The sequence below is a fragment of the Mesoplodon mirus genome (assembly GCF_964341445.2).
Source record: "Mesoplodon mirus genome assembly, chromosome: 11".
Lineage (NCBI taxonomy): Eukaryota > Metazoa > Chordata > Mammalia > Artiodactyla > Ziphiidae > Mesoplodon > Mesoplodon mirus.
The window spans coordinates 50409220-50697577 of record NC_138987.1 but is presented as its reverse complement, the minus strand read 5'-3'; the positions used below and the strand labels follow the sequence as shown (position 1 = coordinate 50697577).

The 288358-nt window shown below is 36.4% G+C and overlaps 1 protein-coding gene across 3 annotated transcripts; it reads left to right on the top strand.

The window, feature by feature from the left end:
- Window positions 1-45372: 45372 nt before the first annotated feature.
- ADAMTS20 (ADAM metallopeptidase with thrombospondin type 1 motif 20) lies at window positions 45373-234299 on the top strand. 3 transcript variants are annotated; one of them, XM_082635388.1, is made up of 39 exons: window positions 45373-45765; window positions 46348-46709; window positions 62994-63156; window positions 96524-96783; window positions 110816-110899; window positions 111422-111546; window positions 112881-112921; window positions 124106-124211; window positions 126058-126204; window positions 128512-128653; window positions 130507-130611; window positions 137652-137797; window positions 138989-139170; window positions 139269-139405; window positions 141469-141586; window positions 144153-144248; window positions 146990-147156; window positions 147312-147441; window positions 152163-152289; window positions 153834-154044; window positions 154178-154342; window positions 154843-155007; window positions 155991-156110; window positions 156860-156967; window positions 158021-158185; window positions 158281-158571; window positions 159412-159573; window positions 160855-161031; window positions 186559-186726; window positions 194742-194915; window positions 194993-195163; window positions 202251-202451; window positions 203161-203290; window positions 203502-203596; window positions 203684-203778; window positions 204327-204460; window positions 210179-210270; window positions 231187-231291; window positions 233699-234299. In XM_082635388.1, exons 1-39 carry the CDS (start codon window positions 45675-45677, stop codon window positions 233786-233788), a joined length of 5748 nt encoding a protein of 1915 aa, XP_082491514.1. In that variant the 5' UTR covers window positions 45373-45674; the 3' UTR covers window positions 233789-234299. The 3 variants fall into 3 exon arrangements, with proteins under 3 accessions (XP_082491514.1, XP_082491512.1, XP_082491513.1); XM_082635386.1 differs by lacking the exons at window positions 202251-202451; window positions 203161-203290; window positions 203502-203596; ... (3 more) ...; window positions 231187-231291; window positions 233699-234299 and having other exon boundaries at window positions 138989-139107; window positions 194993-195238; XM_082635387.1 differs by lacking the exons at window positions 155991-156110; window positions 156860-156967; window positions 158021-158185; ... (12 more) ...; window positions 231187-231291; window positions 233699-234299 and having other exon boundaries at window positions 154178-154328; window positions 154843-154998.
- The last annotated feature ends 54059 nt before the right edge of the window (window positions 234300-288358 follow it).

Genomic DNA, 288358 nt, shown 5'->3' with positions numbered 1-288358 from the left:
TCTTGAGAAAAAAACCCAAAGCTGGATGTATCATGCTCCCTGACTTCAGGCCATACTACAAAGCCACAGTAATCAAAACAGCCTGGTACTGGCACAAAAACAGATACATTGATCAATGAAACAGAACAGAGAGCTCAGAAATAAACCCATGCATCTGTGGTCAATTAATATATGACAAATGAGGCAAGAATATACAATGGAGAAAAGACAGTCTCTTCAACAAGTGGTGCTGGGAAAACAGGACAGCTACATGTAAACCAATAAGATTAGAACATTTCCTCACACCATTCACAAAAATGAACTCAAAATGAACTAAAGTCCTAAGTGTAAGACCTAAAACCATAAAAATCCTAGAAGAGAACATAGGAAGAACACTCTTTGACATAAATTGTATTTTTTGATATGTCTCCAAAGGCAAAAGAAATAAAAGCAAAAATAAATGAATGGGACCTAATTAAACTTAAAAGCTTTTGCACAGCAAAGGAAACCATTGACAAAATGAAAAGACAACCTATGGATAGGAGAAAATATTTGCAAATGATATTACAGACAAGAGGTTAATGTCCAAAATGTATAAAAGGCTCACACAACTCAACAACAAAGAAACAAACAACCCAATCCAAAAATGGACAGAAGACTTGAATAGACATTTTTCTAAAGAAGACACACAGATGGCTAACAGGCACATGAAAAGGTGCTAAACATCACTAATTGTTAGAGAAATGCAAATCAAAACAATGAGATATCACCTCACACCTGTCAGAATGGCTAACATCAGAAAGTCTACAAATAACAACTGTTGGAGAGGATGTGGAGAAAAGGGATCCATTGTACACTGTTGGAGAGAATGAAATTGGTGCAGCTGCTATGGTAAACAGTATGGAGGTTCCTCATAAAATTAAAATTTGAACTACTATATGATTCAGCAATTCTATTCCTGGGTACATATCTGAAAAAAATGAAAACACTAATTCAGAAAGATCATGCACCCCAATGTTCATAGCAGCACTGTTTACAATAGCCAAGATGTGGAAGCGACCCAAGTGCCCACCAACAAATGAATGGATAAAGAAGATGTGGTATATATATACATAATGGAATATTATTCAGCTAAAAAAAGAATGGAATTCCATCAGTTGCAGCAGTGTAGATGGAGCTAGAGAATATTATGTTTAGTGAAATAAGTTAGACAGAGAAAGACAAATACTTATGACATCATTTATTTGTGAAATCTGAAAAATAACACAAATGAATGTATATGCAAAACAGAAACAGACTCACAGATATAGAAAACAAACTAGTGGTTACCAGTGGGGAGAGGGAAGATGGGTGGGGCACATTAGGGGTATGGGATTAGAAAATATAAACCACTATGTATAAAATAGATAAGCAAAAGAGATATATTGTATAGCACAGGGAATTATAGCCATTATCTTGTAATAACTTTTAATGGAGTATAATCTGGAAAAATACAGAATCACTCTGCTGTACATCTGAAATTAATATAATATTGTAAATCAGCTATACTTCAATAAAAAAGAAAATATACAAAGAATACTTAAAACTCAACAGTAAGAAAACAAACAACCCTATTAAAAATGGGCAAAAGACCTGAATAGACAATTACCAATGAAGGTATACAGATGGCAAATAAGCATGTGAAAGGATCTTCAACATCGTATGTTATTTGGGAATTGCAAATTAAAACAAGAATGAGATACAATTAGATACCTATTAGAATGGTCAAAATCCAAAACACTGACACCACCAAATGCTGACAAGGATGTGGAGCAGCAGAAATTCTCATCCATTGCTGGTGAGAATGCAAAATGGTACAGCCACTTTAGAAGACAGATTGGCAGTTTCATACAAAAGTAAATATACTTTTACCATATAATCCAGCAACTATGCTCTTTGGTATTTACCCTAGGAGTTGAACCTTACATCTACACAATTCTGCACACAGATGTTTATAGGAACTTTATTCATAATTGCTAAAACTTGGAAGCTATTGAGATGTCCTTCAGTAGGTGAATGGATAAACTGTGGTACATCCAGACTATGGAATATTATTTAATACTAAAAAGAAATAACCTTTCAAGCCATGAAAAAACATGGAGGAAACAAATTCATATTAGTAAGTGAAAGAAGCCAAACTGAAAATGTTACATACTACACGATTTCAACTATATGACACTCTAGAAAAGGTAAAATTATGGTGATAGTAAGTCTTTCATGAGAGACACACAAAAATTCTTAACAAATATTAGTAAATTAAGTCTAACAATTGACAAAAAGGATAAGATATTATGATCAAATAGAACTTGTCCCATGAATGAAAGGCTAGTTAATATTTAAAAAACATCAATAAACAAAATTCACCATATTAACAGAATAAAGAGAAAATCCATATGACCCTTTTAATTAGTGCCGAAGGAGCCTTTGACAATATTCAAAATACATTCATGATAGTCTCAGAACTAGGAATAGTAAGGAGCTTTATCAAATGAATAAAGAGTATCAACAAAAAAGCCTACAGCTTAACTTCGTATTTAATGGTGAAAAACTGAACTGTTTCCCCCTGGGATTGGCAGCAAACCGACATAGCCTGCTTTTACCACTTCTATTCATCTTTAGAGTAGAGTCCTAGCCATTGAAAAAAGACAGAATAAAGAAATAAAAGACTGAAAAAGCTGTAAATAAAAAAGTAATTCTGTCCCTATTTGCAAATGCTATCATTATTTATGCAGAAAATTCAAGGAGATGAACAAAATATTTCCTAGAATTTACAAATGAATTTAGCAATGTCATAGGATACAAAGTTCATATGCAAAAGTCAATTGTAGGACTTCCGGGTAAGATGGCGGAAGAGTAAGACGCGGAGATCACCTTCCTTCCCACGGATACACCAGAAATACAGCTACACGTGGAACAACTCCTACAGAACACCTACTGAACGCTGGCAGAAGACCCCAGACCTCCCAAAAGGCAAGAAACTCCCCACATACCTGGGTAGGGCAAAGCGGAGAGATCCCCACACAGAGGATCGGTGCCGAGCGGCACTCACCAGCCCGAGAGGCTTGTCTGCTCGCCCGCCGGGGCGCGCGGTGCTGGAAGCTGAGGCTCGGGCTTCGGTCAGAGCGCAGGGAGAGGACTGGGGCTGGTGGCGAGAACTCAGCCTGAAGGGGGCTAATGTGCCACAGCTAGCCGGGAGGGAGTCCGGGAAAACTCTAGAGCTGCCGAAGAGGCAAGAGACTTTTTCTTCGCTCTTGGTTTCCTGGTGCGCGAGGAGAGGGGATTAAGAGCGCTGCTTAAAGGGGCTCCACAGATGGGCGCGAGTCGCGACTGAAAGCACGGAGCCCAGTGACGGGCGAGGGACGCTGGGGCTGCTGCTGCCGCCACCAAGAAGCCTGTGTGCGAGCGCAGGTCACTGCCCACACCGCCCTTCCGGGAGCCTGTGCAGCCCGCCACTGCCGGGGTCCCGGGATCCAGGGACGGCTTCCCCGGGAGAACGCACGGCGCGCCTCGGGCTGGTGCAACGTCACGCCGACCTCTGCCGCTGCAGGCTCGCCCCGCACTCCGTGCCCCTCCCTCCCGCCCGGCCTGAGTGAGCCAGAGTCCCCGAAGAGGCTGCTCCTTTAACCCTGTCCTGTCTGAGCGAAGAACAGATGCCCTCTGGCGACCTATACGCAGAGGCGGGGCCAGATCCAAAGCTGAGACCCAGGAGCTGTGAGAACAAAGAAGAGAAATGGAAACCTCTCCCAGCAGCCTCAGAAGCAGTGGATTAAAGCTCCACAATCAACTTGATGTACCCTGCATCTGTGGAATACATGAATAGACAACACATCATCCCAAATTGAGGAGCCCGGAGTCAGTGCTGTGCCTCTGAGGTGGGAGAGCCAACTTCAGGACACTGGTCCACAAGAGACCTCCCAGCTCCACATAATATCAAACGGTAAAAATCTTCCAGAGATCTCCATCTCAACACCAGCACCCAGCTTCACTCAACGACCAGCAAGCTACAGTGCTGGACACCCTATGCCAAACAACTAGCAAGACAGGAACACAACCCCACCCATTAGCAGAGAGGTGGCCTAAAATCATAAAAAGTCCACAGACACCCCAAAACACACCACCAGACGTGGACCTGCCCACCAGAAAGACAAGATCCAGCCTCATCCACCAGAACACAGGCACTAGTCCCCTCCACCAGGAAGCCTACACAACCCACTAAACCAACCTTAGCCACTGGGGACAGACACCAAAAACAACGGGAACTACGAACCTGCAGCCTGCAAAAAGGAGACCCCAAACACAGTAACATAAGCAAAATGAGAAGACAGAAAAACACACAGCAGGAGAAGGAGCAAGATAAAAACCCACCAGATCTAACAAATGAAGAGGTAGTAGGCAGTCTACCTGAAAAAGAATTCAGAATAATGATAGTAAAGATGATCCAAGATTCTATTTCCCAGATCCAAAATCTTGGAACTAAAATAGACAAAATGCAAGAAACAGTTAACAAGGACCTAGAAGAACTAAAGATGAATCAAGCATCAATTAAAAACACAATACATGAAATAAAAAATACTCTAGATGGGATCAATAGCAGAATAACTGAGGCAGAAGAACGGATAAGTGAGGTGGAAGATAAAATAGTGGAAACAACTGCTGCAGAGCAAAATAAAGAAAAAAGAATGAAAAGAACAGAGGACAGTCTCAGAGACCTCTGGGACAACATTAAACGCACCAACATTCGAATTATAGGGGTTCCAGAAGAAGAAGAGAAAAAGAAAGGGACTGAGAAAATATTAGAAGAGATTATAGTTGAAAACTTCCCTAATATGGGAAAGGAAATAGTTAATCAAGTCCAGGAGGCACAGAGAGTCCCATACAGAATAAATCCAAGGAGAAATACGCCAAGACACATATGAATCAAACTGTCAAAAATTAAACACAAAGAAATCATATTAAAAGCAGCAAGGCAAAAACAACAAATAACACACAAGGGAATCCCCATCAGGATAACAGCTGATCTCTCAGCAGAAACTCTACAAGCCAGAAGGGAGTGGCAGGACATAATTAAAGTGATGAAGGAGAAAAACCTGCAACCAAGATTACTCTACCCAGCAAGGATCTCATTCAGATTTGATGGAGAAATTAAAATGTTTACAGACAAGCAAAAGCTGAGAGAGTTCAGCACCACCAAACCAGCTTTACAACAAATGCTAAAGGAACTTCTCTAGGCAAGAAACACAACAGAAGTAAAAGACCTACAATAACGAACCCAAAACAATTAAGAAAATGGGAATAGGAACATACATATCAATAATTACCTTAAATGTAAATGGACTAAATGCTCCCACCAAAAGATACAGATTGGCTGAATGGATACAAAAACAAGACCCATATATATGCTGTCTACAAGAGACCCACTTCAGACCTAGAGACACATACAGACTGAAAGTAAGGGGATGGAAAAAGATATTCCATGCAAATGTAAATCAAAAGAAAGCTGGAGTAGCAATTCTTATATCAGACAAAATAGACTTTAAAATAAAGACTACTAGAAGAGACAAAGAAGGACACTACATAATGATCAAGGGATCAATCCAAGAAGAAGATATAACAATTGTAAATATTTATGCACCAAACATAGGAGCACCTCAGTACATAAGGGAAATACTAACAGCCATAAAAGGAGAAATCGACAGTAACACACTCATAGTAGGGGACTTTAACACCCCACTTTCACCAATGGACAGATCATCCAAAATGAAAATAAATAAGGAAACACAAACTTTAAATGATACATTAAACAAGATGGACTTAATTGATATTTATAGGACATTCCATTCAAAAACAACAGAATACACCTTTTACTCAAGTGCTCATGGAACATTCTCCAGGATAGATCATATCTTGGGTCACAAATCAAGCCTTGGTAAATATAAGAAAATTGAAATTGTATCAAGTATCTTTTCCGACCACAATGCTATGAGACTAGATATCAATTACAGGAAAAGAGCTGTAAAAAATACAAACACATGGAGGCTAAACAATACACTACTTAATAACGAAGTGATCACTGAAGAAATCAAAGAGGAAATTAAAAAATACCTAGAAACAAATGACAATGGAGACACGACGACCCAAAACCTATGGGATGCAGCAAAAGCAGTTCTAAGAGGGAAGTTTATAGCAATACAATCCCACCTTAAGAAACAGGAAACATCTCAAATAAACAACCAAACCTTGCACCTAAAGCAATTAGAGAAAGAAGAACAAAAACATCCCAAAGTTAGCAGAAGGAAAGAAATCATAAAAATCAGATCAGAAATAAATGAAAAAGAAATGAAGGAAACGATAGCAAAGATCAATAAAACTAAAAGCTGGTTCTTTGAGAAGATAAACAAAATTGATAAACCATTAGCCAGACTCATGAAGAAAAAAAGGGAGAAGACTCAAATCAATAGAATTAGAAATGAAAAAGGAGAAGTAACAACTGACACTGCAGAAATACAAAAGATCATGAGAGATTACTATAAGCAACTCTATGCCAATAAAATGGACAACCTGGAAGAAATGGACAAATTCTTAGAAATGCACAACCTGCCAAGACTGACTCAGGAAGAAATAGAAAATATGAATAGACCAATCACAAGCACTGAAATTGAAACTGTGATAAAAAATCTTCCAACAAAAAAAAGCCCAGGACCAGATGGCTTCACAGGCGAATTCTATCAAGCATTTAGAGAAGAGCTAATACCTATCCTTCTGAAACTCTTCCAAAATATAGCAGAGGGAGGAACACTCCCAAACTCAGTCTACGAGGCCACCATCACCTTGATACCAAAACCAGACAAGGATGTCACAAAGAAAGAAAACTACAGGCCAATATCACTGATGAACATAGATGCAAAAATCCTCAACAAAATACTAGCAAACAGAATCCAACAGCACATTAAAAGGATCATACACCATGATCAAGTGGGGTTTATTCCAGGAATGCAAGGATTCTTCAATATACGCAAATCAATCAACGTGATACACCATATTAACAAATTGAAGGAGAAAAACCATATGATCATCTCAATAGATGCAGAGTAAGCTTTTGACAAAATTCAACACCCATTTATGATAAAAACCCTGCAGAAAGTAGGCATAGAGGGAACTTTCCTCAACATAATAAAGGCCATATATGACAAACCCACAGCCAGCATCGTCCTCAATGGTGAAAAACTGAAACCATTTCCACTAAGATCAGGAACAAGACAAGGTTGCCCACTCTCACCACTCTTATTCAACCTAGTTTTGGAAGTTTTAGCCACAGCAATCAGAGAAGAAAAGGAAATAAAAGGAATCCAAATTGGAAAAGAAGAAGTAAAGCTGTCACTGTTTGCAGATGACATGATACTATACATAGAGAATCCTAAAGATGCTACCAGAAAACTACTAGAGTTAATCAATGAATTTGGTAAAGTTGCAGGATACAAAATTAATGCACAGAAATCTCTGGCATTCCTATATACTAATGATGAAAAATCTGAAACTGAAATCAAGGAAACACTCCCATTTACCATTGCAACAAAAATAATAAAATATCTAGGAATAAACCTACCTAAGGAGACAAAAGACCTGTATGCAGAAAATTATAAGACACTGATGAAAGAAATTAAAGATGATACAAATAGATGGAGAGATGTACCATGTTCTTGGATTGGAAGAATCAACATTGTGAAAATGACTCTACTACCCAAAGCAATCTACAGATTCAATGCAATCCCTATCAAACTACCACTGGCATTTTTCACAGAACTAGAACAAAAAATTTCACAATTTATATGGAAACACAAAAGACCCCGAATAGCCAAAGCAATCTTGAGAACGAAAAATGGAGCTGGAGGAATCAGGCTCCCTGACTTCAGACTATACTACAAAGCTACAGTAATCAAGACAGTATGGTACTGGCACAAAAACAGAAAGATAGATCAATGCAACAGGCTAGAAAGCCCAGAGATAAACCCACGCACATATGGTCACCTTATCTTTGATAAAGGAGGCAGGAATGTACAGTGGAGAAAGGACAGTCTCTTCAATAAGTGGTGCTGGGAAAACTGGATAGGGACATGTAAAAGTATGAGATTAGATCACTCCCTAACACCATACCCAAAAATAAGCTCAAAATGGATTAAAGACCTAAATGTAAGGCCAGACACTATCAAACTCTTAGAGGAAAACATAGGCAGAACACTCTATGACATAAATCACAGCAAGATCCTTTTGGACCCACCTCCTAGAGAAATGGAAATAAAGACAAAAATAAACACATGGGACCTAATGAAACTTAAAAGCTTTTGCACAGCCAAGGAAACCATAAACAAGACCAAAAGACAACCCTCAGAATGGGAGAAAATATTTGCAAATGAAGCAACTGACAAAGGATTAATCTCCAAAATTTATAAGCAGCTCATGCAGCTCAATAACAAAAAAACAAACCACCCAATCCAAAAATGGGCAGAAGACCTAAATAGACATTTCTCCACAGAAGATATACAGACTGCCAACAAACACATGAAAGGATGCTCAACATCTTTACTCATTAGAGAAATGCAAATCAAAACTACAATGAGATATCATCTCACAGCAGTCAGAATGGCCATCATCAAAAAATCTAGAAACAATAAATGCTGGAGAGGCTGTGGAAAAAAGGGAACACTCTTGCACTGCTGGTGGGAATGTGAATTGGTACAGCCACTATGGAGAACGGTATGGAGGTTCCTTAAAAAACTACAAATAGAACTACCATATGACCCAGCAATCCCACTACTGGGCATATACCCTGAGAAAACCATAATTCAAAAAGAGACATGTACCAAAATGTTCATAGCAGCCCTATTTACAATAGCCTGGAGATGGAAACAACCTAAGTGTCCATCATCGGATGAATGGATAAAGAAGATGTGGCACATATATACAATGGAATATTACTCAGCCATAAAAAGAAATGAAATTGAGCTATTTGTAATGAGGTGGATAGACCTAGAGTCTGTCATACAGAGTGAAGTAAGTCCGAAAGAGAAAGACAAATACTGTATGCTAACACATATATATGGAATTTAAGAAAAAAAATGTCATGAAGAACATAGGGGTCAGACAGGAATAAAGACCCAGACCTACTAGAGAATGGACTTGAGGATATGGGGAGGGGGAAGGGTAAGCTGTGACAAAGTGAAAGAGCGGCATGGACATATATACACTACCAAACCTAAGGTAGATAGCTAGTGGGAAGCAGCCGCATAGCACAGGGAGATCAGCTCGGTGCTTTGTGACCGCCTGGAGGGGTGGGATAGGGAGGGTGGGAGGGAGACGCAAAAGGGAGGCGATATGGAAACATATGTATATGTATAACTGATTAACTTTTTTATAAAGCAAAAAATTAAAAAAAATAAAAAATAAAAAAATAAAAAATAAAAAATAAATAAAATAAATAAATAAAAAGTCAATTGTATTCTTATATATTGAAGCAAACAATTGAAAAACAAAATTTTAACAATCCATTCTGAGTAGTACCCAGAAAAACCCCAAATCAAAACATAAGATATCTAGGAATAAATCTAATAGAAAACGTTCAACATTTACACTGAAAATGACAGATATTTCTGAGAAAAATTAAAGAAATGCTACATAAATGGAGAGATATAATAAAGAGTCATTATTCTTCAGATGGCCAATATTCTTAAGATCCCCAAACTGATTAATAAAATCAATGAAATCCCAATCAAAATTCCAGGGGGTTTTTTGGTAGAAATTTATAATGTTTTCATAAAACTTCCATGGAAATGCAAAGGATCTAGAATAAACAAAGCAATAAAAAAGAAGAAAATTGGAGGATTTACCCCAGTAAATTTCAAGGCTTACTATAAAGTTATAGTTTGCTATTGGTGATAAAATAGACACACACATAAGTAGAACAAAAGAGAGTCTGAATGGGAAAAAATAATTAAACTTACTGTACATCATACATAAACATTAGTTTAAAAACAATCTAAATATGAAATCTAAAATGATAAAATTTCTATAAGGAAATATAGGAGAAAACATCTTGAGTTAGGCAGAGATTTCTTAATTAGAACATAAAAACTTGAGTCATAAAAGAAAAAATTGATAAATTGGATTTCATCAAAATTTAAAACTTTGTTCTTCAAAACACACAATTAGGGGAATTCCTTGCTGGTCCGGTGGTTAGGGCTCTGTGCTTCCACTGCAGAGGGCACGGATTGAATCCCTGGTCTGGGGAACTGAGATCCCACAAGCTGAGCAGCGTGGCCTAAATAAATAAATAAATAAATAAATAAATAAATAAAATTTGTTTAAAACACACACACACAATTAAGAAAATGAAAAGGCAAACCACAAACTGGTAGAAATTATTTTTTACAACATGTATCAGACAATGAACTTGTATCCAGAATATATAAAGAACTGTTTCAAGTAAATAATAGTACAAACATCCTAATGGAATATGATATGCTCAAAGTTATTAGTCATCAGGGAAGTGCAAATTAAAACCACAATGAGAACACACACATAAAAATGTCTAAGATTTAAAAAACTGACCCAAACTGGAACCAACCCAAATGCCTATCAAAAGAATGGATCCACAATTTTCTGTATAGTCAGACAATGGATACTACTCAGTAATAAAAAGGAAGATATTATCAATACACATAACCACATTGGTGAGTCACAAAATCATTATGCTGTGTGAAAACACCTGGGTAAAATAAAGTACATGGTCTATGATTCCATTTATATAATATCCTAGAAAATGCAAACTAATTTATAGGGATAGAAAGATCAGTGATTGCCTAGGGACCATATGAAGGGAGGGATGGATTACCAAGGGGCACATGAAAACTTTTAGAGGTGATGGAAATGTTTTTCTTGATTGTAGTGAGGGTTCACAGGTGTATACTTATGTCAATACTGATTAAATTATAAACTTTAAATATATGAAGATTTACCTCACTTATACCTTAATGTAGTTAAAAAATAAAACAATACGGATGGACATTCCCTATAGTTCTATACCAAGCAAAAGCAAACCTTGTTTCTCCCTTAAAAAAACAAAATAGAACTTGACTCTAAAACACTAATTTGACTTTACTCCCCTAAAAAAATACATGTGTGTGTATTCCTCCCTAATATAAATATACATATTTAATGTTTATTATGTACATTAAATATAAGCTTCATGGGAGATAAGAACCATAACATTGTCTTCCATTGGCCTTGTGCAGTGACAGTTATGGGCTTTTAATGCCTTTTTATGAAAACATCTTTTATTAGACTAAAAAAAGTTGGGACAGATTATCCCACCTTTTCTGTTTAAGCTCTACTGAAGAGTGTTGAAAAGACCAAAAATGCATAAAGCACACATTAAGATGAAGAAAGAATGGAGAATTATCCAGGAGCATATCAATAAAACAAAAATATATCTCTGCTAAGAAGACCATCAGTGTACTCTCAGGACGTAAATGTATAAAAGCCTTTCAACTGAAACACCACACACACACACACACACACACACACACACACACACACACCCCACTTTTATCTTTGCAATAAATGAAAATGAGAATCATAAATTGGAGACCCCTCACACTGTATTTAAAAGCAACCTACAATTAACTTTAAAACAAGTTACTTTATCCAGACTAACTGAAGGGTAAAAGCTTTGAAAAAACTCAGCTGTTCCAGTCAGTGCTTTCATGCATTTAAGTAATGGGTCATGCTTAGAGAAGCTCTATTTCTTACCCTACACGAAGAAAAGCTGTGTTAAGCTGCGACTTTAAACCCTACCCCCAGCACGTTCGTTAAGTTTGAATTCCAGTTGAAGATCTCTCAGTCACTTGAAATTTTCCCCTAAAATTTTTTTTTGCTATCCTTTGGCTGATGGTCTCCAAATACAAACTCCTGAAGAAACCCTATAGCAGAATAATTTCCTCCTAATGCTGACTCGGGAGAAATGTTCCTTGTTTTTTGATTTTTAACTCCTCTGGGTGGCAGTGGAGAGGGTGAAGCTACTGAATTTGTCTCAGAACAGAGGGTATTTGTATACAGTTTTATGTTATACAGTACATCAGACACTTCAAATTCCAAAGTGTTGTTATAATTGTTAAATAATACATCACTGAAGTTTGCCTTAATGTAGAACATTCCAGTCCTACACAAACATTTATGAGCTTCATTTTTCTTCTGCTTATTAAACAACAATCTTCCTGGCACATACATAGTACTGTGCATCCTAGCCAAATAAATCACTGTCAGATGAAATTAGTAAATATTAATGCATATTTCATGCAAGGTTGAAAACAAGTTTAATACCCACCTTCTATAAATAAGATCATTTGACGTTAGCATGTGAAACTTCAGTCATCTTGACGTTCTGAGTCTCAATTCATTTAAACATAGATTTGTTAAGGTAGCGTGCATTTTGATTGCTGTTAGATCTAGTGATGTGATACACAGAGGCGATTTTGCATCTGTGGAAAGGATTACCAATAGTTTTGCCTTGCCAACAGTTACCACTCTGAAATAGATTGAAATAGTGCAGTTCACTCTGTGAGAACACAATCGTTATACTGAGCTGCCTTGTAAAGAACTGTGATCTTTGAACTTTGGTAGTTGCTTAGGCGCCTCAGAAATGAAAGAGCAGTTAAGTGGGAAAGTTTTAAACTTGGCATTGCAAAATAATTTTCCTAAAATGATTACACTGCAAGAAAAAAAGGGAGGAGGAACACCCTTTCCATTCAATTCTCATTCTTCTGAGACTCAAGAATGAGATTATAAAATTAAAAACTAAATTTTTGAATCAAACTGTAAGCATCTAGTTTGGAGTTAGTAACAGAACTCTCTCACTGATACTTTTTATTTTTTTGGCTCCCCTCAGTTAGGTAGAAAGTATGAGAAAAAGTAAATAATACGGTCAGTGCTTGTGGATTTGCCACCAAGCACTTCTGTGAAACAGAACAGAGAACATTTGCCTCTCCAGTGAGTCCTCCTAAGAATCCGCATTATCTCCCCAAAACACACCCTTATGTTCTGTGGAGTCCCAAGTTCAGGGCTGAAATTCAGCTGAATTACCAGAGGAGGTTCTGATCTGCCAGTGGGAAAATACTGTTTGTCTTAGAACACTCATAGACCACAAGCATGGCAGGAATTTGTCAGTTAAATTGATCTCATTTATTCATTTTTTAAACAGCTGTATTTATTCCATCAAGCAGTTTGGAACCATTTCATCCTACTCTACACTCTACCCTCCTTCATATTCCTCATTTTTCTATGTATTTATTTTATTTAAACCCCACTGTTTTTTTCTTTGAAATCATTTTCATGATGAACTATGGAACAAAGGGTGTGAGAGGTGGATGGGGCTTTAAAGATCATCTAATCCAATGTTCTCATTTCACAGTTGAAGAAATGAGGGCTCAAGACGTGAAGCTATTCGTCTAGTATTGCTAGAGGGTTGCAGAGCCCAGGACTATCTCTCTGATTCTCCAACTTGTAGTTAATGTTCTTTCTGTCTTTCCTTACTTGCTCTCAAGACACATGATCTCTCCTTTTTGGGGGATGGGATATTTGAGCTAAATTTTTACATTGGCAGTCTTAACGTGGTATGATGGAAAGGCATCAATAATTCTGCTTGAAGCAACATTTCTTCACTGCTGGCCAGTATGCAGGGAATTTCCACCATTAGATCATCAAAAAAAGAATGTCTACTGTTTCTTATGAATGGACGTTGGTTCCAACACAAAGATTTGCTCTATTAAAAACTCCTACAGTGATTTTGGCAAAATGAATATTCTATCCCTTGATCCTTACCCTTTGACATTCATTAATCCCAACTCATCTCATCAGATACAAGGAAAATTACAGTCACCCTTTCTTAGGACACTGGTCACCAATCTTGAAGAATGTACAAGGGAATTTCTGATATTATACTTCCTAAGTGTTTAGATTGCACAATTGTTCTAAACAAAGAGATACTGTATTAATGGTTCAGAAGTAATTGGGAGGAAGGAAGGAAGGAAAGAAGGAAGGAAAGAAAGATAAGAAGAATGAAAAAACTGGTGGGAAAAAAGGAAGAAAGTCTAAATACCATTAATTGTTACAGGCTTGAGTTTTTCCTAACGTGGGTATGGCCAAGATGACAAGTTCTATGGGCAGATAGAGCCAGATAAGATTTGTCCAAACTAATAAAGGAGCTCAGAAATGAAACACATTTTCATTAGATTATTAAAGGAGACTCTCTTGAGTCCATAAGAATAAAGGGATTGGAATAAAGGTTTTTCTAAGATAATAATAGCCATATAGAGTGAATAGAGAAGTCATGAGTTTTAACCACTGCTAGAAGTTGCCCTTATCTGGTCCATCAGTGTCTTCTGGTCGTAAATGGGCTTAGGATTCCTCATTCCTCCACCACTTTAGCATAGGTGGAATGACAGGCATAGATTCCTTTTATTTATTTATTTGTAATTGTAACAAATCAAATTTTTCCAATTTAGTGTCTTTAAAACTTTACCCTTATGTGTGTATAGATACAATGTTGTTACCCATGGTGAATAGAGTGATAGATTCTGGAATCACTGTATAAGAATAGAATAATAGGTTAGGCTGATTTTGTTTTTTCTATATTTTTTATATACATGTATATTTTATTGAGATATAATTGACTTATACGGCACTGTATAAGTTTAAGGTGTATAACATAGTGATTTGACTTACATACATTATGAAAGGATTACCACAATAGGTTTAGTGAACATCCATCATCTCGTATAGATACAATATTAAAGAAATAGGAAATATACTAGGATTGATGGTATTGGGGGTGTGGTAAAGGAGGAGGAGGGGGTCAGGATCTTCAGTTTTGCTCTTGATAACTGGATGAATGGTGATGACATTCACTGGACAGAGTACACTGAATAAAGAAGCACACAGAGAAGGACTCATTCAGATTTAGAGATGAAAAGTAGGACAGATGTGGGAGATTTGGCAAGTAGTTGCATATATGGGTCTGGAGCCCAAGTGAGAGGACTGGGTTGAAGAGAAGATTCAGTTTAGTGATGCAACTGAAGCCACGAGAACAGAAGCTACTCCCTATGGAGAGTGTGAGGTCGAGAATTACTGAGGATTGAAGGCTGAAATCTTGAGAATACCTACATTAAAGGAATCCTCAGAGAAGAATGCACATTTGATTTCTATGGTGACAAATTTTTACCTGTTGAATCACAAAATAGTAACTATATTGTATATTCACACTGTTTGCTCCCCCATGCTTTTTAAAACTAATACATATTTCAATAAGCACCAAATGACTCCATTCCTGTAGGTATATGCAGCAACGTCATCACAAACAACAAAATCAAAGCTCTAAGGGCTAGACAGAGTTCATCTGATTTGCCTCCCACCCCAGATTGGTGACATACACGTGTGGGCTATTATCTTGTCAGCTTTCACAATGTCTCTGCAGTAGGTGTCAAAACAGCAATCAGGTAAGCTGATTATGGACCTCGACATACCTGACATTCTTTGCCCAAGCACATGGGTTTATTCTTTCTTTCATTCTTCATTGGTGCTTCTGTATCTTCAAAAACCTAACAAAAATATTTCAAGGACATATAGCATTTATAAGATGTTGATTGACCAACAGCAATAAAGTTAAAAGTAATGAGGATTCCTATGAGTTATGCTGTTTTCAAGGAAGCATTAATGACTGATATAAACTGAGCTACTATTAAATCCATGTGGGCAGTTTGAATACTTTAAAAGAAGATAATGGAGAAGGGGGAAAAGACAGTGAAAGTAAATTAAAAGAAATAGGAGTAAGTAAAGGTGCACTGTGTCAACCATCAAGTATTATTTGGTTATACCTTGAGAGTTAAAACACATTTTATTTTTCTCATATTTAAAAAATTTTTATGTGTTATGTTTGCTCTGTAGATTTAATGCAGTGTTAGAAGGCTGGTCTCTGCTATTGCCATGGAGGTGTGTCAGTGAAATAGGATATTATCTTAAGACTAAAAAGACATTCCTGGGCTTCCCTGGTGGCGCAGTGGTGAGAATCTGCCTGCTAATGCAGGGGACACGGGTTCGAGCCCTGGTCTGGGAGAATCCCACATGCCGCGGAGCAACGAGGCCCGTGAGCCACAACTACTGAGCCTGCGCGTCTGGAGCCTGTGCTCTGCAAAAAGAGAGGCCGCGATAGTGAGAGGTCCGCGCACCGCGATGAAGAGTGGCCCCCGCTTGCCACAACTAGAGAAAGCCCTCGCACAGAAACGAAGACCCAACACAGCAAAAGTAAATAAATAAAATGAATAAACTCCTACCCCCAACATCTTAAAAAAAAAAAAGACATTTCCTTTATTTATTTTACATTCACAATCAAGGAAGAATACACTTGTAGCCCCTTACTGCCACATACTGAGGATCACTGCCATGCACAGAATTGTAGCCATTCACATCAGTTTGGAGGCTCCCAGGGCCATTAGAGCAAAGTGCATTCTCTCAAATTGGGAGCAGAAGTAAAGAGTTCCACTGAGTAAATTCATGTTCCATATTTAGTCTAAAAAACAAAATGCAGGGCTTCCCTGGTGGCGCAGTGGTTGAGAGTCCGCCTGCCGATGCAGGGGACACGGGTTTGTGCCCCGGTCCGCGAACATCCCACATACCGCGGAGCGGCTGGGCCCGTGAGCCATGGCCGCTGAGCCTGCGCATCTGGAGCCTGTGCTCCGCAACGGGAGAGGCCACAACAGTGAGAGGCTCACGTACCGCAAAAAAAAAAAAAAAAGACCAGGCTTACTGATATGATTTTGCATGGATTATGCACACTTATGTTTCCATTTTTTTCTTTTATTAAATGATGAAAATATTTGTCCCTCTCTATTTTCCATTGAAGACATAAAGATAAATTTATAATTTCCCTAAATTTGAGATGCTATTTGCTACCATGTGCATACTGAGTTTACAAAAGGCATATTAATCACTAAAGCAATCTGCATGTGCAGTAACAGTCAAGTACAGCTTTGTTAGGTTGGGTTTTGAAAGTATGCATTGTCACTATACAGTGATTGCCATTTTTAAAATAAAACTCAAGTCTATGTTTTAGCTCATACAGAAATCCCTAAAGTGGTTTTCCTCTTAGCTGATTTGGTGAACAAGTTCTGTATCTTACAAACATCTCACTTATAAACGACTTCAAATAGTACTGTGCAAAATAGAACAGAAATGCAAAATAATGGACAAATAAACTGTGGTGATGAAAGATGTCTATTTCATTGATATACTTGTTCACGTAGGAGATTTGGAAAATAATGTTAAATATGCCTCATTCTCCCAGAATTCCACAGAGGAGTGGATGAGGCTCTTCCCTTTACACGGACAACATATCAAATATAAAAAACTTTTTTATAATAGGCCAAATTGTACCTCCCCTAAAACAAAGATGGGTTGGACCCAGAACACTAATCACACCAGCTTCTAAGCAGAACAGCTGCTGCCACATCAAGATGCTCTGGGCAAAGATGAGTGGAATAAGTTGGCCTTTGCCAAAGAAACTGTAACAATGTAACTGCAAAAAAAAAAAAAAAGAACAAAATCCTCTCAATTTCCAAAAGTGACAAAATACTCTGAGAAAGTACCTTAAAGTCAGAGTTAAAGATACTATCACTACTTATTTAGAGCTAAAATTTCTCTTCCACAATATAGAAATAAAGTATACACAATTAAACCATTTTAGATAAGATTTATTTACTTATACAGAAAGTTTTTATCAAGATAATATACATTTTTCAATCTGTTTAAAAAATAGTAAATAATGACCTACTGTACACTGAGGAAACTACTAAACAATCTTTAAAACAATTATTTGGTAACTATAAATGCTCTGGAAATAAAAGAAAATTTCTTTTAAGATAAAAGCTTCTAGTGATACTAGGTATCCTGAGATATAACAGGAAAACTTATTCCAACTTAAAAAAATTATATATGATGCTCAGAAGTGTCACACTGGATATGTCATTAGAAACACAGAGCATTTTTCTGGGTGCCATTGTCCACATGGCCCCATGACAGGCGCAGTACAATTGTGTCCTGACCCCCAAGCTTTAAAACAGGACATTTGTGAGCAAGTGTTTCTCTTTCTTATCTTTCAGTCCTTTGCTCTTTGCTCGAGGTACACAGGCACAGCTGTCACAGCATAGACAAACTTGTGGACAGGGGAAATGGTCTGGATAACATCAAACTGGCTATGCTATGACCAAAGATTGGAAAGAGCTGTCCAGTCACAGACATTTTGTGACGTGACTATGATCTTTTCCCCCTTGGATCCAGAATCAATTTGAATCTTTTTTTTTTTTTTTTTTTTTTTTTTGTGGTACGCGGGCCTCTCTCTGTTCCCCAGAGAATATTTGTAACTTCCTTCCTTACCACATAGTATTTTGTATTTACCTCTGATCCCATTGTGCAGTGATTGAAAAAATGTTTGTCTACCCCAGTAACAGATTCAATAAATCTGTTTGAATCAGAAACTGAGACTTGTTTCTGTTTCTCCAGGGTCTAGAACAATACCTGGCACCCTGTAGGATCTCAATAATTATTCAGTGAGTCATGGCACATGAAGGAATTCATTAGCAACATGATACAAATGGTTTATAATTTGTATTAATTTGCTAAATGTGAAAAATGTGGTGAATATAGAGATTCCCCCCATATGACTTAAATAGTAGTATTTAGGAAAACAATAAAAACATTTGAGCCATATGAAAGGCCAGGAAAAAAATTAACATTGTTTCAACTTTGTACATTTAAGCATAATAAACACATGCTATGATTTAGCAGCTTAAAATAAGGTGAAAAATTAGACAGCACACAACCATATGTTCTTATGAGAAACCCTGGAAAATTGTTAGAACTCACTAGCCTCAAAATTTTAGTATTTTTTTTTACAGTAGGAATAAAGTTCAAGGGCAGTTGATCTCAGTTTATTTGAAATAATACAGACTATTCAAGGATATCTGTTGGTAGATCCAAAATTGGAATACAAATGGGATTTTGTTACAGTTAATTTATAGAGTGTCTGTTTGTCTTATTTCATTGAACTTTTCCTCACTCAATACCTCTCTGTCTTTTCCACTCCATTTCCCACTCCCTGTATAGATGAATTTCTTTCCTTTTCACATATGTGCTCAATATGGAAACAGTAATTATTTTTTTCCTGATATATATAACATGATATATAAGGATATGTATTCATATACATACATATGTTTGTACACATACATGCCTGTGAATTGAATAGCTTTCTTTATTGAGTACTTAGTATATACAAAGTTTGTGTCAAGAGAATATTATACTAAATCTCATTTCTTTCTTTTTTTTTTTGGCCATGCCAAGCAGCTTGTGGGATCTTAGTTCCCCGACCAGGGATGGAACCCGGGCCGCGGCAGTGGAAGCACAAACTCTGAACCACTGGACGGCCAAGGAATTCGCATCATTTCTTTCTTATAACTCCCCTTCAAGAAGGGTATTAGCCCCATTTCACAAACCGAGGCTCAGAGATAACCTCCCTCAGGAGGTGCATTGAATAGGCAATGGAATGTCTGACTGAACTTTTCAATTTTTTTAACTAGGGAAGAATCCTTTAAAAGTTGCTCACGGTTTTCTCCATCTAGAGGTGGAGCTGCAAGTCACCAGTGGAAGAGACTTTGATTTGGTGGTAGAGGTTATGGGCACCAGAAGTAAAGCTTAAGTTGCACAACTGTAAGGCAAATACCACCTAATGTTCCTGGAGGAAACAGTGAAGCAACCATGAACTTGAAAGCAAATGCTTCTGCTGAGATGTTAGAGCTTCTATTTAGTACTAAATACTTGGTAATTTTTAGCAGGACCATTCCACACTGAAGACAGAATCTCTCCTCCATCCCACCAAGTCTGCTTTTAAGATGCCAAATGTCTAAAAATATTGATTATTCTTGAGAGGGGTGTGTGTGTTTGCGTGTGTGTGTGTGTCAGAGAGAGAAAAAAGAGATTGAGAGAGAGAGAATTCTCTTTTTGCTTAGACACTGCCGTTACAAGGTCATGAGACTAGACTGCAGCAGAAAAGTGCAGACCTGATTTCTTCATCTTACTGTAGGAAAAGCTAACAAAATAACCAGGCTACACATCGCATGACACTAACGTGACTTCACTTTGGTATCCTACGCAGGGTGTTATTTAAGACTAATTTAGCTGCCTTTGGGAACCCTGCTGGATTGCCCACTGTTATTTCCTTCTCTGGGCCATGGGGCCCAAGCACACTTGGCGAGTGCAGGAGGGGGTTTTCTGCCTGAAGAACTGTGTGTTCCCACTGTCATGTTTCCATCGGGGCTTTGAGGAGGGGAAGGCAGAGGCAGAGGCAGAGGCAGAAACAGAAGCTGGGTGTGGAGCTATGTGGGGCTAGGACTTTGAACTCTTCCTCCTTTGTCTAGTACTGTGGGTGGTTAATCTAGGTACTGAAGGTGACATTGACATGTAGAGTTTCCAGTTGGTGGGTGGAAGTAAAAGGAGGTGTGTTGGCCTTGGCCACCTCTAGTGCTGGATCCATACTTCGATTACTCCAGGGTATCAATAATTTCAGCAGAGACTTAGCTGTGCCTACCATGCAGTGGGAACAGGATGATCTGAGTACAACCTGGCAGAGTACTTGGGAGGCAAAAGGAGGTGACCTGCAAAACTCTAGAGCATGGGAGGTCCTGTGTGAGGAGCAAACACAAATTTGCAGGACATGTTAGCATTACTTAGTGCGGTGACTTTACATTGTGTCAACTCAGCTGATCTAAAATAACATTTCCTAGAATTCCTTTTTCTGCATGTTTTGAGGTTAGAATTGACCAAGCAGAAATTCTTGTGTGATTTGAAAGGCACACATGAAGCAGCAGTGACTGCTCTGAAGGGTCAGTGGAGAGTGCCAGGCAGTGGTGAAGCTGGTGTGCATTGTTGCTGATCTGCTGGCCCAAAGTGTTGGTGTGGGGTCACGGCTGGTCTGCAGCACCTTGGCTCCCCACATGTCTTCCTTCAGCTTCTTAGAGTCCTGGGCCAGGCGGGTGTGCAGCTCTGAGGAGAAGGGGATGAGCCCCTTCTTCGGGTCACTTGCATCTTAAGTTTGGAGACAGTGGGAGACAGATGTGAAGTCTAGTGTGTATCTGTGGTTTCCAGTTTGTCCTTTTGGGTACCATTTTGCCCTCCGGCAGTCCCATTTCACACCCAGACTGGTGGCACTGTTGACCTATAGTGACTCCAGGCCTGTTACCAGAGGCACAAAGGTCTTCCATTAACTTCTTCATCAGTTCCCACAATTTCATAAGGACTAATCCCTATACAAAAATCCCTTATTCTAGGGACTTCCCTGGTGGTCCAGTGGGTAATACTGTGCTCCCAATGCTGGGGGCCGGGTTCCATGCCTGATCAGGGAAACAGATCCCGCATGCATGCCACAGCTAAGAGTCCACATCCCACAGCTAAGAAGTCCACATACTGCAGCTAAGAAGTCTGCATACTGCAACCAGAAAAAAAAAAAAAAAAAAGATCCTACATGCCATAATGAAGATCCTGCATGTCTCAACTAAGATCTGGTGCAGCCTAAATAAATAAATATTTTAAAAAATCCTTTATTCTATATCAGTTATAGCATTTGTACCTCCCTGATCAAATGCTAACTGGTACACTTGGGGAAACCTGAAGACTAGAGAGAGGCAACTGGGTTGCATATGTACTCAGTAAAAATGTTTGGGAATACTGTGAATGTCTGCAGTTAGAAAGAATGATTAATACACTTATGAATCATGATTCTACTCTTGTTTCCTTTGAAGGGTAATCATTTATCGCCTTAAATAGGACTATATATGTGTCAATAACGTCCAATGATAAGCCAGGGGCATATTGCAAATCCACTTGACATTTCAGCATAATTATCAAGTTCAAACTCAAATATGCTATAATTTAAATAGTCACTAATTACTCCAGCTAAAGATTTTAGTCCAAACTTACAGATGATTAGTGTTCTGTTCCATTCAGTGTTTTTTCTTAAAGTGCCACCACTCCTATTTTATTGACTGAAGCAAATTAGACAGCTTTGATTAAGTTCAACAGATAATCATTCTGTATGTCCAAGAGTAGGAAGAGATCTAGAAATACTGGCACACATCAGTAATATTTATCAATTAAGTTCTAGTTCTTCTAGGTCTTGATCAGTCCCTCCACACATCCTATCAGCTTAAAAACACATTCTCTATGCCAGGCACTGTATCAGATGCTAGGGACATAATTATGGGTAAAAAAGACATAGCCCCTGCCTCCAAGATGTTCACTTCCTGGAGATATTGACCTCTCGCAACCCTTTAAACTAGCCAGTTTGACCATTCATCACCATGACTGGCAGTGAAAAGCAAGACTCAGAAAGCGACATCTGTTGAGATCATTTTTCCAGGCCTCTGCTCTGGCTCTTGACTCCCAGGATTTCAAATCCCTGGCTCCACACTCTTGGATTCCAAACCTGCTTCTGCTTCTCCCATCTGTTTGGGGGCTGTTGATTGTTCAGCTCACTGGATTTCAATTTCTCATCATGCTTTGCTTCTTCCTTGTCTCTGACATCTTCTGAAGACTTTTCCGATTCTGCCCTAGGGAATCCAAAGGATAGGTTGGCCCCAACCTCTCTCCTTGCTGAGGGAGTGGGATTTCAGGTAAGTGAGGACACAGAGGTGAAATACAGATTTGTAATATAAGGAAACAAGTGCTATACTATTTATGTATGAAGTGTTACAAATTCATCAATGCTGATGTAATCAGCATCGTAAAGTGTGACCCCCATCAACTTCCTGCTCCTATAGCTATGTATCTATATTTGCACTCTGTTATTCTTCCATTCATCCTACAAATATTTATTATGCAACCACCATATGCCACCCACATATGTTGCTTTCCGCCATCGTACAGATGCCTCTTCTGCTGTTTCAGGTTACCACCCAGGCTTTGGAGATGCAATATATAACAGTGATTAAGCAAGTAGAGTTAATCTGCCTGGGTTCAAGTCTTGACTCATGCTGTTGTCTGCCTTAGTTTCTTCATCCATAAAATGAGGACAATCATAACACTTACCGCCTAGAAGTATTGTTAAGGTTAATGCAAATAATGCATTGAAGCCTTACCCTAGTGTCTGGAATGGTTAGGTAAATACTCAGTGTATGTAACTGTTATTATCATGAATGATCCCATCTTTTCATCTGCTATAACATGAGTTTTTCATTTTGCCATATTTTCAGTCTTCTTTTATCTGTTCCTTCTACCCCATATAGTTACAAATACATGCTCCTGTCTCATATATCAGTAAATGTCCTCAATTCTATCTATCTCTCTAGCTTTTAGATCATTCTCTGATCATTCTCTTTTCCTTTAGAATCAGAATGCTTGGAATATTGACACTATTTTTTTAAATTTCCTTACATTCAATTCACTTTCCAGCCCCTTCAATCATGCTACTGCCCTTGACTTGAAAAAGAACCCTATTAATTTCCAAATGCAAAGATCATATTGGTCCTCTTTAATTTGACTTACTACACCCTTCCTGAAATTTTTCTTTCTTTGGCTTTGGCACTGTGCTCTTTCTGGTCTTCTTCCACATTTTGAACCATTTCTTCTCAGCCACTTTTGCAGACTCCTCCCATTCACAGACAATTGATTAGAGAATTCTGCCATTTCTACATTCTGAACACATCTTGTATCTTTCCCTTCTACTCTTTTCACACCATAGTTGCCTTGGTCCAGATCTTTATTATATCTTATCTGTATCATTGCAATAGTCTTCAAGTTGGTCATGCGGCTTAGTTTCTTGACCCTACTCCATATTTCTTCTACAGTAGTGATTTTTCTAAAATACAAGTGTAATACATTTTACATTTCCCAGGCCAAAGCAGTGTGGAGACAAAAAATGTGCACAACATCAATATCAAAATAGTATTTCTCCTCCCCCAATCCCATAAGCCAGTCTAATCGTGAGAAAAACATGAGAAAAATTCCAATAGAGGGGAGTCCTGCAATATACCTGGTTAGTCCTCCTCAAAACTGTTAAGGTCATTGACTATAAGGAAAGTCTGAGAAAATGTCACAGCTAAGAGGAGCCTAAAGAGACAGACAACTAAATGTAATTCTGGATGGTATCCTGGATGGTATTGTAGAATAGAAAAAGGACGTTGGGTAAATACTAAGGAAATCTGAACTTTTGTTAATAATCATATATCAATACTGGTTAATTAATTGTAATAAATGTACCATATTGATGTAAGGTGTTAATAATAGGGGAAACTGTGGTGGGAACTCTGCACTACCCACTCAATTTTTCTGTAAATCTAACCTGTTCTGAAGAATAAAGTTTATTATTGAAAAATAGTGTTTGTTACAGAAAAAACAGATGAGAGAAATAGGATCAACAGATAAGGATTACAATAAATATAAAAGGGTTAATTATCCCCTTCCAAAGACAGACACTTTTGAATTGGGTAAAGTCAAGCTAATAAAAAGTCAAGTTAATAAAAAACTAACAAAAATAATCAAACACTATTCTGAAGAGACACTTATAACTTTTTAAAAAGTTGAAAATGAAGTTGAAATATAACATATGTCAGGTAAATTCTAATCTACATTTAACAAATTCTAACAAAATACAGAAACATCAAATGAGGGGAAGAAGATGTACTCTTGGGAAACTTTTTATTTTTATTTTTACAAAATATATTACACATTTAGCTCACTACTTGTCAGATTTTTTTTTTTTTTTTTTGCGTTACGCAGGCCTCTCACTGTTGTGGCCTCTCCCATTGCGGAGCACAGGCTCTGGATGAGTAGGCTCAGTGGCCATGGCTCACAGGCCCAGCCACTCCGCGACATGTGGGATCTTCCCAGACCAGGGCACGAACCTGTGTCCCCTGCATCGGCAGGTGGACTCTTAACCACTGCGCCACCAGGGAAGCCCTTGTCAGATTTTTAAAAATACATTACTCAGGAGATTTTGAATGTAAGTATAAAAATAGGACTTTGTTTAGAGTGTTTGTGAGTGTGTGCACACGCATGTTGGTGGTTTTGGTATCTAGGATCTTATAATGATTGAGAAGTTTCTATCTACAATGACTACTTTAGAAGAGTTTACATAACATAGGACATATTAGTTCCTCTGGGTCAGAATGTATCTTTAAATATACTTTTTGTTCCCTCTGTAGTATTGGATTTTCAGTTTTACAGCCTTTTTTTTTGCTATAAACATTACTCATTTATATTTGTATGTTTAAGTATATGTTAGATATTTGAGTATATATAGATATATAGTTATAAATGAGCAAAGTTTATATATTTTAAGCATCTATTTTGCTAGATTTTAAATATATTATAATAAAGTTTAAAGGAGCAGTGAAAAAAATAGTGTTTGTCTTTTTATTTCACTGACCCCCTCCCCATTGAGACCTTCTAGACCCCTCAGATTCTTCCCCAAACATGGGAGCCTGGGAGGCTGGTGCTGATCCATGTGTGCTCTCAAGAAATCTTTTTGTCATCTGCTATTTTTCTTCTCTCTTGTTCTGGCTCCTAAAGAAAAAAGAGAATAATGTTTTCTGTTGAAAGATCTGGAGTCTTCGCCAGGGCACTGATGCCAATGCTGGTGTCCAATGTTTAAGGCGCCAAGGTCCTTGCAAAGCAGCCAGTACATTTCTTCCTGCCAAATCTGCTGACTCCACTGCTGTTGATTTGATGATATTGTCTTGGGATCTGAGATTCTCATGGGAATCTTGTGAAACAGTCCTTTTAGATTCCTTGCTTGTTACTACAGTTCTTTCTTCTTGGGGCTCAGGCATCAATCTATAGGGACTGGAATTAAGGATAATCAGATCTGCTGACACTGTGTTGCTAAGCTTAGAGCCACGGCTCTTGCATCACTGACTTTAAGAGACCTAGGGACTCTTCTTACCGATTGACTTATCTTCCAGGATGTTTCTTGATCACTCATGCAAACAGACTGCTGAGGGCCTGGGCCACTTAGCCCTCAAAACCTGTCCAGCCATGTCTGAATCTGAAGAAGAAAACAGCACAGGCTCAAGGTACATAAATATGATCATGTTGTTGTGCTGTTTAGAATTCTTCAGTGCCTCCTTTCTGCCACTTCCCGTGGCCTTATATGGTACTCTCCTATCCTGGTTTAGTACATCTCTCCAGGCTCAGCTGGAGACTAACCCTACCCCCAACCCTCTAGCCCAGCAACATTGAATTATCTTAAGCAATACATTTCATAAATTTGCCAGGCTTCTCATGCCTGCATGCTTTACCCATGATGTCCAGAAGTAGCATACTATCATTATGTATTTTCACCACTGTAATACTCTTTTGTATTAGTTATCTATTGATGTTTAACAAATTATCCACAAACCTAGTGGCTTAAAAAATGAACACTTATTATATCACAGTTTCTGAGGGTCAGGAATTTGGGCATGGCTCAGCTGGGTTCTTTATCCCAGGGTTTTTTTATAAGGTTACAATCAAAGTGTTGGTCAGAGCAGTGGTCTCATATGAAGGTTCAAATGGGGGAAGGTCCTCTTTGAAGCTCCCTGACCTTGATGTTGACCAGTTCAGGTCTACATAGTCTGATGGGATGAGGGCCTCAGTTCTTCACTGGCTATTGACCACTGGCCTCTTTCAGTTCTTTGTTATGTGGACCTCATAGGTTACCTCACAACATGGTAACTGGTTTCCATCGGAGCGAGTAAGACAGCAAGAGAGGATGAGCAGAGGGAAAACAGAATCTTTCGTAATCTAATCACAGAGGATTACTCTACTTTAACTCCTTTAAAGTGATAAGATATATCGCTTTTGCTGTATTCTGTTTGTGAGAAGCAAGTCACTAGGCTCAGCCCACATTCAGATGGAGGGGATTATCCAAGGCCTGGAATGCCCAGGCTGGGGTCACTGAGAATGCTCTGTGGTTGGCCAGTGGAGGCAATAACTCCACCCATAACTGGTTCACACATCCAGACTGATGATGCCACACATGCACCAAGATGGCACAACAGTATTTACTACTCATATAATGGGTCTTTCTGAAGAAAGTAAAGCAGGCATAAAAGTCAGTCTGGAATGTCTTGAGAGGAGAGAGAAGCCAGCGGCTTTTATTGTGGTGAGGAGGTGGGGCCTTGGTGAGGATTCCCATGGGAATGGGGTTTGGATGGTCTAAACTTTTCCACCAGCTCCAATGGATGGAGTCCCAAGGCTTTCTCACTGTCTTGCTCTGATATGGGGACAATGGAAAGGGGGAGAATAGGGCATGAGTGCTGTCAGGGGTCAACCAGCAAAATGAAATTGGAGTCAGACTCCTTATTACAAGGGGCTATTTTAGAGGCAGTCTACCATATCCACTGTCATATAATTGCTTATTTACTTGTTTGCTTTTTACAAGATAAAGAATGTATTTTAATTTGTTTTTATGCTCTCAGCCCTTAGTGCAGTGCCTGACATATCATGGTCACTCAATAAATGTTGGCTGAATGAATAACTGAATGACTGACTAGATGGTCTCTCCCTCCCCTCTTGATCATTATTTATCCCCTGTTTTATACCTATTGATTTGTCATAGAACAGACACACCAAGTGGCATTTATTTCTTTTCAGAACTGTATCCTATACTAGTCTGAAATCTCACTGAAAACAAGAATTTGTCTTGTTATAAACATTTGTGCCCTCAGTATCTAGTATGATATCACACACAGATGTTCAGTTAGTGATGCATGAAGAGTTCAGTCAATTCTACTAAGGAGAAAGGAGTAAGAAAAAGCTGAAAATGGAGTGAATATTTTAATCTGGATCTTGAAGAATAAAAGCTTGACAGGAAGGGACACAGGGTTGAGGAGGCTTTAAACAGAGAATAATCTAGACACACTAAGTAGCAGTAGCAAAGACAATGAGTTACAAAAAAGTCATGGTGTAGTAGTAAGATTGAGCTGGTTGGAGATGTGGCTAAAAAGGAGGCTCACATCCAGGTTGTGAAACTTTTTAGGCTAGATTAAGTAGCGTGGAACTTCTCTCTAAAATAACGGGGAGTAATTTAAGATGTTTTAAAACTTGGGTGCAGTTTTTATTTTATTAAAATTTTTTTAAATTAATTAATTAACTTATTATTGGCTGGGTTGGGTCTTCATTGCTGCGTGGGCTTTTCTCTAGTTGTGGCGAGCAGTGGCTGCTCTTCCTTGCAGTGCACAGGCTTCTCATTGCAGTGGCTTCTCTCGTTGAGGAGCACGGGCTCTAGGCACGCAGGCTTCAGTAGTTGTGGCACGCGGGCTCAGTAGTTGTGGCTCGCGGGCTCTAGAACGCAGGCTCAGTAGTTGCGGCACAGAGGCTCAGTAGTTATGGCACATGGGCTCAGTAGTTGCGGCTCACAGACCCTAGAGCAGAGGCTGAGTATTTGTGGCACACGGGTTTAGTTGCTCCGCGGCATGTGGGATCTTCCCGGACCAGGACTTGAACCCGTGTCCCCTGCATTGGCAGGCGGATTCTTAACCACTGCACCACCAGGGAAGTCCCTGCAGTTTTTAATGTAAGCAAATCTGTTTTAGAAAACAATTCTGATGGTGGAGTAGAGTGGATTTGAGTAGGGAGTGATCTGGAATCAATCAGGGGTGGAAAATGGGTGGTTTCATTGGGACAAAATGAACTCTACCTGGAAGAAATCAGAGTGTAGGTAGAAGGTAAGCATCAGCATTCTGAGTGATGCTGAGAGGAATCCAGAGCGCTGAGATTTGCAAGGTATGGAAAGCTGAGAAAACTCCATTGAAAGGATTCTGAGGATATATAGACAATAGAGATAAAGACAATGGAAGAATCAACCAGAGAAAGACAGATTAACTCTGATTATCTTGATTATTGATCAGTTGGTATCCCCAATAAGAACTTTAGCTCACTTTCAATTTTGACACATATAAGACTAATGAAAGAAAAAAAAGTGAGGAAAAAAATATCATGCCCAAAGCATTACAATGGATACAGAAAATAGTTTTTCCTGTGTCTATGAGACTAACTTCATAGACATATATTATCTCTCCAATACTGTTTCTTTTATTCTAAAGGAATTATTTCATATTTCTCATCAAGTCTCAAAACTATTTTTTAATATGGAATTTCATAGCCTAAGCTTTGTGTTCAAAGAAGAATGTTGCAGTTGTTACAGGCTAGGTTATTTTCCTGGGTAATTCTGCAAAGGAGAAATAGACATGTTTCACGTCTTTAGTGTTCCTAGCTTAAGTTGGAGTCTGAAAGCATTGTGGTTAGAATCCGCGGTCCTATACACAGTACGGATCACCTTTGACTAGTGAGGCAGAAAACAGGCCACAGGACAAAGAGGTGCCCATAAGCTCTGTTTTTACATTACTATAGCCCTTCCAAAGAGCAGCCTAAGAATTCTGCATGGAATTTGTTTTCCACAGATTTTTAGTGTTTTAGAGCTGGCATAATTTCATATTTCACCATTTAAGTAGGACCTCTCACATAATTTCAGTTGTAATTTTACTATTGGATGATTAATATTACAAATACAAAGTAACAAAATGCTTTTCTGAATTCAGTAAGCCTTTTAAATGAATTTATATATTATTAAGAGCAATAGTATCTGCACACATTTGAAGCATTAGTATCACATGTGTTAACAGTATTTATTCAGTTGTATGTATGATTTATCTGAATCTTTTTAGTAACTCCATTACCCTGAATAGGTTTTTGACCCGCAGGTTAGAAACTGATTTGGTCCAACTTCCTTACTTCACAGATGAGGGGACAAATGATTTAGAACTGGTCATTTACATGAATTGCTTAAGGTTACAAAGGGTTCTAAGGTCGGGGTAGAACCTATAACTCCTGACCTTTAGACCAATTAATATGAGTCCAAAATAGCCAAAAGCATTAGACTTATTAACACAAAGGCAAGATTCAGTTATAATGTGTATGCTAAATGGCCTGATTTATCAATTCTAATCTTCAGAAGGTGCTCCCAGACTCTGAATTTCCTGGCATATATGACATAGCATATTGGGCCCTATATTGCTCTTGAAAGTTAAAAATTATTTTCCTGATTTTCATTATTTGAAACAAACTATACACGGAGTTTAAAAATCTAGGTATGAGAGAGTCTATCTGCTTATCTATATATGCCCAAGCACTTGGTACTGTGGTTCAGTTTCTTTCACATTCAGTTTTCCCCTTTGAGAATAGGAAAGAGGGAATAAAGAAAGTAAAAGCCAGAATGGCTCAGCTTGCAGGAAGAGGAGCTAAAAAGGGTCAGAAGGGTAGACGTTTGAGATGCTCAACGTGTGTGTGGATACCTGTGTCCCACTGATTCCGCTGGAGGAGTGTATTTGAAGTGGCATAATAATTAGGCTCAAAAATTTACCCTCAGTGTGTCCTTTAAAGAAAAGGCTTGGGTTGAACCTTGGGATAGTTCATTTCAATGATTTTTAGGCCTCTGTAGAATGCAGCTGCAGAAGAGAAATCTCAAGAAAACTGGTTTTCTCCCTTTTGAGACCTAATATTGCATATTTTCTGATTAACCAGAGTGTTGGTGAAAACCGCTTCCCTTTAAATTTCGTATCTGTTATTTATGCTTTATGATTAAACCATTACTATCAAAACCACAGCATAAAATTATAATTAGGCCTCATTTTTCTGAACTTACACATGTCTTAAAAACCTTATTATTATAAGATATAGTATCTGTGACAGAAATGTAAAGTTATCATACCCAGATTCTAAACTCTGTGTGTTATTTCTTTCAAATAACGAAAACCAGGAAACTGATAATGACATTGCAGAATTAAAATACAGATAGTTATCACTTCTTTCATTAAATATATCAAATATTTTTCTTTCCTTGATTTATGGATGAGTTTTGCAATAAGTATATGTTTGATTCTGAAGAAATAAATGTTTGGATGCTATTTCTTTAGAGCAAAGTTAACATATAATCTAATGTATAACAGACACTCAGTACTGTCAATCAAAAAGATCTTAAATATTTTTAAGGGAGATGGATTTCAACAAACAGCCACTTGCTGACACTTAAGCACTTTAGAAGTGTATGAGAGTATAATGTTATGTTCTGGTATGGAGCCAGAATGTTTTATTTTCTTACCAACATTTTATTTCCCTGAACTCTAAAAGAAGTGACAGGTTATTTTGTCTGTAATGGTGGTTATTTTCAACTTCAAAAACTTTTCTGTGATCTTAAAACCTTATAATTTGTTCACAGTTACAAGTTAATACAGGCACGGAGCAGCATCTGTATGTAATTTTAGCTAAGAGATAGGGTGGGAACTTTTAGTCCTTCCAAACTTATTTCATCAGACATGCATTGTCTAGGACAAGTCTGCTGCAAGTATAATACTGAGCTTAAGTCTGATTTGTTGGAAATGTGGACATTTATGCATCTTTAGGGGGGTCTTAGCGGTGTCCCCCATCAGGCTTGTTCTCTGTTATATGGACAACCAGGAATGAGGGCAGAAAGGAAGGAAACACTGTACAAAAGCTCCTTCTGCCAGGCTCTGTAGTAGTGCTTTCTCCTATTCTACGTCACTTAAGTCTGAGGAAAAACTCACCCCTCCACTGCAACTTTTCAGGTATTCCTTTGCTGGGCATTGCCATGATACTCCGTTTTTGGGTCTACTCTTCCTAGACAGTGACTGGCCTACTCCGGCTTTCTCTCTTCCCTCTCTCCTTTCAGGCATTTTCCAGCAGCTTAACTGTGCCTTTCTGGAGATGCAGGACTTAACAGAAGTAGTCTGAGGAGAGAAAAAAAAAAAAGAGTATTGTGGGCAAGTTTCTTCAAATCACACAGAGACTAGTTCTGCTTTTTCATGTAAGAAATAAATCCCATGGATAGTCCTGTGGAAGTGAGGGGTAAAAAAATTTCAAAAAGAAAACAAAAAGGCGCTTATTTGAAAAGAAGGGAAAGAAGAAAAGGAGTGACTTCAGTGTTTTGTTGAAGTCTCAATTATAAAATATATGGAGTTAGGAGGCACGAAAATTTGTAATAAAGTTAAATTTGGAGACAGTCTATTATTTACATGATCTTAGGATAAATGTGGGCAATATCAATTTAAAGATTACAAGTTGGAGAGAAATGATAGGAATTGTATCCAGTTTTTAAAACTATCTGCTTTATTATATCCAGTCTTTAACTTGCAATTGTGCCCAACTTAAAAAAAAAAATAAAGCAAGTCTTCCCTGATAGATTATTAGACAAATTGATTAGGTAAAACTTTGGATGGAGTAGCTTCTCTGTAGACGTCTAAAAGTGAGTCTTTATCACTTAAAAACAAAACTAGGGACTCTGCATGTTATTTTCCATGCAAGGTTCTTATCCTGGCAGTAAGGACAGGGACTGCGGTGCTTTCTGGTGGCAGCAGAAGGCTGGCAGTGAACAATACGTAACAATGCCTCCGTTATCTGTTTCCAATTCTTGCAGCATAGAGCTGGAATCCAGAAAATGTGCTGCCTTGAATAATTCAACTTTCAAATCTCTTGGTGTTCATGACAATTTTGATTTATTTTTCCTTAACATTTTATTCTTTGCTTAGTTTTCATCCCCAGTTTTTCTTTTTTCTTCTTTTAAAAATTCCTGTCTTAAGTTCTTTGATTTTAAGAATCAGTATGATGACCTCCTTTAGAAATATTAAGCAAGACTATCTAGTCACAAACAGGATATACAAAGAAAGATATATGAGAAAAATCAAAAACAACTTCTAAAATAAGAAGTCAGCCTGAATTTTACAAAGCTTTATGATTTTATAATGACTCTCTTACCCCACTCTAATGTTCTAAGAGAGCTTTAGAGCTCACTTCTTACCCGGAATCTGCTTTGTAGATAACAAGCTTGACATGCTTTAAATATTTATAGTGGGACCCCAGAGTGTTACAGAAAACAATGCAGCTTCCAGCATATGGACTATGAAGCCAGAATCTTCATTAGTGTCACACATGGTGATAGAGTGGAAATAAACAGTCTAAAACAGGCAAGTCTGGTGAGGCTGGATCAGCTAAAGGATGATAAACATTCACATGTGTCCTCCCAATACGTGTTTGTGTTTTCTTCTGATTTAAAAAATAATTTTTGTTTAAACAGCAGGAAAATGTTAATAAAGAAAATGTACACTGAAAAATATAATTACTACCTTCCTAATAAAGCTTGTATTTTCTTTCTCTACTCTCTGTCTGCCTCTCTCTCTCTCTCACACACACACACACACACACACACACACCCGAGCTTGTCTTTGCTGGCCTTCATCCTCTCCTCCTCCCCACTGGCTTTCTCCACACGACCGTGAACATGGCTGGAAGCAGCAGCTCCAATGTTGTAAACATGGTAGTTTTGTCACTCTGAGGAAAGACAGGGTCCCTGCTTCTGTATATAACATGTCTATGGAAAAATGCTGATTAACCAGAGTTTGAGTCTTAGGCCAGTCCTTTGCACCAGTCCCTGTTGCTAAAACGATGGGACCATTTGAATGGCAAGCCTGGTTCATGTGACCATGACTGGCAACCTCACTAATGTCAAAAGTTAGAGCAGGGGAGGACCAGGTCTGCCAAAGAAGAGGTTGCATTTACTAGAGGAAGAGGAAAGGGGCATGTTCAACAGACAGAGATACAGGTGTCTACTCTATGGAAAGTTAAGGATGCAGTGAGAATTGCCAGACACACTGTTTTGCAAGAACTGATGAGGAGATCTTCCACAGAAGACGTTAACGCCCTTATTGATGCAATAGACATTTATTGTCTCCAACTGTAACCCTTGACATGCATTTTCTCCCGTCCTGGGACACAGGAGTGAGAAGTAGGTGATACTCAAATCCAAACCCCTTTCCCTGGTGGAGTGGTTTACACATACTTCTTGTGACTTTAGAGTGTCCCCTTGCAGCCACAAGAAGTTGTTTCTCTAATTCCAAATTAATTCTCTAATTTGTCAGAGGCCACTGCTACTGACACTACACAATATCACAGTCAGGGCTGCCCTGCTGATCTCCTTTCCTCTGTGCCTGTGCACACACTGAGCCCACACACTTTGTTACTTGGCCTCTCACTGCACCCATATGGACAGACCGAATCATGACTCAGGGTTTGTCATCTTCCCTCTGATACTATGCCCATATCCTCATGCTTGTCAATACTTTCTTTTTTTCCCCATCACTTTCATCTTCAGCTGAGGTAAGAAATAGCCTTCGTCCCTCCAGTGAAATAACTCTTAACTGGCTCCCAAATAGCGTCCTTTGTACTGCCCTAGAGATAAAAAAAAACTTTCTTAGGCTCAATTTCTTAAAATTCTTCACCCGAGGCTTCTAAACTCAGTTGTTGGGAACTGATACTGCTTACTATGAATCCCTCAAGTTCTGTCCCGGGCACACTTCTGCTGGTGCCTCAGGACTGAATCCTACCACCTCTACCCTGCTCACTCAGGTTCAACTAAAGACCATACTCCTCATAGGTCAGGAGGTTTGCTTGACTGTGGACTTGTTCAAGGGTCTCAGTCACTTCTCTTTCAAGCAGACTCCTTGAACTTGCATGCAGCTAGAATCTTCCAAGTCCTTCTTGTTTTATTTCTTGATATATCGAAATTGAGAGTAGATGTACATTTTGGGCTTTTGTCATGCTCCCTTGCTACATGGCTAACTATAATATGAAACAGAATGAAATAAGATCAAAACCAAAAGAATACAGAAAAGGTCAGGAGAATACAGACCAAGGACTAACTGATTCCAACTGGGGGAATCAGGTAACAATTTAAGAAGACGTGATATTTGAGCTGAGCTTTGAAGGGTGGGTTGGATTTTGATTGGGGTTATGGAAGCATTTCAGCTTGAGAGACAGAGTTGTGACATCCATAGTGAGTTTGGGGAAATGAAAGTACACATCCACAGAACTTTGGGGGACTAAAATGTATTCTCAGAAATCAATTAAATTTTTTCCCTTCATAGTGGGTCCAAATATAAGTCAAACCACTCATATGTTGGAAAATGAATACAGAAAAAAGTTTATTGAATCCCTTCCATGAATACTGAAGAGTTCAGTCTTAACTGGGAGGGAGTGAATATTATGAAAGGGCCAGAGCAAGGAAGTAATATTTTTTTGAAAAATATTTTTGAAAGCAAAGTATATGTTGGATAAAGAACTGCTAGACTGAAGATAACATGACCAGTTAAGAAACTACTGTGGATTGAGAGTGACCAGTAGCCTGAATTCAGAGGGAATAAATCAGGAAATAATTTTGGAGGTCAGGTAGAGGGAAAGGGCTGCTCTTCTTTGACTGATGCTGCTGTTGTTACCTTGGCAGCTGGTGCTTCCTGTAGGGCAGATGCCCGAATGCTTCTCTTCCTGTTGGAGGCTCTTCTGTGTCTCCTCTGAGACCCACCCCCAAAGGTCTCAGGACCTCCATATTGTACCATCCCCTGTCATGAGTGATACTTTTTCCAGCTTACCCTTCAGGACAACCTTCAGCTTTTCAAGCTTCTGTCCTGGAGGTAGACCCCCCACCATAGTCTTTTCTGCTGGATCCTCTTCCCCCACCAGACAACTCTCTTAGGCTAGGATCTGGCTTACTTCAGTGACATTTGTTTGGCCCAGCAGAACCGGGCTCTGCCTCCAGGTTCTGCCAAACTCGGGAAATGCAAGCTGCCTTTCCCACTACCCCCCCTCTTCTCTCTACTCACCTAGCCGCCAAAGGCAACTGCAGCCAGACGCCACCTCCAAACTGCTCCAGGTGCATCTCATACCTAGACTCTCTGCCCTCCAAACACCAGGGGCTCATTAGGTTCTCTCAAGGACTCTTCTACTTCACTCCTGTATTATCCCTGGATGAGCCAAGGGGTTTATCCAGTTTACTCACTTATAAAAAAGTATCCAGTTGGAGAAGGAGATGCCTGTTGACTTTCCCTACGAGTATGCCACCCCCACCAATCTATCCAAAGATTCCTCTTTGCCCCTATCACTAGGAATTCATCCTAATAACCCCCTTAGAGGGAACTTCTCTCTAATGAATCTCTATCCTTATCTTCCATAGACTATTAGAAATGATGGCTTCTGGAACAGTTGGTAAGTCCTGTTATGATAGGTCCTTTATAGAGGTCCTATTTAACATTCTTTTATATTCACAAATGTGAATACAAATGAAAGATTCTCAGTAGGAATTGCCAAGATCCAAATTTGGAGTCTGCCATTTCCTAGATATATGACAGGAACACTCAGTACTTCACTTCCCTGAACTGAAAAATGGGGTGCTAATTGTACCTATCTGCTGTGATACAATACTGTGAAAATTAAATGAATAATAAATCTAAAGAGCTTAGGTTATTGCTTGACCATAGTCTTATTCGGTCTTTGCTTCTTGTTGCTCTCATATCACAATAGTGGGGTAATAGTGAAGATTCTTATGACAGGATTTCTCTCAAATATCTGAGTTAAAAATATGTTCTCTATTTAAGTGATGAATTACGATAGATCCACTTTAGTTGGGTCAAAAGTGTTAAGATCAAAAATGGATCCAGTCACTCAGCAAAGGGCAAATTTTGTTCATTGAGTCAATGAACTTGAGTCAGGTAAATTTTCAAATACTAGGGATTAATGTATCAGGGCTTATGGCTTTGAAGAATGGGTAACAGATTATTGGGCTGGAGATGAAGAGACCTGAGTTCTACTCATGGATCAACAATTAATAGTGTGTGAATACAGACAACTCACTTAATTCCCTGGGCCTTGGTTTTCAGATTTGACAAATGAAGGGTTGCACTGGATGGGAAGATAGCACGGTGAAGAGAGTGCACTGTGGTGACAGAGAGAACTAAACCCATATGAGCTCTGCTGCTTACCAGATCTGTACTCATGAGCAAATTATTTCACCTAAGTGTTGTTCCTCTATGTGCAAAAAGAGGATATTAATAGTGCCTGTCTCCCAGGGTTGTCATGAAGATTAGAGAAATCATCTAAGTGCTGAGCCCAGAACATGGCACATAATAAGCATCCAAGAATATTATTTTAATAATGACTACCTACTATTATTTCTGGTTTCATGATTAAGTCCATGGATCATCAACTGAGGCTATGAAATTTGTATCTGTACTGACCATGTTTCCTGAGGTCAGCCTTCTGTCATTTGGCTACTGTCTCCTTCTACTGTTCTCCTGACACATGAATTAAATACAATGATCTCCTTTTAGTAAGTGTACTTGGGTCTCTTTTAAATACATAGTCTTTAGTAATAAACTGAAAGTACATTTATGTCTTTTCACATGCAATTTGCCAGTAAGCAATCTACCTTTCTTTTACTTTATACTTATTACTTTTGGTCTGGAAGACAAGTGGCCAGTGTTTTATTTTCACAGTAGACTGAAGAAATCCATCCATTTAGCATTGATTTCAGTAAATATTTATCAACATATTGTCTGCTATGTGCTTGGCCCTGTTAGGTCCTTGGGACACAATGTCAGAAAGGCATGATCTCTGGCCTCAAATAGGTTTACAGTGATTAATACATAGAAATATGACAGATCTTGGGTGTCCTGTGGAAGCTTGAGTAAGCATGTATTTAAATTGGTCTTTAAGGCTGGCAAAAGTAATTTCTACTAGGTGGTATAGTCTTAGGAATACTTTAGAAGGCTATTTTATTTTCCCTCAATATTTCTCCTACTAGGTGACTAGGTCATGCTGAAGAAAATGGCCTAAACATGGGTCTGATGCCACTACAAACTCTCCAACCTTAGGTGGCTTCTTCTCAATGTTTCTTGGCCATCCTTCAATATTTCCCCCAGCATCTCCCTTTGTAGCTTCATCAGGACCAAAACCTTCCTTTCAGACCTTCTCAACTTACCTGACACCTCTCATCTGCTGCCCTGTCCTTCCTTTTCAGGAAGTGACTTACTTACCTCACAGAGAAAGTTGAAATCTGAAAGCGGAATTCCTCAACTTCCTGCCACTACACTGACATATTCACCTGGGTTGTAACCCACCCTTTAGCAGCCGGGTATCTCTTTCTGCCCAAGGCCAGGCCATCTACTGCTTCACAGGATCCCATCCTTGCCTCTTTCTTCTCTCAATCTTCAACTGTTCACTGTCTCCCGGCTCCATCCTATCAGGTTTTAAATGTGCTCAAGACACTTGTCTTTAAAAAGTTTAGAAAACACAAGCCCTTTTCAAATATGCTTCTCTCAGATGCCACTCTATCTTCATAATGAAGCTGTTTGAACTTCATTCTGAGCTCACTGTCTGCGCCCCCTCCGTCCTGGTTCACATTCATCCTACTCCCGTTTCATATCAACAGCTCCATGAAGGCTGTCGATGATTTCGTTTTTGTGAAATCACATAGGTATTTATCACTCATTTTATTTGACCTTCTCCCCTTCTTACTTGACTACACCTGTCCTTCTGGAAATACTTTGGTTCTTAAGTAATCTAATTTTGATTCATATTTCAACATTCTGTCCTAATTCTTTAAGACAGCATCTTGAAATGAACCATCCTAATAGCTCTTTTTCCAATTCCAGCTGTGATTAACCAATCCCACAGAAGTGGGCATATCTCTATCCTTGTTCCTATATTAAAAAGAGATATGGGGCAGAGGAGAGAGATTGAAAGAGAGAGACTGAAAGGGAGAGAGGGGAGAGAGAGAGAGAGAGAGAGAGAGAGAGAGATAGAGAACGAGAGAGAGATGATAGATGTTTCCAATATGCTTTGAGAAATGCTGGGCCAAGTTTTGAGAGGAGAGGCTGGTGGGGATCTGTGGTTACACAGCACTCAGGGACTACTCTGGAAAAAATAAAACCCTGAGTATTGTTTTAACTCAAAATAGAGACAAAGTGAGAGGGGATTTAAATAAGTTCACATGTGGGGCTTTGTAATAATAAGTGCAGAACCGTGCCTGCCAGTTCTCACTGATTAGTCATAGATGTGGTTTCCATGGTGATTTCACACATAGGCTGAGCTCCCCACCCTGCTCCTCCTACCTTCACTGGAGCTTACATTAGGTGAGACAAACCACTAACAAGAATAATTAATAAATACTTCAATGCTTTAAGGTCTGATCCGCTCCTGGAAAGCTACTGTCAAAAATAGATAACTTAGCTTACCATTCCTTATTTTGTATTCACTCAAGGAAATGGGGATCTAGGTATTTTCCAGATTTCCAACTTCATATGCCTCATGTTCAGTGGGCATGTTAGAATTTTTGTTTCCTTCTGGAAGAATGGAGAAAACATGACAGTAAGAGATGATATCTGGTCCGCATTTCAGCAACTTTTCTATTTTGGATACTACAAATTTTGTGTGTTCTCAGCATCACCTCAAAAGTAAAGGAAAGCTAGAATAGCACCTATTATATTTATCTAAGACCACGTAAGTGAAAAAAGGCTATGTAAGGCATTCCTTAGGCAGATGTAGTATACGTTCAAAGTGATTTCTAAGAGTTCACTTAATTTAGCTATGCCAGACTGAAGATGGTTTTAACTTTTAATTATATACATTGAATAATTTTGGTCAAGCAAATCATGTGGTAGATAGATGGTTAGATAGAGAGGTTATGCTCACAGTTCCAAAAATAAGAATATTTTCATTTATAATATTAATTAAACAAAACAGTATATTTGTTTTACTGTACTATGTGACAGGGACCATTACTTTTTCTTAAAACAGATTGAAATTCTTTTGAAGAATTTTTCTTAGAGTCACTAAAAAAAAAAAATTAAGGTCCTCAGTGGAGGCCTTGAAATGTATTTGAGTTTTGAATACATTCACTATGCAACTGAGAGTAAGTCTAGTAAATAAATATGCAGCTTGGGCAATGGGTTAACAAAAAGTATGCAGCAATAAAATAGGTAAAGTGATTTTCTCATATGGATTATAATTGGGCTCTGAAACACACTTTTCCAACCATTTTTCCTGCACTTGCAAATAAAATTAGGAAAAAGCAAACAATCGAAAAACAATCTAAAATTATGCTTGCTTCAAACTGTCTTTCTTACTTTAATTTTCTTTAAAAACTACATGCCTTTACATGAAATATATTTTTGGTCTCAGTTTACACAGGTGAGTATATGAAATAATGGAGACTCTGCATTTCTGTTGAGTCCATTTCAGTTTTTATCACCCTAATAGTTAAGGAATTCTTTCTATATTTGTGTGCAATGTAAAAGGATGGAACTAAAAAAATCAGTGTCCATAAATCTTACCTCTATAGAATATCTCAAAAATGGCCGTGCAATGCCTACTTTTCTCTCTAACCTGTTTGTGAAACTTGGTTGACTACAAGCAATTCATATGAGCTGCATAGACCTCCATTGGATGCCAAAATATTGATTTCAGCTTTTGGTTCCCACCCTATTTTGTTTCATAAAGGAATAAAAAATTTCTTCAAATTCCTGTATTATATCCCAAAGTGCATGGTCCATTTTTGCTACCCTCCCTTTAAAATGAAGATCCAATATCCATATTGACCTTTTTCAGTCCACAAACTCTTCCACTCCCTGGTGATTGTGTGTTTTTTATACTTTATTTCAAATCATGAAATTACAGAGACATAAAATGGTAAATGGTCACAGAAATTATCCAGTCCAGTCTTCATAATTTATCAGTAAGAAAACACATTGAGACCTCAAAAGTAAGAGTAAGTAAGAGATTTGACGTATTTGTTTTTTGGTGTGACAATGTCCTTGAGTATCAGTCTAACTAGTTCATATTTTTATAAAATAAATCGTTATAATATTTGAAAAATGTAATGTATGTTGAAACAAAATGGCACAGGTGAATTTTTGTTTGGTGTCATATTCTCCTGAGTGAAGGCATTTACTTGGCTCTTTGCAAACACACCAGTAGAGTCTTATATTTAAACCGCTCAGTCATCATCATGTTAGCCAGGCACCTCCCCAGCTAGAACAGAGTTGTATTATTAGCTCCTCCCATTGCTTCCAGAGTTTTGTAATTCAAGCTGGACTGGGAAAGAGCACTCCTTTCTTCTTCTGTCCTTGGGATGATGCCATCCTTTCCTTCCTTTGTTTGCTGAGGCTCCTTGCCTTATTTTCACCCCATCCTGGTGGCATTCCACCTTATTTGGCATTCAGTCATGTCACTGGGGTAAACTTCAAGACTGTCTCCTGTGTCTTCTGACCTTCTGCCATTTTTTTTTTTCCTGGCGAAAAACTCTACTGGTTATATGCCACAGTGTCCAATTCCAATTTAACACCTCCTTAGAGGAAAGTTATTCTTGCTTTTTCTAAATGTATTATATCTTTGCCTTAGTGTAGAATTTTAAATAAATCTTAGTGATAATAATTTTTCCTGACCTTTTCTATCCCTAATAGATTGCTAGAATTTTGTCTCATTAGCAAAATGAAATGAAGAATATATTACTTATTTAATACTTTGTCTAGAAGGAAGCATTTGTCTACATGGATCTTAGACCATAAATGATCAAGAACTTCTTTTCAAGAATAGTTGATCAGAAAACCAATTTTCAGGAGCAAGACATATCAGTTCATTATATATTGCAGAATTCCAAATATAAAGGCCATTTAAACAGAAACACTTGTGTAAATGTTTGGAAAAACTTACATCCTTTTAAAGCAGTTGATACTTCCAATTATATTTCATTTTTCAAGGACTATTATCATTACTCTCTATAGAAACTCAATTGATGTATTCAATGTGAATCCATTGTGTCAAAAATACTTCTATCAAATAATCCTATAATATTTGTACAACCAACAGGTATGAACCTTAATATGCAGTATAGTATAAAAGGTAAAAAAGTAACATTTTAGATGTAAAATAATGATTAGACCCATCAGAATTCTAGATTCTCTTGGGTAAACTTAGTACATCATGGTTTAAAAGAAAACCTGTGAATTATTTACAAATCCCTCAAAATCAGAGGAAAGTTATTAGATTTCCTTTTTTCCCTTCCCTGCCCCTCTCTCTCTCACTTCTCCCTTTCTTTCTCTCTCTGTCTCTCCCTTTCTTTCTTCCTTCCTTCCTTCCTCCCTCCCCCCTTTCTTTTCTTTCTTTCTTTCTCTTTCTTTCTCTCTCTCTCTCTTTCTTTCTTTCTTTCTTCCTTCCTTCCTCCCTCCCTCCCTCTCTCTCTCTCTTTCTTTTCTTTCTTTCTTTCTTTCTCTCTCTCCCTTCTTTCTTTCCCTCCTTTCTTCCTTTTCTAAGTCATGAGTTAAATACCATGCAGTTAGCAATGTATTTTAATAAAATAAAAATATGTTCTTTGGAGGGATGTATACCCCTCTTTCTTTCCTTTCTTATTTTTTTTTTAAAAAATTGAATAAGTAGTTAAGTGACTGACAATAGCCATGGAAGATATTTTGTTAGAATTTTCTTGACATTTTTGGCTCGTGAGATTCTAGTTATAGGTTCTGGTTATTGGATTAAGTTGTGTCTGGAAATAAATATTTACCTCAAAAGATAATTTTAATACCTGAAGTTCTCTTAAACTTTTTCCATATAGTAAAGAAATAGTGGTGTTTTTTTCATAGCAAGTATTTTACTTTAAAAATGTTTATTATATTATTACATGCACATATACACAGAAAAATGATACATATCATTATGATATAAAAATACACAAGAGTGCAGATGTAAGAAATTTCACACACCACTTCTTCAAGTAGAATGTAGATAGAGAAACAAAATGGTATCAGCATCTTAGAATCTCACTCATCTTTATTCCAATCTCCATTCTCCCCACCCTAGGAATTAGCCACTTCTAATAAAATCGAGCAGTTTTGCCTGCTTTTGTATATTGCATATAGATTGAGTCATTTTATATGCACTATATTTTTTTGGGGGGGCTCTAAGTCTTTCTCTAAATAATATTTTTTGTGAGATTCATTTATGTTGTTGCATGCGGCTGTAGATTATATGTTCTCAGTCTGTCTAGCATTGCACTGTGTGCATATATCACAATCTATTGATCTATTTTACTGTTGATTGACGATTATGACTGTAATGAGATTTGAGCTAGTATGAAGAATACAATCTACTCTTAAAAAGTATGGAATTTGAGACCAAAGAGATATGAGTCTAACTTGATGTGTGATCTGGGGTGATTTACTTAATTTCTCTTGGGGGGAATGCATAAATTAAACCAGTTAACCTTTCTAAAATCCCTTGTACAGTGCCTGGTATGTCAAAGGAATCCCATAAGTGGTAGCTATAATTGCCCATGTGGAGAAATGCTTGATTTAAATGGCATAGATTAGCTTATTCATGGCATTTTCACTTGGTAGGGAAGGAGAAAGGAAGAGAGACAAATAATATGAATATCGTAATGGGTCTAGTCTAGTATAATGAAAAAACTTTGGTGTCAGAAAGGGTTTGTAGATATCCAGTTAGTTACTTAGATACTGCGTAACAATTACCTTCTATAAAATGAAGGAAATAATGTTCTTTACTGAACACTGTAAAGATTATAATGACATAAAATACATATCCTGTACATTTTCCTGCTTCTTTAAAACAGGAAAAAACAGCCCTATTCTTAGAATATTGTTTCCAAAAAGTTAGAGCAGGTTGAAAATCAAATATCACATTGCAAATACTACTTTGAGTGACAAATATTCTGTGATGGAAATGAAGGATCTACTTTGCCTGCAGTCGGCAGATAGCCAGTTAAACAGATGCAGATCTATTTTCTGTTATTTGTATGAAGATAAGCATAGCTCCTAAGGTAAAGATGCATTCAGAGCTACAGTGTAATTGGAATGACTCTAAATTACAGTGTACTGAAGATAACCACTAAACAGACAAGTGTGGGTCAAGTCCATTTTTGTTTTGTTTAGAGTAACAGTAGGATTAATTTAGAAAAACAACATGAGAAGTCTGTAATTCTGTGATGAATAAAATGACACTTGTGAGCAAGGGGTACAAAAGAAGGGGATAGATTGTGGAAGAATTACCATTACAGAGCTGGGTAATTTCCTTGGCAAAAGTAAGAAACTCTCCTTCCTTGGACAAGATTGTTCCACATTTGATACAAAAGTAAGGAGGTCTGTCATGAGTGGTCAACTCAAAGCAAACAGAATTTTCATTGTTGTGAGCTCAGAGGAGAGAGGGCAGCCAGGGACTAAATTGAGAGTGTATTCCTTTGTGTTTGTGAAGAGTTACCCATATAATTCCTTTAGTTTTTATACTCATATTCTTTCTCTCCCTTGGTTGGATTTCAACAATATCTGACCACTTCCACTTCATTTTTTTTTTCATACTGGTTATAGGGAGAAACAATTATGGAACCTGCAAATCAAACAGGTGGATTTGGGAAATGAGAAAGGAGTTCTGAAATGATGACTGCTTTCTGCTGCCATTGAGGTTTACCCAATTTAAGACACAAGATGACTCAACTGGATTCAGAGCTACAATAATTGCTGAGGAAGATAACTGTGGATACATGGGGTCATTTGGATATTAGAAACAAAGGACATATGAATACTGTGAAACTACCAGCAGAAAGTCTCATAAAAACAATGACCCACAGTCAGGGGCAGATCCAAGTGTCGTGGGGCTTGACATTTATATAATTTTGGGGGGCCCTTTATACAAAATTAAGTACAAAAATGAATACTAAAGTGAAAAAAGTCACAATAAGTTACTGGAACTTTGGAGACTGAGATCCTTTTTTCTCTGGCAACTGCCAGAAATTCTCACCCAGAAGTGTTTGCTGATTGCAACCTCACCTTTGCTTTCCCCTCCAACACTGAAACCCACAACAACCCCTCGGGTGCACAGGGGTCCTTGCAAATGAGGCCTGGCCATTAAGCTTCACTGGTAGCAACCTCTGCCTACAAGAATTTTCCGCTGTAGCTTACTTTATCTTGTTTGAGAAGCCTAAAATTACCGTGAAACATAAATAACAGAAACTTTCCTTCTGATGCTTGCCATTTCATTGTAAGAACTAAAACCTCACACACCTATCCCCTATCTGGACCTCGGCCGCGCAACTTGTATCAGTCCTAGGTTTTACGGGTACCGGGATGGTGTCCAACTGGGCCTCGGGCTACTCACCACGCTGCACGCCCACAGCGGGAGCCTGCGGCGACCGCACTCCGCTTGCGGCTAGGGGCTGGGGGCGGGCAGCGCGCCGGAGGGCGAGCCCGGGCCGCGCCTCCAGCTGATTGGCCGGGCCCGGCCCCTGGGGGCGGGCTCTCCCCCCCAACTCGCCAGGCCCGGGGTGGCTATATTGGCACCGTTCCTGCTAGGTCGGGTCGCTTCCTCGCTCTGGGCTGGACGCAAGGAGAGGGCTTCTGAGGGCTGTGCGGGCGCAGGAAACGGAGCGAGGCTGCCGACTGCGAGCCGGAGGCTGCGGGGCTGCAGTGCGATGAAGCAGTGGCTCAGCGAGCGGAGGCTGGCGGTGTGGCGCGACGGGCCGGCCCGGGGCCGGGGCTGCTGCTCCGGAGGCTGCTGAGGCGCCGCGGCTGCCGGCGCGGAGAGCGGCGGGCGAGAGGGAGGAGAGGCAGCGGAGCGCGGGGAAGCCGGCGGGGCGGCGGGCGTCTCTGGTTGGCCTCCCCGGTCGGGATCCCCCCGGTGGAACCATGCGGGTGGCCAAGTGGCTGACGGGGCTGCTCTACCAGCTCTCGCTCTTCATCACCAGGTCTTGGGAAGTTCACTTCCACCCCAGGCAGGGTAAGGTCACCGCGGGGCGACTTCAGCAGCGAGGTGGGGCGCGTGCCCGAGTGGGACGGGCGGACGGAGGCGGGGGGAGCGGCTCTGCCCGCTGGGGGACCCTGGCCCTGCCGGGGCTCTCGGGACTCCGGGATCAGTCAGCCCCAAGCATCCCCGGAGGTTGCGGCTGCGCGGTGTTTCGAGGAATCGCGCGCGTGGCACACATCTCCCTCCGGGGACCACGCGGCGGGGACGCGTGGGGCAGGGTGGCGCGGGCGCCCGCGGGGCACGAGTTGGCGGCGGCAGGGAGGCGAAGAGGGGCGCGGGAAGGAGGTGCTGCTGAGGGCCCTGAGTGTCAGGGTCCCTGCTTGGGGAGGGTGGAGCGAATCGGGGGTGTGGGAAAGCAGGCAGGCACACTCACAGAGCGCACGTGTGTGTGTGTGTGCGCGCGCGCTCGCCAGCGTGTGTTCTTTCGTCGCGCCCCGCCGGGGGTATGGGGACCTGGGGCCTCGGCCCTCTGGCTGGGACGTTTGGTTGAAGAAGTTCGGCGCTGGGGAGGTGGAAACGGGTAGGGACTCAACGGCCGTATCGCTGTGGTTGCAGAAGCCTTGGTGAGGACACTGGCCTCCTACGAAGTGGTGACCCCCGCGCGGGTCAATGAGTTCGGCGAAGTGTTCCCAAAGAGCCACCACTTCAGCCGGAGGAAGCGCAGCGCCGAGGCGCTGGAGCCCACGCCGTTCAGGACCCACTACCGAATCCGCGCCTACGGGCAGGTCTTCCAGCTGAACCTGAGCGCCGACGCGGCCTTTCTGGCTGCCGGCTACACCGAAGTGCACTTGGGAGCCCCTGCGCTCCGGGCGGAGGAGCGCCGCACGGCGCCCCCAGACCTGCGCCACTGCTTCTACCGCGGCCAGGTCAATGCTCAGGAGGATCACACAGCCGTCTTCAGCCTTTGTGGAGGCTTGGTAAGCGCCCTCGGGTCCCTTGGCATTTTCTTGGGATCCATCCTTGCTCGTTCAGGGAGCTGGGCATTGGCTTTTCCCGAATGGGCGGTTGGTTGACCCAAGAGATCAGAGTGGGCCACCAGAGGGATTAACACCTAGATGAACCCCAGCCAGACGCCACTCCTTCCTGGCAGTGGGGAGAAGGGTTTGGAGGATCAGCAAGTCTCTCCCTGCTGGGCAAAATTGACCCTTCTGTGCAAAGCTGCGAGAAAGAGTGTCGGATGCTGAGCTAGTCAGGGAGGTGGGGAGTGGCTTTCTGCTACACAGGAAGTGTGATTTCCAGCACGATGACAGCCTCCTTCATTCAGACACACCCATTCTGGACCATCTATTAAGGCAGACTCCCTGAATTTACTTAAATTTATTCCTTGAATGAAGAATGATAGAATGAAAAGAGAATGAACAAATGAAAGGTTTGAAAGGAAAGAGTTTTTGTTTGTTTGTTTTGTTTTGTTTTTTTTTTTGCTACTGTGGGGATGGCCATTAATCTGTGAAGTACAAGATGGGGAAAAGGTTGAATATGCCAGTTTAAAATGCACTGCACTTAAAAATGTAGAGCATCTACAAAGATCTGGTGCCAGCAAATGAGAAATGATCATTAGAGTGACAAGAGTAAAAGATGTGGATTTTGTAAAAACCTCATTGTGGAGAGAGGAAATGAAATAAAACATTGGGTTCTATGTGTTTTATTTGTTTCTCTCCCTCTAAAACAGAGGTTCTAATTTTTTTTTTTTTTTTGCCATCAACTTTTCACCATTCTAGGGGAAACCCAGGGCCTCTTCTCAGCATAATTTAAATGTGTAAAATAACATACGTGTTATTTAATTGGCTTCCTTTTAACTACTAACAGTAATCAAAATGTTACAAGTATTATAAGTTGTGGTGTCATAATACATCCTTCATTATTAATGCGTTAAATAATATCTATTGGGGAGGGGACTACTTACTTCTATACTTTTGTAGTGGTAATGAGAATAAACAATCCAGATAGTTTTGTATTACATTACATTAGAGTTGAAGTAGCTATTATATTATTGCCAACAAAGTCACAATGTCTGTGGTTTTACCTACAATCACAATTGAAGGAAATGTTATGTATCAGAGGTTAGGGAAAATAAAGATGTCTTTCTCATCCAAGTTCATGGAACCTCTGGTTGAGAACACTTACACTAAAACATATATGAACTCACTTTATCATTAACTCCTCTGATAAATACGTGTTCAAGAAGAAACAACTAAGAATTTGGCTACAGGATTCTTTCCAAGTATTCTAGCTTTTGTTGGGCAAATTTTAGATGAGTTTCGGAACATCAACATTGTTTACTCTTTGATGAAGTAGAAAATTGATAACAGTTCTCTCTAGGCCAAATGTAATACTTCCTTTCAGGGTAATTGATGTAAAATGTCTTCCTGGGTGTGAGTATTGGTCATTACTAAGTAGATTTGGAACATCTCTTTGTTCTTTTTTCTGCTATTATCTTGATATATATATATGTACGTATACATATATATATATGCCTTGGACAGTTTTCGGCTGTAGATAAGTGTAAAATGCAACATCAGAATGGCAGAAATACACTAATATTTACACAGCCATCTACACGTCAAAGGAAAGAAAAATATTCTCTTTTCTAGAACCTTTCAAAATGTTTAGTTTGTCTAGAAAATTCTAGATTTACTACCACAAATTTGTCATGGTCAGTATGTTTTGCGGTATGCGGGCCTCTCACTGTTGTGGCCTCTCCCACTGCGGAGCACAGGCTCCGGACGTGCAGGCTCAGCAGCCATGGCTCACGGGCCCAGCCGCTCTGCGGCATGTGGGATCTTTCCGGACCGGGGCACGAACCCATGTCCCCTGCATCGGCAGGCGGACTTTCAACCACTGCGCCACCAGGGAAGCCCATGTTTTCTTGATTTAGTATTTAAGGCATGGAAAAAAATTCCAGATGGGAAGCATTATTAGGAGTGATGTTTCTGCTCATGTTGATTCATAATTTTTGTGTAGTTCAAATTATTATTCAATATCTCCTTTTTGAAATCAGAAAACAGTTGGAAACGTTTTTAAGTCGTAACAGGAGTTCATCCTTTCCTGTCACTGTGTCAATTTGGATATAATTGTCTAGTTATCATGCATTATTAATTTGATTTATGTATGTACTTTGCTTTTGGTAGACTTACTGATATTATCAGAGTTTGATTTAACATCTAAAAACATATTTTCATACCTATGTAACTCAGCTTTATCTCCATTTCTCTGTATGTGTAGAGCTGTGTTGAGGACATCAGTCACAGCAGAGATAGAAAGTTTCCAGTAATACAGCACATAACTAGAGGTACCAGGATCTAAAAATCTTTTAGAAGTATGATCAGGACCCATTATAAGTCTAAATCACTGATGAGATTAGTGACATTTCTTTGTCACTAATCTCCCTTGTGATATTAACACTATAACAGATATTAGCTGTATATTTATGATTGTTTTATTTCTACCTTGACTCTATCCTTAGCACTCTTTAGAATAATAGTTTCATCAAATGGTGGAACTTCTGGTAGGTTTTAGAGTCCATTTATTATTATATCAGATTCCTGTTTTTTAGTCTCAGATTAATCTTTAGATCCAGATAAAGTTGTGTTACCCACAACCTAGACCAGCTGAGCTTTTGCAGATCCTCCTTGATACAATGCCCAAGATGTCAGTTAATGCTCACTTCCAGCCCTGCTCCTGCTGCTTCCCAGCTCATCTTTGTGACTTTGCATGTGTGCGCCTGTGATGATTCAGCTTTGATTTTTGTCAGTCCATTAAACACTAAAGTTGAGATTTACTGAAGGACTTTTAGAGCCAGTCCTATTGAAGTTCTCTTTTGCTAGTTGCTCTTTGCTTTTAGTTTTGCTTTTAATCATGAATGGATGTTGAACTTAATCAAATGCTTTTCCTGAATATATTGAATGAGTGTGTGACTTCCTCATTTTTTTTCTGCTAATGTTCATTGTCATGGCTGGATTCAAGCAAACGTTGACCATTGATGAAAACTGACCTCATACAGGGCAGTACAGTGTTCTGAGGCCTCTGTATTGCTTGGGAGGAAGGTGGGTAAATCATACTGTCCTCCAGTTCCTCTAGCCTTAGATGTCCTTTATGCATCAGTCTCCTTACATTTTTTTGGCCCCAGCCGCTGAATTCTGGGCCTGAGAACTTGTGGCTTTTCTTTGCTCAGTTGGGGCTCACTGACTCTTTCCTACCTGGACTCTCTCTGTTGCTGCGTGTCCCTCTGAGTTCTGGATGCAGCACCTATTTGGCTTCTTGTCTGGCTGCTGCATGTGCAGCCTTCAACACAGGGTCACTTAGCTCCTGCTGCAGTGCTCTCTCCATATAAGGTGGTTTGGTGATGCCATTGGTAATCTTCCAGACCCCTCTAAGGCTCTGAGACCCTTCATGGCATATGGAAGTCTAGGGGGACTTGATTCCTCCCTTCGCCAAACTCTGCCACACCTCTTATTTCAGTGAGTTCATGTGTGTGGGGGGGGGTGAGGGGAGGGGCTTGTAGAGGCCCCTCCCTTGAGTCCCACATCGCATGGGGACTTGGCAGTCTTGGCAGTCTCCAGGGCCTTAAACCCCCAGTGGAGAAGTCAGCGCACATACATCTTCCCAGCCGTATCCGTTGCCTCCATCGTTCTTTTCTTCCTGGAATCCACGGAGTTCCCCTTTCACACCTCATTCATTTGAGCTGTTCCCCTTCCATCTTCCCATTTGAGGTAGCATCTACCTTTCCTTTCTCTGGTGGCTACTGAGGAATGTGACTTTTAAAGGAAGGGAATACAAACCAAGTTACTACTTTCCAAATATCTCTGTACATACAACCATTTAAAAAAATGGACATCACAACATACTTATTGATTTCATTCAGTTGCTAGTGTTGCATTAACCTCAAACATATAAACTAACATTTTCTTTTAATTTCTACACAGCTACTTTTTCCCCCCACTTCTACAAGTCTTAGTATTTACGTGTTTTTCTCTTTCACTAAACCACTGAACCATGACTTGTATTGTTTAGTTTTCTTAAGTGTTTTGGGCCCAAGAACCAGAGGGGCTATGAGTCTGCCAGAAATTTTCTTTGTTTCATGTGGGTATAACTTTTGCTTTTCTAATCTTTCCTTCTCTGTAAGTTTTCTTTCTTCTAAGTGTAAGTATTTATCACATAATTCAAACATTTCTGATTATTTATTTTGACATTTCTAAAATCTATAGTAGATATGAAAATAGAGCCAAATCATAAAATTACCTATATGTAATATAATGGCTAATCAAAATCTGTTTTTAGTTCATTGATAAAGTCACAGAATATATAGTTAACAGGCATTAATATCTCTAGATTCAACCCTAAACTTTGTTTTCATGGCCATCTTATCTATTTTCTCATGATGTTGATACACTCTTGCCAAACTAGAGGTCAGTGTTCCATAAGTTGTAATATTTGGGGCATATCCTTGTCAGAATGGCATGTGTAAATTGTACAGAGGCTATTCCCAACAACCCCTGTCCGTCTACCAGCTCTCTTACATTACCTGGTGGGTTCCCTTCTTCCAAAGGCCCTCAGGGACTAACCCGACTGCTTAGACAATTAGCTTCACTGTTTCTTGGTGGGATTTGAATCAATGCAGTCTTTTTGGTTGAAAGAAACAGTTTCCAGATGTCATAAAACCAGACATTGCATCTGGCTTATACAGTATTCTCACGGAGTAGCTTGCAGTGGCTGTGTGTACTTTTTTGAAGTTTCTCATGTGAACCATTCTGAGGCATGTCAGGCACTAATGCCCTCTGATGACTGATTATTTAGGTGCTGTAGTACCTCCATGTTCAGACAGAAGATAAATGTATGGAAACTATCCTTTGTGTCTTTACCGGTTTTTGTCTTCTTGGAAAACTTTATTTTTTAAACTTCCTATTTGCTCAGAAGTCACATAGCCTCAGGTCATTACACATGCCATTCTGTATTCATATTTTTTTGTTGGAAAGTTCATAAGGATCCCTTTTAGTTATTCCTATACTTAGTCAAATACTCAAGCAACAGTAGGGGGAATTTCTTATTCCTCTACCTTTAACATTCAAGTGTTAGCCTAGGTCCTCCACGAAGCAGATGTCAAGGTGGGATTAAATGTGCAAAGAGTTTAATATGGGAAGTGTCTGTGTTAGAAAAAAGGAGCGAGCAGTGGAGTCTGAAACAGGTGAAGAGAGGATGAAAATGTTGGGTAGAAGCATCACAGGCTGCCGGGCAGTCTAAGCAAGGTTCAGCAAAGCCCCCCTCAAGCCAGATTTGCCTGGGACAATGGTGCCTTGCCTCCTAAGAATGAGTTTCCTCTTCATATCCTTGCCACACTCAGTTACTGGCTGGAGTGGTGCATGGGAGATATGGTTGGGGCACAAGCACGGATGGATCTCAAAACCTGGAGTGGGGGTCCTTGGTCAATTATGCTCAGCATTCTCAGGGCCACCACATAGTGACACCGGGCACATGTACACACACTCAATGAAAATAGTCTGTTAAATACTGTTAACAGAGGCATACAAGGAGTGCTGGGTGAGCTTTGAGGAAGGAGGGAGTAAGAGTGTTTCGAGACCTGGGCTGGAGGAGGCTTCTCAGCTGGTCTTTGAGGGATGAATAAACATTTGGGGATGTGAAAATTCAAGGGCTTCTTGTGGGTCTCTGCAGCTGAAGAGTAGGGTGGATTAGGAGGTGAGGGTGAAAGGTAAGGTTGAAGTCAGATTAAGTCCTGGAATGTACTGTGAAGGCATGAAGGCTTAGACTGTAGATGGTGGGTTAGTTTGGTGTGTTGGGAGGGGTCTGCCCTTATGCACCATTGTGCAAGGAGCAGGGGAGACAGCGAGGCACTGAGAAGACCACCACTGCAGTAAGGAAGACCCCTGTAAAGGTGGGGAATGGGAGCCGCAGGAAGTAATGTGGTTGCAGTGGCGAGAAGAGTTGGGTCCCTGTGGAAGGTGCACTGTGAGACCAGTGGTTCTCAAATGGGGCAGTTTTGTCCCCCCGGGGAACATTTGGCAGAGTCTGGGGACACTCGGTTGTGAGAGCTGTGCAGGGGGCAAGGGAAGCTACTGGCATCGGGTGGGTAGAGGCCAGGGATGTTGTTAAACATCCAACAATGCCCAGAATAGCCTCCTACAATGAAGAATTATCAAAATGTCAGTAGTGCTGAAGTTAAGCCACCTTGTAGGAGACCCATTAGAATTTTGGACCAGAAGAGTAGACAACCAAAATGGTTCTAATGACTCTGACTTAAATGACTGAGTGATCCTGTAGCCATTAACCAGGAAAGTTAATAACAGGAGAGGTGGCAAGAAAGAGATACTTATTCTAGAAACATTTGTTTGATTCTATCATAGGTTTACTTTAATCTTCATAATGGTTTGAATTTATATTTACTCTTCTTTTTGTCTAGAATGTCCTTTGCCTTAAACTCCTACTCATCTTTCCAGATCCATCCTGAGCCTTCCTTTCTTTCTCCATCTTCTCTAGAAAGAGCTGACCAGGTTGTGTACATATATCTTTGTTAAGTAATATTGCTTTATAACATTTTGACAATATATCATGAACATCTTTCCATTATATACCTACAGAGTAGTTCTTTATCATTTCTTACTGTTTTAAATTTCTAATTGTTATAATGACTTTGGGCTTCATGTCTTTGCAGATAGTTTAGTAAGAGGATGGCAGAGGCTGTCCTGAGAACCACTACCTGGACCCCACAGGTCAAAGAAACGTGGCCATTTCTTTGACAGTTCTCTCCACTTTTAGTGAGTTCATGTGACTTCAAACATACCTCAGTGCCTACAAAAAAGAGAAATGTTACAGAATTTACTCCTTGGTGATGTTGCTGGGACACTATTTATGTAGCTGAGTCATTTGGCTGCATGAATCTCGGGTAGATGAGTCCAGAGTCTGTCTTATTTTCTTGATCCTCATGGGTAGGGACGTGGTAAGAGAGCAGTGTCTTTTTAGGTGAGTATCAGCAGTGTTTCCTCTCACATTTATACTGGAGTTCTGGAATTGCCCTGTGGAATGGGGAATAACGAATGCTACTAGAGGAGAGAAGACTCTCTTTTCAAAAACTTTGCAATGAATCTTCTGCTTTAGGCTTCTGTGGCCAATTACATATTCTTCATATCATTGATTCATTCATTCAATGTGTGCTTATGTATAACACGCTGTTTCCTAGGTATGATCAGTGGTGTTATAATGAGGAACTGTCAGGGGAAAATATCTTTTGCATTGAACAGAGTACCCTAAAATAAAGATGAATCTCAGAGTTAATCTTCATGACCTTTTATTACATAACACTTACACTCTGCTTAGGGTAAAAAAGGGTAGCTGTAACATTTGTGTGTTTAGTGGAGACTTTTCCATCCTATATCAAACTATACTCACTTTCAAAACAGTTACTGACATCATTTTAACACACATTGTCTTTCTAAGGAAGTTAGGTAGATAGAATTATTTGTTTTGTTTTATAAGTCATGGAACTGAGGTTTGAGATATGAAGTGGCTTGCCCAAGATTCCATGAGTGCAGACCCAGGACTTATACTCAGGCTTTCTTATTACAAATAACATCAAACTGATTCTAACATGACATATGATTAAAGATTGAGAAACTAAATATTTTTGTCTTCATGGTAGTAATTACCAGTGATTCAGTCTTTAAATGAAAATCCAATTTTATTAATAATTGAGAGCAATCTGTTACTAAAATAAATTCTCAGTATTAGCTCTAATTAATTGCCTTGTTTAATAGTACCTTTATTTTGAACTAGTTCTATAGCTACCAGTGCTTATGTGATAACTGTAAATGATTTGGGAAAAGAGTCCAAATGGTTTACATTTTGTGCTTGTTGCTTTTACCCTTTAATAAAATCTGAGAGTACATTATTGTTTGTGGCTATAATACATGTGTTTGCCAAGTATTTAGGGAAAAATATATGAATGAATGTCAAAATACTGAAATAACATTTTGGAAAAACTATTGTATAAAAATTCTCTAAACATAAAAATTTTGACCTATGAGAGTAAATGGGAACCAGTTGCATAATCACTTGCTGCCTTGGCAAATAGAAGATCATTGCTTCAAGTAATTGGGAACCCCTTGCCGAAGTGAAAACTAGTTATGCTACTTTTAATAGTCATCAAAAGAAAGGCTTTGGAATTTGATTGGCATTTCTCATGAATCAAATTGCAGTGCCCCTCCACAGATAGGCAGGTTGCTAAAAATATGGCATGATCTAAATATAATTCTATGAACCACCTGTTTTATTAAGTCCTCCAATGCCTTATGAGGTTCCTTTCCAAGTTGAAAAAAAAAATTAAGTGCTTCCTTAGGAGACTTTAGGCAAAGCTCTAATATTTTTATTTTTTGAAGAGAAAGTCCTCAGCAGTGGGGTGGCTTATAGAAATATTGCTGGAAGCAAAATGCTCTTAAGTCCTTCATTGATAAATACAGGCAAACCCCTTTGAGGACAAATTATTTTTTCTTGAAATTACTCTTTTAAGCATGAGGTTTTGTTGAAGAAAAGACCTCAGAGTTATAAAGGCAGTATTATTAGCAGGCTAGAGTGTTCTAGCATGATTAAAGGAAGTGCTGATGGACTCGATACAACTATATTCATATTTCACATGAGAGTGCAGGTTGGACCCATGTGTGGGTTTATTGGAACATTATCATAGAAGTACCCCATAGTCAGATTTTGATCCAAAAGGTATATAAAAAAAGTTTTCAAGGTATAGATATTTACAGTATTGTTTGGGAACAGTGTGACATTATTCAAAATAGCTTTGGGATGAGTAACAAGCTGCCTCATTCCTATTTGTATCTTTTACCAGGATGCTATCACATTTCTTCTGCTCAGCATGCTTTTTAAAAAAGGTAGAAAGTGATTTTTTCCCATGGGTCCATTTACTCATGTTTCAAAAGTAGTCTTTGTTACCTCTAAGTATAGTTAATTATTTTTTCTGGGAAAGCAAAGAAAGCTGGAATTTTGGTATGTATTGAAAATAAGTGATTTGTAGTTATATTTGGAAAATAAGCACTTGTAGAATGAATGAAATATGCTAGAGTATAGTATACTAGAAAAGTATCTAAGAAATAGATGAATTCTTTATAAATTTTTCTATTTTACAGACTAGAATTTCAGTATATCTGATGGAATTTCCTTAATTTTTAGGCCTTTTAAAAATGTGTAATCCTAATATACTAGCACATTATGTAACCAAGAGCACCTACACATTTTACTTTTCAGCATTAAAAGAAAACAAAATCATGTAACTATATCTCAGACACGTCCCTAAACTATTGTAACTTAAGAATATTAGAGGGAAAAAAATGGATTATTAAAGGGTATATGGGGTGAAAATCAGGTACTTTACCATGTTACAAAAATGTTTATTTTGGGCTTCCCTGGTGGCGCAGTGGTTAAGAATCTGCCTGCCAATGCAGAGGACGTGGGCTTGAGCCCTGGTCCGGGAAGATCCCACATTCCATGGAGCAACTAAGCCCGTGAGCCACAACTACTGAAGCCCGTGAGCCACAACTATTGAAGCCTGTGTGCCTAGAGCCCGGGCTCCGCAACAAGAGAAACCACCACAATGAGAAGCCCACGCACCGCAACGAAGAGTAGCCCCTGCTCGCTGCAACTAGAGAAAGCCTGCGTGAAGCAACAAAGACCCAACGCAGCCAAAAATAAAATAAATAGATAAATTTATGTAGAAAAATGTTTATTTCTACAGATATGTGTTGAGTGCCTGCTACGTCTCAGGCAATGTTTTAGGTTTGGGAACTGTAAAAATAGTAAAGACTTTGGTACCTTTAAGGAAAGGTCGATGTGGTAATAATTATGAATATAAAGGATTTATGACTCTAATTGCCCTAATCATTTTAAACAGCTTGCAGTGACTATTCAGTTAAAATAGTGATTTACATATGCTCTTTACAATGGAATTTAAAGCAACAATTTCAAAGTTATTATCCCTAAATAATTTAAAGATAATTAAGAAATGAAAATGAAGCCTCATTCACTAAAACTGCTTATCATAGCATCCATAACTTAGTTATTCATTTCTGAATTGGTTTTTCACAGAAATATGCTTTTCTAAGTGGAAACTTGCCAAGTTTTACATGTAGGTAAATGTACATTTGTGTATTCAGAGGCGTGATGAGTGCTTTCCAGTGTCAAACATAATGAGTGCAGCCTGCCCCTACCTGTTGAGCTTCTGCTGCATATCCCCTTGTTGGCAAAGTTTCAGCCTCACTGTTCTCTCTCACTTGAACCTGCCAAGCTTTTCTCCATCACTGGGCCTTTCAGTCTCCGCTCTTCTGTTTGCAGTATTCTCCCAGAGTTTTCCGTGGCTACCCCCTAGTTATTGTAACCTCAGCCTAGAGTGCCTCCCCCCACCCTCTGGGATTCTCTGTCTCCTTGCCTTATTTTCTTTATTGTACTTGTTACCACCAGGCATATTACATTTTTATTATCTGGTTTTTCCCATATAAGTATGACTTCTTGGAAGGCAGGGATTTCTAGATTCCTAGAACTCTGCCTGCTCATTAAATATTTGTCAGCTGTCTTGTAGGGTTTATCAGAATTGGTGTATGATCAGTACCACAGTGCATTGGGTTAAGGCACGAACTGTGGAGCCAGCCTAACTGGGTTCACATCTTGGTCCTGTCACTTACTAGGTGTAAGACTTGGACAAGGTACTTAACCTCACTGTTCCTCATTCATCTCACCTGTAAAGTGGGGATAATAATAATTTACCTCAGTTATTATTAGGTGGAAATAAATTATAAGTGTATATGAATGATGTCTGCTGTATAGATCCGAGTTAGCTATTGAAATTATGATAAATGCCTACCCTCGATGATTTAGCTTCACCAAACTAGAGAAAGAGATTTATCAGTCAGAGCTGACCATTTGAGAGATTCTTTCCACTCTCTTGACTACCAGTGGGTGCAAGTTCTTTCTGTTTCATCCCTTGCTGTCTTAGCAGCTGCACAAAGATATTATTTAATCTTCTGAAGTTATCTCTTTGACTCTCCTTCCTCCTCCCATTTCTCTTCAAACCTGTTGATATTTCACCAACGGAGCCCTTCTCAGAATGTTTTCAAGTGCCTAAGATAAATTACAAAATAAACCAATTTTATTGAAATACAGTTATCAGGATATTAAAAATAGTTATGTAAAATTTTACCTATTACCACATTAAATAAGATCTAATGGCAGATGTAATAACACAGTCGTTGAGCATAAACAATATTTTGATATCTCAAACATCTTCATATGATGAAAATATCTGCTCTCCACTGGCAACATCACTGGGATTTGTTGCCCACGTTCACAGTTGAAGAAAATTCTAACTTTCAGTTATAGGTTCATGGTAATAAAAATGCAATTTTTTTCTCACCTGCTTATGGACTCTTTTTATTATAACATCCCTACATTTAAGAGTTCATATTCTAGCTCCACCTTGCATGTCCAGCTTTGTCCTACTTCTGCTCAATATAAGCTGAGTTTACAAAAAGTAGGAAATAATCTCTTTCTTGGTTTAACAGATGTTTATTGTGTACCATGCTGGCTGTGTGTCAGGTACTGTATAAGGCAATGTAAATTCAGGGTTAGGTCTCTTCCTGTATGAAGCCTGTCTAATGAGGGAGAGCAGTTATAAATAGCAAACGAATATATAAATACAACATCGTAAGTGCTCTGAAGAAATCAAACAGTAGTAAACTCTAAAAAAGTAATATATTTTCATGGGCTTCCCTGGTGGCGCAGTGGTTGAGAGTCTGCCTGCCGATGCAGGGGACACGGGTTCATGCCCCGGTCCGGGAAGATCCCACATGCCGCGGAGCGGCTGGGCCCATGAGCCATGGCTGCTGGGCCTGCGCATCCAGAGCTTGTGCTCCGCAACGGGAGAGGCCACAACAGTGAGATGCCCGCGTACTGCAAAAAAATAAATGAATGAATAAAAAAGTAATATATTTTCAGGATTAGGGGTAAGGATGTGGTTACCTAGTTAGCTGGTAGGAAAGACTTTCTGGGTAGCTGCTATTTGAAGCTGAGACTTGAACATGAGATGGAGTCCAGGCAGGGGGCTGTGGCAGGAATATGAGGTGAAGGGTGGGAATTGGGAACAGTGTATATGAAGTACCTGAAGTGAAAAGGATGCTATACCTAGTCCTTCCTAGGAATCCATCTGCTTTCTCCCACCTCTACCTGTACTGTTTCTCATGAATCCTAGCATTTCTTTAATAGCAACCAGGCAAATAGAAATATTTAGTTTTTTTCCCTTTATTACACAATGGTAGTATACTATACATCCTGTTTTACAGTTTTATATTTTGGTTTAATAATTATATTGGAGGTCTTTCCATATCACTACATAAAATGTTTATTCTTTTTTGTCTATAACAACAAGATATTCCATTATATGGTTATACCATAGTTTATGTAAATATACTTTAACAGTGGACTTTTGAATTGGTTCTGATATTTTGCTGTTAAAAACAGTGCTGTAGTTTGTAACCTTAATTATGTTAGCTCAATATGTGTGGAAATGTACAGTATCTGTAGGATAAATTTTCAAAAGGGGAATTGCTGTGTTAAAGAACAAACACATTTGTAATTGCAATAGATATTGCTAGATGCTTTGCATTGTGATTGCACTGATTTACATTTTCAACAGCTGTGTATCAGAGTGCCCGTTTTTCCACAGACACATTTGAAGTATGTTATAAACTTTTAGAATTTTGCCAGTCTCATAAGTGAAAATGGTTTCTCAGTTTAGTATTAATTTCTGTTCTTCCTGAGTGAAGTTTAACATTTTTTTAGTGGGTTTTGAGTCATGGTTAGAATGACCTTCCCTATTCCAAAGTAAAAGGGGCATTCTCTCATGTCACCTTCTAGTGCTGTTACAGTTTTATATCAAAAGTTTACATCACTGACCATTGGAATTTATTCTGTGTGGGATGTATCCAAATTATTTTGTCCAGATGTCTGCCCACATGTCATAATCTATTAAATATACTCTTTCCTCATTGATTTGAGATGCAGTCTATATACTAATAATACTAAGTCCTATGGTTTAGGATTTATTGCTTGCCTTTCTTTTCAGTTCATTGGTCCATTGGTCTCCTCATATGCCAGCATTGGAGTATTTAATTAATGTGGCTTTATAATATTTTAATATCTTGTAGTCCTAGTCCCACCTCACTGTTTTCTTATAATTATCTTGGTTATTTCTTTTTTCTGTATGTACTTTGGAAGCAGTTTACATGTTAAAAAATCTGTTGGTATTTTTTTGAGATCTTGTTATATTGAGGAACATGGCAAGTGGTTTCTAAGTTCTCTTCCTTTGTTCTCCAGTAGGCCTTTGACATTTTACAGGAATCTGACAAATTTGTTTTATTCCTGGGCATTTAACCTTTCTTTTGTAAATTGGATTGCTTCTTCCATATTATCTTCTCACTGTTTTTTATACACATGAATATTATTGAAGCCTGTGTATTTTCTCACTGAATTCACTTAGTTTTTATAGTAGTTTTTCAGTTAGTTCTTATTTGTTAAGGTATACACTGATGTCACCTATGAAGATGAAAGTTTTAACTCTTCCTTTCCAATTTTATGTTTCTAATCTTTTATCTAATTCTGTTGTCTAGGACAGGTGATACTGTGCATCCTTATATTCCTGATCTAAGTGGGAATGCCTTGCATTTATCTTTGTTATGCATGATACTGTCTTTGGGCTGTGACAGAGTTTATCTTGTTAAGGGAGCATCTACCTATTTATATTTTATTGATGTTATTAAGATCAAGAATGGTGATTTTTTTCAAAAGGCATGTGATTTTTTTCCATTTGTGTAAGTGGTTATGATGAATTAAGATTTCCAATATTGAGCCATAGTTACATTCTTATGATAAACTCCATCTCGTCATGTATTTTTCACACATTACTGACTTTTGTTTGTTAATACAGTTCCGGACTTTTAGCTTGCTATTCATATGTGAGCTTGTCCTGTATTTGTTTTGTTTTTCTGGGTTGTTGTTTTATTTTGTGCTGTCTTTACCAGGCTTTGCTATATGTTTGCACTAGCTTCATAAAAATAACTTGGATTTTTTTCATTTTTGGGAACAGTTCAAATAACAGTGGAATTATCTGCTCTTTCAAGGTTTGGTGGAATTCCTCTATGAAATCATCAAGGCCAGGAGTTTGTGTGATGTGACTCTGACATCTTTTTCTATTGTTTGGTAGAAAAGGGGTCTGTTTGGATTTTTAACATTTCTGGAGTCATTTTGGTAAATAATATTTTCCCAGAAAATTATCTCTATCATAAGTTCTCCCTCTCACTGTCTGTTTTTCTGCTTTCCTCAGGCATTCGCATCTTGTAATCTTTCTCTTCCAACTGCTATACCATCACTGTCACCATAATTCAGGTTTTGTTACCTCTCTTCTGGGCTATAGCCTCTATCTTATAACTGCTAGTATTCTACCATATGGTGTCACTAGATTAAATTCCATGTCTTACAGTCTTATTCATCCCTTTAATATATGTTATCCAATATCCGCTATGTGGTAGACATGACAGGCACGCAGAGAAAAATACAGGCAAAGCTCTACTCTCATGGACTTATATTTTAGTGGATGGTATCAGACAAGAAACAAATATAAATAATAATCTATCAGGTAGTGATAAGCATTATGGAGAAAAATGAAACTGGATAGTGGGGATAGACGTAGGAGACTGGGTAACATGTTTAAATAGGGTCATGAATGTTGACTAGGGACCTGAAACAAGTGATAGTGGGAGTGAGCAGGGAAAAGTGCTTGAGGCAGGTTTAGAAAGTGCAAAGGTCCTGAGGTGAGAGAATATTTGTCATGTTTGAGGAATAGTAAAGACATCAGGAATGGAGCTGTAGGATGAGCCAAGGTAGAATGGGAGAAGGTGAGGTCAGAGCTGTTGGTCATCTGTGTGCTTGGAGGGACTGGGTGGTGCAAAGGGGTGGGCAGATCACGCAGGACATTTTGGACCATGGTAAGGAATTTGAATCTTACCGAATGATATGAGAAGTCACGTTACTTTTTTGGTTTTGTTTTTTTGATTTGAGAGCAACATGATCTAGACTTAAAAATTACTGTGACTCCTCTGTAGAGACAATAGAGGGCTATTGATTTAGTTCAGAAAGGAGAGAAAGTTAGGTTAGATCATGGGTATAGTGATAAAATTTGGGAGAAGTGGTTGGATTTCAGTTATACCTTGAAAGTTGAGCCATTTACATTTGCAGGTGAATTGACTGTGGGATTTGAGACCCATCCTTGGTTTCTCTCTAAGGATTTTTGTCCTAAGCTATCTGAATAATACTGTTGCCATTTACTGAAAGAGGGAGGATTGAAGAAATAGCAGGTTTGGACTGAAAAGAAAGAGTTTGTCTTTGGACATGTTGAGGTTGAGAATGCTACTAGGAAGTGTCAAAAAGCAAGTTGGATATTGGATTCTGGAATTCAGGAGACAGGTCTTTGAGAAAACTCTTCAATGGCTCCCCATTGCTTACAAATTCTAAATTGCTAGTGTCACATTCAAGATCTTTTATCTGACCCCAGCCTTCCTTTTAAGTCTTGTCTCACTCTATTACCTTACATAGACCAAAGCCAAAGAAAGAGGCTTTCTTACTTCTAGAATGTGCTAAGCTTTTGGCTATTTTAATGCCTTTGCCTATGCTATTCTTTTTTTTTTTTTTTTTTTTTTTTTTTTTGCGGTACACGGGCCTCTCACTGTTGTGGCCTCTCCCGTTGCGGAGCACAGGCTCCGGACGCGCACGCCCAGCGGCCATGGCTCACGGGCGCAGCCGCTCCGCGGCATGTGGGATTTTCCCGGATCGGGGCACGAACCCGTGTCCCCTGCATCGGCAGGCGGACCCTCAACCACTGCGCCACCAGGGAAGCCCTATGCTATTCTTTATACCTGGAATACCTGTCATTTCTCCTTGGTTTATTGGAATATTATCCAGTCTCCATGACTTTATACATAAGAGGGAGAAGTGAGCCAGGAAAGAAACATTATGTTTAATTGATGGCATTTAGTGAATGAACTCCTGGCTGTCTTGTTTCTGTGCTCTCATTTTAACCTGTGGCACAGCGTGCTTTCTCTGCTTAGTGACAGAAGAAAATTAATTTTTATTTTCTTTATTTCCAGATGGGAACATTTAAAGCACATGATGGTGAATATTTCTTAGAACCTATAATGAAGGCAGATGGGAGTGAACATGAAGATGATCATAACAAGCCACATCTTATATACAGACAGGAATTAAAGAGGAACTATTTTCTGCAGTCTCACAAGCCTTGTGAAGTTTCAGGTAAACTATGAAGTAAAACTCTTTACAGTAAAAATATACTATTTAAATCCTTTTCAGGTTAGAATTTACATATTTTCCTTAAATATTGATATATATGATATTTTAAATAAATTTTCTTGACCTGTAAGGATCCATTAGAAATTATCTGTAGGCAATTTTGTTGTAGACTAAATTTGAATCCAAAAATGTGTTCAGTAGAGTTGACCCATGAACAACATGTTGGATAGGGGCACTGACGCCCTCACAATTGAAAATACATGTATAACTTTACAGTCAGCCCTCCTTATATTCAGTTCTCCATCCATGGATTCAAACAACCATGATCATGTAGTACTGTAGTAAAAATTTAGTGAAAAAAACTCACATAAGTGGATCCGTGCAATTCTAACCCGTGTTGTTCAAGGGTCCACTGTATATGAGATTTGTAGCAAAGAATCAGAAAACTTTTATTTCAGTCTTTTAGTCACAGTAGTATGATTTTTCTCAGCCAAATTTTACATGATTAAAAAAAACCTGAACCTAAGTAACAATAACATATTGCTCGATTTTGCATGCTTTTAAATTTGCATGAAGGAAGCATTGCAGATCGTTTTCTGGGACTTTTTTGCTTAGCATTGTTTCTGAGGTTCATCCACGTGGGTACAGGTAGCAGCTGTTCATTTTCATTGCTGAGTATATCACAGTTCACATATCCATTTTCCTGTGGATGAGCTTTTGGGTTATTTGCATTTTTTTGCTATTATAAACAATGCTGCTGTGAATTTTTTTGTCCTTATCTCCTGTGTTTGAGTTTTCCCAAAGTATACACATAGATACTAGAGAATTCCACATTGTTTTGCAAAGTGGTTTTTATCAGTTTATATTTTCAGCAATATATGAGAGAGAAGTGCTTTTTTTCATTATTTCCTATAAAATTCAGACTAATGATTTATCATAGATTACAATCTAGGAATTGCCAGTTTCTATAAAGTGTAAGTCTGTTGCTAGTAGAATACTTGTACATTGCATAGAAGTTGTATTAAGAGTTGTGTCCATATATGTACATGAATCTTCACTGTATCATTTTGTCACCCTGTCACTCTATGAAGAATGGAGAAAAGCACCTGCAGTTATCATCAAAGTACAAAATCTAGACAAAAGAGTGGGATTAGAAAGGATTTATTTGAGATTGTAGGTGTCCATAAACTATAGTTCCAAACACTGCGATGCCATCTGTTTTGGGATATAATGATATGTAGGCCTTTGAAGGTTTTCCCTGGGAATGCACTTCTTAACCTTTGCTATTATAAGAGTGCCATTTTGGAGTGGTTCTCACTGTGTCTAAGGCCGTGTTTTAAGTCTATTGACACAATAGATGCCTTTCTTATGCTTTTAATATGAGCATAAGGGTTTCATTTTTGTGGCTTCAAAGAAAACACAAATGGGTACAGCTCCACAATAGAATTCTACAGAAGGCAGCTTATGCTTGTTCTGATCTACCATTCAGGAGCAGCTTGTTTAATGAATTGTTTAGCTTCTTAAGAAGAAAGCCACCAAGTAGACACTCTGAATGCATAAATGTTTCACATAATGATATGCAAGGTTTTGCATTCACAATCAGTGTTCATTATCAGAAAGAGAATGGTTCAAGAAAAGCCAGGCCCTTTTGTTTAAAAAACCAAAAAACTTACACTAAGTTAGATTTATTATAAAGCTCCAAATAACAAGCAAGTAGAAAGCTATGGGATTTACTTTTAATCATGATATTATTTCCCACAACATTTATCTACTAAAATGTTAAAAGTAGTATCATTCTTTTCAGTTCTTAAATTACTTACATTTTTAGGTATAGTTAACATGCATATTTTTAATCACTAAAAAAGGCAATCAATTAGTGGCCTAAATACTTACCTGTTAATCATCATCTTGTTAGTAAAAATGGAGAGTTATAAATGTAATTAGTAAAATGTTATCAAAGGCTTTTTTCTTCTTCCCCAGTTCACACATTGTTGTTCAGAAATACTTGCAGAATCTTACATATTCTAAAGGTAAACCTTCATTCAGGAGAATTCTTCAAATAGGTAGGCCTAAAGATTTAGGGCTTGAACCAAAAGGATTAATTGGAAAAGGAAAGGTCATTTTCCCCCCATATTTCTATTGATTTTAATTCATTACAACCCTAAAATGTTGTAATTCATAGTGACTTCAGCCTTGATGAATTAGATTAAGTTGTTTTTAACATCAGATTTCACCATGTGCCTTGAGGCCATACGAATTATATTTGGTAGCCAAACCTAAGCCTTTGTGGATGCCAGGTTCCCAGGTAGACATCAGACTTAGTCTAAGTAAAATCCAGTGGAAATAGCAAAACAAGCCCATAAAACCCATGAAATGAACAAACAATCACATAGTAACAAAATTAAAACCCAAGGGAGAGGGAAGACCTGAAAAGCCTGACAGGAATGAAAATAAACCTCTGGATTCTGTTAAGTGTGGTTCTGCTGTTGTTTATCCTCCAAGGCGGATCAGAGCTGGTCTGTGTTCTTCAGGGGATCCGGTGAGCCTTGCTCCCTTTCTCCCATTGCAAATTTATTCATTGAGTCCTTAATATATATAAAGGAGGGAACTGGGTAAGACTTGAGTGTTTCTCTTCATTTAGGTTCTCCAAGCCCAGTGGGTACAAAAGAGCACAAAAACAGAAAAATTGCAAAACTGAGCAGAGGCTGCCCTACCTGTGTTAGGAGCAGATCAAGCGGCTGAGCAACAAAAATTGCCCTGGGTTTCACCAAGGAGGTGACATTTAAACCATTTAATTTTCACTGTGAAGGATTTATCGGTATTTTCTAAGAAAAAAAAGGAGGATGGGCTTATATTAAAACATCTGCGGGATTTGTTTTAGTTAAGTATGCTAAGAAGATAGACATAGAGATAACTGCCTTTGAGAGAAGAGTTTATTACTTACAGTCCCCAAGAGATGGGGACATGCCCCCCTGGGTCTCATGGAGAAGCACCCAGCTTGGTCAGGAGGTGAAGGAGGGAGGGAAAAGCACGGGCAAAGGCTTTGTTTCTGCAGTGATGGGAAGTTTTTACACAGGGTGTCTCCTGTTGGGCAGGAAGTGAAACACTGATCACAATTTGTGGTTTGTGGTTGGAAGGTTTGTAATACGGTTTCAGTGTGCTTGTTGAAAGCTGGACTGTGGCGGACACATAAACATCTTTGGCTGTTAGTTTGGTCCTGTGATTAATACCAACTCAGTTACAAAAACTACAGCAGTTGGTTAGGACAGACCTCCAGATAAGGGGGAATAATATTCGTGTCTTCAGTGTCCTGATGTGTGTGAAGAAGAGTGTAGGAGGTAAGGGAAGATGAGGCCGTGAAGGCACACAGGCTGACCGAAAGGGCTCCAAGGGTCTTATAGGCTATTCCATAAGCCCTGGGGAAATGAAGAACTTCCAAAACAAAGACATCCTATCTTATAACGTATTACTCAGCTGGCAGATTATTTTTAAAGCTAACTTTGGATTTGAATAAGAAAAGACTGAAGGCAGAAAGACCAAATCCAAGAAAGCAGCTATCTTGTCAACAAAAGACGTATCAAACAAGTAAAGTGCACATAAAGAATAAATTAAAGATGATTTCCTTAAAGCATTTCCTTCAATTTTGATGATATGATAAAGATTTTTTTTTTGTGAGTGATCAATTTGGATATTTCTGTGAATGTCTGAGAATTGTCTTCTTAATAAAATTATATTTATAGATTATTTTCCTTTCCTTTAAAGATAATTAATCAGCATGTGTTTGGGGAAACCCAGAGGTATCTTTAGTGTCAGCAGAAGCCACGGTTCACTTAGTAAGCTGGGAGTCAGGGAACAGAGTTCTACTTTTGGCTCTCTAACTGACTTTGAGACCTTAACCTCTCTGGGTCTTAACCTAGAGTAGGTAGTGAATGGCTGATGAATTTAATGGCTCCTATTTAAGTCAAGTTTAAGAGTTTCTATCTTAGATACCTCACAGATACAGGAACGCAGTTACCAGAAATGAGTGAAGTGAGGTGTCATTAGGACGTTGAGGTGTCCTTAGGGCAGTGGAATAGACATGCTTCTTGCAAAAGGTGCATTGGAAGTGTGGGACCATTATGACCAGATCCTTTGTATCTTACAGAGAAGCTGAAGATCTAAGATTTTTTTTAAGTGGGGGAAAAAGATAGAAACATGAGAGCTGAATTTGGCCCGTTGGCTGCCAGTTTGCAATCTTTTAATGATTTCTAAGATTCCTGACATTTATAACATTTTATAAATTTGTGGGTAGAGAAGGAGGTACCATTAATCTAGGAAGAGAGGATTGTAAATATGGCCATGACAATGGCCAATATTTTGAACTAATAACTTGTTAATGGTATTTTTAAGAGGTGGCTCAAACTTCTAAATATTTATAGAAATGACTATAGAGATGTCACTCATTTGCCCACCCTTTATTAACACTATGCTCTCAGGGCTTCCCTGGTGGCGCAGTAGTTGAGAGTCTGCCTGCCGATGCAGGGGACACGGGTTCGTGCCCCGGTCCGGGAAGATCCCACATGCCGCGGAGCGGCTGGGCCTGCGAGCTATGGCTGCTGAGCCTGCGTGTCCGGAGCCTGTGCTCCGCAACGGGAGAGGCCACAACAGTGAGAGGCCCGCATACTGCAAAAACAAAAAACAAACAAACAAAAAAACTACTCTCTCAAAGATCTCTTATGAGCTTTTACTTGCCAAAAGCAGTCATCTCTCTCAGGCTTACTGTTACGTCATTTGGGGAGATTATTTCTCACTCTTGATCAACTTTGGCTTCTCTGACACACTTTGTGTCCATCTTTGCTGCTTTTCTTTCTTACCTTTCTTCCCATTTTAGCTCCTGGTTGTTGCTACTTTACCATCTTCTAAGGTAAGCATTTTTAAAAAGTGCTCTTCTTGGCCACCAGTTTACACCATTTCTTATATAGTCTGTGATTTTTTGTACTTCTCTAATTTTAACTACTAACTTAAATGTTAGAGAACTTAAAAATGTTTATATTCAGCTTGTTTTGAGATGACATCTCAGGTTTACAACTGCATGATGCTGATGTTTTCTTGGATGTCCCAGTGACATCTTAGACTCAATACATCTAAATCCGAAGCCATTCTCTCTTCTATCTCACTCTTCGCCTGAACCCCCAAAAGAAGCCTTTATTCTTTTGGTGTCCAAATTTATGTCTAAATCAAGCAAATGCTATAGTGAAAACTTAACAAGTATTGCTTTTTAAAGCCTTATTCAATTAACTAGAAAAGACTGATTTATATTTGAATAACCAATTATTTGCCTCACCCACTTAGGTTTTCCTGTTTTGCTTTATTTGTTCATCAATATTCTAAAGTGCATGAAAATAGTGTATTATTTTCCTAAGTGGCTATTCTTCAGTCTTATTGTACTAGTAATGTTCTTAAGTTAAATTTCATCCCAAACCAAGGAAATATCCTAAACTGTGAAATTTGACCTATTAAGATTTTGAGACTGTGAATGCTATGGAATAGAAGATACATATATATGGTTCTATGCTTTTCAAAGCACTCGTCATAGTCATATGTCACTTATCCTTAGAGTAATTCTGAGCTATAATCATCCTCAACTTATGCATGTTTTCTGTGAGGGGAAGACCTTGTGGTGCTCTGATAATTGTTTGTTCCACACGTACAGGGTTATTTTATTAGCTGACCTGTTTTACCAGTTGTGTGCTCTGCTTTGCCATAATTGTGAAATGTGCGTGTGTTTAAGAATGAATTCCAAAGAGAAGAATTAGTCTGCTATACTTGATGCTTATTTTGTGTTGCATTATTAGGCCTGTGGCAATTCCCAGAGCTTTGAGTCCTATTTTATTTGTGAAGTCTTGTATTATCTAGTTTTACTTATAGTGAAGTTAATGATTCCCACATTGGGTGAATTGTGTGAAATGGGCAAATGAGGAAGGGAAACAATATGCTAAGAACCAGAAGGTATGTTTATCCAGTCTGTCAGGTGTATTTTGAAATGTATATATCACGATAGGTAACTGAAATCCTCTATATTTTAACTGTGGTAACAATAGTTCTTCCAGGAAGGACTACCCGAAAAGTACATACTCTTTAGAATTAAACAGTTTTTAAAAATCTTCCTTTCTCTGTATTGGGATTACATATTTCTCTGTATTGGGATTACATATTTGCAAATATTTTCTCCCATTCTGAGGGTTGTCTTTTCATCTTGTTTATGGTTTCCTTTGCCATGCAAAAGCTTTTAAGTTTCATTAGGTCCCATTTGTTTATTTTTGTTTTTATTTCCATTTCTCTAGGAGGTGTGTAAAAAGGATCTTTCTGTGATTTATGTCATAGAGTGTTCTGCCTGTTTTCCTCTAAGAGTTTGATAGTGTCTGGCCATACATTTAGGTCTTTAATCCATTTTGAGTTTATTTTTATGTATGGTGCTAGGGAGTGTTCTAATTTCATTCTTTTACATGAAGCTGTCCAGTTTTCACAGCACCACTTATTGAAGAGGCTGTCTTTTCTCCATTGTATATTCCTGCCTCCTTTGTCATAGATGAGTTGACCATATGTGCATTGGTTTATCTCTGGGCTTTCTATCCTGTGTGATTGATCTATATTTCTGTTTTTGTGCCAATACCATACTGTCTAGATTACTGTAGTTTTGTAGTATACTCTGAAGTCAGGGAGCCTGATTCCTCCAGCTCTGTTTTTCTTTCTCAAGATTGCTTTGGCTATTTGGGGTCGCTTGTGTTTCCATACAAATTGTGGAATTTTTTGTTCTAGTTCTGTGAAAAATGCCAGTAGTAGTTTGATAGGGATTACATTGAATCTGTAGATTGCTTTGGGGTAGTATAGCCATTTTCACAATGTTGATTCTTCCAATCCAAGAACATGGTATATCTCTCCATTGGTATCATCTTTAATTTCTTTCATCAGTGTCTTATAGTTTTCTGCATATAGGTCTTTTGTCTCCTTAGGTAGGTTTATTCCTAGGTATTTTATTCTTTTTGTTGCAGTGGTAAATGGGAGTGTTTCCTTAATTTCTCTTTCAGATATTGCATCATTAGTGTATAGGAATGCAAGAGATTTCTGTGCATTAATTTTGTATCCTGCTACTTTACCAAATTCATTGATTAACTCTAGTAGTTTTCTGGTAGCATCTTTAGGATTCTCTATGTATAGTATCATGTCATCTGCAAACAGTGACACTTTTACTTCTTCTTTTCCAATTTGTATTCCTTTTATTTCTTTTTCTTCTCTGACTGCTATAGCTAAAACTTCGAAACTATGTTGAATAATGGTTGTGAGAGTGGGCAGCCTTGTCCTGTTCCTGATCTTAGTGGAAATGGTTTCAGTTTTTCACCATTGAGGACAATGTTGGCTGTGGCTTTGTCATATATGGCCTTTATTATGTTGAGGTAACTTCCCTCTATGTCTACTTTCTGGAGGGTTTTTGTCATAAATGGTGTTGAATTTTGTCGAAAGCTTTTTCTCCATCTATTGAGATGATCATATGGTTTTTATTCTTCAGTTTGTTATTATGGTGTATCACAATGATTGATTTGTGTATATTGAAGAATCCTTGCATTCCTGGAATAAACCCCACTTGATCATGGTGTATGATCCTTTTAATGTGCTGTTGGATTCTGTTTGCTAGTATTTTGTTGAGGATTTTTGCATCTATGTTCATCAGTGATATTGGCCTGTAGTTTTCTTTCTTTGTGACATCTTTGTCTGGTTTTGGTATCAGGGTGGCCTTGTAGAACAAGGTTGGGATTGTGCCTCCCTCTGCTATATTTTGGAAGAGTTTGAGAAAGATAGGTGTTAGCCTTTCTGTAAATGTTTCATAGAATTTGCCTGTGAAACCATCTGGTCCTGGGCTTTTGTTTGTTGGAAGATTTTTAATCACAGTTTCAATTTCAGTGCATGTGATTGGTCTGTTTATATTTTCTATTTCTTCCTGGTTCAGTCTCAGAAGGTTGTGCTTTTCTAAGAATTTGTCCATTTCTTCCAGGTTGTCCATTTTATTGGCATAGAGTTGCTTGTAGTACTCTCTCATGATCCTTTTTGTTTCTGCCGTGTCAGTTGTTACTTCTCCTTTTTCTTTTCTAATTCTATTGATTTGAGTCTTCCCCTTTCTTTCTTGATGAGTCTAGCTAATGGTTTATCAACTTTGTTTATCCTCTCAAAGAACCAGCTTTTAGTTTTATTGATCTTTGCTATTGTTTCCTTCATTTCTTTTTCATTTATTTTTGATCTGATCTTTATAACTTTATTCCTTCTGCTAACTTTTGGGGTTTTTTGTTCTTCTTTCTCTAATTGCTTTAGGTGTAAGTTTAGGTTGTTTATTTGAGATGTTTCTTGTTTCCTAAGGTAGGATTGTGTTGCTATAAACTTCCCTCTTAGAACTGCTTTTGCTGCATCCCATAGGTTTTGGGTCATCGTGTTTTGATTGTCACTTGTTTCTAGGTATTTTTTGATTTCCTCTTTGATTTCTTCAGTGATCTCTTGGTTATGAAATAGTGTATTGTTTAGCCTCCATGTGTTTGTATTTTTTAAAGATTTTTTTCCTGTAATTGATATTCAGTCTCATAGCATTGTGGTCAGAAAAGTTACTTGATACAATTTCAATTTTCTTAAATTTATGAAGGCTTGATTTGTGACCCAAGATATGATCTATCCTGGAGAATGTTCCATGAGCACTTGAGAAGAAAGTGTCTTCTGTTGTTTTGGGATGGAGTGTCCTATAAATATCAATTAAGTCCATCTTGTTTAATGTATCATTTAAAGCTTGTGTTTCCTTATTTATTTTCATTTTGGATGATCTGTCCATTGGTGAAAGTGGCGTGTTAAAAGTCCCCTACTTTGATTGTGTTACTGTCAATTTCCCCTTTTATGGCTGTTAGCATTTGCCTTATGTATTGAGGTGCTCCTATGTTGGGTGCATAAATATTTACAATTGTTATATCTTCTTCTTGGATTGATCCCTTTATCATTATGTAGTGTCCTTCTTTTTCTCTTGTAACTTTCTTTGTTTTAAAGTTTATTTTTGTCAGATATGAGAATTGCTACTCCAGGTTTCTTTTGATTTCCTTTTGCATGGAATATCTTTTTTCATCCCCTCACTTTCAGTCTGTATGTGTCCCTATATCTGAAGTGGGTCTCTTGTAGACAGCATATATACGGGTATTGTGTTTGTATCCATTCAGCCAGTCTATGTCTTTTGGTTGGCACATTTAATCCATTTACATTTAAGGTAATTATTGATATGTATGTTCTTATTACTATTTTCTTAATTGTTTTGGGTTTGTTAATGTAGGTGTTTTCCTTCTCTTGTGTTTCTTGCCTAGAGAAGTTCCTTTAGCATTTGTTGTAGAGCTGGTTTGGTGGTGCTGAATTCTCTTAGCTTTTGCTTGTCTGTAAAGGTTTTAATTTCTCCGTCGAATCTGAATGAGGTCCTTGCTGGGTAGAGTAATCTTGGGTGTAGGTTTTTCCCTTTCATTCCTTTAAATATGTCCTGCCATGCCCTTCTGGCTTGCAGAGTTGCTTCTGGAAGATCAGGTGTTAACCTTATGGGAATTCCCTTGAATGTTATTTGTTGTTTGTCCCTTGCTGCTTTTAATATTTTTTCTTTCTATTTAATTTTTGATAGTTCAATTAATATGTGTCTTGGCATTTTTCTCCTTGGATTTATCTTGTATGAGGCTCTCTGCACTTCCCAGACTTCATTAACTATTTCCTTTCCCATATTAGGGAAGTTTTCAACTCTAATTTCATCAACTATTTTCTTAGTCTCTTTCTTTTTCTCTTCTGGGACCCCTATGTTTCGAATGTTGGTGTGTTTAATATTGTCCCAGAACTCTCTGAGACTGTCCTCAATTCTTTTCTTTCTTTTATCTTTATTTTGCTCTGCAGCAGTTATTTCCACTATTTTTTCTTCCAGGTCACTTATCTGTTTTTTACCTCAGTTATTCTGCTCTTGATTCCTTCTAGAGAGTTTTTAGTTTCATTTACTGTGTTGTTCATCATTGTTTGTTTGCTCTTTAGTTCTTCTAGGTCCTTGTTAAACGTTTCTTGTATTTTCTCCATTCTGTTTCCAAAATTTTGGAACATCTTTACTATCATTACTCTGAATTCTTTTTCAGGTAGACGGCCTATTTCCTCTTCATTTGTTTGGTCTGGTGGGTTTTTACCTTGCTCCTTCATCTGCTGTGTGTTTCTCTGTCTTCTCATTTTGCTTAACATACTGTGTTTGGGGTCTCCTTTTCACAGGCTGCTGGTTTGTAGTTCCCGTTGTTTTTGGTGTCTGCCCCCAGTGGCTAAGGTTGGTTCATTGGGTTGTGTAGGTTTCTTGGTGGAGGGGACTAGTGCATGTGTTCTGGTGGATAGGGCTGGATCTTGTCTTTGTGGCGGGCAGTTCTGCATCCAGTGGTGTGTTTTGTTGGGTCTGTGACCTTATTATGATTTTAGGCAGCCTTTGTGCTAATGGGTTGGGTTGTGTTCCTTTCTTGCTAGTTGTGTGTCAGTGCTTGCTAGTGTTCATCATTGTAGCTTGATGGTCGTTGACTGGAGCAGGGTCTTGGTGTTGAGATGGAGATATCTGGGTGATTTTCACTGTTTGATATTATGTGGAGCCAGGAAGTCTCTGGTGGACCAATGTCCTGAACTCGGCTTTCCCAACCTCAGAGGCACAGGCCTGACATCTGGCTGTAGCACCAAGACCCTGTCATCCACACTGCTCAGAATAAAAGGGAGAAAAAAGAAAGAGAAAAAAAGTTATTAAAATAAAAATTAATTATTAAAAATAAAAAAAGTAAAAAGTAAAAAAAAAGAAAAAAAAAGTAAGAAGAGACCAACCATACCAAAAAATAAATCCAGCAATGATAACAAGTGCTAAAAACTATACTAAAAAAAATAAATAAAATGGACAGAGAGAACCCTAGGACACATGGTAAAAGCAAAGCTATACAGACAAAATCACAGAAGGAAGCATACACATACACACTCACAAAAAGAAAAAGGAAAAAAAAAAAAAAATATATATATATATATTGTTGCTCCCAAATTCCACCGCCTTAATTTGGGATGATTCAGTGTCTATTCAGGTATTCCACAGATGCAGGGTACATCAAGTTGGTTGTGGAGATTTAATCCGCTGCTCCTGAGGCTGCTGGGAGAGATTTCCCTTTCCCTTCTAGTTCACACAGCTCCTGGGGTGCCGCTTTGGATTTGGTCCCTCCTCTGCGTGTAGGTCGCCTGAGGGCATCTGTTCCCCCTCTCAGACAGGATGGGGTTAAAGCAGCAGCTGATTAGGGGGCTCTGGCTCACTCAGGCCAGGGTGCGGGAGGGGTACGGAATGCGGGGCAGCCCTGCAGCGGCAGAGGCCGGCATGACGTTGCAAGAGCCTGAGGCGCACTGTGTGTTCTCCTGGATCACGGGATCCTGGCAGTGGCGGGCTGCACAGGCTCCCGGGAGGAGAGGTGTGGATAGTGACCTGTACTTGCTCACAGGCTTCTTGGTGGCTGCAGTGGAAGCCTTAGCGTCCCACGCCCATCTCTGGGGTCCGCGCTGATACCCGCGGCTCGCGCCCGTCTCTGGAGCTCTTTTGGCGGCGCTCTTCATCCCCTCTCCTCGCACACCAGGAAACAAAGAGGGAAGAAAAAATCTCTTGCCTCTTCCGCAGCTCAAGACTTTTTCTCGGACTCCCTCCCGGCTAGCCTTGGCGCACTAACCCCTTCAGGCTGTGTTCACGCTGCCAGTCCTCTCCCTGCGATCCGACTGAAGCCTGAGCCTCAGCTCCCAGCCCCCGGCCATCCTGGCGGGTGAGCAGACAAGCCTCTGGGGCTGGTGAGTGCTGGTCGGCAGCGATTCTCTGTGCGGGAATCTCTCCGCTTTGCCCTCTGCACCCCTGTTGCTGCGCTCTCCTCTGTGGCTCTGAAGCTTCCCCCTGCCCACAACCCCCTGTCTCCACCACTGAAGGGGCTTCCCAGTGTGTGGAAACTTTTCCTCCTTCACGGCTCCCTCCCACTGGTGCAGGTCCCGTCCCTATCCTTTTTTCTTTTGCCCTACCCAGGTACGTTGGGAGTTTCTTGCCTTTTGGGATGTCTGAGGTCTTCTGCCAGCGTTCAGTAGGTGTTCTGTAGGAGTTGTTCCTCATGTAGCTGTATTTCTGATGTATTTGTGGGGAGGAGGGTGATCTCCACGTCTCACTCGTCCGCCATGCTGAAGGTCTCGCTCTGTACGTTTTAATTGTCAAGCTGATAGGTGGGTTGAGGGTGAGGGTTGACACTAAAAATTGTCACAGATAATTCTAAGTTTTATGTTTGTTTTGCCTGAACAAATGGAAGGATGGAGTTGTCACTTGCTAAGATGGGTAAGTCTGAGGGAACCACAGGTTAGGAGGGAATAACAGGAATTAGGTTTTAGATATTTTGAATTTAAGGTGCCAATTAGGTATCCAAAGGGAGAATAGTCAGGTAGTCAATAGAAAAGATGAGTTGGGAGCTCAGTAGGGGAGTCTGAGCTTGGGATAATAATTTGGGAGTCATACCATAAATGATATTTAAAGATAAGTTTGTGTGAAATTGCATAAGGAATGGATTAGATAGAGAAGAGAAAACATCCGAGGACTGTGCTATGGGGCATGTCGATTTTTAGCAGTTGGGGAGATGAGGAGAAAACTAGGAAGACTGAAAAGTAGAGGCCAGGGTGATAATTAAAGAGAACGCTGAGGAATGTGTGCCCCAAAGCCAAGTGAAAAAAATTTTCAAAAAGTAGGACTGATAAATTAGCTAAATGATGCTGACAATTCAAAGAACATGAAGATTTAGAACTGATTATTGGATTTTGCAAAGTAGAGATGATTGGTGACCCTAACTGTTGTGCTGACTGAAATGGGTTCCAGAATATTTTCAGGAATAAAACTCATAAAATTAAGGTATTATTAAGGAGACTTAGATGAACTATCTTTAGGCTTTCCTTGTTGAGGACTAATCCTGTCAATGGTGAAAACCTTCATAGAAAAGATGATATATTAAACTTTGGAATGTAGCATAAAATAAAATAAAATAAAATAAATCTTTGAAACTAGGAGGTCAATCTATCAGTTTCAAACTTTGACTTATTCCTTTTGTCAAAATCCAGAAATAGTGGACTTAATAAAACTACCAAAAGCAGTGTAAATAAGTTTATTTTGTGTAAAAGTTAATTGAGGTGTTTCATAGAAATTGAAAACATTTAGCATAACATTTATTCTGAAAAGTGTCCTTATATGTCCATCTGTTTTGCATAGTATTTTTTCTTCCATTGGTCTATATATCTGTTGTTGTGCCAACAACAAAAACAATGTTGCTAAAAATAGTCCTAAAAATATTATAGCTCTATTATAAGTCTTGAAATGTGGTAGGACAAGTCCTTGATATATGTAAATGACCCTTTACATTTCCATATATGTATTTTAGAATCAACTTGTTGGTTTCCACAAAAGGAAAAAAAGGGATTTTGATTGGATTTAATTGCATCAATAGATCAATTTGGAGCAGTGACATCTTTCTAATATCGTCTTCTAATCCATCAGTATGGCATATCCATATATTCTTGCTTAATTTCCCATTTAATATTTTATAGATTTCTTTGTAGAGGTCTTGTATCTTTGTTTTCTTTCTGGGTATTTGGTCAGTTTTGACACTATTGTAAATGGTATAATTTTAAAAATTTCATCTTCTAATTATTGTACATAAAAATGCAGGCAAACTTTATATTGATCTTTATTTTTTTATTTTTAAAATTTATTTTATTTTTGGCTGCATTGGGTCTTTATTGCTGCGTGTGGGGTTTCTCTAGTTGCGGCAAGCAGGGGCTGCTGTTCATTGTGGTGCGTGGGCTTCTCATTGCAGTGGCTTCTCTTGTTGCAGAGCATGGGCTCTAGGCATGCAGGCTTCAGTAGTTGTGGCACATGGGTTCAGTAATTGTGGCTCATAGGCTCTGGAGCACAGGCTCAGTAGTTGTGGTACACAGGCTTAGTTGCTCCGCGGCATGAGGGATCTTCCTGGACCAGGGCTCGGACCCTTGTCCCCTGCATTGACAGGTGGATTCTTAACCACTGTACCACTGGGGAAGTCCCTATATTGATCTTATATTTAACAACTGTGCTCATATATTCTAATAGTTTATCTGTTCATACTTTTGGGGTTTGTACATGAACAGTCATATAAGACAGTTTTATTTCTTCCTTTGAAAGATTATTTCAACATTTTATTTCTTTTCTTGCCTTAATGCACTGGCTAGGATTTCTAGAACAATGTTGAATGGAAATGGCAATGATGAAAATCCTTGCCTCATCACCAGTTTTGGAATGAAAGCTTTTGACCTGTTCTGATGTGTACAATGTTTACAACAAAATGTATGTTTTTCTTAGGAAGAAAAATCAATTTTTATTTGATTAAGAAAGTTCCCCTGAACACCTGCTTTATTCAGAACTTTTATTATGAATGGATATTGAATTTTATCGAAACATTTTATGCTGCATGTACCAAGGTGATCATATTTTCCCCCTTTGTTCAGTTATTTGATTCTCAAATGGCAAGTCTGGCTTGGGTTCTTATCAGACTAGGTTTGCTAGTATTTTCTTTAGACTTTCTACATCTATGTTCATGAATGAATATGGTTTGTAATTTTTCCATTTTTGCATAGAAAAGAGCAAGGAATATGAGGGCCTATTGAAAAGAATTATTAAAATGATAGACCATGGAATATGAGCTGTATAATCATTTTTGTTTTATACACTTGATATTCTTTTAGATTTACTCAGCAGGTAAAGGAGAGAAGTCAGTAAGTCAATAGGTTTGTGGAGAGCAATAAATGTAAAATTTTCTATCTAAAGTATTAGATTACTAATCAGCCAGATAGCTCATTTTACAGTTTTCTTTTGGTCTACCAAACACATGACTTAACTACAAATGCTTAGTGAAGTAAATTTTTATCTTTGGCTTGCTACTGTTGAGTCCCATTATGCTTTCCTCATGAAGAGGGTGCAAGATTCTAATTATTTGCAATTAAAATCCAATTCAGAATTGCAGCATTCAAAAACAACCCTGCTTAAAGACATTGAGACATGAGACTGGGCTGCTCTCACATTGAGTACAAATGTAGGGGAAAACCGCACAAGGATGGGCCATGTTCTTGGCTGAGCTAAGCCTGTGTTCCACTATTTGTGAAGATCATTACGGCCAGAGTGAAAGTTGGGCCAATGGCCAGGTCAGTGACAGATACACTGTTTCATATGGAGAACATCCAGATCTCTGGATCTACCCCAAGAAGGCTTCTTCCTTGGACTTTTCTTCCTTGGAAGAGAGTCAGAAAACTGAACAGAAAAACTCCCTTCCCACTCTGATCTGTCAGGCTGCAGTTTGCAACTTCTTTTGCATAAATACAAATTTACCTGGATGTTACAGTCACTTCCTTGTGTAAGATTGATGGGAACATTCTTTCAGAAAGTGGTGATTTGTTAAATTCTGAGGAGTAGCATAAAATAAAATACCTGCTTGAAAATATGAGTTCAATCTATCTAATTTCAAAGTTGGATTTTTTCCCACTTTTGTCAAAAACTAAAAATACTGGACTTAATAGAAGCTTTTACAAAAGCAATGTGAATAAAAACTGATTCCATAATATCTATTAAGATATCACATAAAATTTTAATTTTTAACATTTTATATTCATTTAATGACTATCTTTTAATTATATCTCTGAGTTTTTCAGTGTTATATTTACTTTGGAAAACACCTTTAATATTTCTTATTTTAAAAAATCTTTCAAGCAAATATTAAAGGTTCAAAGAATATTTTGTATAAGAATTCTATTTTCAGTCAAAGCTGTTTCAGGAATTTTAGAGTCAGGAGAAGTAGATATATAGTTTAAGAAATAAATTGTAATGACTAGAGTAGCATTGGAATAAAGAATGAGTTTAAGTATAACCTTAGATTACATTTTAGATTTTTATGAGTTATAACTTTATTTTCCAAAAGTATCCAAGACATAAATTATAGTTAATAACACAAAAGGAAGTGCTCATCTAGGATTTTAATGAGTTACTTAGTAATAGTGTAGAAAATAGTATTATATCAATATTTGAATTGATAGAGCAAATAGGGCATAATGCTTATATAAGTGCCTACTTTGAACTAATTTTGCACTTTGGGAGGTGTTTTAGAATGCTTAGTTAGTACTTAAAACTACCTCAAGGAAGTTCTGCAATGATTCCACATGAACCAGATTGTCAGATAATGTGGGAAAACTGAGCTCTAGGAGCAACGCATTCGAAGTTTGAAAAACAGAGGGAGTTATGTTATCTACTGTTAAATAATAGTAAGTGGATATGGTTTAGGAGTGGCTTGCACTGAAGGCTCATCTGAAAACAAGAAGATAAGATTGATAAGGTAGAATTCCGTACTGGTCCATTTTAATAGTGTTATGCTATATTCTAATTTTAGCAGCCATGCACCCTTGCAAAATAAACTCACTACATATCAATGTGATATGTAGTGTTCAGCATGAATTCTGAATAACTAATTTTTCTTTAAAGAATGAAATGATACATTTCACTTACATGTTCAATTCCTAGGGTATAAATTTAACTCATTGATAAGATTTTCAAACACCTTTTCAAGCAGTAATGGAGTAGGAGTTTGGAATATCACATTGTTATATATGTAATTGTCCATCTAAATTCTTCTGATATTTGTGTTGGTTGGTTAGTTTGTCTTAGTCTCACTTTGCTTAGAATTTCTGATAAGGGATAGGATTTGAAGATGCAAAAAGGCACAAAATGCAAAGGGCAATACAAGTGTTCCTCTTTTATAACCATCAAGTGTAGAGGTTGGGATGCCAAAAGCTGAAAAGAGACATCTGGTATGTATTCCTTTCCATTAAAAAAAAACTTAAAGGTTTTGAATTTATGAATGAATCTGTGCCTGTTTTCAACTCTTTAAAAAAAATTATTTATTTGACTGCACCAGGTCTTAGTTGCAGCATGCGGGATCTTTAGTTGCAGCATGCACAGGATCTTTAGCTGTGGCATGCGAACTTTTAGTTGCAGCATGTAGGATCTAATTCCCTGACCAGGGATTGAACCTGAGCCCCCTGCATTGGGAGCCCCGAGTCTTAGCCACTAGACTACCAGGAACGTCCCTCAGCTCTTGATCTATGCAAGAATCCTTGATTAGCTTGTTAGGGGAAATTGTCTTCTACACCTTTAGAGTAAGCCCCTAGGGTTGACTTCTTGAGAATATGGAAGAAGAAAGGGTATTTACTCTGTAATATTTGACCAGTGTGCCCTTTACCCTGTCAGCACACATAGCAGAAGGAACTAGAATTTCTTGCTGGATATAGGATTAATGTGAGTAATTTGGGGGTTTCCAGAGCCCTCTTTTCTTCTTTCTGAGGGCCAGTAGAGTAAAATGACAGTACCAGGTCTGTCTCAAGTCTATGCAAGGTCGAGCTAAATCCCTTTATATCCAAATCTTGGCTCAACTCTATGATTCTGTAATGCAAAGAAGTCTAGACCCCGTATTTTCATTATGACTAGCTAGTTCCTCTTTTAATTTTGTAGGAGGCAGGATTTTCCATTATGACCTTGGTTACTAAATTCTTAACATTCTGCATATATTACCCACATATGACTTTTAGAAGAGTCATGTGATGTGGAATTCAGATGTAATAATTGATATTGAGGAAATATGAATTCGTCTCTTTGTTATACCACTTATTTAGTTGGTGGCTGTTGAAATTTTATGTAACTTGTGTCACATCTCTGTTTTAAAAAGTGTACTGTAATAGTAACTGATTCAGGGATGCAATGAGGACTAATGACATAATGATTCTTTTATATTTCAGGTTTCAGCTGGCCACAGGCAAGTCCGTAATCTTCTGCATATTTATTACTAGTAGGTGGAGTTCTAATTATTAACTTGTGAACTGCTTTTAAATAAAGCACTATAAAATATTTCATAATCTGGGCTTCCCTGGTGGCGCAGTGGTTGAGAGTCTGCCTGCCGATGCAGGGGACACGGGTTCATGCCCTGGTCCGGGAAGATCCCACATGCCGCAGAGCGGCTGGGCTCGTGAGCCATGGCCGCTGAGCCTGTGCGTCTGGAGCCTGTGCTCCGCAACGGGAGAGGCCACAACAGTGAGAGGCCCGCATACAGAAAAAGAAAAAAAATTCATAATCTAAGTGCCATAATTCTATAATAGTGGTTGAGATTTCTAATACTGACAAATCAGAGAGATATAGATTTGTATAAGTTTTTATGTTATGGAATATTACTATTAAAAATATGTTCTGGAATTATATTTATAAGCTATCTTAGCATGGGCAGTTTACTTGACCCTCCTGTTCCTCACTTTCTTCATTTATAAAGTGAAGATAATCACAATACTTACCTTATAAAGTTATTGTTAATAATTAGAGATAATTTATGTGAAATGTACAAGTACCTGGTACATTGTAAGCAGTCACTGAGTATTATGTTTGCCATTATTGCTGCCAGTAGTATTAATAAGAAAACTCAATAGAGTTGCAACATAGGACATTTAATAGATCCAGAAAACAGTTTAAACCATGAGAAAATATAATTTAGATTTCACAGTATACCTGCTATGATCATCCTTTATTTCAAGGCACATCCAGTTCTTTGAGCTGGGAGTGCTACTGGGTATTTTAACAGGTAATTTGAAATGTTGGTGGTCTAGAATAAACTTCATTTGATTTCATGCCATCATTTTTAAAATGGATGGTTAGTTGCTATTGGAGAAGTATAAAATCTGTTTACTTATCTGGTCAAATACAGAGCATGAGTATCAATTCCAGCCTCAGTACAGAGACTGGAGTGAATGTTGTACTTGATATTAGGAAAGTCAAAGGCAATCTCTCTTGTCTTTGAATTGCTGCTGCACATCATGATTAGTATTCCCCCTTCTCTGATGTTCTGGTCTGATAGCTCTTTTGTCTTGTTCCTCAGTGTATTCCTTTCTTCTGTCTCTCTCCTTCTGTCTTCCTTTTCTCCATCTCACCCCCAACTTTCTATCATCCTCATTTTCTTTCTCCTAATCCTTTCCCCTTCTTTCCATGAACATTTGTTGAGCACATACAAAGGGCAGAACACATTACCCAGCAGTGTTCCCAGGCTTTAGGGAGGGTATAGCTTGATGGTAGTGGGGATGACTGTGTTTAGTGGTGGGCAGATGGGGAGGGGCTTGGACTTCATCTTATGGGCAATGAGGATCCATTGTAATTTCTTGAATAAGGGTGAGATAAAAGAGATGTTTCTAAAAATTAATCTTTTTGAATACCAGTGAAGGATGAATGGGAGGGAGAAGAGATTGAAGATGGTGGGACCGTTTGGAGACTCTTTGATTCTTATTTTGCATTTATGATTCCAACAGTGTTGCTCTAAAGTGAGAAGGACCTGAATGAAGTTAGAGGCAACAGTATTGTTGCCAACAGGAGCAATACAGGGAGCATTCTGAAGGAGAAGTGGCAAAACTTGGTGACCAGAAGCAAAGGGTAAAGGAAGGATAGAAAGAGCGCAATGGTGGTGTACAGTTTAGTGTCAGTATAGTATTTGGAAGTTATTGCTCACATTAATACAAATGGGGAAACCGAGAATGGGAAAAGAAAATTACCTCATTTTTGTATATTTTGAGTATGAGGTGCCAGTAAGACATTCAAGTCAAATTACGGGCTTCTAATTTCATTATTGTTTGACAATTTTTTGAGTAGTTTATATTCTTATAGATTATAACTTAATCTCCTTGCATTCTAGAATACACTATGCTGTTTTAAGGGTTATATTCACTGATGTAATTTTAAGTATTTTATGTTCTAGTAAGTAGATTATCATTGTTGCATGATGTTTGAGATGTGGTGGTTTGGTCTAAATTAGTTTTGGGTCACAATACACTTGTTATTAATAAAAGACAAGATGTTGTTTAATCATTTGAGTCAATGGAACATAGAAAGACGAGCATTGCATAGAAATGATGTAATTGAATTGGCAAATGAGTTTTGAATAATGCCCATTTATTTAGGGTATTTGGAAAGGTTACATTATCATTATTTGTTATACTGCTTAAGTATAAATATCAGAAAAAAAGGTAATGATATAAAACATTTAGCCTATAAAATAGTTATAGATACTGTTTTAAAAAATAATATTATAATTAAAATAAACAGTAAACAAATTCATTGTAATGATTTAAAGGGCACTGAGATTTAATGAAAGAATTTAATAGTTGTTCAGTCACACCTATCCATATGACCAGTGCTAAAAGTTTGAGGTATATACTTCCATATCTTTTTGTCTTATTTTATAAAATTTTATGAGTATATATCAATATTTTGTGAAAGTTTGTTTTCACAAAAATGAGAACATACTATTCATATTGTTCTGCCACTTACACTTTTTACTTAAAAATGCATCATGAACATCCTTCCTTGTAAAAACACATAGACCTCATTCTTTTTTTTTCACAGCTGCATAACATTCTGTTGTTGAATTATTCCTGTGCTGAGGATTCTTGGTTTTAAAAGTTTTAAATTGCGTCTCTTGGTTTTTTTAGTTACCAAAGCCATTTGTCTTTGCAAAATTATATTTGCAAAATCAAATCAAAACAGTAGTGAAGAAAACTTTCTCCCTAATATTCATTCTGTATATTTCATTTTATTGTCTTACTGCTTTAGCATTACCAAAACAATACTGTATGATAGTGATGAGAGCTGTCCTATTATTTTAATGGCAGTTAGTTTTGTGAATTACTGTTTGTTAAGAACTTGTTAATAATATAATGCAAGTCATGAAGATATGGACCAATACAAAATATAGGACTTGGACAACAACTTATATGTGGCCACACAGTTCCGCTGTCACCCACCCTCTCATTCACCCACCTACCTCCCCTCACTTGAGGCATCATTCTGAATGTCATGTTTATCATTGCTTTGCTTTTAATATAGTATTATTACATCCATAGATATTTCTTAAAGTATATATCTTTTAGCTTTTAAGCTATATAAAAATACGTTGTATTTAATTTTTTCCACTTTTGTCACTTATAGTGACAAAATAGATTCATACTGTTGTGTGTTGAACTATAAAATTAGATTTCTTCTAAATTATTCAATGATTTTGACAGAGTTCTCTAGAATATTCTTATCATTATTTCATTTGCTATAGAGATTAAACTCTTGAGATCTGTACTGATAACACTGTATTTGTTGTTAAATTATGGTTTTCTTTCTTTTTTCCTTTAACCTTCATTGTCAAGCAGTATGTTTTAGTGGTTAAAACCCCTGACTCTGGAGCCAGATCCCCAGGATTTAAATCTTAGATGTGCTGGTGTGCAGTGGTTGAGAGTCTGCCTGCTAATGCAGGGGACACGGGTTCGAGCCCTGGTCTGGGAGGATCCCACATGCCAGGAGCAATTAGGCCCGTGAGCCACAACTACTGAGCCTGCACGTCTGGAGCCTGTGCTCCGCAACAGGAGAGGCCACGATAGTGAGAGGCCCGCACACCGCCATGAAGAGTTGGCCCCCACTTGCCACAACTAGAGAAAGCCCTCGCACAGAAATGAAGACCAACACAACCCTAAATAACTAAATAAAAAAAAAAAATTTTTTAAAAATCTTAGATGTGCTACTTATTAGTTACATTGGGCTGGATTTTACTAACCCAATTCTATAAAACTTTTGCTTTTTGATAGGCAAATTTAAACTACCTTTATTATGATATGAACTATTTAGTTAGTTTTACTTGTTTTCATTTTCAGCTTTATCAATGATTAACTGTTTATGTGAGTTCTGTAATCTGTTTATATTGTAGATTCCTCATTTGTAAAATGGAATTAACAATAGTACTTATTTTGCATGCCACTATTAAATTAGTTAATACAAATAAATTTGTCAGAAATGTACAGCTGATCCTTGAACAAGACAGGGGTTTGGGGTGCGGACCCCTGCTCAGTGGAAATTCCGCCTATATCTCTATAGTTGGCTCTCCATATCTGTGGTTCTGCACCCGTGGATTCAACCAACTGCAGGTCATAGTACTATAGTCCCTATTTATTGAAAAACATCCACGTATAAGTAGACGCACACAGCTCATACCCATGTTGTTCAAGGGTCATCTGTACTCGGCTTATAATAACCAATATATTGTGTAATTTGTATTTCATATTAATAATATTCTGATTTCTTTTTCCTCCATTTCCTTACTTTAGCTGAGTTTTCTTTTCTTAAGTCATCTCCCACCCTTTTGAAATTAGAAGTTCTACTGAGTAGCTTTTTCCTTTGGTAATGTGGTTATTTTAACAGTTGTCTATACACACACCTGATACTTGCTGATATTAAAAGTAAATAATAATTATATCCTTTTTTGCACAAAGCTATGTGACCTATCCCAGTTCCTTCTTGCCCCACTGAAATTTTCCAAAGTGAATATGCCACTTTTCACCGTCTCCAGCAGTATACAAGAGGTTCATGGTAATAACATTATATTACCATGCCTTGTTATTTTCAATATTTTTCATTTTAGCCATTTGGGAGGGCAAATAGTCAAGTTTCATTGTGTGTGTGTTTTTTTTTTTTTTTTTTTTTTTTTTTTTTTTGCGGTACGCAGTCTTCTCACAGTTGTGGCCTCTCCGGTTGCGGAGCACAGGCTCCAGACGTGCAGGCTTAGCGGCCACGGCTCACAGGCCCAGCCGCTTCGCGGCATGTGGGATCTGCCCGGACCAGGGCATGAACCCGCGTCACCTGCATCGGCAGGTGGACTCTCAACCACTGCGCCACCAGGGAAGCCCTCATTGTGTTTTAGTGTGCATTTCCCTGATTATCGATAATTTTTTTGCACTGTTTTCATATATTTATTGCCTTTGATTTTTGTCTTTTGTGAGATATTCAAGTCTCCCTTATTTTTGACTTATTTCTTATTTGCAGTGGTTAATTATATAATCTGCATATAAGCTCTTTATTTTTTTAATAGATCTTTATTAGAGTATAATTGCTTTGCAATACTGTATTAGTTTCTGTTGTACAACAAAGTGAATCAGGTATATGTATACATATATCCCCATATCCCCTCCCTCTTGAGCCTCCCTCCCACCCTCCCTGTCCCACCCCTCTAGGTCATCGCAAAGCACCAAGCTGATTTCCCTGTGCTATGCTGCTGCTTCCCACTAGCTAACTATTTTACATTCAGTAGTGTATATATGTCGATGCTACTCTCATTTTGCCCCAGCTTCCCCCTCTTCCCCTGTGTCCTCAGTCCATTCTCTATGTCTATGTCTTTATTCCTGTCCTGCCCCTAGGTTCTTCAGAACCTTTTTTTTTTTTTTTTAGATTCCATATATATGTGTTAGCCTGTGGTGTTCATTTTTCTCTTTGTGACTTACTTCACTCTGTATGACAGAATCTAAGTACATCCACCTCACTACAAATAACTCAATTTTGTTTCCTTTTATGGCTGAGTAATATTCCATTGTATGTATGTGCCACAGCTTCTTTATCCATTCATCTGTAGATGGACATTTAGGTTGCTTCCATGTCCTGGCTATTGTAAATAGTGCTGCAGTGAACATTGTGGTACATGTCTCTTTTTGAATTATGGTTTAATCAGGGTATATGCCCAGTAGTGGGGTTGCTGGGTCATATGGTAGTTCTATATTTAGCTTTTTAAGGAACCTCCATACTGTCCTCCATAGTGGTTGTATCAATTTACATTCCCACCAACAGTGCAGGAGGGTTCCTTTTTTCACCACACCTTTTCCAGCATTTATTTTTTCTAGATTTTTTGATAATGGCCATTCTGACCGGTGTGAGGTGATGCCTCATTGTAGTTTTGATTTGCATTTCTCTGATAATTAGTGATGTTGAGCATCTTTTCATGTGCCTCTTGGCCATCTGTATGTCTTCTTTGGTGAAATGTCTATTTAGGTCTTCCACCCATTTTTTAATTGAATTGTTTGTTCTTTTGATATTGAGCTCCATGAGCTGTTTGTATATTTGGAGATTAATCCTTTGTCCATTGTTTCAATGAACTGTTTGTATATTTTGGAGATTAATCCTTTGTCCGTTGTTTCATTTGCAAATATTTTCTCCCATTCTGAGGGTTGTCTTTTCATCTTGTTTATGGTTTCCTTTGCTGTGCAAAAGCTTTTAAGTTTAATTAGGTCCCATTTGTTTATTTTTGTTTTTATTTACATTACTCTAGAAGGTGGGTCAAAAAAGATCTTGCTGTGATTTATGTCAAAGAGTGTTTTTCCTATGTTTTTCTCTGAGGTTTATAGTGTCTGGTCTTACATTTAGGTCTGTAATCCATTTGGAGTTTATTTTTGTGTATGCTGTTAGGTAGTGTTCTAATTTAATTCTTTTACATGTAGCTGTCCAGTTTTCCCAGCACCAATTATTGAAGAGTCTGTCTCTTATCCTTTGTATGTTCTTGCCTCCTTTGTCATATATTAGGTGACCATATATGTGTGGGTTTATCTCTGGGCTTTCTATCCTGTATGATTGATCTATATTTCTGTTTTTGTGCCAGTACCATATTGTCTTGATTACTGTAGCTTTGTAGTATACTTTGAGGTTGGGGAGCTTGATTCCTCCAGCTCCATTTTTCTTTATCAAAATTACTTTGGCTATTCGGGGTCTTTTTTGTTTCCATACGAATTGTAAGATTTTTGGTTCTAGTCCTGTGAAAAATGCCGTTGGTAGTTTGATAGGGATTGAATTGAATCTGTAGATTGCTTTGGGTAGTATCAGCATTTTCACAATGTTGATTCTTCCAATACAAGAAAATGGTATATTTTTCCATCTGTTTATGTCATTTGGTGATTTCTTTCATCAGTGTTTTAGAGTTTTCTGAGTACAAGTTTTTCGCCTCCTTATGTAGGTTTATTCCTAGGTATTTTATTCTTTTTGTTGCAGTGTTAAATGAGATTGTTTCCTTAGTTTCTTTTTCTGATTTTTCATCATTAGTGTATAGGAACGCCAGATATTTCTGTGCATTAATTTTGTATCCTGAAACCTTATCAAATTCATTGATTAGTTCTAATAGTTTTCTGGTGGCATCTTTAAGATTATCCGTGTATAGTATCATGTCATCTGCAAACAGTGACACTTTTACTTCTTCTTTTCCAACTTGTATTCCTTTTATTTCTTTTTCTTCTCTGATTGCCATGGCTAGGACTTCCAAAACTATGTTGAATAAGAGTGGGGAGAGTGGACTTCCTTGTCTTGTTCCTGATCTTAGAGGAAATGCTTTCAGTTTTTCACCATTGAGTATGATGTTTGCTGTGGGTTTGTCATATATGGCCTTTATTATATTGAGGTAGGTTCCCTCTGTGCCCATTTTCTAGAGAGTTTTTATCGTAAATCGGTGTTGAACTTTGTCAAAAGCTTTTTCTGCATCTATTGAGATGATCATATTTTTTCCCTTGATTTGTTGATACGGTGTATCACATTGATTGATTTGCATATATTGAAGACTCCTTGCATTCCTGGGATAAATCCCACTTGACCATGGTGTATGATCCTTTTAATATGTTGTTGGATTCTGTTTGCTAGTATTTTGTTCCGGATTTTTACGTCTATGTTCATCAGTGATATTGGTCTACAATTTTCTTTTTTTGTGATATCTTTTTCTGGTTTTGGTATCAGCGTGATGTGGCTTCATAGAATTAATTTGGGATTGTTCCTCCTTCTGCAATTTTTGGAAGAGTTTGAGAGGGATCAGTGTTAGCTCTTTTCTAAATGTTTGAAGAGTGAAGCCTTCTGGTTCTGGGCTTTTGTTTGTTGGAATATTTTTAATTACAGTTTCAATTTCATTACTTTTGTTATGTCTGTTTATATTTTCTAATTCTTCCTAGTTCAGTCTTGGAAAATTGTACCTTTCCAAGAATTTTTCCATTTCTTCGTGGTTGTCCATTTTATTGGCATATAGTTGTTTATAGTAGTCTCTTATAATCATTTGTATTTCTGCGGTGTCAGTTGTGATTTCTCCTTTTTCATTTCTAATTTTATTGATTTGCTCTCCCTTTTTTTCTTGATGAGTCTGGCTAAGGGTGTATCAATTTTTTTTATCTTCTCAAAGGACCAGCTTTTAGTTTTATTGATCTTTGCTATTGTTTTCTTCATTTCTATTTCATTTATTTCTGCTCTGATCTTTATGATTTATTTCCTTCTACTGACTTTGTGTTTTGTTTGTTCTTCTTTCTCTAGTTGCTTTAAGTGTAAGGTTAGATTGTTTATTTGAGATTCTTCCTGTTTCATGTTATGAGATTGAATTGCTATAAACTTCCCTCTTAGAACTGCTTTTGCTGTGTCCCATAGGTTTTGGGTCATTTTGTTTTTGTTTCATTTGTTTCTACGTATTTTTTTATTTCTTCTTTGATTTCTTCAGTGATCTCTTGGTTATTTAGTAGTGCACTGTTTAGCCTCTATGTATTTGTGGTTTTTACAGTGTGTTTCCTCTAATTAATTTCCAGTCTCATAGCGTGTGGTCAGAAAAGATGCTTGATATAATTTTAATTTTCTTAAATTTTCCAGGGCTTGATTTGTGGCCTAAGATATGATCTATCCTGGAGAATGTTCTATGAGCACTTGAGAAGAAAGTGTATTCTGTTGTTTTTGGATGGAATGTCCTATAAATATCAATTAAGTCCATCTGGTGTAATGTGTCACTTAAAGCTTGTGTTTCCTTATTTATTTTCTGTTTGGATGATCTGCCCATTGGTGAAAGTGGGGTGTTAAAGTCCCCTACTATTATTGTGTTACTGTCGATTTCCTCTTTCATAGCATTTGCCTTATGTATTGAGGTGCTCCTATGTTGGGTGCACACTTATAACTGTTATATCTTCTTGGATTGATCCCTTGATCATTATGTAGTTTTCTTTCTTATCTGTTTTAACAGTCCTTATTTTAAAGTCTATTTTATCTGATATGAGTATTGCTACTGCAGCTTTCTTTTGATTTCCATTTGCATGGAATATCTTTTTCCATCCTTTCACTTTGAAGTGGGTCTCTTGTAGACAACATATATGTGGGTCTTGTTTTTGTATCCATTCAGCCAGTCTGTGTCTTTTGGTTGGGGCATTTAATCCATTTACATTCAAGGTTATTATCAATATGTATGTTCCTATTTCCATTTTCTTGATTGTTTTGGGTTTGTTTTTGTGAGTCTTTTTCTTCTCTTGTGTTTCCTGCCTAGAGAAGTTTCTTTAGCATTTGTTGTAAAGCTGGTTTGATGGTGCTGAATTCTCTTAACTCTTGCTTGTGTGAAAATCTTTTGATTTCTCTGTCGAATCTGAGTGAGATCCTTGATGGGTAAAATAATCTTGGTGGTAGGTATTTTCCCCTTCATCACTTTAAGTATATCCTGCCATTCCCTGCTGGCCTGCAGAGTTTCTGCTGAAAAATCAGCTGATACCTTATGGGGATTCTTTTGTATGTTATTTTTTGTTTTTCCCTTGCTGCTTTTAATATTTTTTCTTTCAATTTAATTTTTGTTAGTTTGATTAATATGTGCTTTGGTGTGTTTCTCCTAGGGTTTATCCTGTATGGGACTCTCTGTGTTTCCTGCACTTGGGTGACTATTTCCTTTCCCATGTTAGGGAAGTTTTCTACTATAATCTCTTCAAATATTTTCTCAGACCCTTTCTATTTTTCTTCTTCTTCTGGGACCCCATAATTCGAATGTTGGTGTATTTACTGTTGTCCCAGAGGTCTCTTAGATTGTCTTCAATTCTTTCTCTTTTTTTTTTCCTTTGTTCTGCTCCTTGCCAGATATTTCCACCATCTTGTCTTCCAGCTCACTTATCCGTTCTTCTGCCTCAGTTATTCTGTTATTGTTTCCTTCTAGTGTATTTTTCATTTCAGTTATTGTGTTGTTCATCTCTGTTTGCTTGTTCTTTAGTTCTTCTAGATCTTTGTTAAACATTTCTTGTATTTTCTCAATCTGTGCCTCCATTCTTTTTCCGAGATTCTGGATCATCTTTACTATCATTACTCTGAATTCTTTTTCAGCAGATTGCCTATTTCTTCTTCATTTATTTTGTCTTGCAGGTTTTTACCTTGCTCCATCATCTGTGACATTTTTTGCTGTCTAATTTTATTTTTTTCCTTTTTGTTTAATGAGTGGGATTGTGTTCCTGTCTTAATGGTTGTTTGGCCTGAGGCTTCGAAACCTGGAGTGTGTAGGCTGTTGGGTAGAGCTGGATCTTGGTGCTGAGATGAGGACCTCTGGGAGACCTCACTCCGATGAATATTCCCTGGGGTTTGAGGTTCTCTGGTAGTCCAGTGGTTTGGACTTGGAGCTCCCACCGCAGGAGCTTCTGCCCGACACGCAGCTCGTGAATCAAGATCCCGCAAGCCACGCGGGGGTGCAAAAAAATATCCAGCTGTGTTAGAAAAAAATATAAAAATAAAAATATAGATGAAACAACAACCAGAAGGTAAAACAGAACTGCAATAATAAAAAGGAAGAGGAGGAAAATGAAAAAGTCAAAAAGGCCTTGGCTGTGGAGGGCAGGGCCTAAGCAGGGGTGAGGTTTGGGCAGTCGGCAGGGCATATGCTTAGTACCCACAGGGCTGGAAATGGTGGGGGTGGGTTGGGGTGGGGGGTGTGGGGCTTAGGCTCAATGGAACAGAAGAGGCCCAGGTGTGCCCCCCACCTCTGGTCTCAGAGGGTGGGGTACCCCACCAGGGAGCCCAGTAGACTTCCTGGGCTTGAGTGGGTGGGGAAAATGCCCTCAGCTCCTCTCCTGATCCCTCCCACCTGCCTCTCCTGATCTCCCTGGCTGCCCTCCTATGCTCCCAGGACCCACGTGGCCTGGAGGGGGCTTCAGAGGGTGGGGGACTGTCCTGGGAACTCAACAGGCTCCCCATGCCCAGTTGGGTCGGGCAAATGCCCTCTGCTCCTTTCCTGCTCCTCTGGTCCTGGAGACCCCCTCCCACCTGCCTCTCCTGTTCTCTCCTGTCCTCCCTTCTATGCCCCCAGGAGCAACCCAGGCTGGAGGGGACCTCTGAGGGCGTAGGACCGGGCCCGAGAGCCGGGCAGACTTCCCCGGCCGATTGGGCAGGGGAGATGCTGGGTCTGTTCCCCCCAGTCCGAGCCCCTGAGGGTCCCTCCAGGCATGGGAACCCCTCCCCCCTCTCAGTCATCCCTCAGGGGCACCAGTTCTGTCTGGCCTCCACTTCTCCTCCCTGCTCAGTGCCCCCACGTCCTACCAGTTTGCTTTGGGGTTCTTCCTGTCTCCTTGGGCATCAGGGTCCCCTACCAGCATCCAGCAGGCACCCTAATTGTGAGGAGATGAGAACTCTGCATCTTTCCACACTGCCATCTTGACTCCTCAAGCCCTTTACTTATATTTATTGCAGATACCTTCTCCTACTCCCATAGTGGTAAACACAAATTCAAAGTCTTAACTTACTCAAATGAATAGTCTTTATGGTTAGTATTTTTTGTGTCCTAAAGAGTCCTGTTTTAAAAATAAAAACCAGATCTTGAAGATATTCTGATATATCGTCATTTAAAATCCTCATAAAACATGTTAGGGATCTTTCTCCCTCTTTTTTTTTTTTTAATTCTTAGAAAAGTATTTGAGAAAGTAGAGCTATTTCTTCTTTAAATGTTTAGTCATATTTACTGGTGAAGCCCTTTGAGACTGGATTTTATTAGAGTTCAATTTTTTTAAAGTTATGTGGCTATTAGGCTTCCTACTTCTTTATGGGTCAGTTTTGATGTTGTATTTTTTTCAGAAATGTTCTAGAAAACATTTCTGAATTTCTTTGCATCAAGTTATTTATAATGTCTTCTTAATGTTTATAGGATCCTGATATTTGCTATTTTTTTCCTTTTTCAATTGATTAATTACTCCAGAATTGAATTTAAATTTAAAATTTATATATTCTTTTGTTCTAGAGACTTTTTTTTTCTGTGCTATATTACTATATCCAGTGTTTTCCTTCCAGTTTGGAATTCTATTTGTTTCTTTCATTGTTTCAGCCTGCAAAGAACCACCTATTCTAACTTACTATCAGTTTGACTCCTTCAAGACATAGTGCTTCATCAAATGTGTTGTTTAACTTACTATTAACCAGTGAGATGTTTCATTTCTTAGCACCCAGGCTGGACAGACTTTGGGAGCTATCTCAGGTAGTGAGATATTGACAGGCCCTGGTAACTAACCATTCAACTTCGTTTCTATGATTTTGACTATTTTAGATACCTTGTAAGTGGAATCATACAGGATTTATATTTTTGTGGCTGGCTCATTTTTAGTTAGCATACTATCCTCAAGGTTCATCCATGTCAGAGCATGAAATAATTTCCTTTTTTAAGGCTGAATAATCCATTTTATACATATACCACATTTCATTTATGCATTTATCTATCAATAGATATTTGGGCTGCTTCCACCCTTTGGCTGTTGTGAATAATGCTGCAATGAACATGGATGTGCAACTATTACTTCAAGACCCTGTTTTTAATTTGTTTGGATATATACCGAGATGTAGAATTGCTGGATCATATGGTAGTTCTATATGTAAATTTTTAAGGTACTTTTATACTGTTACCCATAGCGGTTGCACCATTTTATAATCTTACCAACAGTTCACAAAGGTTCCAATTTCTCCACATCCTCATTGACACTTATTTTCTGTTTTTTTTTAATAGTTGCCATCCTAATGGGTGTGAAATGATATCTGTTTGTAGTTTTGATTTGCATTTCTCTAATGATAAGTGATGTTGAACATCTTTTTTTATATGCTTGTTGTCCATTTTTATATTCTCTTTGGTAAAATGTCTATTCAAGTCCTTTTACCATTTAAGTAATCAGGTTATTTTTATTGAGTTGTAAGAGTTTATATATATATATATTTATATATATATATTATATATATATTTATATATATATTCTGTATATTACCTGCTCAACTCCTTATCAGATATGATTTGCAAATATCTTCTCCCATTCAATAGGTTGCATTTTCACTCTGTGGACTGTGTTCTTTAATGCACATACATTTTTAAGTTTGTAGTCATATTTGTCTATTTTTTGCATTTATTGCCTGTGCTTTGGTGTCACATCCAAATCATCATTGCCAAACCCACTGTCATGAAGCTTTTCCTCTGTTTTCTTTTAGGAGTTTCAAAGTTTTAGGTCTTTCTTTTAGATCTTAATCCATTTTGAGTTATAATTATTATTATTTTTTGGGGGGGATACGCGGGCCTCTCACTGTTGTGGCCTCTCCCGTTGCGGAGCACAGGCTCCGGACACGCAGGTTCAGCGGCCATGGCTCACGGGCCCAGCCGCTCCACGGCATGTGGGATCTTCCCGGACCAGGGCACGAACCCATGTCCCCTGCATCAGCAGGTGGACTCTCAACCACTGTGCCACCAGGGAAGCCCTTGAGTTAATTTGTATATATGTTGTAAGGTAAGGTCCAATTTCATTCTTCTACATGGAGATATCTAGTTTTCCCAACACCATTTGTTGAGGAGCCTGTTCTTTCCCCATGGAGTGTCCTTAGCACCCTTGTCAAAGATCATTTGACCATATATGTGAGGGTTTATTTCTTGGTTCTTTATTCTGTTCCATTGGTCTCTATGCTGGTCATGCTATGGACATTCTTATACAAGTGTTTTGTGGACATATATTTTCCTTTTCTTAGGTATGTATCTAGGATTGTAATTGCAGGGCCATGGGGTACATGTGTAACTTAACTTAGAAATTGCCAGATAGTTTTCCAAAGTGGCTGTACCAACACTTGGTATTATCAGTCTTTTAAGTTTTAGCCATTTTGGTAAGGTTGAGTCACTTTTTTTGTCTTTTGGTTGAATTGTTATTTAAGAACAAATTTGAGGTAAATTTAAGTGCTTCAGTATGTGTTCACTTATTTTTTTCTCTTCCCACGAGAGTGAAATCCTTATTAGATGCTGTTTGCTCCTCAGTTTCTAAATGTTTGCTGACATAGAGTAGGTACTCAATGAAAGTTTATTTTGAATGAAGTGGATGAAACAATGAATCAAAACATGAATATTTAGCTTCTTTCTGATAAATCTGAGATTTGTATTCATCAGATATATCTGGGATCTTCTCCAGGGTCTAATAAATAGTCATGGATATTTTGGTGGTTGAATCACCCTAGGAAAAATATGGCAGGACAAAGTTTTAGGAATGTATATTCAGTTTGCCAGATTCCCTTAATCTCCCATTGAGATAACTTTTAAAACTTAAGAGCATAGTAACATTAAAAGGCAGGATGGTTTTAAGAATTAGAAAAAGTAGTTCATCTTTGGAAACATTGTTCAAGGACTTTTGTTTCTTTTTTTTTTTTACAACCATAGGATTGCTGCTAATTTTAAGTGAAATGAATTATTTCTGTAATATAGTTTTATATTTTGTCTAATCCTTATAGTACAACTAAATCTTGATTGTGGTATTGATGATTTGCTTTATGAGCTATTCAGGACCTTTTATTTCTTCTTACCTGATGTCTTTGGTCCACTTTTCTGTTCTAAATAGTTTCACTAAACAATTATAAGAGAAAAATAAGAAAGAGAGTAGAGGAATAAATTTAAAGAGAAGGAAATAGGACAAACACTCATGCTGCCTATGAATTTTTTTCCATTAGCACAAATAAGAATTTAGAAGTGACTTTTATAAAGGCATAGGACTTCAAGTAGTTGCCATAATAATCCCTAAGGTTTCAGCAGCTTTAACACTGCATTTATATATAAACAAATGTAATAAAAGTAATCAGGTATTTTATGTAATCAAGTATTATACAATTTATATCAACCTTTGACTTTCTGGGTTTGAAAAGCCGTCTATTGTTATATGGGTTCATTTTCCGTTGGTGCTCTTCACATGTTGTATAAAAATATGTTTCTTTTCTGTATTTATGAAGTTTCATCCTACAAAATATTTCTCTGTAATGAGATTAGATGCAATCAGTGGCTTGAGGACCCAATTTACCTACTGAAAAAAACATAAGTTCTCCTTGATTTGTTTTTATTTTCTGCCCAGTGGTTAATATATGTTTTGAATAGTCATAGCTGTTAAAATAAGACTTACATACAGTTTTGTTAGTGCAGTCTATGAAAATGTGAACATTATATTACTATGAGTAGTAATGCTTATGATAATATGGTATGACACTTTAAAGTAATTTCTTTTTGTCCTTTTATTTCATATTGGAAGCAGGTGTGTAAGTATTCAATATTTTTGGTTATTCTATTCTGTTCAGTATTTTGAGTCACCTCCAACTTAATGAATCCACATTATTGTATTCTTCCCCCACCAGAAATTCAAATAAAGAAAACCACTTTACTCTTTCATAACTACAGCGACATGAATGAAGATCTTAATATAAAGGAGGAAATAGTTTTAGGAGACTCTTCAAAAAATATATCATTGAAAGATGAAAGAAGTCAATTACATTCCAGGAAAAAACGTTTTTTATCGTATCCAAGATACGTGGAAGTTATGGTTACAGCTGATGCTAAAATGGTTCATCATCATGGACAGAATTTGCAGCACTACGTACTAACTCTAATGTCAATTGTAAGTAAACTTAATGGGTCCTTTGTATTTCCTAAAATGTTTAACATAATATTTTTTTCTCATTTAATTAAAATGTTTTCCCAAACTTTAGATGTAAGCAAATTGTCTATATTTAAGCCAAAAATATTTCATTGACATTTAGTTTAAATAGATGTATATAGCAAGTATCCCATTCTGTTACTTGGACAGTTTTCTAAAAAATCTAAAATCTTTGAAACAAACCACTTACAGAAATTTCTTGAACCTTTACTTCATTACATGAATGGCTTCTGCCCCCTAGTGACAGGGAAGATCTTAGTAGAATTGATCTTTTGCCCTTTGAATCTGAATTTTTAAACCTTATCTTATTTCTGCACAGAAGGAGGGGTTATTAATTTTACTACTACTGTATTCGCCAAATCAAATTGGGACACATGATATTTTAAGTTATAAAACTATTATGGCAATAAAAGGATAACCTATTACTAATAGAGCTGCTTTAGCAAATTTGGGGTGTAAGATCACAGTAGCTATAAGAGCTTTTGAGCTGATGTTAATATCTCTTTGAGCAATGGTGGTGCAAGTATTGTTAGAACAGAATTCTAGTGCCAGTAAAGAACACCGGTTCTGTGTTAGTGGTAGCACTCTATGTCCTATATACATGCACATATATAGGCAACCATATACATATATACACACATATACCTACTGTCTGGGACATTGCTGGATTAAGTCCTGCTGTTTTGAAGTAATTACTAAAAGTACCTCTTTCATTCTCAGGAGTATCTTTGTTTAGTTGATGAATTATATGGTCCCCTATTTATACACATCCAGGATATTGGAATATATCTCATGGCTAGAAGTATCTCTTTTCACAGGTAGGGAATTCAGGCCTACTTGGTGGAAAAAACTTGACCAGGACACATATATAGGCTATTATAAATTTCCTTTAACAAGAACTTGCCAGTTAAGTTCATTGTGACTTAAAGATCCTAAGACTTTGTTATTTTCCTTACGTATAATATTTTATCTTAAATTCTTATAAGTGCTAAGTATACATGATCTCTGCTGCCTAAACACAGTATCTGGTATGACATGGGCAATCATTAGTTAAAGAATGAGTAAATAAGTGATTAAAGTAATACTTTTTTCAGAATAAATGACATTGTAACAGATAAAAACCAGAGATGATCCAATATGATTTTCCTAAATTTGTACAGTATAGATGTCTTTTGTTTACTTGAATTGAATTTTTAAAATGACAACAGAGCTATACATACAGATTTATTCTGATGACTTTTTAACTTCCGAATCTGAAGTAATTATCTAGATATGGATGTGGCATGCTCATTATGAAGGGATTCTGATGAGAACATTGACATGGAGGATGTTGACTGATATGTAGGAAATTAGATCAATTATATGGAACAGTGTGGGATAAGCTTGGCAATTTTAAATGGTTAAAGGAGATACTCATTAAGAAAACTGGGGAGGGGATAGAGATACTGAAGGAAAATATTAGATTTTATAAATGCAACAGGTTTTGTAGCATGTTAAGTGACAACTCCTATATCAGTGCTTTGGAAGTAATGACTAGAAGAAGTCAAGGAACACAAGAGTAATTTTCAAATAACTCTCAGTAACACAATTTTGGTGATGATGCCATCCTCTGAAAAGTTTTGTCATTCTGTATTTTACATAAAAATCAATGTAATCACTGTTTAGAAGATATTGTGATGTACCTTGTGTCCATGGGAGTTTTAAAGCAAGAGTTCATCAAGGACAAAGCTGATCTTCTGACTTCATGGAAAGTAAATCTGCTTCTGAGATTGCTTGAAACAGAAGACCACTGCATGCACATACCATTTCCTAGATTTTAGTCCCACTAGGAGATCCAATTTCAGTTTAGACAAGATGTTTGTAGATGTAGTCAGTTGGTTTGTGTTAAGCTTTCGTTCACAGGGAGATACTGCCACAGGTTGAGGAATAGGGGAACATTCCAAATACAGATGGGTCAGGAGGAAAAATTCAGGAGGGTAAATCTGTCTTTTGAGGTAGTCTTGGTTTTATACATACTTTCTTTCCTCCTCAGAGGCTGAATTTCAGATGACTTCAAATTACCTGGGGTTTTTGCTCTCTTTATTCTTTTTCTCTTTTGTTGAATGTTTAGATAAGGACGCAAGAAAGTCAGCCGACTTTATTGTTCTGGACAGTTATTTTTATTTTATTAGTGAAAAAAAGTGGTCATAGATATATTTGTAGATGTAAACCATGTTAAAGGTGAATGGAAACTTGGAGAAAGAGTCGACAGACTCTTGTTTTGCCTGGGGCTTTCTTATTTTAGTATTAAAAGTCTCATGACTCTGGAAATCCTAGTCCTGAGCAAACTGGGACAGTTGGTCACACTACATAGAGATTGTTGAATCTAATCCAACTTGTTTTATCTCCATTTGTGAAGCCCATTTCCAAAATTGCTTTAAAGAAGTAAGAGGAATACTATCTCCACATAAATGTCCCCAGATGTTTCCAGTTGAAGAAGAAGGCATTCAAGTTTTGCATATTTTGTCCTAATTTTTAAAAAGGCATTAACTGCACTTCAAGCACACACTCGAGATATTGGTAATGTTTTTCGATCATAGTAATTTAGGAAAAAGACATGTATATGTGATTTGGACTTGGGATATGATTGAGAGCCGTTTAAAGAAAAGTTCAAAGTGATGAAAGAGTTTCTGTGTTGAGCTCCAGATATAGTGGGGGAAACTGCTGAATGTTTTCAGTATTGAGCAGATCGATTATAAACAAAATTTAGAAAGAGGATTATCTACACTTTCTCATCCTGTACAAAGTAAACAATTATGCTCTCTTCTCAAACTTTTCCTTTGCTTTCAACAGTTTAAAAATATCTGAGTGCAGTGATATAGAAATAATGTGTGATTTAATTCACCTTTTAGAGTGCTTTACTCATGTTGCAAAAATAGCTTAGTGATCTCTATTCAAAGAGTTTCTGGAAATAACATTAAAATTAGCTGGGAAGAGCACATATGTGTTATATAGTATATCTAATGAAAAAAGTGTGTGTTAAATGAGCAGAGATGTTGAATTATTTGCTATTCCAAAACTTTTATCCTTAGAGAATTGGGGTGACATGATCAGGTTAAAATATAATTTTACATGCATTATTATTTTTTCAACAGATTTATTTTGATATGCAATGACTTACTGTTTAATTAATCTTGGAAATACTGTGTCAGAAAACTCCACATTCCTTTGGGTTTACAAAGGTTTGACCTGATGCTATTCACCTTGCTACAGATTTAATAATGTAAATTTCAAGAGCATTATTTGATTCTCAGGAATTAGCCCTATTTATTAAAACACAGTTGCTATTAGAGACACTTATCAACTAGAAAGACTAACCTACATTACACTGACTTAATATCATTGCTTTCAATTCTTTGAGTTGCTTTTACTGATATTATTTAGGATGGGGAAAATTTTCGACCACACTAAAATAAAAACTAATGATTTACTTTCTTACTTTATGTTCAACCATTTATGTTACCTTTCCCTTCAACTCAGTGCTCTCTCTGTTCTTAATTCTTTGCACATATTTACGTTGTGCATATGCAGAATGTCATTTTCTAACTTAAAAACGAATACATCTTTCTGATAAGAGTAATGGTCTCTGTAAGCAAAATGTGTTCACTTTGTTAAAATCAGTTCTCTACAGATGACTTTGAAGGTAAAGGTGGTCAGAGGGTACAAATATACAGTTATAAGATAAATTAATCCTGGGGATGTAATGTACAGCATGGTGACTACAGTTAACAATGCTGCATTGTATATTTGAAAGTTGCTAAGAGAGTAGATCTGAAAAGTTCTTATAACAAAAAAAATTGCAACTATGTATAGTGATAGATGTTAACCAAACTTATTGTAGTTGTTATTTTGCAATATGTACATATATCAAATCATTGTACTCCTAAAACTAATACAATGATATATGTCAATTATCTTAATTTTTAAAAATGGCTAAAATAATAAAGAAGGTGGTCTCTAAACATGCCATTTATGAACATTTGCTGAAGCACTATTTGGAAATTATTTCAAAATAGTTGGTCAGTTACTAGTGACATAATTTGTTTCATGCTTTGCATGAACTTTATTTTGCCTAGGATTTTCTTAAACTATTTAAACAATTCATACCATTTCTTTTCCTTTTGGTAATTATCTATGAAGTAATGTTTACTATTTTATGAGACCTACTGTAAATCAATATGAATTCTATATGCCAGGGAAACAAATACTTAAAGAATAAAAGATTGGGGGACTGGTTCAAGATAGCGGAGTAGAAGGACATGCGCTCACTCCCTCTTGCGGGAGCACCAGAATCACAACTAACTGCTGAACAATCATCGACAGGAAGACACTGGAACTCACCAACAGAGATACCCCGCATCCAAAGACAAAGGAGAAGCCACAATGAGACGGTAAGAGGAGCGCAATCAAAATAAAACTGCTGGGTGGGTGACTTACAAACTGGAGAACACTTATACCACAGAGGTCCACCAACTGGAGTGAAGGCTCTGAGCCCCACGTCAGGCTTCCCAACCTGGGGGTCCTGAAATGGGAGAAGAATTCCTAGAGAATCAGACTTTGAAGGCTAGCAGGATTTGATTGCAGGACTTCGACAGGACTGGGGGAAACAGAGGCTCCACTCTTGGAGGGCACACACAAAGTAGTGTGAGCATCGGGACCCAGGGGAAGGAGCAGTGACCCCATAGGAGACTGAACAAGACCTACCTGCTAGTGTTGGAGGGTCTTCTGCAGAGGCGGGGGGTGGCTGTGGCTCACTGTGAGAACAAGGACACTGGCAGCAGAAGTTCTGGGAACTACTCCTTGTTATGAGCCCTCCCAGAGTCCACCATTAACCCCACTGAAGAGCCAGGTGGGCTCCAGTGTTGGGTTCCCTCAGGCCAAACAACCAACAGGGAGGGAACCCAGACACACCCATCAGCAGACAAGCGGATTAAACTTTTACTGAGCTCTTCCCAGCAGAGCAACAGCCAGCTCCACCCACCACCAATCCCTCTCATCAGAAAACTTGCACAAGCCTCTTAGATAGTCTCATCCACCAGAGGGCAGACAGCAGAAGCAAGAAGAACTACAATCCTGCAGCCTATGGAACAAAAACCACATTCACAAAAAGATAGACAAGATGAAAAGGCAGAGGGCTATGTACCAGACAAAGGAACAAGATAAAACCCCAGAAAAACAACTAAATGAAGGGGAGATAGGCAACCTTCCAGAAAAAGAATTCAGAATAATGATAGTGAAGACGAACCAGGACCTCAGAAAAAGAATGGAGGCAAAGATCGAGAAGATGCAAGCAATGTTTAACAAAGACCTAGAAGAATTAAAGAACAAACACCTAGAAGAATTAAAGAACAAACAAACAGAGATGAACAATACAATAACTGAAATGAAAACTACACTAGAAGGAATCAATAGCAGAATAACTGAGGCAAAAGAATGGAGAAGTGTCCTGAAAGGCAAAATGGTGGAATTCACTGCTGTGGAACAGAATAAGGAAAAAAGAATGAAAAGAAATGAAGACAGACTAAGAGACCTTTGAGACAACATTAAATGCAACAACATTCACATTATAGGGGTCCCAGAAGGAAGAGAGAGAGAGAAGAGACCAGAGAAAATATTTGAAGAGATTATAGTTGAAAACTTTCTTAACATGGGAAAGGAAATAGCCACCCAATTCCAGGAAGTGCAGAGAGTCCCAGGCAGGATAAACCCAAGGAGAAACACATGGGGACACATAGTAATCAAATTGAAAAAATTAAAGACAAAGAAAAATTATTCAAAGCAACAAGGGAAAAATGACAAATAACATATGAGGGAACTCCTATAAAATTAACAGCTGATTTCTCAGCAGAAACTCTACAAGCCAGAAGGGAGTGGCATGATATATTTAAAATGATGAAAGGGAAGAACCTACAACGAAGGTTACTCTACCCGGCAAGGACCTCATTCAGATTCGACAGAGAAATAAAAAGCTTTACAGACAAGCAAAAGCTAAGAGAATTCAGCACCACCAAACCAGCTCTACAACAAATGCTAAAGGAACTTCTCTAAGTGGGAAACACAAGAGAAGAAAAGGGCCTACAAAAACAAACCCATAACAATTAAGAAAATGGTCATAGGAACATACATGTCGATAATTACCTTAAACGTGAATGGATTAAATGCTCCAACCAAAAGACACAGGCTCGCTGAATGGATACAAAAACAAGACCCATATATATGCTGTCTACAAGAGACCCACTTTAGACCTAGGGACACATACAGACTGAAAGTGAGGGGATGGAAAAACACATTCCATGCAAATGGAAATCAAAAGAAAGCTGGAGTAGCAATACTCATATCAGACAAAATCGAGTTTAAAATAAAGAACATTACAAGAGACAAGGAAGGACACTACATAATGATCAAGGGATCAATCCAAGAAGAAGATATAACAATTATAAATATATACGCACCCAACATAGGAACACCTCAATACATAAGGCAACTGCTAACAGCTATAAAAGAGGAAATCAACAGTAACACAATAATAGTGGGGGACTTTAACACCTCACTTACACCAATGGACAGATCATCCAAATAGAAAATTAATAAGGAAACACAAGCTTTAAATGACACAATAGATCAGCTATATGTAATTGATATTTATAGGACATTCCATCCAAAAACAGCAGATTACACTTTCTTTTCAAGTGCACATGGAACATTCTCCAGGATAGATCACATCTTGGATCACAAATCAAACCTCAGTAAATTAAGAAAATTGAAATCATATCAAGCATCTTTTCTGACCACAACATTATGAGATTAGAAATGAATTACAGGGAAAAAAACGTAAAAAACATAAAGACATGGAGGCTAAACAATACATTACTAAATACCCAAGCTCGCTGAAGAAATCAAAGAATAAATAAAAAAAATACCTGGAGACAAATTACAATGAAAACACGATGATCCAAAACCTATGGGATGCAGCAAAAACAGTTCTAAGAGGGAAGTGTATAGCAATACGAGCCTACCTCAAGAAACAAGAAAAATCTCAAAACAATCTAACCTTACACCTAAAGGAACTAGAGAAAGAAGAACAAACAAAACCCAAAGTTAGATGAAGGAAAGAAATCATAAAGATCAGAGCAGAAATAAATGAAATAGAAACAAAGAAAACAATAGATCAATAAAACTAGAAGCTTCTTCTTGGAGAAGATAAACAAAATTGATAAACCATTAGCCAGACTCATCAAGAAAAAGAGGGAGAGGACTCAAATCAATAAAATTAGAAATGAAAAAGGAGAAGTTATAACAGAAACCACAGAAATACAAACCATCCTGAGACTACTACAAGCAACTCTATGCCAATAAAATGGACAACCTGGAAGAAATGGACAAATTCTTACAGGGATATAACCTTCCAAGACTGAACCAGGAAGAAATAGAAAATATGAACAGACCAATCACCAGTAATGAAATTGAAACTGTGATTAAAAATCTTCCAACAAACAAAAGTCCAGGACCAGTGGACTTCAGAGGTGACTTCTATCAAACATTTACAGAAGAGCAAACACCCATCCTTCTCAAACTTTTCCACAAAATTGCAGAGGAAGGAACACTCCTAACTCATTCCATGAAGCCACCATCACCCTGATACCAAATCCAGAGAAGGATACTACAAAAAAAGAAAATTACAGACCAATATCACTGATGAATATAGATGCAAAAATCCTCAAGAAAATACTAGGAAACAGAATCCAACAACACATTAAAAGGATCATACACCATGATCAAGTGGGATTTATCCGAGGGGTGCAAGGATTCTTCAATATACCCAAATCAATCACTGTGATACACCATATTAACAAATTGAAGAATAAAACCATATGATCATCTCAATAGATGCAAAAAAAGCTTTTGACAAAAATCAACACCCATTTATGATAAAAACTCTCCAGAAAGTGGTCATAGAGGGAACCTACCTCAACATAATAAAGGCCATATATGACAAACACACAGCAAATATCATTCTGAATGGTGAACAACTGAAAGCATTTCCTCAAAGATCAGTAACAAGACAAAGGTGACCATTCTCACCACTCTTATTCAACATAGTTTTGGAAGTTTTACCATGGCAATTAAAGAAGAAAAAAATAAAAGGAATACAAATTGGAAAAGAAGAAGTAAAACTGTCACTGTTTGCAGATGACATGACTATACATAAAGAATCCTAAAGATGCCACCAGAAAACTCCTAGAGCTAATCAATGAATTTGGTAAAGTTGCAGGATACAAAATTAATGCACAGAAATCTCTTGCATTTCTATACACAAAAGGTGAAAAATCTGAAAGAGAAATTAAGGAACCACTCCCATTTACCATTGCAACAAAAAGAATAAAATACCTAGGAATAAACCTACCTGCAGAGACAAAAGACCTTTATGCAGAAAACTATAAGACACTGCTGAAAGAAATTAAAGATGATACAAATAGATGGAGAGAAATACCATGTTCTTGGATTGGAAGAATCAGTATTGTGAAAATGACTATACTACCAAAAGCAATCTACAGATTCAATGCAATCCCTATCAAACTACCAATGGCAATTTTTTACTGAACTAGAACAAAAAATCTTAAAATTTGTGTGGAGACACAAAAGACCCCGGATAGCCAAAGCAGTCTTGAGGGGAAAAAACGGAGCTGGCGGAATCAGACTACCTGACTTCAGATTATACTACAAAGCTACAGTAATCAAGACAATATGGTACTGGCACAAAAATAGAAATATAGATCAATGGAACAGGATAGAAAGGCCAGAGATAAACCCACGCACCTGTGGTCAACTAATCTATGACAAAGCAGGCAAGGATGGAGAAATGACAGTCTCTTCAATAAGTGGTGCTGGGAAAACTGGATAGCTACATGTAAAAGAATGAAATTAGAACACTCCCTAACACCATACAGAAAAATAAACTCAAAATGGATTAGAGACCTAAATGTAAGACTGGACACTATAAAACTCTTAGAGGAAAACATAGGAAGAACACTCTTTGACATAAATCACAGCAAGATCTTTTTTTGATCCATCAGCTAGAGTAATGGAAATAAAAGCAAAAATAAACAAATGGGATCTAATGATACTTAAAAGCTTTTACAGAGCAAAGGAAACCATAAACAATGAAAAGACAACCCTCAGAATGGGAGAAAATATTTGCAGATGAATCAACAGACAAAATATATAAACAGCTCATGCAGTTCAATATTAAAAAAGCAATCAACCCAATCAAAAAATGGGCAGAAGACCTAAATAGACATTTCTCCAAAGAAGACATACAGATGACCAAGAAGCAAATGAAAACCTCTCAACATCACTAATTGTTAGAGAAATGCAAATCAAAACTACAGGGAGGTATCACCTCACACCAGTTAGAATGGGCATCATCAGAAAATCTACAAGCAACAAATGCTGGAGAGGATGTGGAGAAAAGGGAACCCTCTTGCACTGTTGGTGATAATGTAAATTGATACAGCCACTATGGAGAACAGTATGGAGGTTCTTTAAAAAACTAAAAATAGAATTACCATATGACCCAGCAATCCCACTACTGGGCATATACTCAGAAAAAAACATAATTCAAAAAGACACATGCACCCCAATGTTCATTGCAGCACTATTGACAATAACCAGGTCATGGAAGGAACCTAAGTGTCCATCAACAGATGAATGGATAAAGAAGATGTGGTACATATATACAGTGGAATATTACTCAGCCATAAAAAGGAACGAAACTGGGTCATTTGTAGAGATGTGGATGGATCTAGAGACTATCATACAGAGTGAAGTAAGTCAGAAAGAGAAAAACAAATATCGTATATTAACGCATATACGTGAAACCTAGAAAAATGGTACAGATGAACCAGTTTGCAGGACAGAAATAGAGACACAGATGTAGAGGACAAAAGTATGGACACCAAGGGGGAAAAGTGGTGGTGGGGCTGGTGGTGGGATGAATTGGGAGGTTGGGATTGACATATATACACTAATATGTATAAAATGGATAACTAATAAGAACCTGCTGTATAAAAAAATAAATGAAATAAAATTTTTTAAAAAGATTAAAAAAAATAAAAGATTGAATACACTTTAACTGGATCCATGAATGTTCTAATATATAGCACTCTAAAGTGGAGTGATTACAGTAATATTTAACAATATTCCATGGTTTTATAAAACAGAAAAGGTACCTTAGAAATCTAATCTAGCAGTTCCTACAGTGTAGTCTGGGATGGGATACTCGTCCTTCGGCATGTTCCATGAAGGGGAACAGAGGACTTGGCCAAGTAGTTGTGTGAGATGCTGCATGTAATACCTCTCCTGTAGATTTAATATTTATGCGTATATGTTAGCCTATTCAAGACTCCATGAAGGCATCTGTTTAATTTTTTTACTCAACTTTTCTCAAACTGTGGAATGATTTTGTTCTTTAAAACCAATGTTCTCACACCCCTTCCCCAACAGCATCTGGTAAATACTAACCCAGCACACCAGGGCACTGTGACCAAGGGTGCTCAGTGCCTCACTGTAGTTGTGGTATTGAGACAAAAAGTAGATACATCCATTTCTAGAGTTAGACAACTGGCTTGTAACTGGTAAGAGCTAGAACTAAAACCCAGGTCTCCTGACTGTGTAGGACTTCTGAGGCCATGCTCAAGTGACTATAACAGGACAGTGTCAGGGGCTAGGGCATGCACCACATCAGGGTTCTGAAATAACTTTTGTACCAAGGGCTAATTGGGAAATACTTAGGGTAGAATGTTGAAGTTCCATAAGATCAGATATAGAAGTCAGAGCTGAAGCTAGACTGCCTTGGATGGAAATTATTCCGTTGCTTACCAGACACCTAACCTTGAGTGCATTACTTAACTTCTCTGTACCTTAGTTTTCTCACCCGTAAAATGGATACAGTAGTTTCTGGCTCATAGGATTTGTTGTGAGAATTACTAAATGAATTAATACATTTAAACTTAGATCACATCACACACATAGTAAGCATTTGATAAATATTATTTCTAGTTATGCATTTATGAGGAAGTAGCAAACATGGATACCCTACCATTATGGTGACCTAATATGGGGTGGTAGTTTTAGGGATAAGAGAAGCATGTTGTGCATGCTAATTGGGAAAGCCTCTGAAGTAACAAGTGGGCCTTCTGGTCATTCATCTGCCTGATTCACAATTCAGCTTAATTGAATAGTTATTCAATAAAAGCACCTCTAAATATCAAAGTATTGTAAAAGGTATGTATGTATAGAGTGTGAGCACATAGATTATAAAGGTCAATACATAAAACAATAGGAGGTGCATACAATTAAATGAGCAAGATGACCTTCTTGAAGACACATCCCATTTTAGTGTAAAAGCAAAATACCAACCTGAGGGGTTTTTTTTGGGTGTATATGAATAATTATTTAAACTGAACCATCTGTTTTTATACCTTTTACCCCTGGAAGACTGAATTTTTTAAGGGTAGAGATGATGCTTTATTCATTTGTATATTAGGCAAGCAACACAGTATTTGACAGGCAACAGATAATTCAATAAATATTGAAAGAAAGAATGAAACTGCTCTTGGATCCTTTGCTTTCAGTTTGCCATTCTATGGTAACTATTGAAATTTGAAACAAATGAACTAGAATTAGCATTATATATAACATATGCCTTTTCTTTTGAAAGCAGTAATAATAGCTATCATAGATCACTATGACCCAGGCCCTAATCTAAATGCTTTTTGTACACCATCTCATTTAATCTTTATAGCAGCTTGATAAGTAGGTGTTATCAACAAGTGGAAGTTAGAATTTGAACCTGGGCCTGTTTAATTTGAGGGACTCTGCTTCATAACATTGCCCATCTTACATAATAATTTGAATGATCTTTTTCCTAATGTTACATTTTAAAGAAATTTTGTTGTAGTAATATATTTTAAAACATACTGTCAGAACACTGGGAGGAATATGTTTCCAAATTCCAGCTGGTAGGTTGGTCACTTTCCAATAAAGGTGCCACGTCTGTTTCCTTCTGAAACTGAAAACATTTTTGTGGTTATATATTTTATAGTTAATATTACAATATCCAGATTATCATTTGTAGTCAACATATTTCAGGCAACGAGTAGAGTAATTAGCCATTTAGATACTTTACAGCACCTAAGCTCTTTTCTCTGAGCTACTGGCAATGTATGATGGCCTGTGACAAGTCTTCACAACTGGTTTTCATTTTTAGAGGAAAAGAGCCTTTGTACATACCTTTGAGGTACTTTGTCTACCTTGTAATTTGACTTGGTTAAAGCAACTACTGTTAACTTCACATGATCAGGAGATAACTCTGAAGTCACAAATATGGGTATAATTTGTTTTCTACAATATATATTCATTTTCCATGCAACTTTTAAAATATATATTAATCAATTCAGCCATAGATTTCCACAGCTCCGATTTTAAAGTGAGCAATACTGCAGTGCTAGCAGACCAGCTTGAAACAGCCAGTCATCTGCCTGTCCCTGTCTTAACTGTACTTACTCTCAACTCCACTGTGGTGACCATCACTTGCCAAAAAACGCTAGAACCAAAGGCATCACTGAAGATAAAGATAGCAAACCTGTATTTGTGGCTGCACAGCTAAAACAATAGGAAAGGTGCTCGAATGTGTATTTAAGTTCACGCTGACCCTATAGGGTCAGAGGTGCTTTTGGCTCTGGCTCTGGTGCTTCTCCGTGTGGCATTAGGAGCAACTGTAGCAGTCATATTATTCATTGTTTTGAAGCAACTTTGGCTGATAGGGTGAGGGCTCCACTACTGGTACTTCTAGGAAACTGTTAAGCTCCACAAGGTCAGGGACCATGTCCTCTTCTCTATCTTTGGGTCTATAGCCAGCGAAAGAAGGAATAGTTGCTGAACATTATTTAAATAAACAAGAGAAGTAGCACCTCCAATTCTGCTGTCTTGGTTTGGGCAGTGGTTCAGGAGATGGTGATCCACATTTCAGAAGCAATTTTCGTGGCACAGGTGGCCCAGATCCAGAAGGTTATTTCTAAAGGATATAAGGAGTGCAAGGCAGAGGTGTTGGCCATGGAATACACTCCTGCTCTCTGGAAGCCTCTATGGTGGCTACAAGATGAGGATATGAATTAGTGAATTGGATGGCACCTTCACTATAAGCCCATACAGAGTGCCTCCTAGAATTGCATTCTCCAGTTTTGGAGAATGAAAGACCAGATTGTGAAGCATGACCTCTCCTATGGCTGTTTGTGTGATTCTGGATGAATTTGTCTCCATGGATTCTAGTGTGCTAAACAATTAAAAACCATAAGCATATTCAGAGTTGAAAATATGCAATCATGGCAGAAAGATTAGGTAAAACTGCCAGAAAAGAACAGGTAAACCTTATATATTTATTTTTATGGTGTATTGTGGACACATAAATTGTGGATTGTGACACAGAATGTAGTGAAGTTTTTGGTGAATCATCTAGAACAGTATTTTCCAAGCTCTAATGCATGTTCAGATCACTTGAGGATCTTGTTAAAATATAGATTCTGACTCACCTGTCCAGGGTGGGGCCTGAGATTCCTTATTTCTAATCAGCTCTAGGTGATACGGATGCAGCTGATCAATGAGTGAATCTCAGTAGCAAGATTTAGGATACTGTTTCTCAAACTTGGCTTCACATTGGAATCATTAAAAAGCCAGGGAATTTTAAAAGATGCTGATGCCTGGGTCTCAGCCCTTAAGATTCTGATTTAATTGATAAGGGATGTGGCCTGAGCTTAGGGATTTGTGAAAAGCTACCTAGGAGATTCCAGTGTGCAGCTAAATTGGAGAATTGATGCTCTGGCTCAGACTGGCTTCAATTTACTTTTGAAAAAGGTATTCATTTTAGGCATCTAATATTATATTTTTTTCCTTGCAGGTTGCAGCGATCTACAAGGACTCAAGTATTGGAAATCTTATAAACATAGTAATTGTAAAATTAGTTATAATTCATGATGAACGGGTAAGAAACAGTTCTAAAAGTAGTAATCCTAGCTGCAGTAGGCTTTTAGCGGGAATATAGAGAGAGATCATGAAACTCTTATTAGAAATGAGATATTTTAAAAATGTATATTGCAAAACTTGATTTGAAAAGGAGTGGAGTTAACTTTTTCTGTCGTGATGGAAACAAAATGGAATGACAACAGAGGAAGTTACAAAAATTAATAAACAATTAAAAATTTAAGGTTGAAAACATTTAGGTATTCACTTTTATAATCCTACTGTTGAAAGATTTAAAATATAGTAATTTTCAGAAGTTAGTTTTTCAATCCCAAATATTGGAAGGTCTAATTTGATTCTGTTTTGATCACAGTGTTTTAAGTATTGCTGAAATATGTTTTAGATATGAGGGAGAGATGATACCACTTCTTCATTTGCCTGTGAAAATGCTATTTAATGAATTGCATAAACACTGACAGGCTTGGAAGGAAAAAGGCCATGAATGTTTTGACGTAATGTTAAATTGCTGATTTTTTGTGTGTAGGAAGGACCAGTCATCAGTTTTAATGCAGCTACCACATTACGCAACTTCTGTTTATGGCAGCAAACTCAGAATGTTCTTGATGATGCCCACCCATCCCACCATGATACTGCTGTTCTTATCACTAGGTACAGTTCTAGAAATAACCCTTGCAGTGAAATTGTTTACCCTTTATCTCCTGCGTGATCACCAATACTTCTTCTTACGTTAATTGTTTATCGATAATACCTAGAAACGTTCTATGAGAACTTGTATTACAAAAGATACCATTGAATGAAAGCATTCTTCCGTTTTTTTCAGACCAGAACACTGGCCTGATTCCTTAGGAAATTAGCAACGTTAGGTTGCTAAGTAATGGTTTGACATAAACAAGATAATTTCCTTATTATATTAGTGACAGAGTAAGAATTAGGAAAATTACTTGGAAATTAATATAGTTATGGAACTGAGAACAAGTTTTGTTTCTTCCCTAACTTGACCTTTAAATCACTTGTAAAAGAAAGCCTTTGAACTTATTTTGGACTCCCTATACTTAAAAATATCTATCTGTTCCTTGTTTTGATGCTCAATGCATGACTTAATTACTGGGCTGCTTTTGCTAGGGTTTTTCTCAAACCTATTTATTTATATGCAGCTGCTGCTATTATAAAATGAGTATCCATTTTACATGTACCACTATACATTGTTAATTCACATCTTTGTTTCAGCTACAGTCATGCTACTAGGATATTTAGATCCTGAGTTTGTTGTTTGTTTTGGTTGGTTGCTTGGCCAAGGGGGAAAATTCTGCTTGAGGGTCAGACTCAGAGAAATTTTGGCTTTCTAGAACCCTGAAATGAAAACCTTTAGTTTATGTAAAACAGCTGACATATTGTCCATGTGCTTTATTTCTTTTCTAAACTAAAACAGAATTGACTCAAATTTATGCAGAGTATTCTATTACCAATCCATGGTTCTGCCCTGGGTTATAGTTAGAGGTCAAGCAGCAAAGACGGAAGATAATAGATTAATGATGGGAGGGAGGAAAAGGGCTGTAAGAGGAGACCATGAGGGAGGAGACTAGAGAACTGTCATAATGAATGTTTAGGGACTAAGTAATTTAAGAAGGAAAAAATTTAAGCAACTTGGTAACATCTGAGAACATCATTATTTTGCAGCTGAGAATAATAGCTGAAGTTCATAAACACATTGAAACATCAAGAGTATATTACATATACTACTGCATAAATAAAGGCAGAGAGGAGAAAAATACACTTAGAAAGCTTTTCATTGAACTTCGTTAAGCTTCAGCTGTTCACAGCAATCACTTTTATATAGCACCTATTGGTTATTGATATGCAAAAATGGTGCATTACTCTAGGTTTAGGGTAATAGTCATGTCATAGTTAAAGCTTCTTTATCTTTGTTTTGGCATGTTACAAAAAATATTTTCTGAAAATGCTTCAAAATCTTTTGTTTTAAGGGAAGACATTTGTGGAGCTAGAGAGAAATGTGACACATTAGGTAAGTTATTTGGTAAATAAAATATAGCTTATATAATTGTTTACTGAATTATTTAAAATGATGTTTCGATTATCTTCCTTTTAATTTACACATTAATCATTTTGATTATTAATTAATGGTTAGTGTCACTATTATTTGATTCTGCTCTAAGTTTTAAAGAATAAGAGCTAATATTTATGTACCAATTAATTTCTAAATATCAAGTGCTATGCAGAGCTGGACATTTTAAAGTGTTTTATGGTGTAATATTTGATCCGTACAAAATAGTGCATAAAAACTTATATGCAAATTTAAAGCAAAAAAAAAATAGTCATGAATCCACCACCAGATTTAAGAATTAGAAATTTATTGGTACTGTTCTATGGCCTGTGCTAAGTCCTTATTCTCTCCCTCGCACTTCCCCAAGAGGTAACCAATAGCATAAATTTTGTATGTGGCAGTTCCTTCCATCTTTTGAAAAAGAGTTTTATTGTATATGTATATATTCCTAAAAGAAATTGCTTGATTATGCTTATTTTTGAGCTTTAGTTCATGCATTTTCACTGCTGTACAATATTTCATCCACAGTTCACATATCTATATCCTGTCAGTGAATATTTGGGCTGATTCCAGCTGTTTTCTATTATGATCTTTATTATAAGAACTAAGGTATATTCCTACGGTTAGAATTGCATGCCATTAAATGTGTTCATGTTTAACTTTATAAGATATAGCAAATTATTTTCTAAAGTGGTACCAATTTATACCTTTAATCAATAGTGTGTAAGCATTCATTTTGATTATATCACTATTAATACCAGGATCTTCAAATTTCTCATTTTTGCCAATCCAAATTTAATATATTTCATTATAGCAATAATTTTCAGTTCCCTGGTCACTAATGAGTTTGGACATCTTTTTATATATTTACTGGTCATTTATATTTCCTTTTTAGAGAAGAATGAAAGAAATGAAAAAAACATTGCCTATTTTTCTGCTGTTGTACTTTTCATTTTCTTACTGCCTTTTAGTGTTCTTTGTAACTTCTTGATACCCAAACCCTTTTTGGTTTATATGTATTGCAAATATCTGTTAATAATTTGTTCCTTAGTGTTAATTGTTTTATGTGCGTGAAAATATATGCTGTAGCTGAATTTGTAATTTTAGGTTTAGCAATTTTGTATCTTACTAAAGAAATTATAGCCTTCTGAGCCTTCTGTAGCTCAAAAGTCTGAGTGTATTATCCTGTTTTCTTGTAAATATTTAAAAATTTGTCTTTTCACATTTAAATCTGTAAACCGTTTGGCATAATTTTTTTGATGTGGTATCAAATAGGGATCTAGTTTTGTAAGTTCCTTTTCTCTGTGGATGTCCAGTTTCCTCAGATCACACATTGACTAGTTCACCTCCTTTCATTAGAATGTGCAATGCCATATATAAAGTTTCTGTTTGCACTGACACGTGCAAATCATCCTGTTGTTTCATTAATCAATACTTTGTATTAATCCATGTGCCAATTTCATATTATTTCAAATTTTATAGCTATATAATAAATCATCATAATTCATAGGGTATATAACTACATCTAATTTTCTTCAAGAGTATTTTGGCTATTTTTGGACCTTTGCTCTTCCATAAAAATTTTAGACCAGCATGTCAAGTCATTATAAAACAATTATCTGTCTATTTACGAAGGTCTTTTTAAAATTTCTTTCAGTAGTGTATAATATTTTCTTTCAAAGCTGGTCATGCACAACTTTCATTTACCTCTTTTATTAGTGTATGGTCTTTGATGTTGATTGGTAGAAATGCATTAGATTATTTGGATTATTGATTTTAAATCTAGCCACCTGATTCATTACTCTAATTAATCCTTATAATTTACCTGTGGATATTTATATCACTTGTGAATTATGGTTATTATTCTTCCTCTTCTTCAATCCTTATAACTTTCTTTTGTTTTTCTCTTTTTCTTTCTTTTGTCTTAAAGCAAGACAAAAACCTTGTTGAATGTTGAATAGAAATGATGATGGTAGCCTTTTTTCCTGGATTTTAAAAGGAATACTTGTGCAGTTTCACCATTAGGAATATTTGACATAGGTTCTTGGCAGATAAACTTATCATCATAGTTTTCTGAGACTTAAAAAATGTATGCTTTTTTATTAAAAAATTTTTCAGATATTGAAATGATCATACGATTAATTTAATCCTGTGAATTCCTTTTATGAGTTTGGTAGCACTAAACCAAACGTGATCAAGGTTTTTCCTTTTTTTTTTTTTAAACTCACTGCTAGATTCCATTCCATGCATATATTTTCAGGAGTGAAATGATCTTCCTTCGATTATATTTGTCTAATTTTGATACCAAGGTTTTATTCACCATACAGAATTTGTTGGAAGTATATTATTTCTTTTCCCATTCTCTGGAAGATTTTAAATAATGTTGGAATGATCTATATCTTGAAAGCATGGGAGATCCCACCTAGAAAACCATCTGGGTTTCATCTTTCCTTTGTGGAAGATATTTAACTACTTAATTTTTCCAACGGTAATCAAACTTTTAGAAAAATCTTCTTGAAGGTATTTTAAAAAGTGTGCTTTTCTAGATATCTGACCATTTCTTTTAGTAGTAGTAAAATTAGTTTAAATTATTCTCATAGCATTTTCTTTTAAGTTCTGTCAGTAGCTATACTTCTGCCTTGTTTTATTTCTGATATTATCTATTTGCACTTCTTTATAATGGCCCAATTTCACTGGAATATTGTCTATTGCATTTGTCTGTTTAAAGGATCAAATCTTTGCTTTCAATCTCATTTTTATTTCATTAATTTCTGCTCTCTCTTTCCTTTTCTTTCCAATTTACTCCTGCTGTTCTATTTATAATGTAAACTGACTGTTAGCTCAATAACATCCAGGATTTTTTCTTTTCTAATTTTATTGTTTAAGACTATCGATTTACTTCAAGGTATCATTTTATTGTGTCCCACAAATTTTGATAGGTATTTTTCATGTCATTTAAAATTCTAAATTCTAAGTATGTATAAATTCATCATGATTTCTTTTTTGACTTATTAATTTAGAAATACATTTAAAAATTTTATGAATATATTGAGACTTACTGTTTTTTGTTTATTAAATTCTAATTTAATTTCACTGTAGTTGGAGAACATGATCTATACGATACCCATTCTTTGAAATCTTTTGGTATTACCTGTATGGTCTATTATGTGGTCAGTTAAAAAAAAGTTTCATGTATGTTTAAACAGAATGTACATTCTTTAACTATGGTATACAGGTTTCTATATGCCTGTTAAATCAAACTTGCCAATTATGTTGTTCAAATCAACTATATATTTACTAATTTTTTGCTTACTAGGTCACTTACTTGAAACATGAATATATCTCTGTCACTCTCTCCATTTTCAATTTTACATTATAATTTTTACAATTACAGTATTCAAATTTTTTGTTTCATCTACTTTCAGGCTAACTCATTAGGCATATATAAGTTTGAATTGAACCTTTTACAACTGTGCAGTGACTTCTTTTTATCTCTAATAATGCTTTTTAAAGAAAATCAAGTCAGTATAGCTTTATTTTAAAGTACTGTGTCTGGCAATACTATAGCTACCCAACTTTTTCATTTTTTTAGGTCTCTGAACTTTTTTTTTTTTTGCATCTTTATTGCAGTATTATTGCTTTACAATGGTGTGTGAGTTTCTGCTTTATAACTAAGTGAATCAGTTATACATATACATATGTTCCCATATCTCTTCCCTCGTGTGTCTCCCTCCCTCACACCCTCCCTATCCCACCGCTCTAGGTGGTCACATAGCACCGAGCTGATCTTCCTGTGCTATGCTGCTGCTTCCAAATAGCTATCTATTTTATGTTTGGTAGTGTATATATGTCCGTGCCACTCTCTCACTTTGTCACAGCTTACCCTTCCCCCTCCCATATCCACAAGTCCATTCTCTAGTAGGTGTGTGTCTTTATTCCCATCTTACCCTTAGGTTCTTCATGACATTTTTTTTCTTAGATTCCATATATATGTGTTAGCATACGGTATTTGTCTTTCTCTTTCTGACTTACTTCACTCTGTATGACAGACTCTAGGTCCATCCACCTAGTTTCTTTTTATGGTTGAGTAATATTCCATTGTATATATGTGCCTTAACTTCTTTATCCATTCATCTGATGATGGACACTTAGGTTGCTTCCATATCCTGGCTATTGTAAATAGAGCTGCAATGAATATTTTGGTACATGACTCTTTTTGAATTCTGGTTTTCTCAGGGTATATGCCCAGTAGTGGGATTGCTGGGTCATATGGTAGTTCTATTTTTAGTTTTTTAAGGAACCTCCATACTGTTCTCCATAGTGGTTGTACCAATTCACATTCCCACCAGCAGTGCAAGAGTGTTCACTTTTCTCCACACCCTCTCCAGCATTTATTGTTTCTAGATTTTTTGATGATGGCCATTCTGACTGGTGTGAGATGATATCTCATTGTAGTTTTGATTTGCATTTCTCTAATGAATAATGATGTTGAGCATTCTTTCCTGTGTTTGTTGGCAGTCTGTATATCTTCTTTGGAGAAATGTCTATTTAGGTCTTCTGCCCATTTTTGGATTGGGTTGTTTGTTTATTTGTTATTGAGCTTCATGAGCTGCTTATAAATTTTGGAGATTAATCCTTTGTCAGTTGCTTCATTTGCAAATATTTTCTCCCATTCTGAGGGTTGTCTTTTGGTCTTGTTTATGGTTCCTTTGTGCAAAAGCTTTGAAGTTTCATTAGGTCCCATTTGTTTATTTTTGTTTTTATTTCCATTTCTCTAGGAGGTGGGTGAAAAAGGATCTTGCTGTGATTTATGTCATAGAGTGTTCTACTTATGTTTTCCTCTAAGAGTTTTATAGTGTCTGGCCTTACATTTAGGTCTTTAATCCATTTTGAGCTTATTTTTGTGCATGGTGTTAGGGAGTGATCTAATCTCATACTTTTACATGTCCCTGTCCAGTTTTCCCAGCACCACTTATTGAAGAGGCTGTCCTTTCTCCACTGTACATCCTGCCTCCTTTATCAAAGATAAGGCGACCATATGTACGTGGGTTTATCTCTGGGCTTTCTATCCTGTTCCATTGATCTATATTTCTGTTTTTGTGCCAGTACCATACTGTCTTGATTACTGTAGCTTTGTAGTATAGTCTGAAGTCAAGGAGCCTGATTCCTCCAGCTCCGTTTTTCGTTCTCAAGATTGCTTTGGCTACTCGGGGTCTTTAGTGTTTCCATACAAATTGTGAAATTTTTTGTTCTAGTTCTGTGAAAAATGTCAGTGGTAGTTTGATAGGGATTGCATTGAATCTGTAGATTGCTTTGGTAGTAGAGTCATTTTCACAATGTTGATTCTTCCAATCATAGAACATGGTATATCTCTCCATCTGTTGGTATCATCTTTAATTTCTTTCATCAGTGTCTTATAATTTTCTGCATACAGGTCTTTTGTCTCCTTAGATAGGTTTATTCCTAGATACTTATTCTTTTTGTTGCAATGGTAAATGGGAGTGTTTTCTTGATTTCACTTTCAGATTTTTCATCATTAGTGTATAGGAATGCCAGAGATTTCTGTGCATTAATTTTGTATCCTGCTACATTACCAAATTCATTGAATAGCTCTAGTAGTTTTCTGGTAGCACCTTTAGGATTCTGTATGTATAGTATCATGTCATCTGCAAACAGTGACAGCTTTACTTCTTCTTTTCCGATTTGGATTCCTTTTATTTCCTTTTCTTCTCTGATTGCTGTGGCTAAAACTTCCAATACTATGTTGAATAAGAGTGGTGAGAGTGGGCAACCTTGTCTTGTTCCTGATCTTAGTGGAAATGGTTTCAGTTTTTCACCACTGAGGACGATGCTGGCTGAGGGTTTGTCATATATGGCTTTTATTATGTTGAGGTGGGTTCCCTCTATGCCTACTTTCTGGAGAGTTTTTATCATAAATGGATGTTGAATTTTGTCAAAATCACTTTCTGCATCTATTTAGATTATCATATGTTGGTTTTTTTTTAACATTTTTATTGGAGTGTAATTGCTTTACCATGGTGTGTTATTTTCTCATATGGTTTTTATCCTTCAATTTGTTAATATGGTGTATCACATTGATTGATTTGCTTATATTGAAGAATCCTGCATTCCTGGTATAAACCGCACTTGATCATGGTGTAGGATCCTTTTAATGTGCTGTTGGATTCTGTTTGCTAGTATTTTGCTGAGGATTTTTGCGTCTATGTTCATCAGTGATATTGGCCTGTAGTTTTCTTTTTTGGTGACATCGTTGTCTGGTTTTGATATCAGGATGATGTTGGCCTTGTAGAATGAGTTTGGGAATGTTCCTCTCTCTACTATATTTTGGAAGAGTTTGAGAATGTTGGTGTTACCTCTTCTCTAAATGTTTGATGGAATTCACCTGTGAAGCCATCTGTTCCTGGGCTTTTGTTTTTGGAAGATTTTTTATCACAGTTTCAATTTCAGTGCTTGTGATTGGTCTTGTTATATTTTCTATTTCTTTTTGGTTCAGTCTCAGAAGGTTGTGCTTTTCTAATAATTTGTCCATTTCTTCCAGGTTGTCCATTTTGTTGGCATATAGTTGATTGTGGCAATCTCTCATGATCCTTTGTATATGTGCAGTGTCAGTTGCTACTTCTTTTTAATTTCTGATTCTGTTGATTTAAGTCTTCTCCCTTTTATTCTTGATGTGTCTGGCTAATGGTTTATCAAGTTTGTTTATCTTCTCAGAGAAGAAGCTTTTAGTTTTATTGATCTTTGCCATTTTTTCTTTGTTTCTATTTCATTTATTTCTGATCTGATTTTTATGATTTCTTTCTTTGTGCTAACTTTGGGCTTTTTTTTTTCTTCTTTCTCCAATTGCTTTAGGTGTAAGGTTAGGTTGTTTATTTGAGAATATTCTTGTTTCTTGAAGTAGGATTGTATTCCTATAAACCTCCCTTTTAGAACTGCTTTTGCTGCATCCTATAGGTTTTGGGTCATCATGTTTTCATTGTTGTTTGTTTCTAGGTATTTTTTGATTTCCTCTTTGATTTCTTCAGTGACCTGTTGGTTATTTAGTAGCATATTATTTAGCCTCCATGTGTTTGTATTTTTTACAGCTTTTTTTCCTTTAATTGATATCTAGTCTCATAGTGTTGTGGTTGGAAAAGGTAGTTGGTACGATTTCAGTTTTCTTAAATTTATCAAGGCTTGATTAGACCCAAGATGTGATCTATCCTGGAGAATGTTCCATGAGCACTTGAGTAGAAAGTGTATTCTGTTGTTTTTGGATGGAATGTTCTATAAATATCAATTAAGCCCATCTTGTTTAATGTGTCATTTAAAGCTTGTGTTTCCTTATTTATTTTCCTTTTGGATGATCTGTCCATTGGTGAAAGTGGGGTGTTAAAGTCCCCTACTATTATTGTGTTACTGTCAATTTCCTCTTTTATGGCGGTTAGCATTTGCCTTATGTATTGAGGTGCTCCTATGTTGGGTGCATAAATATTTACAATTGTTATATCTTCTTCTTGGATTGATCCCTTTATCATTGTGTAGTGTTCTTCTTTGTCTTTTGTTATAGTCTTTACTTTTAAGTCTACTTTGTCTGATATGAGAATTGCTACTCCAGCTTTCTTTTGATTTCAATTTGCATGGAATATATTTTTACATCCCCTCACTTTCAGTCTATATGTGTCCCTAGGTCAGAAGTGGGTCTCTTGTAGTCAGCATATATATGGGTCTTGTTTTTATATCCATTCAGCCAGTCTGTGTCTTTGGTTGGAGCATTTAGTCCATTTACATTTAAGGTAATTATTAATATGTACATTCCTATTACCATTTTCTTAATTGTTTTGGGTTTGTTTTTGTAGGTATTTTCCTCCTCTTGTGTCTCCTGCCTAGAGAAGTTCCTTTAGCATTTGTTGTAAAGCTGGTTTGGTGTTGCTGAATTCTCTTCACTTCTGCTTGTCTCTAAAGGTTTTAATTTCTCCATCGAATCTGAATAAGATCCTTGCTGGGTAGAGTAATCTTGGTTGTAGGTTTTTCCCTTTCATCACTTTAAATATGTCCTGCCACTCCCTTATGGTTTGCAGAGTTTCTGCTGAAAGATCAGCTCTTAACCTTATGGGGATTCCCTTGTATGTTATTAGTTGCTTTTCCCTTACTGCTTTTAATATTTTTTCTTTGTATTTAATTTTTGATATTTTGATTAATATGTGTCTTGGCATGTTTCTCCTTGGATTTATCCTGTATGGGACTCTCTATGCTTGCAGGACTTGATTGACTATTTCCTTTCCCACGTTAGGGAAGTTTTCAACTATAATCTCTTCAAATATATTCTCAGACCCTTTCTTTTTCTCTTCTTCTTCTGGGACCCCTATAATTCGAATGTTGCATTAAATATTGTCCCAGAGGTCTCTGAGACTGTCCTCAATTCTTTTCATTCTTTTTTCTTTATTCTGCTCTGTGGTAGTTATTTCCACTATTTTATCTTCCGGGTCACTTATCCGTTCTTCTGCCTCAGTTATTCTGCTATTCATTCCTTCTAGAGGATTTTTAATTTCATTTATTGTGTTGTTCATCATTGTTTGTTTGCTCTTTTGTTCTTCTAAGTCCTTGTTAAATGTTTCTTTTATTTTGTCCATTCTATTTCCAAGTATTTGGATCACCTTTACTATCATTACTCTGAATTCTTTTTCAGGTAGACTGCTTATTTCCTCTTCATTTGTTTGGTCTAGAGGGTTTTTATCTTGCTCCTTTATCTGCTGCATATTTCTCTATCTTCTCATTTTGTTTAACTTACTGTGTTTGGGGTCTCCTTTTCACAGGTTACAAGTTCATAGTTCCTGGTTTTTTTGGTATCTGCCCCCAGTGGGTGAGGTTGGTTCAGTGGCTTGTGTAGGCTTGGCGGAGAGGACTGGTGCTTGTGTTCTGGTGGGTGGGGCTGGGTGTTTTCTTTCTGGTGGGCAGGCCCACATCTGGTGATGTGTTTTGTGGTGTCTGTGAACTTATTATGATTTTAGGCAGCCTCTTTACTAATGGGTGGGGTTGTGTTCCTGTCTTGCTAGTTGATTGGCATGGGGCCTCCATCACTGGAGCTTGCTGGATGTTGGGTGGAGCTGGGTCTTAGCGTTGAGATGGAGATCTCTGGGAGAGCTCTCACTGATTGATATTACATGGGGCCAGCAGATCTCTGGTGGTCCTATGTCCTGAACTCGGCTCTCCCACATCAGAGGCTCAGCCCTGACCCCAGGCTGGAGCACCAAGTTCCTGTCAGCCACACGGATGTTTTACAGGGTCTTTCTCCACCCAGGGACTCAGCCAGGATTTTAGGCAATGGGTTCTGAGTCCTAAAAGTGCCTCTCTTTGGGAGCTTGCAGAACATGACATAGGAGAGGATTCAATATTTTCTTGGAGTTGGATTTTCTTTCTTATACTTCTCCCATTGCCCCAAAAAATCCTCCCCTGAGTAGCTGCTGCTCCTTTATTCTTAACTCCTCAACTGAACACACCCTAAGGATAGTTCTTAATGACAAATACAAAATGTTGGTAGTAATTACTAGGTTTCCTGCTTATTTATCCTTTTGCAAATACTGTTGCCTTAGTCTCTGAGCATGTTTTATCAAGTATGTTAAAAATGGTTTTTATTCTTTAACATGATGGATTGGTGACTCTGTGTAGCTTCTTGCACTTCCAAACATGGGGAATCTGTGTCAGATTTGGGCCTGTGCTACTTTATTCTATCTCTGCCCAGTTTTAGAGAACCTTTAATCAACATGAGTGAATCTAGGCACAAACCCTCAGCGGGCTGCTTGGTACCATAAGGCTATACATTCACTTTGATTTTTGTTGGTCTTGCCTATGGAGATATTTGATCATGGTCTCTAATCATATGCAATGCATATTTTTACAGATATGTCATGTGACTAAAATGTTTAGTTTATAATATATCTATCTTTAAGCATGTATCATAAAGTTTAGGTGGTAATGGAGTCAATATTGTGTTCCAAATACACAGCCCTGAAAATGAATACACTGGAATTGAGCCACTAGGCAAATTGAAAATACTAATGAAGGAAAGGGAACACCAACATATTCATGAAAGAAATGTGTTCAGTTTATTCTGACATTTATGACTAAAAGAATACATAGGAAGAGGGAGCTAAAACACAGTAGCTAATATAAGTATTTATTTTATATTAAAAAAATTATAAATGCAGAACTTTACAGTAAGAAACTGGTTATTTTATATATGATCATCTATTTTTAATGAAAGGAATCATTGTAGGAGAGCAGATAAATTTGCAGGCAAATATTGAAGGCTAGAAATAGCAAAAACCATTGTATTATGTTGAACAGTAAAATGAAATGCTAACTTGGTTGATGATGGAGTAGGACTATTATAATGAACATTTATTTTGAATTTCTTTTTCTAGAATAAAAGACTATATCAATTGTAACTATTGCTGTCTTTGGTGTCCAACCAGTTCATGCTGTCTTCTTCTTTCAGCAGCAATTCGAGTTGCAGAGTTGCACGTTGTTATTTAAATGAGTGACTAGATCTTGATATGTGATACATTTCCCATTGCTGAAGCAGTTACAAAATCAAGTGCTTCCAGTGGTTATATCATTATCATGTTTTATTTAACACATATTAAATTCAGGCACTATTCTAAGCATTTAACATATTTTTACTCATTTAATTATCATATGGTAATTTAATAATTGTATGCTGCTTCAAAACTTTAAAAAATAAAAGAAAATTTATAATTTATATTGTTCTGTGCTATTTTCTTTATTAGTGCTATTACCAATTTAAACATTTATTACCTTTCCTATTATGCACACTAACGTGGCCTAAAACTTCATTCTTCCTGTAGTAAATGTTCTTTTCATTTTTCTGTTTTTTAAAAAATTGTTTGCCTATCCCTTATTTTGGATTATTTTCTTCAGTAAAATAATCCAAGAATTTGCTAAAAAGATTTCAACTACAGACAAATCATTCTGTTCTTTTTTCTTCACCTTACAAAATGTTCATGCAATATTAACAGTCAACTGCATTCATTTCTAAGTAGTAATGCCAATGATAAATGCTTTAATGCTTTCTTTACGATTCTGGTATTTCCCATTTTGTTGAAACACAAACGTGAAATTTTTCAGGTTTAGCAGAATTAGGTACCCTGTGTGATCCTTTACGGAGCTGCTCTATTAGTGAAGAAAATGGACTGAGTGCTGCCTTTACCATAGCCCACGAGCTTGGGCATGTGTAAGTACCTTCTGTCACCTCAGTAACGTGCCTTCTATATACCATTGCACAAATGTCTAAAATTCCATCTTCAATTGAGTAATTAGCACCTTTATATCTTTATAAAGTATTAGTAGTGTAATTTTCACCCCTGAAATTCTAACTCTGGCTCTTTTGTGATCTATGTTAGGTCAGACAGGCTGCACAGATCAACAGACTAAGCAAAGAACTAGAGCTTGGGAATTCTTTTATTTCATTTACTGTATTGGATTACATGACAAGCACTTCTGGCCTCTATCCCTTGTTATCCTATACATGACCAGGTACTGTGCTCTACCATCTTATGGGAGGGCCTGCAGGGGCCCCTGGTTCTGGGGAACTCCCCAAAAGATTTGTAGTACCAATTCTTTTCTTGCTTTTATAGCTCAGAGCCCCAGCAGAAGATGTGGCCTGTGGGAATTTCTTAATTACTAAAAGATTTTTAAAAAAATTTCCTCCCAGTTGCATAGTTTTTTGTTTTTTGTTTTTTGGTTTTTTTTTTAAATTTGAGATTCTCCTATCTGTTCCTGCATTATTAAAAATTCTACTGGGGTTTTATGCTCCAAGAATGTGGAGGCCGTGATTTCCCATGATACTCTTGGGGCTCCCAGAGAAAATCAGAAACCCCTCTGAAACTCATCCCCTGAAAAATGATCCCAAATGTACCCCCAGTACTCCTTTGATTTCTTGGTTATCTGCTAATAAGGAATTGAGGCTAGAGATGCCTCTCTTGACTACATTTTCTTTTCCTGGTCATGGCTTAATGTCATTAGAGTATTCAGCTGGAATAATTTCAAGTGGAGATCATTTTTATTAAACTATTGCCTCTTCAGTTCCCTTTAGCATGGTTATATCTCATGACCATCCACAAGATGCACACTCAGATTTTTATATTGTTTGTTGAAGTGGGGGCAGATCAGGAACCTGCCTGAGGTACATCATGCATTGCAACATCTGGAAAGCACTGATTTCTGGTTACTACTGGTGCTAACTAGGAGAAGAGTGTTCTTGCAGAGGGTACCATCTTAGACATTTATTTTCTTCCTGAGAAACTCTTTAGGTGTCTTTAGAATATAGGTAAGTAGTTTAATTAAAATACTGATTTATGTACAAATTTCGACAGGCAAGGATCTGAATCAAGTGGTTTCTTCTAAATGTCAGTTTTTACTGGGGTCCTCAAAAGAATGTGTAGGATTTGTTGCTGACCAGCTAATCATTTAATATCATTGCTCTTGTTGTGAAGATTTGGTTGCCCTTTAGGAATATTTTTATTATTCCAGTTCAATCAAATCATCACTTATTGATTATAAACCAGAAAGAGCACTTAGGCTGTTTCATATGAAATAGACGGAAAATATAGAGTGATACAAAATTAAAGAAGTGTGTTTTTTTGTGTTTTTTTGTTTTGATACTCTAGCGATAGTCAATGGTCTGGAATTTAGTGTGGTAGAGCCTTCACCTGATCTTTCCACACACATCTCCTAGGGTATGTGTGTTGGAAACTACAGTTATTTTTATGTTAATGCTAAGTCTATATTGTGATGAAGTGAGCCAGAATCCAAATATTTTGATTGTTTAAATTCAAATACCAAATCAACAGACTGTGCTACTGATCAAAGTTATAATCTACTGTTTCTTAGACATCATGTGCTTCTAAACATGAAGGTAACCCTAGCATTACAATACTTTATGGAGAAATCAAGAGTACAAATCCTGATGTAATCAGATTTATCTGCATTTTAGATTATACTTTAAATATAAGAGATCTGTTTCTAATGTTGTATACATATTTTAATGTTCTTTTTTAAGTGTTTATTTTTATTTTTAGATTTAATGTTCCACACGATGATAGTTTTAAATGTAAGGAAACTGGAATTAAACATCAGTATCATGTAATGGCTCCAACTTTAAATTACCACACAAGTCCTTGGACCTGGTCAAAATGTAGTCAGAAATATATCACTGAATTCCTAGAGTAAGTGATTTTGTGTTACTTTAGTTAAATAATTGAACTTTTATTAGATTATGAAATTTGAAACTTGTATGTTCTTTTAGAGTGGTTCAATCTCTGTTGAGTTTTTTATTGTTTAAGCTTACTTTCACTGTACAAATGGATGTTTAAAAACAAGAGAAGAATTTTATATTTCATTCTTAACTAATATTTTTGGTGTGCGGGGGGTCAGTTCAGATCTAGCTGTCATGTTTTTGTTTTTTTTTTTTCTTTTTTTTTGGTACATGGGCCTCTCACTGTTGTGGCCTCTCCCGTTGTGGAGCACAGGCTCCGGACGCGCAGGCTCAGCGGCCATGGCTCACGGGCCCAGCTGCTCTGCAGCATGTGGGATCTTCCCGGACCAGGGCACAAACCCGTGTCCCCTGCATCAGCAGGCGGACTCTCAACCACTGCGCCACCAGGGAAGCCCCCCATGTTTTTTTTTTTTTTATTATTATTTGGGCTCTCTGTTATGGGAAAAACTTCTTTTAGGGGGAGACTTAATGGGAATCAAAGCTTCCTTGTGTGTGTTTGAATTTTTTCAGAAGCTACTAGGTAATAGTTTAAGAGGAGTTTAGCTCAAGTTTGAGGTGCCCTTGAAGGGCAGAGAATAGCTAAAGTCAAACTATGAATATTACAAATAGTTCTCTGAAGGGATATGGAATCTCTAGGTTTACCTGTTCTTTGGAGGCTCTTCCCAGCTCTGAAGACAGGAGGCAGATCCAGATTGTTCTTGCCTTGCCTCTTCAACTCCTACCAGGTTTCTCTGCTTCCCAACTTCTTATCCAAATGGTGTTTCTATCCTACTTACTGAAACTTGTTCAAAAGGCAAGGCCAAGCTCTTATAAACACAATACTGTTTGATTTTTTTCTACTACATATTCTAATCACCAATTTGTGCAGTTTTAGTTACCTACCTTTATGAGAACTACAGGAATAAATGAAACCATGTTTTGGAATATATGTGTATAAATATATCCCTTAATTATAATCAGCAGTGATTATTTATCCTTGTATGGGAACTTGATTTGAAAGAACAATACACAGTTGCTGATCTACACGTGATTGCATATACCTTTGTTCAATTGCTGACTGAGGTATTGATTAAAAATACCAGTGGGGGGCTTCCCTGGTGGTGCAGTGGTTGAGAGTCTGCCTGCCGATGCAGGGGAAGCGGGTTCGTGCCCCAGTCCGGGAAGATCCCACATGCCGCAGAGCAGCTGGGCCCATGAGCCATGGCCGCTGAGCTTGCGCCTCTGGAGCCTGTGCTCCGCAACGTGAGAGGCCTGCGTACCACTTTAAAAAAAAACAAACAAACAAACAAAAAAACCCAGTGGGTGTGATTATTTTTGGAAGGGGGTAATATGATTCTAGCCAATGGGTATTTTAAAAATTACATGTTCATTTTTGGGACAAAATTTAATATGCCCTCTAGCCATAAAAAATCCCCCCCAATATATTTCTTCTAATTATTTCAGTTGAATAAATTGCTGCTTTTAACCCAGTTAGAATGGCTGAACATTTTCACAAAGTTTTCTGCAGACTATCTATCGTGTGACAAACTAGGAATAGCAAATACACATTTTCACCACTATCTACCACTTTTCTAACTCCTTAAAGATGTTATATCATATACTTTAATAGCAATTTGCAAGGTAGACACTACCACTCTCAATTTACAGATGAGGAGACTTAGGCTCAGGGAGACAAAATAACTTGTTCATACCATGCATTCTGGGAAGTGATGAGACCCAAATGCAAACTCCCAAAGCTGACATTATTGACTCTGATTTACATTCTTTTCCTAAAAAAACCCTTTGAGATGGAGACCACATAACACTTTTGGAAATTCCTTTGTTTTGTTGTCACTTAGAGCTATCAATGTACTTTCTCAGATGATCTGAAAACTTTACTTTTTACGTTTTGACAATTTGGACATTAGATATAGGGCATTGCTATTGGATAGCAAAACAGACAAAAAGTGTAGTGTGATAAAAATAGGAATGTATGTTTCAAACATGATATTGTGATGAATTTTTGTTTATTTGTTATTCTTTTTTAAAAATGTTTACCTTTAAGGCAGTTGTGGAGATCAAATGAGAACAAACACATAAAATGTCCTTTATAAACTGAGGTGTTCATACTGACTTTCATGTGAGTCGGTTTTTAAATTATGAAAAAATACTGATAGTCTCTTTGAAAGTGCAGAGCTATAGAAAATGTGATAAAGAATATTATACTGAAATGCATCCATATGTATTCACAGTACTTTGTTTTCTGTCATTGTTACAGTACTGGTCATGGAGAATGCCTCCTTGACAAACCAAATGGAAGAATATACGATCTGTCTTCACAACTTCCTGGATCAGTGTATGACGTAAACAAGCAATGTGAACTTATGTTTGGTCCTGGATCACAAGTGTGTCCCTATTTGGTAAGAAAAATTATGTCCTTTTGTTTGAAAACTACCATAAAGTTGTAGTTTGACTACATTTTGAAATGTACATTTATTCTCTTGGATAGACAGTGTGCTGAATATATCTTAAAAATTTTTAAGTATTAGAAAAATTTAGTGTTTGTCAGGAAAAAGGTTTAAAAAAGTATCCCCAGTCAGAAAACAAGAGTCACAGAGAGGTTACTGAAAATTAAAAGCATTCAAATAGTTATTTTCAAATGATGTTGTTTTGTGGGTGGGAGAAGAAAATATAAGTGTTTTGATAATGAATTGTATTAAAGGCCCCAGGAATCTCAGAGACTACATTTTAATTTAAACAGATTTGAATCCAAAGGAATGAAATTTGGGTCTTGTTGTTTAGTTTTCATTAAACCATTACTCTATAATTTATTTTGAGGATTTTTCACAGGTTAGATGCTTTAAATTTCCACCGAAATAGCTGAGTTAACATTTTTACTGAATCTATAACCAAGATTTTACCTTATTTTGAGGGTAAATTAAATTTAGGATTTAGTTTGAATAAACGTCGCTACTTTGGTGAATCCATGCCTTACTTTTCCAAGCAGAATACTCATTCCATTTTCTTCATTCCTGTATAAAACTTTGCCAAATTGCTTACTATACTACTAGATTGTGAGGATCATTGGACCAGGAATCCAGCCTTATTTATTCATTTAAATATCCCCAGAGTACAGTTCAGGGTCTGCCACATAATAGGCACCAGAAAATAAATGCTTACTGCATGTTGAATGAATGAATAAATGAATGTGTGAATGAATGAAAGAATGTACGAATAAATGAATGAATGAAAGTTACTTAACAGTGAGCACAGGGACATACAAAGCATGTTCCGTACAGTGAATATTATTCCTAAAATCTTAAATTTATAATCACAAATTTTATAAGCTTTTAAACATCTACTTTGGAGGGGGAAAGATTTACCTTAATTTTTTGTTATAAAAGATAAATTTCTTTCCTACCTGACTTAGGTACTGAATGAACTTTGAATTTAAATTCAGAAACAGAAAGGGATTATCTTGGGTATAACTCCAGTGAGCCTCTGTGAATTTTCATATCTTGTGAAAACTTCAGAACTCTTTGTTCAAAAGTTGAAAGTAAAGAGCGGCGTGGACATATATACACTACCAAACGTGAGGTAGATAGCTAGTGGGAAGCAGCCGCATAGCACAGGGAGATCAGCTTGGTGCTTTGTGACCGCCTGGAGGTGTGGGATAGGGAGGGTGGGAGGGAGACGCAAAAGGGAGGGGATATGGAAACATATGTATATGTATAACTGATTAAATTTGTTATAAGGCAAAAAATTTAAAAAAAAAAATAAAAAATAAAATGAAAAAAAAAAAAAAAGTTGAAAGTATGCATTATATCCACAAAATAGGAAACCAGTAAACATTATACAATATTTCTATGCACATTATTCATACATTCCACTGTTGGATCAAAAGGGACTTTTGGAAACTCCTTGTGAATAACATTTAACAACAAAAAGTCCTTTAGAAAAATGTCTTGCAAAGAGTGAAAAATGTCTCACATAATTTTGAATACTTCTACTCCAAGACATCTCTTCCATTGTTCAGTGTTTGATGATAATCCAGAAGTTTTTAAAAATGAAATGTTGCCATTTTATGTGTTTAGAGGAAAATCGATGACTAGGACTGATATAGCAAAGATTTTTTTACTGATTATTTCCCGCTCTGACCATGAAACCAGGAAGTACCTAGGATCAGCTTATAAACCAATGAATGATACTGAATTGATTCCATGCTTACAGTGTTATTTTCACTCTTGCTTGCCTGCCTTTTCTTACTATGCAGAAACAATGCAGGCGTCTCTGGTGCACGAGTGCAGAAGGAGTTCACAAGGGCTGTCGCACTCAACACATGCCACTGGCAGATGGAACAAACTGTGGTCCTGGGATGGTAGGTTTTCTCGAAGGGTGAGTCTTGTATCAAGAGATTATCCAAGGATGCGATTGCTCTGCGTTTCAGCATTCTTCCTTTTCGCTGTCAACTTTTGTTCTGCTAGTTGAATTAATGTTTTTGCCATATTTGTTTGATGTAGTATGTTGTCAAGTGAATTAAAATTTTAATTTTATCTTTTTTTTCAAGATCTAGCAGATGGATATTATAGTTACATAATAACATGGATATTTAGTTATCTAAGCATATTATAGTCTTGTTATTAAAAATGAGTCTAACCATAGATATTACAGCAAATCCCCCAAATTCAAGGATGTTACCATTGTATACATTTTATCTTAAAAATTCAGATAAGTATAATTGAAAGTTTTAAGTGGCTTATTCAGATCTTTATTGGTGTTAATGTTTAAAATACATTGTACTGCAAGATAAACTGCCTACCATACTACATCTTTGCCATTCTAGCATCAGTCATGAACTTATCTAAATCTGCCAACATGATGTCAAGTGATAGGTTTCACCAAAATAATGAAATATGGTATATTACATTGATTGATTTGCAGATATTGAACGATTGAATCCTTGGGATAAATCCCACTTGATCAAGGTGTATGATCCTCTTAATGTATTGTTGAATTCAGTTTGCTAAAATATTTTGTTGAAGATTTTTGCACCTATGTTCATCAGTGATACTGGTCTGTAATTTTCTTTTTTTGTGATATCTTTGTCTGGTTTTGGTATCAGTGTGATGCTGGCCTTGTAGAATGAATTCAGAAGCATTCCTTCCTCTGTAATTTTTTGGAATAGTGTGAGAAGAATAAGTGTTAACTCTTCTCTAAATGTTTGGTAGAATTCACTTGTGAAGCCCTCTGGCCCTCGACTTTCATTAGTTGGGAGTTTTTAAATTACTGATTCAATTTCATTACTAGTGAACTTCATGAACTGGTGTTTTTATATTTTCTTTTTCTTCCTGGGATTTAGTCTTGAGAGATTGTATATTTCTAGGAATTTGTCCATTTCTTCTAGGTTGTCCATTTTATTGGCATATAATCATTTATAGTAATTTCTTAGGATCCCTTGTGTTTCTGTGGTGTCAGTTGTAACTTCTCCTATTTCATTTCTGATTTTATTGATTTTAGCCCTTTCCCTTTTTTTTCTTGATGGGTTTGAATAAATCAATTTTGTTTATCTTTTCAAAGAACCAGCTCTTAGTTTTATTGATCTTTTCTATTATTTTTTTGTAACTATTTTATTAATTTCTTCTCTGGCCTTTATGATTTCTTTCCTTCTACTAACATTGAGTTTTGTTTGTTCTTTTTACCCTAGTTCCTTTAGGTATAAGGTTAAGTTGTTTACTTGAGATTTTTCTTGTTTCCTGAGGTAGGCTTTTGTCACTACAAACATTCCCCTTAGAACTGCATTTGCTACGTTCCATAGATTTTGGATTGTTGTGTTTTTATTTTCATTTGTCTCTAGGTATTTTTTATTTCTTCAGTGACCCATTGGTTGTTTTGTAGCAGGTTGTTTAGCCTCCACATGTTTGTGTCTTTTACAATATTTTTCTTCTAGTTGATTTCAGGTCTCATAGGATTGTGGTCAGAAAAGATGCTTGATATGATTTCAGTCATCTTGGTCTTGTTGGTTGCCAGGTTCTGCCTTGTGTGGAGGCTGCTGGCCACTTGTGGGTATGGCTGGGTCCTGGTGCTAGCTCACTAGTGGGTGGGGCTTGATCCCAGGACAGCTGGCTGTGAAACCATGGTGCTTCCCAGGGATGGTGTCCGTGGGGTCCAGGGAGTCCAGGCACTGGTACCTGCCCATTAGTGGGTGAATCTGGTCCCAGGGCTAGTGGTGGCTCATGGTGGGTGGAGCGGGGTTCTGGGGTCTCTAACTGTGGGGCCTGGGGGTCCTAGAGCTGGTGAGTTTGCTGGTAGGTGGGCTAAGGCTCAGGAAGTCCCAGGGCTAGTGCTGGTCCACTGGTGTGCTGAATCTGGTCCAGGACCACGGCTGCAGGTCCCTATTCGTCCCAGAGTCCATGTAGGCCAGCAGGTGGAGGGGCCAGGGCCCAGGGGGTACCAGGGCTGATTCCTGCCCCCTGGTGGGTGGAGCTGTGTCTGATGGCTGGCTGCAAGTCTCTGGGGATCTAGGGGCTGGGCATTCCAGGACTGGTGCCAGCAGGCTGGTGAGTGGGGCCAGGTCCTGATGCTAATAAGCTAGCAGGAGGATTAAAAATGGTGCTTGCCAGTACCAGTGTCCTTGTGGTAGGATGAGCTACCTGAAATGTCTTCTGTCAGAGTCTGTGTTTCCAGGGTGAGTCCCAGTTGCTTTCTCCCTCTCTGGGAGGCTCTTCAAGACCAGCAAGTGGGTCTGACCCAGGCTTCTTTCAAATTCCTGCTTCTTCTCTGGGTCTTGGAGCATACGAGATTTTTTTGTGTGCCTTTTTAAGAGTGGAGTCTCTGTTTCCTACAGCCCTCTGGCTCTCCTGCAAGTAAGCCTTGCTGGCCTTCAAAGCCAGACATTGTGGGGCTCATCTGCCCAGTGTAGGACTCCCAGTCCGAGGAGCCTGATGTGGGTTTTGAACCTCTGGGTGCTTGGGGAGAACCTCTGCAATTGTAATTATCCTCTCGATTGTGGGTTGCCTACCCAGGGGTGTGGGTCTTAACTATACTATGTTCTCTCCTACCCATCTCGTTGTGGTTCCTTCTTTATATCTGTAGTTATAGATCTTTTCTGCTCGTCTTCATGTCATTCTCATTGATAGTTGCTCTGTAAATAGTTGCAATTTTTGTGTGCCCATGGGAGGAGGTGAACTCAGGGTCTACCATCTTTGCCCCATCTCCTGTGTGTTATTGATTTTAAGTAAATGAAACTATACAGTATAATCTGTCTTGGCAAGGAGCGAGTGGGTCAAACTGCTTTTTCTCGACATAATGTTTTGGAGTTTCATTCAAATTGTTGTGTGCATCAGTACTTCATTCCTTTATGTTGCAGTGTAATTCAGCTGCACCATAATTTGTTTACCATTTTCCTGTTGATGGATATTTGGGTCATTAACAGTTTTTGGCTTTTATGAATAAAGCTGCTGTGAGCATCCTTGTATAAGTCTTCTTGTGGACATATGTTTGCATTTCTCTTGAGTAAATACCTAGAGTAGAATTTCCGGGTCATAGGGTAGGTGTGTGTTTAACTTCATAAGAAAGCACCAAACAATTTTCCAAAATATGTGAACCATTTTAGACTTACCAAGCAATGTAAATATGAAAGTTTGAGTCGCTTTGCATTCCTTGCCAATTTTTGGTAGTGTTAGCCTTAACAAAATTTTAGCCATGCTAGATGGGTGCAAAATAGAATTTCATTGTGATTTTAACTTGCCTTATCCTGATTATTATCAACTTTGAGCATCTTTTCATTTGCTTATTAGCCACTTAAATATTCCCCCGGTGATATGGTATGGAGGGCATGGGTTTGCTGGAATTCAGGTAAATATGATGAGATACTGAAACCTACTATAAAGCCCATGTAGATTAAAGGTAGAGGTGGCATTTGGGATAAAATGTGGATCATGATAGGTATAAATTCCCTTTTTAAAAAAATCTATTAAAAACAATGAGCCCCTATGCATTAGCCATTTTCAGTATTAAATGGACCTGTTATTAAAGGAAAATTTAAACAAATATCCTATAATTTGGCCTTAACACTCTTCTCTAGTTCCTTTATCTTGTGACTATCTTATGTGTGAGATGTCTTAAATGCTTTTGGTACTGAATCTATTTGCATGAAGACATGCTGAACCCATCTGATGATGAGTTAATTTTACTACATGGTGAATAGTATAACATTCTTTGTCATGCTTTGATCTCTTAGAAATACATAAATAAATAAGGAACAAGCAAGGAATCTTTAAATGTTTCTGGAAGATGCCCACAAAATTTATATGCACATAGTATATTCTATTCTGAGAGTTTGTTTTTGTTCACTTTTATAATGGTTTTCTCATATTGAATGATTTGTTCCAATGGAGGGCACAAAGCATTTTTTTCTGCTAATAATCTTGGTTATAGGATTAATTCATTCAACAAAAATGTATCAAGGACCTAAAAACATGCCAGATACTATTCTAGGCACTCAGGATACATCAGTGAACAAAAGAGAAAAGATCCTTGTCCCCCCTGGAGCTTGTATTCTAATGAAGACTGGAGTATTATGAACAATATAATAGTACCATGAATGAGAGAAATAGAGCAGAAAAAAGATTGAAGTTGTATGGTAGGAGAGGGCAGATTGCATTTTAAACTATGGTGGTCAAGGTCGATCTTATGGGAAGTTGCCTAATGAGCTGTTTTAAAGGAAATGTGGGAGTTAGCTTTGAGGACATCCCAGGGGAGTGAGCTCCAGAAAAAGGGAATGGCCAAACTCTGGAGTACTGCTGGAGTATTCAAGGAAGAGAAAGGAAGACATTTTGGCTGGAGTGGAGTGAAGAGAGAGAGAGAGAGAGAGAGATGTATGGGAAGTTACTGGAAGAACTTGCAGGCCATTGTGAGAATGTTGTATTACTCAAAGTGAGATAATTGAAGAATTTGAGCAGAGGAGTCACCTAATTTGACTTAATTTTTAAACTAAGTTAAAAAAGGATTATGACCATTCTGACAACTGTTGAGGCTAAACTGTAAGGGCCAAGAGTAGAAACGGAGGAGATGTACTCAGGGAGCTGTTGAAATAATGGAGATGAGAGATGCTGGTGGTTCAAACCAGGTGATGATTAAAAGTCAACTTTGTGTATGGTTTTGAAGGAACTAGAGCATTTGCTAATGTGTTAGATATGGAATGTTAGAGGAAGAAGAGGTACGATGACTAGGTTTTTAGCTGATCAACTGAGCTAATTCAGCAGATTTTGAGGGGCCAAGGCAAGAGTTCAGTGTTGGTGCGCTATAGTTGAAGTGGCTATTAGACATTCAAATGAAGATGAGGAAGCAGCTGTCTATAGAGTCTGGAGTTCTGGAGAGAGATCTGGACTGAGAATGACTGTTGATAAAGAAGAATAAAGGACTACAATCTGAGTCTGGGGATATTAAGAGGTCAAAAAGAAGAAGAAATAGCAAAAGAAACTGCAAAAGAGAAATCATTAAAGAGAAAAGAAAACCAAGAGTGTGCCAAGCCCTGGAAACCAAGAGAAGAAAAAATGTTTCAAAGAAGAAGAATGATCACCTCTGTCACATACTGTGTCACATAAATCAATGAAGGCAGAGACTGAGAACTGGTCGTTCGTCATGGTGTCCTGGAGGCCATTGGTGATGTTCACATGAGCACGTTCATGGATGGTGGAATGATGAGAGAGAATAGAGAGAGTTAGACAACAAACGTAGACAACTCTTTCAAGGAAAAACAGGTCAATAACTGGTGAAGAAAACGAGATCTAAGAAAAGTTCATTATTGTTAAAGTGGGAGAAACAAGAGTATGTTTGGAAGTTAAAGAGCATGAGTGGAGTGCTTCTCAAACTATCTCTCATAAAGGACCAGTCTTCTCTTTTAAACAGTTCTGGTCATTTATAAACATACTCTTGCACAAAATGATAAAAATGAATGAAAAAAGACATTCAAAGTGTAAGCCAGTTTTTCTCTGTGGAGAACAAAATTGTGGTTCTTCAAAAAGATTAAAAATAGAAATAGATGACCCAACACAAACACTTCTGGGTATATATCCAAAAGAATTGAAAACACGGTCTCTGAGAGATATTCACACACCCGTATTCAGAGTTGCATTATTCACAATAGCCAAGAGATGGGAGCAACACAAGTGTCCATCAGCAGATGAATGGATAACGAAAATGTGATATATACCTACAATGCAGTATTATTCAGTCTTCAAAGGAAGGAAGTTCTGACACATGCTACAACATGGATTAACCTTGAGGACATTATGCTAAGTGAAATAAGCCCATCCTAGAAAGACAAATACTGTGTGATTTCAATTATGTGAGATATACAGAGCAGTCCCATTCATAGAAACAGAGTAGAATGGTGGTTGCCAGGGACTGGGAAGAGGGGAGGATGGGGAGTTACTTTTTAATGGGTCCAGAGTTTCAGTTTGGAGAAGAGTTCTGTTTATAGATGGCGATGGTTGCGCAACAATGTGCATGTTCTTTATCCCACTGAACTGTACACTTGAAAATGGTTGAGAGTAAATTTTTTTATGTATATTTTATCACAGTTAAAAATAGAACAAATATAAGCTAATTTTAAAATTATTAACTTTACTCTCAACTTCTGTATACCTCTTCTCCCTACTGCCAGTGACTAGTTCAAAGACTGGCATCCGTGCATGGACCATGTTTTGATTAGCTTTCATGTAGTAGTGACTGGAGCAGTGATGATGTAGGAGAGATGGGAGAATTGCTGGAGTGGTGTTTGGAGTACCGAGAAGAGATGAGATAAGGTGCACAGTGGAGGGATTGACTTTGGATTTTTCATGTATACTAATTGGCAGGAAGGTTGAGTACTGGGTACAGATGCTTTTGGGTGGGTAGAAGGGCTGGTGGGAGATTTTGGGCAGATTCTTTTGTACATTTCTACTTTCTTAATGAAAGCAAGGAACGAAGTGATCTTTGAGACTTTGAATGAGATAGAGCAGAAAGTTAGCTTAAGGCATGGGAGAGTGATAGATATCTTTGCATAAAAAATAGAAGAATGGACAAATACCATATTAACAAATATTTGTTTGCTTATTTTTCAAAAATCTTTTTCATTATACTGTTTAAGTTTTCCCTATATGTGTAGTTCTTCCCTCTCCAATGAGACTCTAGATCTCATAGGCAAGGTAAATTTCCTATTCATTTTTGCATTCTGTCGATCTTTTTACAGTCACTCAGTAGATACTCAGGAAATATTCACAAAGTGGTGTCACGTGTAATCTCATTTCTGAATTGATAACATTTTGCTTAAAATTGTATGCCTTTTTTCTACTGATCTTTGTGCTATAGTTATTATTACTACAATGTCCTAATTAGATAATGCGTGAATCATTTCTTTTTGTTTTATTTTTATAGCATTGCCACCATGGGCTATGTGTAAACAAAGAAATGGACACACGTCCTGTAGATGGCGATTGGGGACCGTGGGGACCTTACAGTTCTTGTTCAAGAACATGTGGAGGTGGAATCAAAAGCACAACCAGGCTCTGTAATCGGCCCGAGTATGTCTTTTTTATGTCACTGTAAATTAAGATTATCTCAAGGCACCAGAAAGTAAACATCAATTTCATTCACTTCTAAAACTGGAGGTCAGTCTGTAAGTTTCTGAGATTCAGAAAACTTCTGGAGTACTTTAAGCCATGTTACTTTATATCTTGGTAGATTCAGACCTTAAACAAAAAAGTAAATTAAAATAGTCTTGAGAATTTGAATCAAGACCAAGCCATTTTCTTTCTTTTTTGATTTGGTGTAAATTTGAGAAATAGTTGTCAATAATGATGGTAATATAATGGCAGTTTTACTTTTACTGTGCTTCTATTGAAAGATCCTGGCCCCTTTCGACTATGTTTTGGCTTTCCTGGATAAAATATGTAGTTTTGTTACCATATTTTTACTGTTTGGTATAATATGTCATGTCATATTTTCTCTCTTCTTTTCATGTTATAGATGCTTCAGTGTCTTTAGTTTGAATAAGAACTGAGGCATAGGTCCTGCTCACCAAACTATTTAAAAGAACTTAGGGATTCCATAAAAATTTAAAAATAATGTTTCTGTTGTTATATATATGAAGACTTTTTAATGCAGAAATGTGACATACTTTGAATAAAATCCGACTTAGTTTATTTGAATTTTTGAAAAGCTAAATTATGCTGAAAGTCTTCATATTAAAAGAAAAACACTGACAAAAGAGTTTTTAGGTTCCAGCATAAGTTGATATAGAGATAGATGGCTATAGATTGATACCATGAAACTCTTTGAACTGAGTGATAAGTAGGATATACACGACAAAGAGGCATACATACTTCTTTTAAAATTTAACATGTTATCATCTTCCTTTCTGATCACCTTTGGCTCACTCTATGTGTCCCCCCACCTCCAAAATGAAGAAACCCTTTTTTGAGGTTTTAAAACAAAACCCCATCATTAGTTAGCTCCTTGTTAGTTAATCTAATCGTGATTAAGACATCATTTCTGCCCTCCAGACCACAGTGTCCATGTTAAAATGTATTTTCTACAGTTCATTAACCATAGAATTGCTTCACAACCATATTACATACTTCTGTTAAAAATGAAAAGTGTGAGTGGGACATCAGTGGTTTTCCAGATTCTGGAAAGGAATGGAAGAGTTTTAGAAGTAAATGGCAGAAATAATCTTGTACTGATGTACTTTACAATGTAATGAATTTGACTAGGCCAAGAAACGGAGGAAAGTACTGTGTGGGCCGCAGGATGAAATTTCGATCATGTAACACTGATTCATGTCCAAAAGGCAAGCAGGACTTTCGTGAGAAGCAGTGCTCTGATTTTGATGGTAAACATTTCAACATCCATGGTCTGTCCCCTAATGTGAGGTGGCTTCCAAAGTATAGTGGGAGTAAGTAATTAGAATTTTTTTTTTAATGTAAAAATTTTTGAGACATAGGAACACATAGCTGTGTTATCGTACACCCAGAATTTGACTTTTTCTTACAGTTGCCATGAAAGATCGTTGTAAACTGTATTGTCGGGTAGCTGGAACCACTAACTTCTACCAGTTGAAGGACAGGGTTGCTGATGGTACTCCTTGTGGAACTGAAACAAATGATATCTGTGTTCAAGGTCTGTGTCGGGTAAGTAAACTTACTACACTTAAAATGACTTTCAGAGTACTATTTTCCTTCTATAACTCTAACCAAATATTGCTTCTATGACTTCAGATACGTTCTTGCGAATTCAGTGCAGCATCCTTGGTTGCTACTGGGCTGCCTATTACTAGGCCATTCTCCGTCGTTAGGAGTGACTCATGAAGCAGTAAGATGAGTTTGCTGATTTTGTTTTGCCTATGGCACTTAAAATCAAGATGAAAGATGAGGTCAGCTTCCTAAAAAGATAGAACGTATTAGGACCCAAGGGTTGTAGAGTCCTTTTGCTACTTCGAACGTGACCCTTCTGTGGTGACATTTTTCCCCTCAGTGTTAGAAGCAGTGATATCCTCCCTCCCTCTCTCCATTCTCTTACTTCTTACATACATTCAGCAAACTTTTACCGAATACCTACTAGATGTCACATACCGTTCTAGTCACCAAGATGAAAGAATGGAACAGAGCACCTACCTCCAATGTGGACACAGATTTGTGGGGGAGATAGGCACACATACAATTAGAATGCAGTGCTATGGGCTCATCTGCAAGGTGGCATGGGGAACGATGTAGGAGGAGTGTCTTGTTCTGTGGGGAAGTGGGTAAAGGATTTGGGGAATGCTCTTGGAGGGTGAGTCTGGAGCTAATTATCAGGGTAAGTAGGTTTAGAAAGGTGAAGAAGTAAGGGGCCAGGGTTGGAGGTAGCTACCAGCTGATGGTTGTTATATGAAATTTTTTCCTGAAGTCCTTGGAAATACAAGGATTTAGAGTTAAGCAAGAGATGTGATTCGATTTGTATGTCAGAATCTTCAGGATGTACTAGGTTTTTAGGAAATTGGAGTTAGATAGGCCATTTAGCAGTATTCTAGGTGAGAACAGATGAGCCCCTGAATCAAAGCATGCAAATTGCAGATGATGTTCTTAAAAATGGATGGTGAGTTTGAGAACTAGGATAGTGAATGCTGTCTAAAGAATACAAATGTCATCTTGTGAACTCATTCCTTTCATTAAGTGGAACCTAATAGGACCAATTTCTTCTCCCTATAACCAAACATCTATTACCAGTTACCTAGGTGAGAAAGGCCTTACACCCAAAGGGCTAATGAGATGTTCAGAGAAACTTAAATTACACTTTGGGAATAGATTAAATACTAGAAAAAGGGTAATTGGTGGCCTTAAAAACTTGTTTTATTTAAACTAACAGCAGAAAGTAAGATACCATGAAAAAATATGACAAGTATCTGAGCATAAAGATGCATGTTACTTTCAGAAAATATCTAGATGAAATTTTCATTTTGGAAATATTTGCCTTGTGAATAAAAAGTCATGAGGCTTATGAATTTTTCTTACTTTCCTGATCACTAAATTTAAAGGAATATTCCAAAGAACTAAACGTTACTGCAATGTATGCAGAGGACACCATCTGTGTGGAGAAGAGCTGCACTTGTTCTTTCAAAGCCCTAGAACAAACCTTGTATAATTTCACCTTTATTTATTTATTCATTCTTTTTCATAATCACTGTTTATTATGCTAGGTATTTAAAGAAGTAAATTGTTTCTTTCAAACATGCTCATTTAATTCCCAGAGTTCTAAGGTCATGAGTGAAAAAAGTGAATCATGAAAGACATCTTTTTGGAGTTATTGTAATGTGTTACTTTTTGTCCCTTTTGAATTACATGTCTTTAAAGAGTGATTTTCAAATGATGGATGTGGGAATCACTGTCAGTGTTTGTTACAATCTGGATTCCTAGGTTTTTACCTCCAAGGATTTTAATTCAGAAAATCTGGGAATCTGTCTTTTTAAATCCCTTGCCATGTGATTTTGATGCAGGAAGTATGTGGATGACCCTTTAAAAAACACTGCTTTTTCAACCATGTGAACAGATGTGTGAAAATACTGGTGTACAAACAAGATCAGTATTCTGAAAAAACCCTGTTGTATTGAATCTCCTATTAATTGAAAGCATATTTTTGAAAAGAACTTTGTTTATAAAGCACCATGCTTTTCATTAGTCCTTTTTATGACGTTCATTGTAATTATTGTATTTTGAAGCAAGCTGGCTGTGATCACGTATTAAACTCCAAGGCCAGGAGAGACAGATGTGGAGTGTGTGGTGGGGATAACTCCTCATGCAGGACAATGGCAGGCGCCTTCAACAGTGCCCATTATGGTGAGCTGTGCAGTTCTTTCTAATTTTCTCTTTGGGTATAATAATGGAGTATATAATGAAGGAATAATAGTAATGGCTTGTTATTGTTCTGTCTATTCTGTACCTCAGTTCATAATGATTAATTAAATCTTATACCAGATGCATCATTGAATTAATGAATTTACCTGCTTTAAGACAAATCTGATCCTTAAAAAAATTTAGGTGCATTTATTAGAGTAAATGCAGTGCAGCTTGAAAATGGTGTGTGAATAGTCCCCCAGTTTAAGAAATGTTTTTACTGTTCTTCCTGTAATTTGTATTGTATTTATTTACAATTTTTCCAGGAAATTCGCTTTCAATTATTTTTAGTCATTTGAACCACATTTTTTCGGGCGTGACCTGGCCTATATATTGTGTTTCATATTGATGATATATTGAAACTGATTGAAGGTAAAGGATGAAACCATTAACTTCAATGCTAATCTGGAATTAGTGTTACATTTGATTTTTCAGGAAGTATCTGGATTACAGATATAATTGATATTTGGCCACGGTTTCATTTTTCTTCAAAATTATTATGAGAATACAATATGTCAGACATTTTCCATTAAATTTTCTGAGAAAACATTTTTTCTTTTTATGGTAATAGAAAGCAGCCTTTTTAAACTTTCCTTGCAAAATAAAAATGTATTTTTTATTACAGCTTTATTGTTCAGCTTTAAATTGTATTCACATATTTTTGAACATAGTTGTTTAAGTTAGTAAGAATTGCTTCAATTAAAGCAGTATAATTTAAAACACAATTTATATTTTTATCTATATGAAAAGCATAGTACATTTCATACTCTGGTCGTGCTTATGAATCTGAGTTACTAGATAATTTGACATTATTTTTCTAGTTATTATGATTCATTATTTCATGGGAGCTGTAAATATTTGATCCCCTTTTGTAATCAATGGCACACATTTATCAAAGTCTGGTCTGTATTCACTGAAAAGCTTTTTTTTTTCTGTGTAAAACCACATGCACCAAATTAGGATCATATATTTAACCTTGACAAAATTATACTATGACTTAATCAGTTTGCAAATGGAAAAAGATCTTAAACTCATGTGCAGGGTCTGAATAGCGATTGTCACATTACTGCCCCCTGGTGGTAGCCTTCATTTTGTCACATTTGCAATGCCTAGGAATGTTTTCTTGAAAAAATAGCAGAGACATAAATAGTGGAGCTGGTAGGGATATTTTATAGTGAAAAAATCATGAGTCAAAATTATTTTTGTAGGCTTATAACCTACATCCAATATGTATATAGTGTATACAGAATCATCAGATCATTTATCACTTTATGTTTAAATGTGATATCTTAAAGAGATATAAATAAATAAGGCTGCTCTAAAAACATGCAAGGTAATCTCATATCAAGGTGTCAAACATAAGCTCTTTAAAAACTTCCTTTTCTTAAGTTCATTCTATATTTATCAAGTCAGTACATATGAAAAATTTTAACTCCTTTTGTTTATGTATTAAATAAAAGAGGAAAATCCTAAAAAGGGAAAGGAAAAACTTAGAATAATATCACTAGAGCAAAATTAATTGTTGACTTAAAACCTGAGACTATTTGGAAAACTGTGACATGAGTGGTTTTAGTGCAGGAAAAACATTGCTTCTTGTTTAATGTATATTTGATATAGGGTTTCCTCATCTTTTGAGAAGTTCCAGTGTTGTTGAATTTGGTCTCATAAAACAGAAATATTTTCATTTCTCTTGAGTAAAGTTTTTACTTTTCTCTTGAAAATTTGTTAGTAGACTTTACAAAATAATGTAAAATTTGGGGGGGGGGTAACTATAGGGATTCTTTCTTACACTAGAACCTAAAAGCTTAAGAAAAATGTTTCTCTTTAACTTTCATTATTTTGCTGTTCACTGAGTCTGTGTACACATATAGTAATGACTGACTATTTTTATATCTCCTGGACTTGTGAATAGCATTTAGAATTTTCTTCCCCATTAGGAAGTATAAGATGTAAAAGTATTGGTCAAGGCTTCCCTGGTGGCGCAGTGGTTGGGAGTCCGCCTGCCGATGCAGGGGACACAGGTTCGTGCCCCGGTCTGGGAGGATCCCACATGCTGCGGAGCGTCTGGGCCCGTGAGCCATGGCCTCTGGGCCTGTGCGTCCGGAGCCTGTGCTCCGCAACGAGAGAGGCCACAGCAGTGAGAGGCCCGCGTACCGGAGGGGGGGGGGGAAGTATTGGTCAAATTTTAAAATGAATATCTGTACTAACTAGTTCAGGAGCTAAAATACTAGTTTCATTCTTATTCTGTATTCAGAATTTTAGAAGTAAGAGAAATTAAGAAATGCACTTTAAGAATCTCAGACTGTGTATTTCTAGACAACCACTTTTTCTTAATCCTTAGTAATTTATATAAGGCACTGATTCAAAAAGAATAAGCACTATATCATCTTTCAAAGATAAAATGCAATTAAGTCTGCTATGCTATTCAGATTTTTCTTTCAGCAGTACTAGCCTCCTCCTGGCCGTTCTGCTTTTTGTGAAAGTTAACATGTGTAAACTTCTATTGCAGGTTATAATGTCGTTGTAAAGATTCCCCCAGGAGCAACAAATATTGATATTCTTCAGCACAGCTATTCTGGAAAACCAGAAGATGACAATTACCTGGGTAAACATTTTTAGTTAAACAGCAGCCAGTATGTGGTTCCTGTGCAATTTCACGGAGGTCTGTGGGTGCTGTAAATTCTTGGAAGGCAAGAAGAGCCCCTTGAACAAACATACAATTTCAGTTCACACTGAGCTTAAGTCATCTGACTCCCTATGCGTGATTTCTTTTTGAGCTACACACCATATCCTATCTTAAAAATCCTTAACTGAATTCTGGAAAGTAAATTAAACTTTTTTTCCCATGAGGGTGTTTTAGAAAACCAGAGGTTATATTCAGTTAAAGTTGTGTGTGTATTTAGAATAAAATCCTCTATCCTTCTATCTTTATCTAAAGTTAATTATAGACCTCTTTGGTGTTAAATGTTTTAAAGAATTCTCTTAAATGTCTTTACCATGTAGCAAAAGTCTTTAAATACAACTTTTACAAAGCTCTTGTGTTACAGAAAAGCAGAAAGAGAACTATGGTTTCATATTTTTAGATGTTAATGAGTATAGATATAGTATATTGTCCTTAAGCTAATTCTAGAGTATAAATTTCAGTTGTTGTTTATTTTTGGAAATTAGCTTTTAGGCTTAAAGAATTTCACTTAGGCCCAGAGATGAAAAGAATGCTTTACAAACCTTTTCTTTGTGTCTGATAAATACCTTAATATTGACTAATTCATAATTCACCAAACTGGTGATGCAAAGCTGATAATGAGAAAGTACCTGCTTCACATTAATGAAATGTGAAATATTGGCCCAAGTAATCAACTCTTCTAACTTGGAACCTGAATATATAATGAACAACTTATCTCAAGAATTATATTTGGCATTATAGAGTCAATTGTAAAGAGAACAACTGCTGAATGGATGCAGGTTTTCCTTTTGGGATGATGAAAAAGTTTTAGAACTAAGTAGAGGCGGTGGTTATACAACATTGTGAATGTACTGAGTACTATCAAATTCTTCAGTTTAAAATGGTTAATTCTATGTTATGTCAATTTCACCTCTATAAAAAATGCAAAAAATTTCCCAAAGAAAATCAAATGTAAATGTTTTAACTTTTTACATTTAGTTGCAATTCTTTTTCTTTTTCATATACATAGATATATGCTACCGTATTGTAGATAATTTAATATGTCACTCTTAGGATCCAAATATAGATATTTGGTTCTGCTCAAGTTTAAAAATTGGAAATGTTCACCAATAAAGTATCACTATACTTTGTAAAAGAACTACTAATGGAAATATCAAAATCTAAATTGGAGTGAGCAAAATAAACATGTGAAGTCATTAGAAAGGGCTTGTAAAATATTTATATTTATGAAATTTGCTTTGGTAACTAAAAATAATGAAATGTATACAATTTTTCTCAGTAAAGTTTTGTTTATTTCCCTTAGTTTTAATGTAACTGGTAGTCCCTTAAATAGGCCTATCCACTTCTGATAATGTCCAGATTTTCATTTTATAGGATAAATGTGGAACTTTATTTGTTCTTCATTGAATTCAGTGTAATGTATAAAGACAATCACAATAGTCCATACAGACACAGAAACACCAAATGTCTTTGGCAGTAATCCCTTCATGGTTGCTTTGAGGTGTGTAGTATTTAGTAAGTTTAATCATAGGTAATTTGTATGCTTTGGGTGGGGTTCCCTGGAAGACCAAACAAATGTTTTCCAAAACAGTTATTCCACTGAGAAGTAAAGCAGCAAAAATGTATTTTATTAATATGGAGTTTTTATTAGTGCAAAATTTAAAATATCATATATCCTCTTGAAAGTTAAAAAAAAAAAGCACAGTGCTTTTTTACAGTTTATACACTTCTACAAACACTTTCCAAATTTGATTCCAATTAAAAGCCTGTGAGGTAGGAATTTTTATTATTCCTGTTATGCATTTAGGAAGCAAGTAGTTTATCCAAGATCACATAGTAATTAATTGGAACAACTTGAATTTAAACCAGTTGTTCTAATACCAAATTCTGTGGTCTTTTTACTACCACATCACTGTGGGCACCATGTATGTTTTGCATTTAAAAAGTAACAAATCGTGAATACATATTGTTACATACTCTATTATATACATATGTAAATATTAGTATATAGATAGACATACGGATACATATTTGATAGGCTGATATTAATACCTGTCATTGGGGAAAAAGAGAGAATAAGAAGGGGTAAGAACAGAGATGGAAGTAGGAGGATTCTGAAAAGCAGTCACTCATGTATGCGTGAGCAGCGATGAGTGCCTCGCCATGAAGAAGATCCAGATGTTTACAGAGAGAGGAGTGGAGAGGCATGGCCTTTTAGAACATTGACCCTAGAGTGTTGAAGCTTTGTACATTTTTTCCAAGATAAGCATTAACGGAATGCTGCAGCAGTCTGGCTGCCCTTTCTTTCCTCACCATGGATGACCAGGATTGATTTAGCTGATCTGTCTGCAGGCCCGTGCATGACTTCTTTCTGTTTTCCCACTTCTTGTGTGTCTCTCCCAGAGTTGCACGCCTTGTAGAAGATGACCTTCTCAGAAAGAAAAATTATAGGGTGAATTTATTTTCATGTCTTTGGCTGATGTGCTGAAGTTTCCCTGCTTACAGCGTAGATAACACTTTACAGTAAAATAAAGTTTATTTCCTCCATATTAATTTATGTTTATATTCTCTAATTTCAAAAAAAGGATGTGAATTGTAAAAGTTAAAAATGTTTCTGTACCATTGACTGGTTTTGCTATTTCATGAGCACTATCCTTTTACAGCATTATCGGACACTCAAGGGAATTTTCTTTTGAATGGGAATTTTGTTGTAAGTATGTCCAAAAAGGAAATCAACGTACAAGGAGCTATTTTTGAATACAGTGGTTCAAACAACTCGATTGAAAGAATTAATAGTACTGATCGGCTGGAAGAAGAACTTCTTTTGCAGGTAAATTCTCAATAGTTGTTAATAAGACAGTTTTAATCATGTTAGTAAAGTATGATGCTTAAGTGCTTTGCATTTATTATTAAACATAAAAATTATTTCTTTTAAGAATATATCTTTTATGAATTAATGGTGTGCTCCTTTATATTTTTATTGAGGTTTTATGTGTGGGTAATCTGTACAACCCTGATGTACGTTATTCCTTCAATATCCCCATGGAAGAGAAGAGCGATCTGTTCACGTGGGACCCATATGGACCATGGCAAGACTGTACAAAAATGTGTCAAGGTACACTGGTATTAAATGAAAGAGACAAAAGTTCAGCTCTGCATGCTGGTATAATTTGGAGTGCTCTTGAGTCTGGCTGCCTGTGGAATCCACGCATGTACACCACACAGACATACAGAGGTTTTCTGTCTTTTTTCTCTTCCTGCTTTTCTCCCCACTTATTCTTTGGTTCTTATACTTAACAGCCTCCCTTATGTCTACCCTTTTCAACGTTCTTCATCACTGCTTCTTCCGTATCACGTCCTCGTTCTCTTTCTTGCCGTCACAGAAGGGTTCTCTAACTGGGATTCTGTTTCCCAGTGAAATACCCTCCCTCTTGTCCTTTCCCCTCAACACACTTTCCCAGCCACCCATCTCCCTTTTTTAGTGTTGGGGTGTCAACATTCTCTCATTCTTTTATTTCCCTTCCCTGACCACAAGTAAATGTGTTTGTACTGATGGATGGGTAACTGAAAGGAATACAGAGGGAGATGGAAAAACAGCGAAATTTGTAGTAGAGAAAGCAAATGAAGAGACTGGTGTCTTTGGGCAATCTGTAATTACGAATACCTAGCTGTGTGATGCTACATTTGTGCACATCAGTAAATGTTTATTGAGAGGCTACTTTGTTTAGGACCCTGATTTTGCATTAACACTTTAAAGTCATATGGATGAAACAGAGGCATGCATAGGTCATCTTAGTTTTAAATGGTAAATGCAATGCTACAGGTATGCACAGAGAAGACCCCAGGAAAGATGGAGGGGGCAGTTTGAGGAGGTGAAACGGGAAGATATAGGGAAGTTTGTGTAGAATAGAAAGGTAGTTCCGATGGGGACTAGAGACAAGTTTTTGCAATTAGGGGAGCAGTGAGTCAGAAGAGAGGCAGATCAGAAGAGTATGGAAAAGAGCTGAGAGAAGGTAGGTGGCCAGAGGCAGTGATCACAGATGATGGAAACATGCGGGACATTTTAACAAACTGCCCTCAACGTGCCAAAGAAATTGTGGTATCCCGTTCAGAGAAAGGCACAGACTTGGTCCTGTGGTGTCAGGACAGCGGTGCCCGGATGATAGCGTGGAAACAGGCATTCCTGTTTGAGCAGTGTCTCCGGGGAGGGAGACTGAAGTAGATGATGCCAGGCTGCCTGGGACAACACTATAAGTAGGAACAAAGCTTTGGTAACACAGAAGATGGAGGAATTCATTTTGACGAAAGACCCTGGTTATGCTTTATAGAAGAGAATTTCGGTTTTGGGAGCTGGGACAAGCATTCCAGCATAACTGGGTAAGCTGGTCTGTGGCAGTGGATATGGGGAGCTAGAAGAAATCTAAGTACAGTTGAGTGAAAGAACATTCTAAAATGTGGGGAACACACCAAATAAAAAATAACAAGATCCAAATGAAAGGTGGGTCGAGGCATTCTGAGATAGTTTGGAAGTCTGAACCAGGAGAGCTCTCTTGTGTGCAGGAGGAAAGGAGCTATTAAATCAATTACCACAATGTATACTATGATTATAGTTCCTTTGATGTGTGTGTTTAACTTTTGGGTTTCTTTAAAGTGAAGTTTCTTCAGTTTTGTTGACTTGTTTCCCTGTGTACTGAAAATGATCAGTCCCCCAACTTTTTGTGAGTGCTATGAATTTTGTCTTAATATTTGAAGCACATTATTCAATGTATCAGTTTCAATTTTCCTTTATTTTTCCTCATCTGTTGCTCCTGTGGCCCTCTTCTCTCCTGCTCTAACTTGGCCGTGTTGCTTTTCAGGCCTGTTACACGGCTGTCATCATGCACTTTCCCTTTTTTATGTATTTGATTCCCTGTGTTCTAAATCCTATGAATTGCTCTTTTTATTTCCTCCATTGTGGGGAACATATCTATCAGTACTTTCCTGAGAAAGAGAGGCAGGTTTTTGAAATTTTTTTCTTTCTGAAAATAGCATTATTCTATTCGCACATTGGATTGATAGCTTGGCTCATATAAAATTCTAAACTAGACTGTTTTCCTTTAGAATGTTGAAAATCTTGTTTTCTGGCTCATTTTCTGATTTCCTGTGCTTGGATATGACACTTCCTGGTGTGGAAGTTTTGTTTCTCCCCACCTTAATTCTGGTGGTGTGGAATATCAGGACAATGTGTGTCGGTGCGGCTTTTTTATTAGTCCATTTTCCTAGGTAATTAGGATCCATTCCAACCAGGAAACATTGATTCTTTGACTTGAGAAGTTTTGTGCATGATTTCTTTGATAATTTCTTCACGTTAAATTTTCTCTTCTATCATTGTAAAATTTGTATTGTCTGGATATCCAACCTCCTGGACTGATCTCTTATCTCCTAATTTCCTCTCCAAACATACATTGTTTTCTTAATGTTTCTTCTCAACAGCTTGCTTTTATTTCATGGATGCAATACCCATGTCCTTGAGAGTATTAATCTTAGTCTTGTAAGTTTCTTCTGCTCCCTGACATATCTATTTCCTCTTAGTTCTATTTTGCTTCTGCTTCTTTTGGTCTCTTTTGTGTGAGTGACTTTCCTAAAGTGTCTGTGGATCCTTTGCTGTTTGTTCATATTTAAGACTAAAATGCTAACTGAAAGTCCTGTGTGGGTTAGATAAGTCAACCCTCATTATAGAGTAATTGGATCTCTAAGGAGCTCTTTCTTGTGTCACTTGGGGAGAAACCCCAAATGTCATTGTCATTTGACCTTTTTTTCTTGGGCTGAAGAGTTTTCCAAGTGAGGAATTCTCCTATCTTCTGATGGTCAGTTAGGGGACAGGGGAAACCATAAAAATTGGCTTGGAGCCAGAGGGAAATGGCGGGAGAGCCCAGTGGGCCTGGGTCTCATCATTCAGTATGGGACTTTTACTGAATACCCCTATTTTTAGTACAACTTCCTTTTTTAGTACAACTCCCTAACTTCCCTCAGCTGCTGTGTCTGTGCCCTCAAGTTCACCTTCTCTAGAGCTTTGTTGTCCAATATGATAGCCACTAGCCGCATGTGGCTAGCCCATTGAAATGTGGTATGTGTGAAATGCACAATGAATTCTATAGACTTAGTAAGAAAAAAGAATGTAAAATACATCATCAATAATGTTTATATTGCTATCAGGTGGAAATGATCCTATTTGGATATTTGGATATTTTGGATACTTCTATCTTTTTACTTCTTAATGTCACTACAAGACAATGTAAAATTACATGTGGTTCACATTATGTTTTTATTGGACAGTGCTGCTCTCGACGAGAAGGTAGGAGTCTGACCTATCTTCATAAATAGTATTCGGTCACTTCTCCATTTTTTCAGGCCTACCCCTCACACATTCACCTCTTTAGAGGAACCTGGTGTTTTTGATTCCTGGACTTTGCTTGGATTCTGTGGCATGAATGGTTTGTTGCTTACTTTCTTCCTCCACAGCCTTAGATTTCAGCTTCCTTGGCTCTATTAAAATAGTTATTTCTATCTTCTTTTCATATTCAGAATTTCCTTTTCTTGCCTACTGTGTTTCCTTCTTTATTCTTTTTGTTCCTTCAGGTTTTTGCCTTTTCAAAATTCTTTATAGTTATCTCAGATGGTATTTAAGAAGGAGCAGAGATAAACACCCACATTCATGTTTAACTAACTGAAAGTATACAGTTGAACTTGGATAAAACAGAAATTTGATCATGGCACTGATGGCTTAAACTTATTCCTGTCTCCTCATTGCAGAAAGTGCAAAGTTCAGTCTACTCTGGCCCCTGTGGCTTCTCTTAGTTTGCTCTTGCTGTGGTTATGCCCCATACAAACAACCGCCAAATCTCAATGACTTAGAACGGCAAAGGTTTATTTCTCGTTCATACTATGTGTTGGCTGCTAATTGGCTCTGACTCTTCTCCAGCTTGGTATCTGCATCCATGTCATTTTTCAAAAAAAAAATAGACTTTATTTCTTTAAAGCAGTTTTAGGTTTATAGAAAAGTTAACAGAAAGTACAGAAAATTTTCATATTCCCCCTTCTTCCATACCCTCCCTCCCCAGTTCCCCTATTATTATCATCTTGCATTTGTGTGGCACATTTATTACAATTGATCCATTATTACTAACTAAAGTCTGTCCGTGCTGCCTTTTTCATTCATGATTCCAGGCTGAAAGATCAGCCCCATCTGGGAAAGGCTGTTTTAGAGACGGAGGGAAAGAGAGTTGGCAGAAGTATACAGTGGCTTTTATAGCTTCTGCTTGGAACTGGAATAGGTCACATCCCCTTACAGGTGGTTGGCATAAGCCTGATGTCAATGGGCAGCAAAGTCTGCTCCTCCTATAGGAAGTTATAGTAACACTGTAGCAAGTGGAGATGTGTAATTTTGTTACAGGGAAAAGGGAAGCAAATAATGGGGAACAGGGGTGTAGTGTATCATGTATTATGTATCCTGTATCCTGTACCATCAGCACTGACCCTGGCCACTCAGTTCTCTACTAGCAACCCTTCAATGCAGCTATAATAAATTTCTTTCTACTCCACACCTGTCCCACCTTCCCTTATGTCTCTCTACCAAGCAAACTCCTCAGGGTTTCAGGATTTAACTTGCTTATTGCAGAAAGTCATTCCTGACTAGATCAATATGCTAGCCTATTTGTATGCTATGTTGGATTTTTTTTTTTTTTTTTTGCTTTCTTAGCTTAATCCTTCAGGCTATTAGCAGAAGTAAATGATTATGCAACATCTCCTTATGTGAATTTTCCTTTAATTTAAAATTTTCATTTGGTTTTGGCCAAGGTCTTCATAGAAGAAAAATTACCTGTGTACATAAGAGTGATCATATGGTAGTGTCTGATCAAAGATGTGACCACTTACCACTTCCATTGTTGGTGACTGAAAGGTGCAATACAGACTGTGAACTAAGGTAAGTAAAAGAGAAATAATGTATAATGTAACCAGATTAAAATCAGTAAGTGAGGTAAGATGTAAACATCTAGTGCAGTGCCTCTCACAGGATGGACAGTAATTAATGTCTATCCTTTGCCCCTTTGGTTAAAAAACTTTAGACTCACTAACTTATTGTGAAACTCGGCAATTGGTTTGAGTTTTTATTCATAGTATTTGCTGAATTCCAGTATAGAGACCTCAATATTTTCTGTAAGAAATCGAATCAAATTTGTCTGTAAAATAAATACAGGAAAAGTCTAATCTGAAAGCCTATGGTTTAAAGATCTGAAACAATACATTTTGTAGCACTATCCTATAATTCCCATTGAACTCATGAACCAATAAACTTTTAAAGTTTGAGGATTAGGGAATCAATAAATTGATTTCTATATCTTATCAGTATTTTGTCCATTAAACATTAGGAACATGGTCCTAGATCATGGCAGAAAGTTTGTTCTTCTAAAATTCTTGTTATTTGATTATCTGTGATGGGTCTTAGAGTAAAGCTAAGAGCAATAACCCCCATGTAGCAGGTGACAGTCAACTTTCAGGGATGGCCAGAACCTCTTTCACTCAGCAAGGATGAGAATTTTTATATATTTATGGTGTTATTTTTGAAGGCCTATAGTGAAAGGCTAATGACAGAACAGCCTGTACAAGGTGCATCCTCTACATTGCAGTAGAGTGAAGCACAGTGAAACCCTTGAGATGCAGTTGGGATGGAAAGGAACTCCATGAATTCTCTTATCTGCTGTACTAGTGCACTCATATTGTCTGAGAGATTGCTAGACTGTAATTGAGATAATGTGGCTCAAACTGGCAGATTTTACTTGTGGAAAAAAAATGTTTTCCCTGGAAACATGTCTAAAAATAGATTACTTGAGTTAATGAGAAAATGTGATATGCCTTACAAAAACCAAGTTTACCAACCTGTAAAGGCTTTATCGTTATTGATGTAGTCATATTCCCAGATATTCCCTGATCCTCAGTCAAATAAAGGTTGCATAGGGAGGCACTCCCTGATGATGAGTCAAATATATTCAGTTTTAGTCTTAAATCTTCCACTACATAATTGAGCCATCTTGATCTCAACTAGTTGTTTTCAAAGGTCTAGCAGGAGGCTTGGGATTCCTAGGACCTCCAAAGCTGCCTCCAAGTGCCTGTATAGCTAGTTCCCTAACTCCGTCTTTAACCAGACATTCTATGTTTATGTATTTGGAGTGCAAGTTAGATTTTATTTAGAAAAAAGTAAGATTTCTGACAAGTCAGCTGTTCATACCATTTGAATATACAGCACCTCTGGTCTTCATTTTCTCATCTATAAAATGAAAGTTTGGGCTCTGTGATGTCTAAGAAATTTTCATCCCTAAATCAATGATACATCAAATATTTTTAGGTGGCTTGTCCATTAATTGCAACAAAATTTTAAAGATGAATGATACGCGTGAGTTTCTCTGAATCCATTTTTTAAATTGTGTTCATTGGCACACCTCCTAAGTGTAATAACATCATTTTTTGAAGGTGGCACATCATTGGCAAAAGTGAATGTTCATCCCTTTGTGGTCAAGGATATAAGTCACTGGACGTCTACTGTATGAAGTATTCCATTCATAAAGGACATACTGTTCCAGTAGATGACCACTACTGTGGTGACCAGCTTAAACCTCCGACCCGAGAACCCTGCCATGGTGACTGTGTCTTAACAAGGTGGCATTATTCAGAATGGTCCCAGGTACAAAGAAAAAGATTGCTTAAGAAAAGTTGCTTCTTTTTTTTTTTACCTCTAATTAAATATTTTCACTCTAGAGTTTTGTTAACATTTTTATTTTGTGTCCATTTGTCACCACTTTTCATTTTTTAATCAGTGTTCCAGGAGTTGTGGAGGAGGGGAGAGGTCTCGAGAATCTTACTGTATAAATAACTTTGGCCACCGTCTTGCTGACAGAGAATGCCAGGAACTTCCCCGAGTGACAACTGAGAATTGCAATGATTTTTCCTGTCCCAGTTGGGCCACTAGTGAGTGGAGTGAGGTAACATTAAACCCATGAGGCTTAGAACTGTTATAACGTTGTGTAGGAGAGCTTTGCAATCGAAGGCTATATAATTCAAAAAAAATATTTCAACTTATTTTATCATGTGGTAAATAACTTTATCAAGGTAGTGAAACATTTAAAAATGGTTCATTCTTTAACTGTTTACAATATCTGGCCAACAATGACATACTGGTGTTTAATCTATAACCACTTTCATAGTGTCCACAGTAGGCTGAGATATACACTTGTTCTAAGGTTAGTTTTGTACCTTTGTTTCTGGAACAAATGGACATTGCACTGGGATTTGGGCAGCAGAAGTTTGGGATGGCTGATTTTACCCCATGTATATCTCTGATTTTTCTGAGGAGTGAAGGAAAAATGTCCTTAGGAATGGTCTTTCAACTGTATTTGAATATGCAGATTGATCATTCATTATATATTTTGTAGGTATATGTGCTGACTAATACTGAAAATAATGGTCAGTTGTATTCTTACAGTGTCTTGTAACATGTGGAAAAGGAACAAGGCAGAGGCAGGTGTGGTGTCAACTGAATGAAGATCACTTGAGTGATGGCTTCTGTGATCCAAGCACCAAACCTGGGTCTCTGAGGCCATGTGAGCTTCATGCATGTGCTTCCTGGCAAGTAGGACCATGGGGTTCTGTGAGTATATGATAAGGGTTTTTCTGCTCTAATCCGTCATTACAGAATAACACAGAAGTTGTGGTGTATTCACTCTTTAGTGGCTGCATCTAAATTTGGGTGTTTTTTTGGAAAAAGATTCCTGAAATGTAAATCCCTACCTGCACAATTTTGTCAGTACTGCTAATGTTGCGGTGGTAAATATTCTAACTTTGCTTTTTAATTCAGTTTTGTTAAGCAAAATGCTACAAATTTTATGCTTTCATGAGAACCATATTCAATATCCTGTAATAAACCATAATGGAAAATAATATGAAAAAGAATATATATATAAATAACTGAATCACTTTGCTTTACACCAGAAACTAACATAATGTTGTAAATCAACTATACTTCAATAAAAAAATTTATGCTTTCATCAGCTTTATTTAAACTATAGACATTTTCATGTTCAGTGTCTAAATTATTATCTTTACTGTATTTAGAGTAGGCATTGTTGGGAAGTTTTGCCAAACAGGCAGCTAGGAATCTGCTGGATGAGGGTGGGCAGTTTATTATCCTACACAGGTTGCCACAGTTGCTGGGAAAGCTTCTCTCATCTGCCCTTTAACCCTGTCCTATGCTCTTCCTTCTTTATCTCTTTGAAATTTACTTGGCGTATTAAATGACATGCATACACCAGGTCGATTTTGAAAAGTATTTAGTTTCCCTAAACTGTATTGACTCTGCCTCCAAAATATCAGGCTTCTATTGATATTTTTACATGATAACTTTTTAAAGATATAATAATTGTCCATTTTAACTTCACTATTTTATTAGTATCTCCATAAATTTGAATAAAGATGTGTGTTGATTCAATTTGCTCATTTTAAGTCTAGAATCTGGTATAAAGGACTAATAAAAATATCTACTGAAAGTATATTCTTAACTGTCTATTCGCGAAGAAAATTAAGTTTATGTAATTTTTGAACAATGGTGTTTGGTATCTGCTTATATTCTTTCAGTGCACAGCCACGTGTGGACAGGGGTACCAGCTGCGTGCTGTGAAATGTGTCAATGAGCTACTTAGTGCAGTGCTAGATGATAGAATGTGCCATGGAGCTAGTCGCCCAAGTGACAGGCAGGTAAAGGACACCTCTTCATGGATTATAAACAAAAATGTTTGATACAGGAGGATTATTGATATGTTAAAATTATTTCCATAAGTATTTTTTCCACTTAAACTTCTATGCCTTAAAAATGTATGTGGGGGACTTCCCTGGTGGTCCAGCGGCAAAGACTCCATGCTCCCAATGCAGGGGGCCTGGGTTCGATCCCTGGTTAGGGAACTAGATCCCACATGCTGCAACTAAGACCTGTCGCAGCCAAATAAATAAATAAATAAATATTTTTTACAAAAGGTATGTGGGCATCAGAAAGTATATTGTTCTTGCTTTTGCCAGCTTTATTGATGCATTTTTTTTTTTTACTCTTCATCTGCCATTGGATCACTCATTTAACTTATATTTCTGTCCTTTGAACTGCAGAAGGCTGAACCTCTAAAGCGTGTCGTACTGCCTAAGGGAGCATCTTGTGCTTATTCAGGAGGTTTCAGCTTAGTGGTATTTTTGAAGGACTATTACTCTTTTCTTTTCAACCATCAGGCAGAATGATCCAAACTTTAACCTTCAGAGTCATACTATCCACTTCTAGCCCTTGATAGTATTTTGTACTTTTGAAAAATATAAACCTTTACATCGCTTCTTTGTAGTTTAGTATGCAAATGTTCTTTACTTATATATGTGGACGATGAAATGAAGTATAGGATTTAGTATAAAGCAGAATGTTAATTAATTCATTGATGTTTTGTGAGACCCATTTTTCTTTTGAACAGGACTGTATTGTTACACCTTGCCCAATTATCCCTAAAATTGGGGCCACTTCATTACCAGCCCTTCCCATGGGAAAGATAGCACAATGGCGATATGGTTCTTGGACCCCAGTAAGTGAATTCCTTTAAGAGGTACAGTGTTTCTACTATGGAGCCTTTCAGACATCCACAAAATAGTTGCTACAGATTTGCCAAATTAATGTATGCATTCATTCTCAGGTATTTTGATGAATATAAGTTTTAGCATTAGATAATTTAATGACTAAATCCTGTTCTGCCTTTCACGAGCTCTGTGTCTCTGGGAAGAAATTTAAGTTTTCTAGCTCTATTTTCTGATCTACCAAATGGGGATGATAATATTTATTGATTATTTTTTTAACTTTTATTTTATTTATTATTTTTTACAGCAGGTTCTTATTAATTATCTATTTTATACATATTAGTGTATACATGTCAATCCCAATCCCCCAATTTATCCCACCACCACCACCCCACTTTACCCCCTTGGTGTCCATACGTTTGTTCTCTACATCTGTGTCTCTATTTCTGCCTTGCAAACCAGTTCAGGGGATGATAATATTTATGTCCCAGGTTGTTATGAGAAGCAGATGTGACAGGCTTTTTATCAGCCTTTATTTAAACTACCACATATTCATGTTGTTTTTCTAAACTGAAGGCTTTAATCTTTTCAGAGTATATACTTGCTTTAGTATATATGAAAATATATACTAAATATATGAAAGATATATGAAAATATATGAAAGATATATTTTTAAGTTTCACATATTCTCTGAATATTTTAATTATGAGAGCCTATCTACTCTATTACCTAGGTCTTTAATAGTTATCTTAAATGATATCTTAAGATTCTCTTATATAAAATATTTTCTGTTTTTTTTCTTAATTTTAACAATCAACTAATCAATATTCCTAGAAGCTGAGTATTTTGTTTCATTATCACAAATATCTGATTTGTGAAATTTATTTTCTAAACTCATTGGGATATTCACTGCCCTGTCTTTGACTCAGAAATGATGCCAGGTGATAGTATTTATAATTTAACTTTTTTCAATAAACTTGAGGCTTAGAAATTTGAGCAACAGCCAAGTGTAAGGGATGTGGAAATGTCCTGTATAACTCCTTGGTATTATTCAATTTTTTTAGTGCTCTGTGTCTTGTGGAAGAGGGAATCAAGCCCGCTATGTAAGCTGTCGTGATGCTCACGATGGAATAGCAGATGAATCATATTGTGCCCACTTACCCCGACCAGCTGAAATAGCTGTCTGTTTTAGCCCTTGTGGAGAGTGGCAAACAGGGAATTGGTCACCTGTAAGTATTTTTATGTGAAAAAAATGAAATGAAATATTTAAATATAATACTTGCTATTTAAGAAAATGTAGTTTATTGGCTGAATTTGTGATCAGTGTTCAGCTTCCTGTGGCCATGGAAAAACAACTCGACAAGTTTTATGCATCAACTATCATCAGCCAATTAATGAGAATTACTGTGACCCTGAAGTCCGCCCTGTGATAGAACAAGAATGTAACCTGGCAGCCTGCCCTCCCACATACAGCCACTTTCCGAGTTCCTCTGAGCAGCCAAGCCATTTTCCAGGCAGGAATTTTCCATTAACTCACAAACCAGAAGATAATCAAAATCAGGGGGTCCATCCATCAATCAGAGGAAACCAGTGGAGAACAGGACCATGGGGATCAGTAAGCCCTCTTTATTGAGTTATACTAATTCTGTAATTTTGTTATGTTATATGGCCTTTTAACAGATATGTATGTAATGACATCAAATGCTTTTAATGCTAAATTTTTCTGAAGATCAGTAGTTTAAATCTTAAAAGGATTAAGCAAATTTTGATGCAGATTACAAATCCCCAGAGTTCTTATTGAATTATACAGTAATGTGATATTGTGATTACAGAGGAATGCACTTGAAAACAATCCCAGAGTTTATTATAGTAAAAATAAAAGAAAATCTTTTAAGTGTTAAGACTACCAGTGTTTATGAAGAAAAAAACCCCCAAACCCCAGAAATTACTCTGATAGCAGTGCAGTAAGCTGGAATAAAATCATGATTACTAGAAAAGGTACAACTGTGGTTCATATTTTATATGAGAGTAAAGATACCAAATAAAGGAAAACAGTGTGAAATTTAGTAACTTAATATTATCTTTTGGTTTTTTCCTTCCTAATGAGACCTGAAAACTTTAATTCCTTTTTACTTAACACTTAGGACAAGGGTGAATTTCCTTTTGCAAGCTTTAAAACTTCACCTTTCCATCAACAAATTCTAATGAAACCCCTAGTTAAAACCCAAGTGTTGGTTATGTTGTGTTAAATAAAACACATTATGTATTTAAAAAAAAAAAACCCAAGTGTTTTTTGACAGATATTCTCGATTCAAATTATGATTCCAGTGAGGGGGGTTTTAACGTGGAGAGCTTGAATTTGAGTCAAAGTACTGTTTTTATGTGGGGTTTTTTTGATGTAATTTTGTGCCATGGAATCTGCAGTTTGTGTGTTCCTGTGTTCCATCCTTTTCAGTGCTCTAGCAGTTGTGCTGGAGGTATTCAGCGTAGAGCTGTGGTTTGCCAGGATGAAAATGGACAAAGTGCCAGTTACTGCAATGCAGCCTCCAAACCCCCAGAGTCAAAGCACTGTGATTCGGGACCTTGTCCACGGTGGAGCTACGGAAGCTGGGGAGAAGTAAGTCATACTACCTCCTAAACTTGTGGAGATTATGACATCTCCCAAGACTGAAAGTTAAGCACTTCATATTGTTACCGTTGGATAATCTTACTTCACTGTACTACAGAGAATTTTTTTTTTAAATTGAGTCAGTGAAAATATATAAATCACTCATTCATGATAGGAAATATATACTCCAGATTTTTAACAGAATCCTTTGTGCTAGCCAATAGGTCTGTGACCTACTAAAACCTCTCTAAAAGTAGTATATTATTGTTTTAATTTCTTAGAAAATTAGACTGATATAAAGATAGACAATTAGAGTGATATATAGGCATGTTTATATCCTTATATCCATATCAAATGAAGGCTGAACCATTCATTTGCTGAATCTTTTAAATGGAGAGCTGTCAATTATTGAGCACTTTCTTCATGTCCTGGCATTCTTTTAGGCACTGGGATTATGAAGATAGTTTAAAAAATGGTTATAATGAATACTAATTCCACCTATATTATGCATGAGAAAGAAGAAAGACTTACATTGGCTTTGGATGAATAAAACAAACCGCCTAATTTAATTAGTCAAATATTTTTGCTGAATGATTTTAGTACATATTTTCTCTCCATAAGGATTTTTGAAATCATTGTTTAAAGATACACTCTGACCAGGTGCTAATAAATAGCAAGTACCTCTTTAAAATGTACTTTTACTATTTTCCAAAATGAAAGTAACCTTTTCATTTCTGAGTTAAATCTCATAGTGAAAATTCAAATAAAATGAAAAATTGTGAAAAGATAAGAACTTTTAACATTTGATACATTTCCTGCCAGACTTTTGTTCTGTGTGGGTTCCAGAAATAGGTTCATACTATACATGCCACTTTGCCATCTGCTGTTTTCATGTAATATATATATATTGAACATCTTTCTATGCTTATAAATTTTGATCTCCCTTATTAGCTTTCATGGCTACACAGTCATCTTTTGATAGGATACCATACATTATGTAGTTAATACCTATTAGAGTACCAATTCTCAAAATTTTGTCTTTTTAAAAAAAATTATAGAACTAAAACTTTGACTTATTTTTTACCCAGGAAGAATGTTGAGAATTATAAGGATTCTTATATTTCTTATATAAGAATATAAATATATTCTTATATATTTCTTATAATTATAAGATTATAAGAAAGGATAACTTTAAACTCTAGCAATACTGATTATGTACTCAACATTGAATAAAGCAATATAATATTCTTTTTGAAGCCACATAGTTTTGATTTTTCTTCTTATTTTTAGTGTACACAAACATGTGGAGGAGGAATAAAATCACGATTCGTAATATGTCTATTTCCCAATGGCCAAATGTCACAAGAGCAAAACTGTGAAATCTTAAACAAGCCACCTAGTGTGGTACAATGTCATGTGCATGCTTGCCCTGATGATGTATCATGGCATCGGGGACCATGGAAATCGGTACGATAGTATTCTTATTTTTATCCTTCTGTTTGGTTTTGTTTTTCTATGTTCCTTTTACTTTAATTTCCTCTCTTCATAAATTGTGATGCACACATTTTATCTTCTGATTTTTTTTTAAAGCAGACCATTGGCCCTCTTGGCTTGATAGTTTGAAAGAAGAATCATTCAAATTCAAGTACTGTAATATATACATATATATAAAATAGTTTTATATGTATTTATTTTTTTATAAGTGAATTTTGAACCATAGCACTATTCTAATGGAAGTATCTTTCTCCAGTACACCGTTGGCTTGCCCACAAATTAATTGGAAATGTTTTACTATTTACATTTGTACATAATGTTAACATTGTGCTTATAACAATGGCGAGTTAAGGCTGTGTCTTGTTTGAGTATATAACTGTTTGTGGCTTTTGTCTGTCAATGTCCAATAACTGATCTAAAAGCAAGTAACATTCTTGTTTTTATCATTGTTAAACTTAGTATTTTGTTTGGAAATGTGAAAATATTGTATTAAAAAATATAGAGAAATTTACTTACACAAAGTAAATTAATTGTTTACAGTTTGTCACATACATCATGGAAAAGTATGATTTATATAGTAGTTTATAAGAATATTCATTTCTTCCACTGTGTGGAGTTACTGTGTTTTGAGCTCTTTTAATTTTTTATTTTTTTTGAGCCATAGACAAAATCCATAAATATTTATGAATGATTAATTTCCTCTAGTATTTTTCAAATACCAGGCTTTGAAGAATAATTAATATATAAATATATTGAAATTAGCATTTTGGTCACTTTTGATATTTTAAATCATGAACAACTAAGTATACTTCTCTCAGGTGAAAAACTGATTGGAGTCTATAATCTATTTATAATTAAATTTATAAAGTTAAACAGTTCTTTATTTGGAAAATAATTATAACTCTGGTTTTATCTCCAACCCTGATGTGTACACTTGTTTTACTTCACCCAAGTCAAAGCTTTATGATGAAATGTAAACCTGTTTCAATTCATGCTATTTGAAGAACAGGTCAAGTTCCAGTTCAGACTGAAATTCATCTTTAGAGTCAGTGTGACTGATACAAAACAACAGAACATTTTAACTTTATAGGAGAATCTTAAAGTTAAGTTGCTGCATTAGAAGTAGAGAGCCATTACTTTTCAGGAACTAACAAAAAACATATTTTGCTATGGAAAGCATTCACATATTTACTTAATAAAATGTTCACTGACCATCTGCTATATCCTAGGTACTGTGCTACAGTAATAATAAAGACATATTTCTTACCCCTATGGAGTTTACAGTTTAGTTGGAGAGATGTGAAATACTGTAGGAACTCATTTTAAAGATATTTTTTGTTAGTCATTTTAGATTGGAAATTCACTTTCTCCTTACTATATCTCTGTTACATTTTCTTTCATTTTATTGGTTTAATTTGCAAGCCTAGTTCTTAATAAGACTTAATCCATAGATTGCCTTCTTGGAATTTTGCCTCAATTAGGAAAGCAGACACAAAGGTTTTATTTTCCCCACTCGTTCATGAATTCATTAATTCACGAAGCATTAGACATTTACTTATGTCTCCTGCTTTGTGCTAGATATTGAAGTTCCTAAAATTAAGTGCTTTTGAATCAGATTTTCTATTTCAGGGGTCAGCAAACTATGAAATCTGGCCCATTGCCTATTTTTGTAAATAAGTTTTATTGGAACACAGTCATGTACAATTTTTTATGTATTATCTATGGCTGCTTTTGCACTACAAAGCAGAGTTCATTAGTTGCAATAGAGACTGGCCCTCAAAGCCTGAAATATTTACTATTTGGTCCTTTCTGGGGAAAGCTTGTTGACTCCTGTTCTATTTAATAACCTTATAAAACTTTTTAAATTTAATGTAAAATGTACTTAAAGTTATAGCATATTAGAATTACAAATATTTATTTGGGGTCAGTTTTAGATGTTTTTGATCCTTTGTTTAACATTTTTGAATATCTTAATGTTTATCAATCTTCTCTACATATTCACTGTAGTATTCACATAATTTTTCCCCAGCTTTATTGAGTTATATATGGTCATATTGTATAAGTTTAAGGTGTACAACATCACACAATGTTTCTTGTATTGGAATAATATCTAATACTACATTCCAATATATTTGTGTCATGTTATTTCTTTGTATGTAAATGATGTCATAAGTGAAAAACCTGAATGTTCATTAAAGACCCTGTGTAGAGGTAACTTTTTTCAACCTCACAAAAAACAAATGACCGAGAAAACAATAACCACAAATTAAAAAATAGTAAGACAGAAATATAAAAGTCTTCAATTGTTTAATACATGTTTGTTCCACAAAGGAGTTCATTGACTAATTCAGTCTTTGCACTAGGAAAGAACTATATTTTTTTTGATAAATTGAAGATAAAAATTTAAAAATCACAGTAGATGTATATATCAGAATTTTTATAAACTTTATTTATTAACTTTTTATAGGCATAAAGTAAATATATATCATTAGAGCACCTGGATTTCTTATTATATGAAGAATTTTATTCCTTAAATTAGCCTTTTATATTAAAAGGGTTTAAGTGATCTGAAGTTTTGTTGTTAAAACCAGATATAACCCTTTACCTCTTTCAGTGTTGTTACATATTAGCCAAATTTCAGAATATCTCTACTTAACATATCAGGTTGATATTCTTTCATGTATAACTTTAATTTCAAATCCTATTTACTAGGTTAGAAAATTAAGAAATGTATGTGTATGTATATATATACGTGTGTGTGTGTGTATATATATATATATATATATATATATATATGACATGAAATCTTAAACACTTTTCATTTTAAAGCAAAATTAAAATACCAAGTGCTAAATCATTAAAATGTAACTAGGAAAAATGTTGTAAGTATACATTTAAATTTTCTCCATGTTGGAAACCTTGTGTTGTAATAATTTATAAGCATGATTAAAGAAAGGAATAAATAAATCTTAACGTATGTCTGTTAATTTAATGACTGCATTTTTGTGATTAGTCAATGTGAAATGATTGTATTTTAACCCTTGCTTATTAATGATGTGTTGTGGCTTTGTGCTTTGCATAATTCACATGTATGTTATATTCTTATTCCTTGGATCAATACCTAACATGTTTTAAGTCACTGAACAGATCCTGTATTGTAATGAATGCCTCTTTTCTTTTGATGTATTTTTCTTAAATAACAAATTGTTAATTTTTCTTATTAAACATTTAATTGTTGAATAGTATATGTTTTCATAATTTTACTGAGTATATGTATAAGCTACTGCTATTTTTCAGATAATCCTATTAGAAACTAACATTGGTATTTAAAAATAAGATTTATTATTGGCTATCAATTTTTAAATACTAGAGATTTTAATATTCTTTTCATATATTATAAATAATGAATAAAAATTTGTGATGTAAGCAAATTTATTTAGTAAATTAACAATAGATGTGCTCATGCCCAGGGTAGTCTTTAAAAGATGAGTAAAAGTTTTATTTTTCCTTTATATTGTAAGGGACACTACATGTAACATAAACTATTCTAGCAAATGCTCTTTAAATAAATTTATATTAACTTATCTTTATTTCCCCCTAAACCTCATTTAAGTGACTTATTTTCCTAGAATATTCCTACATAAAATGAATATTTTTTTATTCCCTACGTAAAATGAATTCATGTTTGGTAAGAAAATGATGTGTATTCCATTGTGTTCTGGGGTTAATAATGATCACACAGAGGTAAAGAGAGTATTTTTCCCATTCAAGATTGTTTTTTCCTCTAAAAATGAGAAAATTATTTTTAAAAAAGGAAAGCTTGATACTTGAACCCTCTTGATGCTAGTCCTTTTCCCCAAGTGTCTCTTTTTAAAATAATACCTTCCTGTAGCATTATGTTAAAAAATATATATATATGTGTATATATATAGAGAGAGAGCACTAAATTTCTAATATGATACAATGGAATGTGATAAATAGAGGTGCTTTCAGAAATGAGCATGGGGTAGCCGTACACACCTAGTAAATCTGCAGTTTGTCAATTTAACAGTTTTGTATAACAAAAGAACACTGAGAGACTGAGCAGAGGGGTCGGGCAGCCTCTTAAACTGTAGCTCCCACTCAAGGTGGAATGAACTCGGGAAGGAACTTGTTACTGGCTCCACTGCTCCTAAGACCAGAATCAGACAGGGGAACAAGGTAATGTGTGGGGAAATGGTTTCAAGAAACTGTCAATTCTTTGTAAAGTGGAGTGTTCAGTAAAACAATTTATAGTAATCGGTTATTTTCGTAAATTTGGAAAAGACAAACGCCAGTATAACAACAGACTGGAAATCTATTTGATTTCCAATTTATCATAGAAATCTGTTGAAATAATGTTTCCATTTATTATATTGCCATATCATTCTATGGTACATTCATCAACTCTCCCCCAAATTATGAGCATCCCCTACGTGTTCGGCGTTGTGTTAGTCACTAGAGGTAAATCAGGCACAATCCCTGTGTACAAGGAGTTTGCAGTTTAGTGGTGAATGTACCAGATAAACAGATGATCAGAAGCAGAATGGGATTCCTCTTATTTCAGTAACAAATTTGTGATTTATAATATTGAAGACTCATAATATTGGGGACTCAAATGATTATAATTATCCAAGAATTGGTAATAAGGATTGTATTTGAAAGCATAGTAATTATTCCAAGAGATCCTTCTAGAAAGCCTTAACTAGCAGGAGGTATTCCATTATAACCTGGCTAGAGATGAGTGGTGTCCAAGTCTCTGTTGTAGACGAATAGGTTAGCTTTTGCCTGATCGCAGCATCTTTTTCTTTTGTCTGTGTGTGTGCATAGATTTCATGAATCACCGAAAGGGAGAATGTAGACTGATTTATAGTTTGCCCTAGATATGATGCTTTGAAAATAATTTTGGAGATACAAATGGACCTTGCAGTTTTGAAATGTGTGACTTAGGAAAAATTTAAGGAGATAATCTAATGATGAGAGTGTAAAAAAGGATACTTGTAAGTGTGTTTGGTTGAGTGAAGTTAGAATGTAGAGTTTAAAATAACTCTAAAAAACATGTCAACGTGAAATGGTGATACTGCTATATTTTTCTTTATATGAAGAAAATGGATGGTCGTGTTTCCATTGTAATTCTATTTTCCCAGGCATAATGCTTCAGAATGTTTAAGAATTTCTGGAAATAGATTTTTAGATGTTCTAGAAGAACAGTCTCAGTATTCTACAATATCTATGTGCTGTATGAGATATATAGGCATGTTAATATTAGTGCATTTATTAGATCCCTAATTTTTTGTTATAATTTTGTGTCGACTTTCGGTAGACTGAGAATCAGATTTTAGTTCCTATATAATTACAACAGAGTCAAACATTAACACTTTAAAGGGTCTATTTGACATTTTCTAGACAATTAATTTCTAATTTTTAATTATATGTACATCTCTCAGTAAAATATTTTGATCACATACCCTTATATATTTTTATATATCTATACATTGCAAGCATAAACTAATATATAAATGTGATTTATAGAACATATACATTTAAAAGGATAAGATGAATATTTAATATTAAATATATTTTTAATTTTATTGATAATAAAGTTTTTCTCTCAGTGAACTATTATTGTACTCATCTCATGTTTAAAAAGTGGTAGAATGTTTCATTAGTTTGAAAATCTTGTTTCAGTACTGTTAGAGCAATTCAAAAGTCTGATTTATTCCAATATATGATTTCAGTAGCTTCCATAGCTGAAAAAAATTACTTTGCTAAATGCATACCTCCATATAGCAAAGTTTATCACTGGATGTTCCTGTTATAAACTAGTCATTGATTTTAAATCATTGGATCATACCAGTTATTTTAAAAAAATTTACTGAAAATTGACAAATTTCCATTTTTCATTCTGTCATTTGCTTCTTGAAAAGTACTGGAAGGGGTTATATCTTTATATTTTAACAAATACTGTTAAAACAGTGAAACTGAAAGATTTGGAAGCAATTTAAACTTATTAGAAAATCTTGCTCCAAAGTTTTAAAAATACACTGGAGAATTTTTATCGTTGGCATACTTATGGTAACAAAGTCCCATAACACTAGAAACACTTCCAAACATTTCAAAATGTTCTCTCCTTAGAAGGATTTTCCAAAAGCAGTTGCCTTCTCATTCAATCTTAAATGTCTCCTTTATCTTAAAGGAGAGATTATAAGTCTATTTGTTTAAGTGACAGGTATAACATTTTAATCCTTATCATAGAAAAAATCAGCAAATTTGGAACAAGACTCTTTTCATAATAGAAAAATTAGTAATTCATCTTCATGATCCCATTTGGTAACTTGAACACAATCGGCAAAACTCTGTGGCTTAAAACTGAAAAACCATCAGGAGCAGTGTGTCATGGCACTCATCTGATTAGAGTGTTATGAGTTGATACATGTACTGTAATCTGTTCATCTTCCTAAGTGGGTGTGTGTGAAGTGTGGTGGGTACACTGAAAGTGAGTGACAAGTGAAGATCTCCCTGCCAGGATACCTAATATGCATTACATATCAGGCTGACATATAACCCCATATAGTAAAGCTTATTTTCTTACTTTAGATGAAAACAAATGTGAACAGAGACTATTAAAAAATGTTTTTTGTACTCCATTGAATCACCTTGCCTCTGAGATATACTTGAGACTTAACGGTTCAGTACATCTCTAAAACCTTATATGTTACACAGTAAAGATTGGAATTATGTAATTTGTTTTCATAGACACCATCATCTGCTTCTTGGTTGTACTCCCCTACCCACATGATTGGGTAAACTTAAACTCACCAATGTACCTAAATCTAGTAGGCTATATCTAGGAAGGTACTCTCTCATGTCCTATTGTGATATGACCTTTGCACTAAAACCCTGGTATCATATAATATGCATTATATGACATTCATATATTTGTGAAAGTTAAATGATGTATTACAAAGTTTTTGGTAGATCACATAACAAATTCTTCTCTATCAGTTGTAACTGAGCTCTAAGGTGATCCTCTAAGACCGCTCTGAGCTATTTTCAATCTCCCTGCACTTTTGACATTTTGCAGTTGTGACCCAGGGAAACTCAGAGACTTTGGAGGTAACTATAAAGGGAATGGTGGCCACTGAGCTCCCCAAAATTAATCCCCATCAATCCATTCAAGATTATTAAGAGCCCATCTATAACAGGCACTGGGCTAAGAAAGCTAAAGATGAATAAGAATGATATACTGTACTCAAAGGACTCACAGTCCAGGGAAAAAATAAATATATACACAAATCCCAAGGCAGAAATGGATGTCATGGAAAGTCAGAAAATGTGCATCCAGTTGGAGAAACGTAAGGCTTTATGAAGAAGGCATAAGCCTTGATGGGTAGATAGGATTTGAGTGGGAAAGGAGGAACCAGGTTGGAGATCACCCTGAGCAAAACCAGAGGCCAGAAAAAGTAGTTATTTGACTAGTGTAGGTTGGTTTGTGAGAGACAAGGGGCAAGAATAAAGTTAGAAATATGAAATATGAATTGGGCCATAGCAAGGAGGACCAATAAGTATCATGCTTAAGAGAATTTAAAAATGGAAAAATTCTTTAAGTTTGTTAAAAAACATTGAATTTTTTGGAGTGGGAACACAGCAGTGTTTTAGGAAGATTCATAGGCAATTCTCATCATAAAGTATAAACACATTGAAAATATCAGAGACTGGAGATGAGAAGTCCAAGAGGGGACTCTTCTAAAAGTTTAGAGTGATGATTTAGGGCCCGTTCAGTTACTCATCACGTGTTTATGGATTACTCACAACACTCAGGTTGTAGTGGAGTAGAAGAAGCTGGTAGAGGAGAGATTCATGGGACTATTTTTTGCAAATGGGAGGAAAAGATGTATAAGAGAACATCTTGTCAAGTACTGTATTGTCAAGATAATAAAGTTGAGAAAAGTCATGTTGGATAATTTTGAGATAAATTAATTTTGGGCTTGAAGAGTAAAAAATTTGGGCAATGAGTCAAGAATTTACTATGATTAGAAACTGCAGATTGAGCAGCCCGTTTGATGGTGTATAACTTGGCTTTGTATTAGTTTCACGTAAGAGAATATAATCTTGACTTCACCAAGAGAAATGTAAATTTTCATTTACCAAAAGAGTTTGAAGCAATATCATTATTCCTAAGCCTACTGAAACTTTTAATAGTAAGAAAATTCCAGATCTTGTGATTAAGAGTTGTGGTGTTAGAATGCCTACGCTTGAGTTAAAACTGCTATTATGTAACTGAGTGACTTTTGGAAAGTTACTGAACATTTCGAAGATTTTGTTTCATAGAATATAATAATAGTGCCTACCGAAAGAGGACACTTTTTAGTATTAAATGGACAATGGGTAAAGTAATTAGCATAGGGCCTGTTTAAACTTAAAATTCAATGTATTTTGCTTTTTATTATCACTTATCCAATAATAAGTACTAACCCTCTTTCCTCAAAAAGCTAAAAATCTGAATGCAGTAGATAAGTATAACACATTGAACAATCTGAAACAAGATCTACTGAAGCAAAAATACTCTAGTGTAAGAAAGAAATCAATTCAGACTAGAGTTTGGCTTCTTCTTCAAACTTTTAAGAAATGTGACATTCAGCAATACTTTCAATCATAAAGGTACAATTCAGTGAATTTTAGTGAACACACCTGAGTAGCCAGCACCCAGACCAAAAACAGCACCCCAGAAATTTCCCCACATACCCTTTGCAATCACTATACACCCCAAAGCTACCTGTATTCTGACATCAAATATCACTTATAAGTCTGCCTGTCTTTGGACTTTATACAAATGGAACTTAGAGAATTTGTTTGTGAGAGGCACAATATGACATTTGTGTGATTCATTCATGTTGCAGGTAATTGTAGTTTCTTATTACATTCTAGTACTGTATGAATAAATTTGTTGTGTGACTAAATTAATGAATTTATATGAATATTCTCCAGCTGACAAGCAATTGGAGTTGTTTTTAATTTGGGATTTACAAATAATGCTGTTATGAACATCTCTCACACATGTCTTTGGTGAACATGTATATGCACATCTGTTGGGTAGGTAGACAGGAGTTGACTCTTGGTTAATGCTTAGGTTCTGGTTTAGTAAATACTGACAGACAGTTTTCTGAAGGGTTGTATGGGAATTACAGTTGCTCCACATCCTTCTCAACACTTGATATTATCAGACTTTAAAATTTATAATCTTCATGTAGTTCTCTTAAGTTATTCATTCAGTAGATATTTACATAACAGTTAGTGTGTGTTAACGATGGTTGCATAGTACTAGGTGTGGAGGATAAAAACACGAATGTATCAGGAGATAGAAGATATTACATATTACAGCTGGTTAAAAAAAGACTAAAGCAACAACAAATTAATACATTTAAAGAGATGACTATCATCATTTTTGAGACAAACATTTCTTTTAATGTGATATTTATTAATAGCAGGAAATATGACTCTAACCTAGTTTCAAAATATAAATAAAAACAGAATTGAAAATACTGTGGCAAGCAGTCAGACTTCTGGGGAAGAGAACTTTGGTGAAATTATTAAAATTGTCAGAAAAAGCCTTGCCCAAAGTAGAACCATTTTTATTTCTAACCTGTAATTTTTTCAGGATATAAACATATTCACAAAAGTTTATTTTCTTATTGTAGACTTTACCCATCATAAACAAATGCAAATATAACAATATTCAATTGGTAGAACCAGAAAGCACTTTGTGTGATTAAAGATGAATCACTCTGGGATATCATTAAATATAGTGTGAGAATTAAAATGTGCCATGTAAATGGTGATGTGTGTTCTGTGAGAATATATTCTTTATAGGAGAGTGAAAGAATAAAAGGAACTTTTTACTGCCACACTAATAAAAAATGACTCCATATTCTACCACCAGAGTTTGCATCCTTCCATCTGAGGGAAGCTTTTTTACTGTTTATTCATGGGCCTTAGGAACATTTTCAGATCTAGGAATAGGGAAGATAATCAGGCCTGGCTCCTCTCACATCAGTGGATATTTCTTCAGCATCCAGGCTCAAAAGAACGGTAGGAGCTCATATGGGCTCCAGTCTCCAAGTCAGCATTTCATTGCTAAAATTGGCAAGATCTTAATTTTAGATGAAACCAGGAGACACTTCTCATCTATGCTGATCCACAAGGCACCCCATAGAATCAGTAAAAGAACAACAAAAATCTTGGAGAAAGAGATCTAAATTACATGAAGCTTTCTTTTCTGTGTAATTTTTGTAGAATTAAGGGCCATTCAACTCTACCTCATTCAGATAACATAAACTGCATATTTAAGTGATGTTTTTTGTATGTATTTGCTCATTTTTTTCTACATAGCATTTATTCATTCATTTATTCAGAAAACATTTATAGATGTGGTTTCTGACCTTATTAAGTTTAGAATTCTCATTTATTTTTTATTTCAGCATCTTTAATGTGTGGGCATATTTTGGTAGAAAGTCTAGTTATTTTTGTTGATGCATAATTTATACATGAAAATCATCCTAATATCCAAATTTCGATTATGTTAACAAGGATATGGTATTTATTTAGATATAATTAAATAGGTCATTTAAGATTACAGTTTATATTGAGGAGAGCTTTGGAGACGTTTTTTGTATTTCATGAAATTAAACATTGTCTTCAAGTTTTTGTGCCTGTGTCACTCTCAAACTATGAGGATTTTTTACAGTTATTTTTAAGTCAAAAAATGGAGAAAACTTGTACATAAAACTCACTTCCTTATCGACTGGGAAAATGTTTCCATGTATATATATTTTAATGCTTAGGAAAATTCTAGAGAAGTTTTTAAAAGAGAAATTAGTTGGAAAGATTTTAGCTGTGGCTATGATAATAAAAAGCAGATTCTTTTTTTTTTTTTTTTTGCGGTATGCGGGCCTCTCACTGCCGCGGCCCCCCGCACAGGCTCCGGACGCGCAGGCTCAGCGGCCATGGCTCACGGGCCCAGCTGCTCTGCGGCATGTGGGATCCTCCCGGACCGGGGCACAAACCCGCGTCCCCTGCATCGGCAGGCGGACTCCCAAACACTGCGCCACCAGGGAAGCCCCAAAAAGCAGATTCTTTTTTGAAAGCTATTTTATCAGAAACTAAAATTTAAAAGTCTGGGAATAACTTCATGATTTCATTCAGATAACTATGTCATAGTAAATGAGGCAATATAAAACTATAAGATTTATTTGAAATTTCTTAAGAAGTAAAGGATGGCATATTCTCCTACCAATGGATGTCCCGTAATTCAGGTGTGCAGAAATTTGCATTTTCTCATTTGAGTAAATAATACAACTTTAAAAATAAACCCATAAATATATATCTAAAAAGTTAAATTATTGTGATTCTTGAAATGTTTTAAAAATACTGTTTTCTTACACTTTTTTGGTATTATACCTTTAAAATTGGGAGAGACTTTCAATTTCCTCTTTCCTATCCTTCTACCCAAAGCATACATTATTTACTGTTTTTCATCTGAATTATACACAGTTTCTAGGTTGATGAACATTTCTAAAGTTGGAGACCATACATAACACAACATAATCCACTTCTTTTTCGGAAAATTATATGATTGTTCTTCTGTATTTTGGGGTAAAATTGATATATATGGAATATTCCTCTGTAACTCTCATTCTGCACCCTGAAGTAAGAATGCATCAAATTCCTCCTCTACAGGGCAAATACTTGAAGGCAGCTATTTTTCTGTTTTCCTGGTTAAATATATTTATTTTGTTCAATTCTTTAATCATCGCAATCACCTTTTTTTTACTTCTCTCTCAAAATCTCACATCTAGAATTTCGTTCATTAGCAAAAATGGTCTAACTGTAAAAAGAATATTGCCACCCTTAATATGAACACTGAGCCCAATATCATCAATATTGCATCAAATTTCAGTTCCTAGTGGTCACCTGGTTTTTTTTATACTGATCTTACATCAGTATAAGCTTAATATGTATAGTATATGATACTGTTATTAATCATTTTATTTTTCCTTAGTAGTAGATATTTTTAAGTAAAAGTATAGAACTTCTACTTTTTATCTAGTAGTTTGCATTCATATAGTTTTTATTTAAATTCTCATATTTGACTTTTAAATAAATCCTTCCAACTTTATGTCACAAGTAAATTGGGAAGCATACATTTCATGTCTTCATAAAGTAATTAATAGTCTCCTCCATACCCAGGTGGATCCAGAGCTCAAGCACATACCTCTAGAGAGAGCTCACCCAGTTTGGCATTGATCTCCATTAATGAACTAAATATCATCGATTACAGTTTTGAATATAGTCTTATTAATGTAACACATGTACATAGTTAAAAAAATAAGTGGTGCTAAAATGCTGATAAAGAAAAAAAGCTATCTCCTGTTGCAGTCTTTCCTAACCCAGAATTAATCTTTAAATCCTTTTATCTATGTCTTCTGATATGTATTTCCTTATTTCCAAACAGGCTTACTCTGCTATTTCTTGATGCATCAAAAAAAAAAAAAAAAAATTACTTATTGACTTCCTTTTATAGAGGTTGACTATTTAATTTCTAAATGGACCGCTAATTTTCTAATCCTATCTTCAAAATAAATCTTGATTCAGTCAACAGGTAGTGTTCCTTACGTCAGTGTGAAGCCAAGTAGTGTACTTTGAAACACTGTGCTCCTTTTTGAAAAATTAATTAATTAATTTATTTTTTGGCTGTGTTGGGTCTTCGTTGCTGCATGCGGGCTTTCTCTAGTTGCAGTGCATGGGGGCTACTCTTCATTGTGGTGTGCGGGCTTCTTACGGTGGCTTCTCTTGCTGCGGAGCACAGGCTCTAGGCACGCGGGCTCAGTAGTTGTTGCGCACGGGCTTTGCAGCATGTGGGATCTTTGCTTTGCAGCATGTGGGATCTTTCTGGACCAGGGCTCGAACCTGTGTCCCCTGCATTGGCAGGTGGATTCTTAACCACTGCGCCACCAGGGAGGTCCCTAAAGCATTGGTCCTTTCTTGCACAACTCTTTGATTTTCCTAGAGTTAATAATTGCTTCCTTTAAAAATTTGCTTAGTTTTTCTTTGAATGTTCCAATTATTATTTTTTCTCTCAAGTGCTTGAACAGGTGTATAAAATCTCTATGAATGTTTTTTTCTAAATGCTCAGATATTTCTCTTTCCTAGACTCCTCCCAGAGCCCCCTGACCCCCATTCATCCTCTTTTGATCTGGCCAGGACAAACAACCTTGCTGACCATTCTCTAATCCTGTGAAGTCTTTTCACTCAGTTTCGATTTTGATGACTTTTTCTTGCATCACATGTTTTTTTTTTTTTTATTTACTCTTGTATATGAAAACACTTTTCCCTGTATCTTCTGGAAAGATGAAAAATGGGAGATACATTTTTCCTTTTGTGCAAATCTGAAAATGTCTTTGGTCAATCCTCATATTTCATTGATAATTTGGCTGGTTTTAGAATTCTGGCTTGAAAATAATTTCCTTCAGAATTTTTAAGGGATTACCTTATCCTCTAGCATTCTGAGATGTCTGGTGATTCTGACTCCTGATTTGTTGTAGGTGCCTTTGTCTTCATGTCTATGCCACTGAAGCTTTTGGTATCCTTGTCCCTGTTGTTCTGATATTGCATGATAAAGTGACTTAGTGTTTGTGTGTGTTTAAAATTCAGTTTGTTAGGCATTCTATAGGCCCTTTCATTAAGGAGACGTGCTGAGAAAATCAATTTTGTTATTTCTTGGATTAAGAGTGCAACTATTTTCATTTTTCTTTCTTGAACTCTTTCTAGTTGAATATTAGAATTCTTGAATTGATCCTCTAATTCTCTTGTTTTTATTCTCTTATTTTCTGTCTCTGTCATTTGGTTTTACTTGATGGGAAACTTTGTCAGTGTATAAACCATCTCTTGAATTATTTATGTTATTACATATTTAATTATCCAAAGCCTTTTCTTGCATTCTAATTGCTTTGGAGTCATAGTATTCTATTCTTTTGCCCATACAACATCTAGTCTCTCTCTCTCTCATATTAATTACTGTGATTTTGAGGGGAGATTCTCTCTTGATGGTCTCCTTATCCTTTGGATCCTTTCTTTGGGTAAGGGTGGGAGTGGTTTTCTGGTTTTCCTATGGAAGTATTTTTTTTCAAAAGTTGATAATTTTCTGCAGCTCATTCATATTTAAGAGTAAGGTACTAGAGAATTGATATGAAACTGCGTTTGGATAGCATCTAGTGACTGATGTTATTCCCTGTAAGTCAATAGTTTAAGGTCTTTTTTCTTGGAGACCCAGTTTCTCAGAGAAGAACACTTGAACGCCCTGCCAGTGAGCAAGAGTACTCTGGGCAGAGAGACTAAGGGTCAAGAGTTCAATGTGTAGAATTCCCTTATTCTTCCTCAAGCATCCCCAGCTCTGGAACTCCCACAAGTTAATTTCTCCAAAGAATAAACCCCTCATCTGCCTAAAGAGGAGTTGAGGAGATGTAGTCCTTCTTGTTGCATCCAGGTGCTAAGTGGCTCAGAGGTCTTGCATGTACAAGGTTGTCTTGCTTCACATTGATCTTTTCTCTTCTTTTCATCTTCCAGTCTGTTTTACTTGCTTTGACTTTGTGGGTTGAAAAAAAAATCAAGGAGGGAGGGGGAAATGAATACATATGATCACCCCATCATTTTTAACTGAAACTGGTTAGGTTTTTTTTTTTTTTTTTTTTTTTTTTTTGACCATATGTCTATTCACCTCGTATTCTACTTTCTCTTCCTTCTCTCCACTCTGAAATAACTTGTATGTCTGAAGAGTTTTTCGGCATCTTAGTAAACAGAATTTTTTTACAGGGGGAACAAGATAGGGTCTTACCTGAATTCCCTTGAGGTGGTTACCCTCCTTCTCTCACTACTGAATGAGCTACAAATGTATGAGTGTTGAACGATGCCCCTATTCCATTCAAGTGTTTAATAGAGAAACCCACACTATGGATTGTATTTTCACTACCTTTTTAAAAATTTATTTACTGAGGATTTGGGAAAGGAAGAAAAAGACAGGGGAACAGAGGTTTAATATGACTTTAGAGTATTGTGTCAAGCACTGTTTTAGGTTCCTTCATCCATTATCCCCTTTAATCTCACAACTACCCTGAGGTGTAGGTGTTATTATTGCCACTTTATGATGAGAAAACTGAGGACTAGTAAGGTTAAGCACCCAGCCCAAGGCTGTTCAACTGCTGACAATTGAGGTTCAAGTGTAGGTCTCTGATTCCAAATCCCATGCCCTTTTTATTATTCTATCTTCCACTCCCCAGTAGTAAAAACTATAAAACCCCACCTTAAATTTTAACATAAATAATCTTTATCTGATTAATATAATTTTAAAATTAGCTTAAGTTCACTGAAAAATTAATCCCCAAAACATTTTTGCCTCACAACTTTTATTGCATATGATAAATAGACATAAATAGGTGCAGTGGGTATCACCCCTTTAATTTCAACTCTGACTTTTCCCTTATCAAGGCCTTCATAGAGCTCATTTTTTATTTCTCATCTGAGAGTTCTCTGTGCATATTCCTTTTCAGATCTTTATAACCCTACTTGAAAGCAAACTTCTTGGCTTTACTTCTGTTAACTCCCACAGCTAGCATGAAAACATTTGTAGAAACTTGAAATGGTAAATCCTGCTATTCTGTTGGCACTTGATTTTAAGAATTTTGTAAATGTTACCATAGGAAGTAATGCCTTGAAAGCCAATCTATTTTTTTAAAGGTATGCTTTAGTTATTTTTCTGATCTCTTTACCTTTTTATGGTCTACCCACACTGAATAGTTTTCTGCTTTGTTCCATCCAGGAAAGCAGATGCTCATGGTTCTGAATGCAGCTCCCAGGGGTTAAAATGTGGGTTTTTATCACGGAACATGCCATACCATCTAACAAAAGTAATGTCCCAGTTGTTGTGATTTGTATAAAGACATCAAGAAAAAGTAAATGCACAATAATGGCCCCTAAAGAATTGTTAAAATTAGACAAGAGTTATATTATTCTCATATTGACAGTAACAATTTTTTTCCTGATACCATGTAATTGTTAAGATTTGTGTTAGTGAGTCAATAAAATCTCTGAACAAGAACTCTTTAGATGAGATTTTACGGAGGAGTCTGAAATGTTCATTACTCCTTTGTAATGCACACACACTATACTATTAGAAAGGAAGCTAAAAGAATAATCTACAAGCTTTAAACTAATGCCAGTTTTTCCTGAGTCATTTTATTTGTTACAAATAGTGCTTACATTTTGAATTAGAGTTACATTTACTGTTGCTTCTAGCAAAATAAACCTGAGTTCAGTAACTCATGTTTGCAGGTTTATAAGGATTGTTTATCAAATCTTATTATTGAAGAAAATGAATCCAATAATTGAGTATTTTAGTTATCATATACTGGGGTGATTTTTATCCTAATTTTCTAATATTTATGTGTGGAAAACAGTATAAAATAAGTGAAATTTTCTGTATAAAGTACTTGCATGAGTTATTGCAATTTTGCTTCATGTTTTATATTTGAAAGTGAAAATAATCACAAAATTTTTCCATAGCCATAATTATATTATAGTAAATTATCTTTAAATATTACTTGCAATTGAATTAGCCAGATAAATTATACATGAGATAATTGTGTTGCATTGATTAGCTTAGAACTGTAAATCCATTTTGTGTGTATATGTAAATATATACATATATACCACCCCCCAAAATTTTAGAACATTAGAAATTAATATATTATAATATTTACAATAATATAAATGTAGTGAAAGTTTACTGGATATGTTTGTTATTAAGCATATATTTCTTTGTCCTTTAAGTTGAGACTCAAACATCTTTGCAAATGAATCTGACTTGAAAATTTTTTAATGTCTAAATTTGCAGATTTTAAATATAATCAGATACAATGCAACTGAATGAAATATTTCAGTAGTACATATTCTAAAAACCAAATGCTGTCTTGGATTATTAAAGCTGCATAGTCAAAGGGTGTCTGTAACAGGTTAAAAAGGAAATATTCAAACTCCATTAAACTTTAAAACTCTAAGTATAATCTTTCAGGAAATACTATGAATGGGGTCCCTGTTGATAAGATTTAGTATCTTACTCCTTACTGCACATATGCATTGAATTAAAGGAACAGTGGCAGTACTATATTTACAGAGTTGACACTCTACTCTTAATATGCATATTTTTGTCATTTTTTTGCTTCTCTTTAAACAGAGAGATACCCTACTCTACTATACTCTGGCTGTTTTGCTCTAACTACTTCAATGTTTTACTTCTCTAATAATTTTGGAGCTCAATTTAAAATAGTATTCCACCATTGTAAGGAATGCCCTTAATTACAAAGTATTAATAGTTGTATAAAACTCATAGCTAATATTTTTCTATACTGGGGCTTTTCTCTTAGATAAATAGTTATCGTTGTCTTCCTGAAATTTAAAAAAACATGCTGTTCCTGGGGTTTAGATGTGACCTGTTTGTTTGATTAGCCTCTTTATTTTATTTAGAGAATGTTATAATAGGCTTCTTAAAAATCAGAAAGAAAAAATGAAACATATATATCCATGGATGCATACACACAATAGTGTTTTATTCCATAGAATATCTAATTTCTGGACTGTTTTGGCCTGAAACTCTATCATTTCCCTTTGTAATATGTCATTTCATAGACAGTTTTTTTGTTTCATAAGAGTGTTGTAAAGACATTTAACATAATCACCAAAACATCGTTTTAAAAAATTCTCTGGTAAAATAGCTATGATCAAAAATTTTCCATGAAAAATTTAAAATTTAACTTTACTATAGAAGCATACAATCGTTTAGTTTTGAAAAGTTCAAAACAAAGATAAATAATACATGTTCCTATAGTGAGAAATTCATTGATACTTTTGGAATTGCCATAAAGACAAAGAAAACCACAACTAATCCTCTCAAATTATTTCCACAGAGACACTTCTAGTACCTGATTATGTTTTAGCTACTATGATACGTTTGTGTTTAAATCAAAACCTCTCCATTTTATTCATTGTAAATTGATGCCTCTTATTCAGTTGCACCTGTCTTGATGGAAAGCATTTCTGGTTTGTAGTGAGAAGGTATATTTGGACTTAGATTTGTAATGTGTAATGATTGTACACATTTAGCTCTCTTAAAACAAAAAGACTGTGTGAACCCCTTTGTCACTTGGTAGCAGGTTTTCCTTGGTTGTCTTAGCTAATACCTGTCATACAGTAAGCAATAGGATAGACATGACTCCCAGCTCTCCTAAAACAAAAACACTGTGTGAACCCCTTTGTCACTTGGTAGCAGGTTTTCCTTGGTTGTCTTAGCTAATACCTGTCATACAGTAAGCAATAGGATAGACATGACTTCCAGCCATCCAGTTATGAGCTTTCACATTTTCAACAGATGACTGTGGACCTTGCTGTCAGGAAACAGAGAAAATGTGACATCTAGAAATAAAGTAAAAATTCATTTCTTCATTAGATTGTTTGATGACTTAATGATTATGTTTCGAAAAACAACCAGAAAATTCCAAAGATTCTGAAAAGCAAGGTGAAATTGATTAATAGTAACTCACTTATTTTTATTCAGTTTTGTATTTTCTTGTTAGTCATTTTTTGCATAATAGCAACATTGGAAAACTAAAATTAAGTCAAATTATGCTATTTCTGTTAGCTGAAAAACTAAATGTCATTATTTTTAACTATCCCTGAAATGGTTCATGATAAACCATGATATAGAATAAAATGTTTACAATAGTATTATCAAATTTTGATAATACTTGTTTAATGTTAAATATTTTCCTTATCAGCAAATGAAGAGGAATGTTAAGGAAGCTGTAGTTTAATTGTTACAAGACACTTCTAGTTCTGACTAATTGACCTTGAAAGACTAACTGACCCTGCTGACTTTAAACAATGGGGTCATTGCCAAATTTACTGATTGAAATCCATTTAGAGAACTGGAAATTATTTAGGCTAAAATATTGAATTAATTAGGAAATTTTAAATAAAAAACCGAGAATCTATGTGAATTGCTAAGTTTTTCTGTAAAAGACTGTGCTTTCACTGATTGGTTGCTCATCTTGATAATCATTAAAAATATTTAATGTAAAACTTATAGTTGATGTTATATCTCTTTTCTAATATTAAGTGTTTCTAATAATAATTTCCTAATATAAAATGTCAAATGTTAATTTTAGTACTTATTCTTAGAGTTATTTAGCTAAAATTTACGTGAGGAACATAGAAACAAAAATATACTCCTTCATCCATAGATGACACTATGCAGTAACAAGTGAAATAGACATTTCTAACCAAATTTCTAGTCTAGCTACTTTTTTTTTTGCCTAGCTACTTTTCTAGTCAAACTTAATTAAAATAGATCCCATGAATAATTAATTCTTACTCTTAACTTTGACTTCACTTGTTTTTCAGTGGACCAAACTTTAGGGTTTTTTCTTTTTTCTTTTTTTCTCTGGTTTTCAAAGAGCTAGCTAAGGGATCTTTATAGCTAAAATTGAGCCTGACCATTACTATGTAATTTAAGCATTAAATTTAAAACATACCATCTAAAGTCAGCTAAGGTAGCACCAGTGAAATAATTATTATTTTAGGAGAACTATGGTTCATGGTACAATGGAATTATTTTTTCTTTTGAGAAGAAGAATGGTTCATAACACATTAAATTAGGAACAAGTGATTCTGGGGTTATTTCTACTTTTCATGATTTCCTGCAATAAATCTGTTCCCAGTAGAATTTATAGTCTAGCAGGGAAAAGAAACAGGGGAAAAGGTTACCAGGTATTGAGGTATAAAAGCTCCGTAAGAGTCACATCTAATCTAGCCTGGACTGATATCCTCCAGCAGCCAAAGGAGGCTTTGCAGAGGGAATGAGATTTAAAACTCAGCACTGAAAAATATATAGGGATTGAAATGGAAGAAGGGTGCTGGGACTGGAGGACATGACATGTGCAAATGTCGTGAGCTGGGAATTAGCAGAGTGTTTTCTAGGAAACAATATTCTCTCTCTATGTCATCTTCCCATTCGTTTTACATTATGAGAGACATTTTCAAGGTTGTCCTTCATATAATTAACATTAAGTTTTGCAGGATTCTTTTTATTCTTTATTAATTTTAATATTTTTTTACATTTTGCTATAGCATTATAAATTCTTTAGAGTTTTTTAAGTTTGACCCCTTCTCTTGTTTAAAAAATTCCTTTCTCCTTACCTTTACCCAGACATTTATATGAAATAGTCATTCTTTTACTAATATTACATATGAAAAATAGAGGTTGAGTGAGATTAAAGAACTTACATACAGTTACCCAGTTTGTTGTCGGTAAAAGGCATTTTATACATGACAAGGGTATAGTGTAACAGTTACTTTTCAGGTGTATTTTACTGTTAATTAGGGTACATACTAATTCTCCCAATATCAGTATGTTTCCCACTGCTTTCAGAGAGGATAGAGACCCAATCACCATTACAGTTTATGAAAGTCTAATACACACACACAAACCCCACGGTTTTCCATTTCCTAGAACTGGAGCTAGGTAAACTTCATTTCCTTATTTTATTTTGTCTTGCAATTTAAGTTTCTAGAATTAAATTAACAACAAGTTTCTCACAAATTGTCAGTTCATTCATTCTTCTATAGTATCTTTATATGCAAACAAAGCAATTATCCACACTTCCAATATCAGAAGTAATCATTCTGTAATTATGTACAACTTCATTTGAAAAACAAGAATAGACTTGTTCCAAAGTTAATCATGTGAAAATGGACTCATTAATTCCAACTGTCCATCTTGAGACTGATTGTGCCAGTCAACTGCACAATTCTGGATATTCTATTTTATTTTTAGGGCTTGCAAATTCTACATTTGCTTCGAATGCCCTGTTTTCCTTAAATAGGCACGTGTCTTCACCTAATTTATAAGAATAGTCAATTCAGATTACTTACATTTAATGTCACCAATTCCTATATCTATTGCTCCTTAGTATTCATGGAAAAATCTCAGAAAGAGTTAGTTAGTAAGACTGTCAACTAAGGATGACAGAGGTGATTTTAAAGAAAAAAAATTTTGACGAGAATGCTGGAAATAAATTATACAGTTAATCAAAAAATGGTACAGATGAACCAGTTTGCAAGGCAGAAATAGAGACACAGATATAGAGAATAAACATATGGACACCAAGGCGGGAAAGAGGGGTGGGGTGGTGGTGGTGGTGGTGGGATGAATTGGGAGATTGGGATTGACATGTATACACTGATATGTGCAAAACAGATTAATAAGAACCTGCTGTGTAAAAAATAAAATAAAGTTCAAAAAAATTATACAGTTAATAAAACCTCAAGGGAATAGGATGGTATCAGGGATATAAAATAGAGAAAAACAAAAATGAAAAGAATTACTGGGGTCCCAGAGCAAAGAATGACCATGTTTGGGTTTTTCTACCAAATAAGCTATTTTGTGGAAACGTTACAACTCAGAATGTATTGTGGTTTGAGAGAAGGAAGGTAACATTTCACTAGTTATTTACTCTATGACTGCTTCGTTCCAACCAAAACATAATTCTTTGCATAATGTGTTCTCTTTTACTTAAATGCCCACATGGAATTCATCAGACATGATAAAATAATGTACTTATTCCTTTTTAGATCTTGGGGAAAGAGAGTGCTACTTTAAAAGTGTAATGAAAGCATAATTTACTTTGCAATTCTTTGATTTTATACATTTTGTCTATCTTTCCTAGAAGACTTTGAGCTTAATATCCAATAAATATATTTCATGGAAAAGTAAACTGTTTTAATAAATTATTTTAGAGTTTAATAAAAACAAATAACTGCTTGCACCAAGAATCAACATCAATTAATCAGCTGATATTTATCATACCTTCCACTTTGTGGGCGACATGGGTGATCTAAAAGGTCCTTGACCTCTAGAAGTTTGGATAAAGTATGTGACAAAAATAGAAAATGATGAAGTGCCAAAAACAGAGACAGAAGAGTTCAGAGAAGTGAAAGATTGATATGTATTCACCTTAGACATGGGGTGGACTTAGAGCTTTAAGGATAAGTACTGTTTAGAAAGCACCAGGGCAAGTGAATAGTCGAAGTAAAAGGAAATAATATGAATCAGGCACTGTGGTGAGTGAAAATGTCACCCTAAAGAGAAAGTAATTATGTTATACGTAAGTAGAGCAAAGGTTGCGTGTTGAAAAGAAACAGAATATTGTGCTGGAAAGGGATGTTGACTGAAATTTGGTGGATCAAGAAAGCAGGGAAGAGGTTTGTTTTCGTATTGTATTAAGGACAACAGAGATTCATCGTCAGTTCTTGAAAAAAATAAAGAAGCAATATGTTTAAAATTATGTTTAACATTAGTCTTGGTTACAGATTAGAATAACAAAGAAGAGAAAGAATAAAAGGTGACTTCCAGTTAGATGAGGAGAGGCTATTCCATTTTGTGAGAAACAGTCCTCACTTTGGTAGTGAACTGTAATGTCCCAGTTTACATTCCACTCACAGATGCTGCTTATAGAGGAAATGCATTGTTCAATTCTAAAGTAGAATCTTTAATGTCTCTTCTTGTGTTACTTAGTTTCGTAAATGAATTGGTCATTCTTATTAGAAATATCAACAATTTGCTGCATGTTTACTGCATGATTCTTGGATTCTTGGCACTGATAAAAGAACTATGAGAATTTTGCAAAACAGAGACACATGGGCATCAGATAAGGCACATCAAACAACTATACAAGACCATCTGTCTTTGTCCATCAACAAACCTACATCTTCAAGACTGAGTTTAAATATCACCTCTCCCTGAGTGCTTACCAAATATCCCATAAAGAAATGACTATTTTTCACTATTTTCTTAATTCAATAATATTTTTATCGTATTATCTTAATGGTTTTTACTGTCTTGTAGTATTTTTATTCTGATCTTTATTGAATTTAATATTATTTAAGATGTACTCTGGCATTATTCATTTAATAGATGGTGTCATTTAGATTATAAGCACTTTGAGGATAAGTCAAGGCAAAAGATGGTTAATGAATCTATATTTATAGGCTACTGTTTGTATATGGCAGAAACTCAATAATATTCATAGAGTGAATAAAATAGTAAACATTTTTCCATCTTCCATAAGTACCACTGGGCTCATACCATGAGTATGCACAATAATGATTACTTTTTACAAGGGACTATCAAGGAGAGTAATAAATCCTCCTCTGTTCAAAAAGTCACAGTTTAAAAGTTAGAAAAACATACACAACCAAGGAGAAAAACATTCTTGTATGTGTGAACATGTATGTATACTCCCAGATAATATATGCCTGGTACTCAATAGTATGTGATGTTTTTAGCATAAACTATGTTATACTTTTTGAAAAATAAACAATGTAGTCAAGAAACAGGCAGGGAAGTGCCCAAGAGAAGAGGCCAAGAGGAGTAGAGCATAAAGGTAGATCTGAAAGGGAAGGTCAGTAGTGGGAAAGATGAGATTGGGCACATTCAGAATGAAACAATGCCATCTGCAGCAACATGAATGGACCTAGAGATTTTCATATTAAGTGAAGTAAGCCAGACAAAGACAAATATCATATGATATTGCTTATATGTGGAATCTGAAAAAAAAGATACAAATGAACTTATTTCCAAAAAGAAATAGACTCACAGACATAGAAAACAAATTTATGGTTACCAAAGGGGGAAGTGGGGGGACGGATAAATTAGGAGGCTGCGGTTAACGTTTACATGCTACTCTATATAACATAGATAACCAACAGGACCTACTGTATAGCACAGGGAATTATACTCAATATTTGGTAATATCCTATAAGGGAAAAGAATATGAAAAAGAAAATATATATACATACATATATGTGTGTGTATATATGTATCTATATCTATCTATATATATATATGAATTGCTGTGCTATACACCTGAAACTAACACAGTATTGTAAGTCAACTACATTTCAATACAAAAAATAAAAAAAAATAACAGGAAAGAATGTACATGTAATACAGTTTATCAAGACCCGTTAGCCATTCACTCTGAATTAAAGTGTGCTCTAAGTGGCATGTAAAGTTGTAGGTGTTAACAGGAAGAGAACATCTCAGATATGGTAATGTCTTAATAATCAAGGCACCAAGTTAAATTAATTGCCTACACAAATGGGATATATTATTGCAGATAACATATAAAGGTAAATTATCCCCAAACTATTTATTTTTTTAATTTAAAAGATTTTAAGCATCTAATACTCTATATCAGTAACTCTTTGAACTCATAATATACATAAAATGCATAATATATTATCTAATGTTCTCAGAACTCAGTATATGTTTCTAAATGAAACCATATGTAACCAGCTGTCTCAGAGGAATGAGAGGAGTTATCTGGAATCTGTGTCTTCTTTGCTTAACTTTTCGCTGGTACATATATCATGCTGAAAATTGTCAACATCCTCAGAGTCTATGAAGGAAAATGGTAGAAGAGGAAGCTAATATTCACCGAAGATGTACGCTGTGTAAAAGGACTGGATTAGATCTCTCATATTCTTTATCTCATGTTCATCTTCATAATAAACCACTAATATTGGTGTCATTATCATCACTTTATAATGAAGAAACCGAGGCTTGGCCAGGGGATAAAATATGCTTAAAGTCACCCAAATAGTAAGTGGCAGAGCTGGTATTCAATGCCAGAGCCCAAGTCCTTCCTCTCATCTGCACTGGCCTTGCTCATAAAATGGCAACTGACTGAAAAACGAAGTCTGATCATTGTTTTACATATATCCTTATAGAGATTTTAGGTAGTTTGTTTTTCACTAGATATTTTGGAGGGTTGATGATGGGGACATACAGTTGCCCGATGGAAGTGAAAAACAGACCTGAACTGAACTGCACTTAAAAAAAATTAATTTTCTGCTTTCTCATAGTTTCCTACATTGAGAGATTTTTGTTTTGTTTTCTTTTTGACATCCAAAGCACAGTTTGCACTGTGGCAAGACATATGGGGTTAAAAATTGAATAGGTGGTGACCATACAAAATTGAAAGCAAGTTTTATTGAAATATGTGTGATAACAGGAGTTAGCTGCAGATAGTCTTTAACCTCAAAAGATCTAAAATATTTATGTGCCAGAAGAGTGCTTGGTATATGGTAGACAATCAATACTTTTTTGAAGAATAAATGGATACCTTATCATGTCAATATCAGTGACGGTCGAGGGCAGATTGGCAAATTTTAAATTCCCTCATTAGAAATATCAAAGTATATCTTGATGAAATATCAAAGTGATGATGTTTTGATTGCTTCATTTTACACTTCTTGCAGATAGACTTAAATTGGTAAAGATAAAATGAATCAAGTGCATTCATATGTATTTTCCAGTGCTCAGCTCCTTGTGGTAAAGGTTTAAAGTACCGTGAGGTGATTTGCGTTGACCAATTCCGCGGGAAATTAGAAGAAAAATATTGCAGTCATCTACAGAAACCTCGAACTCATAAAGCTTGTAGATCTGTCAGATGCCCTTCATGGAAAGCCAAAAGATGGAAGGAGGTATGTAAGATGTTTTATGATTATATATGTATTTTTGCATTTACAAGGAAAATCTTATTCATTCTGTATGCTTTCAATAACCTTGAAAGTTTTACTCTACTAAATGTGTTTTATTCTATTACACAATTTTTTGGCACTATGCTCTGAATTAATATTGTACAGTGTTAACACGTTTGCTCAGTTCATAGCTTAATAACAAATTAGTCTTTTGATTTTTTTTTTTGTGGTTGTAAACTTTACAATAAATTCTGTTACTGAATACTAGGGAGGCTACTGATGATTATAATATTATTCCAGGTGACCTAACAGTAAAATATACATGATGAGGTGTTTAGTAACTTCCTTGTTTCCACACTAAAGTCTTGGATTTGAGCTGAGTTTGCAACTTGGAAAAGGGACTGGTAAGTTCCAGGTGGATCATAATTGGAGGTGGTTTAAGAGTCAGGGACATGACAGAACTGGGGAGCCCAGCTGGTCTAAGGCCAGAGTGGACACACTTTGAAAGACTCAGCAAAGATGAAGCTGATGGGGCTTCCCTGGTGGTGCAGTGGTTGGGAGTCCTGCCGATGCAGGGGACACAGGTTCGTGCCCCGGTCTGGGAAGGTCCCATATGCCACGGAGCGGCTGGGCCCGTGAGCCATGACCACTGAGCCTGCGCGTCCGGAGCCTGGGCTCCGCAACGGGAGAGGCCACAGCAGTGAGAGGCCCGTGTACCGCAAAAAAAAAAAAAAAAAAGAAGGTGATGCGGAGATGAGACCAAGGCTGAAAACTCAGTTTATAAAAGAAGGGTGATGGATACTTGCTCTGGCACACTCAGGGAAGTATGCTCCAGATCTAAACTGGGAAAGCCATATATTTGAATGTGGTTGTCCAGCAAAGACCAGCCTGGAAAATATTAAGGAGGAAAAAGCCATAAATGAAGCCAGAAATGTTAACTAGAATAATTTCCTGAGGCCTGATTTCAGTGGGGCTAGGCTTTCAGCAAAGCTATCTGGCTGCTCTCAGCAGTATCTCAGGATACTTCTCCATGTCTTAGAGGAGCTAGTCCTACGATGGGAAAAAGAACCTCACCTTCTGCTGATGGAACTTCCTTGTCTCTGTCTGATGTTGGAGCTATGTTAGGAAGATAGGGGTTCAGACAGGAGCTAGAAGTGGGGTTTCCCTGGGCCTCTAAGTTTTCATCCTTCACTCCGTGGGATCAGATCCTTGGTGGCAGAACACCAGCTTTTAAACTGACAGTGTCAGCGCGTCATTATTTTTGAATAAAAAGCTCCCAAATTGAGTGAGCATCTCAGGTTTCTGTGTAGAAGTGTTAGCCTCTGTCAGGTATTTGGGTGTTGAGAATTGTGGTTCATCTTTGACTGAAAACTAAGGGCAAACATATCTCTGTTTTTTTTCTCAAAACAAAAAACTATATATCTGAGCACTTCTACCCTGAATCTTGGTACAGTAAATAAAATTAATTTTGTGGTTTAGCGGAGGCCATTATTTAAAAGATATCCCATTAACCTGTTTTATTTAGTGAATGCCACTACTACCTACTAAGTTGTTCAAAAAAGAAACACTGGGTCCATCCTGTCTCCCTTGACCCCTCAGTTAGTTATCCCCTAGCTTCTCTCAATGACAGCAGGCAGGAGCCGCTGGCGGATGGGAGTGGAAGTGGGAGACGCTCTGCTTTTTGGCCACCAGCATCCCTTTTGATCCCCAGGATTCTTTTGCTGCCTTGCAGCTGCTGCAGCTTCTGTGGTTGCTATTCATGAGGGACACTTCCTGACCCTTGACCTCCAGCTCCACACCAGTGAATCAATCATGGGTGCTAACAACTTGTCCTTGGCTTGCCACCAACTCTGAAATTATATAAGATTCACTAAAGGAATGTATTTCAGGGGTTTCTAAGATACAGATATGAATATGTAAAGACTATAAAAAACACAGATGCTTTTGTACAGAGTCGACTTTTTTTCTTTGAATTGGTTTTCCTTGTCATAGAAATTAGCTTCATACACCCACACAAAACCCCAAAACTCTGCCAGAAACAAATGACCACTAGTGAAGTCACTAGCTTTGATTTATTCTATTAAAAGTACCCACATGAAGTTAACAATTGCAGGCTGTCAGCGAGCTGCATATAATAATATATTCAACAGAAGTGTAATTTCAGAGGTAGTTACAAGATAATCACTGGTTGCTACTTTTGTTCCAACTGCATAAATTGTAACATTGCTTTACTAGAATCCCTCACTATAATTTCATTTTATTACTATTTTACATTGTACCTCTAATGGAAAGACTTATTTGGCAAACTGTGACCACAGAGGTGCTCAAATGAGTTTTGAAGTTAACACTCTTCATTTGGTATTTGATATCATTTTTTTTAATGAAAGGATTTAGTAATGCATTTTAATGATTGCAGCCAAACAGGAACAAACATTGCTATATAGAGTCCTTTGTCCCTAGGGTCCAGATGTATACGTTTAGAGGCAAAATAAATACTGGAATCATTTAAAAAGAAAAAAAGCCTCATCCTCTTATTTCTGGAACCAGGCTTTTTGTTTTTGTTTTCACCTAATTTTACCTATTTGGGAATATCAGCTTCACTTGTAAATTCAAGTTTTTAAGGCTAGCATGGGGCGTTAGCATCCTCATGGTCTCATGCTTTGTTCAGTGCCATCCAAATGTAGTTTTTATATTCAGAAAAAAAAAATCATCCAGAATTCTCACCTCCCCTTGATCATGGCAAACCTGCTGGAGAGCTTAGAAAGATACTTGAAGAATCTCAGGCAACCCTATTGAATCTAGATCCTCGTGATAGCAGCCACTTACTTGGTCCCTCTTTTCAGGGACCCATTATTTTCTTTGTAGTATTTTAAGAGCAGAGCTGGAACCAAATGTGATATGAATTCCAAATTCTCACAAGTCTACCGGCTAGTGTCCCCCTTTCCCAAAACACCTAATCTGAAAAAAAATTTTTTTGGAAACTATTTGTTAAATGCTGACATGGTTAAGTGATTTTGTATTTCTGTAATTCCATATTTTCTATATTTTCAAAATACATATATAAATCATATTTGATTTAAATATTTGATTTCAAATATAGTCATATTTGAAAAAATTGTGATGTATACATATATATCTTTTATAATCTAAAAAGATAGCAAATCTTAAGTCCCCACAGCCCCTGACCAAGAATGCAGAGCCTCTTCATCTTTACACCCAGGTTAAGTGAGTTTTCTTCCAGGAAGACAGGCTGAGGCCAAGCTCAGAGAGGATGTCTTTTTGTTCTGGGGCTGGGTGAACTATGCTTCTCAATCTTTTCTAGCTAGTGCCAGCAATTCTGTTTTTGAATTTCTATGCTGCCTGTTAACTCTCTTCCTTTATCATCTTTCTTGATACTTAAGATGGTCTATCTTTGAGTGGGCTGAGACGACTAATACTCTTTGGTTTGAGGCATGTGTCGAGGAACTTTTCAAGGCAAAAGTATTTGTATCTCTGTAAGAAAAGTGAAAAAAATGGGAATAGGAAGTAAGCAGCAAGGGACAGTCACTTCCTGACACTGCTGAGAGACTTCTGTATTCTTCCCAACTGTAGGTATTATTCATTATGCAGATGAGGAAACAACAGCTTATAGGGGTTAAGTACTGAATAGCTTGTGCAGGTCACAGTCCAGGAAGTGATGGGGGCGGGGGGTGAGCATTTGAACACTTGTCTGAGTCTTCCCTATTGTAGTTGCTGTCATAATTATTTTATAGTTATCATTTTACATGAGCTCATCTTTATACTTCCTTAGCAATGTCTTTTACTTCCTTAGCAATGTATCTCCCCTCTTACAAGGCAGCTGAAGTCAACAATTGCAGAATGTCACTGGATGACATATAACAATGCATTCAACAGAAATGTAATTTCTATGTTGTGTTGAGTTCATTACAGGCTTATTTATATATAAAAAGTCTGTTGCATAAATTTAAGATATATATGGATTTTACATATCTTAGGAAAATAACTGAGGGTTTAATTGATCATGTATTGAATATGGTGTATTTGCTTAAATCACTAGAAACATATTAGGCTCATTAATACATGAAGAGTGTTCAAAACTTTGCACTAATAAATTCTGGTCAGATTTTTGGAGCAGTACCTATTCTGAGACCCACGCTGTAAGAAAAGTCTTGACAAATTACCAAATCCCCAGAGAAGCACAATTGAATTGTTATAACTATTCTGTATCAGTTCCACTGTGTTCTGTTGCAAGTAGGAAAAGCACTGATTATTAGTGGCTCGAACTCAGTCATTTATTCTTTACATAACAAGACCAGAAGGTCACTAGATTTAAGTTTGATTCAGTAGCTCCACAATGGCAGGGTGCTGGATGGACATTTCTGTGATTCTGTTGATCAACCCTAATGGTCATAAAATAGCTGCTCCCTTTCCAGGCCTCACACCTTTATACTTTCTCACATGAAAGTAAGTATGTATTTGTTCTATGTTGATAAGGTGGACAGGTTCTAGACAGTCGGTAAAGTTTACGGAAGAATATTTCAGCTCAATATAAGAGAGTATTTGCTAAAACTGCAGAGTCACCCAAAAATGAAATGATTGCTTTCGGGATACAGTGAACTTACTCATACTGAGGCTGTGGAAGTATGGGTACGTTTGATATTCATTCATTCACTACTGCTGTAAAATGGATTTCAGAATGGAAGAGGAATTGGAATTAGATATTCCTAGAGTCTTTTCTAACTCAAAATCCTGTACTACTGCTAATACTACTGCTACAGTATTGATGCATTTGAAATAAACTATAGTTACAAATAACTGACTATAATAAAATCAAAACCTTAATCCATTAACAAGAAATTATAAATAATGCATCCATTAACAAGAAATTATAAATAATGCATCTTTTCTAACTCAAAATCCTGTACTACTGCTAATACTACTGCTACAGTATTGATGCATTTGAAATAAACTATAGTTGCAAATAACTGACTATAATAAAATCAAAACCTTAATCCATTAACAAGAAATTATAAATAATGCATCAAGAAAGGACTTCACTATTCCATTTAAAATAATTGTTTATTAAATAGCAGAGTGAGTTAGCCTTAATGAACCCATTTTGGTAATGCATGTTCTAACATTTCTTCATCTCTGCTCTACAGTAGCTAAAACAGTACCTGTGGATTGGCTAAAACTTACCTTCTCCACTTCTACTGTCAAGTTTTTAAAGCACCAGTCTATGCAGTGTTGTAGTACATGTACGCATGAACAGGAAATTTGGCTGATTTTTCCTCTCTGAGTTAAATTATGCAGTGGCGGTCAGTTAGTGCCTTCCAATCAATTATTTGTGTTATACTCGTAATGATAGACTCTCATTGCCTTCATATGAGTTACTTGGATTTTTAAAGAAAGATAAAATTTAACATGCTTATAAAAATGTGGTTCAATAAAGCTGTTGAATAAGGGTGACTACTCTGGAGTTACAGCTGTACCTTGGGAGGTCATTCTAATAATTCGCTGTATGTAAGAGTGAGTTATCATATCTTCACAGCATCTGCAGCCTGGAAGAGGAGCTGATGGGCAAAGGCGATAAGTTAGGCTTTGGAAATGTTGGATTTGATGTGCCTTTGACATATCTATGTAGAAAATACATGAAAATTCTTGTCAATACATGAAAAATTCCTTGTAAATACATGAAAATGTAAATGGAGAGCTCAGAATTATGATCAAGGCTGGAGAGAACAGATTTAGAAATTATTGGGACATAGAAGTTGCTCAGAAAGAGCTCAGAGGGTATAAAGAGAAACAAGTTATAAAGAGAACCCTGGGAGAGGCTAACATTTAAAGGCTAAGCAGAGAAAATAGAGTCAGTTAAGGACTACAAGAGGAGAGTACCTGGAACCCGAGGGGATTTCAATCACAGAGGCCAGAAAGGCTCAACAGAATGTGGTCACTGGTGCTTAAGGTGTCAGTGAGATTAACTAAGAAAAGACTTGAAAAGTGTCTCTTGGACTTGGCATTTAGGGTTATCGATGACATGAGGCTAAGAAATACTTCATTTCATCAATGAATTCTCTCCTCTGTTCAAATCTGAAATCACATCAGTTTAGTCTTTTGTACTCTTATCTCTAAAAAATGCTGAAAAACAAAAGTTACTTGTGTTCTTCCAAGCAGTAGTCCAGTTTTTTTTTTTTTCCTTTGAGGGTGAGGTCCATTATAGTAGCCCCCTATGGTGTCAGTGGACTCTTCTAAATGCATGCTGTGGTCAGAGAATCAGTCAACCACTGTGGATTATTGAACTGTAGAAAACGCTATTTATCTGAAAGAACTTCTTGCTAAATTGTGTTTTGTGAAATTTGTTTTCAGGAATTTTTTTTCAGGTTTAGAAATAGGAAGTTTTCTGAATATGGTTTATATTTGTGAAATTATTACTGAAAAATGTTTGCAGGAGCCTTATTTTATAGACTAAACATTTTCACCAGAGGTTCACATAAGTTAAACTACATCCTGACATCTTAGTCTGCTTAATATTGTGCCCTGCACAAAATACACATTAAGTTATTATTATCTCCATACAAAGGAGCTATGTCTTTTTTGTGAAAACATTCAATGAGTTGTCAAAATTCAACTGCTAAAGCATGAAATGAGGGTCAATATAAGTAAGCGATGTAGATACGCATAATATTCTTTGTAAGTTAAAAAAATATAAAAATCCTCTTTTAAGTCAGTGGTTGCCGCTTATACACACAAGACAGAAAACTAAATTTAAAGGTGCCACTAGAGTAAAATTGTTGCAAGAGTTTATAAGAGGAGCTTGAGTCTAACAGGTGAACTAAGTTCTTAGCTTTTGTGGGCTTTAAGTGTTTTAAAATTCATGGTGAAACCATATTCTGCAGGGACATATTTACTGTTAGAGAAAAAAGCAACCACTGGCTCTGTGAATCCTGCAGAAATAGAGACCTTAATGAAAAACCTGAAGTTTTACCCTTACACCGTCACAGTTGCAAACAGCCATGAGGCCCCATGTAACACTCAATATGACCTCCAATCCCTTCTGGAATAACAAAGAGTATAAAAACCAAGCTCACAAATTAAATAAATACCCTTAGACATTCTCCCCACTTTATTAATGTTGGCATCCCAGCTCTTGGTTGTGGTCAGGCTCTGCTGTTTTATGGCTTGGCCTTGCGGAGTTGAGAAAGCCCTGAGAAGTTGCCAAGTCCTTCTCCATCCCGTGGAGGCAGCACGGGGAGAGCTCAAAGGCTGCAGTCAGAAAGAAGCAGGCTTAAACCTGCTTCGCCACTGACTTCACGTAGCAGCTCAGGCAAATGACTTAACATCTCTTAGCTAAGTCCCAGGCCCTCAGCCCTGGTGCCTCCTTTGTAGAACTGTTGCGAGGAATAAATGTGTGGGACATGTTCTGTGAAATTTTACAAATAACACAAAATCTTCTTTGTACAGATAAGACAAGTGAGAGGAGAGGCTAAGACAAGGTTGTCTAAGTAAACTGTAAGCTTACACGATCAGTTTCCCAAAACACCTCTCCACTGAAATACAATCACGAGTCAACAAATCAGCAAATGTTTGGATCCCCAAGCTGTAATAGGGACGGCAGGTATAAGGATGGATAGAACCCAAACTTGGAAATTATTGTTGCTTTGAGGGAGATTATGAATACAGCATAATTTCAATATTTAAATAATATTCAAAAGCAATGTCGTAGTAGAATAGTTTGTGTGGTAAATTTTATAGATATTAAATATGTTTAAGTCAGAAGAGAGAGCTATCAATTCGGATGGAGTATCTGGTCATAGTTTCTACAAGACTTGAATAGGTGTTGCAAAATAAAGAACATCTATTTGTATACTTGTATAGGTGCTCCAGACCAGGCAATGTTAAAAATACTTCTTGCATATATTTTCTATCTAATGCATGGTATAATTTTGCTCTACTTTGCGATTTTTACATAATTTGATATTTGTTAGTTAATTATTCCAATCGTTTGGGCTTCTTCGTAGTGCTCTGTGACCTGTGGCTCTGGAGTTCAGCAAAGGGATGTGTACTGCAGACTGCGAGGCGTTGGTCGGGTGGCGGAAGAAAAGTGTGATCAGTCCACGCGGCCTTATTTTCAGAGACAATGTGGGCGTCAGGACTGCATACAGTACCACTGGGTGGCGGGAGAGTGGCTGGATGTGAGTATTGTCAAGTACACTTTCAGACAACCCTTCAGTGAAAGAATGTGTTCTTCATTTCGTCATTGTATTTCTAGTGTTCAACGTCATGTAAGAAAAGAGAGACACAGCGGCAAGTGAAGTGCGTGGGTGCACAAAACACGCAAGTGAATGAAAGTTTCTGCGATCCTTCAACCAGACCTCTTGCAATCAAAAAGTGCAGAAACCCTTCCTGCAAGTATATTGTGGTAACGGGAGACTCATCACAGGTAAGGCAAAGGAAGTTGAAAATTTTCGCTCCTGGAAAACACAGCTGAGTTTCAAATTTGACCCAGTTGAAACTGGGTCTAAATTTGAACATGGGAGCAGATGATGGTGTGCATATCAATCTAAGGGATAAAATCTCTGGCAGTTGGATGGTGCAAATAGAGTAATAGCGACATGTATGTTAAACTCTGGCGCAGTTCTGAAGTGGTGATAACTTTGAAACCGACTACCAGGGACAGTTTGGCATCTGTCCCTGCATAGTTGGTTGCTTTAAAAAATTTTTCTCTTCCGGTTTTATTGAGATATAATTGATGCACAGCCCTGTATAAGTGTAAGGGGTACAGCATATATCTGTCTCTGTCTACCATCCATGTATCTATCTATCTATTTACCTATATCAATCATCTATCTATCGCTTCTTTATTCATCTATTTATGGAAACTTAGGTTGCTTCCATATCTTGAATGTTGTAATCAATGCTGCAATAAATATTGGGGTGTATATATCTTTTTGAGTTAGTGTTTTTGTTTTCTTCAGGAAAATATCCAGAAGTGGAATTTTGCTGGATCATATGGTAATTCCCATTCACAATTTTTTGAGGAAATGCCATAATATTTTCCATAGTGGCTGTACCAATTTATATGCCCACCAGCAGTGCAGGAGTGTTCCGTTTTCTCCATATCCTTGCCAGCACTTGTTTGTTTGTTGTCTTTTTGATTATAGCCATTCTGACAGGTATGAGGTGATATCACAGTTTTTATTTGAAATTCCTTGATGATTAGTACTGTTGAGCATTTTTACATGTGTCTGTTGGCCATCTGTATGTCTTCCTTGGAAAAATATCTATTCAGATCTTCTGCCCATTTTTAAACTGAATTGTTTGTTTTTTTTTTTTTTGATATTCAGTTGTGTGAGTTCTTTATATATTTTGGATATTAACCCCTTATCCAATATGTCATTGCAAATATATTGTCCCATTCAGTAGGCTGTCTTTTCACTTTTTTGATAGTTTCCTTTGCTGTGACAAAGGTTTTTATTGTGATGTGGTCCCATTTGTTTGTTTTCGCTTTTATTGCCCTTGCCTGAGGAGATGTATACAAGAAAATACTGCTAAGATTGGTGTGAAAGAACGTATTACCTATGTTTTCTTCCAGGAGTTTTAGGGTTTCAGATCTTACATTTAAATCTTTAGTCATTTTGAGTTTATTTTTGTATATGGTGTAAGGAAATCATCCAGTTTTATTCTTTAGCATGTAGTTGTCGAGTTTTCTGAGTGCCATTTATCAATGAGACTGTCTTTTCCCCATTGTATATTCCTAGCTTTGTGCTAGGAATTAATAGATTAATTGACAATATAAGCATGGGTTTATTTCTGGGATCTCTGTTCTGTACCATTCAGCTATGTGTCTGTTTTTGTGCCAGTATCATACAGTTTTGTTTACTATAGATTTATAATACAGTTTGAAATCCAAGAGCATGGTAACTCCAGCTTTGGGGTTTTTTGAAGAGTTTTTTGTTTGTTTTTTTTTTTTCTTAAGATTGCTCTGGCTATTCCAGGCCTTTTGTGGTTCCATTCAAATTTTTGGATTCTTTGTTCTAGTTCTGTGAAAAATGCCACTGGTATTTTGAAAGAAATTGCATTATATCTATAGATTGCTTTGGGTAGTGTGGACATTTTAACAATATTAGTTCTTCCAATCCATGAGCATGGTGTATCTTTCCATTTACTTGTGTCATCTTCAAGTCTTTCATCAATGTCTTATAGTTTGCAGAGTACAGGTCTTTCACCTCCTTGGTTAAATTTATTCCTAGGTATTTTATTCCTTTTGATGTAATTGTAAATGGAATGGTTTTTAAAATTTTTCTTTCTGATAGTTTGTTGTTAGTGTATAGAAATGCAACAGATTTCTGTGTATTGATTTTGTATCCTACAACTTTAGTGAATTCATTCATTAGTTCCAATAGTTTTTTGGTGGAGTCTTTAGAGTTTTCTGTATATAATATCATGTAATCTGCAAATGGTTACAGTTTTGCTTCTTCCTTTCCAATTTGAATGTCTTTTATCTCTTTTTCTTGTCTGACTGCTGTAGCTAGAACTTCCAAAACTATGTTGAATAAAAGCGGTGAGAGTGGGATCTTTGAATTGTTCTTGATCTTAGAGGAAGGCTTAGAGGAAAAGCTTTCAACTTGTCATCACTGAGTGTGATGTTAGCTGTGGGTTTGTCATATATAACCTTTATTATATTGAAGTATGTTCCCTGTACTATTGAAATAATCATATGATTTTTATCCTTCATTTTCTTAATGTGGTATATCATGTTGATTGATTTGTGGATATTGAACCATCCTTGCATCCCTGGACTAAATCCTGCTTGAATTTGGTTTGCTAATATTTTGTTGAGGATTTTTGCATCTATGTTCATCAGTGATATTGACCTGTATTTGAGTGTGTGTGTGTGTGTGTGTGTGTGTGTGTGTGTGTGTGTGATATCTTCGTCTAGTTTTGGTATCAGGGTAATGCTGGCCTTGTAGAATGAATTTGGAAGTGTGCCTTCATTGACAATTTTTTGTAATATTTTGAGAAGGATAGGTGTTGACTTTTCTCTAAATTTTTGATAGAACTCATCTGTGAAGCCATCAGGTCCTGGACTTTTGTTCGCTGGGAGTTTTTAAATCACCGTTTCAATTTCAGTGCATGTGATTGGTCTGTTCATATTTTCTATTTCTTCCTGGTTCAGTCTTGGGAGATTGAACATTTCTAGAAATTTACCCATGTCTTCTAGGTTGTCTAATTTGTGCATTTCTAGAAATTTATCCATGTCTTCTAGGTTATCTAATTAGTTGGTGTATAATTGTTAGCAGTAATCTTTTGTGATCCTTGTATTTCTGTGGTGTCAGTTGTAACTTTTTCTCTTGCATTTTCACTTTCTTGATAGTGTCTTTTGTGCATCAATGTATTTAATTTTGATGAGGTCAGATTTATTTTTTCTGTTCACTTGTACTTTAGGTATCATTTTTAAGAAACTATTGCCCATCCAAGGTTACAAAGATTCACACTTATATTTTGTTCTAAGAATTTTATAATTTTAGCTGATACATTTAGGTCTATAATCCACTTGGTATTAATTTTTGTATATGATGTGAAGTGGGGTCCAACTTTATCCTTTTGCATGTGGCTATCCAGATGTTCCAACACAATTTTTGGAAAAAACTGTTCTTTCCTCATTGAATTATCTATTACTGAAGAGTTAATTTTGAACTCTGAATTCAGTTCCCTGATCTATGTGCCTATCCTTATATCATTACCACATAGTCTTGGTTTTATAGTAAGGTGGTTTTATATTAAGGTAGTTTTATAGTAAGTGTTGAAATCAGGAAGTGTGAGAGAACCATTTTGCTTTTCCTTTTCAAGATTATTTGCTTATGTTGTGTCCCTTACATTCCTATATAAATTTTAGGATCAACTTTTCATATGAATCTTGATCAGTTTGGGGAATGTTACCATCTTAAAAGTGTCTTCCAATCCATGAATTGACATGTCTTTCCATTTATTTTGGTCTTATTAATTTCTTTCAAGGACGCTTTATAGTTTATAGTTTTCATTGTACAAATCTTACACTTTTTGGTGAATTTTGTTCCTAAAAATTTTATTAATTTTTTATGCTCCTGAAAATGAAATTATACTCTTAATTTCATTTTCTGCTTTTCCGTTCATAATGTGTAGCGATAGAATTGATTTTTGTATGTTAAACACGTTTATTGAGCACAGTTCTTTTTTTGTGTGGATTACTTAACATTTTCTATATACAGAAGTATATCATTTGCAAATCCAGGTAGTTTTATTACTTCCTTTAAATCTGAGTGCCTTTTACTTTGTTTTCTTGCTTAGTTTCCCTGGCTAGAAACTCCAAAACAATGTTGAGTAGAAGTGGTAAAAACAGATATCCTTCTCTTTGGAGGAAATCTTTCAATTTTCATAATTGAATAGGTTAGCTATGGATTTTTTTGTAGATTCTCTTTATCATACCCTCCTATTCTTAGTTTTCTTGGTGTTTGTATAATGAAAAGGTGTCAGTTTGTCAAATGCTTTTTTTGCATCTATTGAGATGCTCGTGTGGTCTTTATGAGTCTATTTGTATGATGTATTCCATTGATTGATTTCACATGTTGAAACAGTGTTACATTCCTGGGATAAATCTTACTTTGTCATGGTGTATGATCCATTTTATTTGTTTCTGGGGTTGTTTTGCTAGTGCTCTGTTGAGGATTTTTACATCTATATTCATAAGAGATATTGGTCTGTAGTTTTCGTTCCTTGTTATGTCTGCCTAGTTTTGGTATGAGGGAAATACTGGCCTCATATGACAAATTAGGAAGTGTTCTTTTCTATTCTATCTTTTGGAAGTGTTTTGGAGGGGGAGGGTGCTAATTCTTCTTTAAACTTTTGGGGGAATACACCAGTGAAGGCTCTTGTCCTGGGTTTTTATTTGTGTGAAGTTTTTTGTTTATTAATTCAATCTCTTTACTTGTTATAGGTCTACATAGATTTCTATATACAGATTTCTTCACAGGTTCTCCCATCTTCCCAGAGATTGTTGTTACTGCTGTTTGTTGTTGTTTGTTTGTTTGTTCAGTGACTTTTCTGAACTAACTGTAAAGTCTGTATTCTTTGTCTCATGTGGTCACTAAAGTCTCTATCTGATTAGTTTTCAACTAATGACTGGATAGTGATTTCCTGAGATACTTGGAACCAGTAATCTCCACTCTTTGCCAAGAGGCTCTGTGTGCATGTGTGGGCATCTTCAACACTAGATGAGGCAGTTGACAACTCTTCCTTAACCTTAACTTCCTGCTTGAGCAGAGCCTTGACATCAGCCAGAAATGGGAGTGTAAGTACTTCTCAGATATTTCCTAAGCTTGCACAACCTTATGTATGTCCATGGTCTTCTAGTTATCTATGACTCTATTGGAGTTTTTAAAGCCCCTGTGGACATCTCCTTTCCCAGCTTTTCCTTTTAAGCTTTTCTTGGTAGCCCATTGCTTGTCTGACTGTTATCCACTTCCTCTGGAAGCTGCAAAGTTAAACAATAGCCTTTAATTTTGTTCAAAAATGCCTCCAAGGAGAAGGCTTTTAGCACTGGGCAAGTGCTGGGTAAAGTCAAATAGAGACTTGCAAGTGAGGTCTTTCAGAAAACCACCAAACGTTTCAAATAATGACAGTTCTCTGGAAATGAGGCTTAGAAAGATGTTCAATCCCTCTGGTGGCTTCCATGATTTTGTTTTTCACTATGTTTGCAGGGCTATTGATTTTCAATCCTCCTATAGAGCTGAAGAGGGGGAATGGGAATAGGGCAAACTAAAACACACAAAGCTCACTGTTCTTACTGAGATTTAGCCTTATTTCTTTAATAAATTCTTCCCGGATTGCTGCAAGCCTTTGGTTAATTTACAGAGCTCTGAAAAAGTTGATTTTCACAAGTTTTGTCAGTTTTCTCATTGCCTTTATAGAAGAGAACATTTTCAGATGTCCTTGCTCTGCTGTTTTCACCGATGTCACTCACCCCTTGGGGTCTGCTTTGATAGATGGATATTTCTCCTCATCATAGGTTATATTTTCCTGCCTCTTTGCATGCCAGTTAATTTTTTATTGCATGCCAGGCATTATGAATTTTACTTTGTTGGCTACTGGATAGTTTTTATTTATATATGTATATTTTGAGCTTTGTTCCAGAATGCAGTTATTTTGTCTGTAAGAAGTGTGATCTTTTCTTGTCTTGCTCTTAAGATTTTTTATGGGAGACCAGTGCATTGTTTAGTCTAGGGTTAGCTATTCTACTCTACTGTGGCAAGACCCTTTTGAGTACTCTACCTATTGCTGCATGTATATAAGGTTTTCCAGTCTGAATGAAGGGAATAGACACTATATTTAGTCCTGTGTGAGTGCCAGATACAGTGATTCATATGTCATTTATTTATTTAAAAATATTTATTTATTTATGTTGCACCAGGTCTTATTTGAGGCACACAATATCTTTGTTGTGGCATGCGGATCTTTAGTTGCGGCATATGGGATCTTTCAGTTGTGGCATGCAGACTTCTTAGTTGTGGCATGCGGACTTCTTAGTTTCAGCATGCAGACTTTTAGTTATAGCATGCATGCAGGATCTAGTTCCCCGACCAGGGATCGAACCTGGGCCCCCTGCATGGGAGCATGGAGTCTTACCCACTGGACCACCAGGGATGTCCCCATATGTCTTTTAATAGGTTCATCCCTTGGCCTCAGTTGGTGTCCTCACATGTTTTCACTGGTCAGAACTCTGCTGTCCCCTTGGGATCCCTTTCCTTGTTCCAAAATCTGTAAACTCTCTCAAGACATTAAGCTGGAGCAATTATAGGGTCACTTTGTTTCCATCTCCCAGGGATCACTGTCCTTTATTGCCTAATGTCCAGTATCTTAAGAGCCATTGTTTTATCAATACATATTTTCTTCAGGTGTTTTTGTTGTTTCAGGTCAGATGGTAACTCTATTCCTTGTTACTCCTTTTTGTTGGAGTCGGAAATCTATTTGCCCATTTTTTCTCTGGATCGTTAACTTATATCTTAATCACTTACCTATTCTAGTCAAATGGTAGTACACATCACATTGTATGTATAGAGATAAATATATGCTAAACTTACATAGAGTTACAAGCACATTAAGACTAATAAATGTCCTTTATTTCAGGTATGATATGTTTCGTTTCTCCAAAGCTCTGCTTATAAGGAGATAAATTTTCATTCAGTTAAGCTATTCTTTGTAGTGTGACCAAGAAAACAGAAAACAAACAAATGAACAAACAGAAAAAACATAGGCACTGCAAATAGACAATCTACCCTGAATCTGGATCCTTTCCATCCTGGTACAACTCTGCGAAAGTTGCCTAATACCTCTGAACCTTTGTTTACCCATCTGTAAATGAGGCTAATAAATAGGATTGTTGTGGGGATACCATAACATAGTATATATTAAGCACCTGGAAAGTAGTGGTGCTTAACCCTGGTTAAGTTTAAGGGCATCTTCTTCTCCCTTCGTAACATTGTATTTTTCAGTGTGCAGGTAACTGTGGATTTAGTTACCGACAAAGGATTACATATTGCATTGAGATCCGATCTACTGAGAAATATAAGCTTCATGAGCTATGGCCTATAGACTATCAAGAATGCCCTGTGCTGCCTTCCCCTCAGGTTTACAAATGCAATTTTAGAACCTGTTTGCATATGGCCACTTGGAAAGTTGGAAAATGGAGCAAGGTCAGTATATAATTATGAATTTAAAATCTTCTGAATGAAACTTTCTAGTTGTGGGATGCCTAGTATTCTGCACTTCTAACTAGATGTCAGAGTTGTCTCATACCCCTATTGTCTAACAATCACTTTTTCAGTTATTTATCAGTTATCATCTCTTTTCCTATGTTTTCTATAACTTGCCTTAAGCAGGGAACATAATTAATACTTGTTTCTTTTCCTCAGAGAACCTGGCACAGTGGCTTGCATTTTGAATAGATGCTTAAGCAATACTTATTGGTTAAGTGAAAAAGTAAATAAATCTAATGTATGAGTAATACAGGTTATTTGCACCATATTCCATTTCCAATTTAATTGATAGAAAGCAAGTAAATATTGCTTTGCAAACTTAGAATACAGCAATGAGTAAAAACTCAGTAGTCTGAATAACCATCATTAATTAATATTTATCAAGTATTTACAATATACTGCTGAGCTAACTATACAAAATAAATGGAAAGAAGCCAGTAACTGAGAAAGAATAGATTCAGTTTCTTAAGGATTAGGCCCACCTGTGACTCTCTAGCCTCCAGCATATTTTTGTGTCTGCAGAAATTCTAGCCATTATTGATCATCAGTTTGTTCCAAAAGGACCTAGTTTGAAAGGAGGAGATATGTATTTACTGGCCTTATTATCCATTATATAATTTACCTTCAAATTTTACTCTGTTCACAGTGCTCTGTGACTTGTGGAGTTGGGATAATGGAGAGAAGAGTGGAATGCATAGCTGACAATGGTTGGTCCAGTGACTTATGTTTAAAGAGTTTAAAACCAGATGCTCAAAAGAAATGTTATGTCCATGACTGTAAGTACTAGACTTCAAAAATCTAGAACCTAAGCATTCCTAAGAAGTTTTAATTAAAATCTGAAAATAAATATTTAGAGTAGTCATACACTCCACAAAATGAAAGGTCTGTTTTTTTCAAAGTATAACAATACTGGTGTAATTGAGTTAAATTCATGTTGTGTCTGTAATTTGTTCATTATTGATAAGTTTTACTCACTTGTACTTGAAGGTAAAACATTTACCAGCTGTAAAGAAATCCAAGTGAAAAACAACATTACCAAGGATGGTGACTATTACCTTAACATTAAAGGAAGAATAATAAAGGTATTATGAAGACAGTTCCTATTTGATTTTAACGTTGACTGTTGACTTTGAAAAAAGCTTTTCTAGATCTTTGCATTTTCTCTTTAGATCTATTGTGCTGGCATGCACTTGCAGAACCCCAAGGAATATATATCATTGGTCAAAGGTGAAGAAGACAACTTTTCTGAAGTGTATGGCTTTAGGTATATGCTGTGTTTTGCCTTATCTGTGCATTTTTATGGTCCTTCAAGAGAATTAGAAGTTCCAGAGCTCAGAGTGGTACTTGAATAGCTCCCAGTGGGACAAGTAATTTAGAAACAGGTGGACATATTAGGACCTAAGCCAGATGTTGTCCATGCCTGTTCAATAATAAAGATTTGGGCATTAACATGTATTCACAGAGAGACTGACTAAGAAGGATACTATGGGTGAGCAGTGAGACAATAGAGGAGGGAAGAATTTAAGACCTGTGTGTATTTTCATAGAAATCAATTTAATTCCATTAACAACAGCTAGGAGAACTACAGCTGAATTATTTTTCCACAAACTGGTCTTGAATTTCCCATTGATCATTTTGTATTTCTTTGACATTTAACTTGTTGAGTGATTTTCACTTCTTTCACATTTAACTTGTTGACCCTAAAATATTGAAGAGTGTGTCTTTTACCTTCCCACTTCCAAAGTTTACCATTTATCTGAATTATGGTCTAATAATGGTATCTAATACAAAAATATTTTAATGTTGTTACAGACTGCAAAATCCATATGAATGTCCTTTTAATGGAAGCAGGAGGCAAGACTGTGAGTGTAAAAATGACTACTTGGCTGCTGGACACACTGTTTTCAGCAAAATAAGAATTGATCTTAATTCCATGCAAATTAAAAGTAAGTGCTGAATCTCTATTTGTAAAATGAAAAGTACCTGTTTGCTAATGCAAGTCTAACAATATACTATATGGTATATGTGGTAGCTAGGGTATAGAGAAGGGCCTAGCATTGTACAATAATTACTTAGAATTCTTTTTAAAAAGTTATTAGCTACATAGTTCCAGTGCAATGATATGGACAATGGGAACCCTTAATAAAAATGTAGTGGTAATGACACTGCCATTAGTAAAGATAGTAAGGATACTGTCATAGTAAAGATCCTGTCCTTCCAAGATATAACCATCTACCTTAAAATCCTCAATTACATTAAAAATAAGGAAGTTAATATCCTCAATGCAGTTGTATAAGCTTTTTTGCAAGGGCTTAAAGTAATAATTAACATTAGTTTCAGGTGACAGTTTGTCTAGTATTTTCTTATACTTTATCTCATTTGATCTTTTTAACAACCTTATACTAGATAAGGCAAAATTTCATCACATTGTTGCAAGTGATGAAATTAAGATGCACTTATAGAACTAAGTGATTGGCCCAATTCATACAGTTAGTAACTGGCATTGTGGGGGGATAAAGTCCCACTCACAGATCCCAGATTATGGACCTGCTGCCTTTCTAGGAAGTAATTTATAGTACAGTCAAGTTAAAGTAAATATACTTTATGAAACCTAACATACACTGAGCATCAGGCAGTCTGCCCTCCTGAAAATTACATAGTGACATGAAAATGCAAAAAGTTCATTTCAGAAGCAGAAACTCTAAATCACGATTGAATCACCAGTGCCTAGCACAGTACCTAAACCACAAAAAGAAACAAAACAATGTTTGTTGAGACAGTGAATGCATGAATACATAATCTCTAAATCAGTCACATGATGGTGAACTATTATTGTCAGTAATAGTGGCTACAATTTACTGAACACCCACAATTACTGCAGTGGGGAAGTGTTATAATGCTTTGGTTATGATCATAGACTCTGGAGTTAGATTGCTAGGTGTAAATTCTCTGCATCCAATTACCAGTCATGTGACCTTGGGCATCTCTCTCTTCAAGCCTAAATTCCCTCATCTCTAAAATAAGATGCCTCTCAGGTTTTTTTCTTTCTTTTTTTCTTTTTTTTTTTTTTTGGTTAGGATTAAGAGATAATACTTGTAACATATCTAGTAAATGCCTTGCGAGTAGTAGGTGTTCTATAAACAATGGTTATTATTTAATAATATATGTGGTGTCAGCATTGCTGAGTACATAATGGGCATTTGGGAACTTATTTGCTGTTTAGTAAGCTTTTATCTTTCAGTAATTTATGAAACCTGCCATTTTGCCAGGCATTGGACTGGGCTCTGAAGATACAATGTTAAATGTATATATTTTCCACTTGCTCTCTCTTTTCCTTCCTCATACTTGTGTGCCAACACCCCAGTCTTGATTAAATTAAACCTTTCACCTACTCTGCACTTGCACCATGAATCTTGCATGTGGCAAGTAGTACACAGCCCTCCTGACTGACCTTATTTTAAATGCATGACTCCTGAGCTTGCACGGACCCTGGTCCATTCCTCCCCAACTCTTCTCAATGTCTGACTCACAGCTTCTCCTCTGGCTTCAAACTTCTAAATTTTCTAATACCTCCACTCCAGTCACTCATTGCTGATGACCTAAACCTTGACCTATAGACTTTGCCTTCTCTCCTGGTCACTGTGGATGAACTATTTCTGCTGCCATCTGAGGCAACCCCTTCTAATTGTGCTCTGAGCTCCTTGCTTTGTACCAACTCAGGACCATTATTTCAGCAAACTTTCCTTTTTCTCTTACATCACCAATTCTTCTTCCATTTCTTTAACTCCAGTGACAAATTCTTGATTTTCATTTCACTTGATCCATCATGAGTCTTTGGTTTCCAGGACTTCTCACTCTCATCATTTGGCTCCTGTCTTGGTCACTCTCCCATCTTTCTCACTGTTTCTCAACTTGGCTAGTTACTCTTCATTTTATACAACACTGAGTATTGAAGAACTTCAGGACTCAGTCATTCCCTTAAGGATCTCTTTCAACTTATAGATTTCAAATACCATCTATTAAATGACAGTCCCAAATGTATATCTCTAATTCAGACTGCTGCCCTGAATTCCAAGATTCAACTCTCTACTCTGCATATCCACATGAATGTCTAATATGCGTCTGACAATGTATCCAAGACTGAACTTTCTTTTTTTTTTAAATTGGAGTATAATTGCTTTGCCATGTTGTGTTAGTTTCTGCTGTACAATGAAGTGAATCAGCAATATGTATACATATATCCCCTCCCTCTTGGACCTCCCTCCCACCCCCCCATCCCACCCATCTAAGTCATCACAGAGCACTGAGCTGAACTTCCTGTGCTTTAGAGCAGTTTCCCACTAGCTATCTATTTTACACATGGTAGTGCATATATGTCATTCCTAATCCCACAATTTGTCCCACCCTCCCCTTCCCACACTGCATCCACATGTTCATTCTGTATCTCTATTCCTGCCCTGGAAATAGGTTCATCTGTACCCTTTCTCTAGATTCTACATATATGCATTAATGTATGATATTTGTTTTTCTCTTTCTGACTTACTTCACTCTGTATGACAGACTCTAGGTCCATTCACATCTCTACAAAGGAACCAGTCCTTCTACCCGAATTTTTACCATTTCGGTAAATGGCAACTATCAACTTCTAGTTACTCTTGCTAAAACATAGCAATGTCTTTAACTCCTCCCTTTATCTCACACCTACATGCCATACATCATCAAATTCTGTCAGGTGAATCTTTAACATACATGCTGCTATGCACTGTATTGTGTCCTGCATAATTCATATGATGAAGCACTAATGCCCAGTGTGACAGTGTTTGGTCCTGGGGAGATAATTAGGTCTAGATTAGTTCATGAGGGTGCGGCCATAATTTTAAGATGAATGCCCTTATAAAAAAAAGAGGAAAAGACACCAGGACTCTCTTTCTCTGCCACGTGAGGACACAGCAAGAAGACAATCTCCAAGCCAGGAAAGGGGGCTCTCACCAGAACTTGACCGTGCTTGCACCTGTGCTTCTTTTGTTTAAGCCCCACAGTCTGTGATAGTTTGTTAGGGCAACTTAAGCTAAGACACATGCAAAATCCCACTTTGCCATTATCTCATTTGCTATCACTGTGGGCCAAGTCCTTATCATTTTTTTCACTTGGATTCTTATGCTTACTGACTGGTATTCCTGTTTACTCTGGTAGCACTCAGATTCCTTTTCACCTTTTCCCCAACTCCTGACCTAGATTCTCTTCTCAATAGAGGATCCAGAGTGATCCCTTAAAACATAAGCCATGTCTTGTCTTATACATTATCTCATTTCATCTTTTTAATAACCCCAACCTCTGCTCAAAACTCTCCAAACATCTCCCATCTAACTCATAACAGAATTAAAAATCCTGCCGATGGTCAATAAAACTCAATAAGACCTTCCCACCTCCATTACCTTTCTGCTCCTTCCCTCCACACTCCTCCCTTGCACGATCTGGTTCAGACACATTTGTCCCTTTGCTGTTTCTTGAATACATCAAGCATGCCCTCCACCTCCCCTTAAGGCCTTTGCACTTTCTGTTCTATCTGCCTAGAATGATTGTCTGTTGGGTTTACCCCTCAGTTTCTTCCTGGTCTGTGCTTAAATACACCTTCCCAATAAGTTCATCCTGGACCCTCTCCACTCCTAAACTCCCTTTCTTCTCATTCTTTTCCTGCTCTATTTTTTATTTTTTTCTATAGCAATGATCACCTACAACATATGATAGTATCTACTCTATTACTTTTTCTCTCTGGTAGCACTCAGGTTCCATCGGCCCCAATGTCATCCACTACAGTGCTCTTACAATACTTATAATAATGCCCAATACACAATAGGTTCTAAAGAAATATTTGCTGAATAAAAGTCAACTTTCCTCAAGAAGCTATCTTAAGGAAACCTTGAAGACAAATTTGAATTAACCAAAGTGAGCAGAAGGAGTTTCAGGAGGAGACATCGTGAACACAGCATGAAATGGTGAAGCATTTTGGTTCCACTAGAGAATAAGGAGTAGTCTAGTTTTGTCTAAGCATATATTGAATGGAGGTTGGAGGATAGCAGCTTATTAGAGAAGTTCCAAGAAAGCAGATCATGAAGAACAATGTGTACTAAACTATACAACTGAATTTATCTTTTAAGTTATGAGGACCTTTGGGGTAAAACTATAAGCAGGGGAGGGAACAGGCTCAGTTGGAGAGAGAACAAATTGTATCCATGAAGATATTTAAGAAGCTAATATAATAGTTCAGATAGAAGGTGATAAGGCTCTAAATTATGGACTTGGTTCAGAATAGAGAACCTGAGAGAAATATTAAAGAGGTACATGCTATGATTTTCCAACAGATGGAATATGGGGATTTGTGGCATGGAATATTTAGAAAGAGTTCCAAAATAACTGGGTAGATGCTGATATAGTTCAATGAGATGAGAAATATAGCAGGGGGAATATGTTTGGAGAAAAAGATAATGCATTTAGCTTTTGACATGTTAAGCGAGAGCTATCTGTGGGTTATCCAGGGAATGATGGAGGAGATAGTAGCAAAGGCTAATTTGAAAATTTTGCCAGTTTGACCAGCCTAACCCTAAGTACCATGCATAAGCAGTGGTGTGTGGATAAATATTTAACAACCAGCTCTTAACAATCAGGAAAAAAAAAAGTTTGATTTGTAGGTTTTACCAGTTTCCATGGGGCATATATTCCCAGCATGGTTAATTTTAAGCTACCAACATGAGCTCATTATGCATTGAGTTGGGAAGAGACACACAAAATTGGTTCTCATGATTTGGTAAAAGCTGACTCTGGCACACCGTGGAAGACCTGCTGGCTTTGGAAGCTGCCCTTGGAGATATGATAAATATTTCCAGAAATGCTACCTTTGGGGATTGCCTCTAGGGGACTGGTGTCATCATGAGGGCATGCAGTGATCTTGCAGTCCTCCTGAAAGATATTTGAAACAACATTAGCAGAGGTGAGAGCCACCAACTGCATGAGCATTAGTTGGGATATTTAAGTGATTCAAGCATGAATAAGTGATTGGACCAACTAACATTTAGGGTTCCTCCCAACCTATTTTTGAGCCAATGACTCTTTCTTTCTGATAGTTTATATGGAATCCCCAGCATTGTTGCCAGTCAAGAAATTTTGCTAATAACGTAAGCAAAAGTAAGATTAGAAAGAATCAAAGAAAATGGCACACTTTTTACCTTCGTGTTTTTGAATTCTCTAAATGAATTGATATGCATACTCTCTATAAGCACGTCTATGTTGCTTTATCATAATTTATCTTTAAATAATGTTTTTTCCTCTGTAATTTTGCTCCTTGATGCCACTTTATCTATTTTAGATATTCACTATGATGTAAAATATGATAGAGCATATATTTAGCTTTTAAAACATATGGATTAGTTACAGATGTCCCTGTCATATTTTAGGGCAATTTATGAGGTGAACATTTTTATATTAAATAAAAATTTGAGAGCCTGATCTATATTATGTTCTACAATTGTGCAACATTTCTGCTTAAAATTTTGCATTAGTTATATGAATGTATTTAAGAATGTAATATGAAGACTGCATGTTTTGCAACGAAGATGTGAAAACATATAATGTCTCAGTGCTAAAGAGTTTCATTTATTATTTTCTAGCTACAGACCTTCTTTTTGCCCAGACAGTATTTGGAAACGCAGTTCCATTTGCCACAGCTGGAGATTGCTATAGTGCTGCCAGATGCCCACAGGTATTTCATAACTGATTATTTTTTCTCACTGAGTAAAGTTGATACTGTTTCTCTTCATTCACTTTCTTGACCAAAATACTGCAAGAAACATAAATAAATAGAAAATGCAAACTTCTGACATGAAATTTATTTCAAAGGTTATAGATAAACTTTGGAGGAAAAGCATCTTTGCCAGTACCGGGTTTGTTTGAAGGGTGTAATAATAAGAATTTTAAATTGTTTAGATCCTGTTTCTCCTTCCATGATGCTTTATCTTTCAATCTTTCGACTTAGTCCATAGAAATGAATGGACATAAGTTACAAGGTAAAGGAATGGATCACAAACATGTGACTTTCATACACTCTTGCTAACATAAGTTATATTAACTGTCTGGGCCTGTAACATTCTCAGAATAACTTTCTATTACTTGTGAAATAATACATTTCCATGTCTTTATTCTTGTTTTTATCCTTTCTTTCACAGAGTTCTCTTTGCACACCCTTTTATGTCATATTTGAGCTTTCTATTACAAAGTGTGCTTCCTAGAAGAAATTTGCTATCTCATTTTTTTAACAAAGGATTTTATAAAGTCTGTGTGAATAACATTTTTTATGATAAGATACAGAGACATAAGCTAGGTGAATATACCATTATTAGGTAGATTTATAGATTAATGAAAAATCCTACCCAGGATATAGTAATTATAATAATGATTTCATTTTGAAGAGAACTAGGTAAAGGGTTTGCCATAGCCCTCTCTTCTAAGAATTTCTCATTCACAGTTTTCATCCTATGACATAGAAAGTATGCTTATGCTAAAAAGAGAGGGCATTTTCTGTATTAGAGAAAGACATTTAAAGGAGTTCAAAAGACACTAGAACTACAGGCTGAAATGAATATGAAAAAAGTTAACTGGAATAAATATATAAATCTTAGGTCCAGAAATGCAAGTAGAACCTGGCAATGTCATATAAAAAGACCTAGGTGTTTTATTCAATCATCATGAGTTCAATATAACTAGTGTAGACCAAGTAGTAATTTCGTTTTTCTTTTTCTTTTCATATTGAGTTATTTTTATTGGCTGGCATAATACATGGATTATTTTCCTCTTCATGGAACAAAATGTGATACCACACTTCTTTACAATTAAATTAAGGCTAAAGACCAACAAAGACATTATGGTTCATATGATGCATTGGAAACATATTGTCTGTGCTCCACTTGAGCAGAGAGTAGAATGCCTTTACTTTGTTACTTTATGAAATGCCAGGTTTTCAGGGCAAATCCTATTAAGGGATTTTAGTTCCTGCCTGATATTTTGCTTTCTTCCCTGCCAGCTGCCACTGCATTGGAGATGCCTCGGGATTGTTCAGCCCATGGTTGGACTTGATTTAAAAATTAAAACTACTAAATTGGGGAAATGTGTCCATTCATTCTTGCTCATCTATTTATCCATCCAATATCTATCATATCTATAATAAGCTTATTATAATCATCTGCTTACTTGTCATTTCCCTCCACTAGTCTGTAAGCATCTGGTGAAACTGGTTCCTAGGTGTATCTTCAATGCCTGATGTATTTACTGACTAAACAGTAAATATTTATTCAGTGTTTGAACTCTCAATGAGCTTTTACTCTAGGAGAGAAGATAAGACATGTAAATTTAAAAAAAAGAATATGTTGGGTTGGGTGTGGGGGGAGGCAAAAGAGATTTATTGGAATTTTGAAGATAGAGATCCTAAATAATACACTCATTAATGCTTTGGGGGGAAATGATCTATCTACCAACCATCTATTTCTCCACCTACCTATCTAGTTACTTAGGTAGCACTTTAGTTCTTTATTCATAAGCCATAAGCAAACTAAGCAAATCAACTGTTTTTTTTGTTTGTTTGTTTCTTTGTTTGTTTTGTTACTCACATCACTCTGTTATTGGTCAAATCAGTCATACAATCAGCTGGGTCATTCTGTCATTGGATAACTTGAATTATATATATATATATATATATATTTTTTATATATACAGCAGGTTCTTATTAGTCATCAGTTTTATACACATCACTGTATACATGTCAATCCCAATCGCCCAATTCATCACCACCCCACCGCTATCCCCCCTTGGTGTCCATACTTTTGTTCTCTACATCTGTGTCTCAATTTCTGCCCTGCAAACTGGTTCATCTGTACCATTTTTCTAGGTTCCACATATATGCATTAATATACGATATTTTTCTCTTTCTGACTTACTTCACTCTGTATGACAGTCTCTAGATCCATCCACATTTCAACAAATGACCCAATTTCATTCCTTTTTATGGCTGAGTAATATTCCATTGTATATATGTACCACATCTTCTTTATCCATTCGTCTGTGGATGGGCATTTAGGTTGCTTCCATGACCTGGCTATTGTAAATAGTACTGCAATGAATATTGGGGTGCATGTGTCTTTTTGAATTATGGTTTTCTCTGGGTATATGCCCAGTAGTGGGATTGCTGGGTCATAAGGTAATTCTATTTTTAGTTTTTTAAGGAACGTCCATACTGTTCTCCATAGTGGCTGTATCAATTTATGTTCCCACCAACAGTGCAAGAGGGTTCCCTTTACTTCACACCCTCTCCAGCATTTGTTGATTGTAGATTTTCTGATGATGCTTATTCTAACCCATGTGAGGTGATACCTCATTGTAGTTTTGATTTGCATTTCTCTAATAATTAGTGATGTTGAGCAGCTTTTCATGTGCTTCTTGGCCATCTGTATGTCTTCTTTGGAGAAATGTCTATTTAGGTCTTCTGCCCATTTTTGTATTGGGTTGTTTGTTTTTTTAATATTGAGCTTCATGAGCTGTTTATATATTTTGGAGATTAATCCTTTGTCCGTGGATTCGTTTACAAACACTTTCTCCCATTCTGAGGGTAGTCTTTTCACCTTGTTTATGGTTTCCTTTGCTGTGCAAAAGCTTTGAAGTTTCTCTAGGTCCCATTTGTTTATTTTTCTTTTTATTTCCATTACTCTAGGAGGTGGACCAAAAAAGATCTTGCTGTGATTTATGTCAAAGAGTGTTCTTCCTAAGTTTTGCACTAAGAGTTTTAGAATGTCCAGTCTTACATTTAGCTCTCTAATCCATTTTGAGTTTATTTCTGTGTATGGTGTTAGGGAGTGTTCTAATTTCATTCTTTTACGTGTAGTTGTCCAGTTTTCCCAGCTCCACTTATTGAAGAGACTGTCTTTTCTCTATTGTATATCCTTGCCTCCTTTGTCATAGATTAGTTGACCATAGGTGCATGGGTTTATCTCTGGGCTTTCTATCTTGTTCCATTGATCTACGTTTTTGTTTTTATGCCAGTACCATATTGTCTTGATTACTGTAGCTTTGTAGTATAGTCTGGAGTCAGGGAGTCTATTTCCTCCAGCTCCATTTTTTCCCCTCAAGACTGCTATGGCTATTTGGAGTCTTTTGTGTCTCCATACAAATTTAAAGATTTTTTCTTCTAGTTCCATAAAAAAGCCATTGGTAATTTGATAGGGATTGCATTGAATCTGTAGATTGCTTTGGGTAGTACAGTCATTTTCACAATATTGATTCTTCCAATCCAAGAACATGGTATATCTCTCCATCTGTTGGTATCATCTTTAATTTCTTTCATCAGTGTCTTATAGTTTTCTGCATACAGGTCTTTAGTCTCCCTAGGTAGGTTTCTTCCTAGGTATTTTATTCTTTTTGTCACAATGGTAAATGGGATTGTTTCCTTAATTTCACTTCCAAATTTTTCATCATTAGTGTATAGGAATGCAAGAGATTTCTGTTCATCAATTTTGTATCCTGCGACTTTACCAAATTCATTGATTAGCTTTAGTAGTTTTCTGGTGACATTTTTTAGGATTCTCTATGTATAGTATCATGTCATCTGCATACAGTGACACTTTTACTTCTTCTTTTCCACTTTGTATTCCTTTTATTTCTTTTTCTTCTCTGATTGCTGTGGCTAGGACTTCCAAAACTATGTTGAATAATAGTGGTGAGAGTGGACATCCTTGCCTTGTTCCTGATCTTCAAGAAAATGCTTTCAGTTTTTCACCATTGAGAATGATATTTGCTGCGGGCTTGTCATATATGGCCTTTATTATGTTGTGGTAGGTTCCCTCTATGCCCACTTTCTGGAGAGTTTTTATCATAAATGGGTGTTGAATTTTTTCAGAACCTTTTTCTACATCTATTGATAGATCATATGGTTTTTCTTCTTCAATTTGTTAATATGGTGTATCACAGTGATTGATTTGCATATATTGAAGAATCCTTTCATCCCTGGGATAAATCCCACTTGATCATGGTGTATGATCCTTTTAATGTGCTGTTGGATTCTGTTTGCTAGTATTTTGTTGAGGATTTTTGCATCTATATTCATCAGTGATATTGGTCTGTAATTTTCTTTTTTTGTAGTATCTTTGTCTGGTTTTGGTATCAAGGTGATGGTGGCCTTGTAGAATGTGTTTGGGAGTGTTCCTTCCTCCACAATTTTTTAGAAGAGTTTGAGAAGAATGGGTGTTTAGCTCTTCTCTAAATTTTTGATAGAATTCACCTGTGAAGCCATCTAGTCCTGGACTTTTGTTTATTGGAAGATTTTTAATCACAGTGTCAATTTCATTGCTGGTGATTGGTCTGTTCATATTTTCTATTTCTTCCTGGTTCAGTCTTGGAAGCTTATACCTTTCTAAGAATTTGTCCATTTCTTCCAGGTTATCCATTTTATTGGCATAGAGTTGCTTGTAGTAGTCTCTTAGGATGCTTTGTATTTCTCCTGTGTCTGTTGTAACTTCTCCTTTTTCATTTCTAATTTTATTGAGTCCTCTCCCTCTTTTTCTTGATGAGTCTGGTTAATGGTTTATCAAGCTGGTTTATCTTCCCAAAGAACCAGCTTTTAGTTTTATTGAGCTTTGTTATTGTTTTCTTTGTTTCTATTTCATTTATTTTGGCTCTGATCTTTATGATTTCTTTACTTCTGCTAACTTTGGGTTTTGTTTGTTCTTCTTTCTCTAGTTCATTTAGGTGTAAGGTTAGATTGTTTATTTGAGATTTTTCTTTTTTCTTGAGGTAGGCTTGTATAGCTGTAAACTTCCCTCTTAGAATGGCTTCTGCTGCATCCCATAGATTTTGGATCATCGTGTTTTCATTGTCATTTCTCTGTACGTATTTTTTGATTTTCTCTTTGGTTTCTTCAGTGATCTCTTGGTTATTTAGTAATGTATTGTTTATCCTCCATGTGTTTGTGTTTTTTACATTTTTTTCCCTGTAATTCATTTCTAATCTCATAACGTTGTGGTCAGAAAAGATGCTGGATATGATTTCAGTTTTCTTAAATTTGCTGAAGCTTGATTTGTGACCCAAGATGTGACCTATCCTGGAGAATGTTCCGTGTGCACTTGAAAAGAAAGTGTAATCTGCTGTTTTTGGATGGAGTGTCCTATAAATATCAATTAAATCTGTCTGGTCTATTGTGTCATTTAGAGCTTCTGTTTCCTAATTTATTTTCATTTTGAATGATCTGTCGATTGGTGTAAGTGAGGTTTAAAGTCCCCCACTATTATTTTGTTACTGTCGATTTCCTCTTTTATAGCTGTTAGCAGTTCCCTTATGTATTGAGGTGCTCCTATGTTGGGTGCATATATATTTATAATTGTTATATCTTCTTCTTGGATTGATCCTCTGATCATTATGTAGTGTCCTTCCTTGTCTCTTGTAACATTCTGTATTTTAAAGTCTATTTTATCTGATATGAGTATTGCTCCTCCACCTTTCTTTTGATTTCCATTTGCATGGAATATCTTTTTCCATCCCCTCACTTTCAGTCTGAATGTGTCCCTAGGTCTGAACTGGGTCTCTTGTAGACAGCATATAGATGGGTCTTGTTTTTGTATCCCTTCAACAGTCTTGTGTCTTTTGGTTGGAGCATTTAATCCATTCACATTTAGAGTAATTATCGATATGTATGTTTCTGTTACTATGTTCTTAATTATTTTGGGATTGTTTTCATAGGTCCTTTTCTTCTCTTGTGTTTTCCACTTAGAGAAGTTCCTTTAGCATTTGTTGTAGAGCTGGTTTGGTGGTGCTGAATTCTCTTAGCTTTTGGTTGTCTGTAAAGCTTTTGATTTCTCCATCGAATCTGAATGAGATCCTTGCCAGGTAGAGTAATCTTGGTTTTAGGTTCTTCCCTTTCATCACCTTAAGTATATCATGCCACTCCCTTCTGGCTTGTAGAGTTTGTGCTGAGAAATCAGCTGTTAACCTTATGGGAGTTCCCTTGTATGTTATTTTTCAATTTTCCCTTGCTACTTTTAATAATTTTTCTTTGTCTTTAATTTTTGCCAATTTGATTACTATGTGTCTCGTTGTGTTTCTCCTTGAGTTTATCCTGTATGGGACTCTCTGCACTTCTTGGACTTGGGTGGATATTTCCTTTCCCATGTTAAGGAAGTTTTTGACTATAATGTCTTCAAATATTTTCTCGGGTCCTTTCTCTCTCTCTTCTCCTTCTGGGACACCTATAATGTGAATGTTGTTGCATTTAATGTTGTCCCAGAGGTCTCTTATGCTGTCTTCATTTCTTTTCATTCTTTTTTCCTTATTCTGTTCCACAGCAGTGAATTCCACCATTCTGTCTTCCAGGTCACTTATCCGTTCTTCTGCCTCAGTTATTCTGCTATTGATTCCTTCTAGTGTAGTTTTCATTTGAGTTATTCTATTGTTCATCTCTGTTTGTTTGTTCTTTAATTCTTCTAGGCCTTTGTTAAACATTTCTTGCATTGTCTCGATCTTTGCCTCCATTCTTTTTCCAAGGTCCTGGATCATCTTCACTATCATTATTTTGAATTCTTCTTCTGGAAGGTTGCCTATGTTCACTTCACTTAGTTGTTTTTCTGGGGTTTTATCTTGTTCCTTCATCTGGTACATAGCCCTCTGCCTTTTCATCTTGTCTGTCTTTCTGTGGATGTGGTTTTTGTTCCACAGGCTGCAGGATTGTAGTAAGGTACCAAAACACAATATTGAGACCAAAAGTTTTATTTGTACTTGACACTGGAATATTATACTTATTTAAAAATTTCTGTCTGGGAAAGATAAATTTTTTATCTATCTAGGAGTAGAAGGTGACAATCAGGAAAAAAAGGAAGGTTTAAATTTCATTATGTTAGGAAAATGAAGAAGGTAGCCAGGAAAAAAGTGGGAGGTTACGATAACTACTATTAAATATGTAAGGAGCTCCATGAAAGAGGAGTGACATCAGTATGTGTTACTCAAGGAGACATTAATAGGGCAGAAGATTCCAGCTCAAGATAAAGAAGACTTTTGACAAGGAGAGTTGCGCAATAAAGAGACCACCCCCCCCAAAAAAATCTGAGGCCTCAATAAATCACTAATTTTTGCCAATATTTTTGAAAATTGATCTTGTATTCTGCAACCTTGCTGAATTCATTTATTAGTTGTAATAGTTTTTTATTGGATTCCCCAGGATATCCTATATACATAGTAATGTCACACACAAATAATTTTACTTCTTCCTTTGCAATCTTGATGCCTTTTATTTCTTTACCTTGCCTCATTACATTAGCTAAAACTTCCAGGATAGTGTTGAATAGAAGTGACAAGAATGCACATCCTTGTCCCATTCTTGATTTCAGAGGGAAAGCATTCAGTCCTTCATCATTGAGTGTGTTAGCTATGAGTTTTGTAGATGCCTTTGATCAGATTGAGGAAGTGCCCTTCTATTCCTAATTGAAGTGGTTTTATCATGACTGTTGGATTTTGTCAAATGCTCCTTCTGCATCTGTTGTAATGATCCTGTGGTTCTTGTCCATTATCATAGTGATATGGTGTATCACACTGCTTGATTTCTTTTTTTTTTTTTTTTTTGTGGTACACGGGCCTCTCACCATTGTGGCCTCTCCCATTGCAGAGCACAGGCTCCGGATGCGCAGGCTCAGTGGCCATGGCTCATGGGCCCAACTGCTCCGTGGCATGTGGGATCTTCCCGGACCGGGGCATGAACCCGCATTCCCTGAATTGGCAGGCAGACTCTCAACCACTGCGCCACCAGGGAAGCCCACTGATTGATTTTTGTATGTTGAAACAATCTTGCATTCCTGGGGAAATCCCACTTGGTCATGAGGTCTAATCCTTTTTATATGTTGCTAGATTTTCATCTGTATTCAGAAGAGATGTTGGCCTATCATTTTCTTTTTTTGTGATGTCCTTTTCTGGTTTTGGTATCAGGGAAGTACTGGCTCCATAGAATAAATTGGGAAGTGGTCCCTCCTCTTCTACTTTTTTGGAAGAGTTTGTGAAAAATTAATATTTGGTAAGATTCACCAGCAAAGCCACCTGAGCTTGGGCTTTTCTTTGTGAAAGTTGTTATTTTTTACTAATTCAGTCTCTTTACTTACTGTAGATCTTTTCAGATTTTCTAGTTCTTCTTGAGTCTGTTTTGGTAAGTTTATGTTTTTTGTTTTTGCTTTTAGGAATTTGTCCATTTCACCAAAGTTATCTAATTGGTTGGCATGTAATTGTTTGTAATATTCCATAAAATCCTTTTTATTCCTGTGAGATTCACAATCATGTCTCCTCTTTGATTCCTGATTTCAGAGCTTTGAGTCTCCTCTCTCTTTTCTTGGTTTGTCAATTTTGTTCTTTTCAAAAGTACAACTTTTGGGCTTCCCTGGTGGTGCAGTGGTTGAGAGTCCGCCTGCCGACGCAGGGACACGGGTTCGTGCCATGGTCCGGGAGGATCCCATGTGCCGTGGAGCGGCTGGGCCCGTGAGCCATGGCTGCTGAGCCTGCACGTCTGGAGCCTGTGCTCCACAACGGGAGAGGCCACAACAGTGAGAGGCCCGCATACCGCAAAAAAAAAAATAAAATCCAACTTTTGATTTTATTGATTTTCTCTGTTATTTTTCTCTTCTTTGTTTCATCAATTTCCACTCTATTCATTATCATTTCTTTCCTCTGCTTGCTTTAGATTTAATTTGCTCTCCTTTTTTCCAGTGCTTTTAGGTGGAAGGTTAAGTCATTGGTATGAGATCTTTTTTCTCTTTTAATATAGGCATTTGCAGCTGTAAATTTTCCTTTAAGCACTTCTTTTGCAGCATCACTGAAGTTTTGGTATGTTGTGCTTTCATTTTCATTCATCTTAAAGTATTTTCTATTATCACTTGTGGTGTCTCATTTGACTCACTGGTTATTTAAGAGTGTGGTGTTTAAGTCCCATGTATTTGCGAATTTTCCACATTTCCTTCTGTTATTGATTTCTACTTTCATTCCATTGTGGTTGGAAAACACACTTTGTATTATTCAATCTTTTAAAATTTATTGAGGCTTGTTTTATACATAGCATATGGCTATCCTGGAAAATGTTCAATATGTGCTTGGAAAGAATGTGTTTTCTGTTGTTGTTGAGTGAAGTGTTCTGTAGATGTCTGTCAGGGCTTGTTGGTTGAAAGTATTGTTCAACTCTTCCATTTCCTTGTTGATCTTCTGCCTAGTTATTCTATCTACAGAAACTTTGCAGCTATTATTGTTGAATTGTCTGCTTCTCACTTCAATCCTTTTGTTTCATTTACTTTGTATTAGATTTATTTACCTTGCGATTTTGTTGTACATGACTGTATGCTTATAATTGTCATAATATCCTGATATAGTGACCCTTATATCATTATAAAATGTTCTTCTTTATCTGTAGTACCATTTTGTTTTGTTTTGTTTTAAAGTCGAATTTATCTGATATTAGAATGGCTACTCAGGCTGCTTATAGTACCTGGTATATATGTTTTCATCCCATTTGCTTTTAACCTATGTATATTTTTGGATTCTAAAAGTGTCTCCTACAGGGAGTACTTTGTTGAATCTCTGCCTTTTGATTGGATTGCTTAATGTTATAACTGATATGTCTGGATTTATCTTTGCCATTTTACTTTTTGTTTTTATATGTCTTATACTGTTTTTGTCTCTTCTATACTGCTTCTTTTATTCAGTGAACATTTTCTAGTGTAACGTTTTAATTTCCTTAATAATTTTCTCACTATATTTTAAATTGCTTTCTTAATGGTTGCTCTAGGGCTTACAATGTACATCTTAACTCTACTCCAGAATTTTCTCCAGAATTATACTACCTAATTGCATGACATATAGAAACATTACTCCTGTATATACTCTTTTTCCTCTTCCCTTTTTTTGTTGTTATATTTGTTATCCATACACCTACTTGTGTAACAAACCACAATATATTTTTATAGTGTTACTTTATATAATTTTATATCTTTTAGAGATAAGAAATGAGAGAACTTATATTTCATTGAGTTTTTTACGTGAGCCTTTTTATTTAGCATTTCTGGTTCTCTTCATTTCTTCCTGTGGTTCTGAGTTATCAGCTGCTGTCATTTAATTACTGTAAAACAGCTTTGCTTCCATCTGCTTTATTTGTGGCATTATTATCAAATATACTACATTTCTATATTATACTGGTCAGTAGTATAATTACATACATATTGGTTTATACAATTGCTTTTTAAACAAGAGAATATAGAAAAAGAAATATGTAATTATAGTGTCTTTTATAATTACTACAATTACCTCTACTAGTACACTTTGGTTGTTTTGTATTGTCTGATGTCACTTGACTTCAGCCTGAAAAACTTCCTGTAGTATGTCTAATAATAACTAGTATGTCTGCTAATAAAAAATCCTCTCAGTTTTTTTATCTGGGAATGTCTTTATTCTGCATTCATTCTTGAAAGATTGATTTTCTAGAAAATTATTGTTTTACAGTTTTTATTTTTCAGCACTTTAAATATGCCATCCCACTGTCCTCTGGCTTCTAGAACTCAGCTATTTATCTTACTGGGATTCCCACGTATGTGGTCATTTTTCTCTTGATGCTTTCAGATTTTTTTTTTTTTGACTTTCAACGTCTTTACTGTGACATATCTGGATGTAGATCTCTTTGTGTCTACTCAACTTGGAGTCTATTGAGCTTCTTAGATGTATAGATTAATGCATTTCATGAAATTTAGACAGTTTTCAGCCATTATTTCTTCAAATATATTCTCTCCTCTATTTGGTACTTCCATCCTGCGTATGTTGGTGCACTTAATGGCGTCCCTTTATTTCTCTGAGGCTTTATTCATTTTTTCTTCATTCTTTTTTCTATTTTTCAGATTGTTTCATCACTATTGATATCTTTTCAAGTTTGTTGATTCTTCTGCCAGCTCAAATTTACTGATCGATTTGCTCTAGTGAATTTATTATTTTGGTTATTGTACTTTTCAACTCCTGAACTTGTCCTTTGGCTCTTTTTATAAATATAATTTTTATTTCTTTATTGACAGTCTCTATTTGATGAGACATTATTATCATACCTTCCTTTACTGTTTTAAACACAGTTTTCTGTAGTTCTTTGGGCATATTTATAATAGGTGCTTTGAAGTCTTTATCTGCTTAGCCTGACATCTGAAACCTCTCAAAGGCAGTTTCTGTTGCCTTTTCCCCTGTATATGAGTCATCCTTTCCAGTTTCTTTGCATGTTTCACAACTTTTTGTTGAAAACTGGGCATTTTAGATAAGATATTTTAGCAACTGTGGATACTAAGTTTCCCCTTCCCTCTAGGACTTGTTGTTTGCTTGCTTATTTATTTGTTTAGCTCTTTGGCTGGGCTATTTCAGGGACATGTATTTCTCCTGTGGTGTGCAGCCTTTAATATCACTCCTCAGAGGGCTCAGCCTTGGACATGTACACTGTCACCCCGATCCTCCTGGAATGACAGTGTTTTTAGTTGGCCTGTCTTTGATGAAGTTTCTAGATGGCCTGACTCTACTGATATCACACTCAGCTCTTAGCCTCCACTAATTATTATATGATCACTCTGTTCTTTCAATAACATCCTGGAGGTATAAATTACTACATGGTCTGATCCAATTAAGCTCAGACCCCTTGGCCAGGGTAGTCTTATAGGTCAGTCTTTGAGGTCAGGTCAGATTTCAAGAGGAGCCCTTCTTGGCTGTCTCTTTCCCTGGTTTTCTCTGATAAACTGAGCTTTGACCTACCATTTGGCTTGTTGCTCTCATCCAGTTACCCCCATCCTCCTCTTAATTGCACACCACTAAAATCTTATTTTCAATATGTGCTTTAGGCTTAAATTTCCCCATGTTTGGTCCCAAATAAACTCAGTCTCCTTAGGAAAAGCTATGGAACTTTCTGTTCTTACAGCTTGATTTTCCCCCAAGGAAGAACCTTTACACAAATTCTGTGGATTGAGTGGGTAGAACCCACTTTGCAGAGTAACATCCCCCATCTATAAGCAGAGTGCTGGGTAATGGCAACATCCCCTGGTCTTCTTGGCTTGCCTTGCTCAGCATGGAACTTCTGCCCTACCAGTGATTTTGAGTGGGACTGATTCAGGCCTTGTGTTCTTGACCTGCCATGCCTGGGGCAGATCTTCTGATCTATGAATAGGGACTGAGTGGTGGAAGGGAGCTTCAGACTCTCCACCATTCTTACCTCTAAGACAGCTTCAGCAACACAGATCTGGGTGAGATGAGGAGTGCTGGTATTCCCCGCACCCTGCTGCCCCCCACACACCCTAGGAGAAAGCTTAGCCCTAGCAGAGAGCTGGGGGAAATATAGTCCTGTGTTTGTAGCTGCACCCACGAAGAGTAGAACTATCATCTTGCTGAGGTGGGGGAAGAGAGGACAGGTCATGGTTCAGATGTCACAGATGCTTACTGTTCTTACCTAGATTTCATAGATTTTCCTGAATAAATGTTTCTCCATTTTTTTTTGTATAGTCTTAGGACAATTTCAAGAGACTTGAAATGATTTTGTATTTTATATATTTTTTATAATTGAAATTAAACATTTTATTTTGAGGTAACTGTTGACTGACATGTAGTTCTAAGAAATAATACAGAGATTCCATGTACCCTGTTTCCCCAAATGGTAACATCTTGCATGATTATAGTATAATATCACCACTAGGATATTGACATCTCTACATCAATATACAAAACATTTTTATCACCACAAGAACTTTATTTTTGTAAATTTAATTTAATTTAATTTTTGGCTGCATTGGGTCTTCGTTGCTGTGTGTGGGCTTTCTCTAGTTGCAGCAAGTGGGGGTTACTCTTCATTGCATTGCACGGGCTTCTTATTGTGGTGGCTTCTCTTGTTGCGGAGCACAGCCTCTAGGCACGCAGGCTTCAGTAATTGTGGCATGCAGGCTTAGTAGTTGTGGCTCTCAGGCTCTAGAGTGCAGGCTCAGTAGTTGTGGCTCATGGGCTTAGTTGCTCCACGGCATGTGCGATCTTCCTGGACCAGGGATAGAACCCGTATCCCCTGCACTGGCAGGTGGATTCTTAACCACTGTGCCATCAGGGAAGCCCCACAAAAGCTTTTATAATGACAACTACTTCCCTCCCACCACCAGCCTCACTTTATCCCCTAGCAACCACTAATCTAGTCTTCATTTCCATAATTTTTTTCTTTTCAAAGATGTTATATAGGTGGAATCATACTAGTACGTATGTCTAGAACTTCTAGCATTATTTTGAAGAGTGGTGATAGTGGACATGCTTTAATTGCTTCTGATCTTAGGGCAAAAGCATTCAGTCTTTCACCATTAACTGTAATGTTAGCTATAGATTTTTGGTAAATGTTCTTTATCAAGTTAAGGAAGTTCCCCTCTATTCCTATTTTTCTTTATTGTCTCACTGAAGAAAGAGTCCACAGGTCTCCTCAAAAGCCATTCCAAATGTTCTCCCTCTATTGGCTATATTTTTTTAAGGTACATAGCTTTGAAGAGGAATCTCAGGTTCTCATTCAATCTTTGAGGCTGGTTAGCTCTATTCATATCCATTCTTCTCCTTCCCTGCTTCACTCATGTTGGCTTACCAGATGATTGGTCTCCCTCCAAAATGGTGACTCTCTGACCTACATCTTTTATTTAGTTCTCTTCCCAAGACTGTGCTTTTCCTGATGAACTCCCCCTTCTGAAGTCTTACACTGTGTCTCTTTGAACACTTGTTCTAAGGTCAAGGATGTGTAATCTAAAACTTTTAGCACTTTAAACAATCTTTTCTTTCACATATGGATATTTAAAATAACTTTCCATTTTGACCCTTTTAAATGGAGATTATTCAGTCTACAATGACCAACCCATGTTAAGACTGGTCAACTTTGTCCAACAATCCATATTCCTTCTAATCAATGCTTTCTGGTCATATACTTGATATGATTAGAAAAAAGTAAATTGAAGATGCCACCTAGAGATGTGAAGAGTGTGCTACAAGGTACTATTACTTCAGAAAGGTCATGAAATTCTGGGAATCTTGTCCTTTTCATTACATGTTGAATTGAATAAATCTGGTCAATGAGACATCAACAAAATTCACAGGAGACTGATATACAAATAAGTAATATAACTGTCAAGTGGAATCAAAACTCCTTTTATCTCATTAGTAAACTTTCCTTATAGAAAATATCTTAACAGAAAACTAATTATTATAAACAGTATATTTCTCAATGAGCATGAAATCAGAATAAGAGATCTTAGCACAATCAAGTTTTTAAATGATAAAACAGATCTTTTCAGTAATTTCTAACTCCATTACTCCAATTTTTATGTAACCCCAATTTTCCGTACAATATCTTGAGAAAATTGCATAGTTATAACCTGGGTAACCCCAGTTTACAGTTGGAGAAAGAGACACTCTGTGTCAACAACCCGTACAAGATCCTTGAGGAAGTCAGAGGTAGCTCCAGTGTAGTAATAAAATGTTCCTCTCTGCTAGTCAAGGTGAGATGGCTCTCCCACTTAGTTGGCATTTCTGGAATGAAAAGCTCTATTTCCAAAATTAGATGTTATTGGGCATAGGTATGTGCTGTCAAAAAAAGGTATGCCCATTTTTTTCAGTCTGTATTCAAGTGCCTGAAGTTACTGTTACCAAAAATACAAACTGTCCAGTATTCTTGAAACTATTCTGTCAAATATATAAACCAGATTCTGTGTTAAGTTATACAAGATTTGCATGAATACTCTCCAGATGTTTGATGTCACAGAAAGAACTTATTCTGTTGTTTGGGATTCCTCAAAACCATATCTTTTTTGTCTGCATATGACAGGCACCCCGGGACATGAATTCTAAAAAGAGAATGGACACATATGGCACTCTCTAGGGAAAATAAACTTTGCCACATTGTAATATAAGATGAAGTTAAGGAGTGTGGTGTGACTTTAGAATATGTATATATATATACCTCAAAAGTGAAGTAAAATGTTCGGTACTTTTCACAGAGCCATAAAAAAAACGCAATGTGTATCTCTCTAGCTGTTTTGTAATTAATATTGATTACATGAGAGCAAGAGAAATAACCAATGCCAGAAGATCGTGGCCAGCATCCATTTTGAGTATTCAGAGCCAGTTTTTAAATATTTTGAACATGTATTCTTTATTATCAGACTGTAGAATTTGATATGTATTCATAAGATCTACCCTTTTATTTATATTGTTTAGATCATCTCTCTCCTTATTTTTGCCTGCTTGATCTATTTTGTTATTAAAAGTGGTATATTAAAATTTCCTATTATTAGGATGTTTCTACATATATCTCCTTTCATCTCCTGTAGTTTTGTTTCATAAAAGTTGCTGTGTTAAAAAAAATTTGCTGTGTTATTTGATTCATAATACTCACATATTATGTCTTCATTGTGGATTATGGGTTTTAGCACTTCTTTGTCATGTTTTCCTGATTTCATACTTGAATTCTACTCTATGTCATCAGGATTTGCTACCCCTGTTCTCTTTTTATGTACATTTTCCTGGTATACTCCTGCACATGCTTTTAATTTTGACCTTTATGAGTCACTTTAAGTGTCTCTTACTTATAGCATGTACATGGGTTTTGTTTGCAAGTCAATTAGAAACTTTTTTCTTTAAATAGGTGTTATATTCATTCACATCTTAAGTTGAAAAAAAACCACAATAAAATTGCCTTTATTAGTATACAGTTTTAACATACATACAGATTCATGTTACTTTTACCATAATCTGAATATAGAACAGCTCCCTCACACTTCCTCCATGGAGTCAGTTCCTCCCTCCCACCTAACTCCTGGTACACACTGATCTTTTTTCTGTTGCTTTAGTTTTGCATTTTCTGGGATGACATAGAAATGTGTTATAAATGGAATCACACAATATGTAACCTTTTGAGATTGACTTCCTTCACTCAACATAATGCCTTTGAGGTCCATCTGTGTTTTTGCATGTGTCAATTTTTTCTTCCTTATTGTTGAGCATTATTCCATCGAATGGATGTCATACAGCTGTCTTACAGTTTGGTCATTTGTTGGAAGAAAATGAGTTGTTTATAGTTTTTGGAGATTATGAATAGAGCTGAGATGCACATTTGCATACAGGTTTTTGTGTGAACGTACATTTTCATTTCTCTGGGATAAATGCCTATGAGTGAGATTGTAGGGTCACATGATATGTGTATGTTTAACTTTATAGGAAACTGCTAAACTGTTTGATACAGTGGCTGTACCATTTTTTATTTCCACCAGCAAAGATTAAATTTCTAGTTGATTAGCTTCCTTGTCAGCACTTAGTATTGTCAAGTTTTTTGTTTGTTTACCCATCTTCTGTGGTAACTCAATGTAGTTTTAATTTACATTCCACTAATGGATAATAATGTTAAGTATCTTTCATATGCTTATTTGCCATCTGTATATACTCTTTGGTGAAGTGTATGCCCAAGTCTTTTGCTCATTTTTAAAATTAGGTTGTTTTTTCCTTATTGTTCCTTACTGTTTAGTTTTGAGGGTTCTTTACATAGTCTTGATACAAGTCTTTTGTTGTATATAACATTTCCAAGTCTTTTTCTCCTGGTCTGGACCTTATCTTTTCTTTCTCTTAATTGTCTTACACAGAATGGAAGTTTTAAATTTTAATGAAGTCAAATTTATCATTTTTTTCCTTTGTGGGTTGTATATTTAGTGTCATATTTAAGAGCCTTTGACTTACTCCAGGTTACAAAGATTTTCTTCTATGCGTCCTTAAAATTTTTTTTTATAGTTCTATGTTTTACATCTAGACCTATGACTGATTTTGAACTAATTTTTTATGAAGTCGGAGGGGTTTTGCCTATAGACATCCAGTTGTCCTAACACCATTTGTTGAAAAGACAGTGCTTTCTCCAGTAAATTGCTTTTCCGCCTCTGTCAAAAATCAATTGGAGGGGACTTTTCTGGTGGTCCATTGGTTAAGAATCTACACTTCCAATTCAGGGGCATGGCTTCGATTCCTGGTCGGGGAACTAAGATCCCATGTGCCACGTGGTGAGGCCAAAAAAAAAATATATATATATATATATATATATATATATATATATATATATATATATATATATATATATCACATATTTATGTGGGTCTCTTTCTGACTCTGTCTTCTGTTCCATTGATCTACATGTCTCTCTCTTCACCAACACAGCACTGTCTTGGTTATGATAGCTTTATTATAATAAGTGTTAAAACAAGGTAGTGTGGGTCCTTCAAATTTATTTTTTTTCAAACTTGTCTTAATTATTTTAATTTCTTTGTCTTTCAATATAAATTTTAGAATCAGTTCTCTTATTGGAATTGCATTAGATCTATAGATCCCATTCATAATAAAATATGTGGAACAAACTTTAAAATTGTAAAACCTAATGATATAATGGGCATATATGAACCAACCAGTCAATCAAAGAAGTGGAACATTAAAACTTTCATCTATTTCTGTGCTTTCCCTCTGTCTTGCATCCATAACTAGTTTTTCCTTTGATGCAGCTAAATACTCAAGGCCAGACATTCCAATTTGTTGAATTCTTAGGTCTTTTGAATCACCTTACCTTCCACTTGTGATTTGGCTGTTATAATTTTACTTCTTATGATGGCCTCTTCTAAAAAATGTCGAGAGTACGAGAGGAGATAAACTTCACACTACTTCAAACAACTATATTTTTTAGTTGATACTATGTTGAACTAATTTTTCAAGTTAAATATTAGGTTTAAGGAGGTTTAAATTTTAATCTTAAATAAAGTAATGGAATTGAAATAAGTAATTAATACAATTATTCAATCATTTATTACTTCTAAAGTTCCATAGGAATGTACCAGTACCTTTCTTATGGCACCTATAATTCTCTACATTGCATCACATTTATTTATGTGTATATCAGATTTAGTTTCCTCCATTTTATTAAAATATAATTGTCATTAATCATTGTATTAGTTTAAGGTGTAAAACATAATTATTTGACTATGTATATATTGAAAAATTATAACCACAATGGTTTTAGTTAACATCCATCACCTCACATAGTTACAATTTTTTCTTTCTTGTGATGAGAACTTTTAAGATATACTCTCTTAGCAACTTTCAAATATACAATACAGTATACTTAACTATATTTACCATATTGCACATTAATCCCCAGGATTTATTTATCTTGTAATGTCCTCACCCATTTCCCCCTCCAACTCCTACCTCTGGCAACCACCAATCTGTGCTTCACTTCTCAAACCTGGAGCAAGACCTCTCTCTGTATTGCAGTAGTGCTTCATACCAAGTCTGCCACGCAGTTAATTTCAAACAAATGAGTGAAGTGTATTTTTAACTCTGTCAATATCATCCCAGATTTCAGTTGAATTGTTTTGCCATTTCTTTGAGATTGTATTATGTAGCTTTTGAACAAGGACTAAAGATGTAAGCAAAGCTCATGAAAATTAGTCTAGAGAAATGAAGCAGCAGATATTTCTAGACCCAACTCATTGTGTTAATGACCACCTAAGTCTCTCAGTACTGTAGTTAGTTGGACTTTTGTCTTTCCTTTCCAGCTGAATGCTTCCAAGAAACCTTGAGCAGGGAGGTAAAGAATAAATGGAAGTGTAGACTATTAGGTTGTGAAAACATTGCATTCCCCCAACTGGGGCACTCAGTAAGTGGCCAGTCACAGGAAACCTACACCACAGAATATAGTTCCATTTCTTTTATTTGGTGAGAAGCCTATTTATGAGTTAAGGTGGAATGAAGGTATTCAGTGCAAAACCTGTATCAGATGACTAAGTATTAACCAGTAGACTATATCCTTAGAATTACTTCTTCTCATTCAAATATTTACTAATATAAAATTCTGATGTGTCTAGCGTTAGTGTCATTCATTATCACGAGCATGAAGGATTTAGCTGTGTATTTGTGTATTAACTTTTACAATGCTAAAATTTAATATTTATAATGTTGCACTTAATTCATCCATTTAAAAACACTTACTGAGTGCCTAGGCCTTCTTTTGGACTCTAGGAATACAGCAATGAAGCAAACATACAGGTCATATTTTAAATTTCATAACCAAATGATGTATATAACAATTAATTTTCTTTGAAATTTATCTAAAACAAATTATTTCTGTTTTGGGGAAAATTATCCATATATTATCATTGTATTATAAATGTATTTGAATCTCTATTTGATTTTAAATAAGAAGTATATACGATTCCTAAGAAATCTAACTTAATAAACTAAACTGATATATAATTTTTTAGCAGTTGCAATAATTCATATTATAAATATATTTGAAATCTATTTAGCCTTTGCTTTCATGACAAGATAATATTTTCATTGACATAACATAATCTTTGATGTTTTATCACTGTCCTGTTCAAGATTCCTGAGTCTTAGGCCATAGGATATTGTGATGTGATCTAAGATTGTCCTAATATCACTCTAAATCTGTATGTATATTAAACATTGGCAGTAGGCTTAATTATCATTCATTAAGTACTTCAGCTTTTCAGTGTATAATTCTGTACTGCAAGATCATATACATGTGCCACAAATTTTACCAATTTTAGTCAGGCACTTTCTTAATTAACAGATATTTAAAGTTTTTTTTTTTTTTAATTTATTTATTTATTTTTGGCTGTGTTGGGTCTTCGTTGCTGCATACGGGCTTCTCATTGTGGTGGCTTCTCTTACTGCAGTGCACAGGCTCTAGGCGTGCGGGCTCAGTAGTTGTGGTGCACAGGCTTAGTTGCTCCGCGGCATGTGGGATCTTCCCGGACCAGGGATTGAACCCGTGTCCCCTGCATTGGCAGGCGGATTCTCAACCACTGCGCCACCAGGGAAGCCCTAAATTTTAATTTTTAGCAGAGATAGTCTGGAATATTTTGACATGAAACTGGTTCTTGTGTCTTGAAAATAATTAGATCATAAAGCCACTAGGGGGCTCACATACCATGTGTGTAAATCATGTGTCATCAGACGTCCACGTAACACTTCTGGGTACTTAAAAGCACATGATAGCTGGGGAAATAATATCACATTCAGTAGTTTTGTGTGGTAGGTTAAAAAGTAACATTCTTAGCACAAAAGGTAAGGGCACAGTAACAGAAGATTCTAGGAAATACATTAAACAGATGTAACTTAGGGAAATTAGCGACGAGGGGTCAAAAATTGAAACTGGAGAAATGTTAAAGTCTGGTTGGTATCAATCCCTGTGAACACCCGTTCTGACTGGACTTGCTGTTTCTACAGGAGCATAAGCTCTAGCTGTCAACCCTAGAGACCTAGTGTTGGACAGAATTACTTTTGCACAAATAACATTATCTGGTATTATTTCAGTTGTCTCTTGTAATTGAGAAGACTTATTTGTAATCAATTTAAAAAGTCTTTAGCCTGTTCATTTTCTTTAGTGTAAGGTTGTATCAATATTCTTTCATTTTCTGAAGAAAGAATCTTGAAAACCAATTCGAGTCTTTATATAATTCCAATTCAGGTATTTCCAGCCAAGTGGATGCTTAAATATTTTATGAATTCTACCTATTTTTATTTTGTTTTGTTTTCAATCCAGGGACAATTCAGCATTAATTTGGCTGGAACTGGGATGAAGATATCCAGTACAGCAAAGTGGCTTGCTCAGGGCAGTTATGCCTCTGTCATCATTCACAGATCACAAGTAAGTCCTGCTGGACCAAAAAACCTGTCTGAAATACTTCTGTGCTGTGAACTAGCATTAAAGGTCCTCTACTTTAAATTTAGAGTTATATGAAGTTAATGACTAATGTGTTATTGCATATGATGGGTTATATTACATATAATGAAATATAACATTAATTTATGAAATTATGAAATTGGGTTCATTTTTATTCATGTGCTTATGTAGGTTTTATATACATATACATTCATGTTTAACCTATAGATATCTGAACATGAAATCAAATGCCAGAGCATATAGATTGAAGTAGCTCAAGTCTGGGGTTGATGGCTTGAAATGCAGGTACTTCAAAAAGAGGTAGTGCTTTTAGCTATACTCTAATTATTAAAGGTTTGTAGGTTTTAATATTTCAAAGTGAGAGGTAACATTTTGGTTCATTTATCTCACTACTTTGATTTAGTGATGGAGCTGAGGTTGGAGCCATTTGTCATTTAACAAATATCCTTTATAGGTTCTTCAAGAATTAGGAATATTTTTTATGGTTGTATGCATATTTTCCTCTGTCTACCTTTATCTAGAGAACATTGGTATTTGGTTTTTACCTATAGCACATGTATTATCTAAAGTAGAATCCATTTAACTTTGATGCTGGTATGGTGTACTAGCACATACTCTTTATGAGATGGCTCCTAGTACTTGGAGTTCCCACGTCTTAGATAGCATGATTCTATCTATAGTAAATCAGGATCTACATTATAAGTGTCCTCACCTATATTGCACATAAATCAGCACCATCACCAACCCCCTGCCCACTCTAAGGTTTTATCATTTTTCTTTCTTTTGATAAAAGTGACTTCTGTTACACTCCTATTTATATGAATACTACTTATAAATGAAATTCAATTTTCTAATAATCAGAGACTAAAACATTATATTTCTGAATATTATGAAATTGTGTTTCAATTTATAATTAAAGAATTTAAATTTTTATTATTTCTATCGTATGGGCAAGCAGTAGACTTTTAAAAAATGGCTATTTCTAAATAGTTATTTGGCAAATTTTGGGCTAATCCCTTTTGGTAGAAGAATGGAAATAAATTAATTACCTAGTTAAAGTATATTCTGAGCAAGTAGAAAATTTAGAGAGTGCAATGAGATATTCTGACTTTATCCAGCTTTTAGGTATCTTTTGGTTAAATGAGATCTGGCCGAGGGCAGCAGTAAAAATGAATATTTAGTACAATCATTCCTTTTGCTTCTATTTAAGTTCTATTCTAAAGATTATTTATTTGTTTATTTATTTGAGAGTTTCTCCCTCAATCAAAAATTTTGCACATGAAGGTATTTCCTGAGATCTGTTGCCTGGTGTGAAAATGAGACTTGTGAAACCCAAATGTACTTATGGAAATGCACACATATTTTCATTTTCCATTAAATTTAAGCAAGATTAGGGGTTTACTTATACGATCCGTTTGCAAACAGGAATGTATATAAATTGGAATTTTTACTGCCATTCCTTTCTCTGTTTACTCAGACTCTCTAGAGTTTAGAAAGCTTCTGAAAAGAGAGGCAACTTCAAAGGCCCCCGGTCTCAAAATATTCTTCATCTTCAAAAGTTCCAGGAACCCAAAGTTTCCTTCTTTATCCTCCCTCCTTAGATTAAAAAAACAAAGCAAAACTTACCTTTTCTAGAAACTACAGGAGTTCAAGCTATTTTTGCTTTATCCTATCAAAATGCCTTTTGACTTTTGGACCTAAAGATGGAAGACAGTTTGGAAAGAAAATCTAGCATGTCCTGACCACCTTCTTCACCAGCCTCCGCCCACCCATTCCTCAGTGAGCAGCTCTGCTTTCCTAAAAAAAAGAAGAATCTCCCTTTTTAGTCCTTGACTAATTATAATTCCTGCTTTTAGTCTAGTTTTATTCCCTGCCCCCCCATTTTATCACCTTCTAAATATTTTCTTCAGGCTGTGTTTCTAATGCTTCCAGGAGATAATTGAGGTTAATATGGCTTGGATTCAGTTAAGGTCAAGTTTGCATAATATCTTTCTTTTTTTTTAGTCTGTGAGAATCTTATATAAAATCATGGCAATGCTGAATAACAGATTGAGAGAGGTTTTAATAAACTCACTGAAGCAAATAGATATCTTGTTGAAAAATAAGTGGGTTGAGATGAATTGTCTAAATTAGAGTGTGGTTTATAATCATTAAGTAGATAATATAAATCTCACATTATCTAATTCCCATGACCACAAATTTCAACTAATCCTGAAATGGTATGACCTTTGACCTCAAGTGTAATTGTTGTATGAAACCTTGGCTAATTATTTCAACCGCATGATTCAAAGCATTTGCTTTTTCTGCCCTGTGCATGCAGATACTAGCTTGTAACAGATTCTCCTGTATCTCTGCCTCTTCCTATTTTCAGGATGGAACCAAAGTCTACGGCAGATGTGGAGGGTTCTGTGGAAAGTGTATTCCTCACATGACTACTGGTCTCCCAATTCAAGTAATATGAACATTCAGAAGTGGGAAGTGTGTCCCAAGGAGGAGACATTCTCTGGAACCTGCAAATAGCTGGTGCTTGTTTCTTTACCCTTCCCTTCCTGAGATTTCCATGTCTAAAATGTCTGTGCCTTTTTTTCAGGGCGCTCATCAGGGAGTCACATCACTGCTTAATTTTTCAAGGCCTTCAAAATAAACTGAATGATATGTGATTCTAATCTGGATCCTTAAAAGGATATAGTAATTTATGGTAGGGTATACAGGGATGCTTGAATTATACCAAGATAATATTGCTGTTAACAGCTTGGACTGGACCACAATTACCTTATGCCTATAAACACACATGTAAATCTCTGCTCTGGTATCCTACTGTATAATGAATGCTTATTCTACTTGTTAAAATGGAGCAAGTAAAAATTAGGAAAATGAACTTATTTAAAACTGCCATAGACATATTGAATCTGTCAGGTGAATAGCAAATCAATAGTCACATCAAAAAAGTACATAGCCATTATACTTTCTACTGATACAGCTTAGATACCTTGTTTTATGTTTCCTTTAATTTTTAATTGTGCATTATGGTGCTTGAAAAAAATCATCCTAAATTATGGTATAATTTTGTTTTTAAAATATATGCTTTGGTTAAATACTAAATATGAAATTTTGTGGGAATAATACAGAAGAAGATATGATATAGTAGAATTTGACTTAAAACACCTACCTCTAATTTGATTGTACTTATAAGAGCAATACATTGTTTTTATAATGTGTATATTCTATCATGTCTTTATAGATCTTATATATGTATATATCTACTCTTAAAAAATTAATTTTCTCACAGTTAAGAACTGTATTTTATTAATCAAGTAGAAAAGTAAGAATTATTGATATGTTGAAGATCCTATTTTGGTAAACATAAAATTATGTTTACATTTGCAAAATTTTTATTAGAGATGTTCAAGTTATTTCATATCTGAGGTGTCTCAAAGCCAGAACATAAAAGATAGTATAAAAATTATTCATGGACAAATTCTCAGGTATTAAGAGATTTTTTTCAGGTGAATAATTTGTGTATTATATAATAATGTGATTTTAAAAGACTCATAGATAAATAATATTTTTCTATGGCAACCTACTTTATAAACCAAGAAAACTGAATCTACTAATAGATTTTTGCCAGTAAATAGTAGTGTACTAGTTTTACCCACAAAGTTTTTCTTTTTCAAAGATTTATTAGGGGTATATTGTACCATATAAGGTACTAAAGCAATTTTGTGCCAGTGTGGTTAGATAAATATTTAGGGATCTCTGTATCAGAAAAGAAGTATTTTGCACTATGTGCCTGAAACCAGTTACAAACATTATTACAAAACGTGTAACATTTTCTAGAAGTGTTTTTATTCATAAGTAAAATCTTATAATTTATAAACATTTAAGTAATAAACATATTTGTGTGATACATTAGGACTTTGTTTTCATTTTCCTTACAGGTTAAAAAAAAAAAGAATTCTTCACCAAAATGTCTATAACTCTAAAATCACTTCAGAAATTCTAAAACGATTTTATTGAAATTGTTGCAGCTGGGATGGAAACAGCTCCTGTCCAGTGTATACCCTTCTCATGGAAATAATGGACAGGAGGCTGACAAAAATTTGCAGACTTCAAAAACTTCTGTTCATAGAAGGGGTACCCATGTATACTCATATTCAATTGGTCATATTAAATCACATGACCAAATCCTAGTCAGTGGGGCAGGGAAACATACTACCTCTACACTGCAGGATGACCAGACATATGGAAATGAGTGAGGACTCATAATCCTCTCCCAAGGGAGGGAGTAGATCCTTTTGAACAATAATATGTTTCATCCATCCATCTTAAACTTCCCTAGAAATTGCCAAATTACTACTTTCTAAAGGGGTTAAATCAATTTAAATTACCACTGGCAGGGTGTAAAAATTTTAGAGTATCCATATCCTCAGTGATATGTGAAATTTTTTTCTGATCTTATGGGGCAGAGCATAGTATTTCATTGTTTGAATTTATATTTATTTAATTACTAGGTTGGATGAAGATCCTTTCATATATTTTTTGCTATTAAGTTCCTTTTTCTGAGAATTGCTTATTTATTTTTTGTTCACTTTACCTCTCCTGTCCTCCACCTTTCCTACCTTTCCCCACCCTCTAAACTCCACCCCCAATAAAAAAAGAAAGAAAGAAACAAACATATAAGGGAGTCAAGAAGTTTTATGTGAATGTGATTTAAAACATTTGAGAATCTCTTATCACAAAGCATGCTTTTTGCACTGTACCTTAGTTACAAATATTACTATGCAGTGTATAGTAATTTTCTATACCTGTTTATCATTTAAAGTGAAGCACTCTCTACATCTATTTTATCTATTTTTCCTACTCCTTAAGGGGAAAAGATTTCCCTGATCATATCAAAGGCCAATCTGCCCATCTCTGCTCTTGATTTCCTCCCACTCTGAATTACCCAGGACCTTTCTCCACAGATTATTCTCTCTCCTTTTCCTTTCTCTCTCTACTGGCTCCTTTTTTTCATCCAAAAACAGTGTTCACCTCTCTTATGTTTTAAAACAAAAATATGCCCTCCTCTGCCTCCCCTATTCACTCTCTCTTCCTTTCACTGTCAAACTTCCTAAGAGAAACAGCTATCCTCATGATCTCTTCATCTTTACCTTTCATTCAAGCATTGGTCCATTATAACGTGGTTTCCAGCCCTCAATATTTCATCGATACTACTTTTGCTAAAATCACAAATGAATTCCTAATTGCCAAGCACAATTATATATTTTGAGTTTTTTCCTTTTGATGTCTGAATAGCGTTTGGCAAGGGAGAGGGAGAGTTCCATGCAATATTATGACAATAGCTGAAATTATTGTCTACCATGGTACATATTTATGTGCACTTGAAAAAATGTGTATTCTGCAGTAATTTTGTACAGGTTTTATGTAAGTAAATTATGTCGTTAGTTTTTCATATTATTCAAATATTTTCTGTATCTTTTTTTCTAATTGTAGTATCAATTATTGAGAGATACAGTTTTTCTAATTGTAGTGTCAGTTATTATAGTAGTGTTAACTGTAGAGTATTAATATATAATAATAACTGTAGTGTCAGTTATTATTATATATTATATTATATATTGAGATATTTTTCTAATTGTAGAGTTAATTTTTAAAAATTATATTACTGAAAATGATCACTTATTGATTAAATTACTGTATTATATTAATAGGATGTTAATATTAATATCTATTAGTCTTACAAATGTTAAATTCTTCAACTACAATTCTGAACTTGTCTATTTCTCCTTTTAATTCTGCTGGATTTTTTCATGAATTTAGAAACTCTGTTATTAGATACATACATGTTTATGAGTGTTATGTCTTTTCAATGAATTGACCCTCTTTATGAAATGTTCCTATATATCTAGTGATACTTATTGCCTTAAAGTTTACATTGGTATTAAAAAAAACTATCTCAACTTTCTTTTAATTAGTGTTTACATGATATATCTTTTGCCATCCTTTATTTTTAACCAACATATATCTTTAAATTTTCTTTTATAAATAGCATAGAATTGTTCTGTGTTTTTTCATTTTTCAATCCAGTTCAACAATCTGGTTTTTTCTTGAAGAATTTAAGACCATTTACAATTAATGCAATTATTGATATGGTTGGATTTAAGTCTACCTTCTTGTTATTTGTCTTTTATTTGTCTCATACATTCTTTCTTCCATTGTTCCTCCTTTTCTGCCTTCTTTTGAGTTGTTTATTTTTGTATTCAATTTTATATTCTCTTTTTATGTTGGCTTCTTTGTTTTTTTTTTTAATGTTTGCCCCAGGGATTAACCTATCTTATCCCACACTTTCTCTACCTTACATAAGATTATTTCACATTATTCTACACTTTAAATGCTTACATTTCTCTCAAGTATTAGATCAATATGACCTCCTCCATCAAGATTTTTGTGGACCATTCTGCCAGGAACACTTTATTTTTAATTTCTCATGTATTCCATTCCTTTCTTACATCACTTATTATTTATACTTAGTATTCGATTAGAGTTTTGAACACTCACTCTATCTGCTCTCCAAGACAGTTATTTTAGTGAAAACTGATACTGGCTTAGCCACTATTTTGTGCCTGATATTGAGAGATTAAATTAGATATGGATACTTTACATCCTTATCTAATTTAATCTTTACAACGATCTCATGAAACCTCACTATTTTACACATTTTACACATTGTCCAGACACAAAACCTTTCTTTGTATTCTACTGTATTCTTTGCTTAAGAACAGAAACTATGTTTATTCTCTTCTGAATGCCTCACAGCAACTATCAGAGTGTTGACTACAGCATAGATTTAATATTTTCTTGTCAATTAATTAAAATATGCGGCAATTCAAATCCACATGAAAATATATGAAAAAATTTATTTGAACACTATAATTTACAGATTTTTGGTGGGATTGATGTTTTTAAAAAAGTGAAGAGTCATCCCAAAAATATGTTCAGGAAGATACAGGAATTCCAGGAGTGATCAATCATGTTCCACTGTGGAATTTGGGAAGCCAGCCTAGAAGTAAACAATAACCATCATATTTTTTCTCATGGAATAGGTCATGTAGGTCTGCTTTAATTTATATCTTTTAAATTATTTTAAAAATACTTAACACTACGAATATTGATGGAAATATAAGAGAGTAACATAATTAACAGTCAATTTTGTAGTAATAGCTTATTCACCATTGAGTGTAGGCTTGAGAAATACAAAACTATTTTTATAATGTCTCAATAGTAACAAAAAAGAATAGAATTGATGTTTTATTTTACTCTTCCTTGATGTCACTCATCAGGTAGGCTATATCTTGGCTATTAAATATAGCTATTAGTCAACATTGGTGATTGCATCAACTTCTAATTTTTAAACATGATTATTCTTTTCAAACATAGAAGACTTACAGTTTTCCTTGTTAATTTTTTTCTAACAGTTTAGCTCATATCTTTTAGCTGCCAAGTGTCTAATTAAATGTTTTGCTTAAAGGTAAATAATAAGATCCAATTATGCATTACTTTTGTTACATTTTTTAAGATAACATGATTATTTTTGTTACACGTATCCTATTTCCCTCTGTAATGACTAATCTCCTTTATTTGAAAAATGAAAAATTATTTACAATTGACAACAGTGGCATCTGCTGGCCACTCTTAACTATTTCGCAGTGTGATAAAGGAAAAATGTCAAATTAATTTTCCTCTGCAATTTTCTGAAAAGCTTGAGAAGCAACTGCTTGCAATGGAGTAGGTGAACTGTCTTTGAGTTCTGTTTAACCCAGTTGAACACTGTTACCTATATCCTTATCAGATCCATATCTGTATCTCTGTCATACAAACATACCTGTGTTCTTTTCACTACTTCAATCTGAGAATATTCTTAACAATATAGAATCTTCTTTGGTTTCCAGGAGCCAAAGAAGCTGTATTTAATGCAATAATTTTTTTGGAGAAACTTTATGCTACAAAAAGAGGAAACTCAGGATGAGAGCAAGGGTTCGGGGACACCTCAGATTTCTAGACCAGGCTCTAATATTAACAAATAGTGTTAACATTAAACTTTAGGTTTGTTTCCTCAGCTGTAAAATAAGGGATTTAAAATAAATAATTTCCAAGGTACTTTTCAACTCTAAAAGTTTATGTGTGTAAATTGTGTCTGGTGCCTTAGTTGGCAGTTTATTCAGTTTGCATTTATCTGATTATACCTTCATATTTTTAAACTTCATCTATAAAAATTTACAGAATTAAAACTTACAAAAACCTGCAAGAATAGTACAAGTAGCTATCATATGTCCTTTAGCTGGATTCACTAATTTTTAACATTTTACCACGTTTGTTATATAAATAAAACTATTTGATATTTAATTGTGAGTAAAAAAACACAGTCCTAGAAGGTGGTAGATCACTACTCTTTCACTTTTACTACACAGAAGCTGTTCAGTTTATGAAACAAAGCAAAGATAAATTCTGTTCACAGTGTTTCATAGTTAAGAAGACCTGAGTTTTTAATGTACTCTGCCATTTTGTATCTTTCCGGTGTCATAACAAAACACACAATCTCAACTTCAGTATTGTAAATTGTAAAATGGATAGAAGACAAATTGCATTGCTTGCCCTCTTAACATAAAAATTGTGAGAGTAAATGAGTTTATGTTTGTGAATATTCTTTGAATGGTAGAAAGTGCCAAATTAGCTACATTCCCTCATTTTAAATACAGAAAATAGCCTCAAAAGCACTATAGTGAGTAGACGGCAGGTTCTGAGGGTCTACACTCCAGTTCTGCTGCTTATGTAATCTCTGTGACCTTGGGAAAATCACTAGATCTTCCTGAACATCATGGTTGCAACTATAAATCTGAGCTGTTTATAGTATCTTTCTCACTTTGTAGCTGAAAATATTAATCTGTAAAATTTTGGTTCAAGGTCAGGCTCTTAAATTGGGTTAAATGTTTTTTGCTTAAAACTTTTTTATTATGGTAAAATATACATAACACAATATTTACCACCTTAACCATTAAAAAAAATACACAGTTTAGTGATACTCAGTGTATTCATATTTTGTACAACCATTGCCACCATTCATCTCCAGAACTCTTTTCATCTTGCAAAACTGAAACATTGTACCCATTAAACAATAACTCCCTATTTAAGGTTCATCCATGTTGTAGCATGTGTCAGAATTTCCTTCCCTTTTTAAGGCTAATGATATTCCATTGTATATACCATATATTGTTTATCCATTCAGCTGTCAATGGACATTGGGTTACTATCATGTTTTAGTTATTGTGAATAATGCTGCTATCAACATGGATGTACAAGAATTTCTTTGAGACCCTGTTTTCAATTCTTTTGGTGTGTACCCAGAAGTGGAATTGCTGATAATATGGTAGTTCTGTGTTTACTTTTTTGAGGACCCATCATATTGTTTCATACTGTTTTCCATGAACAGCACAAATTTCCAATATTTACAAATTTCCAATTTCTCCATATCTTCTTCAACAGTGGTTATTTTTAATGTTTTTGATAGTAGCCATACTAATGGGTGTGAGGTGCTATCTCATTGTGGTTTTGATTTGCATTTTCCTAATGGTTAGTAATTTTGGCAGTTTTTTCATTTGCTTATTAGCCATTCATATATCTTCTTTGGAGAAATATCTATTCAAGTCCTTTACCCGTTTGTTAATTAGGTTATTTGTTTTTGTTGTTTTTGAGTTTTATTCTGGATATTAGTCCTTTATTTGCAAATATTTTTTCCTGTTGCATAGTTTGCATCAATGTTCATAAGTGTATTTGTCTATAGTTTTCTTTTCTTGTAGTGTCTTTGGCTTTGGTGTCAGAAGAATTCTGGCCTTAGAGAATGAGGAGTTAGAAGTTAGGAAGTGTTCTCTCCTCTTCAAATATGTTTTTGAAGTTTGAGAAAGATTGGTGTTTGTTAGTTCTTCTTTAAATGTTTGATGGAATTCACACGTGAAGCCATTAGGTTCAGGGATTTTATTTGTTGGAATATTTTTGATTACTGATTCAATCTACTAACTGGTTATCAGTCTAATCAGATTTTCTACATCTTTGTGACTCAGTCTTGTTAAGTTTTGTGTTTCTCAGATTTGTCCGTTCCATCTAAGTTATCCAAGTTATCCAAGTTTGATCCACACAGTTGTTCATATTACTCTTTTATAATCCTTTTTATTGTCTGCATTTATTATTGGTTGTAGTGTCTCCACTTTCATTTCTGATTTTAGTTATTTGATTCTGCTCTCTTTTTCTTAGTCAATCCAACTAAAAGTTTTCAATTTCATTCATATTTTCAAAGAATCAACTTTTGATTTTATTGATTTTTCTCTATTGTTTTTCTGTTATTTATTTCATTTATCTCTGCTCTAATCCTTATTATTTTCTTCCTTCTGCTAGTTTTATTTTTAGTTGGTTCTTCTTTTTCTAGTTCTTTAAGTTGCAAAGTTAGGTTGTTGATTTGCGATATTTCTTCTTTTCTAATGTGTTTATAAATTTCCTCCTTAGAATTGCTTTTGCTATGTCCCATAAGTTTTGATATATTGTGTCTTCATTTTAATTCATCTCTAAGTATTTTCTAATTTCCCTTGTGATTTTTTCTTTGATACATTTTTTGTTTAAGAGTGTGTTCTCTAATTTCCACGAATTTATGCATTTTCCAGTTTTAGTTCTAATTTGATTTCTAACTTCATCTTGTTGTGGTCATAAAAGATATTCTGTATGATATCTATCTTATTAAACCTATGTAGACTTAATTTGTGGCCTAACATATGGTCCTTGCTGGAAGATGTCTCATGTGAAGTTGAGAAGATTGTGTGTCCTGCTGTTGTTAGATAGAGTGTTCTGTATATGTCTGTTAGATTTAGTCAGTTTATTGTATAATAAGTCCTCTATTTCCTTACTTCTCTCTGATTGTTCTATCTGCTATTGAGAGTAGAGCATTGCAGTCTCCAACTATTATTGTGGAAATTATTTCTCCCTTCAATTTTGCCCATTTATGCTTCATATATATTGATTGTTATTAGATGCATCAATGTTTCTAATTATTATATTTTTGATGTATTGAAACTCATTAATATATAAAGTTTTTCTTTTTCTCTTATACTTTTTTAAGTTAAAGTCTATTTTGTTTATTAGTATAGCTTTTCCTGCTGTCTTTTGTTTAGTATTTGCATGAAATATTATTTTCCATCCTTTACTTTCAACCTATTTGTGTCTTCAGACTAAAGTGAGTCTCTTATAGACAGCATATAGTTGACATGACAGCATATCATGTATTTTATCTATTCTTCCAATCTCTATCTTTTGATTGGAGAGTTTAATTCATGTACAGAGTAATTACTGATAAGTACTTACTTCTGTTATTTGCTATTTGTTTTCTATGTGCCTTATGGTGCTTTTTGTGTCCCTTATTTCCTGAATTCCTGTCTTCTTTTGTGTTTAGTCAATTTTTTAAATAAACTATTTTAATTCCCTTCTTATTTCCTTTTTTTTTGATATTCTATAACTATTTTCTTTGTGGTTACCATGGGGATTACATTTAATATTCTAAAGTTTCAACACTCTAATTTGAATTTATACTAACTTAACTTCAATAAAGTTCAAACACTCTGTTCCTTTACAGCTCCTTCCCATGTCTTTCAGTTATTGATGTCACAGAAGTACAACTTATACCTTGTGTGACCTAAAACATAAACCAGTAATTGATTTTCATAATGCATTAATCTTAAATCATGTAGAAAACAAAAAGTGGAGTTAGTTACAAACTAATTCTACAGTAATACAAGCTTTTATAATGACTCATTTATTTATCTTTATTGACATCTTTATTTCTTCTTATAGCTAAGTTACTAGCTGGTGTTCTTTCATTTCAATCTTCAGGACTACTCATAGCATTTTTTTTTGCAGGGCAGGTCTAGTGGTAACAAACTCCCTTATCTTTTGTTTATCTGGAAATGTCTAAATCTGTCTCACTTTAGAGAGACAGTTTTGCCAGCTATAGGATTCTTGGCTAACAGCTTTTTTTTTTTCTCTTCACACTTTGAATATATTAGCTCTCTGCCTTCTGAACTTCAAAATTTCTGATGACAAATCTGTCCAAAATCTTATCAAGGATCACTTGAATGTGATGAATTGATTCTCTCTTGCTGTTTTCAATATTCTTTCCTCGTTTTTGGCGTTGGACAGTTTGATTATAATGTGTATCAGTGTGGGTGTCTTTTAGTTCATCTTACTTGGAGTTCATTGAGCTTATTGTATACTTTTGTTCATGTCTCTCATCAGATTTGGGAAGTTTCTGGCCATTGTTTCTTCAGATAACTTCACTGTCCTTTTCTCTCTTCTTCTTCTGGGACTCTCACAGTTCATATGGTTGTCTGTTTGATAGTGTGCCACAGGTCCCTTAGATGTGAACAGAGCGTTCACATTTTTTCAAGCATTTTTCCTTCTGTTTCTCAGACTTGATAATTTCAATTGTCCTGTCTTCAAGTTCATGGGTTATTTTGCCTACTCAAATCTGCCTTTGAATTTCCCTCATGTATTTTACTTTTCAATTGTTGTATTTTCAACTTTAGAACTTTTTTAAAATTTTCTTTTCAGGTTTTCTCTGTCTTTATTGATATTTCCATTTTGTCATACATACATCATTTTCTTAACTTTGTCTTCCTTTAGTTCTTTGAGCATCTTTCAGACAGTTTTTCTAAAGTCTATATCTAGTAGATCTGCCATCTAGTCTTTTTCAGGGGCAGTTTTGTTGGTTTATTTTTCCCCAATGAATCGTTCATACCTTCCTGTGTTTTTTGGTGTGTTTTGTGACTTTTTGTTGAAAATGGGACATTTAAATTTAATTATGTGGAAATTCTGGTAATCAGATTCTCCCCTTTTCACAGAGTTTGCTTTTTGTTGTTTCTCTCATGGTTTTGACTGTTATGGGTTGTCTCTGTGTCAGTGATAAACCTGGGTATAAGTTTAAAGTCTTCTCAGCTCTTTCTTGAGCCAGTGCCTTTCCCTAACCATGCCCAGTGACTTTATAAATTCGAAAGCAATTGCTCTTGTATGTCTGTGTCTTTAATGTCTGGCTTCTAAAAGGAGAAAAGTAAAGGAGGGAAAAAGATCTGGCCCTTTAAATATCCTGGAAGTTGCTTCAGTCTGAGGGTAAGGGGCTTGCAATGGTGGGTGTGTATGTGGGAATGTGTTTAACAATGACTGACTGCTTCCATGTCTGTATTGTCATGATCAGAGGCAGCTCTCAGTGAACAGATCATAGATCCCCAAATTTTCAGGACAGGTCCTTATTTCCCACCCTGGATTCCTCAAGCTGAGTGCAAGCTGTTGCAGAAACATATCCATGACTCTCTGCCTTGGGGCTGGGGAACTAAAAGGTGAAAGTGACTAAAATTCATCACAATTTACTGTCCAAGCCTTCCCCTGGAAGTTGCAAAGCTTCATTAGATGCCAGAGATCCAAAATGGTTCTGCCAGTACAATTTTTTTCTAGGTGGGGAAACAGATTCTTGATCATTCCTACTCTGCCATTTTCCCAGAATCCTCTCTCCAATAAGTTTTTAAAATGTTAGCTGTAATTACCACTTTTCTCATGGCCCATGGGATCATGTATAATACTTTTGTGAACTAGTTTTAAAGTATACAAACATGTTATATGTGTTGAGAGATGGGGGTGGGTACTTCTTTGGAAACCTAGGGTCTCAGGGATAGTGGAGAGACTTTTTACTTTAAAATTTTTTTTTCAGTTTTTACAGGTTACTTTCCATTTACAGTTATTACAAAATGTTAGCTATATTTCCTGTATTGTGCAATACATCAATGAGCCTATCTTACACCCAATAGTTTTACTTCCCACTCCCCTAACTGCTATATTGCCCCTCTCCCCTGCTTACTGGTAACCACTAGTTTGTTCTCTGTATCTGTGAGTCTGCTTGTTTGTTGTTATATTCACTAACATGTATTTTTTTTAGATTCTGCATATAAGTGATATCATACAGTTTTTGTCTTTCTCTGACTTATTTCACTTAGCATAATGCCCTCCAAGTCCATCTATATTGCTGCAAATGGCAAAATCTCATTCTTTTTTATGGCTAAATAGCATATATATACCACAGCTTCTTTATCCATTCACCAGTAGATTGGCACTTAGTTTCCTTCCATATCTCGGCAATTGTAAATAATGGTGCTATGAACATTGGGGTGCATGTATCTTTTTAAATTAGTGTTTTTGTTGTTTTCAGATATATATACCCAGGAGTGAAATTGCTGGGTCAGGTGGTAGTTCTATTTTCAGTTTTTTGAGAAATCTCCATACTGTTTTCCACAGTGGCTACACAAATTTACATTCGCACCAACAGTGTATGATGGTTCAAGAGGGCAGATCTTATGTTAAACATTCTTATCACAAATAATAATAATAAGAAAGAGAGCAGAAGGAAACTTTTGGATCTGATGGGTATGTTTATGGCATAGATCGGGGTGATGATTTCACTGACGTATTCTTATTTCCAAACTCAACAAGTTGCATACATTAAATGTGTACAGCTTTTTCTATGTCAGTCATACACCTCAATAAAGTGGTTTTAAAAATTAGTTTAAACATCAAGGTTTTATTTTCATTCCAAAACAGCCTAAAATAAGAAAATAAAAAGCACTGATAAATGTACTAAAGAATGATCCAAATCACACTAAAGTGAATTGTTTCCTCTTTGACATAATAAGCCACAGTCAGTAGAGGATGCTGTTGCATCTTTTATAAAGTGCTCTTTCAAAGACAGCTGTGACCCTCTACTTAGGGCAGGAAGAGAAAATGAAAGTGAGTTGCAGAGATGGGGACTGCCTGGTGAAAACGATTCACCCAATTTGACTTCCTGCTGGGCAAAACAGCAAGGACTGAAAAAACCAAGAAAATACAAGGGAAATTATAAGCAGATGGAGGCTTTGCTGCCAAAGCTGTCCTGAGAGCAATACTCAGAGGTGATTTCAAAGACCAGGAAGCTATATAATTGAGCAGTGTACACTGCTATCTCCTTCAATATGTGATTTAGTCATCATGAGAGTTGACCATTCCTGGATTTTTGGAAGCTTGACCTTAATTAAACAAAGTTGCTCTAACGTAGGACATGGGTTAAGACTATTTTGATTTACTTCATTGCTTTTTGACTTTTTGGCAAGGTCAAGTGTGTACACTATTGTTCGCAGCATTTACCCTATTGGCCCAGACTGTAGATTTCTTTCATTTATGCATGAAGATGTATTTTGGAATATGATTGCAAAAAATAATAGAAGCCACCAACACAGGCATTTGAATAGGACTGAAAGACCCTCAAGGTGGCACAATTATATGGTCATAAAAACTGCAGGAGCAGGTAACTACTGGCCAGGACTGTGTACCAGTTTGACTCTTCTCTAGTTGGCAATGTGATTCCCAACAAGTTGTTTTGCCTCTCTGAACCTCAGTCTTTTTATTTATAAATTATTTGCCATAATGGCTTGCACATAGTAAACCTTCAATATGTGTTAGTGTTATTTATAAATTGTTTCCATCGTCATATTTGTTTTCATAACAGTTATGAGGTGGGTGAACAAAGTATTCTTGTCCCCACTTTACAGATGAAAAAAAGGAGATTTGGAGAGCTTGAGTTGCATGCAGACATCCCCATGCCTAATGAGAGAGAGGGATTCCAGTTCTGCTTTGTCTGAAGTCAAAGATCACACTTTTTTTGTAATCTACTTCAGTGCTTCTGGTGTAATTATTAATGGGCATGAGGGTCACCCATAGATCCTGGTGAAATGCAGTTTCCAATTCAGTGGGACTGCAGGTTGGGGCCTGAGGTCCTGCATTTCAGACCTGCTCTGAGGTGGCCAGTGGGCCAGCAGCATCTCCTGGGAGCTGATTAGAAATAAGAATCTTGTCTGCAGATCCACCAAATCTAAATCTGCATTTTAACAAGATCCCTGAAAGATTAATTTGTTAAAGTTTAAAAAACACTGATTTGGAGCAGGAGACAGCAAATTTTTTCTGTAAATGATCAGATAATAAATATTTTAGGCTTTGCAATCTTTGATGATTCTTTTGTACCTTAAAGTCTCAGAAGCTCAGGTTTAATCCACATTTTACTCTCCATGAGGTCAGAGTGGTGTCTGATGAATTTAAGTTTCACTAGGGACCCATGAGTAATTCTTTTTCTCTGGACAAGTTCTGTAAATGTCAGTGTTTCTCAATTTTTTCCTGAAAACAAGATAGCTTCTAGTGGAAAAAAACCTATGTCAGTGGCGACTGAAATTCCAGCTGAGTGAAATGTCTGACTCCATGTGAGTTTTAACCACCATATTTTGATGCTTCTTTGTAAACTTGTTAAGTACACCATAAATATCCTAAAACAAGAATTTTAAATGGCAGTGCTCCTAAGAACAATATGGGACTCTTGATTGAATGCAGATGGGATCTTCCACAAAAGATGATTGGAAGTTCTGGGTAAGAGCCAGGACTCTTCCTTAGAAGCCTGTTGCCCAGGTGGTTTGAAGCAGGGAGACCTCGGGACACCCTGGCCCGAGCCAACCAAGCTGCATCTGGATATGGCACCTCTGATAGAAGAGCTTCAGTGAAGTCTCAAGAAGAATTGATGGTGGAATTTCAAATGATGTTCTTTTGAATTCATGATATCTCAACAAGTTTTACATTGATTACATGTTGAAATGATATTCTTGGATTTACTGGGCTATTCAAAATTTTTAAAAATCATGTCCTTCTATTTTGGTGACTGAATCAGATTTCCCCACATTTACGACATGGCTTAATGTGTCCTCTAGAGGCCATGATAAAATCTGTATCAAGTCCAAGTTACAGTTACAGCAATGGTTCTCAAACCTTTTGTTTCAGGATCTCTTTAAACTCTTAAAAATTGGTGAAGACTCCAAAGAGCTTTGATTTAGATGAGTTATATCTACTGATACTATATATTTATAGATCAGAAATAAAACTGAGAACTTTAAAAATATTTATTAATTTATTATAAAATAAGTTTAATAAGCCATTACATGTTAATGTAAGTTATATAGTCTTATAAAAAATAACTATATTCTCCAAAACAAAGCACTGTTATTGAGAAAAATGGCATGGGTTTATGTTTTATAAACCTCTTTAACGGCTGGCTTAAGAGAAGACACCTGGATTCTTACATCTGCTTCTGCATTTAATCTTTTGTGATGTAACACATCATGGGAAACTCCACAGTAAACCTGTGAGGCAATGAGAATGATATTAATATCTTAGTATTATTATGAAGATAGTTTTGACCTCATGGACTCTAAAACCTCATGGAGGCTCCCCAGGGTTCCCTAGACAACACTTTGAGAATCACTGCTTAGAACAATGCTAAAACCAGGATTTCAGAGGCTAGAGAATAAAAGTCCAAACTCTTTATCTTAGCATTCTCAGACCTTCAAAATCTGGCTCCAACCATCCTTTCAGATACTTATCTCCCATTTCTCTACTACCTGAACTGTGTAGTTAAACCAAATGCTATTCATCTTCTTGTTTATTTTTCTACCCTTGGGTTTCTGCTCCTGTATTCTTGTGTCTCTGCTTATTTTAGTTCTTCTCTCCGGGTCACCCTCTGTTAAATCTACCATATCCTTATTGTATCAAAGATAAGATTTTCAAATCTGAACTTTCTCTATTCAGAATAAGTTGACTTTTCAGAAATATCTTTCTTGCTTTGCTCCCACTGCTCTTGGGTTAAACGGTGTCCTTAAATATTGATTTTTATGATAGTCACTTCAGTGTAAATTCTGTTTCCCCTCGCTAAACTGAATGTTCTTTGCGGATGCTTTTGTATACCAATCACAGAGCAGGTTTATTTCTTTCTGAATGTGATTGCTAGTAGCATTTTAATGAATGAATAAAGGAAGCATAATGTTTTTTTATATTAAGATGCAGCTCTATAAAAAGTATTTTAAATGACGTTTCCCCAAAAACAGTCAAACCTTTTACATAATTTCTATAAAATGTTAGAATTTCAAAAAGTAGAACAAATCATAAGTTATGAATGAATTCACAATACTTATATAGAATCAAATTTGGTGGTTTATTATTGAAAATGTTACTTAATTCTTAAGATTACATTCATCATATGGCAAGAGGTGATGAGCTAAAAAGTGGAGGTAACTTCACCTGTGCTTTAGCAGAAATTTGGAAACACTTTTTATAGAAATATTTTATATAGGAATTATAAATAATTTTAGATGAAACCTACAGTGTGTCATTTGGAAAGACACCATATAGTTCATGGTGGTTTTCTTTTTATTCAAACCATATAACCAACATGTTTGCAACCAATTTCATATGTTTATGTATATTTCTCCACATGCCTGAGGAAGAGATAGAGTCTCTTTATCTGTTTGGTAGTATCATCCATTAGGCTGTCAGTCTGAAAAGTACCAGTTCTAAACATATTTGAAACAACGAAATATTCCCTTAACAGGTAGCAGAAAGGAAGAATGAAGTTCCCATCTTCCATAATGTTACTATCCCTCCCTATTATACCTTATTATAAGATTTACAATTGTAAACTTTCAAACTAAAATCTTCTGTGAACAGAATTTTTTTTACAACTTTATTGGAGTATAATTGCTTCACAATGGTGTATTAGTTTTTGCTTTATAACAAAGGGAGTCAGTTATACATATACATCTGTGAACAGAATATTTTAAACTAAAACATTTGAAACTTTGAGCTCTTTTCCCATGGTTAAACTACAAGAAAAAACAGAATCTACACTTAACTCTTCATTCAATCCAGCTAAACTTCCTTTAAAAAGTCCACACTGTAATTTTCTCTTAGAGTGGAGAAAACTCAGGCCTTCAGCAGACCAAGATTTAAGGCTCTGCTTCAAATTTTTGGCAAGTTAGTACACATTTCTAGACTGTTCCCTCACTAGTTCAAAACAAAAAAAATGCAGCAATATTTACCTTGCAAAATTTTGATCACTTATTCAAACGATAATAGTTATGGTTTCTGCAGCATTTTATATGCAGTCTTATTTAATCCATATGACAAACATATGTGATAAGCAGAGTGATTTTTTTCCCTTCTTATAGAAATACTTTTTAAACAATTTTGTTCCCTTTTAATTGAGATGTAATTTATATAAAATAAAATCCATAGATTTTTAAGTGTTCAGTTAAATGGGGTTTGACAAACTTTTACCCCCAGTAACCAACACTCCTATCAAGGTAAGCTATCTATGGGAAACTTGATTTTAATTAACTTGCTTAAGGCTACATAATTAATTGTTGAGCTGGGATTTGAACCTAAGCAGTCTGGTTTCAGAGTCCATACCCTTGACCTTGCTGTTTATCCTCAGTTGATTTTCTATTTAATCCTGGAGTATAGAGATAGAGAGTGCTGGATTTAAAATTATACATATCACAACATATATATTGTTTTATTTACATAATTTACATGTATTAAGTACAGACTACACAGCTTCAATTAGCTATTAATTTGCCCATTTTAAAAATCATATTTACTGATTTAAATAGTTTTATTTTTTCTTATGTAGATACAACCAAAATAGCTTATATCAGATTATTCAGTGATGGGAGAAAGACCTCCTTCTATAATCTCTTTCAAATATATTTTTAATATTTCAAGCTTGAGACCTTTGTGCTTGTTTTCCCCAACTTCAAGTCCACATCAGTCGATGACAGCCAATGATAAGTGCTTGTTGGAAACTCATATGACTCACAGAGTTTTATAGAACATGACAGTTGATCCTTTGCAGGCGACAGAGAAAGGAGTTTAGCTGATGCAGAAATAAATGTTTCTCTGCATCATTTATAAAGTTTCTCATTGATGCTCTTTTTTCCAAACGAGGTTTAAAAGATCATTTTACCAAGTTTCATCATTTACTTATTTATACTTTAAAACTAAGGGTCTTCAGTTTGAACAGTTTTATTTAAGGTGGGGCTGTTTCTGGGAAGGATTTGTAAGAAATGTAAAGTATCCAACTACATGAGTAATAAGAATGACCTCATAACGTGAGAAACTGAAGATAACAACACAATGGCACTTTGGATTTGGGTTATGTTACCCTTCTGAGGTGCCGAAAGCACTTTGTGGACAAATACTGAATTTTTATACTTTAGGATTGACTGTAAATTAAGATAAACATTTTATGCTGCTGTGTGGAATATTTTGTACTTGCTCCAAATTCTCTCTCTCTGTACAATGACTTTGAGGCTAACAAAGAAAAGGCAAGGAGGAGGTTGACTTTGGTCCAAGCAACCCTTACAGGTAATCTGAATATCCAGCTCCCCCCAATGAATATTGCAGAAATATGGTGGAAAACAAGGTGAAAAAGGGAGAGAAGAGGTCCCTACACTAGAAAATCTGTATACAACTTGTCATCAGCTTATTTTTGATCATTTCTGTGACTCACTCTTTTGTTCATTTACCAATGTTTATTTTATTATTCTTTGTTGAGCAAAATGTGCTTAATAAGTGTATATTTTACCAGATAGTACAAATAGGTCCTTGACTTTGAAATTTTACATTATAGCAGTGGTGATACCCAAATCAGTATAATGTTGGACAGAATTTAGGAAGCACCAAAAGACAAGTTAAATCTACATAACAGGAAGATGTAGAGGAGGCAACTCATGAGATCTTGTTGGAGCATAAAAGAAGTTTTCATGAAAGAGGCAGCATTTAAATGGTAACTCGAATCATGGGTAGGATTTCTAAAGCAGATGTTTAAAGGGAAAATGACTAAGTATAACTTGGACAAAGGGCAAGTAGTGCTGATTTTCGGGGTATGTTAATGGAGCACTAAATAGTCTGGTTTGCATGAAGCATAAGCAATAGGAATCATAAGACAAGAAATAACTTGGGACAAAAATTTGACATTCAATTGTGGCAAAAAGCCATGGAAAAATTCTAGCTGGAAATTAGTATCATTAGAGTTGTGCCTAACAATGTTTAGTCTACAGAGAAGTCTAGTGGGCTGTGCAAGAGAGACTAGGGATGTTGGAATCACCCTGGAGTAACCAAACTAAAGTGGTGGCCATGGAAAGAAAAAGACAGAAGATCCAAGCAAACTGCAGAAATGGAATCAATGGGATGTGTCAGCTGAATGCACAAAGAAGGAGAAGACAAAAAGAAGGTTTAAGAGATAACTGAGTCTTCCACTTTGATGGGATGCTATGGCAAACCAATGTCCCTACTGTAACAACTAGAAAAGCTGGATATTTTTTTTAAACCCTATTTTTAAAGGTGTCAGAACAGCTAAGTAAGGATTATTAGAACAACTGAAATCCCAAAGAGGAGGAAGCTTCCTGAGCTGAGTGGAAGATCTCTAGCTGTTTTCTTTGTTTCTGCTTGGAGATTTTGCTGATTCTGAGCATGGCCACAGGCGAACTTTGGGGTTTCCCAAGCAGAGAGAGCCTCCACTGGGGAAAATAGAGATCAGCAAAGCTGTTGGCTTAGGGGTCTGGTGTGACAAGTTAGAAAATTGAGATGACTCAAATTCACTGTTTTTTTCTTTTTTTCCCCAAAGAATATTTGCTAAATTCTGCTCTGTTTAGAAGGCCAGGAGCTAGTCCTAAAGGCCTTAAAGGCAGAATGAATGTATCCTAGTGTTGTAGGGCTGAGGAAACAGAGACCAGCCTCCAAGAATTCCACAGGCCTCCCCCTCAAGACATTTGACAGATTTAGAAGGATGTCTGGAAACTCTGAAGAGCAGAGCTAGATCTCAGTCAGGGTTGAGGTGACAGAGGTCTGTCAGGCTTCCATCCTAGGCCATGCCTTAGGAAAAAGCAAAGACCCAAAGGGAGGAGAATGGGACAGAGGGACAGGAGTTGTCTTACATTGTGTTGAAATGGCCAGGCCTTTACAACTTGCTCAATCCCCAAATGCATGCAGCACTAGACAAAGCAGGGAGACTTGGGGTGCAGTGCTCCCCTGCAGTTGAGGCAGACCCTGAGGGAGCTGACAATGGAGGCAGTCTGCTGGTAACGCTCCCTGCAGCAGGGCACCAGGCCTTTCTTGAAGATGTGGGAGATACATCTGCATGTCTATCAGCAAATGGACTACATAGTTCAAGTGAAAGAATAAGCTTGTCAGACTGGATAAAGAACCAAAGATTATTACAGGCAGCTTACAAGAGGTCTCTTAAATACAAGTACACAGAAAGTTCAAAAAGACAATGAGACGGAAAAAAAACTATACCTTATAAACACTAACCAAAAGAAAGCTGATGTGACTATTCTTATAAAAGAAAATGTAAACTTTAAGGCACAGAGCGTTATTGAAGATTAAGAAGAATATTTCATAATAATATCGGCCAGTAAAATCTGGATGCATCCAATTATAGTTTCAAAAGAAAGGAACAGACAAATTTGCAATCTTAGTGGGAGACTCTAACACACGTTTCTCAACTGGATCTGGAAGATACGGAAGATGTAATAAACACACGTAGAACATAACTTCCAACAGCAGCATAACCACATTTTTTTCACGAACACATGGTACATTTATCAAAGTAAAATCAAATGGAACTCTAGCGATGAAAAGCATGATAACAGGAAAGAGGAATGCCTTTGATGGGCCCACTGGAGACTCAACAAGCTAAGGAAAGCATAAGAGAACATGAAGATAGGTCAAAAGGTATTATCCAAACTGAAACACAAAGAGAAAAAAGAAGAGTGAAAAAAATAGAATAGAGCATTCAAAAGCTGTAGGACATTATCAGTAAGTCTAATAAATATAGAATGCTATGCTAGAAGCAGAAGAGAGAATTGAACTAAGATTGTATTCCTTGACAAACTGTTCTTCGTCAGTTGAATGGTAATTTTGTGTTACTAATTAGATTTTTAAACTAATGTAGTGTTTATGAATTTCACTGTGTATTTAATAATGAGATTGGACTATAGTTTTCTCTCTCTTCCCTCCCCTTTCTCTCTCTGCCTCTCTATTTATATCTCTTTCACTGTCTCTCTGTCTCTTCCTTTTTTATTGGTACTATATCAAGTTTTGGTAATAAGGTGTCTGGTTTGATAAATGAACTAAGAATCTTTACATCCTTTTACTATAGTCAGGGAAAGATCCAGTATATCCTGAAATTACCTGTTCTTAAGATTGGAGAAAAATCAGCTGTGAAACCTTCTTGTATTTGTGCCCTAATTATGATGGAAGAACTTTCATAACATTGGTATGTGCTTGCTTCTTACTCAGGATTGTTAGCATAATAAACCAACCTAAAACTCAAAGATTTAACAGCCGTGTTTTATTCCTACAGATCTGAAGATTATCTGGAACAGTTCTGCTCATCTGTATGGACCTTGCTTACTTGTCTACAGACTGATTTCTGCTGGGCTTGGCTGGCACCTCTGTACCATCTTCCTTGGAGAGGTGGCTATAGAGGGTATATCCTTTTTTTTCCCCAAGAATAATTCTTATTTTATTTCAAATACCTTCTAAACAAATAGAATATGACATAACAGAACTTGTTTTTATATGAGTATCTCTGCATCAGAACCTCTATATATATGATAAAATCAAAGATGCAGACAAATCAGAAATTCTAACTTTGAAACAAAACTAGAACTTGCTATCATTAGACTGCAAATTCTTAAACAACTGAAAAAAAGATCTTCCCTAAGTTATCAAATAAGAGGAATTATTTAAAAATTAATGAGCCAGGACTTCCGGGTAAGATGGCGGAAGAGTAAGACGCGGAGATCACCTTCCTCCCCACGGATACACCAGAAATACAGCTACACGTGGAACAACTCCTACAGAACACCTACTGAACGCTGGCAGAAGACCCCAGACCTCCCAAAAGGCAAGAAACTCCCCACATACCTGGGTAGGGCAAAGCGGAGAGATTCCCGCACAGAGGATCGGTGCCAAGCGGCACTCACCAGCCCGAGAGGCTTGTCTGCTCGCCCGCCGGGGCGCGCAGCGCTGGAAGCTGAGGCTCGGGCTTCGGTCAGAGCGCAGGGAGAGGACTGGGGCTGGCGGCGAGAACTCAGCCTGAAGGGGGCTAATGTGCCACAGCTAGCCGGGAGGGAGTCCGGGAAAACTCTGGAGCTGCCGAAGAGGCAAGAGACTTTTTCTTCCCTCTTGGTTTCCTGGTGCGCGAGGAGAGGGGATTAAGAGCGCTGCTTAAAGGGGCTCCACAGACGGGCGCGAGTCGCGACTGAAAGCGCGGAGCCCAGTGACGGGCGTGGGACGCTGGGGCTGCTGCTGCCGCCGCCAAGAAGCCTGTGTGCGAGTGCAGGTCACTGCCCACACCGCCCTTCCGGGAGCCTGTGCAGCCCGCCACTGCCGGGGTCCCGGGATCCAGGGGCGGCTTCCCTGGGAGAACGCACGGCGCGCCTCGGGCTGGTGCAACGTCACGCCGACCTCTGCCGCTGCAGGCTCGCCCCGCACTCCGTGCCCCTCCCTCCCGCCCGGCCTGAGTGAGCAAGAGTCCCCGAAGTGGCTGCTCCTTTAACCCTGTCCTGCCTGAGCGAAGAACAGACGCCCTCCGGCGACCTACACGCAGAGGCGGGGCCAGATCCAAAGCTGAGACCCAGGAGCTGTGAGAACAAAGAAGAGAAATGGAAACCTCTCCCAGCAGCCTCAGAAGCAGCGGATTAAAGCTCCACAATCAACTTGATGTACCCTGCATCTGTGGAATACATGAATAGACAACACATCATCCCAAATTGAGGAGCCTGGAGTCAGTGCTGTGCCTCTGAGGTGGGAGAGCCAACTTCAGGACACTGGTCCACAAGAGACCTCCCAGCTCCACATAATATCAAACGGCAAAAATCTTCCAGAGATCTCCATCTCAACACCAGCACCCAGCTTCACTCAACGACCAGCAAGCTACAGTGCTGGACACCCTATGACAAACAACTAGCAAGACAGGAACACAACGCCACCCATTAGCAGAGAGGTGGCCTAAAATCATAAAAAGTCCGCAGACACCCCAAAACACACCACCAGACGTGGACCTGCCCACCAGAAAGACAAGATCCAGCCTCATCCACCAGAAAACAGGCACTAGTCCCCTCCACCAGGAAGCCTACACAACCCACTAAACCAACCTTAGCCACTGGGGACAGACACCAAAAATAATGGGAACTACAAACCGGCAGCCTGCAAAAAGGAGACCCCAAACACAGTAACATGAGCAAAATGAGAAGGCAGAAAAACACACAGCAGGAGAAGGAGCAAGATAAAAACGCACCAGATCTAACAAATGAAGAGGTAATAGGCAGTCTACCTGAAAAAGAATTCAGAATAATGATGGTAAAGATGATCCAAGATTCTATTTCCCAGATCCAAAATCTTGGAAACAGAATAGACAAAATGCAAGAAACAGTTAACAAGGACCTAGAAGAACTAAAGATGAATCAAGCATCGATTAAAAACACAATACATGAAATAAAAAATACTCTAGATGGGATCAATAGCAGAATAACTGAGGCAGAAGAACGGATAAGTGAGGTGGAAGATAAAATAGTGGAAATAACTGCTGTAGAGCAAAATAAAGAAAAAAGAATGAAAAGAACAGAGGACAGTCTCAGAGACCTCTGGGACAACATTAAACGCACCAACATTCGAATTATAGGGGTTCCAGAAGAAGAAGAGAAAAAGAAAGGGACTGAGAAAATATTTGAAGAGATTATAGTTGAAAACTTCCCTAATATGGGAAAGGAAATAGTTAATCAAGTCCAGGAGGCACAGAGAGTCCCATACAGAATAAATCCAAGGAGAAATACGCCAAGACACATATGAATCAAACTGTCAAAAATTAAACACAAAGAAATCATATTAAAAGCAGCAAGGCAAAAACAACAAATAACACACAAGGGAATCCCCATCAGGATAACAGCTGATCTCTCAGCAGAAACTCTACAAGCCAGAAGGGAGTGGCAGGACATAATTAAAGTGATGAAGGAGAAAAACCTGCAACCAAGATTACTCTACCCAGCAAGGATCTCATTCAGATTTGATGGAGAAATTAAAACGTTTACAGACAAGCAAAAGCTGAGAGAGTTCAGCACCACCAAACCAGCTTTACAACAAATGCTAAAGGAACTTCTCTAGGCAAGAAACACAACAGAAGGAAAAGACCTACAATAACGAACCCAAAACAATTAAGAAAATGGGAATAGGAACATACATATCGATAATTACCTTAAATGTAAATGGACTAAATGCTCCCACCAAAAGATACAGATTGGCTGAATGGATACAAAAACAAGACCCATATATATGCTGTCTACAAGAGACCCACTTCAGACCTAGAGACACATACAGACTGAAAGTAAGGGGATGGAAAAAGATATTCCATGCAAATGGAAACCAAAAGAAAGCTGGAGTAGCAATTCTCATATCAGACAAAATAGACTTTAAAATAAAGACTACTAGAAGAGACAAAGAAGGACACTACCTAATGATCAAGGGATCGATCCAAGAAGAAGATATAACAATTGTAAATATTTATGCACCAAACATAGGAGCACCTCAATACATAAGGCAAATACTAACAGCCATAAAAGGAGAAATCGACAGTAACACATTCATAGTAGGGTACTTTAACACCCCACTTTCACCAATGGACAGATCATCCAAAATGAAAATAAATAAGGAAACACAAGCTTTAAATGATACATTAAACAAGATGGACTTAATTGATATTTATAGGACATTCCATCCAAAAACAACAGAATACACATTTTTCTCAAGTGCTCATGGAACATTCTCCAGGATAGATCATATCTTGGGTCACAAATCAAGCCTTGGTAAATTTAAGAAAATTGAAATTGTATCAAGTATCTTTTCCGACCACAATGCTATGAGACTAGATATCAATTACAGGAAAAGAGCTGTAAAAAATACAAACACATGGAGGCTAAACAATACACTACTTCATAACGAAGTGATCACTGAAGAAATCAAAGAGGAAATTAAAAAATACCTAGAAACAAATGACAATGGAGACACGACGACCCAAAACCTATGGGATGCAGCAAAAGCAGTTCTAAGAGGGAAGTTTATAGCAATACAATCCCACCTTAAGAAACAGGAAACATCTCGAATAAACAACCTAACCTTGCACCTAAAGCAATTAGAGAAAGAAGAACAAAAACATCCCAAAGTTAGCAGAAGGAAAGAGATCATAAAAATCAGATCAGAAATAAATGAAAAAGAAATGAAGGAAACGATAGCAAAGATCAATAAAACTAAAAGCTGGTTCTTTGAGAAGATAAACAAAATTGATAAACCATTAGCCAGACTCATCAAGAAAAAAAGGGAGAAGACTCAAATCAATAGAATTAGAAATGAAAAAGGAGAAGTAACAACTGACACTGCAGAAATACAAAAGATCATGAGAGATTACTATAATCAACTCTACGCCAATAAAATGGACAACCTGGAAGAAATGGACAAATTCTTAGAAATGCACAACCTGCCAAGACTGAATCAGGAAGAAATAGAAAATATGAACAGACCAATCACAAGCACTGAAATTGAAACTGTGATAAAAAATCTTCCAACAAACAAAAGCCCAGGACCAGATGGCTTCACAGGCAAATTCTATCAAGCATTTAGAGAAGAGCTAACACCTATCCTTCTCAAACTCTTCCAAAATATAGCAGAGGAAGGAACACTCCCAAACTCATTCTACGAGGCCACCATCACCTTGATACTAAAACCAGACAAGGATGTCACAAAGAAAGAAAACTACAGGCCAATATCACTGATGAACATAGATGCAAAAATCCTCAACAAAATACTAGCAAACAGAATCCAACAGCACATTAAAAGGATCATACACCATGATCAAGTGGGGTTTATTCCAGGAATGCAAGGATTCTTCAATATACGCAAATCAATCAACGTGATACACCATATTAAAAAATTGAAGGAGAAAAACCATATGATCATCTCAATAGATGCAGAGAAAGCTTTCGACAAAATTCAACACCCATTTATGATAAAAACCCTGCAGAAAGTAGGCACAGAGGGAACTTTCCTCAACATAATAAAGGCCATATATGACAAACCCACAGCCAGCATCGTCCTCAATGGTGAAAAACTGAAACCATTTCCACTAAGATCAGGAACAAGACAAGGTTGCCCACTCTCACCACTCTTATTCAACCTAGTTTTGGAAGTTTTAGCCACAGCAATCAGAGAAGAAAAGGAAATAAAAGGAATCCAAATTGGAAAAGAAGAAGTGAAGCTGTCACTGTTTGCAGATGACATGATACTATACATAGAGAATCCTAAAGATGCTACCAGAAAACTACTAGAGCTAATCAATGAATTTGGTCAAGTTGCAGGATACAAAATTAATGCACAGAAATCTCTGGCATTCCTATATACTAATGATGAAAAATCTGAAAGTGAAATCAAGGAAACACTCCCATTTACCATTGCAACAAAAAAATAAAATATGTAGGAATAAACCTACCTAAGGAGACAAAAGACCTGTATGCAGAAAATTATAAGACACCGATGAAAGAAATTAAAGATGATACAAATAGATGGAGAGATGTACCATGTTCTTGGATTGGAAGAATCAACATTGTGAAAATGACTCTACTACCCAAAGCAATCTACAGATTCAATGCAATCCCTATCAAACTACCACTGGCATTTTTCACAGAACTAGAACAAAAAATTTCACAATTTGTATGGAAACACAAAAGACCCCGAATAGCCAAAGCAATCTTGAGAATGAAAAATGGAGCTGGAGGAATCAGGCTCCCTGACTTCAGACTATACTACAAAGCTACAGTAATCAAGACAGTATGGTACTGGCACAAAAATAGAAAGATAGATCAATGGAACAGGATAGAAAGCCCAGAGATAAACCCACGCACATATGGTCACCTTATCTTTGATAAAGGAGGCAGGAATGTACAGTGGAGAAAGGACAGTCTCTTCAATAAGTGGTGCTGGGAAAACTGGATAGGGACATGTAAAAGTATGAGATTAGATCACTCCCTAACACCATACACAAAAATAAGCTCAAAATGGATTAAAGATCTAAATGTAAGGCCAGACACTATCAAACTCTTAGAGGAAAACATAGGTAGGACACTCTATGACATAAATCACAGCAAGATCCTTTTGGACCCACTTCCTAGAGAAATGGAAATAAAGACAAAAATAAACACATGGGACCTAATGAAACTTAAAAGCTTTTGCACAGCCAAGGAAACCATAAACAAGACCAAAAGACAACCCTCAGAATGGGAGAAAATATTTGCAAATGAAGCAACTGACAAAGGATTAATCTCCAAAATTTTTAAGCAGCTCATGCAGCTCAATAACAAAAAAACAAACAACCCAATCCAAAAATAGGCCGAAGACCTAAATAGACATTTCTCCACAGAAGATATACAGACTGCCAACAAACACATGAAAGGATGCTCAACATCTTTACTCATTAGAGAAATGCAAATCAAAACTACAATGAGATATCATCTCACAGCAGTCAGAATGGCCATCATCAAAAAATCTAGAAACAATAAATGCTGGAGAGGGTGTGGAAAAAAGGGAACACTCTTGCACTGCTGGTGGGAATGTGAATTGGTACAGCCGCTATGGAGAACAGTATGGAGGTTCCTTAAAAAACTACAAATAGAAGTACCATATGACCCAGCAATCCCACTACTGGGCATATACCCTGAGGAAACCATAATTCAAAAAGAGACATGTACCAAAATGTTCATAGCAGCCCTATTTACAATAGCCCGGAGATGGAAACAACCTACGTGTCCATCATCGGATGAATGGATAAAGAAGATGTGGCACATATATACAATAGAATATTACTCAGCCATAAAAAGAAATGAAATTGAGCTATTTGTAATGAGGTGGATAGACCTAGAGTCTGTCATACAGAGTGAAGTAAGTCAGAAAGAGAAAGACAAATACTGTATGCTAACACATATATATGGAATTTAAGAAAAAAAATGTCATGAAGAACATAGGGGTAAGACAGGAATAAAGACACAGACCTACTAGAGAATGGACTTGAGGATATGGGGAGGGGGAAGGGTAAAAAAAAAGAAATTAATGAGCCAAAGAAAAATATTTAGAACTAGCTTATAATTATTTTTCTTTTTTCTTTTTTTTTTTGTGGAACACAGGCCTCTCACTGTTGTGGCCTCTCCCGTTGCGGAGCACAGGCTCCAGATGCGCAGGCTCAGTGGCCATGGCTCACGGGCCCAACCACTCCACGGCATGTGGGATCTTCCTGGACTGGGGCACGAACCTGTGTCCCCTGCATCAGCAGGAGAACTCTCAACCACTGCACCAACAGGGAAGCCCGGAAATTATTTTTCTTATTTTTCTCCATATCCTTTTCATGGCTGTGCCAGAGGCAAAGAGAGAGGGCAGAAACACCTGAAGCCTCTGAAAGGTTAGACTCAGACAGGCATACTCACCCTTCACCCATGTATTATTGGTTAAAGAAAGTCTTATGGTCAAGTGCAAAGTCAAGAGGTAAAAAAATACATAATGACCAGGGTATAGATATACGTAGAGTAAGGAAACTGCCACACATTTTAAATCACTTCAGTTTATGCAAGCATTCTACCTCTTCTTTGGTCAATTTTTATATTTTGCAAAGAAATCATCAATTTCCTCAGGGTCTTAAAAATGCCTATTATAGATTGTAGATGATATCCTTTCATAACTCTCATAGTATTAACTGTATTTTGTCTTCTCATTTCTAAACTTGTATGAGTTTTCTTTCTGCATATTTCCCTTAATCAAGCTTGCTAGAAATTGTTGTTTTCTAACTGGCCTTCTCAAATAATGCAATTGAGTATATCTGTACTTTCTTAAATATTTTCATTCCTATTTCTCATTTTCCAAGTTTTGATATTGATTTTTGTCTATGTATTTTCTTTTGGTTAATTTTGCTAGTCTTTCCCTAATTTTTACACTGTATTGCTTCCTTACATTTGATATAGTTTTAGCTGTCTCTGGAGATTTTGGTATAATGTTTTCTTTTTTCTGTGTATAGTTTTGTAATTTTTGTTTTTAGCTTGTGATTTAGAGTTTCTTTAGAAAGATAACTCTTAATTTCCATATTGTTCCATATAATCAAGTTTCCCCATTACCTGTTTATATTTTATTTAATTGATTTATGATAAAAAATGTAGTCTGTAAAATCTCTACTATTTTGATTTCATCTAGGTTTGTTTGGTGAAATAATGAATTGATTTTGCATCTATACCAGAAATAATGAATTGATTTTGCATCTATACCAGTAAAATTTTAAAACTGTCAATTGTCTAATACTTGCAAGCAACATCTTTCTCTCTCATGCTCACTCTCTTCATACACATGCATGCACACATACACATGCACCTATACATTAAAGAGAGTAAGTTGGTTTTGAAAAAGATATTTTGTTATAACTTTTTTCCTACTCCCCTACTTTTTTCCTAATCTCCTACTCTCAAGTCTTTTAAGAGGGGAATTAACCTTGATCACTTTTAATTTTCTAAATAATATATTTGATCTTATTTCTGCTCTCTGTGTATTCTGTGTACTTGACTTTGCTATTTTAAAAAAAATTCCCAGTTGTTAATTTAGAAGTGAATTCTGCTGTCTATTCTACTAACAGTTACAATTTATCATGTTTGTTACAATGAGGTAATGGTGTTATTGACTGAGAGATGTCAAGAGAAGAGTATGTAAAATGTCTTCAATGACAAAAGCTAAGGAAAGTGAATGATATCACTCACAGGAATGAAGATTCTACCAGCCAGGAGAAGCTCCTTTTGTAATTCTCACAAGGGCTTTCTTCCTTGATCTCCCTCACATCTGGCTGTCCTGAAAACTGGCCTGTTCATCAGAAGATAGTGGCTGATATAAACAATTCCAGCACATTCCAGAATGTTTAGTGAGATATTGGGCAAAACAAAGATCAATTTCCCCAAAACCCAGAGTACTCCCCAACAGACTCAGGCTTCAGTTTGTCTGAAGACTGTTCTTGTTACCCATTCCAGGACCCCAAATGCCATCTGTGTCAACTCAGCAAGACTTTTCTTCTCTTTTTCTTTCCTTCTTTTCCCTTTTCTTTCTTTCCTTCTTTGGTTCTTAGTTTCCTTATTATCTTTCACTTCTCAACCAGAATTATAAGGGAGAGGATATATCAATTAAACATATCAAAATATTTGATCATGGTTATTAATGAAATGATTTGTTCTCTGAACCTTCTCTACTTTTAGTAGATATTGGGCATTGATCCCTTCACTCTCATCAGTAGGTATGACTTTTCTCGAGTGTACTTTATATTTTTTGTTTTTGTAAAGCATCCTCACTGACATGTAGCCTATCACAAGCTGAATTGATTCCAATTAGCTCCCTTTTCCCAGAAGTTCATAAGTCATGCTGCTACTTCCAATTCGAGTAAGTGTCTTTTTTACTTTGCAATAATGTAAGAACTTATTAATACATTTCCCCTCTTTCCACTAAATATGCCTGTCTTAAAATAGACATATCAAACAATGTGTTCAAATGAGTGTTTTCCCCAATTTTGAATTCTCCATTTCCCTTTACAATAATGCTGGAGTTGCACATAAGTGTGCTGTTTCCATTAAGTGTGCTAATTTGTGTGTGTGTGTGTGTGTGTGTGTGTGTGCGGTACACGGGCCTCTCACTGTTGTGGCCTCTCCCATTGCGGAGCACAGGCTCTGGACGTGCAGGCCCCGCAGCCATGGCTCACGGGCCCAGCCTCTCCGAGGCATGTGGGATCCTCCCGGACCAGGGCACGAACCTGTGTCCCCTGCATCAGCAGGTGGACTCTCAACCACTGCACCACCAGGGAAGCCCTAAGTGTGCTAATTTTGTATGAAAAGTAAAAAGGAAATCCCAACCCTTTCCAAGGGCTCTCCAAACACCACACAAGAACAGAATGCATGATAGCTCAGAGAGCATCCCATTCAGGGATAGGCAAGGGATATGAAATGGACATTAGAGACAAATAAAACTCTTCAGATTTTACCTAAAACTCTCTCCTTCTAGCTTTTCATGTTCATAGTTATTAAAGTCATTTTTAACTTTTATCTTAAGCAGTTTTAGTAGTGTGCTCTAGTTTCTTAAAGACTTTTAGACAATTGTAGGCATAATTATTAAGAATACTGTAATAATCAGTATGTCTCAGTCCAATCAAAACCAATTAAGAAAGAATGCTAGAAAGCATAATCCAATTGACATCAAGAAATGTCAGCAATGTTTACAACTTTGCCCAGAGTTCAAAGCAAGGCAATTTCTTTAGGTCACAATATTTTTATGTTCTTGTGTTCCATCAGAAGCAGCTCATAAAAGATGTTAGCATGTTTAGATTGTGTACAGCTGTGAATGATACCACCCACAGAGAGCAAGGCTCTGACCAGGTGTGAGAAATTCCTTGTAAAGGGTTGGGTCCTGAACGCCCACCACCCTTCCTGACCAGCCTGTTCTGCAGACTCTGGCTACATGCCTGCAGTGAAGGTCAATTTCCCAGAAACACCTTTCCTTTTTTGATGCTTGTGATCAAACACATATTTCTCCACTCTTCAACAAAAATAAGATACTGACCCATTGCCCAACACACGCAGTCATTCTTATTCCCAGCTGTGCATCTCCTCACCAAGATAAGACCTTTAGCACATTTTTGTTTTCCCACACTCCCTCATTGAGGTAGGAGAATTTTATTTTACTTCTGCCATCTTACCTAGCCCCACCTCACTAATTCCCAGATCTTACTAAATCAGCCCAAGTTTTTAATTCCAACCTACTATGAGGTTTCCCCTTTGAGTATATATTTCAAGTATCATTAGTAAAGTGCTTGAACAGTGTCTAACACAGAGTAAGTACTGTAGAACTGTCTTATATTCATATAGAACTGCAAATTATCTTTATTTTAACCTACAGGTAAAAAATAATAATAATAATAATTATTGATGGCTGATTTATATCTTGTCTGACCTTTCTGATTACCTGTGTGATTTTGGATACCCCAGGATAATGGCCCTGGCAGTGACCTGTTTCATTCTGAAACTGTTGGGAAATCTAGAGTATGTCTAAGAGGTATACTCCATTTATTACTCATACTCAAGGGAAAATGCCTTTTCTGATGAGGTCTAGTCAAGAATTCAAGGCATCATCAGTGTAAAGGAAATGAAAATGCAAATAAGGGCCCTGAGAAATTCAGTGTTTTTTATGAGTGGAAATAAGACAGATAAAAAATTTTAATTAAATAAAGATTCCCTTTAGTTGTTAAGTTGTAGAATGTAGAAAATTCTCTGTGACATGTCCCTGCTGTTTTATCAGCACGGATGTCTCATAGAGTGGGATATTAGGCTAAAACCCTAAACAAATATTTACACTATTTCAAGAACAACTCTAAGTCAGTTGTTGGAGGAAAATTGATTATGTCAAGGAAGGAAAGAAATGTAGACTTCTGTAACCTGTCTCTGCCATAATGGGTAGAGATTTGAGAATGAAAGAGGGATTCAAAAACTGCTCAGTTAGGAAGTTATATCAAAGGTAGGCTACTGGCTTTGTGGGTGGCCCATTAAAAGAGAAGAAAACAGGGGAAATAGAGATAAGTAGCAGAGAAAAAAATACATTTAGGAGGGAGAAGTAAAAATTTACAAAATAAATATGCAATGAGTAAGTTGGTTGAATCCACCAAATAAAAAGAGAGATTAAAATTGACTTCAAGAGGAAACTTGTCAGAGCAGGCTCTACACCTAAATCAGAGCTAAAGGTTAAGGGCAGCATGAGAAAATAGATCCTGTGCAACTTCCTAAATCTCACTGCAGTCAAACCTGTACAGCTTCCCTCGTACTCTTTTTTTTTTTTTTTTGAGTCTTCTGAAAACAATGACCAGGAGTTTATTACTTTGAATTTTACCACTTGATGACCATACTGATGAAGGAAAGAACATAATATCATGACAGCCTAAATAATTATTGGAATCTAGATGTTCAAGAATGACCATCACTGAATAATTGAGAGAATATAGTCATGTCGGACTCACCAGAAATTAAGGGAGTTGTCTTTAGTGGAGTAGAGATGGTATGTCAAACAAATCCAAGATGAATTCATGGATTCAATGGTGTCTTTGTAGTTTGGAAGAACAGATTTTTAGCTAGGGAGTTCTATTTCTTGGAGTGATGGACTAAGACCCTACTAGAAAAAAAAAATCTGCAGGAAAATTTAAAACCTGGAAGTAACACATAAAACAGTTACCTGAAAGTACTGGGCAGTGAGGGGAAGACAGACCTGATGAGGAGTCTATACTCGCTTGAAGGAGGGAACAGAGGGCATTCTCTTTAAGTAAATTCCCCTCTCTGCAGCCCTTATCCTGGACTAAGTGCAGTCCAGGAAATACACACAGAAGGAGTTGGGGCTCATGTGGAAAGACCCAGACCTTCTGGCCAGTGAAATTAGAAACATGTAGCCACAAAAGCTGATCCACTGAAGAGATTGGGTAAACCTCACAAGGATAAGGGCCAAAATGTGGATCCCCAAATTCTGTCTGCCTACATTTTTGACTGACACCTGAACAATGAAGCAGACCCAAAGGCAGCCCAGCTAAAGGCAAAAGACCTGAACTGAGATGAGAGAGGCCATTCAAGAAATCCAGCAGTGTTTGAAGTTCAAGCCTAGTGGAGAAAATTATTTGCTAAAAGCAAATGTTCATCAGGGAAAAAGAACAGAATTCACAATCCCCACAACTTAAAATTCATAAAGCCCAGGATACACTGAAGATTACCCAAAATATGAAAAACCAAGAAAAAACACATTCTCAAGAGAAAAACAAATTCATCCAGTCTGAGCCTAAGATGAATTACATGTTGAAATTTTCAGACAAGGATTTTAAAGTGATATTATATCTATCCTCAATAAAGTAAAACAAAACAAAACCCCAAACAGAAAAAAACCTGAAAGACATGTTTTCAGGGGGTAAAAGTCTCAATGGAGAAATGGAAATTCAGCCAAAAAAAAAAAAAAAAGAGAGAACCAAATGGAAAATTTAGAACTGAAAAATAAACTATGAAATAAAGATGACTTAAACAAGTGGAGGGATATTTTCATGAATTGCAAGACCATGTTCATGAATTGGAAGATTCAACTTTGTTAACCTGGCAATCTTCCTTAAACCAATATGTAGATTCAATGCAATCCTACTCAAAATCTGAACAAGCATTTTTAAAGAAATTGATAAGCCAATTAAAAACTTCATGTGGAAATTCAAAGAACCCAGAATTCTCTAGGTCGGTGGGATTACACATGTTATCTACTGATGGAACTATATAATTCCTAGCAAGAAGAGAATAGCACCATGCCATTTACCCAGCAACTCAGCTATCCAGAAAAAAGCAGATGACATATAACAAAATGTCTTTGTGGAGGAATGAAACAGCTATGCAAGTCTCCTGCTGTTATGTCCAAAACATGTTGACATAGACAGAATACATAGTTTTAAGTGAATGTGTGTGTGTGTGTGTATTTGATGGAACATCAAGTCTATGACAGGATCCTCAGAAAAAAAGGGTTTCAGTGTCTACTATGGTTGGGAAATAATTCACACCTCATCATCTCTGGAGATTCGCTGTGCCTAGTTAACTGAGCCACGACTCTGAGATTTACTGCAAGTCCAAGCCTATTTAATATTATCTTTCAGTATACACAACTTGAGAAAATTTTTTGGATAACATAGAAAATTAAGATTACTCATGTAAATGTCTTGACCAATTATTGTCTACTGGTGGCATTCAGTTCTTCTTAGTAGGGATAAAACAGCAAAACAGGGGCAGTGGGACTGCTGTTGGAAGTGAACATCTTAAAAGAATAGCCATCATCAAGCCATCCCCTAATTAAAGAAAAAAAGAAAATGAATTCTTCACAGTCCAATAGATACCAAGAACATGCATGTCATACGACTTAGCAAGATAGAATTACTAATAAAATGATCATAATGGCCATAATAGAGAAAAATTGATATTGTACTCATTCTACATATTGAATAAATTTCCAAGTGCTATTAATTCTACCATTAAAATGTCTTTAGGGCTTCCCTGGTGGCGCAGTGGTTGAGAGTCCGCCTGCCGATGCAGGGGACACGGGTTTGTGCCCCGGTCCAGGAAGATCCCACATGCTGTGGAGTGGCTGGGCCTGTGAGCCATGGCCACTGTGCCTGCATGTCCGGAGCCTGTGCTCTGCAACGGGAGAGGCCGCAACAGTGAGGGGCCCGCGCACAGCAAAAAAAAAAAAAAAAAAAAGTCTTTAGTATTTGCTCTTTCTTCTCCATGTTTAACATGTCTTCTCTAGTTCTTGCCCTCATTGTTATTACCTTACTGAAATCACAAAAAGGGTTAAAAAGATAGATACTAGAATGCCTGCAGGCAACATTTAAAAGAGTGCGGACAGATGAAATCTTAAAAGTAATTTAATGATATCTTTCTAAGATTTCTTGGGATTTGAGCTCCTTTATAACATTTAGCAGAAAAACATTTAACTGCACTCATTTACTTAAATTGGTTCTCATTTTAATTTCTTAATCTTCATGAAGGCTCTCAGGATCAGTAAGTAATTCAAAATCTGGAAGAAAGTCAGAATAATTGAATCATCTGCCCTGAATGGCCCACCTAAAAAGAGAAGACTTTGCACGGAAATGAGTAATTTAGTAGTGGAGAAAAGGAAATATTAAATTTTGATATATATTGCATGTTCAAGGATATCAGCCTTAATTCCCATGGCCAGTGTCCAGAAGAATAGTAATAGCCTATCAAATGCACATTGGGTTTAATTGGTTACTCCATTAAAAAAATATTATTGACTGCTGCGTGTCATGACAACATGATGTTCAATTAGATCTTTCTTCAGCTTAAATTTTTTCAGACTGCATTTCTAGTAATTTTAGTCAGACTTCATAGGGTGGCCCACCTTGCCCCTAAAATGATTTTTACTTTTTCTAGCACATTTTCCAGTATCATTACATTTTTCTTGAGTAATCCAGCTATTTCACTGTTTCTCAGGGAACAAGCCAAGGACTGCCTACATCAGAAACATCTGGAGTCTTGTTAAAATTGTACACTTCTAGGCCTAGCCAAAGGCTGTTGGAGAATGTGTATTTACAATAAACACATTAGATGGTATTTACACACACTAAAATTTGGGAACCCCTGAACTATTGGATGATGCTGAAAGGGCAAGGAGACCCAGACCACTGACCTTCACTTGTCTAGACAAGCAAAATAGTGGCTGTATTTTTCTTCATTCAAGGCAGACTTTCTAGTTCTTGAGAGTCAAATAACAGAGAGTTAAGACTCTGGATCAGTTTTAGAGTAAGGCTGTCAGTTAAAACACAGGATGCCATGTAAATATAAATTTCAGATAAACAACAAATAATTAGTATATGTAGGTCCCAAATTCTGCATGGGATGTACTTATATTAAAAATTATTTTTTGTTTATCTGAAATTCAAAATACTGGTTGTCTTATATATGTATCAGTTAAATTTTTATTTTATTTTATTTTTTAAATTAATTAATTAATTATTTTTGGCTGCATTGGGTGTTCATTGCTGCGTGTGGGCTTTCTCTAGTTGTGGGGACCGGGGGCTACTCTTCGTTGCATTGCGTGGGCTTCTATTGCAGTAGCTTCTCTTGTTGCAGAGCACAGTCTCTAGGGCTCGTGGGCTTCAGTAGTTGTGGCTCAAGGGCTTGGTTGCTCTGCGGCATATGGGATCTTCCCAGAACCAGGGCTTGAACCCATGCCCCTGCATTAGCAGGCAGATTCTTAACCACTGCACCACCAGGGAACCCCTCATGTGTATACTATCAGACACTATCTATAGTGTCTGGCATATATTAAGAGCTCAGTAAGACATAGCTTTTATTGTTATTGCTGTTGCTAATAGTATATTGATATAATATAGTAATATACAAGTTAAAAGGAGGGTCTAAGCCTATTTAACAAATATTGTCGGTTAGAAATTAACAATATGTTTTTAGATAGCACATTAATGGAGCTTACAAATCAGCATGTTCAATATTCCACTTTCTGTTCACTACCATCTTCTTATGTTTGGTTCTTTACCATCATTGTATCACTAATTTAGGAACAAAGTGTGTGACTCGATGTATTTTTCACTCAAGGCTCCCCCTTGTGGTTGTTTTACAATTGATTCAGAAAATCTAAGCAGTATGCTACTTATTTTTTTTAAAAAAATAATATTTGGTATAATCTTGAACATAAATTGAGGTAAGGTCATTATATTTTTCTGTATCAGACAGCATTTCAATAATTAAAATTAATATTGTCAACGTATTTCATTCCAACTATTAATAGCATAAATGTGTATGCATATGTTTTTAGTTTCTCCTTTTCCTGTTCACTTAAAAAATCATTTTTGTTGAAATAATTATTTTTTATAAATCATTCTGATGATTATTGGAAGTTATACAGAATCTTGGTATCTTATAAGTAAGGAATGAGTATGCCATGCAGTCTCATATGTCAACTAATTTGTTCATTTTTGAGGAAGTTTCCTACAAAGTAATTGTTTGTCTACTGGCAAATGGGTAAACGTGGGGTTTAATTTTGCAATAAGACATACTTTTGAAGTGCTCTTGTAGGCCTATGTAATATTTTTGGGATTTAGTTATTTACAATGAGTGTATTTTTTCTAGAATGCATAAACATTATAAAAAGCACATTTTAGGTTCTAAATTATGATATATTTCTGAGTATAGACATAGAAATAACTCAAAATCAATATAAATCTCAAACATATAATGTTGAAAGAAATAAAAGTTGCAGAATTAAATGTAAAAAATGATACTAATATATGTGTGCAAAACAAGAAAGTCAATACTACACAATATTGATGGATGTATTTAGGATATAGTAAGGGTACAAAGCCATGCAAGGAAATGATACCAACGAAATGTGGAATAATGTTGACCTTCATATATGCCATGAGCAGAGGTGGACTGAGTTCAAAGTGGGTGGCATGATGATCTTAATCATATCTGTTCTACTTTATGTTTCAAAAAATAGAGAGATCTGAAGTAGATTTGGCAAAATATTGAGATTTAATAAGGCTAGTGTTGATTATATACAGATATTCATTACATCTTTATGTAAAATTTTCTGCATGCTTGGAATATTCCATTTATAATGAGATGGGCAGAATTCTTGGTCACTCTCTCCCATCACACTCACATCTCATTGGCCAGGAGCTGGATAACCAAGCCACTAATGGGTCATGGTGGGGAAGTAGCCCCTTGATGGGAGTCTAGAGACAAACACACCAACGCGTGGGCTTCAGAGAGGCTGCTCAGGCACAGTGGGGAGAAGTCTGTGCCTAATCTAGTTATTCTGCTTGGTGACTCAGAAATCTTAGAGTGAATGTGTGTGTGTGTGTGTGTGTGTTGGGGTGGACCAAAGAAGAGAATTTGGGACACATGTTTATGGAAGCAGGATGAAGTGATGATGGTCCTGTGATACCAAGAAGAAGTTAAGACTGCCTGGGTCTGAAATTGCCACATGGAACCCCCTTGGGAATGGTGACACCATCAGATGGACTATGATGTATTGTTCTTATTTTTCACGTGAGAGAACTGGCTCTTTCTTCTACAAAACTAACATTGTCCAAACGGGTAGTATAAAAGGATGACTTAAGATATGGTCCTGTTTTCCCTGGTAGAGCTCACAGTTCAAGGTTAGGGACTGACAAGAAAACAAGCCATTGTCATCCAGTTCTGTAGGTGTTATGCTGGTGGTCATGGCAACAAGCAGGTGTTGGGAAAAATCTTTTCATCAACATATAGTGCATGATTTTTCCTGTGACTCACAACAGTATTTTACTTTGTAAATCCGTGAATTTTATTTCTCTGCTAGTAGCCTTCAGTCTTTATTCTTAACACTATACTCCAAGTAAAAATAGACTGAGAATAAAATAGTCAAGTCAGAAAATTTGGACAGACACTTTTAAGAAGTTTATACAAAATATAATTTAACTTAAAAAGTTTCCTCTTGAGAATATATGACTCCTCAGGTAATTTTTAGCCCTTCAAATTATGATGTTATCATATATCCATGGCAATAAAAACACAGTTTGTTTTACAGTATGAACTTCTTTCTAACACTGCTTCTTGTATTAATTTCAAGTCTATGAGATAAATGAAAATGACTTTTCACTTCTTCATAATTTTATTCTCTTTTCATTGTTTTCCTGTTATATTTCTTTGTACATATGATGACACAAAATATGTAAGTCTCAAAATTATGTTAAACAAGTGCTGCATATATGTATTAGAGAGATTTTAAAATTTTTGAAGACTTGTAAAATCTTAGCAAAGTTATCTGCTTTTAGACACAGTGTAAAATACTTTAATTACATAGGTAAAAATTCTAACAGCCAATTCTACCTTTTAATCTCCTGTTTCCATCATATGGCTTAAGCAAATGATGGCCGAGTTATCAGAGCAGAGGTTAAAAGGATGGACTACTCCAAGTTGTCTTCTTTGGGTCTTGAACATTGTAAGTCACCCATGATTCTCAATATGATTTATTGGGTTGACAAGAAAACAAAACAAAACATTTCTTCAGAGTCCACACTTGTGTAAATAAAGTGTAGCATTTCAGTCCTACGGATATCTCTGTGTCTTGAATTCTTTTAAACAAACCCTTTAAAGGAGTTGTTTTAGGATTTTCATCAAAACAAGAGTACCTACTAAACAAAGTGTGTAGTTACTTTGAAGGGCTGCTTTAAGCTTTTAAAGGGACTTTCTTGAAGGGAAGACCTGGGGAGAGGAAAGGGAGCATTTGAGATGCAAAAATCTTGGCAGATATAGTGTGAAAATAAGTATTATTTATACCACCTATTGGAAAAATTTATTTGAATGAATTTTGCTTTAAAAGTAAATTCTTTTATCCAGGTAACACATAATGTGAATGATTTTTCTTAATTGGATTAAGCTAAAGAGTTAGAATAAAAATAAAGAAATGAATTAGCAAAATTACCTGTTAGCCTTTTTCCTGAGGCACACTTCCCAAACTTCAGGGTCATCGTCCCCATAAAACAAATTATAGGAATCTCTAGAAATCTCTGTGACCTTGAATCTCAGATATGTCATTTTATATTCTGTGCTTTTTGTATCATGAAGAGGAAAACATCTTTTGGGAATCATTTGGCCACTGATATATACTATCGAAGTGTCAGTTTTGGAACTTCCCTGGTGGCGCAGTGGTTAAGAATCTGCCTGCCAATGTAGGGGACGTGGGTTCGATCCCTGGTCCGGGAAGATCCCACGAGCAGGCAAGCAACTAAGCCTGTGCGTCACAACTGCTGAAGCCCTTGCGCCTAGAGCCCATGTTCCACAACAAAAGAAGCCACTTCAATGAAAAGCCCTCACACCGCAATGAAGAGTAGCCCCTGCTTGCCGCAACTAGAGAAAGTCCGCGCGCAGCAACGAAGATCCAATGGAACCAAAAAAAAAAAAAAAAAAAAAGTGTCCGTTTTGTTTCCATACAAACTTTTTTTATAGGAAAAGAAAAGGACGTTAGTCTGTCTTAGCCGAGGAAGGAAACTTAATGACAAAGACAGCAGTGGTGTTCTTTCACGGAACTTTCTTTTCTAGTGCTATTAGCTTTACACATAATAGCAATTTTGATAGTTACAGACAAAACTGAAAAATCTACCTCTAGTCTTTAATTTCACAAAAGATAGTACTACCTGACAAATTTTTATGAATAAATAAGGTGGTTTTCTTTTGTACAATGAAGTTTATTTTATAAGACCATAGCTTCATAGGCCCATATTGGTTTTGTTTATCCTGGCTCTGGGGAAGGGCTCTGTGCTCTGTTCCTGATAGATTTCCCCTTGTTTTCAGTTATGACAGATATTCCTTTGAATATGGTGTATGAAAATGTTCTAGCATCAAACCAAGGATATCTAACCTTATTTATGTCTGTATTCTGTCCTTAAACACAAACAGCTGTGCACACATACATCTGTCTCACGTCTGACCAAGTACTGCTGTCCAGGACTTCATATACACAAATAAATGTTCCCTGTTTTATGGGAAATTGTGGCTGGCACAGCAGGAGTTTCAAAACCCACATGCATTTTTCAAATCTTACTTGCACAAACAAAAAGAGGAAAAATACAGACAAGCCAGGTTTGGAATTGCTGACTTTTAGTGTCAGTACAGAATGGCTGAAGAATCTCTATTTTGACCAAAAAATAAAAAAAATAAAAAAAATAAAGAGAGCGTGTATAAAAAAATTACAGTTTTTCAAATCTTTTAGAGCCTAAGTTATGCCTTGGTAAAGAAAAAGTAATTCTAAAGTCTTCATTAGGGCTGCTTTCTGTATGACCCTGGAAAAGCAACTTACTGACTGATCATTAGTAAGAGCAGATGAGCAAAATCTTTGATAAATTTCTTGGTTCCATTATTAAATACTTTGAGAAGTCACAGGCCAAGCAGAGGTTTAAGAAGTTCCTCATTCTGATGATAAGATTAGGAGATATGTTTAGTTTATTTCATTCATTATGTTTTTGTGTGTTACCTAATTTTCTATAATGAACACGAACCACTTTTATAATCAGTTTTAAAAGTTACTAAAAAATAATTTCCGGGCTTCTCTTGTGGCGCAGTGGTTGACAGTCTGCCTGTCGATGCAGGGGACACGGGTTCATGCCCCGGTCCGGGAGGATCCCACATGCCACGGAGCGGCTGGGCCTGTGAGCCATGGCCACTGAGCCTGCGCGTCTGGAGCCTGTGCTCAGCAATGGGAGAGTCCAAAACAGTGAGAGGCCCGCGTACTGCAAAAAAAAAAAAAAAAAAAAAAAAAAATCCCATTTTGCCTTGAGGTTGATAAGTCAAACTATATTAAAGGCTATGGACAGATTTTTTTAAATATATATATTATTATATTAGTATACTTTTAAAAAACGTTTTGTTCATTGTTTCACCTTATCTGGAAAAAAAAAGTGACCCTACCCTGGAGAATTACTTTTAAAATGAAATGAAAATGAAAGCAAGTGGCAGAATATATTGCCACCAATGGAGAAGCCAAGAAAAGCTCCTGGAAAATACTACCAAGTTTGTAATCTTTGGCATACTTCCAGTTATGTGATAGAATATGGCTCTGTTTTGTTTGGGATACTCATTTATAAATTAATTTGTCTATACCTGTAAAAGTCAAGTAACATATCTAGGGAAATTTGAAGTCTTTCTTAAGAATTCATAAACTTTTTCTATTTTGATTGCCAGTTCAAGATGACAGAGAGAAAACATGTGTTAAACTTACCTTCCTCTTCAACCCAATTAAATTACAGAAAAAGGTGTACTAAAGAAAATAATTGCATAACAGCACAGGACCATCAGTGGTCCAGAGACTATGAGGAATCCCAACTGAAAGATGGATGTGAAACTGAAATTTTTCTGAAGAATTAACCAGTGGGAACTCACTCTTCCTGATAGAGCCTCTAACATGTCTGTTTGGGACAGTCATGGGAAGAATGAGAAGGCTGTAATTTGGTTAAAGGACTGCCTGCTTAAGAACAGGGAATGATTAAAGACAAACCCAATCTGACTCCAACCCCAACTTTCATGGGTGCAAAGATCTTAAGAGCAAGCTAAACAAACCTCTTTTAAAAGAGATTAAAAGCTATGTGTGGGGAGGGCAAGGTGGTTAGTGGGGTTGGTGGGGGTTGCTGATTCCACTCCTTCCACTTGCCAGCTCCCAGCCCATACTGTGCAGAAGAAAGCTTGCAAGTTGAACACTCGAGAACATCCAACTCTGGAGAAAACAGAGATAATTCAGAAGAAAGGGTAATGTGTATCTGTGCATGTGTAGTGATAATTTTTAATATATAGATCCTGAAAGAGGAAGAATCTTCTTCCTTTAAGATTTCAAGCCATAACTAAGCAGGCTTGGAGAGACCAGCTCCACAGCTTCCACCAGTGAAAAAAGACCCAACCTCGAATGTTATCTTTATGAAAATAATTTGATTAGAAATACATTTCAAAGCAGAAATAGAGACAGACGTAGAGAACAAACGTCTCTACCAAGGGGGAAGGGAGGGTGGTGGGATTAATTGGGAGGCTGGGATTGACATATATACACTACACAGATAATTAATGAGAACCTACTGTATAGTACAGGGAACTCTACTCTGTGCTCTGTGGTGACTTAAATGAGAAAGAAATCCAAAAAAGAGGGGATATATGTATATGTATACGTATGGCTGATTTACTTTGCTGCACAGCAGAAACTGACACAGCAGTGTAAAATGACTATACTCCAATAAAAATAAAACAAACAAAAAAACAAAACAAAAAAAACTCAAAACCAAAAAGATAATTGACAATGTCTATATAAAATAAGTTATGAACACAAACATTTAAGTTCTCTCCTTCCCCAAGAGCATGAACCTTAAAGCAAGACTGCCTGAGTTCAAATCCTGTTTTAACCATATACTAGCTGAGTGACCTTAGATAAGCAGCTTAAACTCTCTATCCTTAGTGTCCCCATCTTTGATTAGCTGTAATTAATGCACACACAACATGGGTATTTGTGAGGATTGGATGAGCAAATATTAAGTACTTATAGATCAGACCCTGGCCCATAGTACTCACTATGTAAGCATCTACTATTGAGATTATTATTATGAAAAAAAGGAAGAAGTTGATACAAATATTGGGGAAAATTTTGAAGGATATGAAATACAAAACAAAATCTTCACTTGCATGAAAATTTAAGTATTTCTTTTTGATAAAATACAGGTGGGGTGAGATCAAAATACAGCAGTAAGAAATAACTTGCAACTCTTTTCTCTGAGGAATAGCAAAACAAGGAAGAAATAAATCAAGATCTTTATATATAGAACCTGAGTCATCTGCCTAAATTAGATGAGTTGAGACCTGGACATGCAGGAGGCCACAGGCAGTTGAAAGCCAGATCATTTGGCTTAGTATTATGGTTATATTCTAACGTTATTTATTCTTCCACTCATTCATCCATTCATTCAGCAAATGTATGGTGAGTCTCTACAGTGTGTTAGGCACTATGCAAAACACTGAGCTTACCACACAGAACTTACAGTCTAATGAGGGAGTTAGGCATTACAGAAAACATACTTATTACAAATGATAAGTATTATGAAGGAAAGAATAGGACATAGTAGTAATGAAAACTGTGTTTACTGGTGCAGGGATAGACAAAACAGTGGGACTACATAGAATAAAAAAACGAATCCACACATCTTTGGAAGCCTGGTAAATATTGGGTTTAGCTTTATAAATGGATGGATAAAGGAAAGACTGTTCAATATATTTTATCAGAATAGTTTGTTATCCAGATTGGAAAAAAATGGAATCATATTAGTACCTCTTACCATATATAAAATAAATTCTGGGAGATTAGTTGCCAAAGTGTGAAAAAAGCAAAACTTTGATACTAGAAATAGAATAGAAATTTAAAAACATATATATTTATGACCTTTATATAAGAGGCATTTCTTAGGTCACAAAGATCATAGATCATAAAAAAAATCAATAAAGATGACAATATAAAAACACGAATTTTTAGTACAATCTATAAAGTTTTTATATCTAGAAAATATAAATACATAACAAAAAACTATAAATACATAAAAAAATGAAAAACAATGCAATAAAAAATGGTCAAATCGCACTAATAGAAAATTCAGGAAAAAAATGAAAGAACAACCCAAAAGGAGATCCTAGAGAGCTTTGGGATCTTCTGATTTTCTTGTAAACAAAGTCATCTCTCACCATCAATGGTTATTCTTACCAACATACATGGGAAAAGTTGTTTAACCTCATTAGTACCTCTCTAGCCTCAGGCCACCAGGAACATACCTAAAGTTGAACGATTTGGGTTTCTTACTTGTTGCACTGGGGGAGAACACTCACTATGGTGAACTGAGAGGCATCTCAGTGAGAGAGGGTCAGAAAGGACTTGTTATGGATTGAGGCTTCTGTAGATGCTATGGGGGAGGATATAAGAAGTGGGACTTTGCTCTGAATGGAATGTTATTTGGAAGTGGAGTAATTGTATGATTATTTTGTTAAATCTTATATAGAAGGAGGGAAGTCTAGGATGAGTCTAAAGCTGTAATTAGCAAAGGAGAAGCAGTCATTCATATTAGCCAGGAGAGAGGAAAGTTTGGTCATTTTTGTTGTTTGAACAATGTTCATGTTTCTGTCTATATTCAGAGACAATTACATAGTACTCCTGGTTTTTGTCCTGATCTATCACAGTCACATAATGGCCTTGTTTGATGTTGATGTTCTGTGAAATTGTTATTGTTTAACTTGAGAGCACCACCAAGTTCTAACTATTTACAATAGGAAAAAAATGAAAACAACCTAAAAGTCCATCAGCAGGAGAAAATGAGCTTAAAACAATAAGGACCATTAAAGAACATACCAACCCAAAATGGGGGATCTTCAAGATGGCAGCAGAGTAAGACATGGAGATCACTTTCCTCCCCACAAATTCATCAAAAATACATCTACATGTGGAACAACTCCTACAGAACACCTACTGAATGTTGGCAGAATACTTCAGACTTCCCCAAAGGCAAGAAAATCCCCATGTATCTGGGTAGGGCAAAAGAAAAAAGAAAAAAGAAAGACAAAAGAATAGGGATGGGACCTGCACATCTGGGAGGGATCTGTGAAGGAGGAAAAGTTTCCACACACTAGGAAGCCCCTTCACTGGCAGAGACAGGGGGGTGGCGGGGGAAAAGCTTCAGAGCCACGGAGGAGAGAGCAGCAAAAGGGGTGCAGAGGGCAAAGCGGAGAGATTCCCACACAGAGAATCAGTACCAAGCAGCACTCACCTGCCTGAGAGGCTTGTCTGCTCACCTACTGGGGCAGGTGGGGGCTGGGAGCTGAGGCTTGGGCTTCGGAGGTCAGATCCCAGGGAGAGGACTGGGGTGGGCTATGTGAACACAGCCTGAAGGGGGCTAGTGCATCAAGCTAGCCAGGAGGGAGTCCAGGAAAAAGTATGGACCTGCCTAAGAGGCAAGAGACCATTGTTTTGGTGTGTGAGAGGAGAAGGGATTCCTTCCCTGTATGCCCACAGAAGGCAGAGCCTAAACAAGCTCCAGAGATGGGTGCGAGCTGTGGCTATCAGCTCAGACACCAGAGATGGGCATGGAACACTAACACTACTGCTGCAGCCACCAAGAATCATGTGTGCAAGCACAGGTCACTATCCACACACGCCTGACCCCCCACCCTCCGGAGTCTGTGCAGTTTACCACTGCCAGGGTCCTGTGATCCAGGGACAATTTCTCCTGGAGAACACACGACACACCTCAGGCTGTTGCAAATTCATGCCAGACTCTGCTGCCGCAGGCTCACCCAGCATTCCAATTATAAGTGCCATACCCTTCCTTCCCTCTGACATGAGTGAGCCAGAGCTCCCTAATCAACTGCTGCTTTAAACCCGTCCTATCTGGGTGGGAACAGAAGGCTGAGGGCAACCTACATGCAGAGGTGGGGACAAAACTAAAGCTGAACCCCAGGAGTTGTGCGAACAAAGAAGAGAAAGGGAAATCTCTCCCAGCAGCCTCAGGAGCAGTGAATTAAATCTCCACAGTCAACTTGATGTACCCTGCATCTGTGGAATACCTGAATAGAGAACAAATGTTCCCAAATTGAGGCGGTAGACTTTGGGAACAATTGCAAACTGGGGTTTGCTGCCTGCGACAGAATGTTTCTGATTTTTATGTTTCTCTTAGTATAGTTTTTAGTGCTTGTTATCATTAGTGGATGTGTTTATTGGTTTGTTTGCTCTCTTTTTTCTACTACTTTTTAATTTTAATAATTTTGTTTTTTAATTTTAATTATTTTATTTATTTAAAAAATTTATTCATTTTTTCTTTTTTAGTTTTTTTCTTTCTTTTCTTCTGAGCTGTGTGGCAGACAGGGTCTGGGTGCTCTGGCCTGGTGTCAAGCCTGAGACTCTGAGGTGGGAGAGCCAAGTTCAGGACATTGGACCACCAGAGATCTCCCAGCCCCACATACTATCAATCAGTGTGAGATCTCCCAGAGATCTCTGTTTCAGCACTAAGACCCACCTCCACCCAACTTCCAGCAAGGTCTAGTGATGGACACTCCATGCAAAACAACTAGCAAGACAGGAACACAACCCAACCCATTAGCAGAAAGTCTGCCTAAAATCATACTAAGTTCACAGACACCACAAAACACACCATCGGACGCAGTCCTGCCCACCAGAAAGGCAAAATCCAGCCTCATCCACCTGAACACAGGCACCAGTCCCCTCCACCACGAAGCCTACACAAGCCACTGAACTAACCTTGCCCACTGGGGGCAGACACCAAAAAAAATGGGAACTATGAACCTGCAGCTTGAAAAAGGAGACCACAAACACAGTAAGTTAAGCAAAATGAGAAGACAGAGAAATATGCAGCAGATGAAGGAGCAAGGTAAAAACCCACCAGAACAAACAAATGAAGAGGAAATAGGCAGTCTACCTAAAAAAGAATTCAGAGTAATGATAGTAAAGATGATCAAAAATCTTGGAAATAGAATGGAGAAAATACAAGAAATGTTTAACAAGGACCTAGAAGAACTAAAGAGCAAACAAACAATGATGAACAACACAATAAATGAAATTAAAAATTCTCTAGAAGGAGTCAATAGCAGAATAACTGAGGCAGAAGAACAGATAAGTGACCTGGAAAAGAAAATAGTGGAAATAACTACTGCTGAACAGAATAAAGAAAAAGGAATGAAAAGAATTGAGAACAGCCTCTGAGACCTCTGGGACAACATTATACTCAACAACATTTGAAATATAGGGGTCCCAGAAGAAGAAGAGAAAAAGAAAGGGTCTGAGAAAATATTTGAAGAGATTATAGTTGAAAACTTCCCTAACATGGGAAAGGAAATAGTCAATCAAGTCCAGGAAGTGCAGAGAGTCCCATACAGGATAAATCCCAGGAAAAACAAGCCAAGACACATATTAATCAAACTATCAAAAATTAAATACAAAGAAAAAATATTAAAAGCAGCAAGGGAAAAGCAACAAATAACATACCAGGGAATCCCAATAAGATTAACAGCTGATCTTTCAGCAGAAACACTGAAAACAATAAGGGAGTGGCAGGACATATTTAAAGTGATGAAAGGGAAAAACCTACAACCAAGATTACTCTACCTAGCAAGGATCTCATTCAAATTCAACAGAGAAATTAAAACCTTTACAGAGAAGCCAAAGTTAAGAGAATTCACCAACACCAAACCAGCTTTATAACAAATGCTAAAGGAACTTCTCTAAGCAGGAAACACAAGAGAAGGAGAGAAGACCTACAAAAACAAACCCAAAACAATTAAGAAAATGGTAATAGGAACATACATATCAATAATTACCTTAAATGTAAATGGATTAAATACTCTAACCAAAAGACATAGACTGGCTGAATGGATACAAAAACAAGACCTGTATATGTGTTATCTATAAGAGACCCACTTCAGACCTACGAACACATACAGACTGTGTGAAAACATAGAGAAAGCATAAAGGTCAGATCAGAAATAAATGAAAAATAAGTGAAGGAAACAATAGAAAAGATCAATAAAACTAAATGTTGCTTCTTTGAGAAGATAAACAAAATTGATAAGCCACTGGCCAGAATCCTTAATAAAAAAAAGGGAGAAGACTCAAATCAACAGGATTAGAAATGAAAAGGGAGAAGTAACAACTGACACTGCAGAAATACAAAGATTCATGAGAGATTACTACAAGCAACTCTATGCCAATAAAATGGACAACCTGGAAAAAATGGAGAAATTCTAAGAAGAGCACACCCTTCCATGACTGAACCAGGAAGGAATAGAAAATATAAATAGACCAATCACAAGCACTGAAATTGAAACTCTGATTAAAAATCTTCCAATAAACAAAAGCCTAGGGCCTGATGGCTTCACAGACGAATTCTATCAAACATTTAGAGAAGAGCTAACACCTATCCTTCTCAAAACCTTCCAAAATATAGCAGAGGGAGGAACACTCCCAAACGCATTCTACAATGCCACCATCACCCTGATACTAAAACCAGACAAAGATATCACAAAAAAAGAAAACTACAGGCCAATGTCACTGAAAAACATAGATGCAAAAGTCCTCAACAAAATACTGGCAAACAGAATCCAACAGCAAATTAACAGAATTATACACCATGATCAAGTGGGGTTTATCCCAGGAATGCAAGGATTCTTCAATGCATGCAAATCAAACAATGTGCTACACTATATTAACAAGTTGAAGAATAAAAACCACATGATAATCTCAATAGATGCAGAAAAAGTTTTGACAAAATTCAGCACCCATTTATGATAAACACTCTCCAGAAAGTAGTCATAGAGGGAAGTTACCTCAACATAATAAAGGCCATATATGACAAACCTCCAGCCAACATCATTCTCCATGGTGAAAAACTGAAACCATTTCCTTCAAAATCAGGAACAAGACAATGTTGCCCACTCTCACCACTTTTATTCAACATAGTTTTGGAAGTTTTAGCCACAGGAATCAGAGAAGAAAAAGAAATACAAGGAATCCAAATTAGAAAAGAAGAAGTAGAGCTGTCACTATTTGCAGATGACATGATACTATACATAGAGAATCCTAAAGATGCTACTAGAATACTACTAGAGCTCATCAATGCATTTGGTAAAGTAGAAGGATACAAAATTAATGCACAGAAATCTCTGGCATTCTTATACACTAATGATAAAAAATATACATACAGATGGAGAGATATACCATGTTCTTGAATTGGAAGAATCAACATTGTGAAAATGACTGTACTGCCCAAAGCAATCTACAGATTCAATGCAATCCCTATGAAACTACCAATGTTATTTTTCACAGAACTAGAACAAAAAATTTCACAAATTGTATGGAAACACAAAATACCCCAAATCACCAAAGCAATCCTGCAAAAAAATAACTGAGCTGGAGGAATAAGCCTCCCTGACTTCAGACTATACTACAAACCTACAGTAATCAAGACAGTATGGTGCTGGCACAAAAACAGAGAGTTAGATCAATGGAACTGGATGGAAATTCCAGAGATAAACCCACACACAGATGGTCACTTTATCTTTGACAAAGGAGGGAAAAATATACAATGGAGAAAAGGCAGCCTCTTCAATAAGTGGTGCTGGGGAAAGTGGGCAGCTACATGTAAAGGAATGAAATTAGAACACTTCCTAACACCATAACAAAAATAAACTCAAAATGGATTAAAGACCTAAATAGAAGGCCAGACACTATCAAACTCTTAGAGGAAAACATAGGCAGAACACTCTATGCCATAAATCACAGCAAGATCCTTTTTGACCCACCTCCTACAGAAACGGAAATAAAAACAAAAATAAACAAATGGGACCTAATGAAACTTAAAAGCTTTTGCATAGCAAAGGAAACCATAAACAACAGGAAAAGACAACCCTCAGAATGGGAGAAAATATTTACCAACGAAGCAATGGACAAAGGATTAATCTCCAAAATATACAAACAGCTCAATATATAAAAAAAAAAACCAAACAACCCAATCCAAAAATGCACAGAAGATCTAAATAGACCTTTCTCTAAAGAAGCTATACAGATTTCCAACAAACACATGAAAGGATGCCCAACATCACTAATCATTACAGAAATGCAAATCAAAACTACAATGAGGTATCACCTTACACTGGTTAGAATGGCCATCATCAAAAAATCTTCAAACAATAAATGCTGGAGAGGGTGTGGAGAAAAGGGAACCCTCTGGCACTGTTGGTGGGATTGTAAATTGATACAGACACTATGGAGAACACTATGGAGGTTCCTTAAAAAACTAAAAATAGAACTACCATATGGCCCAGCAATCCCACTCCTGGTTGTATACCGTGAGAAAACCATAATTCAATAAGAGTCATGCACCACAGTGTTCATTGCAGCACTATTTACAATAGCCAGGACATAGAAGCAACCTAAGTGTCCATCGACAGATGAATGGATAAAGAAGATGTGGCACATATATACAATGGAATATTACTCAGCCATAAAAAGGAACGAAACTGAGTTATCTGTAGTGAGGTGGATGGACTTAGAGACTGTTATACAGAGTGAAGTAAGTCAGAAAGAGAAAAACAAATACCATATGCTAACACATATATATGGAATCTAAAATAAATAAATAAATAAATGGTTCTGATGAACTTAGGGGTAGGACAGGAATAAAGACACAGACGTAGAGAATGGACTTGAGGACATGGGGAGGGGGAAGGGTAAGCTGGGACAAAGTGAGAGAGTAGCATTGACATATATATGCTACCAAATGTAAAATAGATAGCTAGTGGGAAGCAGCCACATAGCACAGGAAGATCAGGTAGGTGATTTGTGACCACCTAGAGGGGTGGGAAAAGGAGGGTGGGAGCGAGACGCAAGAGGGAGGGGATATGTGGATATATGTATACATATAGTTAATTCACTTTTTTATACAGCAGCAACTAACACAACATTGTAAAGCAATTATACTCCAATAAAGACATTAAAAAATCAATAAAAAAAGAACAACTAACCAAATTATACATTAAGTATATAATTTTTTAATGTACAAAAAATGATATATACAGAACAGACTTTTTCAAAACATGCAAAAGATACAATGTATTTTTAATGAATATACCATTTATAATGAAAGTATAATGTATTTATGGATATTGTAAGCTACAAATTTAAGATAGTAGTTACATCTGTGAGGGAAAGAAAGTGACCTGAAGAAAGTATACACTGTGGGCTTGAACAATCTGAAACACTTTATTTAAAAAAACCTTTAATAATTATGGTGAAAATGCCAAAATTCGATGAATTTGGGTTGTACGTGAATGGGTGATTATTTATTGTTCTTTATATTTGATGCTTGATATTTTTCGTAATTATAGAAAATCAAATCATAGTTTCAGAAACTTACATGCCAACATTTTTTGGAATTTTTCTTTTTCATCTTTTGCTTGCCTGGAGAAAATCCACTCACATTTGCCTGTTGTGAAAGTTGGAATCACTCAGAAAATATCCTTGTAAGAGGGGTCTGTCCAATTTACGCCAGCATTAAACGCAGACTTTAGAAAGGGTTTATACAGAATGAGTTTGCTGCTAGTTTTTGAAGTTCTTGAAGGAAAAAAAGAGAACAAGAAAGGGAGGAGGAGTAGGCAAAAGGGAGGAATGTTGGGGGAAAATCCTATAATCTAAAAAGTTTGGTAAACTGACAGAAATCATAGTTGAATTATGAAAGCCTTGTAGAATTACAACTAACACATCCTGTTTATTTCATTACCAGTTAGAAATGGCCCCCAGGGAGAATTTTAATGTGGTTTAGGACCCTTGTAAGAATGATCTGAATGATTAGATTAACGCAGGAAGATGGAATGTTAAGAATTCATCTGGTCTTCTCTACTTGCTGGGTTTGGTCCATCTGGTAATAACCTACCAACATGTATTTTCAGAAAGCAGGAAAAGACATGAAAATCAGCTCTAGTGACAGAAAACAGTATTTTAAAAGCTCTAATGAAAAGTTTTTCATGACATTTGTTAAAGATGGTAAGGAAAAGTTTCTTTTTTTATTTTTATTTTTTGCTTTATAACAAATTTAATCAGTTATACATATACATATGTTTCCATATCCCCTCCCTTTTGCGTCTCCCTCCCACTCTCCCTATCCCACCCCTCCAGGCGGTCACAAAGCACCGAGCTGATCTCCCTGTGCTATGCGGCTGCTTCCCACTAGCTATCTACCTTACATTTAGTAGTGTATATATGTCCATGCCGCTCTTTCACTTTGTCACAGCTTACCCTTCCCCCTCCCCATATCCTCAAGTCCATTCTCTAGTAGGTCTGTGTCTTTATTCCTGTCTTACCCCTATGTTCTTCATGACATTTTTTTTCTTAAATTCCATATATATGTGTTAGCATACAGTATTTGTCTTTCTCTTTCTGACTTACTTCACTCTGTATGACAGACTCTAGGTCTATCCACCTCATTACAAATAGCTCAATTTCATTTCTTTTTATGGCTGAGTAATATTCCATTGTATATATGTGCCACATCTTCTTTATCCATTCATCCGATGATGGACACTTAGGTTGTTTCCATCTCCGGGCTATTGTAAATAGGGCTGCTATGAACATTTTGGTACATGTCTCTTTTTGAATTATGGTTTTCTCAGGGTATATGCCCAGTAGTGGGATTGCTGGGTCATATGGTAGTTCTATTTGTAGTTTTTTCTTTTTTTTTTTTTTTTTGCTGTACGCGGTCCTCTCACTGCTGTGGCCTCTCCCGTTGTGGAGCACAGGCTCCGGACACACAGGCTCTGCGGCCATGGCTCACGGGCCCAGCCGCTCCGCGGCCATGGCTCGCGGGCCCAGCCGCTCCGCGGCCATGGCTCGCGGGCCCAGCCGCTCCGCGGCATGTGGGATCTTCCGGGATCGGGGCATGAACCCGTGTCCCCTGCATCGGCAGGCGGACTCTCAACCACTGCGCCACCAGGGAAGCCCCTATTTGTAGTTTTTTAAGGAACCTCCATACTGTTCTCCATAGCGGCTGTACCAATTCACATTCCCACCAGCAGTGCAAGAGTGTTCCCTTTTTTCCACACCCTCTCCAGCATTTATTGTTTCTAGATTTTTTGATGATGGCCATTCTGACTGCTGTGAGATGATATCTCATTGTAGTTTTGATTTGCATTTCTCTAATGAGTAAAGATGTTGAGCATCCTTTCATGTGTTTGTTGGCAGTCTGTATATCTTCTGTGGAGAAATGTCTATTTAGGTCTTCTGCCCATTTTTGGATTGGGTTGTTTGTTTTTTTGTTATTGAGCTGCATGAGCTGCTTATAAATTTTGGAGATTAATCCTTTGTCAGTTGCTTCATTTGCAAATATTTTCTCCCATTCTGAGGGTTGTCTTTTGGTCTTGTTTATGGTTTCCTTTGCTGTGCAAAAGCTTTGAAGTTTCATTAGGTCCCATGTGTTTATTTTTGTCTTTATTTCCATTTCTCTAGGAGGTGGGTCAAAAAGGATCTTGCTGTGATTTATGTCATAGAGTGTTCTGCCTATGTTTTCCTCTAAGAGTTTGATAGTGTCTGGCCTTACATTTAGGTCTTTAATCCATTCTGAGCTTATTTTTGTGTATGGTGTTAGGGAGTGATCTAATCTCATACTTTTACATGTCCCTATCCAGTTTTCCCAGCACCACTTATTGAAGAGACTGTCCTTTCTCCACTGTACATTCCTGCCTCCTTTATCAAAGATAAGGTGACCATATGTCCGTGTGTTTAACTCTGGGCTTTCTATCCTGTTCCATTGATCTATCTTTCTATTTTTGTGCCAGTACCATACTGTCTTGATTACTGTAGCTTTGTAGTATAGTCTGAAGTCAGGGAGCCTGATTCCTCCAGCTCCATTTTTCGTTCTCAAGATTGCTTTGGCTATTCGGGGTCTTTTGTGTTTCCATACAAATTGTGAAATTTTTTGTTCTAGTTCTGTGAAAAATGCCAGTGGTAGTTTGATAGGGATTGCATTGAATCTGTAGATTGCTTTGGGTAGTAGAGTCATTTTCACAATGTTGATTCTTCCAATCCAAGAACATGGTACATCTCTCCATCTATTTGTATCATCTTTAATTTCTTTCATCAGTGTCTTATAATTTTCTGCATACAGGTCTTTTGTCTCCTTAGGTAGGTTTATTCCTAGATATTTTATTCTTTTTGTTGCAATGGTAAATGGGAGTGTTTCCTTGATTTCACTTTCAGATTTTTCATCATCAGTATATAGGAATGCCAGAGATTTCTGTGCATTAATTTTGTATCCTGCAACTTGACCAAATTCATTGAT

Excerpts from the sequence above, each read along its gene's own strand:
- ADAMTS20 (XM_082635388.1), top strand. The coding sequence starts at position 45,675 with ATGCGGGTGGCCAAGTGGCTGACGGGGCTGCTCTACCAGCTCTCGCTC. Across the intron at positions 139,171-139,268 it reads GCTTCCAAAGTATAGTGGGA|TTGCCATGAAAGATCGTTGT; the intron begins GTAAGTAATTAG and ends TTTTTCTTACAG. Across the intron at positions 147,442-152,162 it reads CTGTACAAAAATGTGTCAAG|GTCTTCATAGAAGAAAAATT; the intron begins GTACACTGGTAT and ends GTTTTGGCCAAG.